General features: G+C 37.3%; 1 protein-coding gene across 6 annotated transcripts; it reads left to right on the forward strand.

Moving 5' to 3' along the window:
- The first annotated feature begins 48,219 nt into the window (after positions 1 to 48,219).
- Positions 48,220 to 183,376, forward strand: pcdh7b (protocadherin 7b). Of its 6 annotated transcripts, XM_051114703.1 has the most exons (4): positions 48,220 to 52,095; positions 115,638 to 115,854; positions 178,296 to 178,314; positions 179,424 to 179,558. In XM_051114703.1, the coding sequence occupies exons 1-3, from the start codon at positions 49,009 to 49,011 to the stop codon at positions 178,310 to 178,312; spliced, it is 3,321 nt and encodes a 1,106-aa protein (XP_050970660.1). In that variant the 5' UTR covers positions 48,220 to 49,008; the 3' UTR covers positions 178,313 to 178,314; positions 179,424 to 179,558. The 6 variants fall into 6 exon arrangements, with proteins under 6 accessions (XP_050970660.1, XP_050970657.1, XP_050970658.1 ...); XM_051114700.1 differs by lacking the exon at positions 178,296 to 178,314 and having other exon boundaries at positions 179,424 to 183,376; XM_051114701.1 differs by lacking the exon at positions 178,296 to 178,314 and having other exon boundaries at positions 115,638 to 115,830; positions 179,424 to 183,376.
- Positions 183,377 to 288,358: the final 104,982 nt, after the last annotated feature.

Genomic DNA, 288,358 nt, shown 5'->3' on the forward strand with positions numbered 1-288,358 from the left:
TGAAAGCCTTTTTCGGCCACTTAAAAAACTCGCAGTTGTGAGTGATACACACTCACAGTTCTGACTTTTTTTCGCTGAATTGCGAGTTTATATCTTATATATTTGAGCAGTGTTGAGGTAACATATTACAAGTTTACTTAACTAACTAGTAAGTAATTAGTAAAGTAATGCATTACTATTTACAAGAAAATATCTGAGTTACTTTTTCAAATAAGTAACGCCAGTTACTTTGTTTTCCCATTTATTGACTGACAGCTCCCCTGTCCCAAAGTTGAGAGAAATCAGGAGTAAGTGCAGAGGCGTTGTGTGCCCCGTGTATGGTTACTGTAGTTCTAGACTAAATGTGAACATGCATTTTCTTATCTCACTTGCACAAAAACAGATTCAGTATTCCTCTAAATAAATAACAATGAAATTCAAACTCAGAATATGAAGCAAATCTGCAATTAAATGGTAAATAATTCAAATAATATAATTTTTTGTATTAATCCAATATAATTGGATTATATACATTATACAAATAATATAATGTATATAATCCAATTTTATTAAACAATGTCTTTGCTGCTGAGCTTTAATTATCAAATTCAATCATACTAATAAGCAATAATTACTTTAGATAAACTAACTTTATGTTTTGTTTTTTTTAATTGCTTAAGAGTTTTGGTGTACAGACGGGAATTTATTTTTCCTTCAGCCTGAGGCTGATTTGATTTCACTTTTTGGTATGAAAGGGCTTTCACATTTACCAAATATAGAACGTTTTATATTAAAAACAAACAAGCAAGCAAGAAATTCTGAGGATAAAAAGTCTAAAGTTTGAGTTTATACAGATAGTTCAGTTCTGACTATATTTCTCACAATTGTGAATTTATATTATGCAACTGTGAAGAATTGTGAGTTTATATCTTCCAATTCTGACTTTTTAACTTGGGATTATGAGTTTATATTTTGCAATTCTGAGAAAAAAAAACTGCCTATTGCAATAGCTACAAAGAGCAGAGGGCTCTGCATGCTTTCGTATCATTCTCTTGGTACTTTGAAGTCAAACGGCAATCGATCTGTGCAACGTTGCTCAAGACAAACACACCTTAATGCAAGAGGAACTGTGGGGTGGGGGCGGGGCAACTGTGTTCAAATTTTTAAAGCGTTATATTTTTTCCAAAACTGATTAATTAGGTCAACGCGTTAAATCGACAGCTCTAAATCATTTATGTATTTTCGCTCATTTCAATGTTGAATGGTTTCTCCTTGAAGGCTACACTAAGAAATTAATAGCCCACTTTTATTCAATGCAGTGACAGTGAACACATGTATAAGGTTACCCTTGTACAAAAAAAAAAAAAAAAAAAAAAAAAATAGAGTAAATGCTGTTATTTTGATATTTTAAACCTTCTATTCATTAAATAATACAGAGAAAAGGATATTATATCTCCATTAAAAAAGCAACAAGGACCAGAAATTTTACAGAACGATCATATGACACTGAAGGCTGTATTGGCTGCTGAAAATTCAGCTTTGCTATCAAAGAAAACAGTTTTAACATTCATAAAACATTTTTATAGAGAAGAAAGAAATTTCAATTGTAATAATTAATTAGAATTCCTACATTTTGAAACAGCCTTTGCCTTGGGAGCGCACCTCAGATGTGTAATGCATCTATAGGTGGCTCAGTAGGTTTAGACCAGAGCACGTGGGGATGGGGTGACCAACAGACTGATTGAGGTGAAGCCTTCTCCACCCAGTGGATCAATGCAGACTAGTGCTACTGTGCACCTTTATTCACCTATTTAGCCCAACATTCAGGCACTCTACTCAATAAGGGGCAGCTTATATCTGCCATGGATCTAAAATGTCAAGGCAGGGGCGAAAGCAGCTCCTGGAAACAAGTGAATGTTTGATGTTTGCAGTGAAAGAAGGTGACTGTAACTTTATCACGCTGTGCTATTGCTGAATGCAAAAATATATTTCCAATTCCATGCTAAAACGAATGTAGATCATTTTAGTTACATATGGAACACTGACTTTTCATAGCAGCATGTGGGTGGCAATGTTATATTATTGAAACCCTAAATCTAGCCCATTTAAACAGATTTTTTTTGTAGAAATCACACCTTTGTGCACAACCTCGGTGTTCATAAATGGCCAAGTTTCCCATTTCCGCCACCCACACTAGAAAGGAAAAATAATGGTCATGCTCGGACTAAAGGCTCCGTCCTCCCTCCATCAAAGCGATAGGGCCATAATCCCGCCTAAAGCGCTAAATCCTCTGTATACTGACATAATGCCCTTTAAGCTCACTAATTCCTATCTCTCGCTTTCCCTCTTTCCCTCTTTTCTCTCTGTCTCTCCCTCTCTCTTCTCTTTTGCTCTCTCTTTAGTCCTACATTAAAACAAAAACAATTGCACCACAGTCATCAATCTAAGCGGTTGCTAGGAAACCTCCAGGGCACCCTGATCAGTTTTCATTAAGGCTTTAGTCACTAATGACTTCACTGTGCAGTTTATTGCGCAATATGAAAACAAAAACAAGCACTTAAAGATCAGAAATTCTGTAAACACTAAGCTGAACCCATATGGGAATTGTACATAAATCAAAACAACCATAATATACATACATGAAAAACAAATCGAAAGGTTAAATACAGTCTGCCGTGATTGAGCACAAAATGAAGTAATTAAATTTTTAATGTATCTATCATACGTTTGTACTATCACTTGTTCATTCATACTATTGCTCATTCTATCTATCTATCTATCTATCTATCTATCTATCTATCTATCTATCTATCTATCTGTCTGTCTGTCTATCTATCTATCTGTCTGTCTGTCTATCTATCTATCTGTCTATCTATCTATCTATCTATCTATCTATCTATCTATCTATCTATCTATCTATCTATCTATCCTTCCTTCTGTCGTTCTATTATTCTGTCTATTGTTCTATGTATCATTCTGTCTATCAGTCATTCTATTATCTGCCGTTCTACTGATCATTCTATCTAGTACATGTGTATAAATATAGATTTATCACTATAAAAATAATTAGTAAGTAAATCTTTTTCTTTACAAGCAAAAGCATTTATTTATTTGTTTGTATGTTTATTTTGGTGTATGAATTATTTGGTTATAGGATAAATAGTCTGTAATGATTTAGCACAATATAAAATAATCAGAAATTAAAAGCTTTTATTTATTACAGTTTTTCTCAGTCGCTTTGGTGCATTTCTCACAACACTATTTACATTTGCACAACAGTTAATGCATTTCTCAAAACAATTAGTACAAACTGCAAAACCTAGTTGATAACCTGCAAAAGCGTGTCACTTGCTCAAAATGGATAGCTCATTCCTCAAAAGCAAGTATTCATGTCAATGAAAGTGTCAGTGTCATCAAGATGAAAAGTCCTGACACCATTGTTTATGAACAAGATAGTCAAATGGCTTTGTCATGTTTTCATTATGACAGTTTACTCTGTAAATTTTTTCCTATGCAAAAAAGTCAGATTTTGGTGAAACTTCCTGAAAATGCTCAAGACAGCACTATATACTATTTGCACAGCCATTTGAAAACTACAGTAAAGCTAGACATTACTGTATTTAGTGAGGTATCTGAGTACAAGACACTGAATATGTATGTTTCGCATTTTTACTGCATATGCTCTTTGCAATTCTAATTTATTCAAAGCATTGTGCAAACGAATAAATACACCCTTATTTACAACAAACATAAACTCCCTTTGGGTAGAGCTGTGCACAATTGTAAACAATATTGCAGTACATATTGGAACTGAACCTACAACATACATAGGTCTGTAAATCATTCATGCACATTTGCAGAAATTGTTCAATTTAGAAGACATTTTCAGGAAAAAAAAGATTTAAAATTTTTTATAAAATTTGCTTGACAGATTTTGACAACTAGTTCAACATTTTTGTATGTAATGACTCAAGCAATGAAATGAGGACTATTAGTTTTATATGGAATGACTATTCAGCATTCACAAGTTTAGTTAATTTTGACTGACATGACATAAGCAAATGATAATGTTATAAAACAGCAGAGAGTTGTATGAAAGCAATTGATGCATGTCCAAAAGCATTTGCAATTTGTTGGAAGGAATGAGAAACTGCTACTATGATGTGCACAAATGACTAAATGTTGTGGAGGTTGAAGTAAATGTTGTGCAAATGTAAATAGTGTTGTGAGAAATGCACCAAAGTGACTGAGAAAAACTGTAACAATAACATTCAGTTCAATAATTTAGTTAATGTGAATTGTATGATGGTTAATGTCAAATGCTAGTCACCATAGTGGTCTCCAATCAGTGGTGGTCTCTGACCAGCCGCACACTGTCACAATTAACCTCTCAAGACTGCAGTGTGAGGTTATGGATGGCCAATGACACCATAAAGCAGAGCATGTGATCTGAGACATTCCTAGTCTTCAAGTGGAGTGAATAGATTATGGAAATGGACATTTACCGCATTTACTTTTTTTTTTTTTTGTTTGTTTGTTTGTTTGTTTGTTTGTTTGTTTGTTATATATGTATATATATATATATATATATATATATTATATTTCAATCTTATGTCTTGCGGCAGAGGAGGCAGTAATGCTGTTGGACTCGTCTGTGAATGTGTGTGTCTCTGTGTGCATTACAGCTTCATCCCTCCCCTGCTGTAGGGCAGATGGTTTCTATGCCAATCCGAGGCTTGAGTTATGACTCCCATATGGTCATAGTGCAGGCTGCCATCACTCCATAGCCACTCTGTGAGTGTGTGTGTGTGTGTACGTGTGTGTTTATGTTGCCACAGACAGTGTTATAAGGCAAAGATACTGTGAGAAAGAGATTTACAGAGAAGGAGAGTCTGCATGTTTGTCAGAAAGTGAGAGGAAACAAAAGATAGAGAGAATGATGACAATGGATGTGTTTGGTTTGTATTTTTGGTTGAGAGAAAACGATAACCTCAGTATAATAGTTTCTAAGTTCTTTAGAAAATAACAACAGCCTAACAACTAAAAAGGTCTGTTATATGTTTGCATTTCATTGGTAGTTGGTTAACTGGCACTGAAAGTATAGCATAATGTTTTTTTTTTTTTTTTTTTTTTTTAAAAATTACTAGAGTATAATGTAATTGTGTGTATAACATACTGTACATGAGCCATAACATTTTGACCTGTCACAGGTTACTTGAATATCTTTGCTGACCTCCTAACAAGACCACATATTAAAGTCTGAGGAGATTAGATGGTAAGAAAACAAACAGTTCTCACAACGCTGTGTTAAATGTTAAAGAAATGGGCAGGAATAAGCTGAGCAACTTTGACAAATGGGTCTGATTATCTCTGAAACAGCAGGGCTTGTTTGTGGTTTGATCCTGGTCAGCAGTGGTAAGAAATGACCACCAGTAGTCTAAGGAGGGACAAACCACAAGCTGGCGATGGAGTGTTGGCCACCCAAGGCTCATCAGTGCACAAGGGCAACAAAGGCTATCCCATCTGGTCTGAAAATATTCCTGTGATGCAGCCATTATGCTAGATGCCTATTTCGTTACCTTTTGAAACTTAGAAGGGGTCAATTTGAGCAGATTATTGTATCATTGCAGTGATCGTCAGAGCGCACTTCCACAGTACATTCAGCATCTGGCTCATATTCGCAATCTCAACCATATTTGCAAAACTACTGTTTTCACTGACTTCAAAACCAATAGTCTGATCGCTGGCAGCTTATTCACCACATCCACCATCAAATGACAGTGACATTTATATTGTATTACATACAGTAATTGCTCTGCAGTAAAGCCATTCAAACCAATTCAATTTTTGCTGATGATATTCTTTTGTTTTATGCCTGCGATAATTATGAGTGAAATATCACATCATTATTGTCTTTTAAACAGTGCCACCACAAGGAATAAAGGTGAATTGCATGTATTAAGTCAACAGATATTTACATTTTTGCGCACAAAAAATATACTTACACACCTCGAGTCTCTAGTGACCACTATACACTTTTTACAAAAAAAAAAAAAATCAATCAGAGAACAGACATTCTTATATATATATATATATATATATATATATATATATATATATATATATTTCTTGTTTTATTGTTTATAATGAATAGATTGAGGAATACTAAGAAAGCTGATGTCAAACGTAAAAAAAAAAAAAAAGGAAGAGGGTACTAAATGACGTCCCGGGTCACTAACGGACCAATGTATTCATTTAAGGGTTAACTGGACTGTTATTGTTTAATCTATCTATCAATTGTCTATATCTCATTTTCTGCAAAATGTATATGTAGCTTAAAAATATCTGGATTTTTTTTTTTTTTTTTGGAAGATTTATGCCTCAAGGAGCTCTCACAAACTGTCTAGTCCCTCAGAGCCGAAGCCTGTCGCCAAATCTAAAGAATTGTCAGTTGTCAGTAAATTCTATTCTCAGAAGTAGTCCTGACTTAAATGTCTTAACTGTCGCTTTTGATCAATTTAATGCGTCCTTGGTGAATAAAAGTATTAATTTCTTTTGAAAACAAATATGAACTCTTATTGACCCCAGACACTAATGCATATACAGCTAGTCAAGGGGTCATGCCAACTAACTGAACTTTGACCCCTTTGCTAACATCTGCATAGAAATGTGTAAAAAAAAAAAAAAGTGTAAAAACTATTTATTTAATTTTTACCTGTGTGCGGGTAATTACATCCTTATGTCTTTCAATCTGCGATACTGTGTGATGCGTCTGTATAAGGGAGAGCATTAATCATGATTGTGTATATATTTTCATCTACAGTACATTTGATATTTGTGTGACTTTCAGGCTAAATGATAAATAGTACAGAGAATTCACTGATGTTGACAATGACGAGCGCTTCAAACGAAGATGGGCTGAGCGTCATGGCCCAATTAAAAGCGTCAATCACATGTGTCCTCTCAAACTAACGCCTGCATGAGTGCACTACACGCATCAGCACCATGTCACTCATCTTAACATAAATTAGCTTTATTTAGAGGTGTTTAATATCATAATATCTCCTCTCAGATGGTCACCTCCCACACACATATGCAATAACACACATAATGGAATTCCAGTTCTGTCCTGAGACAAATTGTTCATAACAAGATTTCTGGATGGTTCTGGATGTTTTTATAACCATGTGTATATTCATGTGTATTCCATGTAGTGCCGCTAACCTCTTTGAAGACTAATTTTACGGTTCGTAGTCCTGTCCAACTGGTTGTTCTTTTGTAATGCCAAGATTTCCCATTTCTCTCTGCCTAGCACCCCATGTTCTCTTGAGTTCTCTCCCTTTCTCGCACACGCACGCTATCTATCTATCAGGGAGGTAAAACTTTTGACACCTGAGAATGTGTTTGCGAGATAAGAGGACTGCGCTTAATCCCACACACACACACATACTCTTCATCCCTTTGCGCCATCCGATAAGGACATGTCTGTAGGAAATAGCAGATGAGAGTCAGGAATGAAAGAATTATGAACAAATAAGAGAGTGATGAGAAGGACGTGAGTAGTTTGGTCCTTTAGACTGTGATGCAAACCTGGGCTTATTTAAAAACTGTCTATGGCGACATTTCTACAAAATGCTATTACACTTTTTTCAAAGTGAAATGTCCAGTAAATGGTGATGAAAGCACATTCAGTTTTATCCATATCAGATGAACATGAATTTGGCAATGTTTTATTACAGTGATTGTTGTACATAACTTGGCAGTCTGGAAAATAGTGCCGCTAAAATGCTGATGCTCTATCACTTCTGAAAATAATGTACCACTCACACTAAATAAAAGCAAATATAATAATAAGATTTTATTGGCTTCTGCAAATGAGTGAGCTATTTTTTGTGACTTTTAAGTCACAAGTGCAGTGCTGTACCAGGTGAGCTACCAAGCAAGTTTACTATATCAGATAAGCCTTATATACGGAGCTGGTTATGTGACGCAAACATCAAAACAGGTTACAAATCAACTACTATTGTAAAAGTGCTTCGAGATAATAGCATAGTATTGTGCAAAGAACAAAAAAATATATATATTAGTAACACTGTTATTTACCAGTTGCCTAGCTACTTATGGATATAACTAGCTTATTGGCTGTTTATTAGTACTTATAAAGCACATATTCTACATCCCTCCATCCTACCCAATACCTAAACTTAGCAACTACCTTACTAACTATTAACAAGCAGCAAATTAGGAGTTTGAGGCAAAAGTCATAGTTAAAGGAGAAGTTCACTTCCAGAACAAAAATGTACAGATCATTTACTTACCACTCATGTTCATGTCTTTCTTTCTTCAGTCGATAAGAAATTATGTTTCTTAAGAAAAACATTTCAGGAATCATCTCCATATAGTTGACAAAAGTGGACTTCAATGGTGCCCCCAACCCAAGTTTGAACTTCCAAAATGCACTTTAGATGCAGCTTTAAACAGTGTTGGGAAGGTTACTTTGGAAATGTAATAGGTTACAGATTACAAGTTACTTGATTTAAAATGTAATAAGTAGTGTAACTTTTCAATTACTTTATTAAAGTAATGTAACTTATTACTTTTAATTACTTTTTGATTACTTTTCTACATTTCTAATTTTTTCAACTGTTAATCATTTTGAAACATTTAAACCAGGCAGAGTTAGCCTTACAGTAGTACAGTATCACTTGAATTAAGATTATAATAAGTAAGGGATAATATACATCTTTATTTTGCGATAACAACTGGCTGAATGTACATTATCCCACTTATTCCACAGCTACTTGATAGATTATTAGATGTTTCGTGTCAAAATTATTAGACACGAAACACTGATCTGAGTTGAAATATTTGAACGCAAAGCTTCCATGAAGAAATCAGTTGCTAGCAAACGACAAGTTCAAACTAGACATTTTAGGGATACAGTGCAGTCATACCAGTTTTCTTACACAACATTTCACCACATAAATAATTAAGTAGTAGTACTAGTTTGTTACTTATCTCATAATCCATTACAATGTACAAAAAAAAAAAAAAAAAAAATGGCAGCAGCTGCATTTGTATAAAACAACAGAGCAAGTTCACGATACCAGGATGACAGAATTAAGAAATTGCACACATAATATTGAATTAAGCTTTAATATTTTATCAGCTAACAAAACACAAAGCTTCCGCCAAGAAAAATTATCAAGACTTTTTTTTAAAAGGGTTTTTTTTTTTTGGGTTTGAAATCAAATGTTTGCATGGTTATGACAGAAAACACTAGCATCTAACAATGCCTTGGAAAAAACAATCTTAAAAAATAAAGTTTATGCATAAACCCAAATAGGAAATAAAACAGTTATCGAATAAGCATGTGTCCTGTTCTGTGTCCTAAACTCCTGAAACATTGGCGTCTCATTTTAGAGCAGTCAATGCAATTTAAAAGAAGTCAACTAAATCTGTAAGGGGGTGGGGGGATAGGGGTGGGGGTTGTGAAAAAATTCAGATGTAATCCCCTTTGTAATCACTGGCATTTTTCAAAAGTAACTGTAATTTAATTACATATTTTTTCTCAGTAACTGTAACTAATTACAATTACATTTATTTTGTAATTAAATTACGTAATTCCGTTACATGTAACTAGTTACTCCCCAACACTGGCTTTAAATGACTCTAAATGATCCCAGTTGAGGAAGAAAGGTCTTATCTAGTGAAACAATCAGTCATTTTCTAAACAAATTGACAATTTATATACTTTTTAACCTTAAACTCTCATTTTGTCTAAGTCTGCATAAACTCCAGGTTTTTTTCCAGATCAATACAATTAGGGTATGTTGAAAAACTCCCATCTCATTTTCTTCCCTAACTTCAAAATTGTCCTACATCAATTTTGCAATACTGCAGAAGTACTGACCCAGTGTTTACACAGGTAACATGCAGAGAAGATCAAACGCTCTTTACAAGGTAAAACAGTGATCTAGGACAGTTTTGAAGTTTTGAGTTTTACGACATACCTGAACTGTATTGACCCAGATTACACAGACTACGCATGTGCATCGCAGAGACGAGACAAGATGAGATTTAAGGTTAAAAAGTATATAAATTGTCAATTTGTTTTAAAAATGACAGATTGTTTTGCTAGACAAGACACTTCTTCCTCGCCTGGGATGGGTTAGAGCCATTTGAAGCTGCATTTAAACTGGATTTTGGACGTTCAAACTTGGGGGCACCGTGGAGATGGTTCTCAAAAAATATGATTTCTTATTGACTGAAGAAAGAAAGACATGAACATCTTGGATGACAAGGGGGTGAGTAAACTATCTGTAAATATATGTTCTGGAAGTGAACTTCTCCTTTAATGGTTTGTTAATAGTTTCAATTGGAAACTGCAGTGAATTGTATGTATAGGTACATATTCAGGTTTTTCCAGTGAGTCTATGTTGTGTTTATATGTTGGTGCCTCGATATGCTTTAATGATCACGTAAGGGACTCCGTCATTCTGAACAGATGTCTGCACACATGATTGTATAAGTAAACATCTGCTCATAATGTCTTTGGTTACCATGGTTTTCTTAAGAAGTGTGAACCTTGTTTAACCATCATCAGTGGCTTCCTACGTAGTTTAGCTTCCTGTGGTAGTAAACAGTACTGTATTGTACTGCTGAAAATACTTCACAACATGGAAGTGCTTCTGAAGTGCACTGATTTACATAATGTATGATAATTTTATAGTAACCCTCGGTGTATCATGCAACTATCTATTATTCATCCAGTTCAATCATCTGTCAAGCTCTCTACCTCTGTATCTATTTATCCACATGTCTGTCTGTCACCCCCACGTTCATCCATCACTTCACTTCAGCCTGCTGAAGAGTGAAAGCAAAGTAAAGCAAATTCTTTGAAGGATGAGTCCATCTTCCAAGCCAAGGCCTCCTGGTGTTGTAATGTAAGCATCTCCTGTGGGGCACCGTTTGTGGATAAATGGGAAAAAGCATGTAATTCTGAAACGGTTGCGGTGTGTGGATGTGTATATGTGAAATTTGAATTTTAAAAAAAGGTCCTTTTTGGTGACATTACAGAGGTGTGTCCAGAATGGTAAAAAGCTATCAGTCGATTAAAATTTTCTGTTTAATTAATTACATGATGTTTTGATTAATTAATCTAATTAATCGCAAAATCAATTTGACTGTGAAAATACTCACAAAAGATTAAAGCTATTTTTGTGGTAAATGAAAAAGAATAAAGTAGACATTACAAATTGTAGCTTTAGAAATAAATATTTGATTTAATTCAACATAGAATTTACATAAACGTTTAGACTGCAACAGCCTAACGTAAACTATGGAGCATAAAAAGAAGATAATTGGAGAAACATCTCCAAATTTTTTGTTTATATGATGAAAGTCACTGGTAACCAAAACAGCTTTGTAACCAACAGTCTTCAAAATACCTTCTTTTATGTTCCACAAAAGAAAAGTTTGAAATGACAAGAGGGTGAGTAAATCATGACAGATTTTTTTTTATTTTATTTTATTTATTATTATTATTATTTTTTTTTTTTTTGAACCTTGCCTTTAATGTTTTTATTTTTACTATTATTTGTATATATGTTGTTTATTTATGAAATTATACACTAAAAAAAAAACTAAATCTGCCAGCAGGTGGTGGTAAATGTTTTTATGAGTCATTTGATTCGTTTAAATGCCTGATTCATTCAGGAATTACATAAATGGCTGTCTTTATGAATGGGCTTTTAAAACATTGGTTCACACGATTCGTTCAAAACATGGATTCGTTCAGAACCTAAACACTGCTGTGTTGCTGGGAGACGCACAACAATTGACCGTTCGCAAAACCCCACCCACCTTAGTTACTGTTGCAATGTCTGACAAACAATGCCCTCTCTCACCACACATAATGTTCTCACACAGTGAAAACTACATCGTGGAGCAAAGAGGAAACAGACAACACAGAGCAGTTTACTTCTGGTATGAAACAAGGTCTCAGCTTTAAAATGTTGTCATTTTTTAAGAAATAAAATAAAAAATAAATAAATAAATAAATGTGGCTCTTTATGTGTCATGACAGATCACTGTATTACCTTATTAGATCAATAACAAGTGAACCGATCGCCCTTTCTTCTTTACCTAAAGCAAGAAAAAAAACATTAATAAACATCAGAACACATTTTAATCCAACTGCGGAAAGACATCAATGCACACCATTTTTCAGTCCACTGAAGTTAATTTTCTCTCCTGTCTGATTTGTTTGTTGGACAGAATGGCGGATTCGGCGTTATGATTGGTCAGATCGCTTGTCAATCAAGCTGTTTGCGAAGGGATAATTTTGCTATGGCTTCAAAGGTAATATGTTCTCTGGAAAATTGAGCAAAGACATAATATTGGATTAAAATATAACACAATATCAACTTCTTATTTACTTGATATAAAATCACATTTAAGGTCGTGATAGATCGGGACAAAATCAGCAAGTGTCATATTGCTCTTGCTGCCCATTTGTGGAGTGGTTGCCCTGTGGGACCAGTGCGTTAACTGCATTAAAACATTTTAATCACATTATTTTTTTCATAACTAATTAATTAACATGTTAAACTGACAGCCCTGGAAATAAATAAATAAATAAAAACTGTCAGAAAATAACAGTGAATCATGTTGACTTTGGAAAGCACTGTGCACAGCCGTCCTAAATGAAGCTTGACTAGAGTGAACTATAGATCGGTCTGCATGTCACATACAGTGTGAACACTATTCACTCCTGTATATGAAGCAGGCTTAATGAAATCAGATGTGGGAGCATTAGACTGTAAATAATGTTTACATTGACTGCAAGCACCATGATAGTGTTTTACAATACAACACGTTAGCAGGGAGAGTACAACAGATACAACAACTGAAATCTCATTATAACAGCATTCTGTGCTGTGAGCATATGTATGCATAGCAAATATGCTAAGAGAAGAAATTGTTGAATAACATTATTTTTGTTTTCTTTGTGTAAAAAAAAAAAAGTATTCTCGTTTTTTCATAAAATTAAAAAGGTATTTTAACAAAGTGCTTCCCAGATAGCAAGAGATCAGGTGAAAACATTGAATAAATGTTAAAAATAGTTGATTTGTCAATGTTAATGACATTGAATTATTATCACTTTTGTACCCGCAATTAATGTTGAAAAAATGTTGCAATTTCAACAAACCACCATTACTTTGATCAGTGATTGCTTTAGTTGTGTGCCTCTTGGTTTGTATTAAGTTTATTTTCTTTCTGTACCTACAAGTGTTTCAATATATACATGTATGATTTAAAAAAAAAGAAAGAGATGTTTTAAAATTAAGTTGGAGTAGATTACTTTTTGTGATGGCTGTCAAGCTGTAATAAAGTTGAGATATAATATTAAAGCTGAGCTTTCATTACTGATATAAATGTTCTGTCTCACAAATGCAAACATATTGCGGCAAAATATTCAGAAATATTTAGACATCAACACTCACTATACAAACCTCGACAATGGTGACAATCATCAAACTAATTCAGATAAACAGATCAAATGCAATGAGTTTTGTGCTCCGTTGATACCCAGCATGCATTTCTGCATAAAAATCATCATTTAATGAATCGACAGCCTATCTGCTAATCTTCAACATGTTTTACACTAAACAATACTTTTGGATTGAACTATTTTTTAGAGTTTTCCACGAAAAGAAACAGTTTTATAAGAGAAGTCACTGACTTTTTGCAACAGGTGGGATTCAGCTTACAGCATTTCTCATTCATTCCTATGGTATCGGTAAACGGCGATTGAGTGTCGCACAACTCTGACTGAAATTCAGTGATATCAATGCTATAATGTGATTGGTTATTAAGGGACACGCAATCCAAGTTAGCTGTTATGCTTTCTCCAATAGTAAGTAATACAGACCCTATCATCTCCCTATAGTAAGAAAATCTCTGCTGCAAGACTTGAATTGGGTGTGTCTGATCAGGGAGACCTACAAAATGTGCAGGGCAGGGGGGGTCTCCAGGACAGGTTTGAAAACCCCTGATTAAAATAACCACACAGTGATTATAGACTCCATCACCTGATCCCAACTGATATTAGTTTTCATTGTCTCAACCAATGTATTTTAGCACATTGTTACAAGTGACAATGAAAACCTGACATTAAAATACAAGAGCCCAACTAAAGCAATCACTGATCACAATAATGGTGGTTTGTTGAAATTTCAACATTTTTTCAAAATTAATTGCGGGTGCAAACATGATCTTGATTCAGTGCAATTACCATTGACAAATCAACAACTTTTAACATTTCTTCAATGGTTGCTTGCCATCAGGGTTACTACCTTTCTGAGCCTTGAACATGGTAGTTGTGTTGCTGTATATGCAGGGTCAGAAAGTACAGAGGGTCGATATCATAAATGTGTAATGTGTAAATATAGAAAAAACAAAAAGAAAAACAAAAAAAGACCTCCCAACCCCCCCCCCCTTTACAAGTAGATTGTAGGTACATAAGGAAATGTATGTGAGTTTAATGCGTGTTTCTTATCAGAGTTAACATTAGTTGCGTTAGAGCCAAAATGCCGTCGTCCACGTGGAACGCAACGTGAAACAAAATGGCAGACCTGTTTAAGGAGAAGGTAACTGTGGATTTCATGTTTTGTTTACAAATACGTAAACTGAATATGTGAGTAAACAAAGGGAAACATTTGTGAATGTAATGTGATTATTTACAGTTATACTGTATTTAGAATACATGATATAATGCACTGTCCACGTACATGTGCCATAGGATTACAGAAATACAAGGACTATTTGTGCCCATGGAAGTTTATTGTTTACAATTTTGTGATTAAAAACTCTGTTCTTTTTCTTGAAAGTGAATGTGCAATTCATGTTACTATTTTGTGATGAAACAAAAGAGAAAGAATACATTGTTCATTAAATAAAGCCAGAGCTTGCAGCATATTCATGTGTTTCTCTTACTTTTCTACAGACATTGCACTGTGTGTGTTCTGTTTACGCTTTCGGGTCTCTTCGGCCTGAGATGGGTAACAAAAGCTCTTGGATTTCATCAAAAAATATCTTAAATTGTGTTCTGAAGATGAACAAAGGTCTTACAGGTTTGGAACAACATGAGGGTGAGTAATTAATGACAGGATTTTCATTTTGGGTGAACTATCCCTTTAAGGATTGTATGACATTGTAGACTGAAGTAATTATTTTGGAGTAGTTTTTCTCAGTTGTAATAATATTTCACAATATTACACTTTGCTGTATTTCTGATCTAATAAAAGCAGCCTTGGTAAAAAAAAAAAAAAAAAAAAAAAAAAAAAAGCCTGAAATCATGCCATATTTTACATTTTATTTTCTATTTTCAGAAAATTCTACAGTCCACCATCATTTAAATTAACAATTTGTTAAAAGATGTGTTATGCTTCATGCCTCCCTTAAATGGCTCTATTCACACCGCTGTTGACAGAACAAATAGAAGAATTAACCAGCAGGGTTTTATGCATATTTAGGTGGTTTGCTTTGGCTGAGTTTCATGAAATGTGCCTAAGCCTCGTGCATGCATTCAATTAAAGCCATTTGCTGAAATCGGCAGTGCTAAAGCTAATGACTTGTTGGCCAGTCTCTGTTAAATGATAAGGAAAATGTGCATATCACTACTTTTTTCCATTGAGGGTTTCAAGTTATTTAAGCTTTTCATTTGACATTTCTTAGCTACATTATCACTTCAATAGTCCATTCTTTAAAGGTTTTCAGTACCATTCTCAGTCAGAGGTCATATTTAAATATGTCTTTTAAGAGACAAAACAGAAGTCTAAAATTGCTGTCTGAGTCTCTGTGTTCAAAGGTGCACTGACCTGGACAATGTCAAGTCGTGAGTGGCAAGACTTTGGACTTTGAAAAAAAAAAAACTTCAAATGAATAGCATGTGATCGAAATTCCATGCATGCACTTTATTACATTTGAAAGGTGACTCGTCCCCTGAATCGTGGCTTGCGGCTTGTTCTGACTGTGTCATTTCAAACTCAAGGCCTCGCTGAATAGCTCCTTGTAATCTGGTCGATTTAATAAAAGCCAGGAAGTGAGTGACGGGATTAAAATATTGTTCAAAAGCCATTCTTTACAGTATATATTGAACTCTAAAAGTCACAACTCTAATTGCCTGCAGGGTTGAAGAAGGTGAAAATATCATGCTGATTGGCTTTCTGCATCACACTGGGACAAAAGTAGAAAAGTTAACTGAGGCAAAACACTGATTGAATTGCCATTTTCCATCTCTACATCAAGATTATCCTTTTGTTTAGCAGCAGCAGGCTATTCCCTGGCTCAGTTTAAGAATACATTACACATGAAAGTGTGTAAGAGGTCTGAGGGAAGGCTGTTTGGGTGGGAGACGAGTGACAAGGCTATTGCCTTTCGTCAACACTTCATCCCTTTCTCATTCACTCCTGCGTCTTCATGTTATTCCCACATCTGCTTCCAAACAACACTCCTCACTTCCTCTTTGACCTCTGGCGATGGTATTTCTGACAACCAAAATCCTCAGTAACAAAACCAGACTTCATGTCCCCTCATTTCGAATCATTTTAATCATTTTTCACTAAGTGCTGTATTGACTCCCTTCACTCTACAGGATAAGTGCTTCACAGCTCCCAGCATGCTTTGCAAGCCCAACTCAGATAATTAGGCCCGGCTGTGCCGATCAATAATGCCAGCTGGAAATAGGGTGGACAACAGATCACACCCCGGGCTGAGAGTGGTAGCACCAGAGGGAAGGATAGACAGAGCAGAGGGGGAAAGAAGAGAGATCAGCAGGTGAGGCGCTTGGGAAGTGCTGAGTGATTTGTTCAGATATACTGAGAGGTACCGAGGACATGAGGAGAGGGCTGGGGGAGACAGAAGGTGTTACACGGAGTGAGGGACGAGAGGCGAGCGGATCCATATGCAAGCCTTTATTGGGATGAGACAAAGACATGGTCGTACAGGCAAGGTCGAGACGGGAGCAAACAGGAATAACAAAGGCGATCGAGAGAATAATCCAGATAACAAGAGCGATAATCCAAGGCAGGCGGCTAGACAGACGTAAACGAAAGAGCAGGCGAGAAGTCAAAAACACGGGAACCAGAAACCAGGGAACGCTAACACAACAACAATACAATCTAACAATCCGTGACTAGCATGGAAAGTCCGGGGCTTTTATAGCGCCGCTGATTGGTCGTGGGTCAAGTGTAATGGCTGATGGGAAATGTAGTCCGGGGTGTGGTGCAACAGTCTGTGTGTGAAAGGGCGAGAGTGACATCTGGTGGTGAGCGGACAGCGGGACACCGACCAGATTCGTGACATAGCCCCCCCCCAAGGAGCGGCTTCCAGACGCTCCAACAGAGTAACAGTCCAGGGAAGCGGTGGGGCGGGAGTGAGACAGGGCGAGGGCTGGAGGGCCAGGTTCCTGCGGAGGACCCGGTGATTGAGGCAGGACTGGCAGAGCAGGAACCCTCCAGGGTGGGGCCGGAGGCGGAGCAGGAGGCACAGGAGACCTCCAGGGCGGAGCCGGAGGCGGAGCAAGCGACGCCAGAGCCCTCCAGGGCGGAGCCGGAGGCAGAGCGTGAGGCGCGGGCGCCCTCCAGGGTGGAGCAGGAGGCGCAGGAGCCCTCCGAGGCGAAACAGGAGGCGGAGCAGGAGGTGGAGCAGCCCTCCAGGGCGAAACAGGAATCTGCGTCACGGTCTGGGACCTGGGGATAGCAGGGACAGAGGAGGCAGACAGAATAGGAGAAGGCGCAGCAGTCCTCCGGGGCGGAACAGGAGGTGGAGCAGGAGGTGCCGCAGCCCTCCGGGGCGGAACAGGAGGCACCGCAGCCCTCCGGGGCGGAACAGGAGGCTGCGTCCTGGTCTGGGACCTGGGGAAAGCAGAGACAGAGGAGCCAGACAGAATAAAGGGAGAAGCAGAGAGTTCAAAGGGAAACGCCCCCTCCATAGGAGGTTCTACAGCTGACGCTGACACCTCTGGAGGCATTGGCGCAGCTTCTCCGACGGGGAAGGCCTCTGGAGCCGACTTGAGACCAGACGGGACCTCTGGAGCAGACTTGAGACCAGACGGGGGCCTCTGGAGCAGACTTGAGACCAGACGGGGGCTCTGGAGCAGACTTGAGACCAGACGGGGGCTCTGGAGCAGACTTGAGACCAGACGGGGGCTCTGGAGCAGACTTGAGACCAGACGTGACCCCAGAAGCACAATGTGCAGCCCACACACACCAGATGGCAATAGCCATTAAGGGTAGAGCAGCAGCGGGAGGTTGTGGTGGGTCCAGGGCGCTGGCTATCCCGATAGGCTGTGGTCTTGGGATGTCAGACGAGATGTGACTTGACTTGGGGTCTGGTGTGACTTGACTTGGGGACTGGGCATGACCTGACTCTGGGCCGTCAGACGGGTCATGGTAAGGCTCTGGGTGGCCAGACGAGACGTGGCTTGAGTCTGGGCCGTCAGGCGGGGCGTGGCTTGAGTCTGGGCCGTCAGGCGGGGCGTGGCTTGACTCTGGGCCGTCAGGCGGGGCGTGGCTTGACTCTGGGCCGTCAGGCGGGGCGTGGCTTGACTCTGGGCCGTCAGGCGGGGCGTGGCTTGACTCTGGAACAGCCGCCTTGACATTGCTCGACTTGGAAGCTTGACTGGACCTGGAAGCTTGACTGGACTTGGAAGCTTGACTGGACTTGGAAGCTTGACTGGACGCTGTAGCTTGACTGGACGCTGTAGCTTGACGGGACTTGGAAGCTTGACTGGACGCTGAAGCTTGACTGGACGCTGAAGCTTGACTGGACGCTGAAGCTTGACTGGACGCTGAAGCTTGACTGGAGACGGAAGCTGCATTATGACAGGACCTGACAACTAGGCTTGACTCACGAGGATCTGCAGAGGCCTGGCTTGCTTCAGGAATAACAGCTGTAACGTGACTTGGCTCAGGGACGACAGCTGTGACGTGACTTGGCTCAGGGACGACAGCTGTAACGTGACTTAACTCATGAGGAACAGCTGTGACTTGGCTTGACTCGTGGAGAACAAGAGCTTTGGTTTGACTTGACTCTGTTGTTTGACCGGACTTGGAAGCTTGACTTGACCCTGGGGTAGCAGCCGCGACGTGAAGGAGCGCCATTTTAGCTGCCCGTACAGCCATCAGGGGTGAATCCAGCACATGTGCCATCATGATAGGCCGCGATCTTGGGATGTCAGGCGGTACGTGACTTGACTCAGGAACCACGGCTGTGACTTTGCTTGACTCGGGAACTGCTTCAGGGAGGGCGGCCATGATGGGTGCAGACTCAGGAGCAGAAGACATGGCGTGAACTGGCTGTGACTTGACGGAGATGTCCTGAGCAGGCTGTGGTTTGGCTGACGTGGCGTTAGCGGGCGCCGGCCTGACTGACGGGGCTTTAGCAGGCGGAGGCTTTGGCGTGGCAACCATCTTGTGCAGTGGCTCTGGCGTGGCAGCCATCTTGACAGTGCTTGGCTCGGGAACGATGACTGTAACTTGACTTGACACAGAAACAGCAGCTGTAATGTTGCTTGACTCAGAAACTTGACTGGACTCAGGAAACAGAGCTGCAACTTGACTCGATTTGGAAACTTGACTTGACTCAGGAAATGTAACTGTACCTTTAAATGGCTTTTGTATGGCAGCTGTGACGTGACGGAGCTCTGTGATCGCCGCCATCTTGTGAGCGGGCTCCGCCGTCGCCGCCATTGTGTGGACGCGCTCCGACGCGGCCGCCATTTTGTGAACGGGCACCGCTGTCGCCGCTACTTTGTGCACAGGCTCTGTTGTCGCTGCTGTGGTATGAACGCGCTCCGGCGCGGCCGTCATCTGGTGAGCGAGCACCGGCACGGCCGCCATTACACGGGCCGGTTGCGCTGCCGGCGTTACCGCGATGTCGCGTTGCTTCCCGCGACACCCACAGTGAGCAAGGAACCGCTGATCTGGAGTGCAATGTTCAGATATTGGCTTATCGTCCACTGGGGCTGATACATTGGCATTAAGGAGCCGAAAGGTTCAGAGAGACCTCCACGGAAAAATCATCAGACACAGATCACTCATCGAAGTCTGCTGTGCTAATGCGTAGAAGTCCATGACAAACTTTTCAACTGGTCGCTCACCTTGCTTGAGGAGCATGATCTGTACTGCGGGGTTCTGAGCTGCTGGATCCTTGTTGACGGATTGTTCTGTTACACGGAGTGAGGGACGAGAGGCGAGCGGATCCATATGCAAGCCTTTATTGGGATGAGACAAAGACATGGTCGTACAGGCAAGGTCGAGACGGGAGCAAACAGGAATAACAAAGGCGATCGAGAGAATAATCCAGATAACAAGAGCGATAATCCAAGGCAGGCGGCTAGACAGACGTAAACGAAAGAGCAGGCGAGAAGTCAAAAACACGGGAACCAGAAACCAGGGAACGCTAACACAACAACAATACAATCTAACAATCCGTGACTAGCATGGAAAGTCCGGGGCTTTTATAGCGCCGCTGATTGGTCGTGGGTCAAGTGTAATGGCTGATGGGAAATGTAGTCCGGGGTGTGGTGCAACAGTCTGTGTGTGAAAGGGCGAGAGTGACATCTGGTGGTGAGCGGACAGCGGGACACCGACCAGATTCGTGACAGAAGGCCTGCGGAGAGACTGTGGAGAGACATACACTGCCTACATCCGTCACACACAAGTTTTTTCCAGCATGATGGGACTTTCCATTGACTTCTGTTGTTGTTATACAGAGCTAATGAGACTTTCTGTTCTCTATATCTAAAACTCTCACAAATAAAAACAATTTATCATTTTTAGATGTTCATTGAAATGTTATTTAGGATGTTTATTAAGCTGTTTTTTCCTTAAGGGAGCCGTTTTGGATTAGTGTTGGTAACTGTTAAATAAAACTAAATCTAATACTACTAAAACAATTTTGTTTATTTGAATTAAAACTAAATGAAAGTAAAATTAAACTGTTTTGAATGGAAAACTATTACAAATGCTGGCAACTAACTGAAAATAAGTTGACATTAAAACAATAACAACAACAAAAAAAATAAAATAAAATAAAATAAAATAAAATAAATATATAAACAATTTACAGTTACTTTGACAGTTACTCACCTCAGACTGATAATGGAATATTTACTGTCTGTAACACTAAAGCATGCATTTTCTGAGAAATGGCTATATGAAATGGTATATTAAACACTATTTAACTGAACTGCACTGCATATATATAATGTATGATTCACACATTCTTAATCAGAGCACTCAAGAGAAGTGTAAAGAGACACAAACACACAGACAGACATTAACAATCTCAATGTTTCTAGGTTGGCAGACTTCTAATGTTCCAGCACGGGGGGCTCTATGTTCCCTATTTACTGAGCGATTAGAGTGAATCCCTGCAAATGAGTGTGAGAATCAAGTGTGTTACTGTTGCAGTGGGCTGAAGTCAAAACCATGAGCTGCATCACATGTACAAAAGATTTAGATACAGAAAGATTCATGCAACTCCATATACTGGTTAGTGTTTTCTCAGTACCGAACATGTAGCCTCATAATAAGTATGACCGATTTAATTAGATATTTTGATAATATGAAGTAGGGTAGGGTTAGGATTAGGTAATATAGTCATTCGACTACTTGTGTGCATGTTTTCCAAGCCTTCTAAAGCTATGTAATGTATGTTGTCTTGAACACCGTTTAAGAAAGTGCAAGATGGAAGTCATTGTCCACTGATTAGCTGCTTTGCTATTCATTCATTCATTCATCCATTCATTCATACATTCATTCATCCATTCATTCATTCATTCATTCATTCCATGTAGTTCTTTGAAATATTTGTGTGATCAATTCTGTCAATGAATATGGTCCCATTTTATATTATAATATAAAGCGGGACCATGAATATGTTATAGCTTACTCCTTAGCACTACACTTTTACAACAAATGGCATTTTAAAAAGCAAACTAAATCACACAGTAAAATGCAAGTGCAACTTTGGCCCTGAAAAACCTGTACACCTTAGTAAGCGTGTCCACTGTGACTGACAGAAATGTGTGAGCCACTTTGACAACACACAGTTCTGGCAGACAGAATCTAGCAAAATAAATAAGCCGATACAGAAAACATGGCTGCCACAGGAAAAATAAGGTATGTCAACATTGCAAACGCAGCAAAATTGAGACAGAGTTGCATTTCCTCACTGAGTGTATACTGTGGAATACAAAGAACTGGGTGAAAGGTTCTTTAACAAAAAACAAAATAAATAAATAAATAAATTAAACCCCAAATGTATTTCTATCTATCTATGATTAATTAAGCACTCAGAACTTCTGAAACAGTACAAAAAACACACTCAAATGGAAGAAATTGGTTGATTATTAAAACACATGTCAAAAGATTGAAAACATAATTGATCAGGGTCAGTTGAAGAGTAATACAACAGTATGTTACATAATGTAAAAATAAATAAATAAATAAATAAATAAATAAACATTCACATCGGAATTTGGAATTTGGGAATTTTTGAGTCATATTGACTTTTATGGAATTGAGATCTGGGGTCCAATGACTGGGGCACCACTTCTCACTGCTGTGTGTGTGCACTCGTGATGGGTGAAATGCAGAGGACCAATTTCGAGTATGGGTCACCATACTTGACAATACATTGTCACTTTTACTTTCATAACTCCCTAGTAATGTTATGTAAATTTTTGAGGTTTTTGTAAGGTTCTGGATAGTAATACTTCCCATGGATTTGGTAAAACTTGAGTCACTGCTAGTGGGTTACCATGATCTTCACTTTAGATTATTGATCCAAATAATCACTAATTCCTTTAGAATGATGTGGTAACACTTAAGTCATTACTATCCAAAACCTTACAGTGATTTCAGTCATTACTACAGAGTTATCATGTTTCATATTTACTTTAGAATACTGATCCAAATAATTAGTCATTTCCTCTGATGGATTTGGTAATACTAGTGGGCTTCCAGGATCTTCACTTTAGAATTAATTATACATTTTGCATATTTCACATTAATTATGAACTGGTAGTTTTTAGGAGTTCTCTGGGAGATATGAAAAAATAGTAGTTACTGATTAGCTAATAGTGAAGTACCACTTTCAACTGAGCGCTATTGCTAACTGATTTGTTAATCAGAGTTTCTTACTAGACGAACTGGTTGCCCTGGAAAGGATTTTGTCTGTAAAGCATGTAATTCTGGAGAAATACAAAAATATAAACAAAACAAACAACAACAACTACAACAAAACATGGATTTCTTCTTCAGACAAACAGCTCAGCCTCTGATCTGGAATTCATCGTTGTAAACATTTCATGTCAAGGATAAAATTATTGACATACAACAACAAATATCACTAAATATATTGTACAAAGTAAACCATTTACAAAATGACAAAACACTAGAGCTTTGCATGTGGAGTGTAATGTTTCTTGTTTTTACCAATTATAAGTTTTCAAGCTTCCTGCAAAGGCTTATTTTCAAAAAAAAAAAAAAAGTTCCCCATTATATGTTCTTCATAATGCAAGACAGCTGTCTCTGAAAATATACAAGCATTATACAGATGGCTTTCTATTTATAAAAACTGACATTTACAATTGGAAATGACTCCTAATTATGAAAACCATTGTGATTTGGAAGTATCATTATCTTCTCACAGCTCCTTGTTTCTACATGGAGGCAAGCTGGTGTCATAATTGATAACAATAATCACAATGGGAGTCTCACATATAGTGCCATTTTAGATCTTTATTTATTTTGTTTTTTTTTTTTTTTTCTTAAATAAACAATATATTAAAAGATATTTTATGTATTTGTTTAGTTAGTTACAGTCTGACATGAATTGTCCTATACACTGTAAAAACAATTTGTTGAGTCAACTTAAAATAATTTGTTACCCAGCTGCCTTAAAATTTTAAGTTCAGTCAACTCAAAAAAAGTTTCTTCAACTTGAAATGTTAAATTATACTAAGTGACAACTTAGATATGTGAGTTGAATCAACTTAAAATTTTAAGGCAGCTGGGTTACTTATCCATCTGTTAATTTTCGCAAACACAAATATCTAAGTTGTTACTTAGTACAACTTAACATTTCAAGTTGACTGAACTTAAAATTTTAAGGCAGCAGGGTAACAAATTATTTTAAGCTGACTCAACAAATTGTGTTTTTTATTTTTTACAGTGTACATGAACAGGTGACACCTGTGTAACACTACTGTATGTTCCACATCTGTTGACCTCTGGTAACAATTCACACGTCACAAAATAGACTGCAAGGCTGAATTTACATTACATGATTCAAATAACCCAGTTCCAATTTTTCCTTCCATGTGGCACAAATCAAATATGACCCCTGATCATGTAAGCAAGAAAAAAAACACATGGGGCCCTATCATACACTTGGCACAATGCGGCGCCAGGCGCAATGCAATTGATTTTTGGTAGTTTAAGCCTGACGCAGTTCTCATTTTCATGTCCTGCGCCATGTTGTTTAAATAGCAAATTCATTTGCGCCCATTTATGCGCCAATTACAATATAAAAGATTATTATTGTAAAAATGCCTACATGTCATTAAGGATAATCTATGGCTTTCTTATGCAAGCTGTTTTTGGTTTCACTTTAGCTGTAGAAAATGATCACGTTCAGCAAGGAGAGGAGGGTTTTGAAAGGGGGTACACAGTAACTCATTTATGTGGGCTCAGCCTGTGAATGCCCCCCTTTTCTCCGGCCCTGCTCTTGCAAATTTCACCGTGTAAATAGCGAATCCGCCATGGCGCGAGCACAACTGGCTCTTAAAGGGAATGGGAGATGAGACTCTGATTGGTTTAATGCACGTTACGCCCAAAACACACCCATGACTCATTAAGAGAATAGGGATAACCCGGTTGTTTTGCCAAGTATATAGGAAAAAATGCAGATATGGGTAGCTTTTAAAAGAAGACGTATGTCACGTGCAGTGCTTGTCAAAGGAGTGCAAACAGCAAGCATGTCCAAATAATAACCAGCAAAACAAGGAATTAAAGGAGGAGAATTTATACAAACACAAGAGGAACTAATTAACTAGACTCAGGTGAACTGAATGAACTAATCAGGGCAACTCATGAAAACTAGGTCAAAGCAAGACTAAGGCAGGAGAACAGAAACAGCAAACACACACACACACACACACACACACACAAAAAATTGCACCAACACACAGTCCAACAGAGGACAGAGGGTGGGGGTTCAGGAGGAGGGCGTAGAGCAGGAGAGAGGCAGGGAGAAGACAAAACCAAAGGAGTCCATGGGGGAGTGGAGGGTGGGAGGAGCCAGGAGCAGAAGGAGCCAGATGGAGGTCCAGAGACCAGCCAGGATGAGGCCCCAGGGCGGAGTTGATGGAGGGAGGAGCCATGGTGGAGAGGTGGCAGGCAACACCCTGGGAATGAGCAATGGAGACCCAGGTGGAGACGAGCAGGCGAAGAGCCAGGGCGACACAGAGGATCCAGAGGGCCAAGGCGGAGCTGACGGCTCAAGCGACCAAGGCAGGGGCAGCGATCTGGAAGACCGTGGTGGAGTCGGAGCGACTGAGGATGAAGATGGAGCCAGAGGGAAGGAGGAGCCTGACATGTGGCTCACGTCGCGGCAGGCTCAGGCTCTCCATCTGCAGTGAGCTCAGGCAATAGCTCCGTGTCACGGGATGACGGCTGGCTGGTCTCTGGTTTGGGAGTGGGGCTGGAGATGTCCTCCTCGGCAGGGCAGACGGAGAAATGCAGTCCATTTCTCTCCAGCACCCACTCCACGAAAGCGGCGAAATCCTCTCTGGGACCGTTCGCTGGGAGGCGTGCCTTACACTGCTCGCTCAGGCAGGTGTAATAGGAAACACTGAGCAAGCTGTCTGGGAAGTTTGTAAGACACACTAGATTGAAAAAAAAAGTCCCTGGTGTAGTCCTCCAGCGAACAGTCCAACTACTCCAGGCAAAGGAGCTGGACGGCTGGTATATCCAATTGGGGGGGAGAAAAACAAAAACAAACAAAAAGGAAAAAAACGCCACATTATATACTCAAAATGAGGGCCGGTTTTTCTGTCACGTGCAGCGCTTGTCAAAGGAGCACATGATAAAGGGGTAATCCAAAAAAACAATCTTTATTAATAAGGAGCCGATCAAACAGCAAGCATGTCCAAATAATAACCGGCAAAACAGAGAACTAAAGGAGGAGAATTTATACAAACACAAGAGAGTAACTAATGACTTAATTAACTAGACTCAGGTGAACTGAATGAACTAATTAGGGCAACTCAGGAAAACTCAAAGCAGGTCAAAGCAGAAACAGGAGGAGAACAGAAACAGCAAAAACACAACCAAAGTCCATGACTGTTACAACGTAAGATGGCAGTCAAAAAAACAAAAAAAACAAAAGTTGATCAACAAATCAGAGTTGGGCATCAAGGCCTGCAGAGCAAATGCAGCCTACAGCATGGACTGAATAAAGGTTTGCTTTGTTTGCCTCATCAACATGTTACACAAAACTTCTTGTGATCACCAGCTGTAAACATCTGCACAACATAATTTATCCTAGAGTATACTTACAAATATTCTGTATGCAAAAAAAGATCATGTTTTAAGATTCGTGAGAAATCCGAAATGTATTTAAATTATTTCAGCCTGACCATCTGTTTCTATTGATGTTTCAAAGAAACTGAAGTTTGTTGATCTAAGATTTTTCCATAATGACAAAAGTTGTCCATCCACTGCAACCTCAACAGATGGTCCAAAAGTCAGATTTGCGGGACCAAATAAAACTTAACAACAGCACAAAATGAGAATCCTTGATGGTAAAGAGTGACATATAATAAAACACCCCCTATGTAGCTTAGCACAAACACCCTGCAGCCCCTTGACAGAAAAGGTGTAGCTATAGCAGAATATGCTTCATTAGTGTTTGGATCACAGCAGTGAAGGAACAAATGAGGTGTCCATTCCTAAATGTCAAGATAACCAATTATGATACATGAAGGCCTAGCAGAATAGAGGTTTTATACACAGGTTATGGAATACATTATGAAACACTTCCTAGTTGTTATTGGATTGGCTAAATAAATTTGTGAAAACTTACTAGACTTTATCAGAACTTAAAGCTCTGTGTGCTTCTACCAGAGGAATATAGAATCTGAGTTAGATTAATATAAACTCAGCATGAACAAACCATTAACAATTTTTTGCACATGCCCATGTGGAACAGTCCTTAAGACACTTATAGTTTATAGACGTAATACACAGTTATAATAACTTAAAAGTGTAAAGAGACCTTTATACTGAGTCTGGAAAACACCGGAAGAAAGTTCCAGGGTTCCTGCTCACCTGCGTGAACATGCCATAGTCCTGCTGCAGAGAGGCAGGAGGTGTGCAGATGTCTGTAATGTAAGATGCCTAAGACAGTGAGTGCTACAGGAAGACAGGAAAGACAGCTGATCGACCCCTTAGTGGCAAACCATATGTATACCCCAAGATGTGCTCTTCAACTTGCAAGTGTCTTGGTAGAACAGTGGGAAAACATCTCACAGCAAGACAGAGCAAATCTGGTCCATGAGGATGAGATGCACTGTAGTAATTGGTGGGCAGACAAGATATTGACTACAATTTCTGATATTCACCCCCTTTTGTTCAGGGAATCATTATTCCATTTCTGTTTGGTTTATGTCTCTGATGTTTAAACGTTTATGCTAAAATAAATATTTACACCTTAAGAAATTTGCTGTAAATAAAGGAAGTTAATGTGAGAAGACATTTCTTTATATTTCTTTATATCTACATATATTTAACAGTGCAAATTATTATTTTTTAATATTTTATGTTATAGTCCAAACTAATTTTAACTTTTTTTTTCATTAGAATAATAACTCATAAACACATTTTACATAAACTGTATGCAATCATTTTTATACAAGTCATTAAATTAATTGTATCATTTTAGTCCTTTGACCAAAAAAAAGTAATAATTTTGATGGAGCAAAGTGGTAAATGTAAATATAGGGAGAATGGAGACAAAAGGAGATTGATCGGGTTAAACTGTATATCTCACAGAGCAAAAGTGTGAATGTTTGAGGAATATTTGTATGCAAACAATTTCCTAATTGCAGGTTAGACGTGCTGTTCAAAGTGTTCATCACCAGCATGGGCTAAGAGCCAAGGCATCTTTGATATTATTTTCCTCTTAACCACTTGATGGCAGAAAAGTGGCATAGCACTTTGCAAAACATCTGCTTTTCAAGATACACATGCAAATTTGTCTGATTGTCTAAATTAAAAGCAGTTCTATCTATCTATCTATCTATCTATCTATCTATCTATATATATATATATATGCAGACAAATTTGCACATACAGTAGTCAACAGTTTAAGTGGATCCAAAAAAGTTCATTAAAGTTGTCCTAAGACAGGAACAGGTATTGTTTTGGTTTAAGGACAACCTTGATGAAAAGTTTTAATCCACTTCAAATGTTGACTGCTATATATGGCTCTTAGCCCATGCTGGTGAGCCTTTTATATATGCATCACAAGAAAATTTCATTTTAAATCTCATCACAAATCGTTAAGTCAATAAACACAATGAGGAGGTATCTCATTGTAATATAAAAATAAATTCCAAATTCATTATTACACTTATAACACTTACAAGTAAGAAGTATTTAAACAGTGCATGAACATGTATATACAGTCATGTGAAAAAGTTAGGAAAACCCTATTGAATTCCATGGTTTTCTGTATCAGGACATTAAAAAAAACTGGTCCTTGGCTGGTCTTACAATTTTGAAAATAAAACCTCAGATGAACAACAACACAAGACAAATTGCACCATGTCATTATTTACTGAACACAAATAAAGCCAAAATGGAAAAACCATGTGTGACAAAGTTAGGACACCCTTACTGTTAACATTGGAATTAAGAGGGTAAATAACAGACAAGCACTGCTAATCAAATACCTTTGATTAACTGATCATCAGCAAGTCTGAGCGCCTCTATAAAAGCATAAGCTTTGGCAGTTTGCTGGTCTGGAGCCTTCAGGTGTGTGTTAACACAATGCCGTGGAGGTAAGACATCAGCAATCATCTTAGAGAAGCAATTGTTGCTGCCATTAATCTGAGAAGAGTAATACGGCCATTTCCAAACAATTTGAAGTTTATTCACAAGTGAAAGACATTTAAAACAGACACCTCTCCTTCCAGGAGTGGACGTCCTAGAAAATTCACCCCAAGATCAGATTGCGTACAGCTCAGAGAAATGTCAGACAACCCAAGAACTACACCTCAGACTCAGAAAGCCTCTTCTATCTAAAAAAAAAAACAACATTGCAGCATAGTTTAGGTCTGCAAAGTTGCACCTGAACAAAACACAAGTCTTCTAGAATAATGTCCTTTGAACAGGGGAGACCGAAGTGAAGATGTTTGGCCACAGTGCACAGCGCCAAGTTTGGTGAAAACTTAAAGAGCATATCAGCACAAACACCTCATACCAAAAGACAAGTATGCTGGAGGAGAGCTGATAATTGTGGGCTTGTTTTGTAGTTGGCCATGAACTCCACTGTATATCAAAGTATTCTAGAGTCAAATGCGAGGGCATCTGTCCAGCATCTAAAGTTAGGCCAAAATTGGGTCATGCAACAGGACAATGATCCCAAGCACACCAGCAAATCTACAACAGAATGGCTGAAAAGAAAAGAATCAAAGTGTTGCAATAGTCCAGTCAAAGTCCAGAGCTCATTCTGACTCAAATGCTGTGGTGTGAGCTGTGCATATAAGCAAATGCCCACAAACCTCAATAAACTGGAGCAACGTTGAAAAGGAGAGCGGTCCAAATTCCTCCAGAACGATGTGAGAGATTGCTAAAGTCACACAGAAAATGAATGCTTCAAATTATTGCTGCTAAAAGTGGATCTACAGGCAATTGACTCATAGGGTGTCCTAACTTTGTCACACATGGCCTTTCCTCTTTGCTGTATTTTTCTTAAATAAATAATGACACTGTGTGATATGTCATGTGATGATGTTTATCTGAGGATTTATTTTCCAAATTTTAAGACCTGCCAAGGACCGGATAATTTGTTATTATGTCCTGATACAGAAAACCATGGAATTCAATAGGGTGTCCTAACTTTTTCACATGACTGTACATAGATTTTAGTATATTTACTACATAAAGTATGCTTTAAAAATATACTTGTGTATTGTATTTCTGTCTGAAATCTTATTTGTGGCAAATATTTGCATTTGCAAATGTGAGCAATGTAAATTACACATGACCTTGTTTTATACAAAAAAAAAAGTAGTTTGTGAGTTTAATTTCTTTTGCCATCCATTGTCTCAGACAAATGCTTTTAAACCTCCAAACTGCCAGTGATTTAAAATATATCTACCAAGAATGTTCTACTTCATTATATTAAATGAAATAGATAATTAATGTTTGAAACATTACATGCATCGCAGTTTAATTTAATGAGATGCTTAGACGGTTATAATACAGAACATCACCAACATTATTTCAAATGCTAGATCCTTGTCAATCGGCAGATGGTTGTATGTATAAGTGACTGACAGGGAGCGAAAAAAGAAGACATGAGAGGGTCAGTGAGAAGTTCTGTAATCTCAGTCCTCTCAGGCAGCATGTGTTTGTGTGTGCGAGTGTGAATTCGAGAAAGAGAGAGACAAAGAGAAGGCTGGCATAAGGAGGTGTGTGCCCTTGCACTCTTGTGTGCTAAAGGGGTTAGAGAGTGTCTTCCCCCATGCCATGTTAGAACGTGTGTGTGGAAGAGAGGGGAAGGGAAAGATTTGAAGTAGTATTTTACACCTTACGACATTTTGACAGGGCGAGTGCTCACTCTGTAGAGTGGGTTGTGAGGAGTGGGGCCTTTTTTTGAAGTTTCACACCTGTGATAGGAGAGAGAGAGAGGGAGAGAGAGAGAGAGAGAGGAGGTGGGGGGAATAGAATCATCTCCAGGCCCTTCTCAACATCTTTGCACATTCTCCTCCCTCTCTCTCCTTCGATTTCTGACAGTTGACTCAGACTGAGAGAGAGAAATCTCCCCCCTGTGGTTCTCCACAAAAATACAAAGATATGTACTGTCACACACCACATACTTTTTTTTTCTCACACTGAGACTTTTTCATGCATAGATACCTTCTTTTCAATGTAATGTGCTTTCTTTTCTCTTTCTTTCTCTCAAACTCCTTTTCTCTCCTTGTTTCACATCTTCATACAAATATTTACCCTCCAACACACACAAACAACAGTTTTTCACTGTCACTAGAAGTTGCAGGTGACAGTCTGATGCCACACTACTGCACGGGGGTGAAGTGAGAAGATGTCCAAACAGAGAGATACAGGGAAAAAGTGATATAGGTATTTATTCAGTTGTTATGTTCCAGCCACACAAAAGTATACTGCGAAATATTACAAGAATATCACAATATATTCGGTCATTTACTCTTGTAACGCCTGACATATGAAATAATATTCAAATTTTGTTTTTGCTTTTTGATACATCAGGATTGTATGGTTCATATCATATATGAGAATATGGAGTTCATATACTAGAGGAGGACAAAACACCTCATGTTTCTTCAGAGGCCCAAACTGAGCAAAAATATGCAGTGTGGTGCAGCTGCTGATATATGGCCAAAAAGTAGGTATAAGCTTGTAATATAAATCAGTACGATCGTAGTATAGAAGACTACACTCTAAAAATGCTGGGTTAAATACAACCCAGTGCTGGGTGAAATATGGACAAACCCAGCAAGTTCTGACCCATCCCCTTAGTTTTATTTAACTCAACTAATGTTTAAAATTACTATATAGCTGGCTTAAAATAAACCCAAAATAGGTTGTAAATTAATTTAGACACATTACTAGAGGCATCACCAATAATCATAGGTGAACAGGTTTTTTTTTTTTAGATTTTGCATCACCCAATAGCTGAATAAATATGCTTTTCACTGACGTATGGTTTGTATGGGACAATATTTGGCCGAAATATAAACATTTAAAAATCTGGAATCTGAGGGTGCAAAAACATCAAGAAATATTTCATATTAAGAAAATTGCCTTTAAAGTTGTCCAAATGAAGTTCTTAGCAATGCATATTGCTAATTAGAAAGTTTTGATATATTTACGGTAGGATATTTACATGGAACATGATCTTTACTTAATTTCCTATGATGTTTGGCATAAAAGAAAAATCGATAATTTTGACCCATACAATGTATTGTTGGTGATTGCTACAAATATACCCATGCTACTTAAGACCAGGTTCACATTTATTAATAAGCATTAAAAAAGAGTGTTTAATTATTTCATTATTAGTAAATATTTATATTTATTTAACTTATTAATGAATGTTCATTTCCAACTGATTTTGGGTTCATTGAAGGCAAGAGTAATAAGTAATAAGTAAGCAATAATATAGTAATAAGTAAGCAATAAGCAAATTTGTCCATATTTCACCCAGCAGTTGTTGTATTTAACCCATCATTTTTTTTAGAGTGTATCTAAATAAAATGCATTTAAATAACAGTCTCCCAATATTTTGTCTTAATAAGATGATATTTAAATGCTTTTATGATCAAAGTGGTTATTAGCTGTGACCAGATATAAGTGTTACGCCATAGTTTAAGAAAAAGTATATATTGAAAATCAGACAAACCGAATTACATCACAACAGTTATTTACCACTAAATTCAGGTACTTATACAGTAAATTCAGAAGCCTTTACAGCAATGGGTGTTGGAAATGTCTACTTTGAATGAATGAGTTTAACTAAATAAATAAATAAATAAATAAATACATAAATAAATAAATGCCAAAGTGAAAAAAAAAAAAAGTTATTTTGAATTATATATATATATATATATATATATATATATATATATATATATATATATGTGTGTGTGTATATATATATATATATATATATATATATATATGTATGTATACACACACACACACACATATATATATATATATAATCTAAATAATTAATAATATAATATTATATAATATAATATATTAAATGATTAGTTCACCCAAAAATGAAAATTTTGTTATTAATTATTTACCCTTGTGTCGTTCTAAATCCGTAAGACCTTTGTTCATCTTCGGAACACAAATTAAGATATTTTTGATGAGATCCAATAGCTTTCTGTCCCCGCATAGACAGGAACGCAGCTGACACATTCAAGGCCCAGAAAGGTAGTAAGGACATCGTTAAAATAGTCCATGTGACATCAGTGGATCACCCTTAATTTTAAGCAAGAATAAAGAATATTTTTTTGTGCAAAAAGAAAACAAAAATAACAACTTTATTCAACAATTTCTCTTTTTTTGTGTGTGTTAGTCTTTGGTGCACATTCATGAGAGTACCATGACGCATACGTGTGGTGCTGCTGACACAGGTGCATGATCAGAAAGCTCTTGGATTTCATCAAAAATATCTTAATTTGTGTTCCGAAGATGAATGAAGGTCTTAAGCCCGAAACACACTGCATGATTTTTGGCTGTCCCAGATGAAAATTTAGCATTGTGAAACGACAGTGGCAATTTCTGTGATCGTGGCCCCAAAACTGTGGTCCTGTGTCATACAGTGAGAGAGGTTCAAAGATGGCCATTGTCATGGTCTTGCGAGCAAAGACAGCCTACGATGATTTTCTGACAGTGTCAGAAATTCAGCCTGATCATCACACGGTGTGTGTGTGCTGCCACGACCCACATTTACTGATCAGCCAATAAAAATGTGATATGAAATTAACGCAACATGACACTAAAACTTAAAACTGCTTTCCTCAAGCTTTTATTCCTTCCTCTTTCACCGCTTCCACTTTTTGTCAGCACACATAAAAACTACAAAGAGTGATTCATTATGCTCTTTTTGTTAACCACTAGCGCATACTGGTGACGTTATATTTTTCTATAGTAAAGTGCGTCGTAGCCTACGGGTCAATAGGCATCATCACACAATTTGCATGCATGTCCCAAGTTTATTAAGCTCATGTTGCACAGTGTGATCAGCAATAATCTTATAGGATTGCTAAAATCGTGCAGTGTGTGGAAGGCTTTACAGGTTTGGAACAACATGAGGGTGAGTAATTAATGACAGAATTTCCATTTTTGGGTGAATTAATATTGACTATTTGTACTGTATTTTTGATCAAATTAAAGCAGCCAACCTTCTAATGTAAAGTGTTTTATCCCATTATACTTGAAATCCATAAAGCATTCCAAATGAATGAATTCCTCCAGATTCTGGGTGTGTAGGGAGCATTGAGCACTGCATAATAGGGATCTTTGAATCGGAACAAGGATCGTGATAATGAAGAAAAGGAAAAAAGAGGGGAGAACGGGAGATCAGTCACAATCTGTCTTGTATCAGAGATCTCCCCAAACATTATGTCTCTCATTCTCTCCTCATTGACAGGGCAGATTAAGGAACGCTAGGGGTAGGGAGCATAATGCATGCTGCCACGCTGCCTGGGCCTTGATAATAACACCAGTGCCAACCTTAACACCTGCATATTACGGGTGGATGGAGGGGGGATAGAACATTGTGTAAGCTTTTCTCAACCACTTCTGTACAGGCTTACAGTGGGAGGGAAAGATTGATAAGTGGGAGGAGAGCAAGAACAGAGAAATGTGTACTGAGTTAGAAGGAAAAGAAGATCTAGAAGTGAACGAGGAGAGAAAGAATTACATAAAAAGAGAAGTAAGGTAAAGAGAGAGGAACATGAAAGAATGGTGGGAGCAAAAGTAGAGGGAGACATATGAGAGGTTCGGCAATTCTTGCCCATCGTGTCTTAGATGTATTATTAATGCGGAGGATGAGTGAGAACTGTGAGTCAGGGACAAAACTGGCTGCGTTCAGTGACGTCAGATTGGATGAGGGTGCTTCGCTGAATGAATATACATGGATGTCCATAAGGACTACTGACAACCAACAATAGATGTGGCTCAAAAGTCTATGATTGGCAGGCCTCTCTTGTATATCTGTGGGCTGTAACAGTATTGACAGAGTGTCTCCTTGACCCGTCTGTCTGTTGGTTTCTGTATTTTCTTGAACGGGAAGTGAGAACTGGCATTCCTTTTGTTCCCCCTGGATGCATGGTGGAGTTCTAACAGGAATGCTGATGTTTCCTGCTTGAAGATGGGACTGTTTTCAAATACCTATAAAGAGAATATCATTTTTTGATGAGTCAGTTAAATGCAGTGACTTTTTTGTGGACTAGAACTTATCTGGTGAAAACATCTTGACTGAACTGTTTGGAGGGTAACAAAATATGCCAATTTCAAATGTTAATAGTTTGAGGGCTATTCCTGGGTATTCAGAAAGTCCTTGGAAGAATTTTGTCACATTTCATTATCAATGTCTTACAATATGCTCCTATTTTTCATTGTCCTTGGTAATGGTTTTCAGAAGACAGCAGAGAGACAAGCACTTTTATCACAATATCCCAGAGCCCTAGTACATTTTTTTTTTCTTCATCAGCCAAACTAAAATCAATCTTTAAATTCAGCAGCTCTTTGAATTCTCAGTGAGAATGGCAGCATTTAAAACCTTAGAAAAATACTTGTAGTTTAGTTCAATAGTATACAAGTTTAAATAATTTCAGTGTCAGAATGCTCTAGATATTTTATTACTTTAAATTCATTTCAGCATATTTTCTCATTCAATTTATATATATATATATTTTTTTTTTTTTTTTTTTTTTTTGGGGGGGGGATATTTTTAAAATATATATGTTCATTGACTCTCTGTCACAAAAAAACACCAAAGGATGCCACTGAAACCATCCAGTTTTGGTTCCAACTCAAACTTTTAATTTGTATGCGATTAATCACGATTAATTGTTTAACAGCCATATTATAAAGATACTGCTGAAAATGTTTAGCATGACACAATCGGTCATGAGGCACACAAGAGCCAGTGGCATTTCACAACCAAAGCTGATGTAATGCTTTTTCTGGTGGCAATTTTTACATTTGTGCACAGACTGCACACAGGATGAGCTTTACGGTGGATAGAGACGGTGATCGCATCTGTTCCTTTCAGAAATCAATTGTCCCGCCTAAGAAGAGTTGGGATATTAATACTTTTTAAATAAATTGTGACTCAAGTTTAGTGGCAGGGGTTGTGTTACCTGCTCATAAATGTGTAAATAGTGTAATGTAAAATAAACAAACAAACAAACAAAAATGTTCTGACTGTTTAGATTGAAAAAAAACAAAAAAAACATGACATATATGCAATAATGGCAAAATTATTACCCAATATGTAATTTAATCTTGATGATAAAATTCCCAATGCCTTTCATGTCAGCAAATTGATGCCAAAGGTTTCTTATTTGAAGCAGTGGAGGACCCTGCACATCGAAAATCGACACTAAAGGGCAGGGTTGCCAGGTTTTCACAACAAAACCCGCCTAGTTGCTACTCAAAACTAGCCCAATCGTGTTTAGAGGTGGTCTCCATTAAAAATCACATTATTTATTTTTTTTTGTCGCGGTTCCCCTGGTAAAGTTGCATGTCAGGGGCTGAATGTGACATTATTGGGGTCGATTCAACCCATGGACATCAAAAACAACCCGCGCCAACAGTGTTAAAGTAGCCCACTGCTAAAGGGGTATCCTGTGCATCCAAAAGTGACCAAGGGTCAATATGTAATGAGCTGAGAGTGAGAATGTGTTGCAAATACATATAGTATATAACAGAATATACTAACAGAAATACTGCATCCCATAATCCAATGTAGTGGAATAGACCATCCATTTCCAGCGTACTTTCAGATCATTTGACAGTAACAAGGGTAAGTTCTTATTTGATATCGTATTTGATTGCCAACGTTTTACAATAAGAAAAGAAAATATTTTGTGTATACAGTATAGTAGTACCTACCCGTCTATAGTAAAATAAAATTACTGCACAAACACAATATCATAAACTGCGCATACACCTACTCTACAAGGATAATATCAAGTAATAATGCAAGATTAGCAGATAAAACCAGCTTCCTGATCCCAAGTGTAAGAGACCTTCTCAGATGACATCAAGATGAAGTTCAGAACAGATGAATATGTTTGGCTCATTATCAAGCATGTCAAGATTACAAGCACAGATTGAGTGGAACTAGAAGAGAGTTACATCAAGAAAGCAGTTGTCAAGAGTGGTGACAAGTACTAAGGAGCATGGCAACATCAGGAGAATCTGACAGATGAGGTCACAAAGACAGACGAAACGCAAAAAGTACAGAGACGGGGACAAGTTTTTATTTTAGGAAATGTCATGTATTATTTTTCTGTTGTGGAGTGGCGTTCTGTGAGGGAAATTTTTTAGGATGGATGATTTTTAAAGCAACATTGATCAAACCAATAAAAAATTGCATCTAATTGCAAATTAATCTGTACCACTACCCCCAAGAATGGGGATGGTAAAAGTGTTTTTGAAAGAAGTATCACCAAGTACTGTATGCTCACCAGCGTTTATTTGATCAAAAACAGTAAAACAGTAACAATATTGTGAAATATTATTACACTTTAACCTTTTAAGACCTAAGGGTAAAATAGGTATTTCTCACATATTTTGTTTATTTTACTGTAAAATTCTAACAGAATGTGCAATTTTCAAGTGCAGGGTGTCATTTATTTATTTTTTTTATTTTTCCCAAAAGTACAGTTATTGACCATTAGTGTTTTGTGGTGAGTTTGTGAACAGCATTTAAATGGACAAAAAAAATAAAAAAAATAAACAGGAATAAATTTTCAGATTTTTATTAAGGAAAAAAAAGGAGATAAATCATGATCAAAATCATCCCAAACACCTTTTGTGCCGTTTACTCCTCCTTTGCCATGTTTTTGTTCATTTCGTTTATTATTTCACGCAATCCAAATCTCCGTGCTCCGTTCAGATTCTTCCTTCTCGCTTTCCCGGAAATCCGCCGTCATTTGCCGACAGAGCGCAATAAATTACCGCATGTATTAAGCTATACATTGCTGGAAAGCGCATATTGCCTACTGTCAGAAGCTTTTTAAATTGTTTTGATAGTGCAAACGGTTGAAGAGTTATGATAACATGAATACAGCTTGGTTTGATGTGTCGGCGCCGACACAGGCCGTTTAAATGGGTTAAAATATCTGATTTCTTTGATTCAAAGAAAGTTCAAAAGAACAGCATTATGATATAGAATAAAATAACACAACCTCTTTAAATCATTTTACAAACATAATAAGGACAAGCTATTATTGTCAAAAGTTTTTCACAAGTAACGGTAGTTACATAATTAGATTACTTTTTTCAACCACCTTTTTTACAATTTACAATGAAGTATCTGAATTTTTTTAATGTAATGCATTACTTTCCATAAAAAAAATTACTAAGTAACACAATTAGTTACTTTTCTGTTGAGTAATGCACTATTGTAATGCATTACTTTTAAAAATAACACTGGTCACATGAAGCTTCAGAAATCTTTCTAATAGTATTTGGTTCTCAAGAAACATTTATTAATATTATTGATTACAGCTGTGCTGATCAATATTTTTGTGGAAACCATGATACATTGTTCGGATAATAACTAGTTATCTAAAGAAGACAAGAAGGCTGCTGTTGTTGTCTAACTATTAAACTAATAACCTTCAGATAACTGAACAAAGCATGTGTCACATCTTTCTATCTTATCGTTCTGCTAAGAGCATCACAAATAAGCTGGTGAACTAGTCTTTGTCGATCCCATGCGGTCCTGCAGATTGCGTGACTTTGACACATTGATGTTCTTTAAGCCGCCCTCTCGTTCACATGCACACTTTCTCTCTGCCTCGTTCTTTCTCACATGCTCTTTCTGTCTATCTTTCACCCCCTCCCTCATATTGGTTCTCACCTACACCCTCCACACCACACGTTGTGATGATGATGATGCATTGCCACTCGTTATGAATAAGCTTCTTGATTTCAGATGCATATCTTTGGCGTATCTAAGACAGAAACATCAACTCGTTCCTAGCTATAATTAATACAGTTTTACTAACGTAACACACACTCTAAATTGGCAGCAATACTTTTAGGATTGAAAGAATAGTGCGCCTTAATTCAAGGGAGATTTTAGAAGGCTATAAAGGGGCATGTGATTTTTCATACATCGCTCTCTGTGACTAAAGCATGACATATCAGCTGACATGACACAAATTACTCCAATGGCTGAATCACTGAAATGAGCAATGTGTTTTACAAATCACTGAACAAAGCTCTCAAATGAGTCAGTGGCAAAGAACAAATCATACACATCATTTGCATACGGCCATGTTAAGATCTACAGCACAAAAAGCTGTTGGCTGGATTAATGAACATTTCCACAAAGCCATCCTCTCAGACGTTTCACTTTGTCTCTTCCATCATTTGTATCATGAAAGAGCAGCATCACTGTATGGCTGGCTTATGAAGGTCTATGTTTCTCCAATGGGACAAACCTGATGGCCAAGCAAACTAGAAGGAACATTTGTAGTTATAAATAGTCGTAGCTGGGGGGCCATTGGAGAGGGAATCCAGAAATCTGGATTGCTTTTTAGTGCCTTCTCCAGTCATGGAAAGGGCACATATTCTGTGCCTTTCTTTCCCCTCTCAGTGTCACAGTAACGAGCAATAAAACTAATTTATTGCACTCTGTTAGTGAGGCTTTATTTCAAGCACACTTAAGCTCCAGAGTTTAAGCCCATCCAGCACATGTGTATATATTTTAAAAGAAGAATTTAATGATTTATTTGAGAGTCTCGAGAGTTTTAGAATTTGCCCTAAAATTCATTTAAAAATCAGTACTTTACTCAAGGTCACATTTTATCTTTTTTTTCTTTCTTTCTTTCTTTTATAATGTAACTAAAAATATTCAATTCATTTTTAATGAATGAAATAATTTCTAAACTAGAATTTTTCTCTGATTTTTATTTTTTTTTTTCTTTTTAGAGGGATGTCAAGAAGTATTAAAAAAAATGTTTATTCTGTTTCTTCATTGGAACTGATTTTGTTCCTTTTTTTTTAATGTCGTGCACTTTAAATAGCACTAAAAGTGGTTTATTGGCTTGTAATCACCAAGAACCACTTTAAGTGCTGTGTATATCTTTAAAGCTGCTACCAGTGTTGGGGAAAGTTACTTTTAAAAGTAATGCATTACAATATTGCGTTACTCTCTAAAAAGTAACTAATTATGCTACTTAGTTACTTTGTATGGAAAGTAATGTGTTACGTTACATTCACATTACTTTTTAAATCTGGGCAGAGCTTGCTTCTTTTATTTTAATATAAATAGTTGACATGGCCCCTGCTGACATTCAGGGATGTAGAAGTCATCTCTAGGTGGATCCGGGGGACTGCAGTGACCATCTGATCTGGATACAGACTGGATCTGGTGACTATGGTGACCTTGAAATAAGAAAGAAACAGACTAATATTAGCTTGGATGCCATTCTTCTTACGATGCAATGAGTACATCAGGTGTTATGGGAAGTGTTCCTGGTAATTAATGAAGTCTAACAATCCTTTAACGGATCTGGATTATAGAAATGAGTTATGTGTAGGCCAAGTTAAAGAGATGGGTTTTTAATCTAGATTTAAACTAACAGAGTGTGTCCGCCTCCCAAACAGTGTTAGGTAGATTGTTCCAGAGTTTGGGTGTTAAATAAGAAAACGATCTGCCGCCCGCAGTTGATTTTGATATTCTAGGTATTATCAAATTGCCAGAGTTTTGAGAACGCAGCGGACGTCAGGGACTATAATGTGATAAAAGCTCGCTCAAATACTGAGGAGCTAAACCAATCAGGGCTTTATAAGTAATTAGCTGAAGATTTTAAAATCTATACAATGTTTAATAGGGAGCCAGTGCAGTGTTGACATAACCGGGCTAATATGGTCATACTTTCTGGTTCTAGTAAGAACTCTAGCTGCTGCATTTTGGACCAGCTGAAGTTTGTTTATTAAGCGAGCAGAACAACCACCATGTTTCAGCATTTGACACTGAGAGCGTAGGTCGTATTTTAGATATATTTTTGAGATGGAAAAATGCGGTTTTGCAAATGCTAGAGATGTGACTTTCGAAGGAAAGATTGCTATCAAATAACGCACCTAGGTTCCTAACTGATGATGAAGAATTGATAGAACAGCCATTAAGTATTAGACAGTGTTTTGGGTTGTTGTACGCAGAGGTTTTAGGGTGCGTCACTGAGTGGGGAGAACCTGTTTTCTGTTCTGATCAGAACGGAAGAGTGGTGTTTTGACCCGCGACTATGCCGTTTCACAGTCTGGAACTGAACAATGTACCAGACTCCCTGGGCTAGACGCATCCAAAGCCGTATCTGGGGCCCTCACATTCTTACTATCCACATTCTTACTTACTAAAGTTTGGATGCGTGTCTCTAGTTCTGAAATCTTCTTTGTCAGCCTAACTATTTCCCTGCATTTATCACATGTAAATCCCTCACTGCCGACAGAGATCGATAAACTATACATGTGACAAGTGGTGTAGACAACAATAGTAGGAGAAGAAGCCATTACTCACCATGATTGTAGAAGAATTCCAACTCACCACTGTTGTTTGATGAACTCTTGAAGAGAAGGGCAGGTGGAGAAAACAACAGAGCGAGAGAAAAAAGGAAAACGGTAGTAGACGCGAATAGAAATGAGAAAGGAAACAGGAATGGCAGGCTAACCAGCTAACGGAATGCTGTCGCACAGCACGGCGTTGCACTCGCGGTTATAGAATAAAAACTAACGATCAGATCAATCAGATTAGTTTGATGGATAATATCAGAAATCTGGTGGGAATGAGATATATTATATCACTTTAAACAACAGAGAGTAATAGTAAGATAGAGATTTCTACAGAAAAAGCTTCGGGGATCTACAAACGCACACCACTGTAAAAGCTGTTTTGAATCACTTTTATGCTTTCAAAAAGGTTAAAAAGTCTTTTGTGGGGGCCTTATAGGAATATATTTCCTTATATTTCCTTATAGTTTCTTCAGGAAATACAATGTATTTTAATGTCAAAACTGTGTTTTGAATCCTTTTCCCAACTAAACTAAGAGACTAAAAGAGAGTTCATTTAAATAAGAGAACATTTAAAGAAAGAGAACATTTATAGAACTATACAGGGGCTTTATGGGTTCTTTGTATGGCAGTGGTGGTATGTAGCACTTTAACCACCCCAAAGAAAAGCTGAAGAACCTCTTTGTGTGTGTATGTGTGTTGTGTCAGGATTCTGCCACTTTGCTCCATCATGTTTGGGGTTGGCGATAGGATCCTGATACCCATGTTGCATTTTGTTCTGGTGCCTGGGTGAACACTCTGCTTTGGGATTGTTCCCTTGGCTGTGTGCTCTCCTTCTGTGTCTGGAGCATGGGCTTTGGTCCCTGACGCATTTGTTTAGTGTTGTGCTGGTTTTGGTGTCAGGACCTGGATGCTCATTCTCCATGTTTGTGCATGTGGCATGGGTTAAGTCCCTTGCCATGTTCTCTTGTCAGTTTGGTGTGTTTTTATTTTTTAATGATGTCTTATGATGGTTCATTTGCCACATGCTCTTGTACAGTCATGTTTAGCGTGAGCACATGGCTTTTATTATGTTTGTTTTTTATGTGTTATGCGGTCTCCAATCTAATGTCTTGACCCAACCCTCTTCTTACCTTGTTATTAGTCCATTTGCCACACCTGCCGTCCTAATTACCTTTCCTTAAGGGGGTATTTACACAAAACCATTTTCAACTAAACTTTTAATGCACTTTGGCCATTCATTTACCTTGAAAGCACCCCTATTATGGCTTATGAAAGGTTCATATTTTGGTTTTGGGAGTCACCAACAACAGGCTGACATGCAGGCAAGGTCAAAAACACTTTCATTGTCTTATAATATGCATTTATTTTTACCATATTTCCTCAACAACTCCCAGATGGTTTGCTCAATGATTCATTTTTCTAAACCCCTCCTTTGCATGACGATAATCTGCGGTGATTGGTCCGTTGACCCAGTCTGTTGTGATTGGTCTACTGCATGCAGCACATGTTGGAAACGGAATGCCCATCACCATTACATTAAACACCCAAACAGCCACGGAATATGTGTTAGCCCAATGCAGAAACATATTGATAAAGCACTGCAATTTGTAAACCAATGTACTTCTCTATTCTTTATCATAACTCCAAGTTATAACAGCAACAAACATTTACTATTCATCAACGTATTTCTAGATTTCTAATTGCGAGCGAACAGATATTGCTGTTAGCCAGTTTTCCAGAGACCTACAAGCTGCGCGTGGTGAACACAACAACTAAATATGTATTTTGCATGCTACAGAGTACATGAGAGCAATAATTTTTAAAAGATTACTCCACAGAATAAAAACTCCCTGATAATTTATTTAAGGTTTTTAAGGAAAACATTCCAGGAATTTTCTCCATATAATGGACTTGTATGATGCCTGTGAGTTTGAACTTTCAAAATGCAGTTTAAATGAAGCTTCAAAGGACTCTAAATGATTCCAGCTGAGAAAGAAGGGTCTTATCTAGCAAGATGATCAGTTATTTTCTAAAAAAAAAAAAAAAATGTATATACTTTTTAACCTCAAATGCTCGTCTTGTTCCACTCTGCAATTCGTATGTGTACTCTGTGTACTCTGGTTCAATACAGTTATGATATATTGAAAAACTCCCATGTCATTTTCTCCTCTAACTTCAAAATTGTCCTACATTGTTGTTTTACCATTTTATTGTAAAAGGTGTTTGACCCTCCTGGTATGTTCACTTTGTAAACACTGGGTCGGTACTTCTGCTACGATGTAGGGTGATTTTGGAGTTGGAGGAGAAAATGACATGGGAGTTTTATGACGTACCCTTCAAATTTTCAAGTTGACATCAACATAAAACAGATGGGATTCGTTTTTAAAATGACTTGTTTAAATGAATCAGCGTCAACTCTTTCTTTTGCAAGACAATAACTTTATACATGGTGCACTTTAAAACTTTTCATCCACTTAGAACTGTGTTACTGTAGTCAAGTCAAGTCACCTTTATTTATATACCGCATTTAACAATACAGAAGTGTGACAAAGTGGCTATACAGTATTAAATAGAAAATAGTGCATCAATAATGGAAAAGGGCAACAGTAAACACTCAATTTTCATTTAAAGGCAGTTTGTCATGAATTCAATGATGTCATCATTCAGCTCAGTTCAGTTCAAATAGTATATGATATCAGCATACTGAATGAAAGGTTATTTTCAAAAATCCATAATAGGGGCACTTTAAAAATGTGCAAGTCTCCATGTTAACTACAAAAAACATATGTGAAAATGGTGACATGTGTATTACATGTTCAGTCAATAGATATGAGCGTAGGATTATCACCAACAACTGCCTGGCATGCATAATAGAGCATATTTAGTTGTGTGTGTGTGTGTGTGTGTGTGTGTGTGTGTTTGTCTGGCCCAGTTTTGCCATACATATCTGTTTGAGTTCAACACCTGACAACTATTGTTGTTTGTGATACAAAGATGTCAGTATAGATCCGTATATACAAGATACAAGGTCTTCTAGCTACTTCATATGGAGGAAGTTTAATTCTAAAAGTCTGAGAGCAAGTCTACTTGTACTTCACAGAGGTGGTCAACAACAATGTCTTTTAACTCAGCAGAAGCACCATACAGGTTCTAGTGGTCTCGTTTTGCTGGCCTGCGGAGATTAAGACAAGTGCTGCTGTTCTACAAAGTCCAAACAATCGGCAGGTGTAAGTTACTGCCCACACACCTCATCTAACTACACTGCAGCAAACAAAAGGGGAAAGACACAGAAGAGTGTGGGTGTGTTTGTTGCTGGGAGGACTGTTATGGCTGTTTGGCAAAGCACATGACAGATCCAAGATAAAAATGAAGCTTTCATGTGGAACGACGCTCACCTAATTATTTTCCAATCTGCCGGTTGATGATCCCATTTAAAATGACCACAAGATATCATATCTGTTGCATCAAAGCCATGATGCCACCTTTTATTTGAAGTGAAACTTTTAACGGTGCAGAGGAAGTGACTGTCTAATTACCACAAAGTTGTTGCAGAGCAGGTATGAAAATGATCTCAACCCTCTTAGAGGTTTTTACCTTTTGTATGGATTGTGAAAACATTAATCAACTGCAATGCATGGTCCAAAACACCTGATTCAACCTGCGTCAGTCTAGATTAGCAGTAGCCTTTACAATCAGCTCATAAAACCTCATCTGAACAGTTTCCATCACATTTGTAAAAGTTGCTGTGACACCTTTCAGTGGCACCTCTGCAATGTAATGTGTGGAAGCTGAGTTATTCTTGTCACAGGTTCTCACTACCGCTCTCACTCTCTGAGATTTGGCACTTTATTATCAATCATACACAGATATGATTCTGTTTTTCTCCACACACCCCCTCTGCCTTCTTGTTATCTTGCACAAAACTAAAAACTGTGAACTCCTAAACCAAAAAAAAAAAAAAGAAAAAAAAAAACTACTCATCATTTAATCATATGATTTGGTGCTGGATCATATTTTTTATTTGTAGTTCAGCCATCTATAAACATAACAGTGTCTCTATGCTTATGCCTTTTAATATTACAAAAAGTGGCATAACAATGCTCATCTTTTTTCGCTTTTGGGTGTACCTAGCCATGTTAAATGACCTGATATTGTATAAATAAACAGTCATAGACAGAAACCCAGCACATTTCTCAGACTTACAGAAGTGCTGATTCAATTCTGTGGTGAATTTTTTTTTTTTTTTTTTTTTTTTTTTTTTTTTTCAGAATGTATTTCTGTAATATTTAATTATGTATGACTATCCAGTAAAATGTCTATCCTTGTCGGACTGTTTTGACTTGGAACCGCTGTTCATGTTTGCTCAAGCAATTTTGCCCATATTTGGCAGACAGTATCATTTTTTTAGAATGATTTTCTTGACACATTTAATAATTTAGCAGTGTTTTCCTTCTGACTAATGGACCTGCATAGACTTTTTTTTCTCACACAAATGGACCTCTTTTCATTGTTTCTTTTTTAAACTAACCTTTTAATTTTCATATATATATATATATATATATATATATTTTTTTTTTTTTTTTATTCCTTAAGCACAGTATTAAATCATCACAATTACCCAGACTTATTTTAGAATGTTAATGCTGTTGTCCACTGTCTCTTACTTTAGGTTAACAATAGGCCTAATTCCATCACTCCTATGTGCTGCAAATTTGAAGCTACTAATTGTCCACTTTGCACGTTTTAGGTGTGTTAAAGTCACTATAGACAATGAATGTCATTTAGGTGAACTGGAACCTACAAACAAAAGAATATTGAAAAATCTAAAATCTATTTCAACCTGAAACATCCACCTGAGAGGAGCCTAGAAATTAATGACTCTATATTAAAAAGCTGACCTCTTAACTTCCATGCACTCCACACTAAAAAGGGTAACACCCTCTAGTGGCTTTTGAAAGCACTCATTTCAAATGTCATTAACGTCCTAATGAGTGACAGTACTTTTAAATGAGAAACGGACTGCAGGGAATAGGAGTGAAAACGGTGCCCGAATTTGACTCACAAATTGAAAGCGAGCAGATAGACTACAGCCTATGCAGATATATAAGGAAACCCCCGCTTTATACATACTACAACTCCACCTCAACATATATGCAGTAATGACTAATTTGCTCAGTATCATTTTTAAGAGGACAACAGAGGGCGCTGTGTAGCGACATTTGGCGCACTGTTCACATTATGGATAGCGGGGCTTCCTTCTGCAAGCGGCAGCTCTCCGGTCCAGTCACTGCGCGCTGGGGATACAGTCAGCTCAGCCCTCTCAGTCACACTTTAGATAGGCAAAAATCGCACACATATCCCCTGAAGCCCGCCTCCTCACAAGGGTAAATGTACAGTTAGAAATACCTGCCTCAAAGAAGTGTTTATGGATGAACTGCATTACTAGATAAATCTGCTACAGCACCAAACGGAAACGCGCAGGGTACTAACTAAAAGAGGTATATAAATCGTAGCTCTGCGCTGTGCATTTGATGGTCTCCATCAGAGTTCTGGTCACGGAGAGTCACCGCACTCGCTCTCTCACTCCTTCACACCGGTGAGTCAACCGAGCGTCGCTGTCCGTGGTGCCTTTTCTGCGCAAAAAGCCCATAACAGATGGAGAAAAATGAGTGTTAAGTAGTAGAAGAACTCACCGCGTACATACTCGTGACGAAGAAGAAATCTCACCACGAACGACCACACACATTTATATTCCAGCAGACCAGGAAGCCACAAGGGGCACCGAAACCGAGATCTGGGATGCACGGAGTGGGATAATGAATAGAGTACTGTTGGGATATGCACGGAGCAAGAAGTGCAAACAACAAAACAGATTTAATTCTACTTTTACAGTCCTACCTAATAATCTTACCTCGATTGTAAAGTAAGGTTGAATGCACTATGACATATGGTGATGTAATTTGCTGACACGTTAAAATAAATAACACAGTCTGTGAAACTGCACTAGTTACACGACATCCCATTGACAATATGACATACTTAAAATTACGCAATTTACATACAAGAATATACATTTCCCCAAAGTTAGACTAAATACAAAATGTGCTAAATAGACACATGCTTATAGAAGTCTTGTTTGAATAAAGATGTAACCATAGCAACAGTTCAGTTACGCTCAGTATCGCGCACTGCGTCGACAAAACATAAATACTGCCATTATCACTTTATTATAGATTTGTACAACGTAAATATCTTTGCAGCATCTTTAAGATAGCTGACGGCTGGCAAAACAGTTTTGAATTGCGCGACGCCGACCTCAGCAAAAAATGTAATTCCCTTTGAAAAGTCAAACCCCTTTTTGGAAAGCATTGGATAATTTCGCACAGTGAACCTCCAACTGTCTCCAAACGCTCATTTGTGGACAGTAAATTATGTATACGCTAATAAAATGCCCTTGCGAACCAACAAGAAGAAACCCTCCTCAAACAGTAAAACTAAGCGATCAAGTTGAGCTTTGTTTGTCGCACAGGGAGCGCAGCGCGAAGGGGGTGGAGAGAGAGAGAGAGAGAGAGAGAGAGGGAGCGAGAGAGAGAGAGAGAGACTCGCGCGCAGAGTGCGGCAGATACACACGCGCTTCTGCTGCAGGTGAGAGGCGCGCGCTGGACAGAGGGACCGTCCTCGCGCTGGAATTTAAATACCACATTCCTAGCATCTCTGCCAGGATTATAACTTCATTGTTGCTCAGCTTTGCAATTTGCCTTAACGCTGAACGGCACAGTGGCACTGCGGAGATTTTTTTTTTCGTTCTCTGGTGCAAGTGAGAGAACTATTAGACGCTGAGTGGACTGGAGAAATCTTGTGCGCGCGGACACGGCACACGGAGAGGACAGATCATTTGCGGCTTACATCCGTGGCACAAGAAGTTCTGATATTTCAGTTTCTTTTCCGTGTGGTCGGATATCATCTGGAGCGGAGAGTTCGCATCTGGGAAGACTGGATTTAAAACCTTATTAATTGATTGCGCAATGGATTGAATATCTGGCTTCGCTGCCTTTAATGAAAAGACTCGGCGATGTCAAGTCATGGCAAAGACGGAGTAGTCTCAGCAAGTAATTTCTGGCATGTTTATTTCAAGCTTAATATTGAATGAATTCGTTAAGACTTTCTGTCAGTGTTAGGCATATTTTTGAGGGACAAATCAATGAAAAGGGAATAGCGTGAGCCTAGTCTGAGAGGGAAGAAAAAACAACAGATATGCGCTATTCTGTCTGAGTTTGGTAACCACAGAGAGGTAACCGGTTGTGAAAACACATGCAGTGAGAAACAGGCGCTTAAACACAAGCGAGAAGAAGGTGAAAAAGCCCTTAAACAAAATCAACGTTCAATTTTGCTGGAAAACCCGCGAGGAGCGATGAGGACTACAGGCATTGTGGACTATTTAAGCTACTGCTTTCTTATTCTGCAGCTGCTGAGTCAGCCCGCAGCCAAGCAAGTGCTCCGGTACCGCCTGGCTGAGGAGGGTCCTGCCGATGTCCGGGTGGGTAATGTAGCCGCGGACCTTGGCATCACGGCTGGCATGGATGTGACTTTTACCTTAGAATCCGGCTCTGAGTACTTCAAAATCGATAACATGACCGGAGACCTGAGCACGAACGAGCGGCGGATAGACCGCGAAAAGCTGCCGCAGTGTCAAATGATTTTTGATGAGAACGAGTGTTTCATAGATTTCGAAGTGTCCGTGATAGGACCCGCACAGAGCTGGGTCGATCTCTTCGAGGGCAAAGTGATCATTTTAGACATAAACGACAACACGCCGTCTTTTCCCTCACCTGTACTCACGCTCTCCGTTGAGGAGAACAGACCCATTGGCACACTTTACCTCCTGCCCACGGCCACCGACAGAGATTTCGGTCGGAATGGAATTGAGCGCTACGAGTTAATTCAGGACAACGGCGAGAGCTCTGTCAGACGGATCGGCACTTCCGGCTCCGGCAGTGTTGACACTCACATGGGCAAGCGGAGGTTCGACGAGGGGGCGAGTCGTAGCAGCGTCTTTGAACTTCAAGTTGCTGACACCACAGACGGGGAGAAGCAGCCGCAGCTGATTATCAAAGGGGCACTGGACAGGGAGCAGCGCGACTCCTATGAGCTGACTCTGCGTGTTAGAGATGGGGGCGACCCCCCACGCTCCTCCCAGGCCATTCTTAGGGTCATGATCACAGATGTAAATGATAACACCCCACGCTTCGAAAAGAGTGTTTATGAGGCAGACCTGCCAGAAAACAGCTCCCCAGGTGCCCCCATACTCCAGCTAAAAGCGGGTGACACCGACGTTGGCGTGAATGGACAGATTGAATATGTTTTTGGAGCAGCCACAGAGTCAGTGCGACGACTGCTGCGGCTCGACGAGAGCACTGGCTGGCTCAGTGTTTTGCACAGAATTGACCGTGAAGACGTGAGCCAGCTTCGCTTCACAGTCATGGCACGTGATCGTGGCCAGCCTCCTAAGACTGACAAGGCAACAGTGATCATCAACATCAAAGATGAAAATGACAATGTCCCCAATATTGACATCCGAAAAATAGGACGCATATTCCTCAAAGACGGTGTGGCTAATGTGGCAGAGGATGTGATTGTCGATACACCCATCGCTCTGGTCCAAGTGTCAGACCGAGATAAAGGGCCGAACGGTATAGTGACGTGCACCGTAGTGGGAGATGTTCCGTTTCAGCTCAAACCCGCTAGTGAGGTTGAGGGTGAAATGAACAAAAAGAAGTACTTTCTCCATACGTCAGCACCACTTGATTATGAGGCAGTGCAGGAGTATAACGTGGTCATTGTTGCTGTTGACTCTGGGAGCCCTAGCCTCTCTAGCAACAATTCACTGATAGTAAAAGTGGGGGACATGAATGACAATCCACCAGTTTTTAGCAAAAGCACAGTGGAAGTTTCATTTCCTGAAAACAATGCTCCCGGCGAGCGTGTCGTCACCGTAGTGGCCTTAGATGCAGACAGCGGCAAAAACGCAGAAATCTCGTACTCCCTGGACTCCTCTGTGAACGGGATATTTTCCATTGATGCAGACACTGGTGACATCCGTGTCAACACTATACTTGACAGGGAGCAGACGGAGCGATATGAGTTCAAAGTTATCGCCAAAGACAAAGGCATGCCTGTTCTGCAGGGCTCAGCCACTGTGGTCGTCCTGGTGGCGGATAAAAATGACAATGAGCCAAAGTTCATGCAGGATGTGTTCACTTTCTATATACAGGAAAACCTGCAACCCAACAGCCCTGTTGGCATGATAACAGTCATGGATGCTGACAAAGGACAAAATGCAGACATGAGTCTATACATTGAGCAACAGGAAGATATCTTTTCCATTGACAACAACACTGGTACCATCTTCTCAAACGTGGCTTTCGACCGTGAGCAAAAAAACAATTATTCATTCCGTGTCAAAGCCGTTGATGGAGGCGATCCGCCCCGGTCAGCTACGGCCACGGTGTCTCTCTCTGTAATGGATGTAAATGATAATCCCCCCACAGTTACTTTTCCAATGAATAGCTCATACACGCTGCTTCCTCCTTCTAGCAACATAAGGACGGTGGTCAGGACTGTCTCAGCTACTGATACCGACACAGGTATTAATGCTAACCTCAGCTACAGAATTGTGGGAGGCAATCCCTTTAAGTTGTTCGAAATTAATGAATGGAACGGAGTGATCTTGTTAGTTGGCAAGCTGGAGCAAAAACACTTTGGCCTTCATCGGCTGGTTGTGCAAGTGAACGACAGCGGGGTTCCGTCGCAAAGCACCACCACACTGGTCCATATCTACGTTAACGAAACGCTGTCCAACTCCACTATCGTAGAGGCGCAAGTTGCCAGAAGTCTTGGTACCCCGCTCAATGCTGACATTGCAGGAGACCCCAACTATGACCTAGGAAAGCAACGGCTGAGCATCGCCATAGGAGTTATATCAGGCATCATGACGGTGATTCTTATCATCCTGGTGGTCGTCATGGCCCGCTATTGCCGTCCAAAGAACAAGAATGGCTATGAGGCTGGAAAGAAAGACCATGAGGACTTCTTCACTCCTCAGCAACACGATAAAGGCAAGAAACCCAAGAAAGACAAGAATAAGAAAAAGTCTAAACAGCCTTTATACAGCAGCATCGTCACCGTCGAGGCATCCAAGCCGAATGGGCAGCGCTACGATGGCGTTAACGAGAAACTGTCGGACAGTCCGGGAATGGGCCGCTATCGGTCCGTCAACGGTGGCCCCGGAAGCCCAGATCTCGCCCGCCATTACAAATCCAGCTCACCCTTGCCCACAGTTCAGCTGCACCCTCAGTCGCCAACGGCAGGAAAAAAGCACCAGGCTGTTCAGGACCTGCCGCCGGCCAACACGTTTGTCGGCACTGGAGATAACATATCCATCGGATCAGACCACTGTTCTGAGTACAGTAGCCAAACCATCAACAAGTACAACAAACAGGTAAGAACAACATCTTTTATCATTTCGAATCTATGATATCAATCACATTTTTTATACTTGAATCTTCAAGCTTTATCTGAGTGTCTATAAACACCAACACTATTCAGCCTACACTGTAATACTATCATGCTGGATATATGTATTTTTAGCCAATGCTTCTGTTTCCCTGTATCGACCTGCTTCGCCTCAGAGTGCCATTTAGATGTAATGCTAAAAGCGACATGAAGGCATTCTTCAGTCAGGGATATCATATCCGCCGGGCCACCTGGGGTGCCGAGGCCACGCTGCGGACACATTGGCACGTCTTTTAGTGTAGTTGTAGGGCAGATGCGGGTGTCAGCCTTGGTGACCTTTGTCTGCGTGTGTGCGCCTGAAGATCGAATGGGATCACATATGGCTCTGGTTCACAGCTATTCCGTCTCAGCAGTAGGTTTGCGGCTGGGGCACGACCCAACCTCTTTTATCAAAACATGGTTACTTCTTTCTCTTTTTGGGAGGAAGGCAGGATAGAGGAGGGGTGAGTGAGATGCAGTGGAGGGAGAAAAGATTGAAAAGGGTGGAATGTTAGTTGTGGTGTCATGTTTTAACGTGCTTATCCGAACGGACTGGGAACATCTGGGTGGGAGGTCACGTTTAACATTCCTGTGCACTTGTGTGTCTGGACCAATGCAGTGACCTAGCAGTGAAATCTGGCCTCATCACTCTCTCTCTCCCTCTCACATTCTCTTATCTTTATTTTTTTACCGCTTCTACTCTCCTTGTTGTTTATGCCATTATTTAAAGCATAAAAAGCCCTTTGTCACAGCAGCCATGAAATGGCTTTGTAAATTCTTAGGCACATGTGTGAAATAATCAATTCATATCATTATTGTTCCCTGTCCTGTGGAGCGCCCCAGTGCTTGGTGAGGTTAATTCAAAATGAAGTCAGCCCTTTCATTGTCCAGATTTGCCAGGAAAAGAACACTTGCCCTGTCGTTTCATGTGTTTTCTAAGGTGGTTAATGCATTATTGATTCCTATCTAACATGGCGTAAGTAGTGTCCTCTCTTGCATTCCAGAACAATGCCCTTTCTAGAGACATGCCACAAAGATAGCCTTTTCTCTCTTACATACCCTCACACATTTTACGGAATTTTCTTCCTTACATATACATATTGGTTTGTGCTTTTTGAAATTTTAATTTTCCCCCCACTGTGTATTTAGAAACACCTACTCTCATCTCTTCATTTTTATGCCTACTGCTTCTTTCCAATATCCCAGTTGTTTCTCTTTTCTCATTTTATCTTTTTCTTCCTCACAAATTCTGGCTCCGTGCACAGCTTCCCTTTTTTTCTGTTGACAACTCTGTCCTGTCTTTCTTTCATCTCTCCTCTTTCTCCTACCCTCTTGAACAGCCCTCTGATGTGTTGTGTTTAGGCGTCTGCACTTCTCTGCGAAAAGAAGTACGGTTGCCCATGTTTCTTTCGGACATCTCATGCATATTTAAACACAGCCTCCATTTGCTGCCCTAGCACATGTATTGTGTGTCCAAGTACTCTGCTTAGATAATTATTTATTTGCTTTTTATTTGAAAGCTGCAGTGCTTTGTATGAGCCGTCCATTTGTTTGTCCATTTAAATGCAGCAGACTTTCACAGGGTGCTGAGCAAAAGAGTTCTACACTATTACCAGTTTGCAATTACAGCGTCCTTGGCAAGAAGCGAGATCAAGTCCAGCGTCATTACGTACGTCCCTGCTGACAATTTAAGAGGGGCTCTTTAGATGTTTTATTGAGCGTTATCAGAAGTAGCCAACATGCCCTCGCAAAATCCCATTAAGATAGCATAATAGTCTATATCAAATACTTTATAAAGAGAAGCCATTAGAATTTCATTTTTGAGCCTAATATGTTTCCAGCTTGGATTTAATGGGAGAACATTTTTTGTTGACATTTATGATGACCTTCTTATTATTTTTTTCTTTTTCTTTTAATTCTTTTATCCGTCTTTACCTTCCTTCCCAGTCTCTTTCTTTCTCTGTCACTCATCATGAAGGGAAAATGTGCCAGGCACACTCATAATGGACTCAAGCCACTAATTCTTGATGAATCACTGATTTGATGAGTGTCATACTGCTGTAAGGTTTAATTACAGCTGTGCGATAGGGCTGCATGATAATTAAAAAAAAAACAAAAAAACACATAATTGTTGATTATTTCCTTCAATATTGTAATTGTGATTATGTCGATTAATAGGATTTGTATTTATTTATTAATATATACTGATTTATTGTTCGTGTTTGTGTGTGTTTGTGTTTGTGTGTGTGTGGGGTGGGGGGGGGTGGGGGGGGGGTGGGGGGGTATTGTTAGTATAGTATTATTTTGCTTAAAAATAGCTATTACTAAACAGATTAAACTATTGCATAGATGCTTCTTGTTCAGGACGACAAGACCTTTGCTAAAATGCAAGCCGAAATATTGCTGGTTATCACTTTGTCAGTCACCTAAAGAACTATAATTTGGTAGAATTACTTCTGCATTTAAATGCATTTACCACTCCTGAGACTTTATAGCAGCATGAAAAATACAGCTTACACAGAAAGTCAGGAAAGAACACTCCCTTTATTATCTCTGAAGCTGTTAATCACTTCAGTTTCACCCTCTTGCAAAAACTCCCATTATAACAAATAAATCTGACTATACTACATAATAAATTTCTTATTTACACTGTGTCTACACCTTGTTTCAGATAATTAGAGGATTCGCAAAAGTGTAGATCTCAATAGACGACTTCGCTCTGAGCAAAACTGCTGTTTCGAGTGGATTTCTTCTACACAGTGACTTACTGAATCACCTTTGATTGGTTATTCTGTTCATGCAGTCAATTACAATGCTTGACGCGGCAAAGACACATTGTAAATAGTAACCTTTGATGCAACGAGGGTAAATATAAATAAATAGGTAAACTGTAAATAAAATATTTCACAATCATGGTAGCTGTATTCGTAATTGTAATTAATTGTAATGATCAATATATATTTAATGTAATCATATTAAATATTCAGTAGGGGTGGCATTTTTTTTTTTTTTCTTTCAGTTTCTAATTGGAAGCCCACTTAATATATTTAAAGGACACTTTAATTCATTCAGGAAAATACATTTTATTGTTACAAAGTAAGATGCATAGTCATTTTAGGTAGCATTAATCTTTCTGGTAGATGGTAAAATTCAATAAATTAGTTATATTGACACTATTGAGTTTCAGAACAGGTCACATGACCTCATCATTCTCTGGAACTAGATGTACTGGTGCACGTGTAGCGTTTAAATTAATGATGGAGAACATACAGTGGTATTAATAATGGTGTCTTGTAACTGACTCGAAATACCTAGTTTTCTGGACAAGATTAATTTTCTCTTCACAGTACAATTCCCTCTGGTGAAGTCATCCATGAAAACTACCTGTGTTTTTCTCCTTGTGAAAAGGCCTGGCTCTTTTTGATCGTGTTTGATTTCAGTTCTTGTGGTCTGACATCTGAGATGCTCTCTCTTTTCCCCTTCCTCTCTCCTTTTTCTGTCTAGTGGAGGAAAGGGTAAAAGAGACAGGAACTAGAAAGAAGGCCCTGTTAACAGGCTAGAGAAAGGTCTCTACTGTTCTCTCTCTCTGCGTGTGTGTGTGTGTGTTTTGTGAGTGTTGAGAGGGATCGAGTGCAGTGGCCTCATAAATGTGTGGTCTGGTTTCATGTTACCTACATCCCCCTAATCTCCTTACACACAGAAACTCATGCACACACACATACTCACCGTCTTCTGTCTTGAAAACAGAAACTACACCGCGTTGTTTGCCCCAGACAGGTAACCAGACAACACTAGTGTTTCCATGTCTCGCTGCACATGAGACATTTAAGCTGTCGTTAATTTACCTTAATGCAGGTGGGAGACAGCAGCTTCCTGCTGGCCAGAAAGGTAATATATCAAGGTGTTTCATAGCGTCTAATGCTTTTCTAAAAAGAACAAATCTGGTTGTTTGCCGTTAGTAAGTGTTGGTTTATGGTTTTGTTGCATTATATATTCAGCTGGTCTGAACACTGCTAATGTCTCTGATGGGAGAGCATTCTTTCTTTCACTGCTTACTGTCTGCTTAATTCTTCTGACTCAGCCCTCTAAAGACGCAGAGGTGAAATTTACTGAAAAGGCCGTATCCAGAATTGTTAATGGTTTAAACCAACGAACGCTGATAGATTCAGTCTTTAATCATTTCCCATGATTCCATAACACTCTAGATCAGAGGCGACTAAATGCAGTCGAACAGCATGAGTGTCATTCACTGATGAAAAGGATTCTGGCCTATTTTGTACGAACAGAGCGAGGGTTATAACAGCCTTTTCATTTTGAGCCAAGATCAACATTTGAATCAAATATCTGCCAGTCACTGGCAATTTTTTTTTTTCTTTTTTGAGAGTGCAAAATGGTTTGGTTTGAACTAATCCATCTCCATATTTAGTCTAAGAGTATTGCTGAGATTTGTAAGGCTTTCTGAGGTCAGTGTGGCTTGTCTGTTGTGGTTTCAGCCTTTCCGATCTTGCAGTTGCTTTACATACATGTCTTTGGCGGGCCGAAGCATCGCTTATTTTGGGCATGTACGAGCGATACAAAAACACGTCCATGCAAATGCGATCACTTGGCTGTTTATGAGTGTTTGTGTGAGCTTTTGCAGCTCACCTTGTATTGCTGCTAGCAAAACATCCACGCAAATCACAGAAGCTTATTTTCATTAAATACAAAGTGCTTTTGTGAGTTAAAAGAAACCAATGGGTTGAGCGTGCATGTATGTGACCTTTAAATAATAAATATTTAATTTTCTAGTGCATTGACTTTAAATATTACGTTGTAATTATTTACAGTTCCTTTCAAAAATGTCTGTCAAGAGACCTCAGACTTGAGAATAAGCCTTCAATCAATGAAGCAATCAAGCTGCATTTACAAGCAGCTGTATATTCTATTCATCACAATACAGAAGCGTAAAATTAACTACACGCCATCATCGTCACGTCACATTAAATAACACGCCATGCAGTGGCACAGAATTGCTGGGTAATGGAGACCAGGACAGAATTGGATCAGCTGCAGGCTTGATTGCTGTGTTATTAAGGAGAGCTTGTCAGCTCAACGCCAGCACTGAATGGCCAACCAAATCTGTCGCAGGTACAGATGCGACTCAAGATAGTGCACATGCATGGTTGTGGCTTCCACTGGGAGACTTTTGAGATTTAATTAGCCATTTACTTCACAACTGGATCATTAAATAAAAGCTGAACATCACAGATCATCTTTGGAAAGTAGAGGCCAACTCTTCATTTGCATGCGCAGGTCAGCGTTTCATTTGTGCCCAGTGTCGACACGGGCGTATGTAAAACAGTAAATGTAAATGACCTGTGAAACTTTAGCCAGAAATATAAAAGCTCTGTTTGATACAGTACAGGGCCAAGTTAACAGAGAAAACAGTTCAAAAATACAGTTTCGTTTTTTTTTACACTCGTCTTCTTCTTCTTGGAACGCAGTTGTAGCGATTTCACTTGACCTTTTACAAGTAGTACTGCGACGTCTCTTTGATTTCTTTTTTCCTCCTTCTGTTACTGTAAGTAATCTATCATTTCAGCTGCCCGTTGACAGCATGATGTAGCTCGAGCGTGCCTGCAGTCTCTCTCATTCTCTTTCATTATTTGCCTCTCTTTCTTTTTCTCGGTCCCTCTGTCGCCTTCCTCCTCTCTTTATTCTCTATTATATTCTCTCTCATAGTCTCTTGTTCCTCAATCTTCATGTGAATAGTCTTGATTGAAGCTACGGAGATGCACTTGTAACATTTATCATGCTAAAATGATGAAAGCGACAGTTGCGGGTGGAATAGAAGCGACGGGGCCGAAGTGAAGGGAAAAAGTGAGATCATCTCTTGATTGGTTGCTGCTGTGCTGATTGTAAGTGCCGGTGTCATCGCCGTGTGTGCTTAACCCCCATCTGTACTTCAATTCTGACGGTGTCCAAACTCACAGGGTGCACTGGATTACGACTCGTGCACGGCGCACACACATACACGTACGTTCCGGCTGTATCATTTACCGCTGTAGTGTAATACTGCTGATTTTTTTGTTTTTTTTGTTCCATTTTCTGCCTGTCATATGCGTGTTTGTGTGTCCGTCAGTGTGAGGGTTTATTAAAGCAATAAGCCATTTGTTTACCACAGTTAAGGAGTGTTTTTAAGCGGAATGCCAAATGGAAAGCCCCTAACCATGGCAGAATCACTGTAATGCACATCCTTGAGTGGCTTATTGCTTTCATAAAGTGAAAACAACAGCAAAATGCATAGAAAATAGTTAACAATTTATTTAGGCAGTCCAAAGTTGCCAAGCACTGTAGCAGCGGTGCAATAATATAAAATTGTAATGGAAAACTGAACTGTCAAATGTATATGTCAGTATTCTGAGCATGGCTCATTCATTGTTTTAGTCACGTTTTACGTCATCATGGTTCTGAAATGTTAGCTCACCTCTCTGGCTATTTTCAGGTCAGAGGAAGTGAACATATGCGTTGGCTTGACTTGGCGTGTGCATCTGTTGTTTTGTGTATATTTGTGTAATTGTTTTCACAGCCGCGGCCCTGTCTGTGTTTAAGTGGTGCTTGTAAAAAAGCACAACCACTTAGCATTGTTCCAGAATAACACAGGGGAATAGTTCACTGTCAACACAAAGAATGCAAACAGGGATCGGATGGTTGAAATGGCTCTTTTGCTTGTTTCAATAGGACCGCGTTCATATTTACGGCCTGATGTGGTCTGTGGTGCATCTTGGCACATTTGCAACCCATTTTACTTGCGTGATTTGATGCATTTCTAGAGGGCGGGACTTCATTTAGCTGTCAGGATTGTGAAAAATGGTCTTCGTGACAGGTGTTGGGGTAGTAAAATCAACTGAAAGTAACTTATAGGTGGAGAAAGTTATCACTTCATGATTTTTTTGACATTCATTCATTCATTCATTCATTCATTTGTTGTCTGTCTTTGGGATAATATATCAGTGTACATTATTTTAAAGAATAAATCGATGCATCAATCAATCAATCAATTAATCAATAAAACAGCTTCTTAACACCCTTCGATCCAAATTTAATTGTTAACATTAAGATCAGAAACATTTAGTGAGAAAGTTAAGAGTGTCAGTTTCAATTGTGTTTAAATAATACAATAAAATAATAAAATAAAATGAGAAGAAAAATTAATATAAATAAATATCAAGCTATTTCTTATTTTAATATTACTGTTTTCACACTTTTGGAAAACCTATGGCCTAAATGTATAGAGTGATTTCTAGACCTGGAAAAGTCATGTAAATTAATACAATCCTAAAACACTATTGAATTTTTTTTTTTTTTTTTTCTAGAGCTGTGATTAATTGATTCAAAATAAAAGTTTATTGTTACATACTATATGTTTGTGTACTGTGTATATTTATTATGTATATATAAATACACACACTACATGTATATATTGTTAGATTCACATGTAAAACATTTATATTTATATATAATATAAATTATATTACTTACATAGTATGTAAACATAAACTTTTGTTTTGAATCGATTAATCACAATTAATCATTTTAAAGTGCAACATTTTTCTAATAAATATTTCTAGTTATTCTGAGTTGCGTAGTTATTATTATTATTATTATTATTTTAATCCTCATTTCTTATCGAGTAATGTAAATTAATGTAAATTCATTGGTTAAACAGAGTGAGATCCTGAAGAACATCCTCTTAAATATATGGAATTTATTTATTTATTTATTTACTTACTTACTTACTTACTTACAGAACTCAACAGTGTCCAATAAATAAATAAATAAATACATACCTGGGGGATTTTGAATATTGTTGGGGACGAAACTGGCTTATGGTTTCTGTATGCTCATCCATGCAGTGGGGATGTTTGTGTTTCTTTGTGTGTGGGAGAAAGAAAAAAAAAACATCAAAGTCTTCAGGGCGTATCAAGCCAAGTGTTTCTGTTTGAGCATGTGCCTGTTAAGCAAGTCTCAAGTCTGTTGAGGAACTCAAATGAAATTGCCATACTAGTCCTTCATGAAAGAATAAGGACACGCAATATACGAGTGTCATTTCTTGGTGACACCACAACATACTCTCTCATCACATACCGCCACTGCTGTCTAATCAAAATGTGCTTCACTTGAATGGATAGATGTTTATTGGCTGCACTAATGCACACTAAGAATGACTGACAACTTCATTCGGCAATAAAACATCTGCATGTGTTGACATCTAAAAACGGGTAATATAATTTTCCAAATCCAGATGGTTTTAAGAGACATACATAACCCATATCTGTCACCACAGGCACAAAAGCAGACGCACATACCTGCATGCACGCACACGATCCGTCTCCAGCCATTTATTTGTCTTTTTAACATTTGCTTTTCTCCAGTGTAAAGCACACAAGCATGAAGGTCTGAAATATTAAGTGAGTTGTGATCTCTTGACTGCATAAGTGGAGATTAAACACTGGGGCCAGTATAAATAATGCACAAAGTCTTACATATTTGTGTAAAAGAGACTGCTCCTCATCACCGGGACCTCATTGGTATGGAGAAGAGATGTGGCTGAAGTCAAATGGATTCAAACAGAATGGAATAAGAAGTGGAAAGAACTGACGGGAGTCTACCAATAGCTCTCCATTTCTTTTGCCACAGTGTCATTCCGCAGGCCGCAAAAAGAGATTACTACTGCGTGTGTGTGTCCAGGCCGTTCCCAAATGAGATTATGTGTGTGTGTGTGTGTGTAAGGCAAGAGAGGGAAGGTTCAGCGGCCATCCATCAAGTTGTGGGAGAGCTGTGTGGCATTGCATCTCAGGAGCAAGAGCAAGGCCAAGGTGCTCTGTGTGTGCGAACGTGTTTGTGCGTTCGTATGCGAGAGAGAGAAAATGCGCTGCAACAGGGGCCTCTACGGTTCAGCCATTCCATCACAAGAACACTGTCACTTAGCTACATGCGAGGAAAGGTGTCTGTGCGTATGTGTGTGCGTGTGCGATTCTCAATATCTCCGAAAATAAGAAAGCTGCAGACACAGAAACCGTACGAAAACAGATATAAGAAAACTGAAATAGTCTTGGTGCCTATGAATAGCAAAGAATAAAATCATTGTCTTGTGTTTTTTAGTAGCGTGCCAAGGTTTTTAAAGGTATTTTTTTTTTTGCATTCTCATCACAAAAAAACATAATCCTGAATGCTTGAAAACTGCAAAAATATTCATTATCACATGCCACCTCACCCGGCTAGCCAGGAAGCGTTATATCGATGAGAGGCCACCAAAGAGAGACCAGGCTATTAGTGCTGGCCAATAAATCTTGTCAGTGCACGGAATGCAGGGCGGCCTTTGAAAAATGAAGGTCACGCTCAGGAGTTTATGAGAGGCTGTTATAAAATCAGCTGAATTATGGAGTCCCCTGAGCCTTTTCAGTCATGTTAATTTCAGGCGCTGTGATCTGGTGTCCTCCCTCACTTGCCATAGTATGGAATAAGACGGGTGATTAGGTGAATTATACTGTGATTTAAGGTGGGTTGTGCCATGAAAGTGTGCTTGTTCACTCTGTGAATAATGATCGGGGTGTCAAAGCATGTGTGTGCGTGTTATACTAGGGTCATATTAGACATTTAGTAGGGGAAAAAACAGAAAACCACTTCTCCATGAACTAGTCCAATGCACTCAGTCTATTCAACTTTTAGCAAACAAATTCACCTGGCTGGAAAAATATCTGAATGAAAATCAAATAAATAATATTTAAAAAGTTTTAAAATGTGGCGCCACCAACTGGCTTCTTGTGACTTTATGATGTAACAATTGCTTACTGTAGATCATGAATATTAATTAGGTTGTGTTGTAACCTTATTGCACTGTCCATTGTTGCAACCTAATTAATATTCATGAAACAGGGTTTCTCCGTAGTAGTACTGGAAAATTCAATTCATGTTCAGATACACCTCGAGCTGAAAAGTTATGCGAATGCGCGCTGCACTAAAACTGATATCCAGCATTATATTGAATATTTTTTTGCATTATATTTTACTCACTAATCCAAATTTTCATCTCCAACATGTATTGATCTGAGCCTTTCTTTCTTTATAATCTTTAAATCCGTATTTTACCATCAAATTATGATTAGAGATAAAATCGTTTTAATAGTTAATTGTCAATAGTACACTGATTGCCATTAATGTAGGTTTAATACAATCTTCCTGGCACAGTTTCCCCCGCAATCATTATATTTGTTCAATTACAGTGTACAAATGAACATGTCATATTTCATCCTTGCACTTGTCAGAATATGCTAACTCAAATGTGAAGTGTGCTTTGGCATGTTAGATGCACGCAGGCTTAGCGCCACATGTTGTCTGAGTTGCTCAACTATTAAACAATGTTCTCTAGGGATAAGCACACTCTTGTTTACTTTAATTGATTCTGTCTTTCTGAGGATTTTGTGGGTCTGTGGGTAAATGTTTGATCAAACATATTTTTTTCTTAGTTTGTGGTAGAGGGCAAAAAAGTTAATGTTAATTGTTTGTAATAATATGCAAAAACTACAGTGAAGTATACCACCATTCTTTGTATTTATTTATTTATTTATTTATTTATTTTCTTTACTTATTTTTTAATGTTTTTTTTTTTTTTTTATTAAAAAATAGATTTTGTTTTTGATGCAAATACTGTAAAAGTATACTATTGTTAAATATTATTACAATTTCAATCAACTGTTTTCTATTATAGATATTTTAAAATGTAATGTCTGATGTCAAAGTTGAATTTTCAGCATTTCTCCAGTCTTCAGTGTCACATGCTAATATGTTGATTTAGTGTTCAAGAAACATTTCTTATCATTGCCATAATTGAAACCATTTGTGAAACCATATTTTTGTAGAAACCATGACATGTTTGTAAGGATTCTTTTATCAGCAGAAAATTAAAATTTTTGCATGCATGCAGCTGAAGTCAAAAGTTTACATACACCTTGCAGAATCTGCAAAGGTTAATTATTCTACCAAAATAAGAGGGATCATACAAAATGCATGTTATTTTTTTTTTATTTAGTACTGGCCTGAATAAGATTTACATAAAATATGTTTACATATAGTCCACAAAAGAAAATCATAGTTGAATTGATCAAAATTACCCCATTCAAAAGTTTACAGTTTGAGTTGATTCTTAATACTGAATGACCCATAGCTGTTTTTTTTTTTTTTTCTTTTTAGTTGTTTAGTTTTTAGGTGTTCACGAGTGCCTTGTTTGTCCTGAACAGTTAAAACTGCACACTGTTCTTGAGAAAAAAACAAATTCTTTGGATTCTCAGCATTGTTAAACCCATTTCAACAATAACTGTTGAAATGTGATTTTGAGATCCATCTTTTCACACTAAGGTTTTTAGTCAAAATAAGAAAAATGTACACATCTTCATTATGTTCAAAAGTTTACGCCCCTGGCTCTTAATGGATTGTGTTCCCTTCTGAAGCATCAGTGATTGTTTGAACCCTCAGTTGTTCTCAGTGTGAAAAGATGGATCTCAAAATCATACAGTCATTGTTGGAAAGGGTTCAAATACACAAAAATGCTGAAAAACCAAAAGAATTTGTGGGACCTGAAGAATTTTTTCTGAAGAACAAGGGACAGTTTAACTGTTCAGGACCAAAAAAAAAAAAAAAAAAAAAAAAAAACGCTTTGGATCATTTAGGTAACAACACAGTGTTAAGAATCAAGGGGTCATGCTTATAAATTTTCTCTTGTGGATCATATGTTTTTTATGTGAAATATCTTATTCAGGTCAGAACTAAATAAAAAACTAACATGCATTTTGTATGATCCCTCTTATTTTGGTAAGATAATTAACATCTTGCAGATTCTGCAAGGCGTATGTAAACTTTTGACTTCAACTGTACTTACCGTACCCCAATATTTTAATAGCAATAGTCAATAGTCAATATAGTAAGTCAGTACCATATTTTGAAAACAGATCAAGTGTATATATTTTAATATCAGGTGACTGAGTTTAATTGATGCAGGCAAAATAAGAACCAGTCCCCCTGGTTCTGGTGGCCCTGCACAGAGACACAGAGAAACATGGAAGAGGCAGGCAAACTCCTCTCTAATAAAGTCGTTTATGGGCAGAAAACAATTCCTCTGCAAGGATTGGGTCTATGGCCATTTAATTTTCACCAGCTAGATTTATAGAGTCTACCTGAGCTCTCTGCAGAGATACTATCCTGAATTAAAACCTGGGAAAGAGGACTGAGATATAAAAAGAGAGAGATTGTTCTATCTTTTCCTCTTCCCAGTCCTCTCATATATTCTCAAAGCAGCTCCTGTAATCACTAGGTTGTGTATGTCCGGTCATTCGACCCCTGCGATCTCGAATTCCCAGACCTGCTCAACAGCAGCAGCCCCGCCAATATAATAACAGGTCCGGAGTGCCAGTGTCTATTTTTTACTGGGGGACGTGGGGAAATAATCAAGGCTTCCTCTGCGACTCGTCTCCAATCCATTTACTCTAGAGGTGGGGGTCACAGCAACACTTGGACACTACAGCCCATTGAAAATTACAGGCCAGGCCTTGAATGGTGAGAATGGCCCAAAGGGGAAAAGACAAGACCTCGGCTTCACGTGTGCCAGAGAATGTCATCCCACCCTCGGCTCATGTTTGCTATCGGCCTATTAGCCAGTTGCTAAATGAAATCCGTCTCTGACAACAACACCGCAATCCGTCAGAGTAACATGTACATTAAAAACATTCATACTGGCACATGAAAAGAAGATTAGTTAAGTCCCAGTAGAAACTGTGGCTTTCTTTTCTTCTCAAGCAATTCATTTTTAATCAGCAATTATTAAATTCATTTCAGATATATTACAGAGCCATAAAAGAAGAAATTAGGACTATTAAAAGAAAGGTACATGATTTCTATTGTATAATTGTGGCTACACTCAGCCTCAGTGGCTCACCATACATCTCCAACTACACGTACTGTAGTCTATAATAGATGACATTGTAATGGGCTATTCCCAAAAATCTCCCGCCAGTTATTAAACCCACAGTCCTTCTGCACTAGCATGAAGAACACTTAAAAAGAATTGGAGCAGTTTTAAGAGAACTCGAGACAGACCCTCATTTTCATGCGTCACATGGTGTGTGTGTGTGTGAGGAGAGATTATGAGCTCATGCTGCTACACAAGAGGAACACCTCCTACCTTTAGCGTGTACCAGAAAGATTTGCAGAGCACTGCCTTATTATTCTCCAAAATCCTTTTGAAAGACTCTTTTGCATTCTCCTTTCCCTTTCCCGTTGAACTGAGGACCATCAGCAACATTGTGATTTTTTTTTTTTTTTTTTTTTGTAAAATGCCACATTATCTACACTTAAATGATTTGGTTTGGTGGGAACAGCTAGCTTTAAACTTACATATGTATGCTAATTTAAAATTTATGGGTTTTAACTGCCGTCTTGTTTCTATAGCAATGAAATAGTCACCCCCAAACGACCACCAACCGTGTTTCATTGAAAGAGACTTAACCTTCTCTATAGACTCACAATGGAGACCTGAGAGGTGTTATTTAAAATTTCTTATTAAATATATAAAGAAACTACTAAGTCTTAATTACATAAGTCATGCAAGTCTTATCATTTTTCATTGTTAATTCACGTTTGTTCTCAATAGATTAACAAATGTAGATATGAATAGGTTGCAACGGGACTAAGGGCGCTCCTGGGTAAAAGGTACCTTTGATATTATTTTCCTCTAAACCACTAGATGGCAGAAAAACGTGGGGTAGCACTTTCCAAAACATCCGCTTTTCAAGGTACACGTGCAAATTTGCCTGATCTTAGACGCGATAACAGATTCACAAAGTCGATGTTGTAGATTTAAGTAGCAAATGAGAATCGCTAAAATTGTTGAACATATCTTAAGTCAAAGGGCTTCTTGATGATTTTCAGTTTTGTTTAAGATAATTAAAGCAGCGGTTTTTAAATAACAAAAGAATATGTAAAAGTATGGTATTTGAGGTAAAAAGCGCCCCTTGTTGTTGGGGCTAAAAGGCACAATAATTAACATGGTAATTAAGAGAAGGCTGACTTTTCCATTTGTTGACATGACATTGTTAGATTCAGATGGTAAACATCATATATTATGTTGGGTGTCCATCTTAGAGATAATCACCATGTTTAGAATGAAACCATCATATTTAAAAACATAATATTAATCATATTATACAATAAAATATCATTTGCTATTACTACTGTAAATCTATATTCAATATATGTTTTATATTAACATGTTAATGACAGTATATTTACTGAAAAAAAAAAAAAATATATATATATAAAAATAAGCAGAAAATAGTACAAACTTTGCTAAAGCGATTGTTTTTAGAGTATTAACTTAGACATTATTAAAAAAAACTATATCTGTGCCTGTGTGCCCACACTGCAGAACCTTTTACCCCGCGTGTGGGATTAAAGGGATTTCTAAACAAAATGAACGTATGATTTATTTCCACACAAAATCTGTTGCTTCACAAATGTTCAGTACAGACGTATATATTTTTCTGCAATCATACACTTTGGGCGCACTTTTTGAAAAAAAGCAAAAAAAAAGAGAAAAGCACTTTTTTTTTCTTAGGGTGTGCCTTTAGCCCCGTTGTACCCTATATGTAGAAATTAATATCAACCTAGAATACTAAATGCTGTAAAAATGCTCTTCGTGTTATCTGATGAATAAACAATGTGAATTAAACCTTATTTCAAAGTGTTAACATGCTGACAGCTGTTGAAAGGTTTGTCCAACAGCTCGTTTTTCTCTCAAATTTGCAGCTAGTCGCTAAGCGATGAGCAAGTCTAATAAGAACATTACATTGTCAAACATTTTCTGTTTTTCAGTGTGAGAAAATCACGTGCATTTTGTTTCCCACCTGCCCTCAGCAGCGGCGGCCAAAGTCATGGGAGGGCCAGTGGCTGATGTTTGTGACAAATCTTTTCAGTGTCTCACACAGTGTGTTGTTCATTTAGGAGGCCCTCCTCAGGAGTGCTTTTCAAGACTACTGATAATTTGTGTCTTTTGCTTTGGAGATCACTCAATTCAGTGGATTCAATTAGCCGTGAGCGAGGGGCACGCTAGCTTTTACAACGCCGGCACATAACTCAGCAAAGCACTTGCAGACCTGGCTAGCTTTGTAGCTCTTGGCATACAACGGCAACTTTGCTAGCCAGCATTGTTTTTCTTTCTTTTACGTTGTTATCTCAGAGAGACAGAACAAGAGAGAAGAGAAAGAGAGTTTCAAGGGCTATACATCTCAAAGGTGTCCTGGATATGCTTCAAACATAGCATTAAACAAGCCCGTGAAACATGAAATACAGGCTGGATCCTTATACCCTGACCACCACAGCTGATTGTGATAAAAATCTGTGGCTTCAAAGGCCCCAGTAGCAAAGCATGCAATGATGATTTTTTTTCAGTATATAACTAATCAATACTGTACCTTAAAATCTGAAGACAGACCGTTTTTATAAAAAATAAATTACATTAAAAAAAAAGAAAGAAATCATAGGGTACAAAATGTCTAAGTTAATACTTGTTCAAAATAATCACTTTATTGTACTATTTTCTGCTTATTTTGATAAATAAAATAATAAATAAATAAGTGTTTGTTCAATAAATATACTGTCATTAAAATATGTTAATATAAAACATATTTTAAAATACAGAAACAAAATAATTTTAAAATGTAAAGATTCTGTAAGCATTAAAGGAGATCTCATTATAATTTAATATACATTTACAGTAGTAACAATTATCATGTTAATTATTGTGCCTTTAAGCCCCAACAGCAAATACCCCAAATACCAACTTTTACATGTTCTTTCGTTATTTAAAAACTGCTGTTTTAATTATCTTAAACAAAACTGAAAATCATTACGAAGACCTTTGTCTCAAGATTTTTTTTTTTTTCCCTTCAAAAATGAAAACAATGAACTTGAACTGGAAATCCAGACAAAATTACTGATTATTAATATTATTTTACATAGTTTTGTTTGTTTGTTTGCAGTGCAAATTGTTTATATCTTGAGTATGTTCCTGAAATGTAAGCTTGACCAACAGGTTTAAAAATTTTGGTCAATCCCCATTCAAGTCCACAAAACTTGCTGTTCCATGTCTACAGATAGAAAATAGCTGCTTGAGGCTGTTTCCAAAATGGCAACCAATTGGACTGAATTGCCTTAAATGGACATCAGTTCTGGTAAACCGTATTTGAAACAGAGAATTGTGATATTGTTTAGTTCTCAGTTTCCTGTTTGGTAAATAAAATTTCATGCAGATGTAAGTTATCCGTGTTTGTTTAGGTGATTTGTAGGAGTTCATTTAAATATTTATCCTAACATCAAGTGTGCATGTGCATGTGTGTGTTTCTAAATGCATAAAACAGACTTTTGTGAAACGGCAAGTATGAAAGCAAGTGAAAAGCTTTGGATATCCATAATTGCACTCTTTTCCCCCCCCCACATAAACATACGCACATACTCACTAACATGCTGTGTGCCTGTAAACACTTAGAAACAGACTAATGGGAGGCCTTTTCTTTTCCGTAAAAATCTGTCGATGCAACTGTTGAACACAAACACCCTCCATATGCTTCCATTGAGTGTGCGTCGTTAAAAATCCTCTTCTCTGCTTGCTCTCTCTTTTTTGTCTTCCCTTAGAGCCAACATTCCCTTGTTTCTCTTCCTCCACTCTGTCAAAAAGTTTGGTGAAAGTGCTACAGTTTGGTTGGTGCATATAGACAGAGCCGAAGGGAGATGAACGGGTGGGAAGAGAATGAATCTGAATGCAAGCACTGTGGGTTTGGATAGTGCAAACCACCCAGATGACAGTAGGGCAGTGCAGTGGTTCTGTACTCAGGGTCTGGATCTCAATTAATTTAATAGGCCTGTCAGTTTAATGTGTTAATTATGTATATGTTTGTATATACATTGCTATCGCTATTTAATATTAATTGCAACCGCATTTTTTTTTTTTATAAAACACAGTGTTCAAATTTAAGTATTTAGAAGTATTTAGCAAGTGTTTGAGTATGTGTGTTTGTGTATTTCTGGGCGAATCTGCACGTGGCATCACACGTTGACGCAGAGCACAATATTCTCTGCAATCTCATGTCAACAGCAATAGCAGCATCCACCAAAATAACACTGACAACGGCATGCGACGACCGTGGATGCGTATGTGCGAGCATGTGCGTGTCTCTGTGTCTGTCTTAGGCAGATGTACTAAAAGAACTGACAGATTTGAAAAATAGGCAAACAGGAGCTGCTGGGAGCTTCCTCAGGGCCTTTGCGTTTTCAGTCCGGGTGTGAATACAAGAGGAAGGAGTGTGAAAAAAAAAAAAAAATAAATAAATACAAATGTGGGAGAAATGTTCAAACTCTTAGATCTCACCCTTCCTCATACTTTATCAACATGTCTCTCTTTTTCTCGTTGACTCAGTTCTTCTTTTACTCTCTCTCTCTCTCTTTCTCTCTCTTTCTTTCTATCTCTCTGGGCTTGTTGCAAGTTTAGTTCAGCTTTAGTCCAATGTTATTTTTACAAGAAAGTCAGTATGGACAGTGTGGGAGTGTATATATAATAAAACTGTAATTTTAACAGTAATTTTCAGGACAATTTTTATGAGGTTTGTCTCAAGGGTTTGTGAGTATGATTTATACAACATTCTAACATTTGTGGTTCAAGAATATATGCAGCCATAATAAAGGGTAATTTTCACAGATTTTTTTATTTTTATTTTTTAAGTTACTTTAGTTTCATATATTCAGCAACACACTGAATTTAATCTACATAATTTAACTGTGTAGCGAATGTATTCATGTGATACTATTTATACTTTAAAACAAGGCTTACATTTCAGGAAATGTTTCTGCTACACATTATGTGACCTTTTAACTTTTTCTATACACTATTATATACTAATTTATATATTCAATAATTCATTCATTTGTTACTGATGCGATTATTTTTGCAAGTACTGTACGTTAGCCAAACTATAGCAAATAATGACATTCCAGATCATCTGTTGCTTAGTGGCAACAGCAGTTCTGTCATGACAACTCTCGAAGGGATTGGCATGGTAATGTACATGACAGTGCAAATGTATTTGGTCTTGGAGGAATAGATCTGCTACGCTGCTGCAGCAGAGCAAGTACAGAGTTTTGCTACCACCAATACATCCACAACATGCTGCTGTGAGCCTGTAAGAAATATTTCTGCTGCACATATAATATATATGAATAACCCCCATAGCAGATCTATACAGGTGGAGCTGGGGAAGGTGGAGGGTGTCTGATGCATGCTGCAAAACTGCTACAGCTAGCACTAGTCATAAATTTGTATGCTGAGCAGTGAGCTCATTGGCTACTGATACAGGAGAGAACCAATCAGCTGTGCCATGTGATGATGATGTAAGGTCAGATATAGTTAGACCTATCGGACTGCGCCATCTAGAGTTTAATGCCAGAAATCTGTATTTGTGCTCAAAGTATTTTAAGCTTTGCAGTTCATGTAGGTAACACAGGTTTGAGTCCAGCCTGCAACATCTCCTAAGTATGTTGCCTCTATGTGTGGCTGTTTTTTTTACCTCAACCCATGTCCTTTACGTCAATCTGTTAATATCTGGTTCAATTAGATGGTTTATGCCATTAAACAGAACTCATCTCGGTTATAGAGTGCACTGAAAACACAGCTAAGCTTTTAGGAAGTACTTTTTGGAAGACATATCACTAATGGCGTCTCTTTAATATCTCTGTTTTCCCCTAGACAGAAATTGAGATTGAGAAACAGAAATTTTAAGAGGAACATCTGAAACAAAGTTGATACTTAAGTGTAATTCTCCCAGACTATAAGAGAAAGCTCTGAGCAATATTGTCCTCGGGGGCTTAGCCAGTTAACAGTGTCTTTGCACTAAACAAATATCAAATCAAGGGTAAGGGGTGAAATCTAAGCAGAGACGGTTTGAGAGGAGCCAGACACATATTTTCAGTCATGGATTTTTAATGTTGACTCGGCTCTTTCTTAATTAAAACTCATGCATCAGAATATACTTCAGAGCCATATTAGCGGGACTGTTCATAATGCATAATCTCCCGTGAAGTGTCTCCGAGATGTTTTGAGAGCAGCAGGGTTTTGAGTAGAGCTCTCTTTGAAAGCAAAGCAGATAACTAGCAGAGGAAGGCCTGCTGGGGTTGCATAAGCGTCCCTTGGACCTTAGGGAGATTAAGATTTTCAGTGTGTGTGTGTTTGTAGGGGGGGTTTGATCGTGGCAAATGTGACTTCTGAAACTTAGAAGGGAATAATGACCCTGGGTGAATGTTGAATGTGTAAAGAGTGCTAAAAATTCATCTTAATTATACTAAGAAACAAAACCCCACATATATATGAAGTGTGTGTACACACACACACAAATACCAGCTGCCAAAAAAAGCCTAATACACTCACATGATCGCACACATACGCACTCATCTCCAAATTAATTAGTGGCAGGTGAAAAATGAGTGAGCCGTTTCTATCCTGAGCCCGATACCTCCCAGTAGACTTGCCATCGGGTCTATATCTGGCTGCTAGGTCGTTGGTTCGGCCCAGCTAGAATGAACAGAGCCCCCAAGAGCCCTGTGAAACTGGCCTCTAGATGGATATATGTACATTTCCATTTAGGTCCGGCCCAATTCCCCTCTCCTCCTCTCTCAATCTCTCACATAAAAAGTCTGACGAGGGCGAGGTAAATGACAGTGACATTTGCTCGGAATCCCTCGTGTTTCCGCTTTGTTGTCTTTCCACCCCACACTCTTTATAGCCCATTTTTCATTTTTTATTTCCAACTCAAGCTGATTTAAGCACTTTTTCCACTTTTCTTTTTTCTTTCATTTTTTTGTATCCCATTCTGTATCTTTCCATATCCCTTCTTTGTTTTCTCTATCTGCCCTTCTTTAATTCCCTGTGAAGTAGAGAGGCTAGGTATGCTGTGTTTCTATTGCTATAAAGATAATATTATCCATATCGGACATTTTCCTCAATCGGTTCTCCCTTGTGCTTTTAACCTCTCACAAATGCATCAGCATATCCCCTCATAAATACAGTAATGTGTGTATATTGTGTACGTGTTAGTGTGTGTGTGTGTGTGATTCAAAATGTCGATTGCTGAAGCAGCGCCGAGGGAAATTTCTTGCTTGCATACATACATATTTATATTCAGAACAGAGAGTGAGGTCTTGTGTTGGCTGTCTGAGAGTATGTGTGATTGTGTAGATATAATTCAATATATGTATGACTAATTAAGGTCAAGATACAGGAAGTCCAATGTAATAAAATTGTCTGCGCACTTAATTTGCGTGTATAGAAGGGTTAGATGTATTACAGTGGGATCTGAGATCGCTAGTGAAAATGCATCTTTTTGTCCTCTGTTTGTTTTAGTGGCAACAGCCATTGAGCTGCATATCCTCCATTATTTAAGGTGATCTTGTGCCTGAATGGACATAAATCAGTTCTTGATTAAGTTATCCTGAATAAAGTCTCATATGCTCACCAAGGTTGCATTTATTTGAAAATACAGTCAGCATTTACAATTTAAAATAACTGTTTTCTGTTTAAATAAATGCTAAAATGTAATTTACATTTTCAGCAGCAATTGCTCCAGTTTTCAGTGGCATGTGATCCTTCAGAAATCATTCTAGTATGTTGATTCAATACTTCAGAAACAAATTTTATTATCAGTGTTGGAAAACGTTTTGCTACATGGTATGGTGATTTTATGAAAACTGCGCTACATTTTTTTTCAGGATTTTTTGATGAATAGAAAGGTCAAAAGAAAAGTATTAGTGTAATTCAAATTAACTTTATATACACAGTTGAGGTCACCAGTATGCAGAATAATAATAATAATAATAATAATAATAAAAAAAAGTTAATTATTTTATAATAACAGGGATCACACAGAATGCATGTGCTCTGATGCTCCAGAATGAAGCACGATGCATTAAGAAAGGGTGAGGGGGTAAAAAACTTTTTGAATTTGAAGATCAGGGTAAATGTAACTGTATTTTGCCTTCTGGGAAACATCTTCTGTAGGCAAAATAAGAACACATCTTTTTTTCTGTTCAAAAGTTTTCACCCCCCGGCTCTTAGTGCATGGTTTTTCCTTATGGAGCATCAGTGACCATTTGAACCTTTTGTAATAGTTGCATATTAGTCTCTAAGTTGTCCTTAGTATGAAAAGAAGGATCTCAAAATCATACAGTTGGAAAGGTTTCAAATACACAAGAATGCTGGAAAACCAAATAAATTGTGGGACCTGTAGGGTTTTTCTGAAGAACAGCAGGCAGTTTAAAAAAAAAAAAAAATAATAATAATAACAAAGGGCATGTAAACTTTTGAACTATTATTTTCTCTTGTGGACTATATGTAAGCATCTTTTAAGTGAAATATCTTATTCAGGTCAGTACTAAATAAACTACAACATGTACTTTGTACAGTCTCTCTTATTTTGGTTAAATAATTGACATTTTTAACGATTCTGAAAGGGGGATGCGAACTTTTGACCTTAACTGTATATATAAATGTTCTAAATCATCTAAATCATTTCAGTGTGGTCTCAAACTTATAGACCCCACCGCAGCGTGTGTTTATATGCGTTTCCTCACAACCCCTCATTCACTCCCCTGTGTTAACTACTCTGCTCTGTGAATGAGGTGTCCCTGGAGTGTCTGTCGGCTTTTACGTGTCCTCATAATGGCCCGTGGCTTATGGATTCCTGTTAATTGCAGGCACGTGCCTGGACCGCCCCTAATCATCAGGACACTCTTAATGACCACTGAGATCAATTTTTAAACAGCGGCAATCATATTTTACACACTTAAAAACAAACTGAAGCGTTGATCTCAAAGAGACGCTAACATAAAACACCTGGCGGTCTCAACCTTCCTTTTCCACCCATCTCCCCTGACAGACGGTTTCACGTTTGCTTTCTTAGGCGAGCGGATGGACGTTTTCAAATCTCAGGGGACATTATATACAGGTATTTGATGATAGAGGCAATCAAAAAATATTACAGCACATGTTCCAAAAGTAACACGTCTTTGGAAGTGTTCTGCTTTATTGTGTAGAGCGAAACAGAAACGCTCGTTCGGCCCATCCCTCGCACAGCGATTGTTATTTTTGGTTTCTGTGTGTTGTGAGATAACGCCAGATGTGTCAGGCCGTTTGATGCAGATGTGTGAACCGACTGTAAGCAATCTCCCTCCGCCACCACCCTCCCACTCTCAAGGCAACTTTGTCCTCGGCATCTCATTTATTTGCTCCTCTTTCTTCCCCCTCTCTATTATATTCTCTTTCCATAAGCTGCTTGTCAGATTCATCAGGAAGAAAGCGAGCATGCATCTGCTCGTTCTTTCTCTTCCAGATATAGAACACTTGTTAAACAAAATCGTGCTAAAATGGGTTCAGTTTGAGCCAGATGTGTGAACTTAGGCTAGATGTGACCCGAGCAAATCGCTGTAAAAGGAGAGCAGGATGAGATGGATGAGGGATGTGGTGCTCTCAGGCAGAAATGGAGAGATTGAAGAAACGATAAAAGACGGCTGGCCTGGGGAGCAGTCGTGTACTTCGGATATCCGCACATCTCTGGGGCTCAGAATATTATGTTTTTTTCCAAGCCTTTTTTTTTTTCACATCAGTATCACATCACACTCACCTTGAAGTACGGCTCAAATTAGGAGACAAAACAGCCTTACTTGTTTGGTTCCCAATGGATAAACACAGTACCATTTAGGGTAAACTTATAATGTTGGCTTTGGGAAATTTAATAGGGTGAAGTATTATTTTTGTTCACCATGTTATGGGTCGTTTAATATGCATTACGTCAACTAGGAAGCTCGCATTTTTTCTTGACACATCATCTTGTGGTATGGAAGAATTTAACGTCGTGTAGACTGTTGAAAGTGATGATGTTATGTTTTTAAAGGCAGACTTAAATAAATTCCATATGAGAGAACAGGGTTGTTTTCCTCTCCCATTCACTCGGTAAACCTCTATGTGACCTATTTGTCTGAACCAGAGATATTTGTAACCATCTAAATTTATGTATCCGTGAGCAGGTTTTTATTTATTTGCATTCTTTGACCCTGCAAGGTCAATAGACCCCAAACAAAACGATTAATCTGTGCGAAATGAAAAATAAGGACGAGGCTGAGAACATTTTTAAAAGATGCTCATACAAATACATAAATCCTCCCGCCTGCAGCAGAAATATCTGCACCTATTCTCATCAAAGCTCGCCTGAAGTCACAGGAACAACAAGGATGGAGTGTACATGCTTACAGAAAAGATCTAAATAAGTCTTTTCATTCCTGTAACTGCTTTCTCAGCATTTACTAATTACAGACTTCAGAGTCTGACAAAATACAATCAAACAGCACTTCTAATGAATGTATTTGTAAATAAAAACAAAGCAAACATTTACATTAATCCCCTTGGGGATTTATAGAAGTCATGGAATTAGAATCAGGGCTTTTCCTTGATTTTGTAGATGAAAGGGAAGCTTTTTTATATATAACTGATATCACAAAAATTCAGAACTTGGGAATGAAAAGAGCGAAGCAAATGAAACAGGAGAGGAAAATATACAGTATTACTAGTTCAGAGTTTGTGTGTGTCAGAGAAGTGCATACAGAAAGTATAAATGAAATTTTGAAGTAGGACAGCCTCGACACAAGGTTATTTCTACATTTCTGTAGCCCTGAAAACAAGTCAACACACTGTGGACAACATCGGTTTCAACAGCCCTTCACTTCTGAACTCAGTAAAGGCTTCACAGTTTCCTTTTTTTAATTAACGTAATATATTATTCTGCTTTCAGTAACTCTCTATAGTAACCGTTTTCCTTTCAGACCAATAACAGTGAAACAGCAGAGCTGTACAACTGCCTCAGTCCTTCATTGTCAGGGTAAAGAAAAAGTCACAACTGCTATCATGACACAAGACTGTTTGCAAGCAACAGAAAATATAACTATTGATGTTAGTGTACACATATGAAAGACATATTCAGGATGGTTTTGTGTTCTGTTTGTATAAAGACACAGTTGGTTCATGCCCAGTCAGTATTTCCACGTTTTGCCATTTCCCACACATCCCACTCTGATCGGTGTTTGTGTAAAATAAAGTTTTACTATTTTCTTTTATAACCTTCAGTAAGTTGCAGTAGAAAATAACACATATAACATAGTGAGTCCATGTTCCTGGCATGCAAAAACTGTTTGGCTGACATCCTTTTCAGTCTCTCTTAGTGTGGGGAAGCCATTTTTTTTTTTTTTTTTTTTTTTTTTTTTCATTTTTCTTAACTCACGTACCAGCCTGTCCATTTTATCACACTTTAGAATAGTGGAAGATATCAATGCTTATCAATGCTTGTTTTTTTTTTTCTTTTCTTTTCTTTTCTTTTCTTTTCTTTTCTTTTCTTTTCTTTTCTTTTCTTTTCTTTTCTTTTCTATTCTTTCTTTTCTTTTCTTTTCTTTTCTTTTTTTAAGTGTTCAACAGCTAGTCACTGAGGCATAACTAAAATGGATAACTTTGTCTAATAACCTAATCTACCCTTAAAAGGTGCATATTAAAAATTTTGAGTTGAAATATGTACCCTTAAGGTACTACTATAAACATTTTAATGTAATTTAATTTAATTTAATTTACCATAAAAAATGTGTGTATAAATATACACATATATACACATCGTATATAACATCACTTCTAATGAATGTATTTGTAAATAAAAACAAAGCAAACATTTACATTAATCCCCTTGGGGATTTATAGAAGCCATGGAATTAGAATCAGGGCTTTTGCTTGATTTTGTAGATGAAAGGGAAGGAAACCAGAAAATCGTGTATATATATATATATATATATATATATATATATATATTTCCTAATTTTGCAGTTCACCAGAATGAATGAAACATTTTTGCATATTTGATTTACAATGAACATTTATACTCCTAAATCTAATAATTTGTTGCCATTGAGAATTGGAATTGAAAGTGGATACTAGGGTTGTGTCCTCAGTTCATTTGAAACCTGAAGAGAGCAAAATATAATAAAACCTAGAGGCTTAGTAGATAAATGAAATGGAGGTATCATGGGACTGTCCTACCTCTCTTAGCCTGCAGCTCGTACACGGAGCCTGGCCTGATCTCTAATCTAGCCTGGGGATTGAATCCGGGCCTCTCTGGATGTTGATAGAGAGAAGAACAGCTGCTCTCAGAGCCTGAGGCTCCTCCGTTCCCCTTTCTTTGATCATTGTTCAGTCTGTATGATGCTACCTGTTGTAGACAGGTAACATGCAGGAACACACAAGCATATGGCGCTGATGAATGAACAACACACACGTATCAGCCACCTACACCCACCGTCCTCTACCCAAGAGAACGTCCTGGAAAAATCAGCCAATACAAACTGGTCTTATCGCATGTCCAGCTTATTAGCAGAGCAAATGAACAACTTATGTTGCTTTCATATGCAAAAAAATTGTGGACAGCTCAGCACTGAGCTCCCTATGTTCTCCCTTTTAACAAGAAACTTTTATGACAATGCATTATTCAGTTAGGCGGGAGGGAGGTTTATGGTGATAGCCTTCTGAGGGAAAAATCTCACCATGTGGTCTGGAGCTGTGGCCCGGCTTTCTGCTGGTTAAACTTCAAAGGAAGAGCAAAACATTCACACCAGGTTCTCTCGCTGAGGGGATTTATGTAAGCTGGAAAGAATAACAGAAAGGGGGATATTCTCTGTCCTGTGGCCTCAGATATGCATCACGGAAAAGTCTTTGTTCACATGGAGCTCTCAGCTCGGCTTGTTTGGCAGGTAACTGTCATTTACCAAGTGCTGGGGTGAAGTTCAGGTTTAGCATTAATAGGTTGGATTAAAGACTGACAGTGACAGAGAGCCCTGGAACAAAGCGTGTTTAAGGTCCGCAAAGCTTCAGTCGTGGCGATGCTCTTGGAAATGTTGCGGAAATGTCACGGACATTCTGTGTTAGCATTTGTAGCAGGCTGCCATATGCCACCTACCTTTGTGAAAAAGAAGTCTGCTTAATCCTATTGAATGTGCACTTGTACTTGTACACACTTAAAGGAGAAGTTAACTTCCAGAACAAAAATTTACAGATAATGTACTCACCCCCTTGTCATCCATGTTGTTTATGTCTTCAGTCGTAAAGAAATTATGTTTTTTGAGAAACTGGATTTTTCTCCACATACTGGACTTCAGTGGTGCCCCCGATTATGAACGTCCAAAATGCAGCTTAAATGCAGCTTCAGAGGGCTCTAAACGATCCCAGCTGAGGAAGAAGGGTCTTATCTAGCGAAAAGATTGGTTATTTTCTTTAAAAAAAAAAAAAGACAATTTATATACTTTTAACCTCAAACGCTCATCTTGTCTCGTCTGCCTAAACTCTGTTTTTTCCGGTTCATGACAGTTAGGGTATGTCGAAAAACTCCTTTCTCATTTTCTCCTCCAACTTTAAAATCATCCCACATCACTGCAGAAGTACTGACCCAGTGTTTACAAAGTTAAAATGCAAAGAAGATCAAACACCCCTTACAGTAATAAAAAAAAAAGGTAAAACAGCGATGCAGGACGATTTTGAAGTTGGAGGAGAAACTGAGATGTGAGTTTTTTGATATACCCTACCTGTCATGAACCAGAAAAAACCTGAAATGTTTTCCTCAAAAAACATAATTTCTTTACGACTGAAGAAAGAAAGACATGAACATCTCGGATGACAAGGGGGTGAGTAGCAGAACCTGATTTTACTAAGTGCGACATGTTCCTGGATCAACATCTTTGTTGACCCTGGAACAACTTTGTGATTAACCAATCAGATTTGAAAAAACAGTTTATAGTTTTTGTGAAATTTAGGCTCACAATCAGTGTTTGGTGCTTGTACATCAGTGTCATTCATCTATCGTTTCATTTTAGGGATTACTCATGGGTAAGGTTAGGTTTAGGTGTAGGGATGTGGTCAAGACTAAATTTTTGGATTAAAATATTGTTCCAGGGTCAACAAATTGTGTGTATATATATATATATATATATATATATATATATATATATACATACTTGTGTCAAAAAAGCAACTAATTTCATTTAATATCAATTTAAATGATAAAACATTTTAATTTAATTGCAAATAACAACAATTAATCCTCAGAAAACAATACATTCAGTAAGTATGTTCTTTTAAAGTATATTATTTTCATTACAAGTTCTCTTTTATTCAAATTATGCAAGTGTACTTCTTTTGTACAACGGTAGAAGGTTTTATAGAATGTTTTGTCTTAAGTTTTACTCATGAGATCACCGATCCTAGTTTAAGATGGTGTTTTAGCTTTATGAATTTGGGCATGTTTTGTAAAAAGATAATGAATTCTTTTGTGCTATATTTCTTTTCACATCTTTTTCAATATTGTTTCCTCATTCTCCTTCTTATATCGCTCCTCTGTTTGTGAGGCAGAGCGCCTAGCGGTTTCATAACGTCTCCAGAACAAATTACAGTTAATTACAGCCATTCCCTCCATCTACCTCAGTTGACATACACGGCTGGACTGCAATATTCCCCGCCAATCACGTGCACACTTACATACACTCACTAGTTGGCAAACAGATGCACGCATTAGCTGAAATTGTTCTCTCCAAAACACACGGATACAAAAAGATCCATAGGAAGAAATTCAGTGCCATCAAGGCTTTGGAAACATGTTCAAAAAATCCATAGAAAATAATAAAAGAATAATGCATGTGCCTGGAACGGTAAAGGCTTATCTGCAGCCCACTCCAACATGCTTTTTGTGTCTTTTGGGAGCAGAATGTTAAAACAAAGAATTCCATCAGCGCCACACTTTAGTTTCACTCCTCGATTTCTTAGGGATGTTAGGAAAGACTAAGCGTGAGGAGGTAACAGCTCTTATTGATACATTTGAAAAAGACAAAACAAGCACACAAATGCATACAGAGCGCTTTTTAAACCCTCACCATGGAGACAGCGATTCATCTGTAAAATGGTGTTTTGGAAATCGCAAAACCTGCAGGTGCACATATCCGTGAAACATGAGTATATACGCTCATGCACACATCAAAAACATGTCAGAATGGAATGACAGTTTTCTTTTAGTTTTAGTATTGATGTGGATTACATTGTGTGTGTGTGTGATTCTTTATGTAGGTTGCCTCTTTATAAAATTACAATAATAAACACATAAGACTCTCATCCCTTTTACCTCCATCCCTTTGAAGTAAAATTGAAACGATGGAAGGGAAAACAAGCACGGTACACTTCTGCATATTAAATACACAATTGCGGGTTTCTCTCACTCTCCTAACATTCCGCTAATGATGAAACGCCGTATTTTATGTCGCATATCAAAGGCGTTCAATATCATATCAAAGTATCTCATATCAAACACCTCCGTTTGAGGTTTTTACATATGATGCGTGAAAATATGACAAATTAACAGATGGTACACTTTCAGAAGTGGAGTATTTGACATACAGGACGTTTAAAAATCATACCTGAGTAAGCATTTATCTTTCACCTCTCTTAGTTTATGGGATGAAATATTTATAGCATGAGGAGATATTTCATTTGGCAGCGGTTCAGAGATATGGTTGGCGGGACAGAAGAAACTTCTTAAACTCGACCATGTTGCTAATGGAAGTTTAATTGTTAATGAGGCGCTGAATCATCCACAAGGAATTCCATTGTTTGGACGCCGTGCGCTGTTTTTAAACAGATCTTGGAAGTGAGAAAGACTTATGCGGTAACCGCTGCCAAAGATTCCAGCTCGAGCTGAAAGCCGACATCCTTTAGGGAGTGTGTGTCTGGGTTACAGATCGCATATTTCGATAACGTCTCGGCGATGTGTAATGACTGCTGAAAACATTGTAGCCAACATCTACAGGTGTTTTAACAAAGAACATGTGGCTTTGACTCGTCTTTAAACAGGATCTTATTCAAGCCATCTATCAACGTCTGGAAACTTGGCGGCCTGAATAGAAAGCATACTTTGAGATTATTGTGTTGGGAAAAGGTCACTGAAAGATAAGACAAATGATTAACTTTTAAAGTATCAATTTCTTGATTAATAACTCCTGCGTATTTATAGCGAGTGCTTGATAAATACGATTTCATAAGAACCAGCTCTCGGATTACTGTGTTCGTTTGTATAATTTAATTCTATGTGACGCTTCAACTTTTTTTCCCTCTTTGCTTCCTCTGTTCCTTGTCTCTCAGAGGCAAGCTGACCCCTCAGTCCCTTTCCACCCCTGTTTGCGGCAAAGGTAAATCGAGGTCTCGCTTCATTCGCACAGATGCACAGCCTACGCTTTGATGTGGAGGCTCGGTCCAGGCTTTGATCCACCTCAGCTTGGCTTAAATTAAACTACCTGAGCGCCTCTGGCAGGACACAGAAGATGCTCGGGGCTAAAGCACAGGCTAGAGGAAAGACCTTGACCTGGAGACACACATCAGCCAGAACAGGCTGAATAACTCAGACTTCGGACAGTTGCGGCCAGTGTGCATTTTACGGCCGTCTAGAATCCTCTTAGCTGGAATGTAGAGATGAGGTGGTTTTCTTTCTAGGATGTAAAAAGAAGTGGAAATCTTGATATTTTCCCATTTGCAGAGCTCCAGATTGCCTCAGTTCTTCTGATCCACATTTCCCTCTTTTATCAGTTCAGCTAAACTGTCAGTTCAGCAAGAGCCGCTTGCAATTACCCGTCGTGACAGAAAGCAACACCTTTCTCGTGCTGCATTCCACTGAATTCGGAATGTCAGAATTTCAAACTTCTTTCTTGGAAAAGTGCAATTATCAACCTCCAGTAACTGATCTGGTTGTCATGCGAGCAAATTCATAGTTGAGAAATGATGATAGACTGTCAATTTTAAGCTAATAAAATGCACAAATGAGTGAAGGCTCCTAATAAGGCTCCTAAGAAGGCTCCTCTTTGCGAGGATAGGTGTGTAAAACATTGCAAATGAGTGGTTGATAATTTTACACCTGCGAAAGAAATGCTAGCACTGTTCAGCATCATTTATCCTCTGCAATTTGGAGACATCTTTGCTGACAATCAAACACCTGCAAGGCAAACGGTGGCATTGCAATTTGCTTCTTAATACATCTTCAGAGCGTTGGCCAATGAAACGTCAAAGTCAGTGGTGTAAAGTAGGAAAATTCCTCATCTGAGACTGAATGGGATACAGCAGATGTAGCAAAACTAGACTTTAAACATGCTAAATTTTCCCTGGAATGGGATGTGGTGAATTTAAAATATTAGTTTTAATATATGTTAAAATGAAATTCATTCATGCAATGGCAAACCTGAATTACTTTATTCGCTTTTTTCAGGATGATTTAATATATAGAAAGTTCAAAACAACTGGATTTATTTGAAATAGAGATCATTTGTAACATTATTTTCTGTCACTCGAACGCTTCCTTGCTGAATAAAAGTATTAATTTCATTAAATTATAGTAATAGTAATAATAAATACAAAAGTTTCAGATCCCAAACAGTTGAATGTTTTATATAATAAATGTATTTTGCTAAATATATGAAGAGTTCAGATGCAAAACCAGCTAAAAGCCATCTCGGTCAAAAATTAGATAATGATACTGAGTGAATGCTCCTGACACAAAGTATACGTCCATGAAATACTTTTAGTTCAAACTCGCTAAATTCCAGCCTCAGCCCAATCAGAAGTACCAGTACTTACATAGAAACCTATACAAAGTAGCCAGAAAGAAATGCTAATTTTAAAGAAATAAGTCAGATGCATCTGAACTCTCCATAGGCCAATTGATCAAAAATCTTTTCTCCATAGAAATTCGCAGAGCATTTGCTCCACGTGGCATTGGTATGAATTGCAGTAAATTAAGCTTAAAGTCTAGTATCTCTATATGCTATCTGTCAGTGTGCCACACCTGTGCTATTTTAGGACCAAATCCAAGTCTAACTTCAACTCAAATGAGCAACATAACCGCAAGCACACCACAATGCTTGACATACCACAGCACATCATCACAATAACTGTATCGTACATGCATGAACACACTCAAGTAGTCTCTCTTTCTTTTATTAGTTCAGCTCTAAATACCATTAACAAACAGTTCAGACACAATGACACTATTTTTTGACAAGGAATTTTTGTTGTTATTGTTATCTTCTTTCAGTCTTTTGCTTGTGTCTCTAATCTTGACTGAGTGTCAGGTAAGACCTTGTGAGGTCATAAGTAGTGTAGAAAACAGAAGGTTTTCAACAGATTCCCCTTAAGACTATCCCTCTTAAGCTCTGGTCGATGATGTTGCAGTGAACTGATAAAAGAGTATGTGAAATATGCTTTGGGGTTTGTTTGTGCATGTGTACATGCGTGTGTGTCCTTGGCTGTGTGTTCCGATGACTAATCTGTATGAACAAGATGAGACAGTGAAGAAGATAAAGATGCCAGACTCATCAAACTCAATATCAAACTTATTTTTGTACTACTTTTATATTTAAATATATAAATAAATATATGAAAAAAAAAAAAAAAAAAAAAAAAAAAAAAAAAAAAACTACATACAGATACGCATATACTTTTTCACAACTTTCTTAGGATTTGACCTCTTTGGCTAAGCTTGTACTGCCTGAACATGTCCTTCGTTCAGGCATATGGATATTTGGACCAAACTGCAACAGACTGGATTTGCAGGATAATCACGTCTAATATATGGTAACATGCACTATGATTAAAAGAGATTACATTCAGCATGGAGAATAAAAAAATAAAAAAATAAATAAATAAAACATATAATTAGACCTAAAGTTAGCAAGTACATTTTCAGTCATTACTCCTGCCAGCTTTAGAAAAAAAAGAAAAAGAAAAAAAAATGCATTGACGTAAAACATTGGCACTGAAGCATACTAGGTTTCAAAATATTTATTTCTGTCACTGTTGGAATGGAAATTAAACACTTGTGTTCGTATGTGTGTGGTCAGATGTAGTTTGGGGTAAAATTAATTTTATTCAGCAGTCATGCATTTAATTGACCAAAAGAGGTCTTAAAAATATTCATAATGTTAAAAAAGATTTCTATTAGTTCGTATTTACTATTTATCAAAAAATCCTGAAAAAAAAAAAAAAAAAAAAGTATTACATTTTTAACAAATATATGAATCAGCTGCTGTAATGGCTGCTGAAAATAAATAAAAATAAATAAAACATAAATTACATTTTAAATTGTGTTAATATTTCACTTTTTGAACAAATAATAAGAGACTTTTGAACAGCACCCAAAAAAAATAAACATGCTAAAACACTCTCCTTGCATGTTATGCTGAGTGTTGTAGTTCAGCTTCTCTCTCCACAGCATTGGGATCTCTCAGAGGCGGGTTCAGGCAAGGGCTCTCATGACTAAACTTTTATTTAAGCACAATCAGGTCATTAGCTGGGTGTGGTGCATTTTGCTTCACTGTTAAAAATGAGCAAAATTGGGGAAAAGGCTCAAATAAATACTACTTACTCTATGTCTTGATGAAATATCACTTAGTAGAAACTGAGTCTGATGACTTAAGGAGGAAGATGGAGAGAGAGAGAGAGAGAGGGAGAGAGAGAGCTCTGCGGCACAAAGCTCCAGTGTCTAGAGACTCCCGGCAAGCGTTTATATGTGTGTTTCCAACTGTGTGTGTGTGTGTGTGTGTGTGTGTGTGCTGCAGCATACTGATGTGCCGAGCGGAGCGCAGGATGAGTGAGGAGGAGAGAAAGAGAAAATGTGATGCCCGGGGCAGTGTCTCTCCATCTATTCTTCTGCGCTCGTAAAGAGAGGACACAGCATGTTGTTTTTTAAATTCTTCATCAAATTATGAGCAAGATTAACCTCTTCCTGTAAACCGAGAGGAGAGGCGGAGTTTCCGGTATGCATGTGTGTGTGTGTGTGTGTGTGTAACATGTGGGCCTGTGTGCCAGCTTTAACTGGGTGTGAAATTATTTGCTGAAAAGACATTTATAAGCATATTTCTGTTTCACAGGAAACTGTATTTCGTCACAGGCTGGCTGAGGGAGTTGTAGTGTAGGACTGAATGCTGAATGAATCAGGTGGAGCAGTACAAGTTGTATCAACTGATGTGTTTTGTTGCTATAGTATACTGCAGTAACACACAGGCACGTTTCCAACTCCAAACTCTCCCTCTCACTCTCACTTCAGCGCTATTCAATTTTGTTCATGGCCTCCCCCACTGTTACGACCCCCAAAAACAAAAATGGAACAAGATTGAAGTAGATTTGCATTGCATTGCGAAGAGTCGGAAAGCCTGATATAGTTTTGCTTCATATTTCAAGTGTTTTATTGTGCTGCAGCTGTCTAGGGGATATAATAGCACGTCATTGATTCTTACTGTCTCTGTCTTTCTGCGTCTTTCTTTATATTAGAGCATCTATAGATAATCTTTACACAATCTGCACTCTTCACTTGCATTCTCCCACAAGGTTTATGACTCAAATGGCAATGCTATTCAACTGTACTCGGTGTTTGAGCTACGAGTGCGTTTTACAAGAGGCTTATCTTTGGGCGTGTATATAGTCTCAGCAGCCATTCTGCTTCTTATACACAATCGCACTTGCCAGTTTCCCAATACGATGTTTGCAAAATACCCAAAATGAATATGATACTGTATGTCATGGTATGGAGATAGAAAAAACAAGCTTATCTTTCTTAATCTGCACGTTGAGCTTCTGTACCAAAGCCCGGCAATTGTTTTCGGATAAATTATGTCTGTTTCATCCGTTTATTTATTATATTTTCCTGTGTATGGTATAATCCATCTGACCCATATTAGATATCCGAATTTGATATGATTCAAATGTGATTTGATTTGTTGCAAAATAATCAAAAGGGAACAGATGAGTTTGACCAGATTGGCTTGATGGAGATGACAAATCATGTTACTTGAAAATTCCTGAGCGGATTTGCAATGGGTTTTAACCTGTATTTATGCTATGATAAAACAGAGGTAAATCAAAGTCTAACAATCAGCTGTGGAAAACGTTTTGAATAGGTCGGAGAATAAAAACAATGAATACACAGTTTATATTGCGTGTCACAAAAAATCACTCTGTTTATGAATAAAAGTGGGTGTAGTGAGTGAACAGCAACCCAGAGTTGTTTGTCAAAATGTGACATTGTCAGGCAAATGAATAAATAAGTAAATAATATAGCATTTAGATTAAGTAAATGTCACAATGTTTTCACTATTATATCATAAGACTTCCATTCATTTATCTTTTGACAGTTTCTGACATTTCTCTCAGCTCGAGTTTGCCTTGGTTTTATATCATCAGCATGATACCTGTGCATCATTTTTTTTTTTTTTTAGTAATTCAGGGTAGCACTTTATTTTACAGCCTTTTTACATTAAACATGAATTTACTATACATAATATTAACAGTAAATTGTGCATAATTACATCCAACTGACCCTAAACCCAACTTACCTGGTTTTTATTTGTGTAATTGCACTGTAACTTGTTATTTGATTCAGTATATTGGTCGTTATCAGTTTGTCATATATTGCAGTCAGGGGGAAGTCTGAATCTGTTCATCTGCAATACGTCTGTAGGATGGTTCCTATCAGATGTCAAATAGACGTCTATTAGATGTGTTTAAGATGTTTATAATTTAGAATGTGTGTAGAACTGACAACTAACAGACGTCTGTCAGATGTTTTCATTCAGCAGATGCTTTCCAGATCAAGTGATCTTTAACAGACATCTTGCAGGCATACGCATGCTATCTGGGAAGTGATTCCAAAGGTGTCCCCAGATAGCACACGCACATCTCTGAGACGTCTATTTGATGTCTGCATTTAAATCTGCAAGACATATTTTTTTGAGTGTTTGCTCATCTGCAATACGTCTATAGGACGTTTCCTATCAGATGTCAAATAGACGTCTATTAGATGTGTTTAAGATGTTTATAATTTAGAATGTGTGTAAAACTGACATCTTACAGATGTCTGTCAGATGTTTGTATATAGCAGATGCTTTCCAGATCAAGTGATTTTTAACAAACATCTTGCAGACATGCACATGCTATTTGGGAAGTGATTCCAAAGGTGTCCCCTGATAACACACGTATGTCTCAGAGACATCTATTTGACATCTGCATTTACATCTGAAAGACATATTTTTCATCTTGCAGATGTGTGTGTGCTATCTGGTTCCCTTATTTTCTTGTTGCTGAATTGGTTGTATTTTAAAGTAGTCTTCTTTTAGCTTTAATTAATTGGTTGGTGGGAAAAAAAAAAAAAAAAAATCTTAATTTGAAGTGTTAAACAACACATGCTTATTTTTTCCTTTCTAAAAATACCAAAAATCTATTGGAAATTTACTCACTATGGTAACGAAAGATGACTGGTGGTAAATAGGATTTGTTGTCAACTGTATCTACACTTTACATTGCATCACTTTTTTTTTTTTTTCTTTTTTTTAGAGAGCACAGGTACAGTAGTACTATTGTACATCCCGTGTGGGTTGCTTTATGCACTGCAACAGGATCAACAGGGCAACAAATCCAAATTCAGTCATAGTTTCCTTTTTTCATAGTGATCAACATTTGATGCATTCCAAACTAGGACATAGTGTTTCTGCGGCCTGTGGGTTTAATAATCCATGCATATCCGGTCTATCTTTCCATCTATTCCATTGCTCTGCTATTTAAATGTGTCACATTTTCAGAATCAACATCACCCATTTTTATTGCCGTTTCACACAGCACACTTATGCAATAGAGGTGCTGAGTGTGCGCCGGTGATTTTATGCGTGTGTGTGTTCATTCCCTCTCACACAGCTCCCTTTCCGCTCGTTATTAATTCATTGTCCGAATCTGGATCCTCATGACAGTAATGGTGCTATTAACCAGGCCTTCTGCTGAGCTAGCACCTCTCCCTCCATCTCTCTTCCTCTCTCTCTGTCTACATCCATTCGTTCATTCCCATACAGGGCCAGGTATTACAGGAAGAAATGGGATTTTGCAATTTGCTAGTTTTAAAAGATGGGTGGGGAGAAAATGAGGAGAATTAGGCGGAAGGACACACTCTCAGCATGGATATATTGTAGGATATGGAAGCACTGGAGTGCAGGTATGGAGTGATTTGTTGCCTGTGGTCTGGGAAGGAGCCGTGTTCCCGGCTGTGAGCTATTAACACTTCCAGAACATTCTCTAGGGGAGATGCATTATGCCCTTAGGGATTAACATATTATACAAACTCTAGCCCATATATCCACATATATAACCAAGCTGACATCAGTGTGTGTGTGTGTGTGCGGGAAAGGGAGATAAATAGAGACAGAGCAAGGCAGATCCATCTATGTCACACGTAGTTGTGTGTGTACATGCATGCAGATACATACTTTGTTTGTCGCTCAGTGTTTTTACCCCCAACAAACTTAGCCTGCATGATTGATCAAAATAAAAAAATGAAATGATTAATCAAAATAAATGTGATTTAAATAAAAACAAGCTGGGTGTTTCAGAATTCACAGAGTGAAGCATGACACTGTGTTTGTTTATACATGAGCAGCTCATGATCCAGTGTTTTCAGTATCTTAGAGTGGCTCGGATCACTTATAATGTACATTTGTAAAATGGAAACTTTAAAGGGATAGTTCACCCAAAAATGAAAAATTCTGTCATTGATTACTCATCCTTATGTTCTTCCAAACCCGTAAGAATTTTGTTCATCTTCGGAACACAAATTAAAAGATTTTTAATAAAGTCCAAAAGCTTTCTGACCCTGCATAGACAGCAATGTAACTGACATGTTCAAGGCCCAGAAAGGTAGTAAGAACATTGTTAAAATAGTCCATGTGACATAGGTGGTTCATCTGTGGTTTTCTTTTTGCGCAAAAAATAACAGCTTTATTTAACCATTTCTTCCCTTCTGTGCCACTCTTAGACACACGCTCACATAAGTGCCACAACGCAGGTGTGTGCATTCCTTTGACTAAAAACAAGGCACAGAGCATCCAATAATCCAATAATAATAATAATAATAAATCGTAATTTGAATAATTTAAATTTTTCTTCGAATTGTGCAGCCCTAGAGCAAAAACCCAACATCTGAAGACTCTTTGTACTTTAAGATCCCACAGACTATGCCAGTCAGGAAAATCTGTCTTGTAATATTTTCACATAACTCACAATCATCTGCTGCTCAGTTTCAGGTACCGGCAGCAGCAGTCATTTTGTGGTTATATAGTTTAGTCTTTTTTTTCAGTTTGAATGCAGTTTGAGAGATTGAGAGAAAGAGCAAAGAGTTCATTTGAGGCGCAGTGAGTTTATGCAGCGTGTTTTGGACTGGGAGAATTATTATCATTTAACTGAAATGAGATGAGTTTGGAATATCAATCATTTCCTTTTTTACTCCGAAGCACCCCCTAAAAATTAATTCACAGGACCACCGTTTTCTTTCCACATCATGCCGGTCAACCATGACCGGCTCATTGAAATAAACTGCCGTTTAGTTTTTTATAAAGGAAAAGCTTTTGTTTTATGTTCTTCTTCCTCCCCATGAAAAAAAAGAAAAGGAAAAAGAAAGCCTTTCTGGTTCCGGACTGGATGAGGGATGAATATTGTATCCATCAATTCTTTCCCTTTTTCCTTTGAACATAATTCTTGTCATCATTCATCAAATGTCTTACAGTTGTCTAATATTATGGTCAGTTTTCTAGTGAAACTACTCCAGAAGAACAGCCGCAGTTCAGTTTGTGTGTGAGAGAGTGTTTTGAGTCTGGAAACCAGAGAAGCAGGTTATTTTCCTTTGGCAGAGGAGATGAATCATATTCCTACTGTCATCACAGCAGTCAAATATCAAAGTCCGCTTAACATCAATCACTTCCTGGAGTGGGCAGGAGAGCTGCCACATCTCAGCCAATCGGAGAGCTGTTTTCATGCAGCTATGGATTAACCTCCGCCTACCATATCTCAGTGGCAGAGGTAAATATATTTGTGTGTAAATCTAAATCTCAATGTGTGTTGTGTGAATGTGTTTCCCTGTGCTCCTTGCATGCACACGTGTTTGTGCGGTCCCTAATAACACCCCCACATGCACCCACCCATCCAGAGAAACGCACGCGCTCACACACACACACACACACACACACATTGATTATTATTCTGTTCAACACCTGCATTGCCCCAGTGCGAATAGAAGGCTGTGGAGGAATGGAGTCTATGAAATGAGACCACATAACCGTGAGTTTGTGTGAAAGAGTGTGTGCATGTGCACTATTTCTTCCACACAATAAAAGGAGCACTTTAATATGATGTCTGATTTGTGCCAATGCATTTGTTTATTAGGCTCATTTGAGAATAGTTGTATCCAGATTTAGAAAGCTAATGATTTTCACTTTCTTTCTTTCTTTTTTTCTTTTTGTTTTACTGTACTAGTTCATCAAAAAAATAAATAAATAAATAAATAAAAAGAAATAAATAAAACAAAATAATAAAAAATAAAAATAATAATCCCTTGAATGAGCAATGGAATTCTGAAATACAGTGCAGAGGAAGACTTTTGCACACTGTATGAATTGATTGAATGATTGATTTTTTATTTTATTTTTTTGGCAACACTTTACAATAAGGTTGCATTAGTTAATGTTAGTTAATGAAAATACAGTCGTTCTTTGTTTGTTCATGTTAGTTCACAGTGCATCAACTGATGATAACAATTACAACTTTTGATTTTAATAATGCATTAGGAAATATTGAAATTAACATGAACTGAGATTAATAAATGCTGTAGAAGTTATGTTCATTCTTAGTTTTTGTTTACTAAAGTTGTTAACTAATGCTAACTAATCAACCTTACTGTAAGGTGTTAGCAATTTTTTTTTATGTAAAATAAAAATCATTGCCTGTACCACAATGAAAATGGTTCACAATTATTAAATTAATTTAAAAATACAATAATTTGTCTTTAATTAATTTATGTATTTACAGTATACACTAAAATTTAGTGGTTTTATGCATTCTGTAGCTCTGTATTCACTGTTTATAATTTGTGTCAGTGTTGTTAGCTAAAACTAAAATTCCTAAAAAAATGTTCTCAATAACTGAAGTAAAATAAAGATTTGTTGACAGCTATTTATATAAATAAGTGCTGAAATAAAACTTTTGCATTTAAAAGAAAACTTTTGCATTTAAAAGAAAACTTTTGCATTTAAAGAGAACTAAAAATGTAAAAATAGAAGCTAACTGAACATTTAAAAAGAACATCTGACACTCATCAATCAATCATAACTGAGAATCGCTGATTGAGCAGCCTCTGAGCAATGCTGTTTACTTCTGAGAAATCCCATGCAACATTGTCATACATGCAACTTCTTCACAGTATTATTATACTGTACATGTTTACCCCCGAATATAAAGAGTGTCTTGTGGTTTACTATGTTATTCCTTTTATTCCTGAATTTTTTCCACCTTTACACTTTCATGTCATCCCTCACTTGTTTTTGCCTCCCTCTTGCCCTCTGTGTTTTTTAGCAGTCGATAATGAGAATTGCTCTGTTGGCTGAATGGATTAGTCCTCTCTCCCTTAGGGCGCAGGGTTGTTTGTTTGAAGGCACTGTGGCGTCGAGTGAAACAGCTATTCTGTGCGCATACACACAACATCCTTTTAGCCTACGTCTCACTTCATAACTCGTAATTCTCCTGAATAGGTTTGGTTTCTTCCTCCAAGATTTGGCCGCTGATTGTAGCATTAGCTCGTTGCAGAAGCTTTGAATAAAATGGTGCATGAAGCTTGTTGTAGTGTTTGGGTCAAAGCAATCAATACCTACACACACATGCGCCGACACAAACACACACACACATCATTTCCCAATCAATAGCATTAAAAGGAGTATCTAGGCTCTCTGCCTCCTCCCAAAGAGGCTCGGCTTTCTCCAGCTCATGCTTTATTAAAGAGCTCTAATTATGCACCCCTTATTCTTTATGTTCTCTCTCTTGTTTGCGAGATTGTTTTTGGTCCACTCTTTTTCCTCTTCCTCTTTTTGCATGCAAAACATCCCTCTGATTTTCTGTTTAGGATCTGGCGGCGACACGTAATGATCAAAGATTGAGCAGGGACATCAGTGAGTGCTACTTAATCAGTAATATCGGACCACACATACATCTATCCAAACCCACAGACGTTCAATGCTGAGATACTGACAGTCATAACAAAGGAGGAAATAAACAAAGTATTAACACAGCACGGCGCAAACAAAAATCACTTTCCTCCACCTTTTCTCCATTATGGTACATTTGAGGAGAGTTACTTTCTCGGAAATCACCGGAAACCCAGTACATTGCATGCAACCTCAGCTTTAATAGTTTTTTGACTATCTTAAGCCTTATTTTGGAATAAATTACTCTCTTAATACAAATGACCCACTTCCCCTTATAATTCTGGATTAAAATAGAGTCCATTTGACTTTGAATTTCATTTCAGCATGTATCCTAACTAACATTTCGCTGCTATTTTCCGCTTGTTGTAGTCAAAGTATAGCCCAGTGACACAAACCATGGGAGCCTGGTCTGGGGTTATTTTATGTTTGCTTTGATTTGTTTGTCATCATGTAAATCTTACGCACCGTGAGCTTTGGGCTAGCGTTCTCCACGATTATATCTAATGTTTTTTTTTCTGCCTGCCATACACTGATAAACAGAGTGTCAAGGAGAGCCAGTACAGAGAAACCCAATCCAAATACTTCTGACTGCACACACATACACGAACCCTGAAAGCGTTTTCATATAGATGCAGTGTTTGACAAGTACAGCTTTTGAACATTTACATAATGTGTGTGCATATGTGCCCCTCTCTACCGACATGTTTGCTTCTGTTACGTCTGTTGTTTATTATGCGGTGATTGTGTGTACATGCTTGAGTTTCACATATGTGATTGGTCATGTCAGTTTGCTTGAGGCAAAGTTATCGTTTGCATTAATCTCAATGGCAGTTGCATGGTTGACGCAAAACAACTGTGATGTCAAAACAGCTAATTACACGAGACTGCCATGTGTTTTTGGTGACAATGTTGATTGGCTGGTGCCATCACTAGGAATGTTCCAAAGCATTTACTAGCAACTATATTGAGTAGGGGTGGGGGAAAAAATCGATTCACATTTGAATCACGATTCAATATCGATGATTCGCATCGAAAATTTCAAAAATAGATTTGTGCCAATGCATTTGAAAAAATAAAAATTTCAAAAACAGATTTTCTGGTTAATATAAGAGGAAGAAAAACAAATACATCCTGCACCATTTTCATTGAGGGCAAGTGATTATTGATCTTTTGTTATGGGAAGTACAAGGTTCTTCAAGCGATGCCATAAAAGAACCATTTTTGGCTTCACAAAGAACCATTCAGTCAAAAGTTCTTTAAAGAACCAATATCTTGTTTACCTTATACCTATAATCTGAAGAACCTTATTTGCCACAAAGAACCTTTGGTGAAACAGAAAGGTTCTTCAGATGTTAAAGGTTCTTATGGAATCATTTAGACAAAAAGGTTCGTTATGGCATCATGAAGCACCTTTATTTTTAAGAGTGTAGGGTTGCGCCTAAATCCATTTGCATCCATTTTGGAAAACTAAAACATTTTACGGAGCCAGTAAACAGACATGGTTAGCCTGTTACAATAGTGTACATACAATTTCTCTTACCACATAAAGTAAGCAGAGGTGACTGACAGGATGATGACGAATGATTTGCAGATCCTGAGCACCACTGACAAACCTCTAATCTTGTAAAATATGTGGTAAGTACTGTCACTCCACAATGTACACAGAGAACGTGCGCTCGCGAATCTTGAAAGTGAAAGTAAAAAATGAGCATATTAATAACAGCTCTTTGACATACAGGATAATTACCCAACAACATAATTGTGAGAGAAAGCATATAAATATATATTTTTCCTCCCTTCTGGTATTTATTCCATTTAGGGGTTCTGTAGTAAATATAATTTCCTTTCCAAACATGGGATTTGGCCACATCCCTAATGGGAAGTGTAAAATATTTTTGATTTATGAGGAAGATAATGGGAAACACTGATTTCTTGAGTCTGGACAACCCTTACTGTAGACTGATGTGTTTTTGTATCAAAACACTTGTGCATTTGATGTCCACTGTGCACAAAAAAATGTGATGGAAAAACTGTAAAATATGATTAAAATTCAAAAAAGCATGAATTGATTTTTAACTGAATTGTCAGGTACCTAATGATTCCCTCCCCTAATATCGAGTTGCATTTTACATGAACTTACCAGTACATTATGAATAATGACATGGATCTAACACTAAACCAAACCTTAATTCTAACCTTAACCCAATAAGAACATGGTGTTAATTAATATTACTCAGTTTTTATTAGTAGTAATAGTCGTAGTAGTAGCAGTGGTAATAAAAATAATACAAATATTAGTTAAAGGGATTGTTCACCCACTGATGTCACATAAACTGTTTTAACAATGTCCTTACTACCTTTCTGGACATTAAACGTGGTACTTGCGTTGCTAACTGTGCAGGGTCAGAAAGCTCTCGGATTTCATCAAAAATATCTTACTTTATGTTCCGAAGATGAATAAAGATCTTATGGGTTTGGAACAACATTAGGGTGAGTAATCAATTGCATGATTTTCATTTTTGGGTGAACTATCCCTTTAAATGATATTGTATTCAAAATGTACAGATGTGTTTGAGCGACCATCAATGGAGAAAGATATTATATAGCTGAGTGTGTAGTTACATCTTCAATCAAAAAGGGCTAATTTGTTCATGCTAACCAGCCAAACCTTGACCTGTTTTTACTGACGGAAATGGAAAATGTGCATTTTCTGTGCACATCTCAAGCTTTATGCTGTTCTTATATCAATGCACGATGTCAACTATACAGAGCTGATGAAATGAGAGAGAACTGATGGAATGCAAAAGAGAATGAGATACTGAAAAAGGACAGATTATACAGCAGCTGCCATTCAGACTATAGATCCAAAGCAACAGCCTCCATATAGCAAAATGAATTTGAAATGAAAGAGAACAGTGGGAAGAGTGAGCCATATTTGTTTGCAGAAGGAGGGGTTTCACAGTCTCTGCAGGGCTTTCAGACGATCCTCAGCTGACCCAGCTTTGGGTGCTGTTTTGTAATGAAGGATAGGAATGGAAGGGATTTAAACTCTGGTTCCAGATCAGTTCAAAATCAGTGAAAAAAAATGTTTGGTTGCAAAGCTATACAATAAAATGTGATGTTTAATGTAGCGAATATGAACATATTACAGTGGGAAAACATTCCGATCACATTTAAGAGCTGATTGCTGGCACAACACAAGATAAGCAAATGCTTCCTTTTCATTTTTTTCTTATGCTAATTTTCATTCTGCTCAAAGGAAGTGATGAGAGGGCAACGAAAGGTCCTCATATCCAATTAAACATAGCTAATCCAACAGATCTAACTGAGCACTGACACACACACACACACATACACTTTGAATACACACATATGCTACTCCAGATACTCAAGATCAGGTGGTTTCTGCGATGCTTGACATCAGACACTGTACACTGCTGTACAGTGGAACTGTGTGTGTGTGTGTGTATGAGAGAGAGAGAGAGAGAGAGCGTGTGTGAGGGGTTAACAGGGGGATTTGTCTTGGAAGAGAGGGAATCTCTCTTGGAGATGAACATTTTCTTCATCTGTCGTTCTTTTAGTTATGAAAAATCATACAGCTGGTCTATTACTTATTCATGGGGATTCTGCTGAGGATTTTCTCTCTCCTCATTTCCTCCATCCCTTTCACCCCCCTTTTTCTTTCCCCAGCTCATGCTTAAGCAGAGTCACCGAACTCAAATTAATAGTAGCTTGTTAATTCCCTTTGAAAAAAAGGAGAGTGTGTATGTGTGTGGTGCAGGACCAAAGAAGAGGCTAAAGGTAAAGGTAAAATGAATGTAAAAAGAGAAGCGGAGAGTTTGCCATTTGGGTTTTTAATTGCCGCAGCCCATAATATAACCTGCAGATATGAGAGTTCCCCAGCCAGTGACATATCCAGTTGTGAGCACGCTCACTGCAGATTAGCCAGTGACTCACTGCCCCTTTATATCTCCCTCAGACCAATGTTATGGGTTATAGTGCTGCTTCATAATGGATTTTGCTTTAGGATCCAGATTTTAAGTGGTAATTTAACACAGTACCAAAAGTTTATTGCACAAACCAAACAGAAGTGTCCTTGAAATCAAACAAAAATGTATTTTCATTTATTGGTGTCAGTCAATATGTAATTGTACATGGACATTCTCCCTAATTTTATTTTATTTTTATCATATTCGATTATTTTTGCCATCATCTATACTCATACTGTATAAAGTTAATGTTTAAAGAAGTTAATAATTTAATAGCACTGTTAAAATGTAATCAGCAGCAAATTGGCAAATCTGAAAATAAGTGTTTATATATGTATGTATTTATTTATTTATTTAGACAAAATAGTACTCTATATATAGAGTTTTAATATTGGCCAGGGCTGCATTACTCAAAAGCACTGTGAGCAAAATTGATTGTAGAGGCCATTAGGTTTACAATGTTTTTGAGAAATTCAGCCTGGATAGATACAGGTAAAAAATACAGCACACTTGTTGAGTGTATAAAAATCTACAATATGGTGTAGTGTAGCATATAGTAAAACGTAAGCATATGCTCACAGTCTTAAAGAGGTACTTTGTTGAAAAAATTTAATTCTGAAGTTCACTTCCAGAACAAACCTTTTACAGATAATTTACTCACCCCTTTGTCATCCAGGATGTTAATGTCTTTCTTTCTTCAGTCAACAAGAAATTATATTTTTTGAGGAAAACATTTCAGGATTTCTCTCCATATAGTGGTCTTCTATGGTTCTCTTGAGCTTCCAAAATGCAGTTTAAATGCAGCTTCAAAGGGCTCTAAATGATCCCAGCCGAAGAAGAAGGGTCTTATCTAGTGAAACTATTGCTCATTGTCTAAACAAATTGACAATTTATATACTTTTTAACCTCAAATGCTTGTCTTGTCTAGCTCTGCGTGAACTGTGTATTCCAGTTTAAGACAGTTAGAGTAGGTCGAAAAACTCCCATCTCATTTTCTCCTTTAAACTTTAAAATCGCTGCAGAAGTAATGACCCAGTGTTTACAAAGTGAATGTGCAGAGAAGATCAAACGCCCTTTCCAAAAAAAGGTAAAACAGCAATGTAGGATGATTTTGAAGTTGGAGAAGAAACCTACCCTAACTGTCATACCAGAATACAAAGAGTTCACGCAAAGCTAGACTAAACGAGCATTTGAGGTTAAAAAGTATATAAGTTGTATTTTTTTTTTTTTTTTTACAACTAACCATTCATTTCACTAGGTAAGACCCTTCTTCCTTGGTTGGTATCGCCCTTCGAATCTGCATTTAAACTGCATTTTGGAGTTCAAACTCACTGGCACCACTAAAGTCCACTATAAGGAGAGAAATCCTGAAATGTTTTCCTCAAAAAACATCATTTCTTTACAACTGAAGAAAGAAAGACATGAACGTCTTGGATGACAAGGGGGGTGAGTAAATTAACTGTACATTTTTCTTCTGAAAGTGAACTTCTCATTTAATTACTCACCCTCATGTCATTCCAAACCTGTAAGACCTTCGTTCATCTTCAGAACACCAGTTAAGACATTTTTGATGAAATCCAAGAGCTTTCTGACACTGCATAGACAGCAGTGGAACTCACGTGTTCAAGGGCCAGAAAGGTAGTAAGGACAAACTTTTTTGCGCTCAAAAAGTATTCTTGTAGCTTAATAAAATTATGGTTGAACAATTGATGTCACATGGGCTATTTTAACGATGTCCTTACTAACTTTCTGGGCCTTGAACGTGTCAGTTGCTTTGCTGTCTACACAGGGTCAGAAAGCTCTCGGATTTCATTAAAAATATCTTAATTTGTGTTCCGAAGATAAACAAAGGTCTTACAGGTTTGGAACAACATGAGGATGAGTAATCCCTTTAATACTTAACTATGCTGCTTGAATTTCTACCGAATAGCAAACGCACATACGTAAGTATGGAGGTAAAAAAAAATAATTTTGATTGAATACTATCTTGTAGATCAGGGGTGCCCAACCCTGTTCCTGGAGATCGACCTTCCTGCAGAGTTTAGTTCCAACTCTAATCAAACCTGTCTGTAATTATCAAGTGCTTCTTCAGATCCTAATTAGCTGGTTCAGGTGTGTTTGGTCAGGGTTGGAGCTGAACTCTGCAGGAAGGTTGATCTCCAAGACCAGGGTTGAGCACCCCTGTTGTAGACAGATTGCATTAGTTTCATTAGTCTTACTTGATTTTCTTCATTCAGCGTCTGTACAGGTATGTGCCCTTTTAGGAGCACACCAGTTGTGTGAACCACTGGCTTATATTGTGACAGATATAAGCTGATTGTGGAACCACCGGGTGGTGTCTGGTTTGCATATCCTGTGGAGTTTAAACCAGCGAAGAAAACCTGCAACCTGGCAGTGTTTTTTGTCTGGACACAGTCAGTTGAGATTATTCAAATGCTCTGGGCTACTTTATAAACAGCACCTTTATGTATATTTATACGCACCTCTGTGATTTGAATTTGTTGGGGTTTTTATTGAAAACCTGTTTGTACACACATCATTCCTTTTATTGCTACACGTAACCACAATGAGCCTGAAGCGGCCTGCATAACTTTCTTATAACTGCGACGCATAAACTGTGCTCTCTTCTCTATCATGGGGACAAAAAGCAGATGGCATGAGGTATCCAGCCCGGTCCAGTTAAATATGCGCAGACTGTCTTACTGTTCAGTTTAATCAGTGATGGAGAACAGGTACTGTAAACGTGTCAGCAATTATTTACACACAAGCCAACATGCTGATATCTGATCTGGTAATATTTTAAAAAGTTCACAGGCTCATTTGATAAACAATAACACCAATGTTTCAATGGGGATGTTATGTTTAGATAAACCAGACCTGTGATCTTGAATGATATTTGAAACTGAATTCCAAATGCACTGGCACCGGTTTTGTTATTGTATGTAAGATGTTATGGAATCTTGGATATTGTGCAGACAAAATACTGATAAAACCTGTTTAGGCCTACTGGTAGTGGCCTAACATGTGTGTGAATGTGTATGTTAAGCCAGATAAATCATTATCCGGTGTATAATAGTTACTCTGTGTTATGATTGGCCTTTTCACCCCTCATATTTAAGCATTTGAGGACTGCTGTCTACTTCTGGCATATCTTTCAAACCTAATTTCTATCCAATGTCAACTCCTGCCAAGCCAGATTCCTTGTACGAGCAATAACATCTGATTCAGATTCTAGTCGGTAGACTCACATGGATCATGTTGCAAATTTAAATATAAAAAATATGCTATTTGCCAGTTTTAATACTGGAAGAGCACCATTTAAATTTCATTAGTATGGTTTCTATGTATATGATTTGAGAGTGCATTTTCTTTGATATTCAGGCGAGTCGTGACGGGTAGCATTAACATTGCTGTGTTAACCCCCATTCTATGCCTCATTATAGTAATTTAAAAAGGGCAGCATGTGCTGTCTTTGCTCTTGATGTGTGTTGTCAAAGAAATAGAGGATAAGCATGTGCGTGTGAGTAAATGTCGGCGCGTTTGATTTGGTAAAGAAACCTGCTTGTCAAGTTCAAAGCGTGTTGTAACACAAGCTGAACGCAAGCCACGTTTTTTAAAACCACAATTGGTCAATTAAATGTGTTTACTCACATATTTTTCACATGTCCAGGCATTGATTTGGATAGTACAATTTGCTTCCCTGAAGAAACGCGTTAAACCATAATTTATTAATTAACATTTGCCATTTTACAAATTTCTTAATTGAAATATTACACTTTTGCCAGTTTTACACCTGTAGAGTACATAAAAAAAACACGATACGCACACGAGAGCAGTTTACCTCATAGTGTGGTACCTTCTTTAATTAAGAAATATAAATTCTGATAAACTAGTTGGCCCGTTCTCGTCCATTAGCCTATTAACCTGTCAACTTGTTGGATCTCTCAGTGGTCTATAGAGCAGCTGGCTATGGTCTAAGCCCGAAATTAGATTCAGCCACTGAATGAACACTACCCTGCATTTATGTGTTTGTAGAGTGGAATGTTCAAGGGCAGTTTTCAAACTGAGAAAAAACAGTGTGAAAAATATAAAAGAAAATAAATAAATAATATAAAATCCAATTATCAATCTCCAAAAACAGCCAGATAAAATTATACAAACGCTGAAACTTTTGGAGTTCCGATATCACTAGAATATTGCACTCCTCTCGGCCAATCAGATTCAAGAACCAGAAAGAACTGTTGTTTAAGGTAACACGGTAACACTTTATTTTATAATTTCTTAACCAGTTGCTTATTAGCATGCACATTACTAGAATATTAGCCATTTATTAGTACTAATTAAGCACATATTATTTCCTTATTATACATGACGTTATTCTACATCCCTAATCCTACCAAATACCTAAACTTAACAACTACCTTACTAACTATTAATGAGCAGCAAATTAGCACTTTATTGAGGGAAAAGTCGTAGTTAATAGTGAATAAGTGTTCCATCGTCTAAAGTGTTATCGGTACAATACATTTATTACACTATTAATCTTTGTTAATGTTAGTTAATAAAAATACAGTTGTTCGTTGTTCAAGTTCACAGTGCATTAACTGATGTTGACAAACACAATTTGTGATTTTAATAATGCATTAGTAAATGCTGAAATTAACATTAACCGTGATTAATAAATGTTGAAGTACTAATGAAGAACTAATGTAGTTAACTAATGTTAACTAATGGACTTTATTTTAAGGTGTTACCGTATAAATTTGAATTGAATAACTAACTAAATAATTCATCTTAACAGTACAGTACTATAGGGGCCAATTCTTACTATTAACTAGTTGCTTATTAGCATGCCTGTTAATAACATATTGGCTAGTACATTTAAAGCATTTATTCTGCATGACCATTTTCTACATCCCTAATCTTTACCCAATACCTAAACTTAACAACTACCTTACTATTAATAAGTAGCAAATTAGGAGTTTATTGAGGCAAAAGTTGTAGTTAATGGTTTATTAATAGCAAGAATCGAACCTTAAAATAAAGTGTGACCAAACAAGGTAACAAACACTTTTTACTAGTAGCAGTTAATACAACAGAGTTTTACAATTAAATGCTATTTTAGTGCTTCTGCTTTGAAATCATGTTTATCTCAGTGTGTTACTAGCAAAATTTGATTGAAAATTGTACAAGTAAATCCTACACCAAAAAAAGCTTTTAAATTATTATTTCAATTGACCTGATTTTAAAATGAAAAAAAAAAAGAAAGAAAGAAAAAAAGATAATTAATAATCACATTCTAGAAAAGAAAACATTATTATTGGAATTATGTTGAAATAATAATTCAAAGTGTAAAGATTTATAATGTAAAGATATTTTAATGTAAAAACCAAGAATGAATAGCGTACATTTCTAAGAACCTGACGCATGTGTTTTAACCTTAAACTTATAAAATGGCATGTTTGTACCCTTCTTTAATACTGTGAATACATCGAGAAATTCTCTCTTTCTGTCATTTGTCTTGCTCCCGTCTTTCCAGGATCGCGTGTGTGTCTTATTTGTTTAGCTGGCCCCAGGGATGTTTTCACGCTGCTAATAATACGTTTGACTCTCCATAGCCCTCAGGCAAGGAGCTATTGAGTCAACCCAACAGAGTGACAACATGGAAGCCACACATTTACCACTCAAACAAATCCAGTCGCCCTGTATGATTTCCAGTTACCTGTTTGTGTCTTGTTTACCAAGAGAGGAGAGGCTGATCCCACATCGGTACAAAATGACAGCTTCCTCTAAGAGCAACAACACAAAAAGCCACACAAAAGTTCACTCCCGATATTTCAATTAGCGAAAGTGCAAACGAGAGCTCGCTAAGGTACATTCTAATCTTAGTGACTTAGATCTCAAATGGAGAGAGACTGAGAAGAGGGAGAGAGCCGGAGATGCGAAGTGTACTCGAAGAAGTCCCACGGGCACTCGGGGGGTTTTCATTTTTACATGGGGATTAGGATCGGTATCTTCGTCATTGCCATGGCGATGGCAGGGACTGATAGCACCTCCCTTTGAAGCAGGCTGATGTGCGGAGCTGCTATCCTTCTATCTTTGGAGAAACTAAATCTCGCCCAGCTCGTAGATGCCTGTTTGAAAGGAACAAGACAGGCGAGCGGTGGAGATGAGATTTTTGGTGTCTTTGTGGCCAGTGAAATTGTTGAAAGAAGCTCCAGCCGTCTGAAGCCTCACTTACACCCGCCATCTCTGCGATACCAGAGATTCTTTATTACTTGCCAGCCATACAGTCAATGCAGAAAGAGGGAGGACGGGGAAAAAATGTCATGAAAATAAATGGAATCAATAATAAATACTGTATTTACTAAAAACTAATTTTCAACAATATTTTTGGTTAGATACAGTCAACAAATTCTTCATTAAAAACTAAATTTTAGAAAAAAATGGCCATAATATATTATTAATATGCATATATAGCATAACAAAAAAAAAAAAAAAAAAAAATGCAATATAAGAAGAAAAAATATAAATAGGAATTTGTTTTAATGTTTCTGTAGGACATACATGAAAAAAAAATACATTTGTTAACCATATTTAATGTATTAACTAATATTAACAGTGAACAATACATTGTTATGAAATGTATTATTCTGTGCTAACGTTAATTATTAAAAATGCAGCTGTTCATTGTTAGTCCTTGTTAGCTCAGCTCCATTAAGTTGCATTAATAGATACATCTTTTGATTTTAATAATGTATTAGTAAATGCTGAAATCAAGTTTTTGTCATTTTTAGTTTATGTTGACGCATGTAGTTAACTAATGTTAACAAATGGAACCTTATGGTAACGTGTTACCTTTTTTAGAATAATCTGTTATTCTACTTCACATATAACAAAGCAAAATTGAGAAATGAATAAAGAAAGAAAGAGAGAAAGAAAGAAAGAAAGAAAGAAAGAAAGAAAGAAAGAAAGAAAGAAAGAAAGAGGGTCCAAAAACTTCTGTTTTTAAACAAAACAAAAAAACAACAACAAAAAAAAAAAACAAACAAAAACCCCAATACAAATCAGTTTAACATTTCCAAAGTACAACATAAAATAAAACAAAATTACTAAATTAATTCAACATCAGCCCAAAAAAAAGAAAGAAAGAAAGAGGGTCATGAAACCTCTTTATTGCTTTAAAAAAACACACACACACACACACAATACAATCAGTTCAACATTTCCAAAATGCAACAAAAAGAAAACAAAATCACTACTTTCTTAACAAAAAACTCACGATCAGCCCAAAAGAGGAAAGAAAGAAAGAAAGAAAGAAAGAAAGAAAGAAAGAAAGGAGGGTCTAAAAACCTCTTTATTGCTTTAAAACAAAATCAGAAACAATACAATCAGTTTAACATTCCCAGAATACAACAAAAAGAAAACAAAATCACTAAATTAACTCAAAATCAGTCCAAAAGCAGAAAGAAAGAAAGAAATAAAGAAAGAAAGACAAATAAATGTTTCCAAATAAGTTATCTAAAACGCTCCCTGTCTTGCATTGGTTGGCACTCACTGGTCCTGCCTCCAATCTCATGCCATTGGTTGAGCTAGTAGTTGACAGAGATTATAATGTTTACACTGTTTTGGAAATCAACCTTCAAATGGCTTAATTATACTTGTGTCTCCACACATTCAACTTTAATAAAAGAACATCTTAAGATAGAATAAAAAACACTTCACCTTCAGTTAATCTGCATTGCATGTATGAAGTCTGTTGACTGTAGAAAGAGACAATCTCTCATTACAGCTCATAGAGAAAATTGACCTTGTCCGTAAAAAGGAGGTACTTCACCACTAGCTCTCAAATGATATTATTTTTTTGTTATGTTTTTCAATTTGCCTCAGGGCCAAAGTAAAACTCATAGGATTTGTCTGGACAAGAGCCAAACCCAGATACATTTTTGTGTTTGTTCCAATTCACTCGTGTGCAAAACAACTGAGCAACTGTCGATAGCATCCTTTCATCTTGTTTTTTTATTTTATTTCATTTATTATCATTATTTATTCAGTTTTTCTTCTATTTCTTTTTCTTTTAACATTTACTGAAATAATCGTATTTAATTTCTGGAGCGCTGGGATTTCTTTCCCACTGCATCTGTTTTATTTAAAAACGCAATTTTTATTGTATTTTATTTTATTTTTTTGAAATGTGACAATTGAAATTAACAGCAAGGACAGAATATAGCACTTCCGAGGTGTTTGTTATAAATATATGCATGCTTTTGCAAAAAAAGTAATTGTGTGGGAACAGCCGTGTGTGTAGGCCATTTTTATTTGAGCGTGAGTGTGAATGTGTGTGTATTATATTGTAGCATCAGTAGTTTGATCAGCTCTTCACCACCCCTGTATGTAATGGCCATCACAGTGTGAACACCAGGCTAATCTCACATGGCCCTGGGCGCTTTCTTTTCCTCTCTCGCTCTCTGCTTCTGTTTGTTCAGACATTAGAGGATAATTACTTCTCTGGAATAATTGTTTTCTTAATCGCAGCTATCATAATTGTCTTCTGGACCTGGGCTGAGACTCACAAATGGCCCGTTCTATCTAAACAGGGGAGTGAGTCTATTGATGAAGGACGTGGCAATGACAACGTGCGAGCGTATGTATGTGTGTATGTTTGAGGGTGACACGGCAGGGATGTTTTGAGTAATGTGTCCACAGCCCCCGGAAATGGAGTTTTGCTTTTCTGTCACATTGACATTGATTTATTCATGATAAACGCCTTCTTTTGCTCCAGTCCACCGAAAGGTCCTCTGTTACACAGGAAATGAAGTGAATGAAAAAAGGTAAAGGAAAGAAAATAAAACAGTTTAGAAAAACGTAAAACATATGTGTGCATGCGGTAATGTGTGTAACTGGGGGACAGTGAAATTAGATATATTTGAGAAAACATCCTTTAAGGGGTTTGTGTTTGGTAAAAGTTGGATTTTAAGAGTAGAATTAAATCGTATTAGCATGCCAAGCTTCCTCTCGCTCACTCTTTTTTCTCACCATATCAGTCTGTCTTTACACATTATTGTGTATTCTTTTAGGAAGCCAGGACACTAAATGTGTTTGTTTGTTTAGCACCATGAGAACAAAAGAACAATACAAGGACACACAACAGAAGAAAAAAATATGTGCAGCAGAGATTTGAAAGCCAAATTAGTTTATTTGGATAGTCATCTTGTTAATGACATACATTTACTGCTCGTTTAAACCATCTAGAGAATGAAAAAAAAAAAAAAAAAAAAAAGAGTATGAAACATTGCATGTTTATCTTAATCTGCTAAATTGTTCATAGATGATGATGTAATGTACTATCACGACTATTATAAATTATTGTAACTAAACTGGCAGTCATGAGTGCTATTCAGACAAGATTAGTTTTATAAAAAACATTTGGGATACGGTTATTAATGGAGGAAAACCCATTAAAATAAACGTATACTACTGTTCAACAGTATGAGGCTGTTCAGGGTTATTTGTTTATTTATTTATTTGTTTATTTATAATAGTAATACTGTGACATACTATTACAATACGAAATGTATGTTATACTATAACTGTACAGTTAATAACTGTAATACCTGTCTATTTAATTTATTTTGTAAAATATAATTTATTCCTATATGGCAACACTGAATTTTCTGCATCCATTACTCCGATCTTCAGTGTCACATGATCCTTCAAAAATAATTTTAATATGCTAATTTGGAGCTTTTTGTCAGTGTTGAAATTGTTATTAATAAATATTGTTATTGTTATTGTTAATAAATTATTTTATTTTTTTATTTTTTTTGTGAAAACTGAGATGCATTTAATGATACACTGAAATGTGATGAATCTAAAGTTCAAAAGATCAGAATTATTTGAAATAGAAATCTTTTTGTAACATTGTAAGGTGACAATTTAGGTGACAGTCTTATTAGTTCTTACCTGATCTAATCCAGTGGTTGTTCTGGGCAGTCCATGATTGACTCACCTTATTAAATGTGACCCTGGGTCATATGTAGCACGGGTATATTTGTAGCAATAGCCAACAATGCATTGTATCGGTCAAAATGATCCCAGTCATTGGGATATTAAGTAAAAATCATGTTCAATGAAGATGTTTTGTAAATTTCCTACTGTAAATATATCAAAACTTAATTTTTGATTAGTATTTTGCATTGCTAAGAACTTCATTTGGACAACTTTAAAGGTGATTTTCTCAATATTTAGATTTTTTTGCACCCTCAGATTTTAGGTTTTCAATTAGTTAAATATTGTAGGCCAAATATTGTCCTATTCTAACAAACCATACATCAATACAGCTTATTAATTCAGTTAAAAAAAAGACCCTTTTGACTGGTTTTGTGGTCCATGGTCACAAATGAATTCTTATTTTATGAACATTCTATGAACACCAGCCAGTGCAACAAGAAACATTCATTTAGTCATGGTTTATTCAAATAAATGATCAGAACAGATTTCTCAAAGGTATCTTGACTTTGCCGAAAAACTCTAGATAATTTGTTTCATAATTCCATGATCAAGGTCATGTGAGAACACCACATACCTGTTTTTAGACAGGATTAGAATGACAAAGAACGTTTGTGAAACAAATTTCCCTAAGCCCTGAATAGGGCTATAAATGTTGCTCTCTTTAATTAAATCCTTGTTTCTTGTCTATAACACCAGCTATGCTGTAGTCGTCCATGGTGTCGTCTCAGTTACTTCCTCTTCCTGCTCACATTTCCACTCGGCAGGTTAAATATTTTCTCTGAAACGGCACATTTTTCACAATCCCTAAAATGCTAAAAGATGTATCACTGTAATGTATTATTTTCCATCTTGACAGCTTCACTGTTTGCAGATGTATTTAATAGACTAGTGCTTATGATGTAGATAATGCGGCCTGCCAGGGAACAGCACTCTGTGCTTTGTTAGAGCAGTCATGTGTCAATCATAATCCAGCTGAGGTGTGAACACATACACTGTTTTGTCATTTCTCTCCTCAGACTGTGTGGAATTTTTTATTACGCTGCCAGATATTTGCTCAGGAGAGACGACGCTCCCTCTACGCCGGGAAACCACATGGTCCGAGTTACGATATCCCGTCCGCCCTCAGGTTGTTTACAGCCTGCGCTTTCGCTGACTCTTAGGCCTCTGTCACCCCTGACTACCATAGCTGTGGCGATTACGCCTGTCACTTAGTGACATTAGTGGGTCAGTTGTCAGATTGACTGCTCGCAGTCTCAGTGAGTCCCGCACGCTGCTTGTAGCGCAGTGTCATTGGCCGATGATTGACGGATGTGGGGACACACAAGAAGGGTGAAGATAGTGTCCTTTGAGCTGAAGGAGATCGTCTGAAATTGTTTGTAACATGATCACGCAAGTCAAAGCCAGACTGTCCGTGGGTTAGATGAGCGTGCGCTTGTTTGTTTGTGTGTGCGTTTCGAAGTTGAAATGGAGTTCAACTTTCCTACATTATCCTGTTAGGAAAGGCACCTGAAAGCATTTTTGTAAGTTTGATGGATACCTGAGACCGTAATCCATTTCAGCTTGCGATGATAATGGATTTGCCCCGATGAGGTTAGATATTCGGCACCAGAACAGGAAACTGCATATCCCTTTCACTCCTGACAGAGAGAAATATTGGGGACAAGATTAAAAAAACATGATAGGGAGAACAACACATTTCGAATTTAGATCCAAAACAAAAAGCACACAATGCATCCAAAATCCATTATTTGCGTAGCGTCATGAATCGAGACAAAATGTGCCGGCGTGTGGTGTTTATTTATCATTAAACACTCTAAAAATAAACATGAAAGAAGTATGTTTGGGATCTGGAGTGTGAAGCAACACCCTGGAGGTATTGTTCCTTCTCATGGAGTGAAGGTCAGAGGTTGGCTAAGCTTTTGAAGCCGTCACGTCATCCCTTCGGAATATGTTCTGGCTTAATCCACAGCTTAAAGAGCAATTAAAAGTTTAGCTAGGATTTTAAGAAAAGAGCAGAAAGAAATGTTTTGAGGTTCCCATCTGTCTGTGCTCCTTTCCCTTCATCTTTTCAGTTCTCGTCAGGAATGTTAATGCGAGTTCTGAAATGTTAATAGGAACGATAAGGCGTGTGTAAAGGTGGAGTAAGGAAAGGTTATTTTAACTGGCAGGTCCATCGACCAAAAATATTTCCTACGCATTTCCAAGCATTCATGCAGAATGCAACCCATCCTTCCTTCAAATGAGGACAATATGAGAATAATCTGACTTTTGGGAACAACATAACAGAGTTTTATAGAGTTTTAGGATACCACAATCATAAAACCAGGAATAAGATGTACCTGAGGAGGCTTAAAGAAACCGAGGCAGCACCGCTCCTCGATTTTCAACTAGAACAAGAGCAAAATTAAATTTTAAAAAGGCGCACTGAAACAGTGCTTTCTTTGCGGATATATAAAAGAAAATTCAAGAATCAAGTGAAGTTGTGATGAACGGCAGGCTCTCTGCTCCACATATAAATGCTGCCTGCTTGATTAAGAATGTATGAACGCTGATAAACAAGGGCGGCTAATTTCACTACAGTGACTAACATCCTCAGTGTTTTGTTTGGCAAAGCCACGAACATCTGGAACACTTGGCATGTGGAAAGGCGAAGTTGGCCTGAGAGGAAATGGACTGGAACGACAAGAAGCGATGCATCACTATGCCATTGCCGAGAGTGAGGTGGAGTGGATGACAAGAAAAAATGGATAGACGAATGAATGAATGATCAGGCCAGGTGAGATATCTATGCCTCAGTGCCTTCGAAAAGGATTACATTCAAAGGCAGCCAGCTGACGTTCACCAAGATGTACTGTGAAGGTTTTATCTCAAAAACTTCAGACGAAAAGGATAAGAAAAGAAAAATAAAATGTGTTTTTTTTTTTTTTTTTTTTCAGTGTCTGAGTGCTTTATATTTCTTTGTAAAATAATACTCTTGAAGTGCTGATCAGTTAAGCTTGAGGCTTGTCCAAGAAGAGGGCAGTTGATGGGCTAAAAGTGATTAAAGAGCCCCTCGTATAAAGCTGTAGACTTGTGGACTGCAATCAAAGGTGGGCCTCAAAAGTGGCCAAACTGTTTAATGTTTGCTGTGGCTCGGTTTGAATGTGTTCACGGGTCCCTTAGAGTCAGACCGGTCGACTGAAACACAACAGTCTTGGGTAAGATATCAAAAGTGCACTCTGCTGAGGGAAGTGGTCCAGTGGTAAAATCTGCCCTGGAAGTTTTCAGCGCCTGCAGTGAGGTGTGTTGATATATGCCTTGCCAGAGAGACCTCAGACCTGGCTTAACTCCAGTAGGTCTCAGGAGGTCCAGAGCCCATCTGGAGGTCCTCATAGGCAGGAAGGCTGAAGAGAAATGAAGCTTGACCAGCGCCAGTCATCCCTTAAGACAAAGCAGACACCTGAGCCTCCCCAAGCTCCAGGATAAACAAAACTCCCTGACCTCCTCACCAGGGGCTCTGTTAGTCTTTTAAACACACAGACACATTCCTTTCTTAACGTGTTGTGCTTCCTTTTAGACTTGAGAGGCTTAGTGCTTAGCAAGAATGCCTTTTCATCTTATCAAGATTTGGAAAAAATCGGAAAAATGTTTGTACACAGATGCCATTTTATATAATTTGTCAACCTAAAATTGTTAGCTTAAGGGTAGCCTTTGGATTTGACCAATTAAAATAAATATTGTTAGTGTAACCTATAATGTAGTTTGTTTACAATTATATTAATTCATAACCAGTTAATCTAGATGCTATTTTTTTTTAACCTAACATGTTTTTCATGTGGTAACATGTCTTTTAAAACTTATTTAACACCACTGAATCATCTTATATTACATTACACTAATAAATCTAAATGAATAACTAAAAAAGATCATTGAGGTGATAATCGCAGGTTACTGCATTTTACAGTGTAATCATTTATATAAATTTATTATCATGGGAAAAAAAAAAAAAAAAAAAAAAAAAAAACGCTTTTGAACTGTTGACTGTTTGCACATTTGACTGTTGCAAATACATAACTGACTTTACTGGGAAAGTTTCCATTTGGGTGTGGGAAATTAGGTGCATGGAAAATATGTTTCAACAGGTATATTTATCAGGATCAAGAGATCTGTAGCTTAGTCATGAACATTTTTTACACCCCAAGATTAATGTTCTATTTTGTTTTTTCGTATATATACATAATCCCTAACTTAATGTAGAATTGGAATAAAAACTGGATCAGCTTTTGTTCAGACTTCTTAACATCACATTCTTCCTGTGTTATTTCCAGATCAGAACATTTAAATGATTATCTCTCACTTGTGGTAGGCTTGTTTTTGGTTATGCATTCAACCTAACTATGAGAATTTGAGTCTAAACAACCTGAAGCTCATTCTAGAGCTGATTTACAGGTTATGTTGACCTACAGTAGCGTTACCCTTGGGCTGTTTTGTACAGTGGCGGCTTGATCAGATAGCAGGCTGTGGTTCACCCTCGGGGTGCTTATGAAAATTTGAACAGAGGTTAATTACAAGTTCCAACACAAGGCCATCACGTCTAGACACCAATGACTGATTAATGTTCTTCTTTATGATATTAACTACATCAAGCACATCCACCACACTAACCACACACGTTGCTTGTTTTTTTTTTTTTTTTTTTTAAATCTCATCCAGTGTTATTTCGCCTCTTCCTTCATTTCATCTTCTCCTTTCCTCTCTTGTCTGCTTGATTGCAGAAAGACACAGGAGGCTTTAGAGTCTGTGTTTTTGGCTAAACCACTGTTCTTCATGGTTCATGGATATAGGTCACTTCCACTACCCACATACACCCAAGATACGCAAACACGCACATACTTTCTTCAAAAAAAGGAGAAAGAGACAGAAAATGAGCTTGTTTACAGAATAGAGTTACTTTTGAAATGAATGCAAATCCACTGGGTATTCTGCTGGATTTTTTAAAACAGTATTTCCACCTACGCTGATGAACCCCCCTAAAATTACAGGTATTCTAGTTGCATTGCATTTGAATAGCACTTCAGTTTCCATCACTGCACGTTTAATATTTAGCATGTATTGCCTCATATCTTTCTCTTCATTTATCATATTAATTATACACAAGCAATAGACTGCACTGCTAATAAGAAATATATAGAGAGAGTAAATTCAGGTAAATAGGGACACATTTTGCAGTTAAGCAACTAGCGATCATACATGGACAGAACCTGACCTCCCTTTTTTTTTTTTTTTTTTTTTGCAAAGAAGGTGACAAAGGGTACGTGTACAGCAGAAATGAAAGCCATGTGCATCTCATCAGGGGGTCTTACAGCCTTTCAACCTGCATAGGATGACTAGGACTGGCACAAAAGGATGAACATACATTTGTATGTGCACTATTTAATTAAATCCGTCCTTCATAAAGCTGCTTCCACGGTAGGGAAGCCCAGCCAATCAATGCTCCATCAATAAACCAATCTATCTATCTTTGCACGGCCAACCACTTTCCCATCTCGCCATTCTTCATGCATGACATTCATTGACTCTTATATTTGAAAATTGCATTTGCACCAAGCATAATGCCACACTCTACCAATTTATCTAAAGTTCAGTTCATTTGTGGGTAATTTAAGCCTCAACTCTTCAGCGTGGGACTTTGATTGCTGTCACACTTAGCTGCAGAGGCAGCCATTTCATTTTGGAGGTAGAGAGAGAGAGAATGGAGCTTTGATACATAAACATCATTTTGATCCGTTATTTCAGTGCAATAGCGAGACCCCCTGTGGGCTTCTATTTAATTATGCAACAAATGTTTGACTATCCAAAGTGAAATTTTTAGCCCATGAATATTTATTTCAATTCATTTGTTGAATGTTGATTGTAATTACATGGAAACATGATTTATTGCCAAGATTTCTACATTAGCCAGTGAAATGAGGGAAATAAATAAATTAATTAATGCAGCATAAGAATGAATGCCAAATGCGTGCAAGTGGCTTCTTTAATGTTATTTGAATATTTTAAGTATTGGTTACTGTATGATGACACAGCGAGTTTTTTGGTCAGCAGTGGATGGCAGACTCTCTCATCTCTCACATTAGAGAGATTTTGTTCAAGGTCATGTTAAAGAATGACGAACGACACATGGATATGTGCATATGCATGTTCATTATAAATGCAGAGACGCTGAACGTCCATTTGTGTGTGTGCTGGTGTGGGTGTGTGTGCACTCTTTACATTGAAAGGCAGGCCCTACTAACCTGACAGAATACAAATGCCAAGATTATGGCGACGTGTCAAATTAAAGGGACAATTTGGAGTAATGATGAGTGTTAGGCCACTCAGTCTGAAAGGCAGCGAGTTGGAAAGAAAAAGAGGAGTGAATGATGGTGCTCCATCTTGTTTAATATTCCTGAAAATGTGCAGTGACAGGAAGTGGGGCAGCGGGGAGAAGGCCAGAGGCAAACACTTAGAGACGCTGCTGCTTTGTTAGTGTCTATTTAATACATCAGTCGAACTTTGCACTGCGGTTAGAGAAAAAAGCTATAGCTTTTTTGGTTGGTGTTTATATTTGTTTAGAGTCGAGGACTGTAACCTTTTTCAGACCAGTTCCTTTTGTGGAGGGCTGTTACATATTGTATAAAACTAAATGTTATAATTTAAGCATGATCTATCTATAATTTAAATTTGATACAGTACAGTGGTATGCAAAAGTTTGAAAACCCCTAGCAGAATCTGTGAATAATTTTAAATAAATAAGGGAGATCATACCAAATGTATGTTATTTTTTGTTTAGTACTGTCCTGAGTAAGATATTTTACATAAAATATGTTTACATATAGTCCACAAGACCAAAAAATAGCTGAAAGTATTAAAATAACCCCCTTCAAAAGTTTGGGAAACCTTGGTTCTTAATACTTTGTGTGGTTACCAGGATGCTCTATGAGGTTTTTTTTTGTTTTGTTTTGTTTTTTTTTTTGTGATGGTTGTTAATGAATTCTTCAGTTTTCCAGCGTCTTTTGCATATTTCACCGGAGGGTGAAAACTTTTGAACAGGATGAAGATGTCCAAATATATATATTTCCATTTAGTACTGCCCTCCGGAAGCAACAGAAGATACTTGCATGTTTCCCGCAAAACAAATTAAGTACAATTTACCTTAAGCTTCGAATTCAAAACGTTTTCACCCCCCGGCTCTTAATTCATCGTGTTTCCTTCTGGAGCATCAGTGAATGTTTGAACCTTTTTTAATAGTTGTGTTTGAGTCCCTAAAATGTCCTCTCTGTGAAAAGATGGATCTCAAAATCATACAGTCACTGCTGTAAAGGGTTCAAATAAGCAAAATATGCTGGAAAACTGAAGAATCTGCAGGACCTGGAGGATTTTTCTGAAGAACAGTGCTCAGTTTAACTGTTCAGAAAAAAAAAACAAAAAAAAAAAAAACACACAAGACTCATAAACAACCATCACACACACAAAAAAAAACAAAAAAACAGTCATAGATCATCCAGGTAACCACACACAGTTTACTTACTCAAGACAGTACTAAATAAAAAAATAAAAAAATAATAACATGCATTTTGCATAATCTCTCTTATTTTGTTAAAATTATTAACATTTTCAAAGATCCTGCAAGGGGTTCCCAAGCTTTTGCATACCACATATGTATATGTTTTGTTCTTTTTTGAAGTTTAGCTTCTTTTGCCTTGGTTGAAGTTAACATAATATTGCGGTTTTGTTTAACAAATATTTCATTAAATTTAAATTTAATTAATTTATTTATAATTAAGAAAAAATGTTCTGCATCTGTCATGACCGTCATAAACAATAACAGGTTTTCATTCTGTTGAGATGTGTTGAATTGTGTTTCAACAGGCAGCACACACAGACTAAACAGCATCAATGATCAGTGTAGGATAATTTGAGTAAGTAATAGGCTGGAGAGTGAGACACAGAAAGAATGATGGGAGGGTGGAGGGATCACTTCTCCTCCATTGTCTTCTCCTCTTTTTTCCCTCTGCTTTCACTTACCCAGACAGGAAGAGTCAATGGTTTAATTACAAGGCTCCAATGCTAGTTAAATTATCAAAATTTAATTTCCACCTTTCAGCTCTCTCCCTCTCTCTCTTTCTCTCATGCTCTCATTTTCTCTCGCTCTTCCAGCCACTCATTTAGCTCAGAGCCCATATGTATCCCTTATCTCAGTGTATTTCAGTGGGATATGAAGGACAAAAAGTCGTCTTCTTGTTTAACCCAGCCTTCCTCTACTGGAGCAGTTAAATCAGGACAACAAATTCATTTTCTTATTAAAAAAGTCCTAAAGGGTGTCAGTATACCACTGTAGCGAGACGTTTCGCTTTGATAACAAGAAAATACGAGAAAGTACAAAAATAGTTCATCGCTTGATTGAAATGAAGCATATCAAGTAGACTTCATGTCCTTCCTAGTTTAATTTGTCTCCCTGCTCTCTTTTTTGCTGGATCTCAGCACAATCCGAAAGAATTTGTCTCCCTTCCCGGCCCTCTGTCAGTCATCTCCTCCGATTGTGCTGTCTTTTGTGCCATTCCTCAATTGAGACAAGCCGAGAGGAAGAGGAAATGAAAATCAAAGGTTGCGAGCGCAGAGCACAAATTCGCACGAGCCTCCGTGTACCAGTTTATTACTCCTGTGTGCATCCTTTCACCTATTTGTTCTTTAGTTACTTTGAAAAATGTGTGTGCGGATCCATGCGCTTGTTTATTAGCCTGTAGCCATGTGTTCCATTCTATCTCCCATCGGGACCATACTTGCTCCTCTTGTCCTGTTTTTGCTATAAAGTAAACCACACAAGGAGACTTTGACGTCCTTCAGACCTCCGCCGCTATATTTAAACCACAATGCCAAGCGTGGCATCTGTACTTACTCCTGTGGGCATTAAACGTACTATCCTACCATTTTTTGTTCGTGTGAGAATCCATTAAACAAGTGCTGTGCAGCTCATTAGTATTGTTTTGTTTATTTTTTAGCTTTTCTTTGCCCAGCTTTCAAGCTACATGCTTTACTACTTAGAGAGAGAGCCATTAATCCAGTTGCTGTTTGTGTCATTTTGTAGCATGTAGCGCAGTGCGCTAACCTGACTAGAGCTACGGCAAGGTACTTTAACTGAGAATTATCCCACCAAAAAATCTACCCATCAACCCCTCTTCTTCGACCTCTTCAGTCCAGTGACCCCCAGCAATCTCTTCTCTTGTAGCCGTTCCGCCGAGTGACCTTCTCGGTGGTGAGCCAGCCACAGGACCCGCACCAGGGCTCGCTGCAGAGCTGCTACGACAGTGGCCTGGAGGAGTCGGAGACGCCCAGCAGCAAGAGCTCGTCCGGCCCCAGACTAGGTGCCCTCCCTCTACCCGAAGACGCCTATGAGAGGACTACGCCCGATGGCAGTGTCGGTGAGGCAGAGCATATGGAAAATGGTAGGGGCAAACACAAAAAAAGATAAGTCAGAGTTAAGCTAAACAGCTAAATAAAAAGAGACATACTCATCAGTCAACAAAATAGGGAAATTCTCACAAAAGGCCACACACTCACACACAGCTACGCTGACACTACAGTTTCACAGATGCTGGGTTATACGTAGATATGAATAGAAAGGTCTGAATAGGCAGGAAATGCCAGGTTAGTCTTACACGCTAAGTATGATACTGTGATTGTAGTGTTTAGTATGACTGGCTTAACAAGTATTCGCATGCTTTTTTTTTAATTTATACACACAGTTCGTTTTTTTTCATATTGCTGTTTACTCAATAAGAGCTAAAGGTCGGTTAACATAGCATAGCCTACTAGTTAACCTAAAAACTCTGCAGGCAGCGTACTACATTTTATTTACAGAATCAGATGAGGTCAAGGCTGCTTCATTGAAGACATAACTCATCTTCTAAACATCAGTTCACAAGAGCTTTGCTTGTGTACCAGATAAATAGATTCAAATATCATTTTCTTCACTTTTACTCTGCCGTGGTGAGTTGCAAAAACGTATTTTCAAGTTTTCGCTTGAGTGATTTTGGTTTTTCAGTAATCACTGTCAGTCTGATAAGCTGCTGTGCCTATCGCACTCTTTAAATTGTAGGGGTTTAACAGGTGAAAGGGCTTGAACAGAAAGAGCATGTATCTAGTTTCACTGTGGCTGAGTTACCTATCCCCCGTAGAAGCTCTCTGTGGTCAACAGTTACCTCCATTGTTAATGACCAACCAACCAGTGTTGGGTCTCTATCAATGGAGCCACTGTTGGGACGGTATTCGGTAGCAGTTGTCGAACATTAAGGGCTGTCTTGTCCACATTTGATACTTTATCAGCAACAGGTGCGTGTTGTGTGAGCTCGGTGTGTCATTTCTTGTGGAATGCTTGCTCATCAGAGTACATGTTAGAAGAGCAGGAGCGAGTGTTTCTCTAAGAGTCAAGTTATCAGGTCCAAAGCACTAAATTTTGTTATGTGTATTGTGTTACCTCATTCAGATCAGACATATGAGACTAAAACCTCATGGTTTGTAAAAGGTCAAAGGTCAAAAGCCTAACAAATGGTTGTTAGTTTTTTAAACCGCTAAAAAATTTGATTTTTAACTTTATCACAGAAAGAACATTGGCCTAAATGTAGATTAAATAGGCTTGGTGGAAGGGAAGTTGTTTTAGCCCACTTGCTGCGTAAGACCTGAAGCCTTTTGCATTTAGACAATTCTGCACCAAATAACCCTCAATTAAAGTCTGGCTCTAATTCAGACTAAGCTAAAAATAATTGGTCACTAGGAGATCGATGCAAGGCTGATTAGATCAAAACTGTGAATTCGGCCATCAGTCAGACCCTCTGTTCGAGAGCAGGGGGGAAAGTTAAGGAAAACTTATGCTGATGGCCATTGAAGTTTTTTTTAGTGTTTCTTTCTCATTTTTTGACATACATTTTATATGATCAAAAGACGTTGTGATTCCATTGTCAATATTTCCAAGGTTAGAAAAGCTAACGTTGTATCTGTTTGTGCTATCATCGCATTTATTCAGTCTCAAACGCTACAGTTCTAGGACGTTATGGACATTTGGATGGATGAACGCAAAAGGACGCAGGCACACACATTCTCTCTGATGTTTTATTAGTAATCATTTAATGATCCGTTCCTCTTCTCATCTAGCTCTCTTTCTGTCGGTCTACTCTCCCGTTTTCATTCTCTCTTGCCACCTCACGTCTCTGCCTTTTCCCTCTCTTCCTGTTCCATTCTATCTTTCTTGTAAGATCTTTCAAGGGCAGATACAAACAAACAGATGAATCACTTTCTGATAAATAAAGGAGATGCCTCACCCTGCTGCTCCCAATCTTTAGGAGAATCAGTGTGTGTGTATGTGTGTTTGTGTGAGGGGGGTTTAGAGAGGGAGAGATATGCGGAAGATAGAAAAGTCAGGAGACTGTGTTCGGCTTAGAACTGTGCAGAAGCGAACATTAGTACAATAGCTTATGCATTCAATGCAGTTAGAAGTTGACGCTGAAAATTTTCAAAGCCGATGTGCTCTGCTGGGCTCATGCATTATCAAACATCACACACAGAGACTCATACACACTCAAATACACAGCCGGTCACACTTGCGACCCAGCAAAGTCGCTGTCAATGTGTCTTTCATGACAGAGATGTCCTGAGTGTGTGTGTGTGTGTGTTTGGCTCTATAATTGGCTTAGGCATGCTGTGGGTTAGTTCCGCTTTGACAGAGTCTTTTGGGTCGGTGTTAGGTTCGTTTAATGCTTTTAATGCTCTCTCAGGGGACTTAGACAACATCCATACTCACTTTTAAGTATGTGATCATACCTCTTGAGTGTAATTTGGAGATGTTTACCTTTCAGTGGCTTAGCACTAAAATAGAGTCTTTTGATTTTAGAAATTACTCAGTAAGGTGTTTTGAATATCTAACAGAATCTAATTGTTTTTACATTACATTTTACATTTTTATATATTAAAAAAAAATTGCATTAATACTTTGTTTACATTTATTATTCTATATTCTTATTTTTCATACATAACCTTAATATGTAACTGCATACAGGCAATTTTAAATGATCAGATTCATATTTAGGAAGAAAGCTGTCTTGTGACAGAACCATCCAGGGATTTATTTTTGCATTTTTATTAGGGAGATAAAAACCTAAATACACACACACAAAAACATAATATAATTAAACTAAATAATTAAATAACTTTCTTTAAAGCTCATATTCATTTGTGGTAACACTTTTGTTTTAAGGACCAATTCTCACCATAAACTAGTTGCTAATTAGAATGCCTATTACTAGCATATTAGCTGTTTATGAGTACATATAAAGCAAGCAAGATCATATTTTAGATCCCTTAATTCTACCCCATACCTAAACTTAACAACTAATTTACTTACTATTAATAAGCAGCAAATAAGGGGTGTTTTCAGGAAAAACTCTTAGTTAATAGTGAATGTATGTTCCCTGTCCAAAAGTGTTACCTCATTTTTAAATAAATTCGAAAATTGTAAATTATCAAATTATGTTTTTAAACCAAAACAAGTGTTATTTGTCAACTAAAAAATTCAGTATTTGCTCAGTATATGCGGTTTTTCGAAGAAGGCCGCTTTGTTTTGTTTGTTTGAAAGAGAAAAAAAAAGTCTGTCTTTTTTTAACTAGCTTAGTTGAAACTGCAAGCTGCGCTTAATCGTGTTTTGTAAGAAAATGAAACAAGGTCGTCTTGCTCTGTCTGTAGCGCAACAAGACGGCAAAGAATGTTGCAGGTTTTTTCCATGTTGAATGGGTAACATTCTCAGTGTCCTTCTCATAGAAAGCACTTAATTAAGTCGGTTAAATGGCAGTCATTGCCCCTCACAGTGCTGCTTCCCTAATGCTGTATTACAGCTCTGATAACCTGGAGTCAATTAAAATATGGACGGGAGATCATACAGACACACACACACACACACACCCCTGTAGTTAACAGATGGGCAAAATGCCATCACTTGAAAGAAGGAATCAGTGAAGGTCTGTAATTGTGGTCATTATGCTTGTGAAGGATGTGTGTGATTGGGATCCTGTTGAGGTTTTTGTTGTGAGTGTGTTTGTTTGTTTTGGGATTAAGGTCATGGCAGGAACTGGGCGTCCCCCCTAATGAAGAAGCCCTGCTGTGAAGATGGGTTTTCCAAAACACACACGCTCTCGCTCTCTCTCTCTGTCGTTTTTTTTTCAGCTTCTCTTTCTCTTGCACAAACAAATGTCAAGGCAGCACACGCTGCACAAACATATAACATATCGACAGTAAATAACGATTAGATATTTCCTCCTTTAATGTGCACATGAATGTACCTGTGAAGGGGAGTGAGATCGAGCGAGCGAGAGAGCGAGCCGGAGAGAGACTGATTGACTCTCTGGAAAAATCCCGCTCTTCGACTTGCTCGTTGTCAATCGATGATCATCCAGTCAATACATTTGCTCTACTCCTCATTCTTATCTCTTCCTTCTCTCTCTTCACTCCCCTGCGCCGAACCGTGGGACTAGCATCCTCTTTCCCTAAGGGTTGTTCTGCTTTCCGACATCATCTCTTAGATGTTATTATCCTGTAACTTTGTAGTTTCATTACGGCAGACAGACAAACAGATAGAAAGACAATGCTTTATATTCCTTGGAGACAGTGCAGCATTTGCCAATGATAAGGATAGGCTTTCTCTAGAGGAACGCCGTGCAAAAACTATGACCACCGTTTGAACCCTGGAGACGTCTGTCTCTAGAGTCTGCTTGTTAGGGTTTAAGTGTTTCTGTAATCTTATCATGACTGCGGACAGATACTGGGTGTATAATATGTCTCAAAGCAGGAATAGTGATGTAGCTGAATATAACCTCATATAATCAACAGCTGGTCTCGGATCAGTAGAGCCCAATGTTAGTGCAATTGGAGATGATGGGAATTGAAGTGATCACTTCAGATCTGTGTTTACGAATCAATTCAAATGACAGGTTTTTATCGGCAAGTGTGTTTCAGGATTCACTTTCAATATTCCACAGTGAAAGATGTAGAGCAGCTTGTATTGGATTCATTTGATATTTGCTTTATTTTGCTTGATATTTGATTTTAGCACTGCACGCTTTTAAAAAATAAAGATACACTAAACAAAAAAGTGAAGAAATGTAACAATTTGCACTCAGAAATTACTAGTAAATTTCACATGCAGTCACAAAGAAACAGCAAATAACACATTGAATGAAACTGAAATAGTATTTTCTTGTAAAGAGTGCTTCAGTAATCTGTTTTATTTAACTTATCTGTTTTAAAAACTTATTTTTTGTATGGTTCCATGAAGAACCTTTAACATCCATAGAACCTTTCTATTGTGTGAAACGTTCAATAGAAAGGTTCTAAACAGTTCTTCTATGGCAGTGGTTTTTAAGGAAATTGTATATATGTATGTAACAAAGTTCAAGATTCTGGGAGGAAGGAAGCTTCCTTGTCTATATATAGTCCATTCCGAATTTGAATAAAAGTTGTTTCTGATGCTGCTAAGAGGACCAATGTGGCGTACATGCTGCAAGTTTCAGGAGTGACATCAGCATATAAATGGGGATTCTCTGACATCATTGACTGGGAAAAAATAGGGTCGCTCTCAAAAAAAGTTTGAAAACCACTGTTCCGTGGCATCACTGCAAAACCCCCCTTTTGGAGTCTTTATTTTTAAAAGTGTACTGTTTACTTAGACTAGCATTTTGATTTGATAGAGATCAAAAGAGTAAATTATATAAAAAAGATAGAACATTGGTAATTTTGTCATCAGCCAGAAACACAGCAACACAACTAACAACTTTATAGATACCAAACAAACTCACTTGTAGTACTAAAAATATCATATTTGTTAACAGTAGAATTTGCTTGTACCTCTCAAGTTAGTCTTAGCAACTTGGCCATTAGCAAACAAACAGATAAATAAATAAATGAACACTGCGCATACACTCACTTCATTAGAGAAGCCGGATACAGAGGGCCAGATGGCAATGCCAGTCGCTTTTAATTAAAGCTATTCATATTTCAAGAGCTCGGTAGAGCCTCAATCCAATAAACCTCGTTTTGTATTTCACCAGAACTCAAGCGGGGCCGATAATTGTACAGAGAGAGAGATCACTAAAGCAATGACAAGCATAGCAGCCCACCTTTACTGGCATTTGCATTCATTAGAAAGTTTGTGTGTAGCCTTTGCTATTTTGTTGTTTGGACTTTGTGGCTTCAATCAGTTTGGGACAATGGGAAGAGAAGGTTACTGCGGTTGGTGTGTTGTACGAGCATCACGTCGGCAGAACTGAGACTCAAGGTCATTTGTTATTGTCACACAACGCTAAAGAGTTAATAGAGCTCTTCTTTATCAGAAAATTGGAATCAGGTTCAGGATTATGGGCAGGTTGCTACACTTGTAAGGTTGAGTGTGTGCATGTGACGTGTTTTGTGGTTGACCCTATTCGCTAAAATATACACTTGCGTTTTTATGTGTCTTCTGTCTTACAGAAAAACAATTACAGATCATTAAACAGGATTGTTAACAACCAAAGCACAAATGCTTTATTATTCAAACATTCCTGTCTCGAATTCTTTTCACAAACAGGAAAAGAGCAATTGGCTAAGCGTTTGTACTATAGATAGTCGCCTCTGTGTTCGAGCGGATAAAAACAGGTCTTTCCGGTTAGTTAGTGGTTTGAATTGTGTAACCATGTCATATTTTACTTCACTCAGCGATTCATCTCCCAGTTGCTTTTAGATGAGGCTGTCAGGACGTTTAGCGCTAGGAGGTGAAAACGTGCGGATTTTCTTAATCAGCGCAAAACAAAAACAAGCTCGCCCCGCTAGCGTGTGTGAACTTCAGGCTTTGGGAGTTCAGTGAAGTGGCAAGTATTGTTCAGGCAGAGTGCCATACTAGACCTGTATAAAACAGGCAAGCAGTATTTCACTTGCATTTCCTGCCAAGTGTTTGTGCGTCACCTGGCTTTTGTGAACAGGTGGAGCCTTCCTGAACATAAAAACACTAAACATTTTAGAAGCTCTGCAATTATGCAGGCATTCCTGGTGTCTACAACTGAACTGCCCTCTAAGGTAAAAAAAAAATCAATCTGGCTCACTTTGGCCTCTGATTTGTGGCTGCTTTGTTCCAACTGCCAAATCATCCACAATGTTGCACCTCAGGAATGTGTCTCTCATTATCTCAAATAATCCTAATTTATAAGTTCAAAGGGTGAGAGGGAGTTTAACAACAGAGTTAAGAGGGTGTTTAACCAAGTTATGATGGAACAAATGCTCAAGCACGCAATGTTTTTGTCAACAGTGAGTCAGCAGTGTTCTGGTTTAACACTGCTAATTTAGGTTGACTATAGGGGTTGAATATTACTATTACTTTGATTTTGCTCTTTCACTAAACTGTTTTTCAGTGAAAGAAGACTTACTGGTTATCATGTTACATGTTTTTTTTCTGGCATATTTGACTGACTGAGCTAACCTTTGGCATTTGCAGCAGTTAAGTTTCTTACCTTTTGATGTCCTGTTGTCGCAGCCATTCATTCCAGGAATTCCCAAAGTTCTCTGACTGGAAATAACCCAGGGGAATAACGAGTCGTTTGCTGAGCTTGTTGAAAGGCTCCCAAGCTCCAAGATTTGACAAGCCTTGGAATACATATTCAGTTTTCCTAGGCTTGTTAAAAGGAATCGCACAATAGCCTCGCAACATAGAAGATTTAGCATTTTATCTGTACTGCAGCCAAAATACAGAGAATTCTATAACCTCGTTATAAAATTATGCAACTCTTTCATGTCAGAAAATACCCTCTTTTTTAACCTATATAGAGCTGCTTGGAGAAAAGTTTGAATTAGAATGTGCAGGGAAAACATAAGGGTAACTTTGAAAAACATTTCACTCAGTCTCTCTGGTCAAATGCATTTTATTTACTGCTATTTTTAAGCTCTTGGAACATTAGGATAATTGTCGAAGGCTGTTTCTTTGAGTGCTCTTATTAAAATCCAAGACAGGCATTAGCGGAGATGGCCGCAAGACCTTTCAAATAAATGAGACGCTCACCATCACTTTGTGGCAAGACTTTGAAGTACCTGCAATCACATCAGGTATCGGATCAGCTTAATTACCGAGCTGGAAATTAAGCATGATAAAGCGAGAATGGAGGGAGAGAGAGAGATTGGAGGAGGGCGAAAAGTCATCGAATCTGTATCTTAACACTCTGAATATCATTAACAATCTCATTGCCTGCCAACTGTATCACATGACCGCCGTCTGCACCAATCAGACAACGCCACTCGTCTATGTTTAGCTAAATATGATGGATCGCTTTGCGGCGTAGAAGAGATTAACAGCGACCGTGAAGGTACTTTCGCTATCTGCTTCTGTAGCCGCCTAATATTTCTTTCTCTCGCTGCAAAATGTGATCCATTCTGAAAGGTTTTCCAGCGGTCCCTTTGGCATTGGCCTAGTATAAATCTGCCCCTGTTTTGAGATGTATGAGTAGCCTACCACACTGCAGCGAGAGCTCAAGGCATGAGAGGAGGAAGATGCATCCCTGCAGCTCCAGCGGCAAAGCCACTGAGGCCTTTGGCATTCTTTTCTTCTCATCTTCCCTCCATTCACTCGTCCTCCTCCGCTCCTTTGTCTTTTTAAACAAGAAACAGGCTGGCGTTCCGCTCGCAGAGAGAATGAATGTAGGTGAGGCAGAACGAGTGTGACATGACGAGACGTTTCTGCACGTGTCAATTGGTGGCATTTGGGAGGTTCACCTCAAAGCTCTCGCTGCGCCTCTGTCCCGCACCTCTCAGCACGAACCGTGACCTTTCACAAACAGAAAAGCGTCCGCCTCTCAAACTATCGCATTTAACAGAATTAATCCTTTCTTTCTAAAAATAAACATCGGAAGATCGTGCAACAAACAGACAAAAAAGAACGAATTCTGTCATAACTGTTCAAGTCATGCATTATGGCAGCATTTTCTTTTCATCAGCATCTGAATGTTTTCCAAGCAAGTGCCTTGATGTCTAGAAATTGCATGTCAATTGAAAAACAGTGCAAGGTCAGGGAAAGAAAGGAATCGTGGCGGCAGCTAGACAAATAAAATAAACACCTGACAGTTCAGGGAATTATTTTTGGCATTGCTTTTCATTGGGTGCCTGTTGTGAGGTGAATATGCATTGGCACATAATTATTGAAATGTCATGTAAAATATGCCTGGGGCCTGACGAATCTCATTCAAGTCTCTCCAACAACTGTATGTTCCCCACTGCGTTTTGAAGGTTTAGTCTTTTTCGGGCTGCAAATAGTGGCAAAGTAGACGCACGGCCACTAGGAATGCCCAACGGACAAACCTTACGGAGAGCCAGGTGAAGGCAGTGTTATGTCAAAACAGTAGATACAACTATTCTACTCATGCGTGTTTAACCTCCCACATACCGCAACGCACAAAGGGGCCGATTCAGCAAACAAAAGAACAAAAATGTTCGGAGGTACAAAGAGCGCAGACTTTGAAAGAGGGATGAGTGAGCCCTAAAGGGAGCAAAGATTGTTTTTCATTATGTAAAAAGAAGCCGGCATAAAATACTCCAAGACGCAGACAATTACCTCAAGATCACATGACTCTGACAGAAGAAATGGATTTATAACCCTTGCCGGAAAAAAGGATTAGCGACTTGAACAAAAAACAAGAGAGACACACCTGGTTTGAGGGGCCTAGAATGCAAAACAAAAGGTGTGTGTGTGCCGTTCAGGGCTTTTGTGTGATTACTCTAAGGAAATAATGACTAGCCATGGGCGATACGAGGCAGGGCCGAGGAGGGAGTTTACCAGCGCCCGTGGCTTTCTGAGTTTAGCCATGGACTTCCTTATATTCTCCCCATCAGTCTAGCCCTCTGTTCTCAAAGGACTTCTATCAGATTGTTTTCCTTCTCTTCCTTTGCTGCTTCTTGTATCCCGTTGTTTTTCTGTCCCATGTTACTGTCAGTCTTTCGGTAGCTCTTGCTGTTATACTTAAAAATTAAACATCAGTGAGTGATCTCCTAGCTCTTTTTCTTTTTTCTTTTTCTTTCTTTCTTTCTTTCTTTCTTTCTTTCTTTCTTTCTTTTGTTTCTTTCTTATTGAGTTCATGTTGCATTGAAAAATGCTGTTGCTGCTATTGAAGTGGAATATGGATAAGGTTAGGAATAGGTTTAGTAGTGTGGTTAGGTTGAAGGATGGGTTAAAGGAGAAGTCCACTTCCAAAACAAAAATTCACAAATTATGTAAAATTTACAAATAATGTATTCACCCCCTTGTCATGCAAGATGTTTGTGTCTTTTTTTCTTTAGTCGTAAAGAAATTATGTTTTTTTTTTTTCAAGAAAACATTTCAGGATTTTGCTCCATGGGCTGCTATGGTGCCCCGAGTTTGAACTTCCAAAATGCAGTTTAAATGCGACGATCCCAAATGTGTTTGTAAATTATACCAGCCAAGGAAGAAGGATCTTATCTAGTGAAACAATCAGTTATTTTCATAAAAAAAAAATAAATAAATAAAAAAAAAAAAAACATAACTAAATAAATATATACATATATATACAATTTAACATGACAACATGAGATGGAAGTTTTTCGACATACCCTAACTGTCATGAACCGGAAAAAATATATATATTTTTTTATGAAAATAGTCGATCGTTTCGCTGGATAAGACCCTTCTTCCTCATCTGGGATCATTTACAACAGCATCGTTTGAAGCTGCATTTAAACTGCATTTTGGAAGTTCAAGCTCGGAGCACCATATAAGTCCACTATGAGAAAAAAAAATCCTGAAATGTTTTCCTTAAAAAAAACATAATTTCTTTATGACTAAAGAAAGAAAGACATGAACATTTTGGATGATAAGGAGGTGAGTACATTATCTGTAAATTGTTGTTCTGGAAGAGGACTTCTCCTTTAAGATGTAATTACAGATGTACTTACACAAATTAATTACATAATAAGACTTTTTTTTTAAATACAAATACAAATTAAAAAAACATGTATGTACACAATCAGTACATTGTATCAAATGATTAATTAAAATGTTAGTACATTTAATTATTTTCTTTCTTTCTTTCTTTCTTTCTTTCTTTCTTTCTTTCTTTCTTTCTTTCTTTCTTTCTATGTGTTTTATCTCCATGCATGCCCTTCTTAGACGCAACATTTGCTGTAGTGAAGGGGGCTGATGGTGGTTGGATTGACATAATGATAAAAACCACCCACACTGATTTAGTGCCACAGTGCTTGGATGATCTGACAAAACCGGAGAGAGGTTTTAATCCGTAAGATGGGCTCCTCAAATCCACTCACAATACCCACAAACAATACACCCACCCCTGAGGATGCACACACACAAACACAAGCAGAAACCAAGCGACAAATTGGAATTGAATTCTGCATAAGGCCAAGGCTCAGCAAGTAGGCCATGGCAAGAAATATTTGTGTCCGATTTATCCGCGGAAAAACTAGAATGAAATGACTCCCCCTCCCCACAAACCCCCCTCCATTCGCTGCTTACAGCCTAGGCCTAATCTTCAGGGTTTTTTGATGGTCAGAGAGAAAAGAAGGATGATAAACAGAAATAAGCGCTAAAGTCGGGCTCCCTCTATTGTTTCGTTTAAGCTTTGTTTTTTTGTTTTTTTTCCTCTCCCTCTTTTCTAGCGTGTTTGTTGTCACGGAGGTGGCTTAATATGCAGCGGTCACTATTATGAAGGAAGCTCTGTTCTTTAGAGGCCTTGCATACGAGTGAGGATGTTTTGCTAACAGGTGCAATGCTAGCAGCCTCATTTGTCTTGAACACACAGAGGTGATTTATTCGATAGCGCAGGTTCCCTTCGGAGGAAACCGCTAGCTCTGCTGTTACTGAACAATATGGCTGACAGTGCTGCCTGTATATATAATATTAGGCTAGTCTGCTTCGCAAGGCATCCTTTTAGTGTTGAGGGTAATGTGTTACTCCAGTCGTGTTATTTTTCTCTGTAACAAATGTTAGAGACTATTTTCAAAAATTGTAATTTAAAAAAGTAAACATGTAACAAAGGAGAACATGGAATAAGATGCTAATTTGGGTTTCTCATATTAACACATATATTGTTCTTTTTTTTTTTTTAAATGTTAAATTATTATTATTAGTAGTAGTAGTAGTAGTAGTAGTATTTTACATGGCAGCAAAAACAAAAAAAAACTATTTGCACATGATGGCAACACTTTACAATAATATTCATTAGTTAACATTAGTTAACTACTAAACTACTAAAAATGTATGAACAACACATGAGCAATACTTCTACAGCATTTATTTATCTTAATTTTAACATATATTTATGCATTATTAAAATCAAAAGTGCTTGTTAACATTAGTTAATGCACTGCGAATTAACATGAACTAACACTGAACAACTGTATTTTCATTGACTAACGTTAACAAAGATTAATGAATATTGTAATAAATGTATTGTTTGTTGTTTGTTCATATTAGTTAATACATTACCTAACATTAGCTATTGGCTATTATTAACAACTAGTGTGTTAATACACATGTTAGATAAAACCATATACTTTTTTAACAATTTGCCATGAATTATTAAATGAAATGAATATTCCCCAATGTGAGAAAGGTGTGTCAAATAAAATTTTGCTAACACTTTAGTACAGGGAACAATTCTCACTATTAACTAGTTATTAGCATACCTATTATTAACATATTGGCTGTTTATTAGTACTTATAAAACACCTATTCTATATCCCTAATCATACCCAATAGCTAAACTTAACAACTGCCTTACTAACTATTAATAAGCAACAAATTAAAGAGTTTATTGAGGCAAAAGCTGTAGTTAATGATTTGTTAATAGCGAGCGTGACCAAAATTGTACTTCAAATTGCAGGAAATGCTATTACATTATAGACATTATAACAAAAACAATTACAAAAAGTTGAAAGTAGTTTTACTCTATCCATATACTCTGAATATTAAACCTTGTCCTAGCTAGTTTATGAAGACCTCTGGAGTATTTTTATTTATTCATTTTAAATTAAGAAGTCATATTTTTCATACACACTAATTTAATTTAATAACAGACATCCTAAAATATCCAGTACTGCTATTTTTACCTCATGTTTTCATTGACCACACAACTTTGGTTAAGTGTGATGAATTAAAATCTGTAAATTTACCATCCATCAGAAAGAATATTATTAAACACTTAATGACTGACACTTTGATTTGGCATGTGTGTTTGCTCAGACTGTGCTGAAATTGACAAAGCTGAACAGAATAGAGAAATGAGAGACACAAATCAAATTTAAGGATGGCGAAACTGCTCGCCATTTATCTGAGATCAATAAAGGGGTGTTTTTAAAGGTTTCAGTCATGTCACAAGAAAAGTACATTACATGACTAAACCCAGCCTTGAGTTGACGAGTATTTGACTGTCTTAATGGTTTTCAAATGTTCACGGCCATCACCATTACTTGGCAAATTGCCTTTTTTTCAACAAAGACTAGACTTGGGTAAATATTTTCCTCTAATTATGAGCAGACGTCAGACTAGCGGGAGCAGGCTAAAAGCCTTCCACTGGAGACATTAATCAATGCTAGAACAACACGGACACCGCTTTCACTCGTCTGTGTGAATGACAAGCTTCACACTGCAGGTGAACTTCTGCTGAGTTCAGACAAAGTCATGCTAGTGCAGCCTGGTGAACTATATGGATCTAATTCAGAGAGTGAATGAAATAATTGATGGTGCAGAGAGTTTTGCTCTGGGGGTGAGGCCGAGGAGAAATGGGCCACTTTGAAGAAAGAAAGGGTGAAATGAGTGATGGGAGAATCTATAAGCCCTGTGTTGTGCAAGGTAAGACATGCCAGCGAAGCATTCGTCAGTTTAATTCCTACAAACACTGAGTCGCCCCACCTCACCTTCCAAATAACCTCTAAATCTGCCTTTCTTTCTAATAAATAAGAATGAAAAATGGTACAGTTTTAATACCCGCCCATTTTTTATATTAATCAAATTGGTCAAGAGATTATCAGCCAAGACCAGATGGTTTTAGGCTTGGAAATTACAATTTCCTGATGGTCTATATTTGTGCTTTTTCTTCTTGTTTAGTCTCCCAGCCCTTTCCCTCACTCTTTCTTGTTAATTTCATTTTGTTTTATGTGTATGCGTTAAGCTTGGATTACTTTTGCCCATCCAACACTAGCTGTTAAATCTTCCCTGTCTGTATGTAATTTTTGGCCCCGTATATAATCTGCACATATAAATTAATCCCACCCCTCCGCCTGGCAAAGAAAGTGCCGATGGAGGCATTGTAGCATTGGGAATATAATGAAGTACAAAAATAAATTGTTTTAAAGCTGACTGGCTCTGGGTGTGTTTGAGAGACTGTAATAACAGACGTTCTTTATATGGGATTTACAGTGATGCATGTGACAGTGTACAAAAGTCTCTTTCCGAGTTTGCAGCGGGGCACCGGAGGAAAGACATTTTATCTGTACAAGGTGATTAGGAGAGAAAGAGGTTTACTGTTTATGAGCTCGCAAATCTCTTCTCGACTCAGGTTAGTCTTTGGTCTCTGTCTGTTTGCGGGGTGGAATTACGAAGGAACGTCTTCCCTAAACCCACAGCCACGGGCCCCGAGCACCTCCGCATTTATTACTGGCTATGATGGTGAACTGTCAGGAGCAAAAGAGACTCTGCAAGATGGCTGCCAGTGGAGAGAACTCTGTATTTTAGAGCTCCTGCCAAATGCAAATCTACCTCCAGCCTCCATCCAAAAGTCTGAGTCTGCATTTAAAAAATTGGAATTCAATTTTCGGTTCAAACCTAGAAGTAAACAGAATGATTTTGGAAGATTTGAAATAAGACAAACTCCGCTTTAAAATACGGCCTTGGAGTCAAAAAAGGTTAAGCATAAACAAGCATAAACCATTAGGCGTTAAATTATAACATTAGATAATTTAATTTAACTTTTCACTCAAGTTGTTGTGCTGATAATATTAGCTGCGATACAACATAATGATCATTCAGTTAGTACAGTACATGACGGAGCCATTACTGGTGGCCTTAGACTTTTGGACTCTGCCGTATCCACAAAAAGTCCCATTAATCATCACGCAAATTGACGTGACTCAAAACAAAAGCCCCTGACACGTTTCCACAGTTTTTGTCTCATCTCGGTTCTTAGATGGGTAATTATTGCACCCTTTCTCCTCTCTCCCCTGGTAGCTCAGGTGGTGCCGTCCCTTTTGTAATCATCTGTTTATGCCGCATTCTTTAATATCGTTCCTCCAGTAATCAGTCTGCCCACCAGTCCTGTAGAACCGCTATTCCTCCTGCCTGCCATTATTTAATTGCAAATCGTCAGGAGTCGGTAGTTTGGGGATATGGATGTGTCAAAAGCTTCGGAAACGGGAGTTTTTTCGACATCCAATTAACGAATGCTCATTTATCACGGCGAGGCATCACAAGGGCCCGCCGCCACGCATGTTAATAATAGTATCATAAGCAAGTTCAAAACTCCCATGCTGTCTGTGCTGGGGCCCCAGCAGGTCACTTTGCAACGTTCATTAGAGAGGGAAAGGGTGGACGCTAAAAGAGAGAGAGAGATGAAAATAGATGCTGCGTCTGATTTAGAAACGAGAGAGGATGTGGTTCTTTGTGTCCTGTGTGGTTGTATGTGGTTACTCGTCGTTATCAGCGAAGGACACTGGAATATGTGTGTGTGAGAGAGAGAGACACTGTCTCTGGTTTCAGAGTCATTTTTATGAATGACGGCTTGCTCTCTCTCTTTCTCGTCTTTACACAGTCTAGATGAAGGGATGGTTCACACACACACACACACACACACACACACACAAAGAAATGGAAATTCTGTCATCATTTTACTGACCTTCGGTTTACTCCAAAACTTATGATATAAATAATAAAAATGCTCTGTACAGCTTGTGAGCTATATTTGAAGTCTTCTGAAGCCATACGAAAGTTTTATATGGCAAATAGATTTAAATGTAAGTCTTTATTCACTGAAATACTTGACATGAAAGTTTATGGCATAATCATAACTAGTCTAAATGATCCACTCATGGTGGAATGGTGATTCATAACCATTATTTGGATTATCCATAGTAACCATTATAGGAGCTATCCCATTAAAAAAAATGTGTAAATGCACAAATATATATATATATATATATATATATATATATATATATATATATATATATATATATTGTTTACTTAGAATGAATTATCTTATGATTTCCCCGGCTGCTTTAATTTGATAATATATAAATTATAATTATATAAATATTATTGTAAAAATATAGTAACAATATTGTAAAATATTACAAAATATTTAAATCTTTTTTTTTTTACATATTCATTTTATAACTAATGTATATCTTTTAAAATGTAACTTTTTTTTTTTTTTTAATTATTGTTCTTTAGTATTTCAGTGCATTAATTTGAATGCATTTTAAAATGTAATTTGTTAATGTGATGTCAAAGAAGAATTTTCAGCAACCTTAATTTCATATAATGTTTCATATCTGCAATAATATGCAGATTTGGTGCTTAAGAAAAATGTATTATAACATTCCATGTTGAAAACATTTGTGATACTTAATATCAATACTTGTGATACTTAATTTGTGAAAACTGATTTTTTTTTAAATTAAATTAAAATATACATTAGAATTGTGTGTATCACCTTTAAAGTGTTTACAGTCACTTTTGAACTGGTTAATATATAAAATAAAATCTATTAACCCCGTTTAATCCTTTTTTTTTTTCCCAGACATGAAAATATCCAAATTATGTGTGATTAGTAACCCTTTGAAATAATCAATAGTTCTTTTTTTTATTATTTATTTTTACATTTTTTGAAAAAGTGTGTGAAAAATTATGTTTTATGGTCTATCACAATTGTGACCAGTGGGATAATATTAAATTAACATATTTCTGCAATCAATAAAATTGTTATATATCTTAGCCCAGCTATTTTAAGCAGTTTGATCACATTCTATGGTTACAATTATGCATTAAAAAAAAGTAACTTTTTTGTAACATTATTTTTTACATATTTGCAAAAAGTGCACTAAAACGTCATTCAGTAAGATTTTTAGAGCTTTATCAATGACAACTTTTTTTACAGTCACTATTGTGACCGATGGTATTAAATAGGTTTAGTATATACCACTTTACACTTGTATTGCCAGATAAATACAGCCTAAGACCAAACACCTTTTCACTGGTCTTGTTGTCAGTCTGACTGCATTTAACAGATGTGAGCACCCTTTAGCAGTTCAGTTCCTTGTCTGATCATGTCCTCTTGACCATTGCCTTTTGCCTGCAACAAGGCTCTTAACCCCTGTCCGCTCCAGAACATCAACCCCTGTTCATCCCCCTTTTGTCTGTGTCAGATTACATTAGGAATACACAAAGTGAAGGATTCCTGGACAAACTGAATGCAATTAGCAAAACAAAGGACTTAAATTCCACAATCCGCAGTCTTAACTGTGTGGATGTAGGCGCATGTCTGCCTAAACACAGCAGCCATGTTTTGTTGAGCACAGTAAACACAATGATAAGGGTGGCTTGGGAGCGTATCTGGGGAAATATACGGTACCGTTTGTTGCTGTTGCCGTCCTTGGCTTCAGGTTGGAAAATATTTCACCCATCTTTGTTTTTTTCTAGTCTTTCTCATTCTCTCTCCCTCCATCTATCCTTCTCTTTCTGTCTGTCCTCAAGGTTCCAGACAGTCAGAAATAACCCAATTTTCAGCTCCATAACAAGAAATGGTAAAAAAAAAAAAAACACACAAAGAAATGTAGACAGGCTAGTTAACTAATCTTGGAAAGACAATAGCCTAGATTCCTTTGACGCACACTTTAGTGACTGAATTTCTACTGAAGCACATTTAACTGACACATTGTTTATATTATTCCTGATATGAATTCACAATTGCATATTTTCATATTAGTTTTAAACATATCATTCCAAACCATTCCAGTCTTGGCTTTTTCTGCATTTCGACAGGCACACACATTCAATCCCTCCAGGGGCGAAGGTGTGTTATTGGATCAGAGGCCGTTCCTGTAAATGGAGATCTGTGTGTTTACATCAGTAAGTGGATTACGGCCGACCAGTTTTCCTCACATCAGTCCCTTAACCTATGCAGCATGAGGAGTTTTCACACACATGATCACTCACACAAAGAGAAGAGTGAAGGGAAAAAGCATATAAATATACACAGTGAGGAGAGATGATGGGCTCAGTAATCGTGTTAGTGTTGATCTGAACGCTTGATTCCCCTCAAATCACTTGACATCACAGAACTCACAGGCTCGTGGATACACAAATTGATTTATTTTATATATTATTGGCCATCTGATGTTGATTTTAAGCACCTTTTTTACTTTTATGAAGGAATATTTGATTTTAACCATATAATGCAAGCTGCCTTGATGTCTTGCTGTCTGCTAAGGTATCCACCTTCTAAGGCAGCATCCTAACCGAATCAAAACCTCATGAGAGAGTGATCTGGAATCTAAATTAATCTAAATTAACAACAAAATATACACAAATATTAAATCATGAATATGCATAGCACAAACCGATTTAGAGAACATACTATTTTTTAATGCATTTTAGACCATTTTTTTTATTAATAATTTTCTGAATTAATTATATCCACCATCTCAGAATTATTTTTGAAGCCATTTTTCTGAGATTAAATTTGATCAAAGCTACTTAAAGAGAAACCATAAATTAAGGGATAATTCACTCAAAATTGAAAATTCCCCTATGATTTACACACCCTTAAGCCATTCTAGGTGTATATAACTTTCTTCTTTCTGACAAATACAGTCAGAGTTATATTAAAAATAAAATGTCCTGGCACTTCCAAGATTAATAATGTCAGTAAATGGCTGTTGAGATTTTGAAGCAAAATAAAGTACATCCATCCATCATAAAAAGTACTCCACACATCTCCAGGAGGTTAAGGGTAATAAAGGCCTTCTGAATCAATGTGTTTGTGTAAGAAAAATATCAATTTCTAGCTTTCTCCTAAATATCCATCTCTAGCTTTCGCTAACTGCCGAATGCGCGTTCATTAGAGAGTGGCGTTCCTGCAGATGATGTAGGATAGGCGTAGCGTAAGCTCCGGTGAGAAGTGATGAATACGGAAGCACAGAGGACAGAGCAAAACAAAACACTGGTCACAAATTAGAAGTACAAAACAAGGATTTGTAAAGAAAAAATGTTCTGATAAAAGCCATAACTTGCGAATGCAGTTATGACAGTTACCGTAAGGTAGAGATTAGCGGTTATAAAGTTTTAAACATGGATATTTTTCTTACACAAACGCTTCGCTTTTCTTCAGAAGGCCTTTATTAACCCCCAAAGCTGTGTGAAGTACTTTTATGATGGATGGATGCACTTTATTTCGCTTCAAAATCTCAACCACCACTGTCATTATAAAGCTTGGAAGAGGCAGGACATTTTTTAATGGAACTCTGATTGTATTCATCTGAAAGAATGAAGTCACCCTCAAGCCAGGATGGTAGTAAATCATAGGGTAATTTTTATTTTTGGGTGAATTATCTATTGAGAAGCTTTAAAACTAGATTAGCACATAATTATGTATCAGATTTTACAAAAAGAAAAAAAAAAGATTTTTGCTAAATTACAATGGGATTTCTTGCCATTTTAGCATTGATCCTCTATTAATTGCTAACGCTGATAAATATGCACTGTAGATTGTAAATCTAGTAAATTACCGTACATATCGCAGTCCCACCCCGGATAGTTATGTTCTGTTTTGACTTCTACTTTAATCATATTAAATGTAGCCTATGGATCAACATGTCAATCGCTGAACTGGTTTGAGTGCAGCAGCCAGTATTCCTGCTGTCTATAGGATTATTGGTGTGCATTGAGACTCTTGTTATCCTAATGTAATATATTCCACATCACATTAGAATGAATGATCTTGTGCTAATGAAATGCAGTAATTAATTGATCACATTAGAAAAGAGCTGAGAGGGGTAAGATAGAACGAAAAACAGAAATAGAGGCTTTAATATGAGGGTTTAAAATGGCTTCCGCAGGAACTGAGACGGAATACGAGGTCTGTGCTTTTTTATTGGGGTGATTACACAAGCTGACAGTCCATTCTGTTGGGTAGCCATCGGTGTTGTAGTCGGAGAGCGGAGAAATAATCCTTCTCGACAGCCAGTCCTGCCGTGATATGAGAATACTTCTGGAGGATTCTCTGGTAATTACAGCCACTGTGTGAGGCAGACGCTCTGTGTGAGTCGGGATTTATGACACGTCTCTAAACATCACTAAGCACAAGGAGATGATGTTTACGTCTATCCGTGCATTTGCATAAGTTTGCGTGCGGATTTGGCTCGCAAGAAGTAATCATTTATGTAAAGAGTTATTGTTTATTTTGCATGCACGTTAGTATTTATTTCAGTCTATTGTAATATTCATCCAAATTCACTATGCTAAATTATTTATAATAATGACTAATATTTGCAAATGAATCATAAACAACACATTTAAATACAATAAAGTTATATATTAAAAAAAAAAAATGTGTACAATAATCCATATAACACTAAACACATAATTAATACATTTGTTTATTATGCAAAAAATAAGCATATCTAATCATACCCCCCGACCTATATGCTACTATGACCAGAGCTTCTACACAAATATCGATATATGCACTACTTTAATTGTGATTAATTTGATTGATTAAAAATCATATCTTGTAATTAATTCGATTAAACTTTTAATCAATCGACAACCCTGCTAAAATCTTTTTGAAACCCTTGTATGAGCATTTACTGTACGTGCTTAGATAATCCTCTGTTAATGCACTGGCGCATCGTGTTACAAGGCTTTTAATTTTGAAGGGTATCTGTGTCCTTTAAAGTAGAGATAATGACTAATAGCTATATGCTAGGCCCGTTTGATCGACAGCCCATGGTAATTGAGCTCGATAGTGCGCCCCCTACTGACCCCCGGTGAGTGACACGTCCTGAACCCGGGGTTGAGTTCCCAAAGTCAAGGGCCTGCATTACCATACCGCGCTGTCAGAGAGGAAGATGGAGGGAGAGAGAAAGAGAAGAGCGATGAAGGGCTCTCTTCTCAAAGGTGTTTAATTATCTTCACTCAGGACCGTGCCCCACCTGTTCCCTCACACCAGCTGACACAACAAACAACTGCCAAACAGACGACAGACAGATTAACCAGAGCACACCTGTAGAAAAGCGAGGGAAGTTCCTCCTCCGTCGTCTTTCCCTTCACACAAACCAGCAATATGGCTCTTTTATTGCAGGACAAGGGAAAAGTATGTTAACGATCTCCAGCAAGCTGCAATTATTAGCGATGTGACAATGAGTCAATGCCATTACGACCTCTCGGCTCCCTGGCTGGGGTTTTGCGTCAAATAACCCTTTAGTCACGCGTGGCTGCAGCAGATAGCACAAAAAGTCATCACGCGGCGCCGGCCATGACGCCTAATCAAAACGCTCTTTGTGTCGGCTTTAATCTGGCTCTCTCTAGACCGTCCGAGCTGTTCGCTCTTCCTCGGCTTCCTCCCTCTCCTCGCCCGTCTCCCAAATGAATCAACACTGTTTGGGAGGGAAAAAAACGAAATAGAGCTGCCGACGAGAATTATACAACACCAGGGTTGCGATGACAGCTGGAAGGCCGACCTTGTTCCCTCAAGCTCAATGTCAGAGTGAGAGGCCACTGCCTCAATCACTACAGCACACTGTTGACAGGTTGGAGAAATATTGATTTTTAACATATGAATGTCTGTTAAGCCGCTGTTACTGGATAAGAATTTTATATAGGAGCTTAAAGCACAATGTCAAGTTACTCTTTAATATTTCATATCAGAAGGCTGAGCAGACAGAAAAATGAAGTATGAAATACTACCGCTTACTGTATTAGCCGCGTTAATTTCAACTCGTGCTTAGTCGTAGTCATGTCATATAGAGTGATTCCAACGTTACTTTACTTTTACTATTTAGTAAAATAGGACATGGTTTTAGTCAGCTTTTAGTTGTGTGTTACATATTCATTTAAACAAGTGCAAGTGCTTGTTTAGTCGCTGAAATAACATTATTATGCTATTGTGAATACACAGTCCTTTTAATTATTGCTTGTGTTTCTTTCAATAGCCTTGTAATATTTTATTCAACAGTATGGTTTAATCAGATCTGTTTAACTGTTATCATGACAATGTGTCTATTCTTTGGTATCTCTGAAGAAATCTAAAAGCTCTTTCTTAATGACTATAGGTAATGATTCATAGGTGTTTTTATTTTCTGGATTAACACTTCTTACACAACAAATTGCGACTGACTTGCATAAGTGAAACGCAAAGGTTATTCGCTGAATGCAGTACTATTTTCCCAATATAGACCTTAGAAAAAAATAGCTATTCCTTTGGTGTTTTTAAGGCAGACTAGATTAGCAGGGTCAGGCTTGTCCGTCTGGAGCGAGGTTCAGCTGTCTGATGGCTTACTTTAGCAGATGGATCCACAGGAAGTTCTGCTGAGCTGGGCACTAATGTTCAGCTAAAGCTTCTGGGCAGCTTTCAGCACTTACTCAATGTCTGAAGCACTCTGCTAAAGCAGCTCAAGAATGGACGTCTTTCTCTATCTACCTGTCTCATCCCTTAATCTATCTTTCTTTCTTTCTTTCTTTCTGGAGTACTCTCTATCCTTTGCTCACGCAGGCACACACAGTCATACACACACTCTGTGTCCCTGTGGCGAGAGCTGAAAGATGCTGACAGTGTGGCCTTTTGTGTGATGACACTGGCTCTGTAGCTCCCAACACACTACTGTAAACAGAGCTGACGAGAACGGCAGAAAGAGAAAGAGAAAGATTTTCATTTCTTGTCCACGTTTATCTGCACGTATGGAGGGACTCATGGTATTTGTTCCATAGTATATGCCACGCACAGTTGGGCTTCTATTCTGTTGTAGCTTATTTATCACGGTTGGATTGAGCCCTGCCCTCTTTTGGAATCTGTATGCCTGCGTACGCAGGTGTGGTGATGGAGATTGTGTAAGACAGAAGTAGGGGGGATATGTTTGCCTTAGGGTGGGCCACTGGCTCTTGTAGACCATTTTGCTGGGACTGGGCCTGCCTGCTTTACTGGTATGGTAAAGAGCTGTCTCTACAAATCACAGCAGACAGCATGAGGGGAACGAGGGAGAAAAAGACAGAGAATGAAAAGAGCAAGCTACACTCTGGATAGATAGACTGACCAACAGATGGACAGACAGACAGATAGATAGATAGATAGATAGATAGATAGATAGATAGATAGATAGATAGATAGATAGATAGATAGATAGATAGATAGATATATGGATGGACAGACGGATGGACAAATAAATATATAGACAGGTAAATGGACAGACGGATGGACAGATAGATAAACCAACAGACGGATGGACAGGCAAACAGATAGATAGAGAGATAGATAGATAGATAGATAGATAGATAGATAGATAGATAGATAGATAGATAGATAGATAGATGGACAGACAGAGAGGATGGATGGATGGATACAGATAGATGTATACATAGATAAATGGACAGACAGATGGACAGATAGATGAACTGACGGACGGATGGACAGACGGACAGGCAAACAGATATTTACATAGATAACCGGACGGATGGATGGATGGATGGATGGATGGATGGATGGATGGATACAGATAGATGTATACATAGATAAACGGACGGATGGATTGACGAATAGATGGATGGACGGGCAAATAGATATATAGACAGATAAATGGACAGACAGATGGACAGATAGATGAACTGACGGAAGGATGGACAGACGGACAGGCAAACAGATATTTACATAGATAACCGGACGGATGGATGGATGGATGGATGGATAGATGGAAGAATGGACAAAAAGATATATGGACAGATAAATGGACAGACGGTAGATAGATAGATAGATAGATAGATAGATAGATAGATAGATAGATAGATAATGAAACAGGCAGGTAGATTTTTCTGTCCTCCCGAGGAATTCCTAATTTTATGAAGAATGAGTCTGTTTAATCCCTTTCTCCGTTGGTATTCCGGCCCTGTCTCTGTCTCCAGCAAGTCAATAGATTTCAATGTCAATTTAGGCTCTGTGCTGCAGCTCATTTTAAACCAATCAGCCTTCCCATTTATGAGCAGAGTACAGCAAGCCGATATTAATATCTCAAGTCAGATCAGCTTCAAACTGTTCAAGCCAGGTAATGGGAGCTAGTATTAGCACTCACAGCAAGATAGTTTAAGTTAATCTGAATGTCTTTCGTTTTTTACATTTCGCTCTTCCTATCTGCAAAGGATGGTTTCCTTGTTTTAACAGAGTCTGTGGACGTGCAATCCAATGTTAGCAACACATTACATCTGCTCTTCCCGAAGGTGAAAAAAGAAAAGGCGGGCTGTACTTTCTGCACTAAACAAGTTTCCAGCTCTGTGCTGCCCCCTGTTGTTTGCTTTTGGAACTGCATTTAATTTCTATTTATTAGAGCTCTTTAACATGAATAGCTATGTTTACTTCCATTACATTCTCAATTCCAAACACCTTCCCACATTGAATCACTTTTTCCTCTCTCTTTTTTTTTTCCTGTCTCCCACTCACAAATGCTTAAACACACACACACATGCATACACGCACACACAGCACTTTCTAACTTGAAATCTACTTGCCAACACAGGACGCAGTAGTAAGCATTAGTTATCCAGGTAGGTGGGCTCTGCCCGGTCCCCAGATAGGGACCACATGCTGGGCCAATGCCCTGCTGTCAGCAGACCCCCTGGGGCTCCCACAGGCTGTCCACGGCAGGCGAAATGGTTGTGGCCTGTTTAAATCAATGAAGCCTTTTCCAATGAAAAGGTTAGGGGAGAGTGTTAGCGTGCAGGGAAAGCAACACGTGGTGCTTGTCAGGTGTGCCTGTGCGAGTGGCCCCAGACGCCCTGTGCTATAATGGACATGCTTGGTGTCACATCTTTTAAAGGTGAAGGCACATTATGCGATTTTCTGAAATACTGGATTCTGATTGGTCAGCCACGGCATTTTTATGTATACTGACCAGTAAACTGACTCTTGTTTCATACACAGACTTCCCAGTGCAATGTACAGTCAGTTGGTTGTTACTCCAAAATAAACTCCTTCAGGATGATTTCAGACTAGCTATAACCAGCTGACTAGCCATTCTTGTTCTACTTTTAGCACAAAACAAGATGCTTGAGTCCTAATAAATGTACAGAATCTTATGATGTCCTTGTGCCTGTACACACAGTGTGTTTGCATCTCTGGGGGGCTACTGGAGGGTACTAAGGATGCATAAACCTCATGGCCCATTTCTCATCATGGAGAGAAAGTCCACTTACTTTATTTAGCCGATCTCCATGGAGACCAGCCGGACAGAGGCAAAGTCAGACCGGACAGAGAGAGTTCTTCTATCTTTCACTCCTACCTAGCACTCCCTGTCAATTCAGTTCATTTGCTGTTGCGTGATTTATAAAATTTAGTCTAGTGTATTGACAATTTTTAATCTAACATTGCATACAGTCCACTTTTGTAGTAGTGCACAAGGGTTTCAGTGTTTAAGGAATCAATTCGGTTAAGCTAATCAAGTTATCTTGACCAGACTTAATCAGTTTGACTGATACAATTGAATTATTTCAGCTCATTTTCATTTAGCTCATACACAAGAAAGGGACATTTTGGAAAAAAATACAATGATTTGCTTCTAAAAATGGGACTGGTACCTTACATAGCCCAAACTGTATTGAATTCTGTTTTGATCTTAGTCTGGCTGATTGAAAGCAATCTTCGCTATATTCATCAGTAGTATCTTTGTTCATCCTGTAATTAATTTAGCTTTTCACATAATCATATTTTGCCCACCGTCATTCCGAGTTTCATTCAATTGGCCTATAAAACTATAGAAAAAGACAAGAATCTTATCTTTGAACACTTTTAATTATTTCATCTCAGATGGTGTTCATTGTCTCCCTGTTATTAAAAGGGAGTCCACTGAAATCAGAGAATAAAAGACCCCATAAATCACAGAGATGATTAAAGAAACGACAAAATTTAATTTAATAGTTTCTGATGAGCCGACAAGTCTGCCCATACCTGCTTCCACTTCTGCATCCACCTTGGTTGCCTTGGCAACACCTTATATCCTCTGTTACCATGCTGACACTGCTCGATGCAGATGTACCGTTGCCACTGTCTGCTGGAATCTTACACGTAAACAACTAAACTTGCCTTTTTAATTGTTTGAGACACAGGTACATGTTTTATGACTAAATAAATATAGAAATAAATAATAATAAAATAACTGCACTGACAAATTTACCTGCTTTAAAAATGTAGTTTGTTTAAAAAAAAAAAAAAAAAAAGCACAGGTATTTTTGTAGCAATAACCAGAAATGCATTGTATGGGTCAAAATTATTTTTCTCTTACGCCAAAAATCATTAGGATATTAAGTAAAGATCACGGTCCATGAATATATGTTGTATTTTTTCTTTTTTTTGTGTGTGATTTTCTCACTCTCTCTCCTCTCTCTCTCTCTCTCCCTATATATATATATATATATATATATATATATATATGTATATATGTATATTTTTTTTTTTTTTTTTTTGGGTTTATTTTTTTGCACCCTCAGATTCCAGATTTTCCAATTGACATATCTCGGCCAAATGTTGTCCTATCTTAACAAACCATACATCAATAAAAATAAATAAAAAAAAAAACAAAGAAATAAATTAACTTCAGTGTTTCACTGAAGAAAGTCAGGCACAACAGTTATATAATTAAATTATTTATTTATTTATTTTAGTGTAAACTGCACAGTTTTTTTTTTTTTTTTTTTTTTTTTTTTTTCAAAATTATAATTAGGACATTTCACAACAGGTATATAATTACAGAATTTATTTATTTATTTATACAAAATGCTGTATTTCTACTTGAAAATTTCACTTTTAATTCAGCATGTTACTTGGCGTTTCCTTGCAATTCATCTAAGTTTAAAGACCTGGTTATATGTCCTAATATTGTATTGGAGACCCCTACAACAGGTTTAAATGCATCAGAGAACATTATAATTTTCTTAGAATATACATTTAATATTAGAGTAATTTCTTGATGATTTTCAAACGATTTGTTCAAAAACAGTTCTGATTGGTCAGCTGGCCAAGTTGTGATTGTTGTGATTGGTCTTTCCGAATACAATGCGTGTCGGAAACGAAACACCAATTACCATAATTGATGTTTTGCTCTGGAGGGTTACTTGTAAACAAGATGCTATAAGGTTTAAAAAAATGTGAGGCGGGGATTATGCCAATTTGTTGCTGAGTGACGTATATCAGTAACAGGCAGAAAATTCGAAAATATGACGACTCGTTGAGGCAGCTCTGAGTCGACTCTTTCTTTTGAGAGGCAATATCTTTATTTATCATGCACTTTATGGATTAACAACTTCGCAGACTGTTTACACTGAAGGATAGCTCACCGTTTAAAGTAAGGTGAGGATTAGCTGTAATATTCGTCATAATGATGGGTTGAGTTATAGTTTCTGTGTTCATTATTCTTGCCCTTTGATATGGATTTTAGAATTATGAGAACATTAAATCGACCCCGTCTGTCTTCCAAATCTCCTCTCATCCATAAGAATAGAAGTCCTCCACCAATTTCTCTTGTCTACGGTTCTGTTTCTCTCGTCTGTTTCTTTGTAATTGGCCCTACCTTTCAAAAACACAGAGAGTGTTAATTAGACACTCTGTAGGGATCATACCACTGAGACGTGTCCTTAAGCCCCCTTTAAGGGATTAACGTGTGCGGCGGTGGCTGTTTGCGCGGAGTTCTGTTTGTATATATGCGGCTGATTTCAATGCGATGTATGTGCAGGCAGCTCTTTCATGTTTATTGCACTTAACCAAGACATTATGTCAGTAAACCCTCCATTTCACACAGTTCACCTCAGATTTCAACAAGATCTTCACAAGGATTAAAAATCTACCAAATTAAATGATGTTTACTTCTGCATACTAGTTTCACGTACATGTCGATCCCTTGGGTGGCAGGACACCCTAACAGTTCTTTCCAAACAATCTCTACAGAAGCTTCTTGTGGGATGGAGAGATGGAGGCAGGAGGATGAGGGGAGGGATGGATGCAGGGAGAGAGGGATTTGGCTGTGGAAAGAGTGATCTCATTAGCCTTTAGTGTATTGTGTTGCAGTCAGGTAAATACATGCAGTGCTAGGACACCTAACACCTCTAGTGATGGTGACTAATGAGGTGCTGTGTTTGTGTGTGTTTTGAACTATGCCTTCAAGAATATGTCAGTGGTGTTGTGCACATGTATGACATGTAGGACACCAGTCAATTCAGGCCTAAAGGGTCGCTCATTTCACCTCTGTCTTTCTCGGAAATATACACACAGGACTGACTTGTCAGGTGATTTTACAAAGCCTGATAGGTTAAGTCTATATACAAATATTTAACAAAACATGTCTAAAGCCCAAAATATACTTTGTTTTTGTACGCCTGCATTAGTGCATGCGTACAGTTGAACACGACGCCTTTCAAAGTAAACTTTATTTGATGTTGTGTGCAAACGCGGACGTTCTAGAAAGCTTTATCCAAGACCAGTGTCTACACCAGGGATAGGCAACATCAGTCCTGGAGTAACGATGTCTTGCAGAGTTTAGTTCCAACCCTGAAAAAACCTCACTTGCCTGTAGCCCTAGTAATCCTTAAGACCTTTAAGTGTGTTTGATTAGAGTTGGAACTAAACTCTGCAGGTCACTGGCACTCCAGGACCGACGTTGCCTATCTTGGTCTACTCTATTTTTCCTGTTGTTACTGAGTAAACCAAAGATGAGCTATCTCATTAGCGTCTGTTTTTGTTGCAGTCTCTGCTATTTTGTTGCTGTTGTTTTGTCTTTATAGTTTTGTTTTCTACTGTGGAACCTTGTGGAACAACTGATTACTGCAGAATAACCTCAGTGTGCATGTGCAAAAAGTGAAGTATACTTTGGGCCTAAATGTCAAAAGTTTATGGTCAAGTTTTGTTTTTACTTGTTTGTTTAAAAAAATGAATATTTTTACTCAGTGAAGATGCTTTCAATCAAAATTGAAGACATTTATGATTTAAAGTTACAAAAGAATGCATTAAAGAATCCTGAAGTAAATATATATCACCTACCTGATCTCATGACAAAAACGTAGGAACTTTTTCACAAGGTGAGAAATACATACTAATAAGTGCATATCACTGCAGTTTCCAACAGAAATGAACAGTAGAGGCGGTAAAACAGTGAACATTTGTAATTGTTTTCATACACAGTTATGATTACAGCACCATATGTTTCACTTTCTAGACATAGCAAGCTTGCTCGGTAGCTCAGCCGGTACGGAATTGGACTTAGGATGCGGAATCCTTGGGTATGAGCCCGTGAAAAACATGACTCACGATGACAGAGCTGAAAGATGAGAGATTGAAAAACAAGCTAAAACAACATGCTTGGGATTGTTTTTACGTCACATTTGCTTTTGTTCATACTATCGGGTAGGTTTAGGTGTAGTGCAGATGGTACGTTATTTTAAAACATCACAGAGCATTAGACTTACAGCACCACTCAACGGACATTTCAAGTGAGAACTGCGGTGACACGTACAAAACCAATGTCACATAAAACATTTTGTATGTTCATCTGTTCCGGGAAAAAAAAAACACATTCTTTTAGGGCCAATCAGTGGACATTTCACATCAAATATGTCAAGAAACATACTTGGCGGTACGTATTTTGTGTCTTGTGAAAACGTTCCCACAGGTATGGTTTCGTCATGACATCAGGTTGTATATTGCAGTTTCCACAAAAAAAAATATTAAGTGCTTTCAGCATCAATAATAATAAGAAATGTTTCTCAAGAACCAAATGTAATAATGTTGAATAATGTCTGTCAGGTTTGTCATCACAAGAATAAAATACATTTTAAAATGTATTCAATTAGAATATTTCAAATAATATTGCACAAAATAACAGCTTTTATTACAGTTTTGATCAAATAAATTCAGCTTTGGTAAGTATATGAGGCTTTCAGAAACATTAAAAACTTTAATAAGCAATTAGATTAGATAAGCAATACGATTTAAATGGTAGAGTATTAAATAAAACTAATTAAAAACAGTGAACTAGTAACATATATTTGAATATATTCTATATATGAAAAAACTTTTCTCCAATTTCCATGTCATCTAATCATTTTAAATGCTAATTACTGAATAATTACCTAATAACTCAATGGTTTGTGCAGATATAAAATACAAGAAATTATGCAAGGCATTTTGAATCATCCATCAATGTTTATCCATCAGTGTCAGTAAATGATAGAAGTGTTTCAGTTAAAACACTTTCCAGGTATGAAAGGCATGTCAATAAAATCTGCAAAAGGGCCAAAAAAGGACTTTAAATGATAAGCTTGAGTGGAGCTGACTTCACACCTTTACAGAATATGACCTTAGAGCCACTTTATTTGGAAGTATTTGCAAAATGAATGTTTACAAAACTAAAGTTAGCTCTGAGAAAAGGTTGTGCGTCCTTTGTTGCCACACGCTATTTGCTTTGCTTTTATTAGTTTGTTGAAATGTATCTTACAGCGCGAAAATAAGAAATGCAACAAGTCTGACCGAGTCAGTTCAATGTTAAATGCACACAAAAATTATTGCTGTGAAAAGAAATCATTGTGCAGGCCGCCCCAATCTCAACTCTGATTATGTGTAACAGCTTGTGTCCGTAACAGTCTTCAAAGGAGCCAATGAAATATAAACCTGGTGAGAGTTTTTTTTTAAGAGATTGAAAACGCCATAAGGTGAAGGGATTGTGAGCGAGGCGATGAATGGTATTGACTGATGTCTGTAAATCAAGTCTTTGATGGCCGCTATCAGAGCTCAGGGCACAGGTGTTCTTTGAGTGGACTAGCTGTGCGGATAGACTTCTTTAGAAAGTCTGACCGCCACTACAGCTGGACAATACGGTTAAGACACACAGTCCATATCGATTTTTTCCCCCTTTTAGACAGTATAGCTACAGTTGCCATTAGCGACGACGTCCACACTCATCTGTTTCCTGGGTTAAAGGGCAGCCAGGACAACAGGCTATACATATCGGTACCATTAGCCATGTCACTCACCGGCTTTGTGACCTGAGTAATGATGGCAGCCATATACATTGGCCTATTCTTGAACAAATGTTGATGGAAATCCTACAGTTGATCGTATCTCTGTAAACTATTTGGGAATGGGCAGTGCAAACAAAAGACTTTGAGTTTTGAGAGTCATGTATCTAATCTGCTTTTCCACCGGCCACCGCATTTGTCTAGAACGTGGATGGACTTGAACAAAGACAGAATGGGACGCAGATGAATGGCAAAGGGCCTTTTATTTCAAAGCTTTTCTGTTTTAACTTGACAAGGCTACTTTGGTCTAAATACCATTCCCGTTAGGAAAAGGAACGCTGCTTTTTTCTCTCTTTTTTTTTTTTTTTTGGCTCTGCCTCCAACCATCCCTGGGATCATCGATCAATACCTCCGGATTACAGGGAGGATTAGGGACTACAATGGTCTCCGATTTTGGTAATCTGCCTTTTTTCTTCCACTTTTTTTTTAGGATAACGGATAAATACGTGGCAATTTGAGAACAAAGTATCGGCATGCAGCTTTCTGTACAGAGCACACAACAATAGAACACAATCCGCTTTGGAATTAATATTTAATGGTTTTGACTGCTTGTCTACAGCGAGAGTATCGTGCTGTTTTGTCTTTTTTTAGCTCCACTTCCGCTCGACTTTAGAGACAAAAAGAGAACGGATGAGGTGAAATTCGAGGCGTGTGAGGAAAAGGTGCAGAATCTGTGAAAGAGAGAGGAAATGGGAACCCTATATTCTGCTGTTTTATTTCAACATTTCATTTCCTGCTGTTCTGACATCGCAAGAGACAAAGAAAGCAAAGATGTTTAGATTGAGCTTCTGTCTGTCGACTCATGTGTCACAAGGGTTTAATGCTTGACCTCCAGAGGCGGTTAGAGACACCTGGAGGACCCCTCGCATGCAGTCATTGACGTCTACCACCTCTCCCCTGATCTTTAATTAAGGGAGGATGCCTTAGTTATAATGTTGGCGTGTGCCTGTGTGACTGTGTGTTTCCAGGCCATTAGGGGAATGTTTAGGCAGAAGGCAGGATGCATTCTCTGTTGATCATTTCCCTGAGGGCTGCAACAGAATCTGGGAAAACATTACACTGAAGACTACCTGAGGCACTCTGGGATTAAACACACTTATTAGGCGTTCGTTTCGATGATGATGATAATTAGGTTCATCATGGTCTTCATCACCATCATCATTATTCTTACTTTAAATCAATATTTTCTGCAATTCCACTGGCAATCAACTAAACAGCCAATCATTAAACATTGGAGATGCACAATCTATTGGTATGTTATTGGTTATAGGATTGGGTAAAATAAATATTGGATTTTTATTTTCTCCCATTTTTTAAAATTTAGATTAAATAGTGTCACATTCTAAATTAATAGGCATAAATATTATATACGATTCTCTTATAGTGTTAAACATGATTTATTTATTTATTTATTTTTTTATTAATTTAGACAAACTTTAATATCAAATATTTTGCGTTTTTCTGTCATAACACTATTAAAATTATAATATTCTAATTAAAATAATTAAAATATATTGGCTTATTAAAATAATTATTGGCTTATTGGTTTTGGGCAGCATTTTAATAAGTTTTAATATTTTTTAATAAGGACTGCATCCCTATTAAAATGCTGGGCATTAAAATCGGTGATAAATTCGCAGTGCTTGATATCTGTGTTCATGAGGGACTTTTATTATTTCTAGTACATCGCAGAGTTGTAGGGCACGATTTTTCAACCTTTTGACTGACAGCTCTGGTGCGCAGACGGATAGGTGTGTTCCCTTGTTAATGGTGTCCGTTTTGTTCCAGAGCGCAGTGTGTGAGGAGCATGCTCCATCTGAGACGACCAGCAGAAGAGAGAGAGAGAGAGAGAGAAATTATAAAAAGAAAGAAAAAAGGGTGGAACAGGACTGATACACGTACGAGCTCACAGAGCCATGAGAGGGGGAGTGGAAAGAAGGTTAGAAAGAGAAAGAGAGTGAGTGAAAAAGAGAGAGGGGTACCATGGGAATAGAAAACTGAATCAGAAAGGTAACCATGTGCAGCGGTTCCGTGCGCCGGCAGCTGAATCTGCCTCAACACAAAGTGCTGAGGATCAACAGAGCAGAGCAGGGACAGAGAGAAAAAGGGGACATGAGAATGAAAGCAAAATGAGTCGTGGAGAAAGTCAATGAATGAAGAGAGATTTGCTGTAACAAAAAGGAGAGTAAGAGAGTGTTAAACTCACAAAATGTGACCAGTTAAACTCCACTAAGCAGGTAGAAACAGTCACACCTTTATACACGCTCACACACATACTGCAGCAAACGAAATGGCTCAGACTCGCAGTGGCACTACGTCACTGCACACAACTGCAGTGCAGACTATGTAGGAGGTCAGCGCTCGATCCGTACCAAACATAAAGACGGTTTTCCTTTATTTCAACCCATGATCGACCAAGACAGATAGGAAGAAGTTCCCACAGCGTGCATCTTTGCGAAACGTTAATTAGAGGACATTCTCAGACCAGATGGTAGAGAGAGATGTTCTTTCAGTTCTCTATCTATTGTATCACTCAAATTAGACACTTTGCCAGGTAGCCTTTTTTCCTGACCCACTAAGGACTTTTAATGTTAGACACTGCGTCTATCACTCTCAGTTACAAAGACGAGAGCCTCTTCCATTTTTTCGTTTCATGGCTTCCTTTCTTTTTCTCCAATGAGCGTATGTGTGTATGACTCAAAGATGGTGCGTGTGAATCACGGCTATGAAACAGGCTGCTACTAAGGACCCTTTGTGCATTAATTAGGCTCAGCGTGTGCTCGCGCGTGTGCGCTATGAGAAAAGCAGCTTTGTTTTGGCATCAGGAGTCACGAACGTTTGAGTCATGGTCACGGAGGTTGTATAGATTGTGACGATCAGAGCTAGATAAAAAAGTTCTGTAGTCTCTCGGGTTTAATTGGCAAGATTAATTAGGTCTGTATGAAAGTAATTATTCATCGGGTATTGACATTTGTTTGTTCTTTAGTACAGTAATTGGGCAAGTCAGAGACAAATTGCCCTTTCGAGACCTCCAAAGTCTGACCAAAGTACAACTTTTGGATTTACCTCAGTGAATGATAATTTGATTGCAACTTAGTGATGCCAAGTTTGCTTCTGAGGAACATCTGCCCTTCTTTTGCAATATTCCTTTACATATATTCTCAGCATGCACATAAGCAAGCATACAATTGCGCTTAGAAGATAAAAACGTTTCTCATTAGTTCACAAACCCCTAAGCCTTTAAAAAAAAAAAAAATACAAATACAATAAATAAATAATATGAAATCATAAAAAGCATCATTTTTAGTTCTGCCCCGAAGAAGCTGTAGAGCTCAAATTAAATACATACAGAGACAAAACAATAACTGAATTGTGTTCGAAAGTTTACACACCCCGGGTTCATAATAATATGTTGCCTCCTCAAGCACCAGTGTCTATTTGCAGCCTTTTGTGGTGTTTTGTATGTTTTATGAGTCCCTCAGGTGTTCCAAGTTGCAGATCTGTACCTCACCAAAATTGAGACACTGCAGAAAAACTCAAATGTGAAAAGCATGCTGGGAAACCAAAGAACATAGAGTTCCTGAAGTGTTTTTGGTAAAAAGAAAAAAGAAAAAGAAAAAAAAAACTGTGGGCTGCCTCACTGCGGATGACAAACTTAACTGTCACAGAAGGCAGGTATTGATGCTCAACAAATGATATTAAGAATCTGTAAACTTTTGAGCATGATCATATGCAAATTCAGTTATTTTGATTTGAGGAATATATGTAATATATCAGAAAGCTACCAGCTAAATCCAGTTTTTATTAAACAGCATTGTTGAAAAAAAAAAAAAAAAACTTGGTTCTTCAACTCGGATTTTGCCTGGTGAAAAAAACAGCATATGCTAGTTAGGTATGTTTTGAAGCGTGGCTGCTGGTTTGAGCAGGTTTAAGATGGTTCTTAGCTGGTCATGAGCTGGTTTAAGATGGTTTTTAGCTGGTCATGAGCTGGTTTAAGCTGGTTCTAAGCAACTAGCTTCTGCTCAGGACCATCTTAGGACCAGCACATGACCAGCTTAAACCAGCTCAAACCAGCAGCCATGCTTCAAAACATACCTAACAAGCATATGCTGGATTTTTCAACAGGGTTGGACTGCAGTTTTCAATAAACTCAGGTTTGTACTCAAACTTGACTTGGACATTTTGGACTTTTTCCAAGTACAGTCAAATTTGCAGTGACAGCATTAAAATAAAGGAATAGTTCACCCGAAAATTAAATTTAAAAAAATGTTGTTCCAAGACCTTTGGTCATCTTTTTATCTAAACCATCTAAATTTTTTTTTTGACGAAATCTGAAAGCATGCAACTATCACATTCAAGGCCCAGAAAGGTAGTAAAGACATTGTTAAAATAGTCCATGTGACATCAGAGGTTCAACTGTAATGTTATGAAGCTATAAGAATATGTTTTGTGTGCAAAGAAAACAAAAATAATTTAATATTTTAGTTTGTGCTTTGAAGATGAATGATGGTCTCATGGGTTTGGAACAACATGAGGGTGAATAGTTAATTTTAGTAAATTTTCATTTTTGGGTGAACTACCTCTTTAAGATAAACATGTCCCACTCAAACTCAGTAGGGGTCACAATGTTGTCTCTTTAACGGTACTGCACCCATGACAAGCTTTTGTAGCCCTAATATAATAAAATAATGCAGATTTGGCAAATAATACGCAAACTTCACTGTACATGCATTAAACGAAGAGCAGAAGTATTTCACGTTCAAAATGTCTTTCCACTCTTCCCGGCCACCCGCAAACTCTGAGCATTCTCTTCTCACCCAGAGCTAACACTAGCAACAAAAGAGGTTCATTTCCCTCTGGGTCTGTACACGATTTAGTGCACTACGTGTCAGATGGGATCCTTCCATGTCACTTCTCTCCTAATGCTAATTCACCCGATTGCTCTCGAAATTACTTAGTCAAACTTATTGCTCGAGACAGACCTGTTAATTCCAATTCATTTCATTCTATGGGGAGAGAGGTGAAAGTGCAACGCGCGAGAGAGAGCGAGAAAAGAGACAGCATCGGAGATGGACTCACCCCAGTCAAACTCTGGGCTCTTAGGGCTCTTTGTCAGCACGCACAGTCAGTTAGAGCTGATGCAGTATTCATGGGCCAGAAAGGAAAGATTGGTGGTGGTGGGGGTGGTTAGACCCTGAATTACACTGAATAAAAAGAAAAATGAGTGCATTAGTATTCAGAATGTGGCCTGAGCTAAACCCCCCTTCATTCCTTTGCTTGCTTGCAGCAGGGGAGCTACAAGCTAACTGTTGCGTGATAAGGTATTATCTAAAGGGGAGGGTGATGCACTAGGCGTCTGCCACAAAATGGAGTCAATCAACTGAACAGGGATAGTAATGCTGGCTTTCTGCGCCGCGAGAGAGGGAGTAACAGAATAGTGAGATGAAAGAAAGAAGCAGAAGGGAGAGCGCGGGAGGTTTGGCTTGGGCCGCAAGACCACTCAACAAAAGAAGAGAGGAAAGGAGGGAACAGGAGGGGACTTCGGGGGCCTGGGCGGACGTACTGTAATTGTAGGCGCAGAGGTGCTCGCAAGATATTTGCTCATTCGTTACCAGCCCGACACATATTTGCTGACGCTCAACCCATTACCTCGGGCCGGCCGGAGCAGGAGACAGCATTCTAATTCAGGGGGCATAACAGGTCCTTATAAATAAATAAACAGACGAAACTGGCTCCATTATTGCGCTTGATGGGTTTTACATCTCAAATGCGCTTTTGTTCGTCCACTAGTTTTGTGCTTAGGCCAGTAAAAAAAAAAAAAAATACACATGATTGGGTTCAGAAGAGTTATGTTTCGTAATTTTTTACTTAATTAAATAATTTAATATATGAGGAGAAAGTCAGCCATCTTGGTGAATGCCCGCTGTGGGGTCCTTCTGTCAGTGTGAAATATTGCTGATTTGAGCACACATGCGGTGGGAATGAGGGAGAAATGAATCAATCTTAGTGGGGGTCCTAGAGTCATCTGACTCTTTTCTTTGAGGGGAAGGCTGACACACAGTACTGGAATTGAAAGGGCTTTAAATTTATACAGGAGCTAGATTTATACACAGGATTTGTATTTATTTCTTTCCCCAGCAAAGAATGTCTTAAGATTTTTTAAACAGCATAAACTAATTTGAGAAGCAAAATTGCATCAGCTATTAAGACTTGCTTTCTTGTTTTAAGCAGAAATATAAACTTTAGAGAGGTTTATGCTTTAACAAGCTAAAAACTATTTGCTGAATTAAATTAAAATTAAACTTAGTAGTCTTTGAAAAGTAAAAGTAAAAATATCTTACAAAAAAAGTTTCTAAAATAAGTAGATATTGTTTTAAGGATATTTAGATGCTACACAGAGAAAGCAGCACACAAATACACTGCAAAAAGTTATTACACATTATTTTTTCAAGTAAAAATACTAAGGCCTGGTTTCACAGACAGGGCTTAGATTAAGCCAGAATTAGGCCATAGTTCAATTAGGACATTCAAATAGTTTTTATAAATGTGCCTTAAAAAAAACATTACTGGTGTGGATATTCATACAAAATAGTGGCACTGATGTCAAGTTTTGTTTTTTTTTTAGTTGAAAGAACTCAAACATTTATTTTAGTCTGAGGATAGGTTAAGCCTTTTCTGTGAGACCAGAGGTAAGTATTCTTAAATTAAGAAACATTTACTTGAAGCAAAATGATAAGATAAAAAAAAAACATTGTTTTTCCTTAGGTCATTTTTGATATTATTTATAAAAAGTAAATGCATCTTTATTTAATGTTTAGATATTTACACTGAACAAAAGACTAAAATACTGAAAATAAAAAAAATAATAAAAATGACAACTTTTTAGGAAATGAGCCCTACATTTTTTTTTTCCTTCTTTTTATTTTATTTTATTTTATTTCCAGAAAAAACAACAACAACAAAAAAAAAAAAAAAAAAAAAAAAAAAAAAAAAACAGGGTGAAATATGAACAAACTCTGCGATTGGGATGTTTCGACCCAGTGGTTGGGTTAAATGTTTAACCCAACCTTCTGAGTTTAACTCTTTATTACTATATAACTATAATATATCTAATTACTATATGACTGGCTTCAAATTATGTAAATGGAAAAATCAGACACATAAATACTAGAGGCATCAGCAATAATCAAAAGGTGAACATATATTATTAATAATTATTATTATTTATTAATCATATTAATACATATTAATTTCCAACTTGTTTTGGGTTTGTTTTAAGCAACAGTTTGGTTAAATAAAACTACAGTGAAGGATTGGTTAAACATTTAACCCAACCACCGAGTTTGTCTACATTTCACCTAGCGCTGGATTGCTTTTAACCCAGCATTTTGTGTACTTTTGAAAACTTTTGAACTTACAAGACAATTTGGTGTGGTTTATATCTGGTCATGACATCACAAATGTAATAGGAAATCAAGTTTTGTGCATGAAATCATACACAGAACAAACCTGCCTCACATTCACACGGTCTCTGATTCTGACACAATCAAGTTCCTTATTTTCATTGATTATGCCACACGTTACACCTGTGATCAGTCCGCAAATGGCCATGATTGGCTCACACCTGCTCCATCTTCTTTGAACCCCGGCTTGCGCTTTTTAGCCAATAATTGGCGGGCGATCGATAACACACTGTGATGAACGCTAAGGTGATGTGATCACACGCTCTCCATGCGTTATAAAGATCAATAAAAACAATAACCATCCCCCATTCATGCTTAGTCCCCCATCTGCGCCCTCACGGAGCTTTTCCATCAAAGCACTATTACCCAAAGAGCAACGGTTGGATGGTGGGAGAGAAAGGGGAAGAAAAAAAAAAAGGAGCGAGAAAGTGAGAGAAGGGGTGAGGGAGAGAGAAATGCAATTTCACCCCCGACTACGGCAAGCCATAGACGGAAACAGTTTACAGATGAAAGTAATTTCATTTCATTTGCTCTCCATAAAAAGAGGGGCAATGCTGATATATTCTCGGAGACAGATGCACAGCGGCGCAGCTGAGACAGAAATAGCTTCTCCTGTTGGCGGATGAGAGTCGGTGGCCTTCCTCAGTCTGACAATAAAGGCGAATGCTCTGTGTTGCGGTGCGATCCAGAAAGGATGGTATTTAGGAGAGAGAGCAAATTTATAAAGTATTCACCTGCAGTAGCAGACAAATATTGACTTTTTTGGGGGGAAGTGTTTGTGGCGTCTTTGAGGGATCCGCCGGCTCGCCGGAGAACTGCCCTTAGTCAACAGAGAGCAGCTGTATTGAAGAATGCCGGACTGCAGGATTACACCCGTGTCACCTTTACGCTGGCCGAGACATGGCTGCGTGTGATGAGGTGACATTCACAAACGACCCTTACGGTCGGCTCTTTGAATATTTAGTGCTACCCTGAGCAGCAGTAACATTAAAGCTGATTCCTATATAGATTGAAGCCAAATCGCTCAGATGTTGGCTTTAAAGTCATGAATTGCATTCGTGAGACATTTTGCTTCAGTTACTTGATGTCTTTTTGAGTGAAACAAGATATTTTGACTAGAAAATTTTTGGTAGAAAATATTTTTTTTAAAGATCATGTGTAACTGTAGACTGGAATAATATATGTGTATTTAATATAACACTGTTTTACTGTATAGTTAATCAAATAAAACGTAACTGTATTTCCTTGAAATAACCCCAGGAATGTGCATTAAGAAAGCAAATAGAGTCCATTTTGATTTCAGGTTGTCTTTAATAAGTTGCAGCAAACATTGTTCACCGTACAGGCACGCTACAATGCAAGGAAATTACCCTTCAACCCCATCTCTCTCTCTCTCGCTGGTGACAAAACTCGCTCGCTCACACTACGAACAGTCAGGCCATTTCCTGGGAAAAGAAGCTGCTGGGATATTTGTAGCCATCATTGATCGAAGCTGGATGTAATACCCATGATGCATTGCTGTTTAAATTAGGAGGGAGTGTGGGAGTGTTAGAGAAAGTAAGAGACAGAGTAGAAACCATGAGGAGTTTTCAAGGACGACGCGGCATGTTTTCCATACAATCAGCAAGACAAGAATGAGAGAAAGCTTTTTTCCTCTTTCTGATAAAGAAACAAGAAATTGAATTAGCAATTCAGATTCACATATTCAGCCTGGTATGTAATTTGCATTACTTTTTTAAAATCCTATACTGATTCCTAGAAAACAAAAGGCACTATGTAATGCACTGAGCCATATATAAATTTTAATTTACTGTGAACAAAACAGTAGTAATTATCATTCTGTTTTTTATGTATAACCTCCTCACAGAAACCTCAGATTAACCAACAAACAACCAACAATAGCAGATACTATAGTGTGATGTATTATTACTTTTTTTTTTTTCAATCTTTATATTTTTATCCCAGCTGAATATTCAGATACAATTACGAGTAAGCCATATGTTTCAATCTTCATATTTTTATCCCAGCTGAATATTCAGATACAATTGCACTTCCCCCGAATCAGAGACTGTATAAATACCCCGGTCTTCCTGTCAGCCATATGTTTCTCAAAAAGTGTAAACACTGCTTTGTAACCAAGGTTATTATTGTTGACTAAAACTGAAACGGCAAATGTTGACCATTAAACATTAAACATAAATGGAAAATATGTGTTAATTGAAATAAAGATGAAATACAATAATGTTAGATGAAAACTATATACAAATTAGAAATGTTGCATTGACAACTATCTAAAAAAGTTTCGGTTTAAGCACTAAAATAACTGTAAATAAACTAAAACTGAAACTGAAATAAATTAAAGAACTACAGTTGAGGTCAAAAGTTTACATTCCCCTTTTAGAATCTGCAAAATGTTAATTGTTTTACCAAAATAAGAGAGATCATACAAAATGCATGTTATTGTTTATTTAGTACTTCTTAATACTGTGTTCTTACCTGAATAATCCACAGTGCTGTTTTTTTTTTTTTTTTTTTTTTTTTTGGTTTGTTTAGTGATAGTTGTTCATGAGTCCCTTGTCTGTCCTAAACAGTTGAACTGCCTGCTATTCTTCAGAAAAATCCTTCAGGTCCCACAAATTCTTTGGTTGTCCAGCATTTTTGTGTATTTGAGCCCTTTGCAACAATGACTGTATGATTTTGAGATCCATCTTTTCACACTAAGGACAACTGAGGGACTCATATTGGGGGACTCGCAGTAGTAAATTGAAAAAAAAAAAAAAAAAAAAACAACAACAAAAAACAGATATTTAGGCACAATAAGAAAAATGTACACATTTTCATTCTGTTCAAAAGTTTTCACCCCCAAGCTAAATACTAAATACACAATAACATGCATTTTGTATGATCCCTCTTATTTTAGTAAAATAATTAACATTTTGCGGATTCTGAAAGGGGGATGTAATTTTTTTTACCTCAACTGTATATATAAATTAATGAATTATGAATGAAATCATTCATCATTCATAGATAAGTTACAGTAGAATTGAACAAAACAAAAAAAAACAAAACAAAACAAACTTTAATAGTGTAAAACTAACACTCAACTGTTTAAGGCACATGGCATCTTGACCAGTCCATCTTAGCAACATTGGCTTAATAGAGAGTTTGGGATGGAAATCTCTGTTTTATTTTTTATTTTTATTTTTATTTTTTTTCAGACCAATTGCACATAAGTTTTGGAAACTCGTATGTCATTAGTGATATTGCTATTTTGAGTGCAGCTAACTATTATGTTGATCAGATTTAGGCACTAATCTCTTTCTAAGGCTTTGATACAATGAATGCATATTAAACCAGATTGGGAGCCAATTTACCATTATACAAATCCGTTATATCCGCGCATGATGAGAGTGGTAGGCCTGAGGCTGGACAGGGTTTAATGGTCATGTTTTTTTTTGTTGTTGTTGTTTTTTTTCTGTATGCTTATGCTTCTGGGGGCACATACCTCCCATTTTCCAAAAAACACTCATTTGTTGGCCTTTACTTTGAATGTTGATTTGAACAGCGACAAAAGGCAGACTTCATCTACATAGTGAAAGGTTGGAAAGGGTTCCTCTCTCAGAGCACTGTGTGTATGTGTGTGGGAGAGTGCCTCATGATGGACGGCTTTAGTTCAGTCCTTGAGGGTGAAGCGACAAGGATTTATCTGTGTTGTGTCTGATAGGCGGCATGTGAAGCGGGCACTAATGTGGCATATTTATGGGGCAACTCTGTTCCATTATCATCTGTAGGGGAGGCCACGGGGCAGAATTTGCTCTTCTCTCAGTAAACACCAACTCTGAGCAAAGAGAGAGAGAGAGGGCTTGCCCTACAACTGCTACAAATTCTAACATCAAGTCATGTTTTTTAAACCATTCTTAGTCAGATAGGATGTTTGCAGTTCCATTTTCAGACTTATGTTTTTCTTTAGTTTTATTTACGCAGTTATATCCCACTTTTCCACTTAAATGCTTGCTGCGTAGATGGTTTCAACATCAGTTGGTCCAGGCATATTGTAACTTTACCGTGAGACAGGCCGTCTTGACTTGCCGCAAAACTACACCCGCCAATGAGAACCCTTTGCCAAACGTTCCGTTAACCAGTGAGCAACATTGACAGAACATTCACAGAGTACTCCCTCTTGAATAAGTACCTACACGCACCTGTCACATCTGTGGCGCAAAGACGTCAATAAATCTCGCCACTAATGCATGCAGGAAATCTCGAGCTTGTCCAATATTAATGATAGCTTGCTTGGCTTTGCTGTACTGTACACCTCTTCCAGACACTCTAAGTGGAAAAAGCTTTCTCAGCTAATGGTACAGTAATACAGAATAAAGTCCTTTCAGTCTCCCACTTCTACCATACTTTGCTGAGGAAATTCTTTAAAATGCCCTATAACCAGCGGTGACCCAAAAAAATTATAGCAAATAATAGTAGCCCTCCCGAATGCAGTTGATGCAAAACGCTCTACAGCACCTAACTTGGCAATGGGAATTGAGAAGCCAGAAACAAGCTAGCAATTCGTATTTCATACGGAATTCGTACTAGAGGTCCATATTGTAATAAATCATATGAGTCCAAGTCTTCAACTTAAACTTAAACTTCCAAGTCATAAATGATCTTATAATTTCATTATTTCATATAAATGGTTGTAATTATTATAATTCTCAGAACACAGCACAGCCCCTTGTTTTCTGGGTCACGTTCGCTGTGATTCTTTTCTCCATGTTCCGTATCTTACTTTCATCAAGTCAGCATTTCCAGTTGTGAGAAGGTTTTCCTTTTCTTCACAAGCAGAGAAATTGTTATAATGATCACAAACTTGCACTCCAGCTCTATTAATATTTTATTTGCCTCGAAAGATCACACAGAGGAAAATAAAGCATCCTTACTTACAGTTTATGTGTTTGTGAAGCTGCGTTAGCAGCTCTGATGCACTTTCACATGAATCGTGAGCAATCTTGCGCAACCGTACATCTTGTTTTGTAAAAAGCTGCTCTTTTCATTTTGGCGATTTCTTGTTTTGCGCAGGGTCAAATCCTGCCACATCACATGGATTCTCACCAGCCCGTGTCATTTGACTCTGAAAAGACAGCCAAGTGATTCATCATCGGCGAGCGATGGAGTCACTTTTCATCATTCCTTTAATAATACTAATGCACTCGCACCCCCTCCAACAGAGTGTATGACAATACAAGCCCTTTATGCCATACAATAGATTAGCCAAGCCCTTGAGGGAGGAGAACAAATTAAGCAAGCGCCTTATCCTCCATTTCTTATGTAGCAAATATATATAATGAGCACGCTTAAGTGATGGAGAAAATTAAATGCTAATGTAGGGGAGAAGTTGAAAGAAATGATATGTTTTAGGCTTCCAGCTGTAGCTTTTTCACATTGTGCTTATTTGCATTCTCGAGAACCTCTTCTGATTGTTAGTCCGTTCTCGTTGCTGAAGTAATGCGGGAGGGAAAGTTCGAATGCTTCCTCTAGTTAATGGCTTTTAGTGTGTCTGTATTAGGTGGGAGATGATCCACCTATCGCAGGAGCTCCTTTGCGGTCCATTATGCCTTCATCTACAGCATAATGTTGATATCCAAATCCGCTAACCCTTTAAACGTGAAGGAAATGCGCAATTCTCCTCGTGAGCAAATGGAAAAAAGGCATGAAATGGAAGCCGGCGTTGTTACAGTGGAGACGCAACAGAAGGCAGAGAAGAAAGTGAGAAAAGAGTTTGTCATTCTGTGTGCGGCTCCTCGCCCACAGTGGCGTGGGGTCATGTTTAGACGCTAGCTTGGACATGGCTTTCAGTCAAGTGTGAGAGAGTTTAGCGAGAATGTTTTAGGGGTTGACCGAGATAGGCCTGTCCTAAATATACACTCTCCATGGCCCAGGGTGAATTATACACTGGCAGCTTGGGCTGTGTTGTAAATGTCAGTGAATGCGACAGACCAGGAGACAGCTAGAGCAGTCATGTATGAACACCATACACTCCACACAGCCCTACTGCGCCAACATTATGGTCGCATACGTACCGCTGCAAGGCTACTGGATTTTTCTTCCTAAAATGTAGTACATTAATGACCATAATTTCTGTACAAAATACCATAGTTACAAAAATGTGATGTTAAGGTGGCGTAAGGTCCCACTTTATATTAGGTGGCCTTAACTTCTATGTACTTACATCAAAATGTGTGTTCATATTGTATTGCAAAACACTTTTGCTGCTATTGAGGTGGGATACAGGTGGTTTGGTGGTATGGGTACTGTAGGTTATATATATAATAAAAATATAAAATAAAATAATAATTAAAAAAAAAGATTACTATAGTTGAACCATAGTAACCTATTGTTGCCATGGTAAATTTCTGTACTGTTTAACCTGTCTGAATGCTCACACTATTTCTACTGTACATTTCTTGTGCATCAAGCAGTACATTTTGATGCGACTTGTATGTAGCACTTGCGATATTTCCTCGGGTGTTTTAGCAGGAGCCGTGTGCCATGGCATGATTCTCTCTGTGTGCATACTTTTCCCCCCTGGTGGACCGTGTTGATCGTGCAATATTACAGCCAGGAGTAAGTCTTATTAAATTGCCTCACACATTACCAGCCTCTCTATGCAGCTCACTAGCTGCACATGGAATATGGAGGAAAATGTACTGCTTATTAGATTTTCAGGTGGTGCGTCAGCAATGTTAAAATCTATTGCTTTTTATAATGACAGCCTCACGCTACTATTAGAGCCATTTCGTGGGTACTATTTCATTTTTATTTTGTACCCCGTCCAACTTTAAAGTCCAATACCGCTATTGATAAAGAGCCAAATCATTCAGCTCATAATAAAAATAAAAGCAGCATTTCATTCTGATTAATGCGCTGCGCGTTCCTCGTGATATATGAGGGTGTAGTTTGAGGATGCTTTTAGGCAGAATACTTCATTTGAAAATTTTCATATAAAATCCTCTTCAATAACCAGTAATGCTGCTGTACAACAATTAATGCACATTATCTTACGCAATAAGCTGTGAATGCAGATGTTTATTGAGTTTAGTGCAATGCCTGGCATGTTTAACGCTCTCCTGCTAAAGTAAAGTCACTTTTCACAAGCTTAGCCTTTTGAACGCTGTGCCCTGCTGAATTCATCAAACGCTTTCTGCTGTTGTTTATTATGCCGGCATGACAAGTGATGCAGTGTGCCGGCCGGGAAACGGGACAGATTTCCATATGACCTTGCGTAATACAATTGCACGCGGGAGAACTTGTGGATAGTTTTATTGCTGAGAGATGATCGACTTTGTTGACTTTTTCTCCGAGATTTAAAAGACTATGACGGCTAAAAGTCAGATAGCTTAAATCAGCTAGCGTGCGTGCACGCATACGAACGAGAAGAAACAGATTGCGTTTCTGGAATAGGCTCCAGCTGTTAAGGTCTCCCTGGCGGCTTCTCATTGTGGAGGCACGGTGAACCTAAGTAAGAGATGAGCCGCCTTAAACCTTTATGCATTCTCTCCGAGCTCGCTGTTGCCTACTGTACGCCGTCTGTCAGCGCCGCGCTGTGATGTGCGCCTTTATCAGAGACAGCGCACAGGAAGATGAGCTTTTTCTCATCAGTTTTATCATCGTTAGGGTGTGTGAAGCCAGTGCTGTCGAGACAACCTGATGGCATGAAAGTTTGATGCAGAAAATATCCTGTAGGTGTTGAATTTTTAATGACATGACAGCAGACGGAATTATCAGCGCCCCCTCCGCTAACCCTCTTGCAACGCTCACAGCCAGTAAACCCCTCCAGCTCCTCATCTACACGGAAAAGATGTTTTCTCCTCGCTGCTAATGTTCTCTTTTTGTCTCTCTCAGCATCTGCACTTTCCTTAATGCTACGCTATAAAGAAACAATTTTAAGGAAACATCTGACGTGTTTGTCCACTGGAGCATGAGGGCTCAAGCAAAAGGCTCGCTTGGCTTCCTGGAAAAAACAGGTTCAGCCTTCTTGGCATTCACAAACAATCCGAGTATTGGCTCTCAGTCCACCCGTAGCTGATTGATATTTAGAGATGTTTGTGGGACCAAAACTGTTTGAACTGCAGCGTTCATAACAGACTCATCAGCCCTTTGGATCAATAAGGATAAATATTTCCCACAGCCCTACTGCTTGAGAATCAGTGTTGCACTGCTAGGTGGGAATGGGCAAAAATCAATCCGCCTATAAGAGAAAGAGAGAGAGAGTAAGGTAGGAGAGAAGGGCAGAAACCTTCAAGCGTGTTACATATCCATTCCTAGGGGTGGATGGTCAAAATCTGGCCAAAAATGACCTTATGTCATGGTAGGAGTCATATTAGTCATCTTCTGTTACGGTAACATTATATATAGATATTTGTGCTGGAAATTCAGTCTGAAATATTACAACCATCCATTCATGTAGTAATATTATTATATTACTACTGACTTAACTATACTGATTTAAATTCTTTAAAATTTAAAAGGACTGTAAAATTTTAAAGACCTTTTTCCCTTTTTAATGGATTATAAATGAATGATAACATAATACATTATAAATATGATACATTTGAAGTAGCTGATGTACACTACAGTCTGGACACCTGTAAAGATTTGTCCACAAATAAGTTGAATTTTAAATTGATTCAACAGTAAACACTGTTTATACACCTTTGGGAAACCTGGCATGCTTCCATTATAATGAAGCACTGTAAAATATGGTAACCTGCACGATATTTCCTTAATTTTCCAGTAATAATATATATAAACATTCTTCAATTGGGATAAATTTATTTGAGAAGCAAAATTACTTCGTATAGTCTCGTTTTCTGAAAAATGTATCAAAATGAAATGAGTTTAAACTTAAAACAAGAAGAAAAAAAATCTGCTAGTGGGGAAAGAAAAATAAACATAATTCAAAAGGAAAACAAATCTACTTTTCTGACTTCACTGGTTCTCATTTTAGAATAAAGTCACTTAATTTAAATTTTTAGAAAACAAAATACCAGTTTACTGCGTCAAGCAGTATGGACAGTGTTACGTAATCAAGTTACGAAAATATCGGCAGTTACTCCCCGCCCCCAGCCCCCCCCATTTATTGATTAAAAAAAAAAATTAGTTTTCCTCAAAACTGTAATGCATTACTTTTAAAAGTAACTTTCCCCAACACTGATAATGGACTGGATTTATACAGCTAATAGCTAACTAGAAACATCTGACACCAGAAGCATTTGGCATCCATGTTAAATATGCCTGTGTTGGCTCTTATAGTGCATTGAAAATAACACAGTACGGCTGAATCTCTTCCGGTTGACATATTTCTATCACCTTATTTTCCCTTCAAAACAAGCATGCGTACATATTGCTGGACTGCCAGTTCATCCCAATTCAGACGTGTTTAAATAATCACAGCTTTAAATGGGAAGAGACTATTTGGTTTAGAAGACTTGAACCCGCATGCCAATAAAACCATCTTTATTGCTGCTGTGTTCTCTATCTCTCCATTTATTTTTGGTTGTGCGAGTGTGTGTGAGAGAGAAAGATTTAATTGAATCACTTTGCCAAGAGGAATCAGAGTCAAATGTGAGAAAACGATGTGGCAAGGTGCTTTGATCGCTCCAGACACGGAGGGATAAACCCCCTGTGCAAGTGCATTTAATAAAGTATGCTCATTTTTCTGATGAGCTTGGGTGTGAAAAGGCTAAAAAACTGTTTAATAATACACGCTGAGATTTTAAGCCGTTAGCTTAGCTAGTGTTAACAAGCTGGCCCACCCTTGAGCAGAGGGTTTCCAAATATATAATGGCAGGAATGAAAGATTAAATATATGGTGTAATGTGAACATACAGTGTTTTATCAAACCATTACACCCTGTCCACACCCGTAGATAATGTACAAACAGACACTGAGTTAACAGCATTAGCTCTTATTGTAAGCATATCTGCCATTACACACAACTTAAAGCCTCTACAGGCTCCACGCTAACATACTGTACACGCTCACACCAGGTGGCCGTACTGTGTGTGTGTGTTTAGTGTCATTCTCTCCTCCAGCAGTCCTCAGGTACAGTAAAGAGGCTATTGATATCTTAGTTCCAGCTCTGGAGAGTATAGCAGTGACAATGCACTGACACTGGCCTTGATTTAGCTCAAGCCACCTGTGGTACAGGCAAGAGACATACCATTGGGGCACATCTTCACGCTTACAGTCATTTCTGATAACACAGCACACCTGTAAGCACTCTATGCACCATCGCAAAGGAATATCAGCCAGGTGTGTGGGTCAGAAACACTGAGAAACTAAAATTTAATTTTAGAATTTAAGAATTTAATGAGGCTGCAGAAGATTTTCACTGTTAATTCAAGTTGTAGTTTCATTATGATATAATATGTTATAATATAATATAATATAATATAATATAATATAATATAATATAATATAATGTAATAATATAATATAATATAATAACTGTATTATATTGTTAGACAGCTCTGTGGAAAACTTGATTCTGATTGGTCAGTCACGAGCTGAACACTTGACATGACTTGTTTGACCTGAACAGTTAAACTGCCCGCTGTTCTTCAGAAAAATCCTTCAGGTCCCATAAATTCTTTGGTTTTCCAGCATTTTTGTGTATTTGAACCTTTTACAGCAATGACTTTATGATTTTGAGATCCGTCTTTTCACACTGAGGACAACTAAGGGATTCATATGCAACTATTACAGAAGGTTCAAAAGCTCACTGATGCTCCAGAAGGAAAAAAAAAAAAAAAAAAAAAAACATGCGGAGGGGGGTGAAAACTTTTGAACAGAATGGAGATGTGTACATTTTTCTTATTTTGCCTATATATATATATATATATATATATATATATATATTCATTTAGTACTGCCCTTCAAGAAGCTACAGAAGATAATTGTTTCCCAGAAGACGAAACAAGTTAAATTTACCCTGATCTTCAAATTCAACAAGTTTTCACCCCCTGGCTCTTAATGCGTTTTTTTTTTTTTCTTCTGGAGCATCAGTGAGCATTTGAACCTTCTGTAATAGTTGCATATGAGTCTCTCAGTTGTTCTCAGTGTGAAAAGATGGATCTCAGAATCATACAGTCACTGTTAGTAACGGTTCAAATACACAAAAATGCTGAAAAACCAAAGAATTTGTGGGTCCTGAAGGATTTTTTTCTGAAGAACAGCAGGCAGTTTAACTGTTCAGGACAAACAAGGGACTCATGAACAACTATCACTAAACAAAAAAAGACAGCTGTGGATTATCCAGGTAGCAACAGTATTAAGAATCAAGGGGATGTAAACATTTGAACTGTATTATTTTTATAAATTCAAGTATAATTTTCTCTTGTGGACTATATGTAAACATCTTTTATATGAAATATCTTATTCAGGTCAGCACTAAATAAAGAATAACATGCATTTTGTATGAACCCTCTTATTCTGGTAAAATAAATAAATGTTTAATGATTCTGTAAGGGGAATGTAAATTTGACCTCAACTGTATAATATAATATAATATAATATAATATAATATAATATAATATAATATAATATAATTTGTTTCTATAATTACATTGAGGATTAGTGGTTTTAGCCAACAAGTTTCTGATTTAAATGAAAATATGACTCATATTCACATTTAAAAGGTTTTTAAGATGACAAAATGACTGCTTAGAGGATGAAGGTGCTTAAAAGCACATGTTTTTTTGCATGCTGAATGTCACTGTTTAACATCATGGGACCACGTAAATGAATTTAAGCCTTTAGTCTGAGCGAAACCACTACTGCATTAAGCTATTTTGCTATTACTTTGAAGCTAAGTTAGTATACGGCTTTAATGTGGCACCTTTCTGGCTCCATCGAATTAAAGTGTGTCTTTGCACAAAGGGCTCTTCAAACAAGAGTGATGCTGAGAAATTTAAAGTTTTTTGGGTGCTAAATTGAGAGCATAAAATGGGCCGCGGTAATGCTTTAGCAATTATCTGTTCCCACGCTTCCCAGTATCCAGGCAAAAAGAATATGTTGTTCTTCGTATTGTCAGGGCCCATATGCGCATGTCCCCATTTTGTCTTTTTCGGATAATCACATTGTTAAAATCCTCGAAAATATGCCACGGAAGGTGCTCGCAGCCTGTGTGCCTTTGCCCAGTTCACTCATCCTTAATGAAAGCCTCACAAAACCAAAGCCCGACTATGGCTGAGAACTTTCTCCGAAAGTTCACTCGACTTTTGATGAGGTGCTAGACTGAGAAGCAAGAGGACGTCTCATCAAGTTCTCCCGGCTTAACCCCGCGGAAATATGAACCCCGCTCATTTTGCAAGTTTTCGCTCAATTTCAGCAGGCCTGAAGGGCCAAAACCCTCCAGTGTTTGAGATCTGGAGCAGCTAGCTAGACCCTCTCTACCTCCGGTTTACTTAATTAGCCTCTTACACCCCTTGGCATGCTGGGAATTAAACATGGTGACTCAATCTGGTACCTTTTCATAAGAAATATATGCAGGGTCCACGGCTCAGGCAAAGTGGTGTAGTGCGAGGCCAGTTAGGTCGACTAACAGAGGGGTAACGAGTCCATATCCGCAGGGACGGTGAGTTGTGCGCCGTTGATGAGATGAGATCGTACAACGTGTAACATGCGTGAGTGCAAGTATCCTGACAATATGACACCATTTCTCATCTGCTGGAAAACTGTGACTGTGTATAAATCGATTAGGAATAAGCCGGTGTAGCATTAAGTAAAGACATTTTGTTTTAAAGCAGCGCTCTTGAGTTATTTAATTCAAAAATGCAAGCGTATTCTGCATCCGTGTCAAATCACTGTGGAAACGATTGTTTGCCATCCACAGTTTGGAAAATCAGTCAACCTTTATTGTGTGCTTCAAACAATCCGGTTTCCTTCTTCCAGCCTCTCTGTCTTTCATTTCTCATTCTCTCTCTCCCTGTCCGCCGTCTATGTGTGTATGTGTACTGTATATATATATATATATATATATATATATGAGAGAGAGGGAGAGAGTTCTTCCATCCTCTGTTCCGTTCCCTCAGTGGTAAGTGGAGCAAAGCACAAACCAGTAGGTTTGTGGGATTTAATTGAAATTGTATTTTGACAAATACGCATTTAATGGTGTAAAATAGGCTATTGTGTGTGTGCGTCTGGGAACGTGCGATAAGGCACCCAGTTCTGAGCCAATGAGACGAAGTCTAAAGACCAACAGTGAGGGAAAAAATTACACACACACACACACTCACACACAGCCACAAACACACACGCATGTGAGATTTTAATCCCCGTCTGTCTCTTACTTTCTATATATCTGTCTCTCTTTTGGCACAGAGTCAATCCTAGCTCAAGCCCTACCATTTTCTAATATATATGTTACAGTTTTTCAATTTTTTACTGTCTGTCCACCTCCTGAATGCTTCCCACCCTATCACTCATACTCTTTGTCATGGAAATTGTGTAATATATGTGTCAGCGCTTGCAATGCGCTTGACCAGTGAAAAGTTTTCAAATAATGTGGGGGGAAAAAGGCATTTACTTTAGTTTCAGCTTTAGTTGCAGCCACACTGTTATTTTCAGATGCACAATGCGTAATTGTAGTTTTTTGGTCTGTGAAAATGTCTTCTGGTTTCCCAATTTAGAGAGCTAGACATGTCAGTGCTGTGATTGCGTATGCATATGAGCACACTCGCTCTTTTTTTATGACAGATAGATGAGAAGTCAGGAAAATGAGGGTCAGCGCCACATTTCCGAGACTCGTGATGCCTTCTGATGAGAGGGAGAGAGGGAACGGGAGATGCCGAGAGAGGGAGCCGCATTAGGTAATTGGCAGTGAGATAGTCGGCAGAATGAAATTATGCTAGTTAATCTCTGCTCAATTAATCATAGCTGGAGAGCTCTAACGGTAGACTAATTATTTCCCCAAGTGCTTTTAAGCACCATAAGGGGACACCTATACCTGACTAGTGAGAACACTAGTGAGAATTTGCAAGTTTGCTGAAATTTAGTGCATTGTCATAATTTTTTATGTTTTATGTGTGTGGGGTTGTGCATTATTATTATTATTATTATTATTATTATTATTATTATTATTATTATTATTGTTATTATTATTATTCAGTACTATTTATTTGTTTATTTATTTGTACATACTACCATTTAAACCACTTAAAAAGAAAGTCTGCCATTTATAATGTTTTTTGTTTGTTTGTTTGTTTGTTTGTTTTATCATACATAGCAGTAGGTGTAATTATGAAAGTCTGTAAAATAAAATAAAATAAAATAAAGGGAAAAACAAACAAACAAACAAAAAAACATATTTGAAATAAAGTCACATTGTCAGATATAAAATAACAATTTCTGAGATATAAAGTATCAATTATGGGAAATACAGTCACAATTAGGAGAAATTCTTATATTGATCTAATTGATCTTATTTTATCTTATTAATTAATATTGTATTAATTGATTCTATGCTATCCTATTCTTAATAATAATAATAATAATAATAATATTTTAAATAAATGCAGTTACAGAAACTAATGAGATGCAATACTGTAAGAGTACAGAGCTTTGATTATTATTAAATTGAATAACAAATATTTGAGATTTTGGTATTTTGGCTTGGCAAATGTGAACACAATGTGAGATGAAGCTGTGGTCTCTTCTAAAACTAGAGGAAACATTTACTTTTGCAAGACATGTACGATTCCTAGGCTTATAAGAGAAAAGTCTGAGAGGCAGGGGACTAAAACTGCTCCATTTTCTTTGTATTTAATCTCATTTCTGTCTCGGGAAAAACATTTGGAGATATTAAAGGGATCTCATTTGTGAGTTTTCTTTTATATGTGAATATAATATAATAATTCGGAGGTGACCTGGAGGGCTGAGTCTGATGTAGAGATAGAGAAAGAGACAGGAGTGCAAGAGAGGAAAATAAATACACACATCACTCCGCCGCACCTCATTGCACCATGTCTGACATGGTTCTTCTCCTGCTGTTGTGTTACTGTACACTCTGTTGTCCTGGCTCACTGATGCAGCACCGCTGAAAGCATATGCAGCGCAACGCTGAGGTTATTGAAGCAAACCAGGTCAACAGCGGCCTCACTCCTCCTGAAGCTCTACCGGCTCATTCTCGCCCATCACGTTAGCTCAGCTAAAACACTCGTGAGCTGACTGCTGCGTTACCTCGCCTAATGCTATTAGAGGGCGTTGTGCTGTCAGTTTACTGGGAATTTCCAAGGGAAAGCGCTAAAAAGTTACTTTTGCTAACTAAATTATTCCATTTGCCCATCAGCAACTATGCAGCTACTTTAGGTCGTATGACCCCAAAAAGTCTGGATTTCATAGTTGATCACATTAAATATGAAGATGTTCCTCTTATTTCTGACAGCCAGAAAGTTTTTAAATACTTTCAATGTATAAATAGCCTTGTTTTTCCAGAAATAGAAAACAATAGAAATATGTAAACATCTTTAAAGATATTTTAACCATCTTAGTATGAAGAACAATTTAATAATTTAAAGAATCTTTTTTCCAATGAAAAGGTTCCATGGATGATAAAGGTTCTCCACTGAACCATCAATGCCAACAAAGAACCTTTATTTTTAAGAGTAATTGTCCATATGGTTTTTGGGGGTCACTGTGTGTGTATAAAATTGAAGTCTGATGAATGATGTGATGGCTTGAGTCTTAGGTGTCCACATTGTGCAAAAAAAAATAGAGAAAGCGACAGAGAGAACATTAGATCAGCAGCCTAATGAGTCTACAAGGACAGTCCAGTGTTATTGAATCAAATGGATAGCACTAACTGGAAAGAAAAGAACAGCCACCCTCGTTTTTCTTTTCCCTCAATATTCCAGCCTTTTCAGTGGCGTCTGGTGAAAAGAACAACTATCTCTTGTTCAGACGCCTCCCAATGAAAATATGAAACTCGTGAAGCGTCTGTGGACAAAGACAACATAATGTGTTAAAGAGGGCTTTTTATCTCACTAAGAGAAAGAGTGTGATTCTGATTAGAGGCTGGTTTTAGATGCATTAAAAACAGACAGGGACATTCACATTGCTGTTGTTGCTAAGAAATGGAGGGATTGTGTCTCAATATATGTAATTCCCTACTACACGGTATCCAAAAAGCAATGTGTCAGCGGAATGTCATGATACAGTAGGCGAACAATACCAATATGATGTACTGCATCTGCTGAGATTGTGATGTGTGAAGCAAGTGGACACCTTGCTATCCCATAAGGCTACGGGGGCTGAGGAGCTGTCAGATTTGAAAAGTTGACAAAAAAGTGGGGAAATGTGAACTGCAGTGCTATTGATTAGAAGAAGGTTGTTCCTTGTGGATGAATTGTATTGGGTTGACAACACCCTGGTAAATTATTTTCACAGTTAGTAGACTACCATTTGGGCAGTGATGGGAATAATGGTGTTATACATAAACAGCATTATTTATTTATTTTTTTTTTTTTATAGTAACTTATAATCAAATGAATTACTGTTTCCCCTGTTACAATGCTGTTACCATTACTGACAATAAAATGTGGCGTTACTACACTGTAAAAAACAATTTGTTGAGTCAACTTAAAATAATTTGTTACCTGGCTGCCTTAAAAATGTAAGTTCAGTCAACTCCAAAAAACATTTATTTAACTTGAAATGTTAAGTTGTGTCTATGTTAAGTTGTGTCTAATGTTAAGTATCTAAGTGACAACTTAGATACTTGAATTGATTCAACTTAAAATTTTAAGGCAGTTGGGTTACTTACCTTACTTTTAAGTTTAACAGACACAAATATCTAAGTTGACTAAGCTTATTTGAGTTGCTTATATTGAGACTGAACTTAAAATTTTAAGGCAGCAGGGTAACAAATTATTTTAAGCTGACTCAACAAATTGTGTTTTTTGTTTTTTTACAATGTAAAATTTGTTATAAATGTATTTTTCAGTTCATCTTCATGTATGCGTAGCGTACCTGTACTTGGCGAACTGTAAACTCTAGTGTGAAGGCACACGACTAGCTGTCGCTTTGTCTTACACACACGCAAAGAAAGATACAGAGCAAGAGAGTCTTATATACCATGCAGAACTGACGTGCTACATGTAAGCGATATTCTTTGTTGTATTTTCCTGTCAAAATAACAGACAGCTTTGGGGAACTGCCGGTTTCTCCAGTAGTAGGTGGAACTAATATGCAAACGGACATCTCATTGGCTGGCGCTGACGTATTGTTGTCCCTGTTTTGATTTCAGCAAATCAGCAAACGCAGACAACGTGATTAATATTCATGAACCCAGCAGCTCATTTATCCTTAGTGCGTTTTATATTGTTATTAGTAGTAGAATTCTTATCAGTATTATTTTTTGTTTTTTTATATACTGTAAAAACAGTTTGAGTCAACTTAAAATAATTTGTTACCCTGCTTCCTTAAAATTTTGAGCTCAGTCAACTCAAAAAAGTTTAGTCAACTTGAAATGTTAAGTTGTACTAAGTGACACCTTAGATATTTGAGTTCATTCAAACTTAAAATTGTAAGGCAGCTGGGCAACAAGTCAACTCAAATATCTACATAAGTATAACTTAACATTTCAAGTTGACTAAACTTAAAATTTTAAGGCTGCATGGTAAGAAAATATTTTAAGTTGACTCAACAAATAGTTTATTTATTTATTTATTTTTTTTTATTTTTTTTTTTATAGTGTAGAAACACAAGCCTCTAAATCGATCTGACATATTTCTTTAAAATTATCATTTCTTTCCGGCTAATTTGTATAGGTTTGTATGCAAGTACTGGTACTTCTGATTGGGCTGAGGCTGGAATTTAATGCTAATTAATGCTAAATTATCAAAAATGCACTAGCTAATGGTGATTCTAGTGCCAAGGTGTCCATAGAGGGTTGATAATATTTACAATAATTTATTTAATTTAAAGGTGTCTCTTTCATTGTCCCACAGCAACATTAAAATGGTGTAGATTAGTGTAAAATGTTTTATAGTAATAATTAATTTTATTTAGTGTTCGTTTCATTCATTTAACATAAAAAGTAGCACAGTAGTTACTTTTCCTGGTAATTAGTTATTTTTATAATGATGTAACTCAGTTATTATTTGTGAGAAGTAACTAGTTACTATAACTAATTACTTTCTTAAAGTAACATGCCCATCACTGCATTTGGGGTTGGTAGATTTTAAATGAGGGTGAGTAAATGATGACAAAACAACTTCTGGGTGAGCTATCTGTTTGGCAGTGATTTTGTCATTTCATGCTGTATTTCACTCCCAGCGTGAACAGCAACATTACTTGACATTGACACTTCTTGTTATGCTTTGTTGAGGCACATGCCATTGTGTGTGTGAACACATGTGGCAGATGCTATTCTGTGAATTCTGTACATCTATTGGATAATCTTGTGGATTCTGCTGAGATTTTAGAGTGTCCGCTATGCTCATCTCTCTCTCACAGACACACACAGACTGGACAGAAGGGTCAGCAATTCTGGCTGGCAGTTATGTTTTGGCAGGGCCTCCCATCCGGAAAACAGAGAGCAAAAGAGCAGCCTGTAGTTCAGCAGGCCTCTGAGGGACGAGGCTTAACTTGCAGAAGATGAAAACACATGCGCACGCCGAGCGCCAAAAATATAGAAGGACGACTAATGCCTTCACGCGCAAGCACGATCACGCGTGCTAGAAAAGCTAGGCATTAAGCCTTAAACAGCGGGACAAAATACACACACACCCAAACACATAGATTACAAAATCCTCATATCCTTGTCAATTAGCTGAGCCTCTGGCCCACTTACAGCTTTCCAGAACCCTGCCACCAGCCTCACAACAGCAGAGCTCCAACTGCGCCAGGGAATCCACTTTTGTCCACACGTAATTAACTCACAGAATAGCTCTGAGAGCCATATCTTCCGTTCCCCCCCTCCCGCCGTTCCCCTGATCTCTCGTTTTCAAACCCTCCGTCGGAGAAGAGTGGATGTTTCTTTTGAGTTATTCAAAAGGACTGGCTGTGGAAAATGGCAGGCATTATACTCCGAGCCCCCGTCGGCAGAAAAGCCCACTATACGGAGTGACAGTTAGCGTGCCACGGAGCCGCATGCTTTTCCGGCTTCTCGGCAGCCCGGCGACATTCGCTCTGCCCTGGGCTAGAGGCCCGAGTATGGCCCCCTTTGTTTGCCATCTCCAAAGCCTCGCTTTTCAAGCTCAAAACTGAGTTTTAAAAGTGGATTGGGGTCAACTTTGAAGGCATGGGGGTTTTAGGGAGAATATGAAAGGAGGAAATACTTGTTTGGGTTTGCAGGCCCATGGACGTTTTGTTTCACTATTGTGAGTGATTTTGATTCATGATTCCAGTCCAACAGCGACACAGGCAGGTAAAGTTACAGCGGGATTCTGTGTCTCTCTCGCCTCCTCTGAGCCCACTGAGTTTTAACAGACCCCTTAAAGCATGCATTGAGTTTAATGGGGGGGGTATTGAGAATGAATGAGGGAAAGTCACACGAGACTGGATTAGTGCTGTCAAGCAATTAATCACGATTAATCGCATTAAAAATAAAAGTTTTTGTTTACACAATATATGTTTGTTTACTGTGTATATTTATTATGTATATATATAAACACACACATGCATGGATATATTTAAGAAAAATATGTTATGTTTATATTTTAAATATATTTATATATAAATTAATTATATGAAAAGAAATATATACACGTAAATATTTTCAAAATATATATTGTATGTGTGTGTATTTATACATACATAATACATACACACAGTTTATACACACATATATTATGTAAACAAAAACTTTTATTTTGGATGTGATTAATCACGATGAATTATTTGACAGAACTAGACTATATATGTTTGGCTGTGATTAGTTCATGTGATAAATCCCATCCTCACACCCATGACTACTTTGTTACGTCAAAATAAGACTTGAAATGGCATGAAAACGGTCTGTGGGAGTTTTCAGTGAGTTATCAGCTAAGTGAAATTTACATTTCAGTCTGTGACCAACAAAAAAGTTTTTTAATAGTTTAAAATGTATTTATTTATTAATTTTAAATTAAATAATTTAATTGTTTTCATAGTTAATGTAATTAAAAACATCTGTGTTTACTTCACATATCGCCTTGATCTTGGAATCAGTTGGGTAAAAATAACTGCAAATTAAATGTTTAAGAAAATTGATACAAGGTTGACAATTATTCATTTGATGATGCCCCTTGGTTTGATCTTTTTATCGAATTCAAAAACATTCAGACATTTCTGTTGCATCCATTCAAATATTTTAAAAAAAGAGAGGAGAGGGAGAGAAAGATGAATAAAAATGGATCAGCAGATTTCAGTCTGACTTATTCACTCCTGTAAGATGTTAATTTAAATGAAACAAGGTGGAGGCAGAGCCATTCCAGCAATGATTGAATTCATCTCAATGCATGTTTGACCTGTGTCTGCCCCCATCTAAATGCTCTGAATTATTGCTGCTTCAGAGTGCGTCTTTGAGTGACATCTTAAATGGTCTCCATCTTACCTCTATAATGAGCTGGAAGAGAGACAGAGATTGTGCAAATTACAATTACATGCTGTTATATTACATTAACTGCAGCCTAAAATCGGACAATGTTCTGTTCCATTTGCAATGAGATTATTGGACAAAACTGTTCTTAGAAGAGAACCTAAAATAGGAGCACAAACTAGAAAAAGACGGAATCCAGTTAAGACTAGGCCGAGTTGAGAGCGAAAAAAAGAGATGGCTTAAGAAGGGAAGAAAAAGAACATTAAACAGGAAACTATACTTAATATGCCAGCACTTGTAAGTTTCACTTGAATGCTTAAGCACACAAGCAGGATGGATAACAGACAAAATGATCTAATGTACAAAAAAATGCTCCATCTCTGACATTTCCAAAGCATCTTCCATGCTCAGGCTAAACCATAACCAGTTTTTCACTGTAGGCTTTCAATGACCATTTTATGAAATTTACGTGTGTAATGTAATGTAGAGTTACAGAGTTTAGTGCTGGAATACTAAAACAGCAGCGTAGCCTCCAGTAACAGGCTGCATGGCAGCGGTGTGCGAGGAGCGCTAATGAAGTACCGCTCTCACGCATGCTGCTTCTTTTGTTGTTTTTCACTGGAGGAAACAGTAGCTGAAGACAGCACAGTAAGCGATAGATGAAAAGCCAATGTACGGCCTTGAGGGGCGTGTGTGGTGTGAGAGCCAGGCACTGGAGTTGTGAAGCTGTGGAGATATGGTAGTGGTCTGAAAGACTGATTGGCATGAAATGTTCATCAGCTGAACACTAACAGTCGAAATTGGCTGGACTTGCAACTCTATGTGGACAGCATATAGACTGATGGAAAATGCTAGATGTTGAATCTGCTTAGTTTGATGGACGGTTACACTCAAGAAGAAAATGAACATTCTGTTATCAAACTTTTTTTTTTCTATTTTGACCAATCTTTTCTATTTAATAAAAGTGGAGCACTGGATAGCTTTTTATTCACTGAAATGCTGGTCTAGTTCTCCTAGGCATGTCAGAAAGAGAAAAAGCAATATCTGTTTGTAATTTTGTATCAGCTCTTTTTAATGAATCAACTGATCCAATTCACAGAACTTTGAATAATTTTTGTCAAAATGTTTATGATATTTCAGTGGTATTTTCTGTATTTGCTCAAAAGATTGAAAAGATTCAAAAACACCCAAAAATGAACACTCTGTCATTATTTACTTGTGTGGTTCTAAACCTGTATGACTTTTCCTCTTGTGGAACACAAAATGTGACCCTTTGAAGACTATTATGACCATTCCTTTCCATAGTGATGGGAATAACGGTGTTACTAACAGCGTTTTTTTTTTTTTTTTTTCAGTAACAAGTAATCAAACGAATTACTGTTTTCCCCGTTACAACACCGTTACTGTTACTGACAATAAAATGTGGCGTTACTATAATTTATTATAATATTATTATAATTTTATTTTTCAGTTCATCTGAATGGATGCGCAGCGTACCTGTATTTGACGAAGCATAAACTCTGGTGTGAAGGCGCACGACCAACTAGCCGTAGTTTGTCTCACATACATGCAAATAAAGATAAAGTTACAGAGCGAGAGAGTCTTATATACCATGCAGAATTGACGCGCTACATGTAAACAATATTCTTGCTGTATTTTCCAGTTCCTTTGGAATTCTTCAGCTTTTAAGAACTGCCGTTTCTCTGGTAATAGGTGGAGCTAAAATGCAAATAGCAATCTCATTGGCTGGCGCTCAGAGATGACCCTGTTTTGATTTCAGCAAATCAGTTCAAGTGAACGCAGACAGCGTGATTTATATTCATGAACCCAGCAGGTCATTAATCCTTAGTGCGTTTTATATTGTTATTAGTAGTAGAATTCGTAGTAGGTTTGTTATCTTATCAGTATTATTTTTACGTTTTCCCCCTTTTTTTTATAGAAACACTAAATTACAAACAATATCTTAAGCACCACCACCAGTCCTACGTTTAGTTAACATGACAAATATGAATTCATACATGGTTATTCTAATTTCTACATTTTGTAATTACTCACGTTTAGTGCTAAATGATCATAATGTCATATCATAATGCTTGACTGACTGATGTTAAGTGTACTTTCATTCAGATATTAAAAAAAAAAAACTGTGCCATTAAGCTTTAAATTTCATTCAACATATTTAATATTGGGGGCATCCAAGTTATTTGACATATTTGTGTTTTGGGTTTTTTTTTTTAAGTAAAACAATCATTACTTTCCCTCATAATTAGTTACTTTTATAATGAAGTAGCAAAGTTACTAACTCGTGAAAAGTAACTAGTAACTATAATTACTTTTTTAAAGCGACATGCCCAACACTGGTGAGTAACAGACCAAATTTAAGTCTTCTTTTACAAGACTACTGTTACGATCCTTTTTTTTTCCATAGTAAAAGAGCGACCAGCACATTATTCAGAATTTCTGTTCTTGTGTCTCATGAATGCTAAAATTTTGCAATTACATTAGATTTTCTTCCGCCCCCCCCTCGCTATTCCTTACAGAGACTTAACACAGTGTTTTAAAGGGATGAGCGTCTGATCATACACTGACGTTCTCTTGACAGTCGTGTATGTGACTAACCTGTTACATTTCTTAATGCCTCTTTGAACACATTACTTGTCATATAAGATTTATCCAGCCATTTTGTAATCCCTGTCTGAAGCATTAACATTGCGCCGGCATATCGACGTCCTGCAGATCGGAGCCTACACTCTCATCTTTGTTATTAGTGCTATTGAGGTACCGTCGCTTGACTGAGCGTTCATTGGTGCATGACAGAGCTTTGTGGGACGAACGTACATCCACACCTCTCCCTAGATACTGGGCAGCAATCCAGCCTTACGGTCTCATAAAAGCGCACAGGAAGCGGTGCTGAACTCTTTCTGTGGTCAGGTGCCACGATCGGACCCAACTAACCCTTACTTGCCCACAATGCAACCACACCACAGAAACCAGCACTAAAGTTAACAGGAGTGCTTCAGGCATTATGGTTTGGCCTTGAGGTCAGGAGGACATGTTTGGGGGTTCGCTTGAGGTCAGTGAGAGGTTGTAATTGGACAAGGATGCTAAATTGGTTTGGTTTGTGGCAACAGTTTTCTCAGAGTAGTCTGTTGTGATCAGGGACTGAAGAACGCCATTCATAGCACTCTGTCTTTTCGCAGCATTGATTTCCTGGATGGCTTAACAATAAAAAAAAAAAAAAGTTGTGGAACGACATGTTTGTAGCTCTTGTGTAGTTGTGTTTGTTTCTTTTCTTTCTCTCAATCTGTCAATGAATATCTTTGTATAATGCACCATGGAAGACATTTTTTTTTGCAAACATACCATGTAATCAATTGATTCTCAGATAACTGCAACACATTATGCTTCTTTTTTTTGTCTGATACCTATTTCTAAATTGATTAATCTTACATAACATTACACTGTGAAGAAACCAAACAGTGATTCTACCCTATTCTTTCTTTGCAGGAGAAAAAGAACATTAAAAGTAAGCCATGGTTAACCCAAATATTTTGCTCTTCAACAAAAGGCAGCATGCTTTCTTTTTTAGATTTGCACTCACCCTCTCTTGCTTGTGCCATACCTCACATTTGGTCATTAACCGACCATCTCTAACACTGCAGCTTTGTGCTTTGGCATCAAAGGTTAGGGATTTCAGCCTTTAGTGTTTGTGTGCACTTCAGCTTAGTGAACTTCATATTCAACCGCGTTTGTGCATAGACTTTTTGCGCATCTGATGGTTATCTGTTTGCTTGTCAAGTGTTTAAAAGTGTAAACAGAAAATATTTGTTCAGAATACATTCTGAATAGAAGAGATATGAGACGTTAAGGATACTCGTGGCTTTGTGGCTTTGAATCTAAAACGATCTCTTCTCCCAGCCTGGGAAAATAAGCAATCATTCAGATGCGTGACAGTTAGAGCCTTTAGAAAGCGCTACTATAATCCTTTTAACTTACATATATGTGTTAAAGATGTAACCCAATAGCATGCCACTTCACAGCAAATCCTCCAATATGTCGTCCATAGGTGTTTCCTCAGGCCAAGGAGGGGATTAAACAAGAAAAAGACGCATTGTCTTCTTTTCCGTACAACTTTGCTAAAATTTGATAGCTTTTGTAGAGTCAGCTTGTTAGTAGAAACATAAAAACACGACACATACACAACGCTCGCATAAAAACACATAAACTACACACACACTCATTAGAGATGGCTTCAGGCCATTAGTTTAGAAGTCAGAAGTCATGGAACAATAGAATTGCCCCACGTTTTCAAAGCATGGTCTTCTTTTTAGAGCTCACATTATTTCTTCTTTTAATTTATGTTTTAGCTTTAAGTGTTGTTGTTTGTGTACGTACGTTTCCATTTTTTGTGTAATGTGGTATGTGTTGACCATGAAGTTATAATGATTTAAATGCACAAAGCTGATCAAAAACATTTGTCAAACACAATTCTAAAGCCAATTTCATGAGACACATACCACAGTAAATTTTTTTTGTGTCAATATTTCAGTGTTTTCTACAATTTTTCCAGTTGTTTAAAGCCAAGCAGCGTCATTAACGTTCAACCGTTTGTGTTTCCTTCTCTGTTTCCCCCAGACTCTCGGCCCCTGCCTGACGTAGCTATGACGGGTAAATGCACGCGGGAGTGTGACGAATATGGCCACTCGGATGCCTGCTGGATGCCTGTGCGCACCTCGCCTGAACGTAGGCCCAAGGCCACCCCACCTAAACTCTCCACCTTCATGACCTCCCCCGGGGGCAGCGTTGCCGAACAGCCCGGCAGCCAGGAGACGCTAGCTGTTGCCAACGGGGACCCCTCGCACCTGCTGGGCGACCGTAACCGCAATCTCCTTAACAAGAAGATGGCCTCCTCCTCCTCATCCTACGACGCGTTTAGTTCAGCTGGATTTTCCGCCAGCGAGGAAACATCTCGCCCCACCGAGGAGATTCCGCTAGCGCCCACGGGTGAATACAAGCCGACGCAATGCGGAACTCTCACCAGGCGGGAAGTTTACCTGTAAACGACCCACAGCGACTGCGAGGGACGATGACAGTGACTCAGCATGGTCAGAGATGCTGTTCGCAAACCAAACCCTAAAACAAAAGCAACATGGATTTTCCTCAAACTGCTCGCGCAACTAGTGTGGCGCTACTTTTGAACCTAACTAGCCGTCTGAGTAAAAACCGTGGAATTACATGTTGTAAATGTGCGTGTGAAGGATGAGACGGAGGAGGGGGAAGTGGCCAAGGTGGAGAGAAGGGAATGTAGGTGGATCACTGCTACTTTGCTGCTAGCGTATCGGGCCCCGTAGACTTCCCCAAAGTGCTGCCTGGTTTCTGTAGACCTCTTTCTAAACATGCATGCATAATCTAGCCCCTTAAGAGTGTGTGCCCCTTGAGACAGACCTGGACTATACCTTTTGTCTTTGTTTTTATAACTGATCGTGAACCGACAAGACTGGTTGTGTCTTTTAATCCGTTTTTTTTTTGTTTTGTTTTTTGTTTTTTGTTTTTTTTGGGGGGGGAGGGGGGTTGGGGGCAGTGTTTTTATGTGGATGTATTATGTCCATATGCAATCAGTCGAAGTACTGAACTGTCCAGACAAACAATCACATCGACGAAGAAGAAGAAAAAAATACAGGCTAATGATGGACGAAAATCATCGTACGATCATCGGTGATGGCATAACCACATGATGTCGGAGCACTTCGTACGTCGTCATTGACTTTAGCCTTTACAAGGGTTTGTAGATACTCAAATGGCGCAAGTGAACGGCGTGCGCGCTGTGAACTTACAGCGCAAGAAGCAAGTTTACCTGTGTGCCTATCAACTTTATGTACACGTGAAGGAACACAAGCATACACTAATGCACGTTTTTTGTCGTGTGGGTGAAGTATTGTACATATATATACATATATATATATATATAATCTGTAAACATACTCTGGACACACGCATTGAAATCACAAGCGACCCGTTTTCATCCCGCTCCCATGCACCTTTGGAGTAGAGGGAGGTTCTTTATGTCTCAAAGCTTGTCAGTTATTTGCCTGAATGCCCATGGGTTTGTGTAATTGTGGTTCATCCTTCTAGATGTGTGAAACTATGCTAAAATGTTGTGGTCTCAAGATGGCCTGCCGCACACACTTGCAAACACATACACACATTTGATTTGCACATTGTACATACACATTATAATTATCCCATAAAGCCACAGGAACACTATTTGGATATGCTGCTGGGGTGAATTAGTTTAATAATATTGCCCTGCCGAAGAGCTTGGGCTGGCCCTGTGTAACATTCCTAGTATGAATGTTAAATAGAGCAATAAACTCATTCAACAGATTCACTCTCAATCTCACACACTTCAGAAGAGTAATCAAGGATGAGAACTCGTGTCCCTCGTGTAGCAGTCAGAGTGAACCGACTACTTGTACAATCACATTCAGAGTTCGGCTACTACAGGCACGATAGGAGCGATCACAATGCGGCACACGATGCCGCTGTAAAACCAAAGTATCGGGAACAACATGACGTGATGTCTCAAAGAACTGGGACAGGAAAGCTCCTTTTTAGGTCACATGTTGCTTTAATTACCTTCACATATGTTTCAGTGCAACGTGGGGAAACCACGTGCGCACGTATACATGCATCGTGGGCCTATCCCGAAACCATTTGCAAGAGGAGGAGTATACTTCGGAGGCATCGTGCTTTTAAAAAAGGTGGTAAATTATTCAGATGCAATTGATTTTTTGGTTTCGTTTTGTTTTTTTGTATGTTAATGATTCCTTGAGTTTGAACGGACTGCCTTTTTTTGCAGCTTCCAGATCTGTAGTCTGTACGTACTACTCGTGTTTAAAAGAAGTGCTCTGATGCTTACAAACTGTATACATAGATATGTACTTTTTTATTGCACGTTTAAAGGGAATCTACACTTACTACGAAGAAGAAAAAAAAAAAAGTGTACAAATATCATACCCTGTGAACATGGAAGTCCACTGCTTGCGTTTGTTACGAACAGACACTAGACATTGTAGTATGACTATGTATATTGATTTGACGAGGATGAAAAAGAATCATACGCATTCGTGATTCACTGATTTGTTTAGCACCATATCATCCGTTGCTTATTTATCTGATTTATTTATAACTTTATTTCACAGCAGATGTGCTTTTATCCATTGGTTCTGTAATGTTTATATTCTTTTCACAGAAAAGTACCTTCATTATGTAGAAAATGAGTTGTGAAACTTGATTCCAAAACAATTCAAAGGAGTCTCGAGTACCTCACAACTTTTGTTTTTCAAACATACGCTCGTAATGATGCCCTCTTCAGATCTCATCAGTCATATCTTTCCCTTTCCTTCCCAGTGCCACTTTGTATATGTAGTGCTTCTGTAAAAAAGAAAAGAAAACAGAAAAAAAAAAATCAAAACAAAACTATAGAGTGAATGCAAAATATGCAACTGTGCCTTTTTATACCTTTATTGGTATGACTCGTTGGTTTTAACCAGTATGAAACCAATTGTACTGAGATGCTTTCTAAAAGTGGAGGAAGAGTACTTTATGCTGAACCTACAGTCCTGGCAATTTTACTATGATAGACTTTCAAATAACAAAAGCTTTTATCTTGTGGCTTCTTTAAGTAAGCTCAGTCGAACTTTGTCAAGTATATTGATGAGTACCAACTGTACATGTCATAGGTGATACCCTGGTATATCCATCCATTTCAAAGTTAGCATGGTCACATGTCCAAACTGTGATTTTTACAGCAAGGAGAACTTTAGTCGCGAACGCGACAGTTCGGAAAGAATCGGTTTGCGATTTGGGGCACAGCAAAAAAAAAAAAAAAAAAAAAAAAAAAAAAAAAAGAGAAGACGCTGTGTCCTTTAGGGGTGAAGCAAACACGCTTTGAGACTCTCTGCAGTTTTCATGATACGAGAAGGCAGACGAAACACAAAGCTCCAAAGGTTTGTGAATGGGACACACACCTCAGAGGACTATAGAGTAGATATATATCAGCCGATTAGATACAGTAGGAGTATACGGCAGTTGCTATATCTAAAAAAAAAGAAAAAAGAAAGAAACCGAGGAGATCGACACCTACATCTACTGTACATGCCTGGAAAACGTCTGCACCTTAATCTTAAAAGACATCTGACTTTGTTGTTGACGTGCTGAAATCGCTTTTGTTTAATCGTCGTTTGCACTCTGAGGTGTGTGTTCCTTAAGCTTTCAACTTAGAAGATATAAGACTTAAGTTGTAGCACTTAGGTCATAGGACACATCACAGGTAATGAAAAAAGAAATTGTAATTTTAATCATACTCTATTTGTCCTTTGACTTGGATGTTGATGTAGAATTGAGGATTGATTTTAATCATTGTTTTATTAGGAGTCACTATGCACGCAGCTTAGCTGAACATGGCAAATGTACTGAGCGCAAGCCCACCTCTATTTATGATCTATTTTACATAATTTTTGCTTTTGTACAGGTATTTCTGTAAATAAATTGCTTGTCATTTTTGTCTCTGCAGAAATTAAAATATACCATGATACAACGGTGGCTGGATATGTTTTTTTTTTTTTTTTTTTTTTTTTTTTGTCGTTTGGGATATTACACAAAGGATGTTACATAATCATTTAATGTGTCAAATTATACAGTGAATACTTAATGTGTGAATGAATAAATAAATACACTTGTTTGTATAGTTTTGTTGCTGGTTAAGAAACACCAGCCAGTAATACATTTTACATGAATAGAGCGCACTTGCAGTATATAGCCAGCACAGGCCGGCAAGCAAGATACCTATGAGAGCAATTCATGTTTCACATTGAAGCCTTTGACTTTGCTAAGTTGACAGCATCCTCTCAGTTTGAGAGACATGATTAGAGAGCAGATAACATTTTCCATTTTCCCAATGCTGTTAAAACTTTCACTGAGTGTCAATCATCAATCAGAGATAATCATAGCACAGTTTAGTTTTAATGAATTCCTAAACAGAATCAGACTCAGTACATTAAAACAGTGTCTAGACTCTGATATAGAACAACGCTCAAAGCCACAGTTCACACTGATAATCAGTGTTCCTGACTCATCCAAAAGATCCAGTAAAATATGGATAACATTACAAGTCAGTACTACACTATTTTCACCCAAAAATGTATGTAATCATACTTCAAAGTAGTTAATATTTTAAAACAAACAAACAAAAAAAGTCTATGTGCTTGTTTTCAATGTCCTACTCAAATTGTAATTAATTTTAAACAATGTGCCCAGACATTTTAAGACAACTGCTTTGTTTAGATTATTTTGTACTTGTCTGCCCTACAGTGATAATTATCCGGCATAATACAGTTCCACTTGGACACATTTAAACAACTGAAAAAATATCAGAGCTAAAAAGAAAACAAATAGTTGGTGTGCATCTCACTGGTGCATTTGTGACCAGGACAGCAAGTCTTTGTGGTGTATTAAGAGCCCATTGGGTCATTTTATTGGGTTGTTTTTATTTTTTTTTTACTCCAGTGCTGGTTTATTTTTTTTAACCTAAATGCTAGGTTCAACTTGTTGGGTTATTTTTTTTGGGGGGGTTATTTTTTATATTTTTTACCCAGGTGCTGGGTATTTTTTCTGTAACTAAGCTGCTGAGTCATTTTAAACACTGGGTTATTTTTTTCTACCCAACCACTGAGTTAAGCCTGTTTCTGACGAAACAACTCAGCTACTGAATTACAGTCAGGACGCAGGCTTTTTGAGTCCTCTAGGAGAGAGCGGTTCTCACTGCCGCCGATTTGGTGCACATCTTCAGTGAAATAAAGGTTTGTATACATTTTATTTAATTTATAAAGTCTTTACTGGGCTGTGAATTTTATTATTTTATGCAACGCAACATAAGGACAAGATTTCAGTCAGCTGCATCAGTAGTGGACACTTTGCATGATGGAAACGCCTTTTGCCTTGCATAAAATAAATGGATTTTTATTCATTATAGTATTGAGTTTAATTTAATTTGATGTTAAAATATGTTTGTTTATGTCAGTACCATTCATTTATGGACAGGTTTTGGAATCAGTCACATCTTTCAGCTATGAGTGAAACACGGGGCCGCAGTCTGAAGTTCGTACTTCCCCCAGCGAACAGCATGGATTTCAGCAACACACCGGCACAAAAATGAGTAAAAACTGATTATGGTTGAATACACTAAAATTAAAACGCTACTTTTAAAACGCTTGTTAAATGAGTTTAAATGTATGTAATATTGTAAACTACACTGTATTCAGTCAAATAAATTAAATTTGTTTTGTATTTCCAGTTCTTGCTTAATAATAAATGTTCATCATTTAGTTGACTGAAACAAAATAGCCCAGCATGTTTGATAAAAAACATTTAATCCAACGAGCTGTGTCAAAATAACCCAGCGTGTATTCTGTCCAATATTTACCCAGTGCTGGGTTGTCAAATAACCCAAGCTGGGTTGTTTTTAACAAGTGTAGGTAATGTCACCATTCCACCACAAAGGACGAACCACATCCAAAAGGGGTAACTGTCGATGCAAGAGGTAACTGTCCAAAAGGAATTTCTGGGCACTATCCCAGATTGTATCCAAACAACATAAAACCACAGCTTACTGTAGAATTAAATGCGCACCTTGACTATTCTTCAAGAGCAAGAACCACACCACAGCCAAACTGATCTGGTTGATTTGGGGATTTGGAATTGATAGCCTGGTGGGGGTATCATCTCATTTGTATATTCAGGCATGAAAGTAAGAGAAATAGAGGATATGGATAGCTGTATGGATAAGAAAGGGAGGGTAAGGGTGGGCTTAAGAGAAACAGTATGGTATTGGGCAGCCCCATATTTATGAAGGTTTCAGAAAGATAGGTGATTGGTTGAGGCGTGGCCTTGCTCCCGAACCTCATTAACAAGTCAACTCCCTTTCGGGAACTCCACAGCGTCAATATTCATGGTCAAGCTGCTATAGCCAAGCATTTGGTCACTCGTTCCAATGCCAGTTTTAATGGTGCCAGCAGTGCAAATCATGGGCTGTGGATAATGTGAAACATGTATTGTTTTACATGGGAGTTACAATCTGGAGAAGCCCCAAACTGTTGCATGCATGAAGTGAAGCATGGGGGTGGATCAGTGATGGGTTGGGCTGTAATATCATGACATTACCTACTGTGCTTAATGGGGTCACATGCCAAGGACTACCAAACCATTCTGGAGGACCATGTGCACCTAATATTTCAAACATTGTTACCCTGAAGGTGGTGCCATGTATCAAGATGATAATGCACCAATACATACATTAAGACTGGTCACAGAGTGGTTTGATGAACATGAAAGTGAAGCAGAACATCTCCATGGCCCGCACAATCACCAGATTTGAATATTACTAAGCCATTTTGGGGTATTTTGAAGGAGCAAGTCAGGAAACATATTCCTCCACCAACATCACTTAGTGGCTTGGCCACTGTTCTTGCAAGAGCAATGACTCAAACCTCTGGCCACTGTGCAGGGTTTGTATCTGTCATTATCAAGATGAATCCATGCTGTACTGGCTGCAAAGAGAGGCCCTACACCATACTAATAAATTGTTATGGTCTAAAACCAGGTGTTTCAGTTATGAATGCCATGGATGTTCAATGGACTTCAAAACATTACTCATTCAGTCCCTACAAAATAGGGAGAATGGGGTGTTTTATTCAGAAAAGGTATTATTCAACAACAAAAACATGTAATTTCCAAATAAGTAGAACTGCAGTTATGTACACCGTGAACAGCTGTAAATAACAGGAATTATTTTTGTCTCTATGATTAGTTACACAAGGGCATGGGTAACACAACCCTTGAGATTTGTTTAAAAAATGCATTATTTACCCTGTGCCCTAGAGAGTTTGCTGACTTCTGCTTTTGCAGAAGGGTGCCTAAACTCCCCAGAGTTCATTGCTGTTCCCTGCTCAGCCTCATGAAGTCCCTCAGCCAGTGTGATGGATGGAGCACTCACAGAGGACTGACCCTGGATCAGTGGCTCTCAGCTGCTGCAGAAATCCAACATGACCCTCAAGGTATGAGAGCACGGCCATTGCACCCCCCCAAAACTCTCTAACTTCTTTTGGACTCAATAATATAAACTTGTCCCTAACCTTTTTGACCATGTTTGACCATGATTTATACAATACTCCAAATACAGACTTTCTGGGTGCAAAAACAATGAAAAATAGTTGCACAAATGTGAAGGCTTGCACCAACAGGCCTACATAAACTTCTGCAGAGCATTACGTAATGATGTTCATAAAACACGGGGGCAGGGAAGGACACTTTATTCTGAATGAGAGCAAACAATGTAAGTATGTTCATCCCCCATCTCAATAGCACATAATGTATCTTCATCTAGATCAGATGTTAGGGTGTGGTAAAGGGGAGAAATGGAAAGAAATGGAGATCCAGATAGAGCGAGAGAGAGTCGATACCCAGCAAGGGTAATTAATAATGTCATTGATCAGCGCTCACTGCTGTTCTGCTCAAGATGGTGTTTTGAAATGAATTTTCCTGTCATATTTAACCCTGCCTTTGTCAGCCGCTGATTGAGAATTATATGAACCACTGAGGCAATGCCAAAACATATGGGCACAGCCCATACCCTGTCAATGCAGAGTTATGTTTACCTGATTTATGATTTTCTAATATTCTCCTCTATATAATGGGAAATTCAATCAAAGGCTGTTAGAACTTTGTACAATTGATTTTTGGTATTTGTGTGGCCCATTTTTCCCCCTTCAATATGAAGTGAAAGAATTAAATCAGAATTTCAAGTGCTGTGCAAGTGAAGAACTAAATGATGAGTTTAAAAAAAGGCCTGCAATAACCCGGAATTTAACTGAAACCATAATGATTTGTGGGAATAAAAGCACTCCTGTGCTAATTTTGCTGCAGCATATGATGTTGTATTTGAATTGGGGTGAACATCCAAAAACAGACATACCTGATGTGTACAAATACAAAACACGCACAAAGAATGTGCACCATATTTTTTAAGCAATAGCAGATTCATGGTTGCATTGAGACCAACATTATCAGATCATATTAACAATTTGACATAACTGACACTGTAAAATGAGAACAAAACTTAAACCGAATTGGGCTACTATTGTCTTCTGTACAGCTGCTTTATAGTTAAATAGAATTAATTTAAAATTGATGAATTTTGCAACATTGACATTGTTACTGAACTGAATTGAATCAACAATGACTTGTTGAAACTGCCACAGTAAAGCCTGTATGATAGTTCCTCGCTATAGGTGTAAAGATGTAAAAAGGTCATTTTATATAAATGTCTCTCATGCCTAAAATGCTTATTGTTTATTCATTTGCATTATATGTTGATTTGGAACATGCTTATATGCATTTTGTGTGAGGGGGAATTATGGGAAGGTTTGTTGGCTGCTAAGGACTCTTATTGTGATGGCCTGTCTATATAAGGGGAAGGGCGGCCGTTTTGAAATGGAATGTATGTTTGATGAGGTTCATGCTTTTGTTACCTTGACTCCAGAACTATATTCCAAAATTATGAGCTGTTAAGTGCACACTCTTGTCTGGGATATACATATTCAAACCATACTCTGAGGAACTGTTTTTTTTTAATGGGGCCTTGAACCAGTGGATTATACATTTCTCTTTTTGGGGAAATTAGATTTTTCCATTTGGATTTTCAGCTTGCTGTCTATCCCAAAGCAGAAAAGGACTGAGTCAACAGACTGATGAGTATAATCTTTATCATTACTTTTTTGTTTCTATGGACTAAGGTGCTGGTGTGTTGTGTCCAACAAGCCTATTTATGTACTTTCTTGCTTTGGACTATTTTGTATCAGTTGTTTTTTTTTTTTTTTTTTTTTTTTTTTTTTTTTTTGTTATGTTCAGTAGTACTGTCTAACAAACAAGTAAAACTGAACATGTGATAGTAATTCAATCCTTTTGTAAAGAGTTGCGGTTGTTATAAACTGATGTGAGCTGCAGATTTTGGATTTGCCTCATATTTGAAGTTTGCATTGATCCTGTTACTTTGCTGTTTAATAGCATGGTGCAATTTTAAACAATCTGCCTTGACTTGAACAGCATAACTGCAAATGTAAGTTCAATAAACAACAAATATTCTATTAAGAAACTTAATACTGACTAATTTACAAATTAGATTTTTTTTTTCACTTTGCCACTGAAAATGGTTACAAACACTGAAATTCAAAATTAAAACATGATTTTGCTGCATGACTCCCAGAAACACACAGTAGTGTCATTACTGAATGAATCCCTATTAATCAGTTGAGTGAATATTTCAATGACTCACTTATTAACACAGTCACGTCGCATGCTAACCTAGTGAACGTAATCTAGAAGTGCTAGTGCTAACCTAACCTAGAAATGACTCCCAAAAGATCATTTAAAGTCATTGCTGTGTAAAGCATCGAACAGACATTACAAAAAGTAGCTTCAACAAGACATATTTTTTGATGATGATTTTGATAATTTTGAAAATTTATTAAATATTTATTACAATAAATTATGACAAAATGTTCATTTTTGCGTACTTTGGTGAACTATACCTTTTATTTATTTATTTATTTTATTTATTATTATTATCACTGAATGAAGTAAATGGTTCTCTTTATGAGTGGTCCATTGGGCTTGCTCGACTTGAAGCGGATCATCACCATCAGACCAATCAGACCAAAATACTGATGTTATATAATGATCGGTCTGTGCAGCACGACTTCAAATCCAACGAGCCAAAATGGTTTACCCAATTCGTTCAAAACGTGGATTAAGAAATTGCACGTGTGTGTTGCTTGGAGACAAACAGTTCTGCTTTGTCTTTATATTTTTGTTGGCAAAATTGAGCAAAACAGACAACATTGTGTCTAAAATAACACACTATTAACTTCTTATTTATTTAATTGTTGTATAAGATCAGTGTCACATTTGCACTCGTGTGATATAGGGTATGTGTTGAACGTTACCTGAACAAATCCAGAAAAGAGGTACCATCACTTGCACTTGTCAGAGAACGTGTTAATAGCAATATTAAATAATAGCGATATCGATAGACTTTTAAGGCAATTAGTTAAACTAGCTATATATATATATATATATATATACATATGTTAGTGAAAAAAAAAAAAAAAAAAAAAAAAAAAAAAAAACATTGGTTATGATCACCTTTAGTGTCTACTTTGAAGGCATCTTGAATAAAACAGCTTCATATTTATCGAGGCATATGCAAAACACGTGAACCGAAAGCAACAAGACCTGTTTAGCAGAATACGGATGTCTGTTGCGCATAACCCCTGTTGCACTTATTGCTCGTGTGATATTTCTTAAAGGGTTACTCCACCCCCAAAATGAAAATTTTGTCAATAATCACTTACCCCCCCTGTCGTTCCAAATGCGTAAAAGCTTAGTTCTTCTTTGGAGCACAATTTAAGATATTTTGGATGAAAACCAGGAGGTTTGTGACTGTCCCATTGACTGCCAGGTAAGTACCACTGTCAAGACCCAGAAAAGTATGAAAGACATTGTCAAAACAGTCCATCTGCCATCAGTGGTTCAATCTGAATTTTATGAAGCGATGAGAATACTTTATACGGAAAAAAACAAAAAAAAATTGTCTCCTCCGCGTCAGCACTTATCCGCTTAATACGCTGTTTTCGGTCAAATCAAAACGTAAATATATGTAGAAAACCTATCCGTGTGTTGCGGCTGACACAGAATGGCGTACACAGCTTGTGGCAGATGAACTATTTTGACGATGTCTTTCATACTCTTCTGGGTCTTGACAGTGAATAATGACAAAATTTTCATTTTGGGGTGGAGTAACCCTTTAAATACATGATACAAATACATTTTTTTCCCTATATCTTGAATTTTAGGGACATTCTAACTGCGTTCTCTAGGCTCCCTCACGCAGTATGTTGTTGTCCTGCCTCATATTTGTTATCAATCAACTGTATGAAATATCAGATGACCCATGTAAGTCAGGGGCTGGGCAAGTGCAGTAAATGTGTTAAAATTATTAACACATTTTTTTTTTTTTTTTTCACCCTAGTTAATTTATCTAATTAACACATTAAACTACCAGCCCTGGTTTTATTACCACTAGTGTTTCAGTTGGAGCATTCAGTTGGAGTATGTTTTTTGCAGTTTTGGAAAGAAAAAAAAAAAAAAAAAAAAAAAGCAGGTATAGAGACACATTTTTTCCCAATCATCCTGTGAATGAATAGATAGATAGACAGACAGACAGACAGACAGACAGACAATAATACACAGACAAGCGGACTGATACAAGCAGTGAAAAGTCTCAAAGAACCCCAGGCCCAAATGAATGATGCTATGGATGGTAATCCAAACGGATTTGTCACGAGCTAAATTTGATCACTTCCAGACAGTTTGAGTTCCCGAAACTGATGGCGGACTAATATTGGCCAATTCAACCTTTCTCTTCTAGCAGTGGCCATATTTCTTCCTTTTTTTCTGTGTCACGTGGTTAAGAACTGCCAGTGTGATCCATCGAGGTGAAGCTCTGGGCCTCAGCAGTCATGTCCATAATCTGTCCCTTCCCTCACCATCCCATTAATCACTTTATATTTTGACAGACTGAACTGAAACCGTGTGCTTTAACCATGTTAGAGTGTGGGTATTTGTAAATGTGATGGAACAGTGACAGGTAACAGGCACATCTATTGTCTGCTCTGGATCAAGTAGGTCAGCACTTATTCCAGACTATGGTAAAAGTGCTCCATTCCTACTCTGATAGATTAGCAGTCATGACACGAGAGACAGCGAGTTTAAGAGTCTCTCTATTGACATGCTGCCCACATACAGATCCTCTGCTGCAGAAGCTATGTTAACAAACAGGAACAGTCTGTTTATTAGTGCATTGCCTTTTTGTCTGCATATTGTATTCTTTGCCACTGTATGAGCCATAAACAAGGACTGCACTCAAAAATGGATTTTTGCCTCTACTTTTAATTTAGTTAATTAAAATAAACTAACACAACACAATTCTTGATTATTTGTTTAACCTTATGTCAATGTGTGCAATCATTATAAATTTGTAAAATTAAAGTTTACTCATTCCATTGGTGTTAGATGAATAATTTTCAATGGCTGTAACTGGATGTGCAGAAATCCAAACCTAGACAGATTAGAATTTATGGATTTGAGCCTTATTGCGTCCTTGTAGTTTATTTAATCCTTTAACTAAAATAGTCACTTCTTTATTTCTTTCTTTGTTTGTTGGTTGGTTAGTTGGTTAGATATTTAGATGAAAAAAAATTATTAACCAACAATGGTACTTTCATAAAATTTTAATTTAATAAAAATTGTAATGGCAACATGTAGTAATAAAATTCAAAATTAGTGCTGTCAAACGATTAACCACGATTAATCACACACACACACACACACCCTATATATATATATATATATATATATATATATATATATATATATATATGCATGTATATATTTAAGAAAATATGTTATCTTCAAATATTAAATATATTCATATATGGTATAAATTATATGAATATAAATATGTACATGTTAATACATGGAAATATTTTCGAAATATATATGGTATGTGTGTGTATTCATATATACGTAACATAATTTAACACTGTTAACCCTTAAATGCATACCTCAGGTCTTTAGCGACCCGGGATGCCATTTACTACCCCATCCCTCCTTCATTTTTTAAAGATAAAAAAAATGAAATTATAAAATAATGTCAAAAAGTGTATAGGGTCCCTAGCGACCTGAGGTATGTAGTAGTGTATGTGTACTTTTCCTGCACAATAATAATTAAATATCTGATGATTTTGTATGATTTATAAGCTTGTTTCCTCATGGACCAAAAATCCCTGTAAAAAAACAAAAAAACAAAAACAAAAAAAAAAAACAGTGTATGCTGGTTAGGTATGTTTTGCAACATGACAGCTTCAGTTCTTAGTTCTGTTCTTAGTTGGTCATTAGCTGGTTTAAGCTGGTCCTTAGTTTAAGCTGGTTGTGAGCTGATTATAAATTGGTAATGAGCCGGTTTAAGCTGGTCATGACATGAGCTGGTCCAAAGATGGTCCTAAACAAGTAGCTCCAGCTCAGAACCAGCTTAAACCAGCTAATGGCTAACTAAGGACCAGCTTAAACCAACTCAAACCAGCTGTCATCCTTCAGAAATACTAACCTAACCAGTATATGCTGATTTTTTTCAACAGGGATGTCCCCACAAGGATTTTGGATATTGCCTGAACCATGTGTGGTTCAGATTTACCCTACGTTATAGGGACAAAATGTACCCTACATTATGGGGACACAAAATACCTGAACCACACACACACACACTGGCAAATATAAGAGTATTTTATTTTGCTGTGACAGTATCAAAGCATCCAACTCATCATTTGTTGCAACACATTGGAAATGTAGAACATCCTAACAAGGCCTTGTGTCACCACTTTGCTGGTGGTCATTTACTCACAGTTTGGGCAACAGGGGATCAAATGAGATTGGCCACATTAAGTGGTTAGTCAAGGTTTGGAGAATGATTTGAATGCCACAGTCTACATAAGTGATACACACAGCCTGACCTTGCTGGCAATCTGAAGATGGAATTCAAAATCTCTCTCTCTCTCTCTCTCTCTCTTTCGCTTTGTGTGCATCTGTGTGGGAAAAATATGATGAATTCAGTCCACAGTTTGATCCCAAGCTGCATCTGAGCTTAAGAGACTTGAGAGCATGCCTGAATCTCAAGATGGGAACGTGTTTGGACTCCACCATACAGTCCGGACACACACTCTTCTTCCCTCAGACACACACAGGCGTATGACTCCATCACCATCACCAATTCTTTCTCTCGACACAGCACAATGCATTTATTTCCCTTAACCAGCAAGATTCCTGTGCACACACACTCACACTGACATGGTGGAAGAAGCTGTTTTTCTTCATTCAGTAGGTGCTCTGAGCCCCGGCGTCCACAGCCGGCGCAAGAAGCAACAATAAATACTGACTCCAGTTAAATAAGCATGTGAAATAACAGTGCTCAGACAAGCCCTCTGAATGTTTCAAAAATGTCCCCTCTCACAACTGGAGGCATCTCTGTAAAGCGTGCAAATGTATGGCCGTGTAAAGCGGTTATGAATAATGCAGCGCGTGTGTGGTGATGGGCTGCAGAGATGAATGGTCTTGGGGGAACAGGACTTAGACTGACTGCCTCTTACCACTTTATCCCCTTAATTACACCATGGGATCCGATATAGGGATCAATTAATTCAAGTGGCTCTGGATTTGGCTGATTGGGGATTTCAGAGAGCCATAAAGCTGATAATATGAGCGCTCTCGATTCCCAGAAGGGATGTGGAAAGTGAACAGATGCGAGCAGCAGACACAAACACACATATGCACATAGAGACACACACTGAGAAACAAACAACATACTGAGCGGTGAACTGTGTGGGCTGTGCATCCACATGATAACTCTTGATCTTAAGTAGACTCTCAAAATTGCTATCAGCAATATTATGTCAAACATTAAAAAGGCACATTACTGTATATCTATGCAGTCATCACAAACAGGAAAGACCAAAGAGCATTTAGAAAGAGAGCAAACTGAAGGCTTTCTGTAATGGTCTATACATTTAGAGCCAAGTTTACTAACAGCTAGTAACAGTGCTCTTTTAGGGTTAAAAACCTACATCAGGATTTACTAAAGACATACACTAAAAAATTGTGATGACAAAATGTGGAGAGTTATTTTTTGCGGCTAACCTTCTTGCATTCGCATTTATAGGAGCTTCCCTTAAGACACAAAATTGATAGGAGGAGATTATTTAAATTATCACGCAAAGTGGACATCAGATGCAAAATCCTCTTTTACATGGTGTTCACATATAATTGTGTGTGGACACAACCACCCTACAATGATAAAAAAAAATCAATTTAGTCCTTTTTTTAATCTCCAACAAACTTAAACAGTCTCAGTTATCAAGCCGTTTTGATTTTTCTGAGCTGTTTTGATTTCAGCCCTCAGCCAGTTGTACATTTGAGTCTTCATTTACTCCCAACATGAGAGCCACTGAGGACGCAGTGGATTAGTTGTTTTTGATGGTAGTGTGCCACTAAATACACAAAAAATGGAAAAGAAGGTGGGTGAGCAGTAGCTCATTATCATTTAAAGCAGTACTTTTCAAACCGGTCCTGCAAGCACCCCCAACACTGCACTGGACCTTCATATAGTGGACTTCAATTGTGCCCCCAAATTTGAACTTCCAAAATGCAGTTTAAATGCAGCTTCAAATGGCTCTAAATGATCCCAGCCGAGGAAGAAGGGTCTTATATAGTAGCAAACAAACAAACTGACAATTTAAACAAACTGACAATTTATATTTATTTATTTATTTATAGAAACATAATTTCTTATCCACTGAAGAAAGAAAGACATGAACATCTTGGATGACAAGGGGGTAAGTCAATTATCCGTAAATTTTTGTTCTGGAAGTGAACTACTCCTTTAAAGTTATGCTAGTCAATTTACTGGTATTTGCACCAACAGCAAAAAAAATAAAAACTTGACCCATTTTGCACCTGTGTTGTTAGTAAATTACCCACACCAGATTATCATTGGCTTGCCTGTTTAAAACCCTTGTTTGAGGGTCTGTCCACACGAAGCAAAAGTTTTCCCAATCCATTTTTTTCCCCTCGTTCTAAAAAAAAAAAACTCCCTGTAAACACTGCGTCATCTTAAGAAATATCTGCGTACACACAAAACCACTAAAACAGATTCAAAACTATGTAGTTTACATGCCATACCAGTATGTGGTGCTGTAATTCTTCCACAGAGGTATACTAAAAACGTAGAGGAAGATTTATGCGCGTAAACCTTACACGCTATATACAAACCCAACATGGCAACAAGGCGAAGATAGAACAATACATTTATTACACTATTTATTAATCTGTGTTAATGTTAGTTAATAAAAATACAGTTGTACATTGTTTGTTCATGTTGTTGTTGCTGTTACGTGATGGTGTCTGACTAGGGTCAAGATGTGGGGTGATGACATCATAATTTCACAAAATATACAAAATGGCTGTACACACGAAAACGCAAGGGTGTCGTTTTCAGATTTATCCACTCTGGGACCCAGTTTTCAGGCTCCCAAAATGTTGGATCCGTCTGGACGAAATGCTTATACAATACACAATTTTCATGTACCCTCTTAAAAATAAAGGTTCTTCATGATTCCATAGACAGACCTTTTTTTGTGTAAATAGTTCCATAAAGAACATAAGTTCTTTGTGGTGAAAGGTTCTTGAGATTATAAAATTCTTTGTGGGACCAAAAATGATTCTTCTATGGCAGTAGTTCTTAAAATGGCCATAGGCTCGCTCTAGTGGTATGCAGAGGAATTACTAAATTAAATATAAATTAATGTTAAAACATTAATTCATTGGTGTGTGTATATATATATATATATATATATATATATATATAAATAAAAATAAAGTTAAATAAAGTTTGAGAACCACTGTTTTATGGGATCGCTGTGAAGAATCTTTTAAAGCACCTTTATTTTTAAGAGTGTATATGTGTCTCTGTGTTGACGGGCTCTGAGAATCTATGCTAATTTGCACTGTATTTGCATTAGTCATTATGAAAATTATGTGTCTGCATTTGTGCTTTAATTTGCGCATTGTCAGTACATCATCTGCAGAATTTTCCATTCCCAGCGTCGCTTTAGGGATTGAGGTCTTGTGCTAATTAAGAACAAAAATGAAAATTTTGTTGGTAAAACATCCATTCATTACAATAAGAATCCACACGATCAAGAGCTTTGCATGTGAGTAAATAATTTCCTTACACAGATTTCGCAGTGAGTTCGGTTTGATGAAGTTATTTCGCTGCGCTGACCACAAGAAAGCTGTGTGGTTTGAAAGTGCCTTTTGTGTGAGCTGTGCATCATACATTATACACTATTGACAATAGACAGTGGTCCAATGGCAACTATACCAATAGTGTAGTGATGCATGAAGCACCGCTTACTCAGAGGTCACTTTCAAACTAACCAGCATTATTATTATTACTTGGGTTTATGCATAAACATATCCAGTCAAACCCATAGTTTTTAATGTAAACGCTAATAGAGGTTATTATAGTTCAAGCAGATAGAGAGGTTAAAAAGTAATAAATAATATATACAAATAATATTAATAATACTAACATGAATTATAGTAATATATTAATATGCTAATGCTAATAAAAATAAACTCATTAGAATCATTAGATGGTTATTCAAGCATTAAGAATTAACATTAAGCACCTTTATAGCATTTTCAAACCATTATTCTTTATGGAACCCTATAATAGGGTTCTATTTAGCACCGAAAAGGGTTACAATATTGTTACAAGCAGAAGAGCCTTTTTGTGATACTGTTTAGGACCATTTTTTTGTAAGACTGCATGTGTGCTTGTTTATCATGAAGCCCTTTTGTCTTTAGTATAAGTGTGGTTTTCACATATGTTCACAGCGCATATGTCTTGCACAGTATGTACGTGCGTGTGCGTATCACATGGGTGGTTTACCATGGCAACCTTATGAAATCTCCCTGTGTAGTGTTTAGGTTGTGAGCAGAGGGAGTGTGTGTGTCTGGAGAGCAGACGGCAAACTTCCCTTGGGACCTTGAGGGTAAATAAGAGACAAAAACACAACTGCGAGTAAAGGGCGGATCAGAGCGAGGACAGAAACGTGACTTAGACTACCCAGTTATACAGAATTCAGTTCAGCTCCCTCCTGCATGAATGATTTTACATTACAAGGGTGCAGTTATGTTTACTTTTTAATGTGTGATTTGGAATTTCACATTATGTGAAATATTTCACCTTCTGGATTCAAATTTCTTAAACTTTGAACACACAAAATTGCCATGATTACCAATAAAAAAATAATAATAATAATAATAATAAGAAACAATATGGATTACATGTTCAATATCTCTGTTACTAGTGGAGAAGAGGAGAGAAGTATCCTCAGCTTAAAGGAGTAGTTCACTTCCAGAACAAAAAATTACAGATAATGTACTCACCCCCTTGTCATCCAAGATCTTCATGTCTTTCTTTATTTAGTCGTAAAGAAATTATGTTTTTTGAGGAAAACATTTCAGGATTTCTCTCCATATAGTGGACTTCACAGGTTCCCCCGCAAGTTTAAACTTCTAAAATGTAGTTTAAATGCAGCATTTGAGGGTAAAAGGTACATCAATTGTCTTTTTATTTATTTTTTTTTTTGTTTGTTTGTTTTTTTTAATAACTGATCATTTCGCTTGATAAGACCCTTCTTCCTTGACTGATATCATTTAGAGCCCTTTAAATCTGCATTTAAACTTCATTTTGGAGGTTCAAGGCACCATAGAAGTCCACTATATGGAGAAAAATTCTGAAATGTTTTCCTCAAAAAAACAAACAAACAAACAAACAAACAAACAAAAGAAACATATCTTCTTTACGACTGAGGGGAAAAAAAAATCTTGGATGACAAGGGAGTGAGTAAATTATCTGTAAATTGTTTTGTTCTGGAAGTGAACTTCTCCTTTAACAGTGCTGCTCACACTTAAATGCGACCAAAAAATCTAAAAAGAGAAAAGAACAATTACAATTTGTATTTAAATTTAATAATTAAGGAATCTTTAATTTAATAATTACCTGTTAAGAATGTGTTGACTGTCTGAGTAGTTGAATGGTCAAGCTCCAGAAAATCAGTAACAAAGTGCTTTGACAATTACAGATTTGAAAAACAAAAAGGCCGGAATAAAAAACCCTAAACTCTAACACAAAGAAGTATTTCGGCACAAACAAGTTATTCAGGATGCTATGGTTCTAAATAGAACCGTTACTGCATGTAAAGAACCTTTACAGAACCATATTTTGTGTATATGAATACACAACCATTTGCTTTTGCATGGCTTACAAGACAGAGAGAAATTTAGCAAGTCTTAAAAGTTTCAAATTATGTTAAATTTTCCTGCAGATACTGCTTTTTATGTATGCTCTTCTATGTTGTACTGACCCTGCTTGATCCTGTTTACTATTGATCATTTTAAAATGTAGCCTTAACCCCCTGAATGCATCATGTATTGCTACATCACCATTACTATTCCCTCAGCATCAGTCTGAACTTAAAGTTTTTGCCCCTATAAATGGATTTTTAGAAATGTCTTCTCTACAGTTTCAAAAAAAAAAAAAAAAAAAAAAAAAACTCATCAGTAGCTCAAACTGTGCTTAGATTTGCCAAGACATCAAGGTCTGATCAAACGTCGAAGATTTTACTACGAAATGAAACATTTCTCATTAAATTATTTCAAACCCAAATCATCTGAGTCCTTTTATCCACACTAATTTAATAGATGTATTAAAAATTGTCTCATTTCTGTCCATTTCTATTACTCCCATGAAGGAATTAACATCTGACATAACATAACATAACGAGACAACTGATGAGCAACAGCCTTTTAGAATACCAACCTACATGCACCCACTTTAATAATTTATTTATTATTAAAATATAATTATATACACTACTGTTCAAAAGTTTGGGTCAATATGCATGCTTGTATGTATGTATGTATGTATAGTTGTTATTTTGTTTAAAGAAATTAATACTTTTACTCAATAACAATGCAATATCAAGAGACAGTATAGACATTACAAGTAACAGTTTTTAATATTAATAAATGTGTCACTGAAGACTGTAGTAATGGCTGCTGAAAATTCTGCTTGGCAATCTTGGGAATAAATTACATTTTTTTTAAATATATTAAAATAGACAACAGTTAATTAAAATTGCAATAGTATTTCACAATATTACTATTTTACTGTAATTTTGATCAAATCAATGCAGCCTTGGTGAGCATAAGAGACATCTTTTTATATGCTGATATACTGTATAGATTACTAACAGATTTCTGTCTCACAAAGTAAAGGTTGTGTATACAAACATATAAACTTTTAATCTGCTTGTGATACTGCTGTTGAGCCAAACAATATGGAGGCTTGTGAGGTTCAGTTTGGTTATAGGATTATCTACTATCCAGACACAATTACCTAACAGCATTAAATTTGACAAACACACACACTCACACAAATGTCTAAATAAGCAAGGGTGTTGACAGCTCCCCCCTGCTTTGCCTTGCGTTAGCATTACAGTGGAACCCAAATAAGGAAACAAACACACACATACACATGCACACACAGGGGAATAACAAATATGCAATAAAATAAACAAGAGAAATGTGAGGTGTTACAAGGTCTTGCAGTGCCTCAAATAGTACAACCTACTTCTGGATAGAGACAGAAAAACAAAATGGACGTCTGCAGTGGCAGGAAACAGAGTTGCATCACAACTTGGCACCACAAGTAGAGGTCCTTATTAATTTTAATAGTAACATGATATTCTCCAACATTCAGATATATCTAAATTTGCAATTATTTCATAATACTGCACATAAGCTCTGTATAAAGCCGGCCTTTCTGTTTCCAACAGGAGGGAAAACAGGATTGGGATTCATAGAGAGTTCAAGAGTTCACGCTACTCTATTATTAGGTCATTGCATGATTCCATCTTCTCAACTCAATCAAAACATTAATGATGATTTACATAATCAGATTCATCTGTTAGCTCAAGCCCTTAAGCTATACGTTACAGTCATGACTCTTTTTATGCAAGACACATTTGAATGTTTATCTTTGGAGCTGTTTAATTAAAGTAACTTAGAATATTTGCAGTCCCCCTGGAACACGCAGGGTTAAAGGAATAGTTCATTTAGAAATAAAAGTTGTATTTGTCTGTTTTCCATGTTGCATGGCATAGCTTGATTTCTAATGCTGTACAATTTTTCTTTAGTTATGTCCTTTTCATCTGAAACTGGATCTGTCAAACAAACTATCCTTGAAAAATGTGATAAAGTGTGAATGTAGTGATAAAGTGTGAATTTCACACTTACTTCCAAGTCTTCACTGGTTGATTATTAGATATGAAAGGTTACATTAATAATGATTTAATGAGTTTCACTGATAAACAGGCCTGTAATTAAACTGAGCCATACAATTTGTGTTTTATGCCTAAATTGTCTTTTATGGCTTATGAAAGCTAAGAAAGTTAAGCATATAGTATTCTTTTATTGGTCAATATCATTATTGTTAACTACCAATTTCCAGTTTCTTATGTTTATGAAATCTAAAGTTCTCTGATGAATTAAATTAGAAAATTCATTATTAATTTATTAGTTATTAAAGCTGCATTAAGTAGTTTTTTGGCTGTTAGTTCTAAAAGAGCAAGTATTATACTGTGCATGGAAAAAAAAAAATAATAATGAGTAAATGTTTTAAGAATTAACTAACATTTGTCAAAAAAAACAAAACAAAACAACAACAAAAAACTGTCTATTCATCAAAAAATCCTTAAAAAAAGATACAAAACTTATGTCACTGATGATAATGATAAGAATATAGTAGGATCTCAAATTTTTGAAAAGTATCTTTTATATAAATACAGTATCACAGACTGGCCTGTATAACATACATGTCCATATGCAATATATTCCAAATGTTGGTGTGTACAGTAAATTTGACATCAGAGGCAGGAAGACAAGGAGCAAGAGAGAGAGAAATAGATATAGAGACAACAAGGGAAGTGTATATTGCTTTCCGTCAGCACTTCTATCTAACTTAAAGGTTTATTTGTCATCTGCATTGGCGTTTTGATGAGTCTGAAAGGTCAGCAGTCTATCATCTCCTGTTATATGCCCTCCTCCATATCGACACCACTGACCGTCCAGAGCCTCTGGGCTCCTACAGAATCTTCTTTATAAATTTGTAACATGAGGTCAGTCCTGTTCAATATTTCACTTCCTGTGTATTGAGTTGTGACACACTAGACATTATGAACAAAGTCATGTCATGAAGACATGAAATATAATGCGTGAAGTGTATATTTATTGGTAAGTCTTCTACTGTATGTTGACCCCCATTCATGCCAGACATCCATTCAGTGATAAGAAGCTCCATTGTCAGGAGTTTCTAGTCCATGCTTTATGACAAAACATATCCCTGTTTAAAAAAGAAAAGCCCTATAAAAATCCCTATTTAATAAATAAATAAATAAATAAATAAATAAATAAATACATTTTGACCCAGCATGACAGTATAAATATATATATATATATATATATATATATAGATTCAGATTTTTTTTTTTTTTATACTGCATATACATCTTTTTAGTAATGATAAGCTCTAAAGTAGTTTGGGTACATGGAGCGGGGCCTTCAAATATGGTTGTGGACAATAGAGGGGCCTTAAAATCAAAACTTAAGATCTCCTGGTATAAATCAAATTATTTGTTATTGTTATTTATCTAATTAGTTATTGATTGCATTTGAAGCAGGAAGTTTTACATCCTGTCAGAATAATGATGATTATAAATAAATTAGACAGTGTTTGCACCAGCAGTTTAGTGATTTCCCCACAGCAGTGGCCTTGATCAGTCTTGAAACAAAATCCTGATTCCTCTGAGTCTAAGACCAAGGCAAGACCAAGTACAAATGTGGTCGAGGGCATGACATGACCAAGACCTTCATAAAATGGTCTTAAGACCAGTCTCAAGACCGAGACTGGACTTGAGTACTACAACACTGCTTAAGTCATTAACTTAACCTAAATTAAGTAATTCTTAAAATGACAGTAGATCTATATGAGACATTTGAATTTAAGAAAATGGGAAAAAAAACCCTGCAAAAAATACACTTCAACTAAAAGGAATAGATAACCTATAAATGAAAATTTCTAGATTAACTTCTCAGGTATTCCTAAATTGTTTCTTCATCAGAAGATATATTTGGAAAAAAATAGCATTGCATCACCTGCTTACCAGTGAATGGGTGCCGTGGGAACGTTAGCTCAAAGAGCTAATGAAAACTTTACAACTCCAGTGAAGTGAAAAGCTGTATGTTTTTAACTTCAAACCGTGGTTTCGAGCTAAACAAAACAAACATATTGTTTTCTCCAATGAAAAAGTCTCATCTGAATCAGGAGAGAAATATCCACAGATCAAGCATAGTTTACAAACAAAAAAAAGTCCAGGTCTGCTCCCACAATAGTTGATTGACATGAGCATCTTACCTCAGATCAGCTGTAACAGTCCGACCTCCATTGCTTCGCTGCCAGAGCAGGGGTGTAAGTTAGACAAGAATGTCTCTGATTGCGCAATTGAGGTGTTGTGTTGCTGGATGTAATAATGAACATAGTGGTCGTCATTTACTCCCGACATCTGAGCCGCTGAAGATGCAGTGGATTACATTTTTTTTTGTGAAGGGAATGCGCCTACCGATCTACATAAATGTGTCTATGTTTGCACAAATCATTTGTGATCCACCTACAGCAGAAGTGAGAATAATTTTATTTTATTTTTTCATATGAATCTCTGCAATCACCTATCCTAATAACGTTCTAGTTAGCAAGTTCCGCCACTAAACACGCTATATGCGGCTAAAGTAAACAATCTCTCAGAGCAGCAGCGAGAAGAGAGGGGAGGGGCGAGCTGAGCTCATCTGCATTTAAAGGAACAATACCTCAGAATGGGATGATTTTTGCAGAGCTCATTTTGGCAAGGTAAAAAGGGTATTGTTTTACACAACCATTGAGAATTTTTAACCAAAGTATATTATAGACTTTTCATTAAGACCCTAAAGAATCATATCAGCTTGTGGAAAATGGGCATCCAATGACCCCTTTAACCGCTTTTCACTAAACTGAACGGTATTATTGTGATGATTTTATTAGCTGTTTGGACCCATTCACTACTGGTGAGCAAGTCATATTATGCACAGTTTCTCCAAATCTGATGAAGAAACAAATTAATCTACATCTCTGATGGCTTGGACAATTAATCCTGTGATGCTTACATTTTATGCAGTATACTTTGTGATTTTAATATTAGTACCCTTGGTTTATAGTTTTTGCTGACAACTGTTGAAATTCAGCAAGGAGGAAAAAATACATCAATGATTTGCTGCTGCCTGTCATGAAGACCAGCCAAACTGTGTATTTCACGTCTATGTTCAGCATTGCATTCACATGCCATCTTCCACCTCTTTTACAACCTCCTCCTCCTTGTATGACACCCAAGGGTGCTCTCGCCCACACTGTAATGCTGTCACCGTCATCATTTTGGGGTGCAAAGAGCAGACCACTGCCTGATAGATGCAGATTCCACTTTTTATTGTTCACTCCACAACAGGGCAAAATGATCAATGTGCTTTTACTAAAAACTTAGACAACAGAGTTTAGCACATGCAGAATGAAGTTGCATCATTTGTATATTATTAGGGAAAACAAATGGATATATATATTTACCACATTTCTAAACTGTAATATTATTCTATTCTATTCTATTCTATTCTATTCTATTCTATTCTATTCTACTTTCAATACAATTTTCCCCAAGGGTCTAACCTATCACTAGACGATTGAGTATAAAATGTTCTCAATGCACTGCCATATGCGTGCACACACACACACACACACACACACACACACACACACACATATCACCTTCACACATTCACCTATCCACCTGTATTTCTGTGATTAGTCTGAATACAAAATTATCATAATAATGATAATGAGAGCGTTTGCCGGTATTCCCAATCCTGTCTCTTCTTAGTTCCGCCCTATTCTGTCTCTTTTCTCCTTTGACATTTATGTTTTCAATCAGTCATTCACTACAGAGGATTTTCCCCTCATTTGGTCTCTGTGTCTTTTGCTCTCGCTCACTTTAAATACGATCTTGTCAAGCGTGATCTCTCAAAAGCCTTAAACACTTTATCAAAAGTACTCCATGCTGCACCAGTACTTCAATACCCCATGGGAACAGCCCCACTATTGTCTTTTAACCTGTCGGCAAGCACTCTCCATGTGTCAAGAATATGTCTCCTAATACGCTGCACACTACACGTTTATCTTTTGTTTAGAATGGTATGTACTGTACTGTTTAAAAAAAAAAAAAAAAAAAGGGTTTTGGTAACATATATGGCGTCAAAAGTTTACATACACCTTGCAGAATCTGCAATTATTTTACCAAAATAAGATACAAAATGCATGCTATTTTTTTTTTATTTTTGTACCGACCTGGATAAGATATTTCACATAAAAATGTTTACATGTAGTCCACAAGAAAAAATAATAGTTGAATTTATAAAAATGGCCCTGTTCAAAAGTTTACATCCACCTGATTATTAATACTGTTGTTACCTGAATGATCCACAGCTGTTTTTTTTTTTGTTTGTTTTTTTTGATAGTTGATAGTTGATAGTTGTTCATGAGTCCATTGTTTGTCCTGAACAGTTAAACTGCCCACTGTTCTTCAAAAAAAAAAAAAAAAAAACCTTCCAACAATGGTTCACTGTATCACTGTATGATTTTGAGATCCATCTTTTCACAACTGAGAGACTCATTTTGAACTATTGCAGAAGATTGAAATGCTCACTGATGCTCCAGAAGGAAACGCAATACATTAAGAGTAATCGAAGATCAGGGTAAATTTTACTTATTTTGTCTTCTGAGAAACATGTAATTATCTTCTGTAGCTTCTGAAAGGCAGTACTAAATTAAAAAAAAAGTATACATCCTCATTTTGTTAAAAAGTTTACACCCCCTGGCTCTTAATGCATCGTTTTTCCTTCTTGAGCATCAGTGAGTGTTTGAACCTTCTGTAATATTTGCATATGAGTCCTTCAGTTGTCCTCAGTGTGAAAAGATGGATCTCATAATCATACAGTCACTGTTGGAAAGGGTTCAAATACATAAAAATGCTGGAATACCAAATAATTTGTGGGACCTGAAGGATTTTTTCTAAAGAACAGCAGGCAGTTTAACTGTTTAGGACGAACAAGGGACCCGTGAACAACTATCACTAAACAAAACAAAAAAAAAAAAAACAAAACAAAAAATAAATAAATAAATACAGCTGTGAATCATTCAGGTAACAACACAGTATTAAGAATCTAGTGTATGTAAACTTTTGAACAGGATTTTTATTTTTTTTTATTTAACTATAATTATGTAAACATTTTATGTGAAATATCTTATTTAGGTCAGTACTAAAAAAAATAACAACACGCATTTTGTATGATCCCTCTTATTTTGATAAAATAATCAACATTTTGCAGATACCGTAAGGTGTACAGTATGTAAACTTTTGACCTTAACTGTGCACAACAGTTCTTTCTGGTCCTCGAATCTGACTGAGAGGAGTGTGATATTTAGTGATATCGGAACTCCAACCATTTCACTGTTTGTTTCACAGCGGGTGTCATGGTGGACACCCAAATCCACCACAATTTTATAAATAATACTTTTTTGTGTCACAGAACATAGTTTTAAAACAGATTTGGAATGACATTGTGTTGAGTAAACAGAAGTGTCCTTTTTGGGTGAATAATCTCCTTTAAGGGATGTCATTATATACTATTTGGTTAAGGAGTAACAGTAAATCCTTATGCTCATCTATCACTGTGTCTGTCAGAGGGAGGCTTGAGGCTTTACCCCGGGAGTGCGATAATCATTTTAGAGTGTAGACACCTCCTGTGGTTTGGACAGCTAAAGCAGGGGTTAATGGCTTGTGCATGACAATATTCTTTGTACAACACATAGGCTTCCATGTATATTTCTCCTCCATGTGATTTTTTTTTTTTTTTTTTTTTTTTATTGCAACATGTAATTTGAAAGGGCTATGGTGGAATTTTGAATTACATATCTGTACATATTCCCTTATTTTCATCTTTAAAAGCTCTGCACAAGAAGATCAGAGTTAAAGGTTGAATGGTCGAGAGGTAGAACAGAGAGAAAAAGATCGAGAGAATACATATGCTCACACATAGCCGAGACTGCCAGCCCATCCACCCACAAGACTCTGTGCACACAACAAGAATGGCCAATCGGTTGCCATTAAGATTCAGCTCATCGAGGCCAAAGTGCTGTTTCAATGGGCTGAAAGCAAATAAGCCCGGTGAGTGATGAATGGTTTGTACACATGTCCATGTCCTCTTCATACAACCTGAGCATTAATTACATCAATTTGTTTTGCGCACTCATCAATACGAGTCTGCTTTTAGGAGGTGAGGCGGAGGGAGCGCTTTTCTTGACTTTTTAATGGGGATGTCAGATTGCAGCATTGTCCCATTTTAATGACATGAACTGTGGGAGATGTCAGTGACTGATAAAGAGAACACATTTCAAGTCAGCTATAACTGATAATACAGCACAACTGCAGCGCTACTCAATTCAATCCTCTTCAGATATTACAGATTCTGTGACTGGCCTACTATAATGCAAAACAGCACATTTATTGAAGATCCTATTCTGAATGCTAAAGCAAGAGATTTCACACATACAGATTTCATCGAAGATTCACCATCTATGTTCCGAATGGCATACTAACAATATACGTGCATGCCTTTTTTTTTTTTTCTCTGTATGCATGGAATTCATGACCTACTAAATCTGATAAATTTTCTGAAAAAATGTGGGATATGTGTGGAATACATATCCTACAAGGTAATATTGCAACAGCGATGGAATTCAAAATAATATTATCTGTAACATCTATTTATTTTTAATACCAGAAGTTTTTTGGTACAAAAAATTGAACTTAAAATGCAAAATAACTATTTATTTTCAGCAAGATAACTGGTTGCCACTCATTGAACTCAATGAAAACAAATGTTGTATACATTAGCTATTAGCTAGCATGTGCAGTTTGAAGGGCATCATAAATGGCATAGAGAATAAAGCCCTATTAACATGGGGACACTTTTAGCATTTACAGGTTTAGTTTGTAAAAGCATTGCTGTCCGAATCCAGAATGTTGGTGTTTTTCTCCCACCACCCATGTAAAAATCCCTGGCCGAATTGCCTACTGGTTTTTGACATGGTAATTTAATTGCTGTCTGAATCCACATCTCTGAGTTTACAAAAATAAATCAATTCACCTGTTTACATCCTTTTTGACCACTGCTAAACGCTGTATGGTAACTGTGGCACTTCGGTGTAATTTGCGTGCATATTTTTAACTGAAATGCAGCGTATTTGCAAGAGCAATATTTCATAATTGCTCCATAACAGCGAGCTGGAGCTGTTAAGAACAAAAAAAAGAAAGAGAAGAAAAGCATGTAAACATTTGAAATGTGTCATTACTATGGCAGCAACAGGTATGCAATACAATGTAAAAAGATGTATTATATACAATTATATACATAACTATGTTGTGTATAATTATACAGCTCATCTATTTTCTTATTTTTAAACAGAAGATTTAAAAAAATGGGATCATGAAATATGCTTGGAATAAAATCAATACAATTTACATAAATATTTTTTTTAATCAATTTTGCACAATAACAAGAATACATTTAGAAATAAAATGCATTTTTACTTACAGCAGATATAATCATGCGTAAGGCCATGTGAGCAGCGCATTCCCGGGTTCACAGGATAACAGAAATTCCAAATTCATGAGTTTTATCACCAAGGTGCCATGTAAATTTTTTTTTTTTTACAGATGTCCACGTGAGAAACAATTACCATCACAACAGGGCTTTAGTGTTAATTAATACATCTCTTCTAATTAGTGATATTTAATTAGGAGGTGTGTTTTGTATGTGGTTGGTTGTTCACAGATATAAAGTGCAAGAGTGACACAACAGCTTCTGTGATTACGGTTAAATAAAATAAAAGACATCTAATAAAACATACATATATATATATATATATATATATATATATATATATATATATATATATATATATATAAAATAATAATAATATATATATTTATATAATATTATTATTATTATTATTATTATTATTATTATTATTATTATTATTATTATCACTTTTATTTAGCAAGGATAATTTAAATAAATCAAAATTGATAACATTGGCAATCATAATGTTACAAAAGATTTCTATTTCAGATAAATGCTGTTCTTCTGAACTTTCTATTTATCAAAGAAATCTGAAAAAAATCACTCAGCTGTTTTCTGTTTTTCAAAATTAGTTTTTCATTAAATTAGTATCATTAATTATCTATAACATCTTGCCTATCATCTCTGAAAACATCTTGGCAAAATTAACTTGTTTAGTGCAGAAAAATAGTGATTTATTGCAGTAACCATAAATGACTGTGTCGTGTTTTTTTTTTTTTTTTTTTTATAATAGGAACATGCTGCGGAGGTGCTTTCTCTTCCTATCTTCAAAATAAAAAAACACATATTAAAAACATATTTAATAACAAAATATTTAATAAAGGTGTATCAATGCACATTCCCCGCCAGTCCTGTGTAAACTACGGCACACAGTTTTTTTTTTTTTTTTTTTTTTTTTTTGTTTGTTTGTTTTTTTTAAATATCGTCAGATGTCGGTGGCAAGAGAACAACGCAGTCTGAAGTAGCTGCACACTTAAACGATCTTTCTCATCTCAGTCTGCTCAATCTTGGTAATGTCTGTGCCAATGTCAATGTCAGTCAATGATATTATCACGGACTATTTCACATCCAGAGATGAAGAATCGGATAATGAAGTTACTAAAGAGAAGGAGTCAGTTATATGCACAGTACGCAAACAGTTGTGCTGTGCTCGCTTTTCTAAATGTGAACTACAAGGTACAATATTTGTGGTATCTAAACATACAAGGGGTGATCAAAAGTTCAGAGACTATGCCCATCATAAACAATGGAAAAACTGTCCTCTTCAGGGTATCGTTAGTCCGTTTGTGTAATGATGCAGTATAGCACTCCTGACAGACAGCTCTCGTTAAACCTGTAAAGTGAAAGTGAAACTTGTCTTACTTTAAACTTGTTTTACTCAATTTCATTCCTGAAAATCATCCCTGTCAACCATAAATGAAAACAGTTTTGGAAAGGGCTTGAACCCAGCTTTCATATGGTATCAAAACCTAAAAAAGGTAAAATTTCACCATGTGTTGGGTTTACCTAGATAGCATCACAATTACATTTTAAAAGGGTCATCGGATGCTAAGTTCACTTTTTACATGTTGAACATTAATGTGTGTTGGCAGTGTATGTACAAATCTACCCTATAATGATAAAAATCCATGCAGTGGTTTTTAATTAATCTGTAAAAATAATGTCCCCTTTTTCAAATCGAGCCATTCTCAGATGCCTGTCAGTGTGGTGTCACACCAACAGAGGCCGCTCCCACGATAGTTGATTGACATGAGCGTCTTACCTCAGATCAGCTGTAACAGTCCGCCCTCTTTGTTTCGATGCCGGAGCAGGGATGTAAGTTAGACAAGAATATCTACGATTGAGCGATTGAGTTGTTGTGTTGCTGGATGTAATAATGAACGTAGTGGTCGTCATTTACTCCCAACATCTGAGCCGCTGAAGATGCAGTAGATTACATTTGTTTGTGAAGGGAATGCACCTCCCGATGTACATATATATCCGTCTATGTTCGCACGAATCATTCATGATCCAGCTTCACTTACATCAGAAGTGAGCATAAGGGTTTTTTTATGAATCTTTGCGATCGCATTTCCTAAAAATGTGCTAGTTAGCAAGTTTAGTGGCTAAATGCGGCTAAAGTAAACAGGCTCGTCTCTTTACAGAGAGAAGAGAGGGGCGGGGTGAGCAGAGCTCATCTGCATTTAAAGCAGCCTCGACCAGAATGAGATGATTATTGCAGAGCTCATTTTGGCAAGGTAAAAAGGGTGTTGTTTTACACAACCATCGAGAATTATTTAACCAAAGTGTATTATAGACTTTTCATTAAGACCCAAAAGAATCATATCAACTTGTGGAAAATGGGCATCCGATGACCCCTTTAAAATATATTCAAATAATTAACATTATTTTTAATAGTAAAAAATGTTTACAAATTGTACTGTTTTGCTGTACATTGGATCAAATAAATGCGGGCTTGATAAGCAGAAGAGACTTTTTAAAAAAAACATTAAACATCTTACTGTTCAAAAACAGTAATTTTGTTAAGTGAAGTGCACAGATATACCATTCTCAGGGAGTAGGGAGCCTGTCAGTAGAAACCATACATTAGCTTTGCTATTTTTCTTAATAGCACTTGCTTAGAAGATGCCATTTATGATCAGTTGATTGGATCAAAACAGCCAGGCAGTAGAACTGAGCACCAACATGCTGACAGAACCTGCAATTCAAATCATGTACTTTCTGCACCATCAAAGAAACTTCCACTGAGGTGAATGGGAATGCTAATGGATAGCTTTGTCCAGGTACTACAGATCTTCTTGAGTTAGAGTGCCTCTTGAATAGCATCCATTGTGGCTAATGAGGCCAATGTAGGAACGGCCCGGTCGACGTTTACATGCTGTGCCCTGGTAGATGGTGGCACAGCGTGATTTGGGAATATATAAATAATTTGAACTAATGTCAAGCCTACTAATCTCACCTTTTCTTGGCTCTGTCTCTGTATTCTCTGGTGTGTTGCAGTGAGCAAGATCACAGCAGAATACCTCTGAGAAAGAAGTCTTACACCCTTGACTTTGGCTACAACTCCATCCATCTGCCATCTGTTCTGTCCTTCACCTCTCCACACTGATTCATGCAAAATGCTGCTCCTCCCCTTCCCTGTTTCCCGCCACAGGCAAAATTAGTGTGGCGGTCACTGAATTTAATCACAAAGTGTCCCATGAACTACCGTGTTGTCATTGTCTAATGTAAATAGCCAGCTTGTCAGGTTGGCATGAAGTTACTTCAAAGGCCCTGCTGAGTTTTAGAACATATGCACACTTGAAACTTTACTCAGACACCTCATATGCAGCATCTATTTGGTAAAGGAAATATTTGTTTATTGTTATTTGAGTTTAGTTTGTTTTTACTGGATTCACTTTTCATCATAAGATTGAGATTTGATATACACAGTATATATCTGTGAGTGTGTGTCTGTTTTAACTCCTCAGGTCATTTTTTTTTTTCTATTCATGTTAAATTGTATATTTAGACTTGCTTTCATGCTCTGAGGTGGTGTAAAATATTTCAGTCTAAGTCATCTCAAGACTGTGGTCCATAGCCTCACTTTATTAAAGTTGTGTGTGAAATTGTGTGATTTAAAATGAGATCCAAAAGTGAGTGTGAGTGGGTGAATGTGTGAAAAAGCGATTTATCTGCCATTTCAGTGATCATCTCACATAGACTGAGATGCTCAATGTCAAGAAGGGCCTGTGTCCCTCTGTTCTCACTCTCAAATCACTTAATTCAGACTATACGCTCCCCATCCCCATTCTGCTGCAAGAGACAAAGCTAATATGAACTCTGGACATCAATTTATGAAGTCATTATTTACATTACTTTATCTGTCACTTAGCTTAACGTTTGTCACAAAAATGAGGGCAAATGAAGAAATGAGTTCACCTTCCACAGTAAAACACAAATAAATTACAGAAATGGTAAGTAAATAAAAATAAGTTGCAACAGCGTGCATAACTAAAGCTGCATGATGAAAAGTACTTCCTAGTAGCAACCAATTCATTAGTTTAATCTTCATAGCTACAACTCTCATGATATCATTGTTATGCATATAGGTTCATCGGGTTCCTTTCTGCACCCATTGCTATCTAAGCAAACAAGGCTTTATAGAATATATAGCCTTGGCCACATTTACACTGAAGGTCTTGGTTAGATGTACTGTCCCAGAAATGCATCCCCTAAAATTAGGTGATTCACCACCATTGCTTTTTTTAATGACATACAACTCACGTTGACGGGGATATCTAAGCTGTCCACTTACATGGTAGACGCTAATGCACATATCTGATTCATATCAGATTTTTTTCTCATATGAATGAGGCCTGAACCCGATCTGAGAATATATGGGAATCCGTATGTGTTTTTTTGTTTGTTTGTTTTTTTCCTGTTTACACATTTGTGTGTCATATCCAATTTGTGCCACATGTAAGGAAAAAATTGAAATTGGGTCACTTGAACCATGTAATGTAAATGCAGCCCTAGTGACACTTGAGCAATATCAGACAAGAAGGAGCGCTGTTCATCCGAATATCAGCATGACTATTTCAGACACAAGGTAAAAGCACAATATCACAATTGTGAGTCGTCATATCACTTTTGTACAACAGTTAAGGAAGTTGAGTAACTTATATTTTAGACACAGTGTTGCCAGATATCAATTTTTGCTTTGTCAGTGCAATTAGTTCCAAACAAATTCCAAGCAATAACAACAGAAGCACAGGCGATGTTTTGTTGCTGATTGAATCAGTACATGTATGTCAACAGTTAAGCAAATGATTCAGTAACTCACTCACAGTTGCTTGTGCTTGTGAGAGAGTTCACCCAAAAATAAAAATGCTGTCATTGTTTACTTACCCTCATGTTGTTGTAGCTATATGACTTTTTTCTTCTGCAGAACACAGTTTAATGTGATTGGTTCATGCGATAAATCCCGCCTCTTGTCTTGTGTTCAGAGTTCGCGAATCAGTCTGAATGAACAAAATAATGGTGTTAATGGGAAGACTGATTAAAAAAGTAAGTAAACAACTCACAGACTTATATATCACCACTTTGTCAAAATCAAACTTCAAATGGCCTGAAAACATGATCTGTGGGTGTTTTTTTTAGTGAGCAATCAGCTTGTTGAAATTAAAGGTCCATATTTCCATCATGACTGGTGATCCATAAATAAATTTATTATAAAAAAAAAAAAAAACAGCTGAAAATCAGATTTTTATTCTTATCAGATTTTTATTCTTATTCATGAAAATAAATACATAAATACTATTTATTTATTTAATGTAAATTTATGTTCCAGTCACATTTTTTAGTTAACTATGCTTACACAATGGTAATAAATAAATAAATAATGTGATGTGAAATGGTACACACACACACACACCAATAAACAAATTGCAACAAACTTAGGCCACATTTACACAGCAGCAGAATACGGTTGTCAGTCCTGTATTTGAGTCCTTAATAGGGTTATTTGCAGGTGTGACAACAGCATTCTATAACTGCATTCACACCCGTACATTTTAAGGACTCACAATCGTACACACGCGCTGTGAACGGAACAGGACTGGACAACTAGTTGTCCTTGTCATACAGTGCAAGAGAGCTACTCTGCCGCACAAACGTGCGTCTACCGTGTGTTGCATGCTTTCATGTGTGGTTCCAGTAACTTACAGTGATGGAGGAATGAGCTGTGTGTCATCTGAAAGTTTTATATCCAGTCTACACCAAAGCCACTCCTGTCAGTTTTGTGTTCTGTGTGTTGTGGTTCATCCAAATATAAAAGCTGCTGTCGGTTAATGGAGGTTTGCTGACTGAACTTGCGGCTCAATTGGACTCTTGTTGTGTCAGAAAGTGATACAACTTTAAGTTTTATAGACGTTGCCATCTTTGATATTACTTTGGTCACTAGTGCTGTTAAGAAATATGGGCTTGACTCCCGTTGCACGTTAATACAGACAGTATATGAGACACTTATGTAAGCTTCTGTGTGAACAGGACATTTTAAGACTCAAACCTGTAAGCAAATGTGGTTGTCAATCCCAAAAAACTGACAGTGTGAACAGCCTTATAAACAATAAAAAGTAAAGGATAAATCTGCAGAGACATTTCTTAAAATATCTTCTATGTTCCACAGCACAAACAAAGTCATACAGATTTAGAACGAATATAAATGAATAAATAACGTGTTACCTGAGCTGAGGACACAAAATCTTTATATCTATGCTGCCAGCTGTGTTTTTAATTCTTCTATAAAATGATAGAGAGAGAAGTGACGAGGGGTGGGTGAGAAACATATAATTTCTCTCTCAGCGATGTGTTTGAATGGGAAATGCAAGCGTACTAATTCATGCATGAAGGTACTGTTGATGCTGCAAAAACAGGGAGAAAAGAGAGAGGGAGAGAGAAAAGAGAAGAGGGAGAGGGGGAAAAAGAGAGAACCCTAAGCTTTTCTTGCAGACGTTTGAATGCACCATGGTATTATTCATTAAGACAACTGAAACACAGGCGGAGTCTGCAAGTGTATCTCTACTCAGAGCTTGCCATATGTCTAGTGTCAATATGACTTCACGGTCGCCCGAGTGGAAAATAGCTAGAAGGCCGCCGAATGCACTTTGAGAAGACTGGAGTGTTTAGATAAATAATCTTCTACAGGAATGTGGAACAAAAAGAAGAAGGAGAGAGAAAGTAAAAGAAGCAAGTGTATGATGTGAATAGGCATAGTTTCTTTTAATTAAAGAAGAGCAATATGTTTGCTTGGTCAACGTGAAAGGCCCGGTGTACACATAATTATCACATACTGTAGATGAGCTAAATACAACAGCTATATTAACAGCAGAAAATAAAAATATGACTTTGCTGAAAGGACATATGTAAGGATACACCAAATAGTTTTGTGAAATGAATAGTTGGCTCCGGGACTCTAATCTGATTGGTCTGGCATTAATCCAACATTGCTAATATAGAAAACAACGGCACTGGGGCTTTTCACTTTTTATATCACTCCACTTGTCTATTCCAACCACAGATCCAGACTTGTTTATAGAGCTGTTTTACAGAACTGTTTTTTGAAAGTAATTTTGCAATTGCAGTTATGGTGTACAAAATATGCTAATATTCAACACAATGTGATTTTTACTTAAATTATGAAAAACTAATTTGCTGATAGTTTGCAGGTAAAGTGAAGCTTTTGAATTATTATAATGAAGTAAGCATTATAATAAGATGCATTTCAAATTGCAAGTCTCATTAACATGCTGAATACTAGGTTATCAGATGAAGATCATTACAAATTGAGCTAATTTTTGAGTGTAAATGTAATTAGCATTTCACACCACTGTTGGCTGTTAATTGTTGATTTCATGTCAGAGTGTGTTGACAGTTCATATTGATTCAACATAGATTCAGACAGTTTTGTACCAAGTAAAGATCATTATATTGTTTGTCAGGGTCTTAGATAATGAAATCGAAGCTCTGACTACCTTCTGTTTACCATACGGTGAGGTCATAATCTGAGATTGTCTATATCGATGTAAGCTTGAGGTGGGGTTTGCATTTCCTCTGAGCTTCCTCGCTATCACACAATTGGCCCTTTAATGAATCCTCAGGGATGCTGTTGTTGACTGGGCTTGCGTTGCTGCATAGACTCCTGGTGTGCGAGTGTGTTTGTGTGCGAGAGCGAGCGACTGTTTCATTAACACGGTGACTTTAATAGTTCCCGGAGGAAGCCAACTGAGGTATGTTTACCAAATGTGTCTTTGCACCTTGTAAAACTCATGCATTTGGAGGGAAATTGAATGGTGTTACTGGATTGACATTTCCAAAGACATTTTGGTGTGTTAATGTCACCATATTTTCATAGGTAATGTCTTGGATGACACTGTTATGGTGCAAAAATGGGGTAGTGAAACTTGAGACAATTGCTTGGTGTTTATGTTTTAGTCAACAGAGATTGTTGCCTATTTCCACCTGGTGTTTTTGTAAGACATGTAAAACAGATGAATTAATCCTTGACAGATGCTTTTACAGGTTAATTAGATTTTGGTAGGTTTTTGTTGCTGTGTAGATTTGAGACTTACCTGCAATCACATTCTGGAAAACAGCAGTGCAATAATTTCAGCAAACTGTCAGGATTGGGCTTGATCTCATGTTATAAAATAGTACATACATATATATCTACATACAGTTGAGGTCAGAAGTTTATATACAAAATGTTAATTAGCTTACCAAAATAAGAGGGATCATACAAAATGCATGTTATTTTATTTATTTAGTTACAAATCTCGAAGTCCCATCCAAAGTTTTATAAAAAAAAAAAATCTCTTTTCAAGAACTACAACGAACGGCTCCTTTGGACTACAGCGATTGTTTTCCGCATGCTATGATGTCACAACGCAGCACATTAGAATATGATTAAAATAAATCCCGGCCACGGAAATTGTTAGGGGGTTGATAGGGACGAGGTGGAGGATTAGCCTAACTTTAGCGATGCAGTGCGGCGGGTATAAACACAAGCATTGACTAGAGTGGCCGCATCAGAGCAGTAAAGCGCCACAGACGTGTTCAGTATAGGAGGTCGAAACACACGCAGAGGCCACAGTCTAATCCGGTTACTGTGTCGGAGCCATAATGCACCGCAGACGTGTGCAGTGTGTGCTAAGACATTTATTCATCATACAGTTTAAGTTAGATAGCTTCACTTATAACGCAAGTGTTTTTTTTTAAATGCATAAACTTGCACTAGAATAGGCTAGGCTAATCAGTGATGATGTTCTTTGAGAATGTTAATGTTAGGCTGCTTTTAGCCTTATGCTGGAGCTGTTTTTGGGCAATGAAACGAAGTATGTAAAATAATTAAATAAATTAGCACGATAATATCATGTATCAGTGATCTTGCAGGCTGACGATAGGACCCAACACTACTGTAGCATATTATTTACTCACCCTCTATGCATCCTAGGTGTATATGACTTCCTTCTTTCAGACGAATGCAATCGGAGTTATATTAAAAAATTATCCTGGCACTCCAAAGCTTTAGAACGGCATAGATGGGTGTTCCTCTTCATCAGTCCAAAACAAGTCAATAAAGTGCATCCATCCATAATAAACAGTGCCTCACACAGCTCTGGGAGGGTCAATAAAGGCCTCCTGTAGCGAATCAATGCATTTTTGTAAGACAGATATCCATATTTAAAACTTAAGAGTCATTTTAATCTAGCTTGCGCTAACTACTTTGGTAAGGGGCGTAGCAGGATGGAAACGTCTAAGCAGTGGGACAGCTAACCAATCATAACACATTTCATTTTTCGGAAGGCGGGTCTTCATTAAACCCGGAACTAATCAAGCCATTTGTGCCAGGCTGGCGATAAAGGTATTGTAATAATGAAAACCAATAATAATCCACCAAGCATGAGAGTATGTTCCAGTACACCCCCAAAACAAAATCAAGACTTTGTAAAAGAGCATAATAGGACCCCTTTAACTGACTTGAATAAGATATTTCACATAAAAGATGTTTACATATAGTCTACAACAGAAAATAATAGTTGAATTTATAAAAATGGCCCGGTTCAAAAGTTTACAGTACATATGGTTGTTTCTTAATACTGTGTTATTACCTGAATGATCTACAGCTGTGTTTTTTTTTTTTTTTTTTTGGATTAGTGATAGTTGTTGATGAGTCTATTGTTTGTCCTGAACAGTTAAACTCCCCTCTGTTCATCAGAAAAATTCTTCAGCTCCCACACATTCTTTGTTTTTTTAGCGTTTATGTGCATTTAAACCCTTTCCAACAATGACTGTATGATATTACAGAAGGTTCAAATGCTTACTGGTGGTTCAGAAGGTAACACAATGCATTAAGTGCCGAGGGGTGAAAAATTTTGAATTTGAAGATCAGGGTAAATTTTACTTAATTTTGTCTTCTGGGAAACATGTATCTTCTGTAGGGCAGTACTAAAAAAAAAAAAAAAAAAAAAAAAAAAGATATTTATGACACAGGTAACAACACATTATTAAGAAACAAGCTTATAAACTTTTGAATTGGGTCATTTTTATAACTTTAACTATTATTTTCTCTTGTAAACATCTATGTAAACGTCCTTGTGAAATATCTTTTTCAGGTCAGTACTAAATAAAAAATAACATGCATTTTGTGTGATCCCTCTTATTTTGGTAAAATAATTTACATTTTGCAGATTCTGCAAGGTGTATGTAAACTTGTGACCTGGCTGACTTTTGTCTTGCAGTGAGGCCCAAGTTCCAAGAAACTGCTGACTGAATTAACCCAATCATCCTACTGGAAACTCCATTCGAAGTTCCAGTCACTGTCTCTTGCCTCTGTCAGATAGTCAAGCTAACCCAGAGGCACGGACACCGTCCCTTCCTATGGGCTCCATTGATTTCACATCAGCTGTTGTGAGATAGAGCGCTGCTCAATTAGGCATGTTGTGGATCGCTGGGTGAGTGATATCCCTGCATTGCTGTTGAGTAACACATTCAACAACGCCCTCCCCTTCAGAACTACTGACCCAATGTTTTAGTTAAATTATGACTACTGTAATTATCACATTCTTGTCCAGTGTTGTCTAAAATTGTACCTGTCCAATGACAATAAATAGCTTGGCTTGACTTAAATGCAAGTTGACCTGTGTACTTACATTACCCCAAACGGATGGGAAACTGACACTTGCTGATATCCATATTCTTCTGTGAACACTTTGTTGATATTAATATCTGAACTCCAAAGTCATTAAATATTTCCTCACAATTTAAACTTCAGAATACTAATTACAGCTCAGTTCAGTCATTTGTTTAATTTACAAAGCATAAGTCTAACTAAAGACAATAGGGATATCCAACGAACTAGCCAGGTCAGAACAAATCAAGAAAGAAATGTCCATATGATAATGAACCCACAGAAAGAGTCACGGCTTTCGAGATGTTGTTGTGCTGTAGTAAACAAACCCACACCCTCAGGGCAAACACTGGGATAACATCTGGGTAAAATAGTCAAGTATGACCACCCTCAGCTCTCCTTAGCAGCTAATTAGAGAATGAGGACATAGAAGAGAAGAGAGAAGGAAGCACAGATCTCCCGAATGTGTGCTCCACATTGTTTTGGCCTGTAATATAAGTGACCCACTTACCTCAGCTAGACTCCTTCCCAAATAAACTTGAAAGAACTGGCCGAGGGTGAATGTACAAAAGGCTTCTAATGGCATTGCATATTTTAAACCGTGCTGTTAAGAGGAACAAAATGCATCCATTAATTGGAGAGGTCATATAAAGGTTACATCAAAGGGTGATCTGTTCAAAGGAACCCTATTGTTCAGTGCTGACAGAATCTTACAGAGACAAACATCATATGAACGCACAGTGAATGTACTTAAAGGAATTATTCATCAAAAATCCTGTCATCAGGTAACCTCATGTTGTTTTAAAACTATATAACCCCATTTCTCAAGAGTTGGCATTCAACCAAGTAGACAGATAGATAGATAGATAGATAGATAGATAGATAGATAGATAGATAGATAGATAGATAGATAGATAGATAGATAGATAGATAGATAGATAGATAGACAGATCCCCTGTTATTAAAAATAATGTGCTATAATTGTCTTCAATCATGCACAACACATACACATCTGTTTATCATCTTGAAAAAAATGTTTCACTGATTTATGATCCTTTAGGTAAAGCTGCTACCTCCCATTAATTAATTAGTTAATTAACATAGCACTGTTCTACTGTTTTAGCCCACAGGAAGGTAAACAGGGATTCTGTTTCTGCTGGAGAAGGTGAAAGAGCTGCTACTGAGAGATCGATATGAAGAAAGCCAGAAGAGCAACAAACTCAAGGACTGCAACACTTTAATTACAGAATGTCTGCCTTTTCCGGTGTATTCTTCTAGGTATGTGTGAAGGCCAGTAATGGAAGACTTGAAATCACTTCTAATATATGCCATATTGTAGCTCCCAGGATTACAGTTTTATTATGACAGTTAACTTTTGGTTTGAATTATTCTTAAAATATATGTTTTGATTCCTTTGTATTCATCTTGGCTGTTTATTGTTATTATGATGAGTCATATGATGAGTCATAATAACTCATTTACAAATGCATTATAAATCAGGAACGGAAACCAAAAGAGTGAGCCATTTTTAACTCACATGTCGTAAGTGCTTAATAAATATATTTGTTCATACTTCAAAACCACACTCAAAACCAGATTCCTGATTTATTTCAAGATGCAGCAAAAAATATTTATTGTTTTCTGTTTAATGACTCATGTAAATGTTCTTATTATGTTGCTTACCAGCAACTACTCCGTATCTTAACCACCCATGATGCATATATCCACAGAAACGATTAAAAAATTGATATAATTTGTTTATCAAGATGAAATTATCACTTTTTATTTTGGGGGAAAAAATCCAATATTAGTTGCCTGTGAACCCTAATGTAGGGTGAACCATTGTTTTATGGATTATAGATGTTAGTAACCTGTGAAAGTGAACCTTAATGTAAAGTGAACACCTTTGAACCGTTTATTAATAAATGATAGATGTTAAAAACCTGTGAAAGTGAACCTTAATGCAAAGTGAACACCTGTGAACCATTTATTAACAAGTTATAAACAAACATTAAACACTACTACATTAATAGGCAATCAGTAATTATTTTTGCAACTACAAAGAGTACACCTGAAGGAGTATAATAAATATAAGTATAATAAATGTGTTATATGCAAATAAATATAGTACTTATATAATAAATATAAGTATAATAAATGTGCTATATACAAATTATTATTATTATTAGTAGTAGTAGTAGTAGTAGTAGTAGTATGAGTAGTAGTAGTAGTATTAGTGTCTGAAAACCAATAAATTAAAATTAAAATAAATGACTAGTGTGTTCACTTTACATTAAGGTGCATTTCAGAGGTTATTAATGTTTATAACTTATTAATAAATGCTTAACAGGTGTTCACTTTACATTAAGGTTCCCTTTCACAGGGTATTAATGTTTATAACCCATTAATAAATATTTCAAAGGTGTTCACTTTACATTAATATTCACTTTTACAGGTTACTAATGTTTATAACTCATTAATAAATTGTTCAAAGTTGTTTACTTCATATTAATGTTCACTTTCACAGGTTAACATCTATTATTTCTGAATAAATGGTTCATTGTAAGGACTCAAACAGTGGCATGTAGATGAGGAGAGTGAGTGATGTATATAAATGAAAAACTTTATGATATTTATATTGTCATAAACACTTGGGTTATTGAACATTCCTTGTTAATTTAATGTTGTCACCTGACTCACATTTACCATGGTAAGGGCTCAAACAGTGGCATAGATGAAGAGAGTCAAGCATAGAAAGAAACACAGAAGATCAGTATCAGAAATGCATTGATTTAATGATTAATCTAAATTAAAAACATTCTGATTTTATATTGCAATAAATATTTGGGTAATTGAACTCCTTGTTAATTTGATGTTGTCACTTGACCGATATTGACCACAGTAAGGGCTCAAACAGTGGCATGTAGATGGAGAAAGTCAAGCATGGAAATAAACAGAAGATCAGTATCAAAAATACATTGATTTTATGATGTATATAAATTAAAAACATTCTGATTTTATTTTGTAATAAATATTTGGGTCACTAAACACACCTTATTATTTTATTGTTGTCACCTGAAACACATTTACCATGGTAAGGGCTCAAACAGTGCCATGAAGAGTCAAGCACAGCAATAAACATAGAAGACCAGTATCAGAAGCAAACTGATTTCATGATGTATATATAAATTAAAAACATTCTGATTTTTCTATTGTAATAATAATCATTCAGGTTATTGAACATACCTTGTTGATTTAATGTTTTCACATGGTCCACATTTACTGTGGTAAGGGCTCAAACAGTGGCATGCAGATGAAGATAAGCATAGAAAGAAACACAGAAGACCAGTATCAGAAGTAAATTGATTTGCATGCAAATGAAAAACATTCTGATTTAAAATTGTAATAAACATTTGGGTTATTGAACATAACTTGATAATTTAATTTAACACTGAATCATGAGTTATAAATGAGAAAACCATAAATGCAATAGTCTATTTTTGCTCCATCGTGAAATAAATGAGGAATCTGGTTTTGAGTGAAAGAAGTATATACAAATATATTTATTAAGCATTTATAACATGTGAGTTTATTGCAATAAAAGGTATTGCAATAAAATCACCCTTTATGTTCATGCATTTAAAACTGTTCATCAGTGATTTATAATGCATTTATAAATTAGTTATTAGACATTTATAAACACCTTTATAAACCCTTTACAAACATTAATGTAAAATTTGAATGTTGTATCTCCACAAAACGTCTTCTAATAAGCCAAGCACAGCTGTCTGTTACTGTTTACAGAAAAATGTCACAATGCAGCAATAATCAGATAATTTTTTCGCCTATATTAAGAAGATTACCCAGCAGTATTCGAGCCATTAGAGTCTATGTGGTGTGACGAGCTCTAAGAGGCTAATTTGGCTAATTGGGATGTCAGCGACACAGGCACTCCATCTGATGGCATGTCCTGCTGGTTAGTGGACACCGCAGGGAAAGGCTCACGGCATGGGGTGATCACAGAACACCTGACTGTCTCAGAGAAACTCTCAGCTAAATGAACTGCCATTGGGCTGATTCCAATTATTCAGGATGTGGGTGGGGTGGATTGCATAGGAGAGGTAAAATGAGCAAATGGCCAGTAAATTAAGAACAATAAGGGATTGATCATCAAGGGGTGGCTTCACAGAGCCCAATTAAATTTGGTTTCTGACTAATGTGCATGCTGTGTGCTGATTTTTTAAAATTGTGAGAGAAAAAAAGAAACTGGGCAACTGCGTTTGAGAAACTGCTATGGATACTGAGGGGCCGATGGAACTTGTTATGTAACACAAGGATAGATATCAAAGTAGTTTTGCATTTTACTCTAAAATACGTGATTCAGCTTAGTCAGTTGTGACATTCTGTGTTCAAATATTTTATTACAAAGATTTCTAAATTATATGTTGGTTGTCCCTGATAGACAATTTTAACAAACAATTTTCTATAATTTACATTTCTTGTAGTACTCGGTAGCCTATTTCTTCTCATATAATCAAGTAATTTAAACTCAAATCAATGATTCATATTCATTTACGTATTTATTTTGTAAGTGGTGATGTTTTAAGTAGGTTAATGTACAATCAGACATTCATTATCACTAAATAAACCTTATCAGGATAATGCAAGAACTCATCATTCTGTCTGGGTTTACAGTAATTTGCAAAAAGGACCAGCTGAGTGTTCATTATCCTGTACATAACATCTACATACAGCAAATGTATGTTTTTCACAAAAATATCGTCATATACAGCCTCATATATCAGTCCTCAAAACCATGGTTTTCCAACCATGTTCCCGGCAGACGCCCCAACAGTGCACATTTTCCATGTCTCCTTAATCAAACACACCTGATTTAGGCCATCAGCTCATTAGAGACTCCAAGACCTAAAATGAGTATGTGAAACAAAGGAGACATGCAGTATGTGCACTAAATTTGTCCGTTTTGTTTTCAGTCAAACACTAAAGCCTGGGACACACTGCACGATTTGTGTCTGTCCTAGACGAAAGATTGTCATAGTGAACCAGTTGTGGCGATTTCTATGATCATGGCTCCTAATCGGTGATCCTGGGTGTCAGCGTACAGTCTGCATACATGTTGATACCCAAGTTTATTAGATCCATGTTGCACAGTGTGATTTGTAATGATCTTATAAGTTTAAATCACACAGTCTGTAGAAGGCTTAAAGGGGTCATTGGATGCCCATTTTCCACAAGTTGATAAGATTCTTTAGGGTCTTAATGAGAAGGCTATAACATAAGATTTCTCAGTGGTTATGTAAAAAAGAACACACAAAAAACACCCTTTTTACCTTGTCAAAATCAGCCCTTTTTAGAGTGAGCTGTTCTGTGGCATTTGCCTTTACATGCTAATGAGCTCTGCTCACCCCACCCCTCTCTACTCTTGGGTGATGAGCCATTCAGTTTACTTTAGCCGCAAAACTTGATGCATAAAAAACCCTTATACTCACATCTGTCTTGTCAATCAACTAGCGACAAGAAGCTGAGAATGGCTCGATTTGAAAAAGGGGATATTACTTATAAAGATTTAAAAAAAAAAAAAGTTGATGTTTATCATTATAGGGTGGTTGTGTACACACTAGGGCTGTATATTGCCAAGAATCTGGCGATACAATACGTATCACTATACAGGGGTTGCGATACGGTATGTTGCGGTACACTGCAATACTGTAAACAAGGCAATTGGGATATTGCTTATTTTAGGAATAGGAGCACTAGCAATAAGAGGCACTGGCATGTTTTAAGATCAATCAGTGCAAGTTTTTTTTTTTTTTTTTTTTTTTTTTTTTCAGTTGAAACTGCTCAGACTCACATTTTAGTCTGGGACTAGGCTTAAGCCTGGTCTGTGAAACTGGGGGACAATGTCATAACATTTTGATCTGAACTTAAGAATTACATCTGCTTAATATCAATGAGAAATAAAGTGCTTGCAGGAATTCTAAAGAAAACTAAATAAATGTAAAACAATAAAATAAATACATGTATTGAATATTCTTAGAACCTTTTTGTTCTGAGAATTTCAAAAGTTTTGTTTTTCACAAGATTTTGGTTTGTATTTATGTTTAGCGTGGAATCGCCAACTGCACAAAACACCCCCACCACGAGAGAAAGCAGCAAAAGCGAGAGAAAGCTACCACACATTCACACGGGACATGGCAAGCAGCAGAACCGCTGTGTGGCTGCCACCCCTCCGCACAGCAGAAGCACCCTGCGGCCTGTGCAGCCAAGGCGGCGCCTACGCTGCGGTCCTGGGGCAGACGTTACCACAAAAGCCGAAATGATGCCATGCTTCAACTTTGTACACCAAGGCGGGAGCAGGAACTATTCTCTCATCCTCCATTGCTAGCAATGAACTATAATTTTCTTACACCCATAGTACACACACTGCCAACACACATTTATGTTCAAACAGCATGTAAAAATGAGTTTTGCGTCCAATGACCCCTTTAACTCAGTTGTGCCAAATCTGCCATACCCAATAATTAGCTGGTAGACTAGTAAAACTGCCTCTCTAGTGGATGGTTAAAGATTTGCTAGCAAAATCTCACATTCACACCTGTTTCACTCAAGTGTATGCTTCTAAATTAACAGGTGCTCATGCCCGCCTAGGGCTGACCCCTCCACAGGTTGAAAACCCTGCTCTAGAGTAGGGGTCCCAGTCTCATATCCCTACAGAGTTTAACTTCTTTCTTAATTAAATGCACCTGATCCAGCTAATCAGCTCCTTCAGGATTATTTGAACACTACAGATATGTGTGTTCGAGCAGGGTTGGGACTAAGCTCTGCAGGACTGTGGCTCTCCAGGAGCTGAGTTTCGCACATCTGCTCTAGATCTTAACTATAAAAATATTCACACTGGACTTAGCACACAGTTTGGTGTCAGACTCATTCAGAAGATATAACGAAATTTAATTTTCCATTTCACCAACGGAGGAGACGGTAAGATAAAGTTGTACCTTCTGAAAGCAATGTAATTTGTGCCATCTTTTTTGAATGAATATATATATATATATATATATATATATATATATACAGACTCTCAATGAGGAATTGGTTCAACACTGCAGCTGGAATTGCATGCCAGTTCGGTGCTGAACGGGGTAAGGATCTGTCTCGCGATGTTTAAGGAAAGTCGAACCGAAACTGCACTCTGCAGTGATCAAGCCTCTCATCAACAGAAAGAATCAAAAGGCTAAGCTCAGCTTTGCTGAGAATCAGGTTGTGTGGAGAGATGAGAACTGTTCAACAATTCATTTTTAGTGATGAGAGCAAATTTAATTTATTTGGGTCTGATGGGAAACATTTTGTTTGATATCAAATAAGGAAAGCTCTGGAAAGTTACAGCTAAGAAACCCACTACAGTTACCAAACTGTGGAAGAGAGTGAAAGAAGAGTGGACTAAGATGACACAAGAGCAGTGTGAGAAACTAGTGATATCCTGTGTCCACAGATGTGCTGAAGCCATTTAAAGCAAGGGCCTCTACACTATCATTTGACAGCTGTAACCCTCCAACATTTGTGCTACAGTGGTTACTGTTCTCTAATTTTCAACACTGCGTTTTCCACAAAGTAAATGTTTTTGTTGAAATGCCTCGGATATTTTGACAAACATAACTGTTATCGTATAATATTCCTTCAGATTTCCTTCATATTTTAAACAATAAAGATTAACAATATTTCAGAAAAAAAAAGAAAGAAAAAAAAAAGTATATAAAGTATTTATAGATTGTTCTCTAATTTTGATCTCCACTGTATTTATATATAGCCTAAATATATATAGAGGTTCGTATACTATATATTAGGTGTCTTAACTACTATGTACTTGCAAAAATAAAATGTTAGGTAAAATGTAGAAGGTCAGTGTTGTATCACAAAACAGCTTTTCTACTATTTAGGTGTGAAACAGTTAAGGTTAGAGACAAGTTTTATGGTACGATCAGGTTTAAGGGTGGGTTAAAGTGTGAAGAGTGTACTTTCAGATGTATTTACAGAAAATAATTACAGTTAATGTGGGTGTTTTTAAATATAGGTACAATGTCTATACATGTACCTACACAATAAGTGCATTGTATCAAATGATTAATTTTACTGTTAGTACATAGTTGCTAACATTTAATACAAAGTGTGTCCGGATATTGATTTTATTTTTAGAGCCATCTGCTGTGGTGTCACACATTTAATGGTTACAATGTTCTGTTCTTAATAAATCTGTATGCAGAAATAGATTTCAAAAGCCCACAGGCATGGTCCCGCACTAAAACAAGCATTTTGGCCTTTAAACACCAAAAAATTTAATCTCAATATCAATAAGACAGGAATACATGTATTACATTCATTTCAGGTGCATTTTTCTCCACATAACTTGTTCTAAAAAAAAATAATAATAATAAATAAAATACAAAAAACACACAGAAAAGGAAAAGTAAGAAGGGGGAGAGAAAAAAAGAGGAGAGAACGTAATTACAAAAGTCAGCCAAGCCTAGCGAAACAGGGCTTTAAGCCAGTCCTACCATTGCTCCTGAGCGATTCCATTTGTCACTTTCATTATTCATACTCAGCTGTAAACAGGGCTGAATGAGTTTTTGCCATTCTGAAACGGCAGGTAATTTGGCCCGAGCCAGAAGAGCCGCACTAAATGAGGAGGCAAATGAGAGGTGGATATGTGTTCACATGGTTAATTGAGAGAGAGGGAGAGAGCACAAAGATTCCTGGGTAATATGAGTAAATTAGCGTTCCATAGTGGACCACTGTACAGCTGGGTACAGCTAAAATGCAATCGCATGATTGTGAATATGGAATGTGAATCTTAAATGTAATTAACTCCAACATCAAAAAAGACCATTTTTAATTAGTCTTCTTAAACGTAAAATGTAAATGCATTTGTGTCGCTATCGTTGTTCTTGGGACACCTGGCACATTGACTTTGAATCGTAATTACATAAATCAATCGCATCAGATTCATGCAAGCAAATGTGTCATAAAGAGCCCGTAATTTGAAACGTAATGATCACAAATGTGTTCATTTAGAGACAGTGCACCAGGGAGTACCGAAATAATACAATGGGTGATTGGTCAGGTCGCACATCCGCACACAGGGGGGGGAGAACGAGATGAAGGTTAAAGCTATAAAGGAGAAGCAGATCTCACTGAAGCTTTGGGGCTCTGAAAGTGCCTGAATCTCCTCTGTGATATCACTCTCCACACAGCAATCTGTCAGTGCAGACCAAACTCTTAATGAAAAGGAAAATGAAGAGAGGAGAGAAAGAGATCAAAACAATAGAACCTGGCTTTACACCTCCCCTCAGGTTTCATTACTCGCTCATAATACTCGCCTATAGGAAGCAATTAACTTGCGCGGGATTCTGTTTTGTCCCGTGCATAAATATGCATTCTCAAAGTCTTTGCGGCGCAGAGTCTGGTGTTTCAAAAGGCGGCGGTTTAAAAATGACAATTAGGTCTTCGCTGTAAAGTTGTATGTGTCTTGATTACGGGTCTAGCGCTGCCGCTGGGTGACACATTCAGGGGGCCATCATCTGGCCGTCAGTCAGAGTCGAAAGTGTCATTATTTAGCGGTGCTGCTGTCACTGGGCGGCTTCTGTCACCCACGTCCAGATTGAGCCTAATTGCTTCCTGTCTGCTGGGCCTGCCGCAAAGGGCTTTTCCAAAAAAAAAAAAAAAAAAAAAAAGTTGAAATGTGACAAGATTTGTTGTTGTGGACGTTAACCAGCACCTTAGAAATGACTGTAATCTAAGTTGCCACAGCGATGACCTGATTAAGCCCTGAACAATACCACAGCCTTGACTTTCTCTCCCTGTGCAGCACTTCCTTTGGCCGGAGGACGGCTGATGATATATAATATCTCTTGGCAGCAGAGTTAATTATAACATAGCTTCATGCATTGCTCCAGAGGCTTGCTGTCGGAGAGGCCTTTCTACCGCAGGACCACTATAATCCTAGCTGTCAGATTTCGACCGTCATTTTAGTGTGCTGGCTTATTGTTAGGGTGGTACATGCCTTCTATCTTCTGCTCGCTCTATTATTCACAGCACTTTATATGTGTGATGAAGATTATGACGAGAGAATGTGCAATGTTGCTCACTTTAATTAGTTACTGGTAAGTGACAATAACACTAACATGTTTGGTGTCTGTATTCTACATCTCTGCCCTTCTGCACAGCGTCAACAGCTGTAATTCAAATAACAAATGCATTCAGCAGTGCAAACTATATTACATATAAGCATTTCACAGGTCTTTAATGCTACAAAAACAGATTTGAATAATCTGCTTTTATAGAGCGCTGCAGGGATGACAATTTTTTGCCGGCCAGCAGGGAAGTTAGCATTACTCTGGTTCCATAGGAATAGCTTGACATTTGAGCTTGGGGGTGAAAAAAAAAAAAAAAGACAGTTGATTTCATCAGTCCCAATTTTAAAGGAGAAGTCCACTTCCAGAACAAATATTTACAGATAATGTACTCACCCCCTTGTCATCCAAGATGTTCATGTCTTTTCTTCTTCAGCCGTAAATAAATTATGTTTTTTTGAGTTAAACATTTCAGGATTTTTCTCCATATAATGGACTGATAAGTTGCCACGATTTTGAACTTCCAAAGTTCAGTTTAAATGCGGCTTCAAACGATCTCAAATGCGGTTGTAAATGATCCCAGCCAAGGAAGAAGGGTCTTATCTAGCGAAACGATCGATTATTTTCATTTAAAAAAATACAATTTAAATACTTTTTAGTCTCAAACGCTTATCTTGCCTTTCTCTCCCTGAACTCTGTGTATTCTGCCTCAAGACAGTTAGGGTATGTCGAATCGTATTTTCTCCCTCAACTTCAAAAATCATTTCAAAATCATCCTACATCGCTGCAGAAGTACCGACCCAGTCTTTGCAAAGTGAACATGCAAAGAAGATCAAACATCCTCAACAAAAAAGGTAAAACAGCAATATAAGATGATTTTGAAGTTGAGGGAGAACATGAGATGGGAGTTTGTCGACATACCCTAACTGTACTGATCCGGAAAAAAAAAAGAGTTTAGGCAGAGTGAGACAAGATGAGTGTTTGATATTAAAAAAATAACTGATCGTTTTGCTAGATAAGACCCTTCTTCCTCTGCTGGGATCATTTACAACCGCATTTGGGATCGTTTGAAGCCACATTTAAATTGTATTTTGGAAGTTCAGAATCGGAGCACCACACCAGTCCATTACATGGAGAAAAACCCTAAAATGTTTACCTCAAAAAACATAATTTCTTCATGGCTGAAGAAAGAAAGACATGAACATCTTGGATGACAAGGGGGTGAGTACATTATCTGTCAATTTTTGTTCTGGAAGTGGACTTCTCCTTTAAACATATTTCACCATTTCTCTAGTAAACCTGTTTATTCCCATTCTTTGTATGCTGTGTATACTTTCACATTCAGTGTCCATTCAAGTGATTTTACTATGACTACACAAATGAGCGGAAAACATACCTAACCAGCATATGCTGTTTCTTTTTTTCTCCAACAGGGAATCTCAAAGTAGGCTTTTATTAGGCAAATCAAGGAATTACTCACCCACTGCTCTAAAACATCTGCTGGGCATGATTCAAGTTAAACGCACAATGGCAGGCACAAAAACACTTTATATTTAGCAAACCTTACTAATAACAGACAGATTTCTCTCAACAAAAAGCCAGTGGGATTCGGCCATGGGCTTTTGGATTATTACAGAAAATAAGATTAAAAGTTTACGTATGTATATATATATATACATATATACATACATGGAATGCGGATGAGGTGACTGAACATGCCAGTAAGTGGAGAACTGTTTTGGTAAAAGAAATAAATAAAAATGATTGTGCCAGAAGAATAAAATTTGACCTTTATTATGTCTGGTCTCTTAGTACAATCTCTGTGAGCTTGTATTATGTTTTTCACAAAAAATCTGGATAAATGTAGATCAGGAGAGAAAAGGCACACAAAATGTGCAGATAAACGTTGTTTTTGTTTTGTTTTTTTTGTTCGGGAACTATATCCCTTTAAGAGGACCTGTTTCTGTAACTTGAGATTGTGACTGGTTATTATGAACCACCACACTTCATAAAACACAAAAGTGCATGTAAATTACCATTATTCATAAACTTCTAATCTAGTGTGATATTGATATACCGGCAGCCTTTAAAAATAAAACTGGTCATTAAATCAGTATGAAAAACCTGCTGCTGAAAGCTTTAACAGTCTCTCATGTCAATCAAGTTCACAGGCACTAGAGGAAAAGAATGAAATAAAATCTGTTCTTCATATGTCTTTCATTTATCTGACAAACTCCATCACTCCGGTGAAGTCAAACTGTCTAGACTGATGGCAGCCTCACTCCTCTGAATTTAATTTAATTTAGACATCTGTTCATTCAAAATCATTTTCGTCTGTCTGTATATGCGTGAGTGAGAGAGTGTGTGTGATGCTCCTGTTTTTTTTTTTTGTTTGTTTTGTTTTTTTAGACTCAAGTATAATTGTCAGTGTGAATAAAGGTGGAAATGACATAGAAATGGTTCAAATGACACTACAATGGTGCAATAAAGTGGTGTCAGAAAAGGTTGGAATAACGAAAGTGATGAAACAAAATGCTGAAACGTGATTTGATGATTTACCCTTGAATGACTTAGCTCAGACTTTGTTAAAGCTTCTTTACAGACTTTCCAGACAACCTCAGTGTGGTCAAGTGTTGTTTGAACTGCACAACTCCACGGCAGTTTGGGATGGCATTCCGAACCACAGTATGTTAGTGGAGTGTAAAGTGGGATGTGGAATTGTATGAGTACGCCTGGAGTGAGGAGGCAATTCCTTTGCAAATCAGTTTTCTTTGCTTGCGGGTTGTGCTGAGTAAGGTTTTGGATTTAATTCATATTTCTTTATTGGGAAAGAATAATTTATCTAATTAAAATGCACAGAATTTAATTATGTAATTACATTATTATTTGGGGTCAGTAAAACTGACTGACTGACTGACTGACTGATTGAATCTTGTATTATGTATTACTGTATTTTATTTTTCAATGTTTTTTTTTTTTTTTTCAAGTTCCAAATATCTAAAATTGTCACTGCCGAAGCAGTCACAAATGAGATATTGGGTGAAGTTTCTGTAGTGACATCTTTGTTTTTTGGGCTTTTAACCCATAAAAGTGTTACTACCGTAGCAGTCATGACCGAAACATGCCATCATTGTTTCGGTAGTGACAAAAGGGAACACATAATCATTTTTTGGGGGGGAAATAGCCAAAGTTTTAGTACAGTTATGCACATTTTTAGCATTTGGTATGTTTTAGTAGTGTTTTGTGGGTTAATATTCTGTAATGTGATGTGGTCACTACCAAAACATTACTTTGACTACCAAAAATGTGCTGTCCAAAATAAAAACTACTGAATTATCAATTAAGATCTTATGATAGTGTTTGGTTCAGTGTATTTTCAAAATAATGAATCCTTAAGTTTGAAATCAGTATGATCAATTTTTTGCCTTTTACAAAGAAAAAATGGATTTAGAATACAACAAATGACATAATTCACACTTGAACTATTGTTAAAATTGTTATATATGCACAGTCATGGCCAAAAATATCGGCACCTTTGCAATTCTGTCAGAAAATGCAACCCTTCTCTCAGAAAATTGTTGCAGTTGCAAATGTTTTGGTACTCACAACACAAAAAACAGAGAAGAAAAGTCAAATGATATTGATGACATTGCACACAGTGGACACAGGAACATTAAGATCTCTGGAGATGGACTTGTAGCCTTGAGATTGTCCATGTTTTTCCACATTTTTTTTTTCTCTCAAATCCACAGACAACTCTTTACACTTCTTTCTTTTTTCCATGCTCAGTGTGACACACAACACAAAGGCTGAGTCAGCTTTTCTTCATTTTAAGTGGTTGAAAGTGTGATTACTATATTTCCCACACCTGTTACTTGCCAGGTGTGTCTAAATACAATTTACAGGAGCATCACATGCTTGAAAAGCAGTGAAATTTTATCAAGTTTGACTTTTCTTCTCTGTTTTTTTTTTTTTTTTTTTTTTTTTTTTTTTTTTGTGTTGTTGCAGTGCAAACAAAAACAATAAGCACGTAAATACCAAAACATTTGCAATTGGAACAATTTTGCAGTTGGAGTGTTGCATTTTCTAGGAGAATTGCAAGGGTGCTGATATTTTTGGCCATGACTGTATAATATGATACATAGTCTTAATAGGTCAATATAACCCTTCTTCTTTTTTTTTTTTTTTAATTATTTATTATTGTGTTTCAGTAGTGACAATTTTGGGGAGAGAACAAATATTGCAAAATCTTTTGGAAAATACAATATGAGAATTAACTGCACAATTACTAGAAATGTATCTTGGATATTATGCAATTTGCATACATGCAACATTTGTGGAAAAAGACACCAACCCCCCCCAGGACATTTCCAATTATGACTTTGAATCAATTCCGTAGAATGCCCCTTATGTAATGTCCCTAATAAATATAGGTGTTTTTTAAATATAAGTGTTTTACTGTATTTTTAATCAAATAAATTTAAGGGACTTCTTTCAAAAACATTACTGACCACAAATAATTATATTTATGTATATTATTCAGATGGTATTGATGGTGCATTAAACATAATTCAGATGGTAGTGGACGAGTCAGTAGTGGACGAAGTACACAAATCAAGTACTTGAGTAAAAGTACAGATACATATAATAAACTATTACTCCAGTAAAAGTAAAAGTGCTCCTTTTTTCAATTTTACTCGAGTGAAAGTACAAAAGTACCAGATTTTTAATGTACTTACGTAAAAAAGTACTGGTATATTTATTTTGCAATTTTATATAGGCTACTTAATTACATTTTATATTAGCACATTTTTTTTTTTTTTTTGTAATCCTACAGCTCAAATTACCTAGGAATTTCCCAAAATAAACACTATATGGAGTAAAAATAGATTTTTGTTGTTGATAAGGACTATGTTGATGAGACGGATCTAGTGATATTCACTATGAAGCTTACACTAGTGTGTAACTGAGGGAAAACGGATCTGACCATCTAATTTTCACCAGTAAGAAAAAGTGTTTCAAAGCTTGTTGTTGTGCATAATGCCACGGTTATACATGGGAATAAAGCCTGAAGTTAGCAGGAACATTTTAAGGAAAATATAATTATATTTCATGTTTTGTTTTTTTTCCTCTCAAACCTTGTCTGTGGTGTAAAAACACCCCTGGCCTCCCCTGAATTTTGCTATTTTTCCGGTATTGCTTGGCAACTATGTGAATCGTGATGCATTGGCTTCTTTTGAAACTGTTTTTTACAGTGGGTAAAGAAATATACAAACTAACTGACCAAAATCATGTATTAACTACTTGTTTAACTATAGATAAAAGCAACTAAATCACAATCACACTGATATTAAACAGCACGCTTTTCATTCAGTTTCCCTGAATGATCTATTTTAATTTTATCTGTGCTTAGGGGTAATCATTTTGACTGCAATTTGTACGTACATGTGCATGTGTGTGTGTGCAGATGATACAGCATTTCCTTCCTTTCAAATAACCTTCATAAGCTTCACAGGAGTCTTGGCCAAGCCGTCTCTGATTCTTGATTAAACGGAATTCCTCTTTCTTCTTCTGCAACAGTGGGGCAGCCGTCCCGTGTGGAGTTTTCAGAAAGTCTTGGCGATGGAATCACTCAGATGGTACGTCTGGGCATTTAGCACTACACATGGAGAGAGCCGGTGGGAGCACATAGAAGGAGGGAGAGGTGGAGAAAAGGATGAAGAGAAACGAGGTGTGTGGTTGGAGGGAAGGATGGTGGAGTGGGGAGGGGCGACACTAAACAAAGGCCAGAATGTGTGCATTTCCTTTTGTGACTCATATACCCTCATATTCATGTTTTAATGCATGTTTAGCTTATATTTCAGCAAGCTGAGTTTGCTATTCATGGGCTTCTGTGTTCAGTGTGTATTTACTGTGTCAGTTTGTTGAGGCAGAACAATGTTTGTGACGCTTATGTGCATGTGTGTGTGTGTGTGTGTAAAGGAGCAGATTGTCTGGCCGCTAAAGAGGCATGTGGGCCCACAGAGTCTGCCCCAGGTCAACCATAGCCAGAAGCAGATGAGCAGGTAGTCAGTTGTAGCTGCCAGTAACCAGTAACCGCCATTCACCAATGTGGCCCGCCAAGCAGAGAGATGTGACAGCACAGGCTGCTTGCTGAGTGCCAAGCTGTCCGGTAGATCCGCACATGGGCCTGACCAGTTTCAGCGGGACAGCACCACCCCGACAGCGCAAAACCGGATAGATGGAGAACGTCCTTCAACGGGACGCTTGGGTGTCCTGCACAGGCTTTCATACATCTGTTATGAATGCAAATCTGCAATGTCCCTTAAATTATGCCAAACTATTGTTCGCTTGTTCACCGCTTCCCTTCTTTTGTCATTGCACCATATGCTGTCTTTCTTTAATCATTTCCTCATTCATTTACTTCTGGACTTTTCCAGGTTTGATCTGAGAAAAGGAATTCATGTTTATTAGCCAAATAAGTTGTATTTTCCAACAGTTTGACTGTGGTTTGCATGCACAGTAAGGCTTAAATACAATATGTTATTTTTTTTTATATATATATATATATATATATTAAAAATCATTATTTTAGTATAATAGAGAGGACCTCTTGACCTCAATGATGTCTATGAAGGTCAGTTTAAAAAAAGATTGTAAAATGCTGTGTCCAAAATGTTCCAAAATTCATAGTTTGGAATCAGTAAGAAATGTGATGTTTTTAAAAGACGTTATGCTCATCAAGGCTGTATTTATTTGATCAACAATATAGAAAAAAAAAAAAAAAAAAAAAAAAAAAAAAAAAAACCTAATATTGTAAAATATTATTAAGATGTAATTTTTTTTTTTTTTTCTCATTTGAATATACATTAAAACCTAATTTATGCCTGTGAACAAAGCTGAATTTTCAGCATCATTTCTCCACTATTTAGTGTCACATGATCCTTCAGAAATCATTCTGTTATGCTGATTTACTACCAGTGCTGGTAACAGTTATGCTGCTTAATATATTTTTTTGGAACCTGTGATACTTGTTTTCAGGATTCTTTGATGAATAAAAAGTTAAACAGAACAGCATTTATTTAAAATAGATGATAGTTAATAGTGATAGTTGTTCATGAGTCCCTTTTTTGTCCTGAACATTTTAACTGCCTGCCTTCAGGTCCCACAAATTCTTTGGTTTTTCAGCATTTTTGTGTATTTGAACCGTTTCCAACAGTGAGTGTATTATTTTGAGATCCATCTTTTCATATTTAGGACAACTGAGGGACTCATATGCAACTAATATGGAAGGGTCAAATGCTCACTGATGCTTCAGAGGGAAACACAATGCATTAAGAGTTGAAGGGTGAAAACTTTTGAACAGAATGAAGATGTGTACATTTTTCTTATTTTTCCTAAATATAACATATATATATATATATATATATATATATATATGAAGAGTTCAGATGCAAAACCAGCTAAAAGCCATCTCAATCAAAAATGAGATAATGATACTGAGTGAATGCTCTTGACATATATTGTACATCCATCAAATACATTTTCTCCAAACTCGCTAAAATACCAGCCTCAGCCCAATCAGAAGTACCAGTACTTACATAAAAACCTATACATCTGAGCCTGATAAAAAAGCATTTAAAAACAAACAAACAAAAAAAAAAAAACGTTAGATGGATTTAGCTGGTTTTGCATCTGAACTCTTCATATATTCATTTAGTACTGCCCTCCAGAAGCCACAGAAGATACATCTTTCCCAGAAGACAAAATAGGTTTAATTTACCCTGATCTTCAAATTCAAAAAAGTTGTCACCCCTCGGCACTTGATTCATTGTGTTTCCTTCTGAAACATCAGTGAGCGTTTGAACCTTCTGTAATAGTTACATATGAAAAAAAAAAAAAAAAAAATCATTCAGGTAACAACACAGCACTAAGAATCAAGCGTATGCAAACTTTTGAACGGGGTCATTTTTATAAATTCAGCTACTATTTTCTCTTGTGGACTATATGTAAAAGACTTTTATGTGAAATATCTTATTCAGGTCAGTACTAAATAAAAAATAACATGCATTTTGTATGATCTCTCTTATTTTGGATTTATATTGCAGATTCTGCAATATAACACTGTATAATATCTGTTTCCTTGATAAATTCCTTAGTATTTCTACATAAATGTACACAAAGTGTAAGGAATATTATTTCACATGATTAGAACTTGTAAATAAACAAATAATTAAAAACAGGTGGACACTCTTAATTGCCTTATTTGTCATTGTAAATACACATAAAGTTACAATGTCATTATATAAGTGCACATAAAGTTACCCAATTTTGCTTGATATACAAACCAACATAAATTATAGAGTATACATTCAGTATCGATATGGGGTGTGGAATGGTGCAGTCTCTAAAAGAAAGGTACACAAGCTGTCACTGGGGCGGTACCCTTTCAAAAGGTACATCTTTGTGGGTCCTAAAAGGTACAAAAGTGTGTCTTTTGAAAAGGTACCACCCCAGTGACAGCTTTTGTACCTTAAATAGTGAATGCATTGCAACACACAACAGAGACAAGTCCACGTCCTTTCTTTTTTTTTTTTTTTCATCCAATATGAATGCAAATATTGCTGTTTCCTTTAAGAGTCTATCTTCATTCACTACAATTTGAAGTGATGAAGAATAAAAATAAAACAGTAAATAATTAAATAAATACAATGAGTTGATGAAGTTTTGAATGGAGACTAGAAAACGCCTCCGGACTTCCACCAGTACAGCACCAGCTGAGCGGAGGCTCTGCGTGGCTGCATTTCTCTGGCTCGTGCTCAGTCTCTGACAGATGTCTGAGCTTGGGAAGAATGACAGGACTTGAGATGGGAGATGTCTGGATGCCACTGTGAAACTGCACATATGGCCGCCGTGCGGAGAAACACGGGCAGGGGGCTGCGGAAAGAGAGAGAGAAAGAAAAAGAGAGAGAGAATGGGAAAAGAGGTGGTGTTATCCTCTCGCTTCAATGATTCCACCATCTGATTGTGATGTAGACCACATTTGACAGAAATGGAAAGCACTGACATTATGGAATTGTTTCTACTACAGACTCAGAATGAACAACTAACTTCTATAAAATACATACACCTCGCAATGTACCAATTGTACTTCAAGTGGAATTTTGCTGAAATCATGCAGAGAGAGACATTTTATTCTCGCATCTAAATCGCAATACGTCCTGTCACATTTGTTGTGCCACCATAATGTGAAAAGCTTAAGAACTTTGTGTTCCTCCTGTTTTTTTTTTTTTTTTTTGTTTTTGTTTTGTTTTGTTTTTTTCTTCTGAAGAATATGTTTTGAATACACTCTCAACATGCTCATTAATGCATTTCTATCTTATATCACAGCACAGTTTTTGAGTAACTACAATCAGGGCTGAATAAATGCAGTGGGAAAAGTGCAGTGACACATTCAATGCATCTCCTGTGCATTAGTTTAGAGACTGCCATTAATGTTCATTTAGCTAATTGATTAATGTCACATCAACCAATAGTCTGCTAAAGTGCTGTTAAACCAGCACACACTGACGTTAGTCACAGCAAATATTTATTACATCCAAACACATAAACAAACAATAAATAACCTGGAGTAAATATCAAGAAAGTAATCAATGTGCCATTTTAAGTATTGTAATTTATGGTATGCTATTTATTTAAGTCAAACATTTTATTCAATTCTAAATGCATAAACTAAGTTATTTTGTTATAGTATTTAACTTACTGGTAACACTTTACAGTAAGTTGTCATTTGTTAACATTAGTTAATGTATTAACTAACATGAACAAACAATGAACAATGTTTATTGCACTATTTATTGAGCTTTGTTAAATTTAGTTAATAAAAATACATTGTTCATTGTTTGTTCATGTTAGTTCACAGTGCATTAACTAATCTTAACAAACAGAACTTGTGATTTTAATAATGCATTAGTAAATGCTAAAATTAACATTAGTTTGTGATAAATAATGTAGTTAACTAATGTTAACTAATGGGCCTTATTGTAAAGTGTTATCAACTTACCATTAGTAACCAGCTTTAAGGGATAGTTCACCTAAAAATTTAAATTTAAACTATCATCATTTGCGAACATAACTAAAAAAAAAACTAATTAAACCTAACAAAAAATAAAATGAATAAAAATAAATAAAAATAAAAAATATGTATTTTGTTATAAAATAAAATAAAATAAAATAATTACAGTAGCCTTGACAAAATGTTTAAGAAAATAAATAAAAAAATAAAAAAATAAACTATCCTTGAAATAAAAACTCAAAATATTAATAAATACCTAGTTTCATAATAAATAATACTATTAATCATAATATTTCATACTTATTAATAATACTTAATATTAATAAATGCATACAGTAGTTTAATAATAAATAATAATATTAATAATAATACTTAATACTTATTATTAATTATAAGTAGTTTAAAAAAATAATACAATAACTGTGTGGAAATAAATAAATAAATAAATAAATAAATAAATAAATAAATCGTTTTTGACAATACAAAAAAGTATTAGTGGTGTAAAACAGCATTCGACCCTTATATATATGAACTATTCCCTTTAAGTGCTCCTTCTTGGAAGTCACTCGATAGGACGTCAAAAACATTTGTAAATGCAAAATATAAACTATTTATAGTTACTATTTACCTCACTGATAAAATGTGAACTTGTATAATTAGAAAGATTGATTTAGGTGCAATTACATTGTTATGGACTATGAGCTAGTAATTAGAGAAATGTGCTTAAGTGCTGAGATGTAGGTGGTGTTGTACAGTTTCTGCCTCTGAGGGACTGTGTCTGATTCTTTTGACCTTTCAGAGGACAGAGAGAGAGAGGAAACCTTCACCCTTTTAGCCCTGTTACCTTGGCTACCAGCCAAATAGCCAATCACCACTATGGGTTTTGTTTCTCCACCCCTCCTTCCAGTACCATTTTAGCCATCCTAGCACTTCCTGGGGGTGTCTGACATGCTGGAATGCTGGATTGACAAGCGGAGATGTTCTGGTAGACAGCCAACATTTTACACATATGGAGGAACACGCTGGAAAAAAAGAGGACGTGAATTCTCTGATCATGTCTGGCTGTGATTACATAAACACACACATACATAGTGCACTCATATGTGTAGCATTAAAACACAGTGTAAGATTTATACCAACGATTAAGCCTGAACTGCCTCAGGATTACTGTTTTAACAGCATCTTTTTCACTCTCTCCATAGTGGGGATGTCTGATAAGAGTCTGCAAAACAATGAAATGAATCTGTTTCATGTGGAACAATTTTATAAGTGTTCAAAAGAGTTTGTATCTCATTTCATATCATTTCTATGCATACATGCCTCAGCTCTGTATCATGAGTACAGATCTAGAATATGGTTTGTTGCATCTGTCACCAGCAAGTCTCTACAACATGAATTACTTGGTTTAACCCACAAAGACTTTACATATCCTCCTGAGTTAGCATGAAACAAAAAAACATTTAAAAAACAAAACGACACACAATGCATAAAAGACAATGCATAATTTCAGGCTACTTTAGGTCTGTTGGGATGCATATGACATTAGAGTGCATGAGGCAAAACAAATGATTTTTTCTCACATCGCTGGTTCTGTTCAGCAGTACTGCATGTGACAGATGCAGCGACTAGTAGCCTAAATAGCCTAAAATGTAAATTATACAGTGGAGATCAAAAATAGAGAATAATCTATAAACACATGATTTATTTATTTTGAAATATTGTTAGTCTTCATCACTTAAAATTTAAAGGAATATTAGCTGTTCTAACATGTTTTACATCAGATAATTTCAGCAAAAAAAAAAAAAAAAAAACTTTCTGTGGAAAACATAGTTAGAGAACAGCAACCACTGTAGCACAAAAGAAGATTACAACTAAAATTTTAAAGGGTTACAGCTGTCAGCTGTCATAGGAATTGCAGAGGCCAATGCTTTCAGTGATTTCAGCACATCTGTGGCCGCAGGATGTCACTAGTTTTCAGACTGCTCTTGTGTGATCTTTAGCCACTCTTTTTTCATAGTTCGGTAACTGTAGTTGGGATCAGGATTCAGGCCTGGCTATTTCATTATTTCAGTGTTTCTAGCTTCAAGGATCTGTGTGTGATGGGGGCATTGTCTTGCATGAAAATTGCAAGCTGATTGGGAGATGCTTGCAAGGAAGGAACTGCATGTTGCTGAAGGAGGTTCTGATAAACATTTGCATTCACATTGCCATATAAACTGTATAAGAGGGCCAACTCCTGCTGCAGAAGACATCCCTCAAACCAGACACTTCCTCCTCCACCTTTCACTGACTTCTTTACGCACTTGAGGCTTAGTCTTTTTCTAGTTTAACACCGAACAAAATGTTTCCCCTCAGACCCCAATAAATCAAACTTGCTCTCATCATTGAAGAGGACTTTGGATCAGTTCTCCTCTCTCCACACAACATGCTCCTCAGCAGGGCTGAGCCTTTTGATTCTTTCTAATTTCTATGAGAGGTTTGGTCACTGCAGAGTGTGCTTTCAGTTTGACTTCTTTTAAATGTCCCGAGACAGATCCCTGTCCTGTTCAGTGCTGAACTGGCAAGCAATTCCAGCTGCAGTGTTGAACCAATTCCCCACTGAGAGTCATTATACTGTCTTCTAGTGCATTTGTCTTTTGTGGATGACCAGCCTTTTTGGGAGACTTGAATGTCTCCAAAAAAAAAGTCAGATTTAAAACGGACAATTTCTTAGAATGGTTTCAGTCACCTTAGAGTGGCCGGCCCGCCATCTTACAATCCCAGTGAAAATTGGAGGAATGCTGCCAGTTAAATAGGATTTGTCATATAATTAAGAAATTAGCACCAGGTGCCAGATTAACACCAATAGAGGTATCTGTAAATGTTATATATATATATATATATATATATGTATTTTTTTTTTTAATACAATTAATTTATGAAATATGCTTAAACACCCATACGAAAAAAAAGTTTGTTCAAGTGTGCTATTAGTACACTTAAACAAAAAAATAGCTAAATATACTTTCAGTTTACTTTTCATGCACACTGTAAAAAATAAAAAAAAAAACACAATTTGTTGAGTCAGCTTAAAATAATTTTTACCCTGTTGCCTTAAAATTTAAAGTTCAGTCAACTAAAATAAGTTTATTCAACTTGAAATGTTAAGTTGTACTAAGTAACAACTTAGATATTTGTGTTTGCTAAAATTAACAGATGGGTAAGTAACCTAGCTGGCTTAAAATTTTAAGTTGATTCAACTCCGTTATCTAAGTTGTCACTTAGTATAATTTAACATTTCAAGTTGAATAAACTTTTTTTGAGTTGACTGAACTTAAAATTTTAAGGCAGCCAGGTTACAAATTATTTTAAGTTGACTCAACAAATTGTTTTTTTACAGTGAATTCCTCAGAAATGCACTTTATGTACTTCTCAGAAATATACTTCAAATGATATTTAAGTATACTTGACTTATACTTAGACTATAAGTCTAAATATATTTAAGCTGTACTTGTGACTCCAAGAATCCATGTTTTCATTGTTATACGGTAGGGGGGAGCTATTACACATCTACTGTACAGAACTTACAAAACACAGTTGAAGCAGAAACCGAAACAACAGATGCTTCCACATGCAATCTAACACAATCATCAGACATAAAACAGCGTCAAAACTGTGTAACGTTGAATAAAATGTCGACCCATGAAGAGGTAATAATGACTGTCAAGCTTTGGAGTGTTGATCGACTCTAAAAATCTACATTTTGTTTATCATTCTGAATCCAAAGCATAGTCTTTTTTTCAGCTGTTTGTTCAAAAGTTGTTTTATTTATTTCTTTACTTTTTTTTTCTTATTTATGAAACTTACCCATATTCAAGTGTTTATGAAAAAGAACACAGGAAGCTAGTATAAAATGTTTTTGTTTACAAGCAGATACCCTGTTTTTTCTTTTGATGTTTTGTATATTCAGATATTCATATAACAAAACATATACAAATTAATACATTAATAGGGACATAGTAGCATACTTAAAATATGATGTAAAGTTCACTTAAAGAAAATGTACAAGTCTACTTGCAGTAAACCAGTAGTTTACTGATACTATACTTCAAAGTGTACTAAAAATGTTACAAATATTTAATTAGTAAACTATTAGTATACCTATAAGTTCACTTTTAGTATAGTTGCAGTACAAACTAAAAACATAGATGTAAACTAGTCGTGTATTCAAAGTTTACTACTGTTTTACAGTATTCTTAAAAGTATATTTTTATATAATAGAAAGTTGGCCAATTTAGTCCCAAAGAGTATTAAAATAGTACTCTTACAAGTATGCTAGTACACTGTTATGTGTATACTTAGTACATAAAGTATACTTAAAATATACTTGAACTTTACTTAAGTATACTTAATAAAATAAACTTGAAGTATACTTCTTTTTGGTAAGGGACTGTCTATCTACTCCTGTTAGAATAACTTCAAATAGGTCAAAGCAGTGACCTTGAAATGTAGGAAGTTGTAGGTTGTTCTCTAATTTTGATCTCCACTGTATATTAAACACCAATCAATACAATTTCAGCATTGCATTTGTATTTTTCTAAGTATAACAAAATACATATCTTTTATATATAGTTAATTAGTTAATATAAAGCATATTTTAACAGCATTTATTAACCTTTGTTAATGTTAGTTTTATATAATAAGTAAGGTAGTTTTCACCTGAATTGCACAATTGCAAACACCTGCATATGGGTAACCAAGAGTAACCATCATGTTCAGTATATGGGCTGGATATAAGGAGAAGAAACATGTAAATAATCTACTAACGAAAGAAGCATTTACTTAATTAAAGTGAATGAAGAAGAATGTCAGCTCTCATCAAATGTCAAGTAAAGTGTTTTCAAATCTTTTCCACAACATAAGTGCAATATTATCAAGCACTAAACAACACAGATATACTGCCTGCCCCCTCATTTTCTCAAATGGGCCACAAGTGGTGTTCAGACTAGCAAAGTACATATGAATGAAAGAGAAAAAACGGAATGGAGAATCAAGAAGAAACAAGGCATAGAGTAGGATGGGATAAAGAGATATTTCAGGGTATGTGAGAGTGATGATGAAGAGCGAACGTGTGGGAGTGAGAAAGAAAGAAGGGGAGTGTAAAACCTGCGAGAGAGAGAAAAAAATGTGTGTGAGAGAAAGGGAGAGGTTGCCAGGTTGGAGAGGGGAGAGGAAAATAAGAGTTCAACTAACAAGAAAAAGGAGAGAGTAAAGCAAGAGGAAAGTAATTAGTGGCACTCTAATCATGGAGGACAGACACTGAACCATGTCCCATCAACAGGTAACAAATGAGCATGGCATTCATAAGATGGATAGAGAGGAAGTCCCCTCCAGGCAAGAGAAGATTAATCATGGGAAAACGAGACGGAAGAGAAATTATGTTTTGTTGCTAGAAAAGTTAGAGTCAAATAGCACTTGTAGAATTTGCCATCATGATCAAGGTATCAGTGTGAAGGATATTTGTTGTGTCTAGTTTGCTATAGCTGGGTGCGTAAAAACTTCCACATCATAGCCAACGCTGTGACTAGTCACAGACGCTATTTGTTTAAAAGTGGGAACTGTCCCGACTAGCGAGAAAGCGGCAATGAGTAATAGCCAGTGAAGTTGTGAGAATCTGTTCTGTGTAAAAACTACCACAAGCTCTTTCTTCTTATTTGTTGATGTCAAGAATCAGCTCTCGAGCAAATTTAGTTCAGGGAAGCAAATAACCTCATAATTGACACTCCTACTCTGCGATTAGTTGTATAAAGTGTGCACCAGCACAACAAAAAACAAGAAACTGTGAGTCTGAAAATGTGTGACAATCTTCTGTCTTGTAGTGTGCGGCTGTGCGCTTGGCATAACATGAATGCAAATCCTCAGTGTAGTCAATTCTAATGGGAATGCTGTTTTTTCTTTCTGTCTTAGGCGTAAAGCAGGTGTGCTATTGTTTGGATCATAAACCACCTTCCTCGCTAGCGAAATCCAGTCATGCCCCATCCTAAACCCATCCTAGACAAGAAAATGAAATGAAAAGGAAAATGCAAGTGAGTCCCATTTGAGTGACAAATGTTCAGGCACCATCACAGAGCCCCCGACTGCTCTATTCATTTCCTTTTGGATCCTTGAGTCACAAATATTCGCTTCTTAGTCTCTGTTCTCCCTGTATGGGAATGGTAGTCATGCCTGTGCGCATTCGATAAGTTCATTTTCTACCACCAACTTTTCCGTCTGCCACAGCTGATTTCACAAATGATGGGCCAGCGGTAGCAAGACAGCAGGGGTAAATGGGAAAAGATGAGGCTTTCATGGAGTGCCTGGCACCCCCGCCCTCGCTCTTGCCTCATAAATAACAGTGTCTGATTAAAATACGGCGAAAGGGAGCAGAGTCATTTAAAGTTCAGAGATTCTTACCTCTAGCCACTGCGTGTGCCAGTTTGAACAGGTAGGCGTTGAACATCACTTGGGACTAAACCCATAAATATACACCGTCCTGCTGGCTCACACACGTAGATAGAGTGTATACAAACAAACAAACCCAGTGGGCTACAGAACAGATTCATTTTATTTCCCCGCTCTTAATATGAACTTAGTATTCTAATGAAATATCTTATATTCACACGCACACAAATAAACAAGCTCTTACATTCTGAGCATCACTTGAAATGATTTGTTTATTCATCTCCAACTGTGTCTTTATCCTCAAACAATGGCCATGCTTCTGAGAAATTTGTTAGATCATGTATGAATGCTTCGGAAGACATAGCAATGCTAGACCAAAAAAAAAAAAAAAGATAAAGTAATAGATAATAATAAATGCTTTACATAACTGAGGTAATTTCTGTGTCTCTGTGTCCATCTTACATGTCTTCCATTGGTTGGTCAAAGAAATAGTCCTGCCCTAAACACATTAATGGTTGAGCCAGTGTTGTGGTGTTGGGCTGGTAGAGATATTTAAACAGTCTTCATCCTGCCAACTGATCACTTACACTTTAGTCGTTTAATAATAAATGAACAAACGAGGTATTTAAAAATTGTATGTATGTATGTATTTAATGCCATGTCAGCAGCAATGGCTATCTGTGTTGCCAGATCCAGTTATTATAAGTGTCTATGGACTTGTTTTTCCACTTAATTTGACAGTTTAGGAAGTTAATAAAGTAGGTTGCAGTTTATGATATTTATAATGATATACTTTATTTTATTTCCAAAACTAATTTTGGTCTATTTTATTTATTTTTCCATTTTTACTGTTTTCGTATCAACATCTGGCAACACCGATGATATTCATGGCAAAAACAATTACATCATTCAAACAATTCAGTCAGTACCCTTTCAATGCTTACAATAATTTAACAATTTTATCTCAAAAAGTAATTAAATAAATAAACAAATAAATAAACAAACAAACAGTATTAAACAAACAAATTTATTCATTTATTTAATGCCATGTCAGCAGCAATGTCTATCTGTGTTGCCAGATCTAGCTAATATAAGCATATGTGGACTTGTTTTTGTTTGTTTGTTTGTGTGTTTCACTTAATTTGACATTTCAGGAAGTTAATATAGTTAGTTAGCTATTTACTTTATTTTATTTCCAAAACAAAATTTTAACTAGGTTTAGTTTATTTTTCAGTTTTTTTTTTTTTTTTTTTTTTTTTTTTTTTTTTTTGTTTTGTTTTGTTTTCATACCGACATCTGGAAACAGCAATTATATTCGTGGCAAAAACAATTACATTATTTAAACAATTCAATCAATACCCTTTCAAGATAATATTTACAATAATTTAACAATTTTATTTAAAAAAGTAAATGAATTAATTAATTAATTAATTAATTTATTTATTAATGCATAAATAAATAAATAAATAAACATTTATTTATTTATTTATTTAATACCATGTCAGCCTCAATGGCTATATGTGTTGCCAGATCCAGCTATCATAAGTGTCTATGGACTTGATTTTTACACTTAGTTTGGCACTTTAGGAAGTTAATAAAGTAGTTGGTTACACTTTAGGGTTAATGATATTTATAACAATATACGTTATTTCAAAAACAAAATACTAATTAAAATTAAAACTAATTTTGGTTTATTTATTTATTTATTATTTTTGTAGCAGCATCTGGCAATACTGATGATATTCATGGCAAAAACAATTACATAATTTAAATAATTCACTCAATAACCTTTCAAGATAATGTTTACAATAATTTAACAATTTTATCCCAAAAAGTAAGCAAGGAAGTAAGTCAATCAATCAATCAATCAATCAATCAATCAATCAGTCAATCAATCAATCAATCAATGTTTTATTTTTAAGCATTAAGTTAGTAATATTCTTAAAAACTGGGTTAAATGTATCTTAAGGGTTAAATGTAGATTTAGTTCATTACATATGAATGCACATATTTATGTTTTATTAATAATTGTTATGCTTTCTAAATTGTCTTTTAATGTCTAAATGCAGTTTAAAATAACCAAAAAAAATTTTTATAAATATGTACAGATGTGTTGGTTTTCCATATAGAAATGTTATAGTTATAGAGCTGATTTTTGAAAGAGCAAGAGACAGTAAAAACATACACCTCACATCTCACATCCACTCCATCTCGCTTCAGCTTGCACCAAACATAAATAACTCCAATATTATTAAACCGATAACCCTCAGCTGACTGATTCATCAGTTCAGCTTCCATTAAAAGGATTTGAAATCCCACTCTTTAATTTCCTCTCATCATGCAAACAAAATAGCAGTTTGAGGCTCATTACACTCTATCGTGATTCAATGATCCAAAATCAGCACGCACACACACATACGCACACAAACGTGAATCTGAATTAGAGCCAAGAGCAATTTTGACATACGAATGGACAACTCCGTCAAATCCACACATACTAGCTCCACAGATTCAGCTGTGTGTAGTCCTCCGAGAATGCTCCGATCAATTAGCAGTGAAAATAAATGCATCCAGTGTCTGGCTTGGCTGTAGGGAGAATCACAGTTGGAGAAAAGGACATTATCCTCAAGTAAATCCAATACATTTCATCACGTCTTCATTTAATGGGCTGGAATCGTTCGGATAGAGGCTAATGGAATGGAAAGGAAGAGAATAAGGGGAGAGGGAATGAGGTGGGGGTGTAGAGGATGGTACTTTCCGGTAATGTTGGCACTCCTGGCTCCAAAGGTACAGCCTGCGCTCTATAAGGGGAAATATGAGAAGGTGTTATTGCTATGCTAGTGCTGACAAATGCTGTAAGTCAACTAAATGGTCAATTAAAGCAATGCTGTATATGCACACTCAGTTGATTTAAGCTGATTAAGGAACCACGTGTACTTTTTATTAGCAGGCCGACTCCATATGTCTTCTCTGCATTCTGCATTACCTACAATGTCTGCGTAAACAAGCCACAGTAGTTCCATAAATCGGATAACTTTTACTATATCCATGATAACCGTAAAGAAAAGAAAGAGATATCACAACAAAAATAAGAGGCTCTTGTTGGACTGCGTTTCAAAGCCCTGCTAATTTATAGAAGCTGGCTGTGTTTGGCTCGCTAGCACTCCTCTGGACGGTCAGTAAATCTATGCTGTGCTCATTCCGAAATAAATAAAGAAGAAGGGAAAAATGCTCTCATGCACATCGTTTAATTAAGGGCTTCTGGGAATTATAATCAACGCTATGAGATACAGCCTGGTGATGAAGCATAAATCCATAGAGCCAGCGGCCGACGGGCCCCAATCTAATGTGTTGGCAATATTGCTCATCCAGCAAACAACTGCACTGTGTGGTTTTTGTTTGTGTTCCCGTGTGTGTGTACGTCTGGACTAAAGAGTAGATCTGTGTGTTTTGATAGCTGATTATAATTCTAAAAGCATGCAGTGCAACACATGCCAACACATACGTAGACCCACAGTGATATTGATTATCTTGTGCATTTGTATGTATTCACAGTGCTGCAGTGACGGAGTGATTTTTGGGAAAAAAAACGAATAGGGTTCTTCCGTTGACTTTTGAATTATTGCAGAAAATAAGCTCTGCAACCAGCAAAAGTTGTTTTTTACTCATCATGATAATCTTCAAAAATGAACAAAACTTTTATGAATTTTAAAGCCTAAATAGACTGTTAGGCTAAACATAGGCTAGAAAAGAACTACTGTAAACATCATGGTTGCATGATGTCAATGTTAGCACCCTTAAAGGGTTAGCTCACCCAGAAATGAAAATTCTGTCATTAATTACTCACCCACTTGTCGTTCCAAACTCGTAAGGCCTTCGTTCATCTGTGGAACACAAATTAAGATATTTTTCATAAAAATCAAAAAGCTTTTTGACTAGTGTTAATTTTATCAGCTATTTTCAATTTTAGTCTTAGTCTTGGTCCCATGTTAAATGTCCTTTCTAGTTTGTATCATATTTAGTCAACCTCATCCAGTTTAGTTTTAGTCAAGTTTTAGTCGACTAAAAGTCTCAACATTTTAGTCTATTTTTAGTCAAAGAAAATCTAAAGTATTTTAGTCTAGTTTTAGTCTAAGAAAACTTGACAATTTAGCAATAAGATTATGTTTAATTAACCGTTAATTAATTCATTTATTTTGGCAGCCATTTTTGGTTTAGTCTTAGTCTGCGTCCCAATGTTACGGAAGCCCATTTCCACCACTGAATAAATAATAATAATAATAATAATAATAAAATAATAAAAATGCAACTTGTTATCTCACAATTCTGACTAAAATCAGAAGTGTGAGATATAAACTCGCAATTCTGTGAACATATTTTTCTTTTGTCTTTTTTTTCTCTTCAGAACTGGACTTTATAACTTGCAACTGCGAGAAAACAAGTCAGAATTGAGAGATACAATGTTGCAATTGTGAGGAAAAAAAAAAAAAAAAAAAAAAAACAACAACTCAGAACTGCAAATTTATTTCTCCCAATTCTGACATTTAGATCGTTAAACTTCAGCTTGTTTGTCAATGTTTTCAAATCATTGTCAAGCAAAACACCGGGCCGAAAGAGTATACTTGTAACAGTGAAGCTCTGATTCGGGGATTTGAACTCGTGTTATCTGGCAACCACACACGAAAGCTTGCGTAGTAGAGACGTGTGAAGTAGTCTGCAATAATATTTGATCTCCTTTTCTTTGACGAAAATAGAGAGATTTTTGGTAAACTTTTTATTTTTTGAATACATTTTAGTCTTGCCTTTTTTGTCAAACGAAACTGCATGTTGACATAGACTTAGTTTTCGTTTATTGACCTCATTGTCATCTCGTTATCGTCTTGTCTTCGTCATGGGAAAAAAGCTTGTCAACGAACATTTTCCATCATAGTTTTCGTTGACGAAATTAATTCTGACTCTACATAATGCAACTAAAACGTTCCCAGGCCCAGAAAGCTCTTGGAATTGATCCAAAATACCTTAATTTGTGTTTGAGATTAACAAAGGTCTTTTGGAACAACATGAGGGTGAGTAACTAATCACAGAATTTTCATTTTTGGGTGAACTATTCCTTGATGACAACTCTATCAATCTTTATTAAAAAATAAATAAATACATAAAAATAAATGTTATGAAATTTTGAGTTAGAATACTTTACAAGAGCACAGTTATTATCGCAATGAGGCTGTTAAAACAGACAAGTGAGTAGATGTGTTTACCTTTTTAAAGTTTAATGTCTCGGCAACATCTGTGCTAGTCTCATTTAGCCACTTGTTAGTGACCAAGACAAGTAAATGCTTTACAAAAAAAAACACATCTGATGTATTTTATGTTGTAGAATAAGTATTTCAAGCTTGTGTTAACCACAGACCTTATTTCAGGCATTTAACCAAAAAACCCAATGACTTTGGGCGATGAAACCGAAGTGCTAAAATGCTAGCTTGTTTCCAGATTTTGGCCTCCAAAAATATGCTATATCCCTGCAGCAGTCTATTTGCTTGGGTCTTCATGCTAGTCAAGCCGCCATTATTATTAGGGTCTCCATTGCTATTGATATCTTATGACCGCATCCAGTGTCAAGTGACATCAACCGCACTAGTGCCTTATGAAAGCATACACTGCCTCAGCCTAAAGTGCAACGGTTTGACACAATCTGTTGTGACACAAATGTCACGTCATGTAACATAAGGGTAATGTTACACCACACTTTGCAGGGAATGATTTCTGCCAACAATTCTGCTATTAAGCCATGTAAAGGTTTTATGGCTGTTACTGTATATTCTGTCGTTTAGGACAAACTCATTTTATTCATATGTAGATGGTTGAGTGTGTGTGTTTCCTAACAGCAAAGTTAAGCAGCTCTGTCAAAGCACTAGAGTGAGTCATTCTGGATTTGCTGATGTTGCTGCTAGCGTCTATAAAAACAAGCTTTGCTCAACACAGACTTGAGTAAGCACTACATTACTTTGCCAGTAAAGCCTTCAGAATGTGGAACAAGAGCCCAATTAGCAAATTGTAGTCGGTAAGCGTTTGCATACAGCCTTACATGTTCTCTAATAAACTGACTAGTAATATTTGTAGTGGAAGCAAGCTAAAACATCAGCAAGAAGCCGGAATGGACTATTTAAACTGGAGACCGAAGCCATTAGGCTGCATTATTTACCTCTGTCTGGCTGTATGGCTGCCAGATCATCACTATCGAGGAGAATACCTTGATTATCTATTAATTACTTTGTGTATTATGCATTATGTTAGGCTAATAGACCAGCATAACTTGACAAATATGATCCATTATGTTTCCATATTCATTAGAAAAGCAAATATTAACAGTCTCTTTTTATGTAACAAATTAAAAGTAGCATTCAGCATTATTGGATACTAATGCACACAGTAAGCCTCTTAAAAAAACTAATAATAAAATAAAATAAAAGATTATGTAGTTGCAAATAAGCAAACTATAACATTATAAATGTAATTAATGTAAAATCTTAATTTATTAAATTAGTATTCTTAGTATTTTTGATGTATTCTTTTCTGCTTTGTATTTTAATATGCAAAGTATATGAAAAAATCATAAAATACAATAAAATAAACAATGTTTTGACATATGCATGTAGGAAGGTTAATACAGTATCTCACAAAAGTGAGTACACCCCTCACATTTCAGCAACATTTTTAGTATATCTTCTTAAGGAACAATACTATAGAAATGAAACTTGGATATATGTTAGAGTAGTCAATGTGCAGCTTGTATAGCAGTGTATATTTACTGCCCCCTGAAAATAACTCAACATACAGCCATTATTGTCAAAATAGCTGGCAACAAAAGTGAGTACACCCTAAGTGATAATAGCACTATGTCATTTAATCATGCAAAGCCACATGTCCATCATGCTCATGTTTTTGACTGCTTGACAAGACCATACAAAGTTGTGTATCTTGTATTAGAGCAGTTCAAATTTGGTGCTTTGAGTACAATTCTCTCATAGTGACCACCGGATGTTCAACAAGGCACCTAATGGCAAAGAACTCTCTGAAGATTTGAGATTTAGAATTGCTGCTCTCCACAAAGATGGCTTAGGCTATAAGAGGTTCAGTAACAACCTGTAACTGAGTTACAGTACTGTGGCCAGGGTCATACAGAGGTTTTCCAAGACAGGTTCCATTCAGAATAGGCCTCGCAAGAGTTGATCAACAGAGTTGAGTACTCGTTCTGTGCGTCAGGTGCAGAACCTGGCTTCAAAAAACAGATGCATGAGTGCTGCCAGCATTGCTTTAGAGGCTGCAGAACTAGAAGGTCCGCTTGTCAGTGCTCAAACCATATGCTGCACACTGCAACAAATCGGTTTGCATTGGCGTCATCCGAGAAGGAAGCCTCTTCTGAAGCTGGCTTACAAGAAAGCCCGCAAACAGTTTGCTGAAGACAGCCTGTCCAAGAGCATGAATTACTTGAAACATGTCCTATGGTCTGATGAGACTAAGATAAATTTGTTTGGCTCAGATGGTGTCCAGCATGTGTGGTGATGCCCTGGTGTCTCTCCTACAGTCAAGCATGGTGGTGGTAGCATCATGGTCGTGGGCTGCATGAGTGCTGCTGGTACTGGGGAGCTGTGGTTCATTGAGGGAAACATGGATTCCATTATGTACTGTACATTTCTGAAGCAGAATATGATGCCTTCCCTTGAGCAACTATGCCGAACGGCAGTTTAACAACATGATAATCACCCCAAACACACTACCAAGATGACAATTGCTTTGCTGAGGAAGGTGCAGGTAAAGGTGATCTGACCTGAACCGTATTGAGCACCTATGGGGCATCCTCAGGCGGAAGGTGGAGAAGCACCATGTGTCTAACATCCAGCAGCTCCATGATGTCATAATAGAGGATTTGAAGAGAATCCCAGCAACAACCTGTGCAGCTCTGGGGAATTCCATGTGCAGAATGATTAAGGCAGTGCTAGATAACAATGGTTTAACACAAAATATTGACACTTTGGACACAGTTTTGACAAGTTCACTTAGGGTGTACTCACTTTTGTTACCAGCTGTTTTGACAATAATGACTGTATGTTGAGTTATTTTTAGGGGGCAGTAAATATACACTGCTATACAAGCTGCACATTGACTACTCTAAAATATATCCACGTTTCATTTCTATAGTATTGTCCCTTGAGAAGATATACTAAAATGATTGCTGAAATATGAGGGGTGTACTCACTTTTGTGAGATACTGTATCTCTCAACATTTTCATCAGCTTTTTTTTTTTTTTTAAAGAAAGTTTAGATTTAGACAAAAAAGTAAGATCTTATGGCCACAACAACAACTCTCAAAAACCATGCATCATCATCATTCATATATATATATATATATATATATATATATATATATTTAAATCTCAAATGGATAATAAATACATGCTTTGGTGGGATTCTAGCCCATTTCAATGTATACAGTTATCCGTCAGAATACCCATGACTTTCCCATGGGAATATCCTGAAACTGCGTCAAAGATTTAGTAAAATCTTTAAGTTTATCTAGTGTAAATAAAGAGGAGCCAAGTTTGGATTTGAATTAATTAATGTAATTTTCAGTCTCAAAAGTTGTCGCTACTGTTTATCTTCTTTTTCCATGGTTTTCCTTTTTTTTTTTTGGCTGCATTTTCTAAAACCGTGATTTTAGCAAGGACAATTTGTTCATCACTTTTGGCAGGCTTTCAAAATGGTAATTCCTCTGAACTGCATTTTGCAACAGAAATGACATCTACACCGCAGTGTCGTGGTCAACAAAATCTACGTTGCAGTAGTTTGCCTAGGCTGAGAAACTGCATAGAAGCATTGCTGATTCACACCAATTATGCTTCAAAGCCATGCTGATTTCCTGCCTCCTCTTTGTTGGATGCTGCCTGTGTTTCTCAGGCTAGTAGAGCAGACTGGATCTTTCCCGTCGAGTCTCTGTTGGAGACCAAATCCAGGAATATAGCAGAGTGCCTTAAACTTACAGCCAAGCATTTCAAAATACAGAAATCAAAAACCCAACTGCCCCTCATGCTGGTTCTAAAGAGAGCTTGGCCAGAATAGTGTGATTTAGACTGGCAGAGTCCAACAAGCCCTTTACATTTTACAGGGCAGTTCAGAATGGATGCCTTTACAAATGGCCATGCTTGTCGCCTACTTTAAATCTATTATCAGCCAAAGTGTTACAAAGAAGCAGGGAATTCAAATGCATATTCAGTATGTACTGAAAATGTGCTTTCTGCAAGAATGGATGCAGGGATTATGATGATGAATTACAGATTTTCCAAAGATTCATCTAAAGACAATGTATTATAAATCGAGAGCATTACAGGGCTGAAGTTGCTCTCCAAAACATCCAGACATAGTTTCACATTATCAGCATATTTAGGAACAGGATGTTGTCAGCAGGACTGCTGAAAAAAGGGTAACAACTGGACCTTTTGTCCCAGGCTCAGGTTGAAAATGAAATATGTTAAACAAAAGCTGAACCATACTTGCATTGGTAGAATAGACAAGAACGGTCTCTGTGGCTCCCTCTTCTCCCCGCCAGCGGGAGCCCTCTCCGGAGTTCTAGTCACTACATTTCCCACAATCCCGTGCCTGGGGCTCCACTTCCGGTTCCGGGTCCCTCCGGTTCACTCTTGTTTGTCGGCCATTTTAGAGCGTCGCGCCCGCCAGTTCTCTGCGAAGTTTTGTTAGTTATGCTATCAATCCCGAGCGTTTACCTATCGGACTGCTTACCCGTTGCCAACCGGACTGTTTATCGTGTATGTGAATCTCTGCTGCCTGCCCTTCATCGACCCTCGCTATCTCCTCGGACTATTCCCTTTGATCGCCGCCTGCCCCGACCTTTTGCATGGACTCTGACTACCCCGTTTGCTCTGCCTTCACTACACCAGTCTGCTGTTGTTGACCATTGCCTGCCGATATCGTTTGTGTTTAAAATAAAGTTGTTGCAGATGGATCCAACGTCTCCGGATTCCTCCATAACTGCGTCACAGAAAACTTCGCCACCAACGGATCCAGCGACAACGAGCCAGATCGCGTCAGAAGTATCCGCTCAAGCCTCTGTTCTGACGCGTCACCAGCAACAATTGGATCACCTCTCCGCACTCACCGAGCAGCTTGTTCAGGCCATACGGGGTTGCAGGTCGCGACCCCTCCCGCTCCACCTCCGGCCGCCATTCCACCCGCGGCGGCCGCGCCCATCACCGCGAGCCCCGGCTAGCGTTCCCGGAGAAATTCGACGGTGCGCCATCCAAATGCAAGGGGTTTCTTCTCCAATGCACCCTGTTTGTCAGCCAGCAGCCGCATCTATATCCTACTGATGAGGGTAAGATTGCTTTCGTTTGTTCCCTTCTCACTGGTAGAGCTTTAGAGTGGGCCACCGCGGTCTGGGATGTGGGACGGCCCGCTTTTCCCTCGTTTGCTACATTTCTACAGAGCTTTAAGGAGGTATTTCAGCCCAAGCCAGAGAGCAGCGAGGCGGGGGAGCAAATTGTGGCTTTGAAGCAGGGACGACGTACAGCTGCCGATTACGCGCTAGATTTCCGTACGCTGGCGGCCCAGAGTGGTTGGAATGATGGCCCCCTCAAACTACATTACCGTAAGGGACTCAACCAGGACCTCCAGGTGGAGCTAGCATGCCGTGACGAGGGGCTAACGCTCAGCCAGTATATCGACCTCTCGATCCGGATCGACAACGTGATGCGCGCCCGCAAACCTGGCCGAACCTTTACCTCCCAACCCCCGACCCAACCACCCATCGCGACCGTTCCGGAACCCATGCAGCTGGGAGCAACTAAACTGACCGTGGAGGAGAGGGAGCGACGAATCAGGAATCATCTCTGTCTGTACTGTGGACAGCCGGGTCATCTCCGAGCCACCTGCCCCACCCGACCACCTCGTCCACCAACCTCGGTGAGTTCTGGTAATCTTCATCTTAGTCAATGTGAAGTACCTGTAATTCTCAAGACCAGGGACATTTCTGTGAAGACTACAGCACTAATAGACTCCGGTGCCGCCGGAAACTTCATAGACAGGGACTTTGTCAACACTAACCGTCTGCCTATTCTCTCTTGTGCTCCACCTGTGGCAGTGGCCGCCCTTGACGGGAGACCGTTAGGGACCGGCAGAGTTGAACACACCACCGATGACCTCATCCTCTGCTTAGAGCCGCATCACCAAGAAACCATCCGGTTTTTCATTATTTCTTCCCCCCGCACACCAATCATCCTCGGATTTCCATGGCTTAACCACCACGAGCCCATCATCTCATGGTCAGCAGGCACCATCGCTCATTGGTCCCCTCACTGCAAGCAACATTGTCTTCAGCCTATCCACCAAGCTAACTCCACGCCAACCTCCACCGAACTCAAAGATCCCATACCAGCCGAGTACCAGGATCTCCTTGAGGCCTTCAGCACCACCAAGGCGACCCAGCTACCTCCTCACCGCCCGGGGGACTGCGCCATAGATCTCCTTCCCGGGGCCGTCCCTCCCAAGGGACGCATCTTCCCTCTTTCGCAGCCAGAATCGGAGGCCATGAATCGGTACATCAAGGAGGAGCTTGCCAAGGGTTTCATCCGTCCCTCAACCTCTCCTGCTTCAGCTGGGTTCTTCTTCGTGAAGAAGAAGGATGGTGGACTGCGCCCGTGCATCGACTATCGCGCTCTCAACGACATCACCATAAAGTACCGCTATCCACTCCCGCTGGTACCCCCAGCCTTGGAACAGCTACGCTCGGCCAAGATCTACACCAAATTGGACCTACGATCTGCATACAACCTCATCAGAATCCGTGAGGGGGACGAGTGGAAGACAGCCTTCTCCACAACCACTGGGCACTATGAGTACCAGGTAATGCCCTTCGGCCTGGCCAATAGTCCTTCTTATTTCCAGGCCTTCGTCAACGACGTGTTTCGGGACATGCTGAACCGATGGGTCATCATTTACATTGACGACATCTTGATTTATTCGAACTCCTACTCTGATCACGTTCAACATGTCCGGGCCGTTCTTCAGCGCCTCATAGAACACCAACTGTATGCTAAGGAGGAGAAGTGCGAGTTCCATCAGCAGAGCATATCCTTCCTCGGCTACGTCATTAGCCCAGAGGGGGTCGCCATGGATGAGACCAAGGTGAATGCGGTTCGCAACTGGCCACGCCCCAGAACCATCAAGGAACTGCAGCGCTTCCTAGGCTTCTCAAACTTCTACCGCCGGTTCATCCGTAACTTTAGCACCGTGGCAGCTCCACTCTCGTCTATGCTGAAACAGGGTAAGACTCGTCTCACCTGGACCCCTTCTGCCATCCAGGCCTACGACGAGCTTCGCCAGAGGTTCACCACCGCACCCATTCTACACCACCCAGATCCCAACCTGCCCTTCCTCGTCGAGGTAGACGCTTCCAGTACCGGCGTGGGGGCTGTGCTCTCTCAACGACAGGGTCAACCCCCCAAGACCTTTCCCTGCGCTTACTTCTCTCACAAGCTCAGCCCCGCAGAACGAAACTACGACGTCGGCAACAGGGAGTTGTTGGCCATCAAACTCGCCCTGGAAGAGTGGCGGCACTGGCTGGAGGGTGCACGACATCCATTTACCATCCTAACCGATCACAGAAACCTTGAATATATTCGCTCCGCCAAGGTTCTCAATCACCGTCAGGCCAGATGGGCGCTGTTCTTCACCCGCTTCCACTTCGAAATAACGTATCGACCCGGTTCGCAGAACACCAAGGCGGACGCCCTCTCGCGCATCCACGAACCCGACCACACCACCACGCCACCAGAGACCATTCTGCCCACGTCTGTCATTCTGGCCCCTGTAACCTGGGATATAATGACTGAGATCACTGAGGGACAGGCTCAGGACCCTCCTCCAGTCGACTGCCCCGCTGATTTGACCTACGTCCCGGTTCATCTGCGTCCTCGAGTCCTATCAGAGGTTCATTGTACTCCCAGCTCCGGCCACCCTGGGATAGAAGCCACCATCGAGCTGCTACGCAACCGTTTCTGGTGGCGATCCCTTCGTGCTGACACCATCACTTTTGTTAAAAGCTGTTCTGTATGCAACACCTCCAAGACCCCTCATCAACTTCCTGCCGGCCTTCTGCAGCCTCTCCCGGTCCCTAACCGCCCTTGGTCCCACATTGCCGTAGACTTCATCACTGATCTTCCCTCCTCCCACGGTCAGACCACCATCCTCTCAGTCATTGATCGTTTCTCCAAGGGTTGTCGGCTCATCCCCTTTCCCAAGCTCCCCACCGCTATGGAGACCGCAGAAGCCTTGTGCAACTCCGTCTTTCGTTTTTATGGTCTCCCAGAGGACATTGTATCCGATCGAGGCCCCCAGTTCACCTCGAGGTTATGGTCCAGCTTCTTCCACCTATTGGGGGTCAATGTAAGCCTTACCTCGGGCTACCACCCTCAGGCCAATGGACAAGTCGAGAGGCTGAACCAGGAGTTGACCAGGTTCCTACGCTCATACTGTCAAGACCACCAGGAGGACTGGAGCCGTTTCCTCCTATGGGCAGAATACGCCCAGAACTCCATACGCAAACCCTCCACTAACCTCACTCCGTTTCAGTGTATTCTAGGATACCAGCCCCCCCTGTTCCCTTGGTCCGGGGAGCCTTCTGATCTACCTGCAGTCAACTCCTGGTTCCAACGGAGCGAGGAGACCTGGAACCGGGCCCATGTTCATCTACAACGGGCCGTCCGTCGAGCTCGGACACAGGCCGATCGGAGACGCCGCCCGGGCCTTCCTACGAACCAGGACAATGGGTCTGGCTCTCCACCCGGGATCTACGCCTACGTCTACCCAGCAAAAAACTAAGCCCCAGGTACGTGGGTCCTTTCCGAATCAGTCGTCAGATAACCCCAGTATCATTTAGACTAGAACTCCCACCAGAATACCGTATCTCACCCACCTTTCATATGTCTCTGTTAAAGCCCGCTGGCCGCCCGGAGGGAGTGGAGAACCTAGAGGGGACCGCTCCGCAGGGACCTACCCCCCTGATCATCGATGGCGAGGAGGTCTATCGAGTGAACACCATTCTGGACTCCCGGCGCGGAGGGGTCGTCTTCAGTACCTGGTCGACTGGGAGGACTTTGGCCCCGAGGAGAGGTCCTGGGTACCTGCCGAAGATATCCTCGACCCTTCTCTCACCACGGACTTCCACGCATCACACCCAGATCGACCGGGACCCCGCGGAAGGGGTAGACCCCGGCGCCGGTTACCTCCTCGTGCCAGGAGGCACTCGCAGGGGGCTCTGTTACAAGAACGGTCTCTGTGGCTCCCTCTTCTCCCCGCCAGCGGGAGCCCTCTCCGGAGTTCTAGTCACTACATTTCCCACAATCCCGTGCCTGGGGCTCCACTTCCGGTTCCGGGTCCCTCCGGTTCACTCTTGTTTGTCGGCCATTTTAGAGCGTCGCGCCCGCCAGTTCTCTGCGAAGTTTTGTTAGTTATGCTATCAATCCCGAGCGTTTACCTATCGGACTGCTTACCCGTTGCCAACCGGACTGTTTATCGTGTATGTGAATCTCTGCTGCCTGCCCTTCATCGACCCTCGCTATCTCCTCGGACTATTCCCTTTGATCGCCGCCTGCCCCGACCTTTTGCATGGACTCTGACTACCCCGTTTGCTCTGCCTTCACTACACCAGTCTGCTGTTGTTGACCATTGCCTGCCGATATCGTTTGTGTTTAAAATAAAGTTGTTGCAGATGGATCCAACGTCTCCGGATTCCTCCATAACTAAATTATGATTTTTTTTTTTTGTTTTGTTTTGTTTTGTTTTTGAGGAAAACATTACAGGATTTTTCTCCATATAGTGACTTCAATTGTGCTCAATGGATTAAAAATCCAGTTTCAGTGCAGTTTCAAAGGGCTCTAAACGACCCCAGCCAAGGAATAAGGATCTGATCTAGTGAAACAATCTGTCATTTTCTTTAAAAAATAATAATATGTATACACAAATGCTCATCTTGACTAGCTCTGCACAGAGTGCACTCCGGTTCAAGACAGTTATGTCGGAAAACTCCCATCACATTTTCTCCTCCACCTTCAAAATAATCCTACATCGCTGTTTTACCTTTTTTGTAAAGGGTGTTTGACCCTCCTTGCACGTTCACTTTGTAAACACTGGGTCGGTACTTGTAGCGATGTAGGACCTTTTTGAAGTTAGAGGAGAAAATGAAATTTTTAGACATACCCTAAAAGCCCTTACAGATTTACCCTTACAGTGCAGAGCACAGCGTTTTCTCGACATGATGCTAAAGGAATCCACTACAGTGTTTGAGGGATTCAAGGGGTCCAAGTTTTCCTGTGTCTGTGTGCGCAAACAAGTGGGCGGGCAATATGCTAGTGTTTCATGTTGATGCTTGGGATTCTTTTAAAAAAGACTAGTTGAAATGATTCAGAGGTGACTCGGTTAGTTTATACACAGATTTTAAACTTTGCAGGATGTTTTCATTCACTTAGAGCTGTGTTACACATTGCATGAAAGGTAATTTTCAAAAATCCACAATAGGGGCACTCTAATCGATTTAATTCACATCATGTCTACAGTGTACTGTTTTGTTCTCATTCTCCATAATTTTTATTTATATGATAAACTGCACTCATCAACTTCGACTTGCCTGAGTAAAATCCGTTACAGCTTTTGAGTTTCTACCTAATCTTTTCCTCCATTTTGTTGCTTAAAATTTCTGATTAGCGGTGCGTTTGTTAGCTAGCATTGTATGGTCACAATTCCGTTGAACTCTGTTTGTAACAATAGAACTTGCGACCGTAGTTGCTTTTGGAAAACGCAGCTCGGCTCAGTTGTTAATCTCATGGACAACAACGCTTTTCCACATCACACCTCCAAGTATGGATGCTGTTATGTACAACTCCTTCTCCACATGCACTTTTATGTTCTCTGAAAGGCTTTAACTCTTCTATCTATACCTTTGCCTCCCCTCTCATCTGAGTCCAATTTAAAGATGTGAGAGCCCAGCGGTTTTTATATGCACAGGAGGGGGGAAATTATTTGTCAAAGTGAATGTCATCTAATTTAGCCTCACCTAAGATGGTGCGCTGATAGGATCTGGCCGACTGGATTGAGCTCGGGTTTGCCGTCCAAATATATTGTTCGGCGGGTAGCCTTTTTAAGATCTCAATCTAGCAAGAGCCTTGCCCCTCCTCCGAACCCCCACCCCTACATTTTATTACATGCAGGCCGTTTGACTAATGCACTTCAGCCCTGGCTAGCAGCCACATGCCAATTTATAACACGATGGCTCAGCCTCTTCCATGCATACCAAGCGATGTCGATTAGTTGTATTGGCATATGAGCATGGTCCCCCATTTCTCCTTCTGTTTCTCACCAATAAGAGAAGCAAATGCAGCATAAAGCACCATGCTGAAGGTGGAGGGTATGACTCATGCATATGTAAGCATCAAATAAAAAGAATATTATATACGAAGGAACGCGGGCAAAAAAGCATGTAACAAAACTGCACAAAGAAGGGTGATGGTGAAGACTGGGTCACCTGGTGATAAAACAGAATCCATCAATACAATGACTTGAGAGTGTGAAGAGCTTCGAGTGAGTGCCACCCACAGATTACATGCACACATGTGCAACATCGTGAGAAGATCATGACATTAACGATTTTCAGAAGAGACGTAATTATCCTGTTTTTGCATAACGAGTTCAACTTTTCACTTTTGTTTATAAAAAGACAATCGAGAGAGAAAGAGCAGCAAAGACAGAAGGAAAGAAAAGCTAGCGTGAAAAACATTTTCTCCAGTTGTGGAAATGTCACCAGTAAGCGTTACTGCATTTTTATGGTAATGTGATTTAATGAAAGCCCATCACCTATTTTTACATTGTCTATTTCTGCCGGCGTGAAAATGTCAGCATTTTTTCCCAGCCACGACGCGCCATGGCTTGGCTCCCGATCAGCTCCTGCACTAGAACAGATGCATTTAAATATCAGTCTATTAGTTAAATGGATCGTCCTCACATGCAGCTGTCAGTTGTGTGAGGCATCTGGGCCAAGCTCTTAACAGTGTGCCAAAACTTTCCTCTCTCTCCCTCTTTCTCTATCTTTCTCTCACAATGTGGAAAAAAACATTGTGTTCTTCAATGCTAGAATGATATCATAAAACAATACATGGCAAAAACTGCTCCACTGAATGTGTAACTCATCTAACAAAGACTTGTTGTTGATGTGTGTCATGGAGTGTGGCTGACTTGTGAAATGAGAAAGCGGGGTGTTTTTCAGTCGAATATAAATTGATGTTTCACTTCCATTTGAGGTTAGCAAAGTTTTCGCATTAAAGGCTTATAAAAATAAGATTAATATACTAAATGAATATATTTAAAAAAAAAAAAAAAAAATGGAATATAAAATGCCTTTCTTTTTTTAATGTTTGTTGTAATATATTTTAAAATGTCAATGTTTTTTGTTATGACAGTGCAAGGGAACAGGTCAATTTAGCTCAAATGGAATTAATTATGAATTCCTAGGGAATTTGGACAGAATCACTGTTCTACGGCTGATCACTGAGTTGGCCCACGATTCATTAAATGAGCCATCTAACATCAGCTCTGCAATGGATATTAATATCCAAAATATAGTGAAAACACTATTTAATAGCATGGTAACAAGGTCGGCAGTATAAAACATTAACTTGTAAGCACAAAACACAACATACTTCTCTTTTCAATATAAATAAGACATTATTGGGTAAATCTAAGACATAAACTAACCTAACACAGACACATGCTCACACATTCACACAAGTTGCAGAAAGAGAGAAAGTGAGGAAGGAATGAGTTTAGGAGAGTGAAAATAATAAAATAATAATTTTATAGCAATATATGCAGTTGCTTAGACCTGAACAACCATCAATCTTCTAATTAACCCTCACACTGAGTTTCTCAATGAGGCTATTAAACTTTATATTAAATACACCAGTTCAGTTGTACTTGCGTTGCCTTTGTGTTAGGGAATTAACCTATCGGTAAGCCCCTCCCCTCAAACACAGATGAGCCAATGGCAGTATCAGTTGCACAGGGAGCGGAACTCGGACATCTTAATGTTACACGCATTGGTTTGATTGTGTTTATGCTACAAAAATGGAAAAACAACGTGCCTGTGGTACTTGTATTACTGATTTATAATTTATTTGTATAATTTACTTGTATAATTTATTTTATTACATTTCCTAAACCAAAACAAAACAGAGCTAAATGTCCCTATAAGCATTCAACCCCAATCCCAATGAAGACAAAAAGGTTTGGTTGTCATACACTGTTACTATTTTCATCTGCTCAAGCAGAACGTTAATGTCATCTTGTGCTTCAGCAAGGTTTCTCTGGCTAAACCTAGCTAACGGTAAAGTTAGTGAGTCCATGCTAATGTACAAACCTAAATAGCGAACTGTTCTCACATCATGTACAGTGTAGATCAAAAACACATAAGCGAAGGTCTACATTTTAGTGTCTCTCCATATTAAAATGGTTAAATGTACATTAATTTAATCATACCCTGTGATACATGAACAATGTTGATCCTACATGTTGCCATCCGCGATTGTGACGGCCGACCATGATATGAGTCTTCTCCCGCTTATTTATTTTCAAATATTTTAGCTAACCTTCCTTGGAATATTTAATTCCCACTTGAGTGGCCCTTCCGTGTCCAAAATTGTGCAAAAACATCATGGGACAAGGTTTTCACACTGACAGTAGTGATTGTAAGACAGTGAGGAACTCTGTTTGTTTGTCTGAGAGAGCAATAGTAACTAAGGTGGTGGGGCTTACCGATAGGTCAATTCCTTTGTGTAGCGTCATTGCAGAAAGGGGTTTCCCAAGGTTGCTGATTGGCTGGAAGTGCAAAAGTGTCAATGGAAAAGGAAAGAAACTAAAGTAACTAGATGGCTAGAAGACTAGATGGCTTTTCTTTTAATGGTTGTTAGCAGCGGGCGTGCAGGTCAAAACACGTTAGAAGAGCACTTGAAGAATGCAAAAAGTGATGGTAAATGGTGTCTTTACCAAACAGACATTGTCTTAGCTCTCTGCGTTGCCATGTTTCTCCTCCCAATACATAAATCAACATGTTATCTTATTAGTCACATGGTCCGAAATTTTACGCTCTTGCAGAGTGTAATTTGGACAATGGTTTCTATAACAAGAGTATAATACATCTTACAAAGAATTGATTGATAGATATGTTTCAAGAATGCATACCAAACATGCCTGTAAACCTATAAACTATTCAATAGTTATTCAAAATGACATACACAATGAGTAATTAGAACACAGTAGTCCATGTATATAAATGTGTTGGTTACATACATGATATAGAGTTACACTGCAAAAAAAAATGCTTTTCTTACTTAGATTTTTTTTGTCTTGTTTCCAGCCAAAATATAAAAAAATTCTTAAATCAAGAAGGATTTTCTTGACAAGTAAAAATTACTGTCTTGTTTTCATTTAAAAAAAAGTAAAACTTAAGTCAAGTTTTTGCTTGAAACAAGCAAAATAATCTACCAATGGGGTAAGCAAAATAATCTAGTTTTCTGCTTAAAATAAAATTAATTTGCCTACCGCATTGGCAGATTATTTTGCTTGTTCTAAGCAAAAACTCACTTAATTTTGACTTAATTTTCTGAAAACAAGATTATTTTTACTTGTCTAGAAAATCCTTCTTGATTTAAGAATTTTTAGATATTTTGGCTGAAAACAAGACAAAAAATGTCTGTGTATGCAGTGTATGCAATTGACTGATATTCGTTTATAAGTCCATCTGAGATCATTTTGGTGCGTCTACATATGTAAAAGACAGTCTCTGTACCATTTCTGTGAATGTGAGGACGTGTGCTGTGAGGAACAACAGGTCGAAAGGTCTAGAATGACTCTGGTCTTTGTCCTGGGTGGGGATAAACCACACAAGGAAGTCTCTACTAATGATTTTCCTTGTGGTTTTACTCATGGTTGTCATGATGCGTTGTCTCTTTGATCATTAATCTTGGGTTTCTTGCCCCACAATTGACTTTTCCTGAGTTGGGATTATCAATAAGTATTATTTTGTGTTAATGCTGCAAGCTGTTAAAAGCTGTGAAAGAGTTGGTTGGTTAGGCTTGCTTCAGGCTGGCTGGTGCTAGGATCTGATTTACGGTCATACCCAGGGGCATGTTAACGTTATGGGAGAAATCGCGGGGCCCTACGCAATCGCATGCTTTGCATGGTGGGTAAACACCCTACTGCTTGGGCCTCTTTATGGAATACGGCTCCTTGTGTTTCAACAATGTTCTGATCAAATCTTAAGCTGTCCAATTTGCTCTGATATGTTACAACAGTAAAATTAAGTTTTAAGCAGCCACTACTCCAGTCTTCAGTGTCACATGATCCTTCAGAAATCATTCTAATATGCTGATCCTTTAGACCATGAAATTCTTCCAGGAGTATTTGATCAAGAGAAGTTCAAATGCATTTATTTGAAATATAAATGTCTTTACCGTAAACTGATCCCACTATGTGTGACATCCAATTTTTGTTGACTGCAGGAAATTTAAATAAATCTCAGTTGATTTTGTTATATTAAATCCCTATATGCTGGTGTTTCTTTTCAGAAAAAAAAAAGTGGATTGTGTATTCAATTAGTCTTTTCTAATTAATTTGTCAGGCTATTTTAGTATTAAGTGGAGGAAAATGATTGCTCCAAAATAGATCATTAATACGGCTGTAACCAATTTCCTACTTCCACATTCAACTGAAGTGTTTTATTTGTAGTGAACGAAAAGACTGATTATGCATAAATGTACTGAAGTAGATAATCCTGTCTCCCCTTTTTCTCTTGGAGAGCTAACGCAACAGCTCTTGATGCACAAAAAGCCCACTGACGGCCGCACATCCTTCTCCAGCCAGCTCAGCTCAGAAATGGTAGCGGCCGCAATCGTGGTGAACGCGACCCCTGTGGTCAACAAGCTTAATCCTTAGAAGAAGAATAGCATAATTAACACTGCTGTTTTCTGCATAGTAGACAAGAGTGCCATGGTGGCCTCCTACTCTCGAAACATAAAGAGACAGAAGAGCTAGCTGGATGCAGACAAGTAGAAAAGGTCAAAAGTATAAATATAGCCAGTAGTACACTAAAGGTGGAGGATAGGTTTGGTGGGGGGTAGTTGTCAGTCACTGAGGCCGATATGAAGCTTTATTAAGTGTGAAGGATTTAAAAATCAGATTTTGTTGAAGTGTTACTAAAAGATATCTGCCAATGCTGTCACCTCTCCTTCCCCAATGCCTTGTCACTCAAAGCTGTAGACTTGATGTAATTGGTCATGTCTTGTCAGTATGACAGATATGCCTGAATAGATGCCAGACAACAAATAAAAGAGTGCAGTTATGTCCTACTCAGAGTGATAAGGTGATATCACCACCTCTGGATAGATTATTGTGGAGTTTTTGCACTTGTTAAAGTCAAGTAAACACAAACCCAAATCTAAGTATACACTAGATTTTTATTAAATAACAATTTTTTTTTTTTTTTTTTTTTTTTTTTTTTTTCCAAATTTAGGAAAAATGGTACTTGCGTGATATTGTGTTCGACGTCGTAAGAGTGTAAATAAAAAGAGACAACAACTGATTGTCTTTAAAAACCCTCTTTTGTCCGGAACTACTATCTTCCACCACAGATTCAAATTTCAAATTAATTACGCATTCTATTTGAACTGAACATTGAATTCAATGATAAACTGCCTTTAACTGAAAATTGAGTGTTTACTGTTGCCCTTTTGCACTATTTCCTATTTAATACTGTACAGCTGCTTTGTCACAATTCTGTATTGTTAAAAGGGGTATATAAATAAAGGTGACTTGACTTGACTTGACTAATTAAAAAATGTCACTTTAGAACTAGTAACAAAGGAATGTTGCTTCATTGAAAGCTTACTGTAAGGCTCATGGTATTATGTAGAGAAGAGTATTATGAGAGAGAAATAGACTGAGCGAGTGTGGTTACCTGCATCTGATACAGCTTTCATTTTTCAAATCAATCTTATATTCACAATAAAACAGTCTGAATGTCTGCTGCGGAAAGCGACGTCTTTGTCATACTATCCTTTCATCTGTTAGGTGTGATTTCCGATGACAGTGCTACTCAGTGCATTTGTTGGCTGCATCTTACAAGGTGTTGTTGAAAGTAAAAATAAATTGCTTGTGTGCAGCCCTGTTTCAGTCTCTTTCAATATAAAAGTCTTCACTGCTGAGTCATAAATACAGTCTCTTCTTGTCTCTTTTTGGCAGAATAATGTAACTAAAATTAGGGATGCACTGAATGTTTGCCAACCAAATAAGCGAAAACACCAAACAAATTATACCGAACAATGACTTGACACAATCTAATAGAGGCGTGCAATAATACACCGAACATGTCCGCAATGTGGAAACATTTAAAACTGTATTAGAAAGAAAATCATTACAAGCACCGACAGCGAGAGACTGTTTAGTACCGCATTGCATTTCTTCAATTAAAAGAGGAAGAATAAAATAAAAGTGAACATTCATTAATTAGTTAGTATTGAATTTTATTGTTGTTCTATAAAATAATATAAAAAAGTAAGACAAAAATAATAACAATAATTACAACAGCTCTATTAATACATTTATTATAACATTCACACAGTGTTCAAAATGGGATATGTAATATTTTCTAATGTTTTATGGCTGCATTTTTGTACACTAAAAAACACATGCCTGATTCAAGAAGGGGCTCGACGGAGTATATATATATATATATATATATATATATATATATATATATATATATATGTACTATTAGAGGTTGCGTTAACCCAAAATTCTTTGTCTATATACATATATATATATATATAAAGTTGCTAGGCAATTTAGTCAAAAATACAAAGGCAGCACTCTGATATACAACATCAAAGTCTTTGCCCTCAGCAAAAACATTTTGCTCTGGAACAAATAAAACATTAATGAGACCAAAGACTGCCCGTTAGATTTACCCAGAATTAATTACATCTCATGTCTAACCACTATAGAGATATCAGAGTCAGCAGTAAATTCTAGAAGATCTAGCGGAGGTAAGGCTAAATGGCTGCTGACGCCCTGGTGCTCACATCTCCAAAAACGTCAAAGCAAATTTTCAAATAGACATTGTCTTTATTGACAAACTGCATATTTGAAGTCTAAAAACTGCAAGCGGAGTAATACACATGGTGAAACGACTAGAGTTCTGTTATCACTAGAATATCACACGCCTAGAAAAGACTCTCAGCCAATCAGATTCAAGAATCAAAAAGAATTGGTCATAAAGTATATGAACACCAAAGCTACATTAAACATCAAGGTTGCTGAAAATTATGCTGCAAAATGCTGAAAAAAAAAGAAAACAAGCAAACAAACTTGAAAGCTCTGCTTACTTACACAGATATCTTTCTGTCCACAGATCACACTTCTCTCTCTCTCTCTCTCTTGCTCTGCTCATATTAGCGATTTCATTTCCATGACAATGTCATGGCCAGTTAATAAGGAAGGGGTGGTTGCATCATAAAAGTCTAATCATATATCAGCTTGTTACCCATGAATATAAATAATCAAATTAGATGAAGGTTTAACAGTCCGTGAGCTCCTTGAGTTCAGAGCCACAACCTGTCAAAGATGTTTTACGCCTCTATGATGATATCACATCCATGAACACATCTGTTACCAAAGCATGGAGAACAAAACACATTTCTGAATAATGAGGTTTTAATAAAGATCTCTTGCATGCAACTCAGACAAAAATGTGAGCAAATCATGTTGAACTACAATCCAGCACCATAGACTAACCATGTATTCAAGCATGGATAAAAGTAATATTACTCAGAACTGTACCTATTTTACATGCATTTATGGTTTGTCAATGATACAGTTTTGAATAGGTGATGCCACGCTTACAGAGACTAAATTGTGTCCACTGGCTTAGATATTTCATTTCTGCACTGAACGTGCATGGCTGAAATTGGTCTACTGCTAATGGGGTTCTGCTGGAATAGATGGTTGACCAGGAAATATGTGCATGTGCGTGCAGGCCTGAATGAGAAAGAGAGAGAGAATGTGATGGTGTGTTAAAGTGAAGAGAGGTGGGAGAATGTGAAAGTAGTGCAACCAAATGACCATGAAAACAAATTGTACACAAAGGAAGAAAATCATTTTTATGTAGGTGTTTTGTGCTCCAGTAACTGTATTATATTTTAGCAACAGCAAACATTAATCAACATGAACTGTGCTTCAGCCTAAAGCATACGTAACATGTTTGCTTAGGATTGTGCCTAATATTTATCATTTTAAAACACCCTGATTAGTCTACAGGTCAAAACTGTAACGAAAACCAAAAATTGTACCCTTCACGTCAACGGTACCCTAAAGAGTGCATATTATTACCATAAAGCAATAATAGGAACCCTTAAGATATTAAAATGCATTCTTTGGGGGTAAGGTACCAAAGTGTATCTTATCTATATTTATAACCCACCGGATTTAAATAAACATTCAGAATTATTCACTAATTTGTGCATTAACTCTTTCTGTAGGTAACAAAAGGTGGCTGCCAGCTAGTGTTTTTTTTTTTTTTTTAAGTATAACAAAGCATAGTATAACAAAGCATAGTATCCTTTACTTAACAGATTTGAGATTTGAGTCATTCACTACTAGTCTGTGTTCCTCTTTGTCTTTTCCACCATGCAAAACACTGAAATCCAATGGTTTGCTTGTCTTGTGTAGAGCACAAACAGTACCCAGTAATTTGGGTTTTTACCTGACTTTTGCCTATATACACAGTCTCATTGCTTTTTTTGGAACTGGCTGTTCCTCCTGTATCCCTACACTTATTCTGTCTGTCTTTCTTGTTTTGATTGGTTGAAATACCTGAATGTGCTTCTCCCAAACATTGTTAAATAAACTTAATTTACAGTTTAGTCAAAAATGTCCTCCTCAATTTAAACAAAGCGCTTACAATTTTTAACCTTCAAAAACAGCCATTTGGATATTGTGGGGTCTGTGAGATCACATGGGCAAAAATATTTGCATTTGACTGCCTCCAGAGGTCATGGCGAATGACCCATTCGTGAGTTCATTCTTGCCTATTTCTTGGAGAAATCTTATTAAAGACAATATATTTAGTAAATATCCAAAAGGTTTTGAATAAAATGTAGCGTTTCATTCATTGGTAACTAGGGATGGGTACCGAGAACCGGTATTTTTTTGGACCGGTACATAATTGGGTCAATACTGCCGATAAGCTTCAGGACAAACGATACTGTTATCGATACTTGTTTTGTTTTATCTCAGTATACTTAAATGTTAATGCCAAATTAGAAACTCTGCATGTTATTTTCCTTCACTGAATGATGCAGCTGACGTTTGCTTGATGTGAGTGTGATATCCATGTGCATATGTGGTGTGTGTTTGTGCAGACGATCAGTTATGCCGGCAAGGGTGAAACGTTCGAAAGTGTGGGCTCACGTTACAAAACTAAGCAACACCAGTGTCAGATGCAATATGCAGTGGTGTAATAGTGAACAAAGGAGGCAACGCTAGTAATATAATGAAACATATACTAACAAAACACAACATCTATCTCAAGCAATGTGCTGTATTTGCTGTCTCCCGACTCTAGCACCAACTTCAACTCACCACATACATTCACATCAAATGTTAATTCAGCAGTAGATTTACACTCACTAGACACTGTACTTATTCGCAATCACAAAAGTACATTATTTGCGTGTACTTTAAAGCCTTGCCAGTTAAACATCATTTGCGTGCTGGTCTGATGCGCTTTATCAGAGCGTGTACACCTGAAGCGTGCATACACTAAAAGGCCGGACAAACAGCACCTGATTACTTAGTCATATTAGTTATCATTTGATTGTACTAATACTGTCAGAAACACATGGTTTACATATAAACACAGTTACGTCTAAAGTGAAAGTAAACAGTTGAGAGAAAAACGGATGAATGCAGCTCTTAAAGGGACAGTACTAAACATGCTGCCAATTGTCATTAAAGGGATAGTTCACCCAAAAAAGTAAATTCTGTCATTATTTACTCACTGTCATGTTGTACCAAACCTGTATTAATTTCTTTCTTGTGCTGAACACAAGAAAAAGAAAAAGAAGATATTATGAAAATTGTGGGAAACCAAACAGTTGCTGGTCCCCGCTGATTTTGATAGTAGAAAATGAAAATGAAAGCCACTGGGGACCAGCAACTGTTTGGTTATCCACATTCTTTAAAATAATTTTTATGTTGAACAGAAGAAAGAAACTTATTCAGGTTTAAAACAACTTGAGAATGAGTAAATGATGACACATTTTTTTTTTTTTTTTGGGTGAACTATTCCTTTAACATAAAGTCATAATATAATATTCTGTAAGTAATTATGTGAAGATTAGATTTCATTGATCAAATCTCTGTATTTAAATAATACTTTGTGTGAAAAGGAATAAAAGTTGTCTGATTTTCACTGTCCCTACTGTTCATTTCGTACATATAAGTACGTGTTTTTCAGTTTTGCAGAAATGTATGTAGAGGCACATATTTCCAATGAGCATATGTTGCAGCATACATGACTGTAATGACAGGAAAAAGCAATGTAAATGTTGTGGGAAAAATGTATCAAGAGTTTCCCAGTTGTAAATGTGACTTGAGAGGCCGTACATGTTCAATTTCCAACTAGGAAAATTGCATTTATGGTAATTATTATAGCACGTGAAGTCAGCGTTTCATAAGGGGTCTGTAACCCTGCTCTTGGAGAGTTACTTTCTTGCGGACTTCAGTTCCAACCCTGCTCTAACACACTTGCCTGTAATTTTCAGGTAACCCTAAGCACCTTGATTAGCTGGTTTAGATGTGTTTGATTAGGGTTGTAGCTGAACTCTGCAGGACTGTAGCACTCCAGAAGGATGGTTGGAGACCCCTGCTTTGGATATACAAAGACGGATTACTTATGAATGGGAGAAAGTACAATGTGAAACATGCTTAACGTGCAATAGCTTATCACACAGCAGAAATAAATGACAAGTTAGTGCATGTCACTAATACAGTAAGTCTGCATGTCTTTGTCTGTCATAGTTTTGTCTATATACAGGCTCCAACATATTGTGCTTCCGAGAATCACCTCATGAGCTTCTCACCGCTTCATTTGAAAAACAGTCCAATACAAATCTAAACTTAAAAGATCTTCCTGAGAAGCCGCCAAAATAAAAATTGGATTAACTTGAAGAAATTATGACAGAAATGTATTACTATTGTATACTAACATGTACAAATTGATGTTAATGATATTGTTTTTTTTTTTTTTTTTTTTTTTTTTTTTTTAAGGGATATCATAAAACCATGCTTTTTTCATCCATGTTTTAATTTATACAGTTCTGTTATGCTGAATCTTTTTGACAAATAAATAAAATGCCATATTTTGTTGTAAACTAAATTATGTATTTGTATATGATTACATTTTTAAATATTAATTTAATTGTTTAAGTTTTATCAATTAATTTCATTAGACACCATTTTTGACAAGGTTGTAATAAGTCATAAAACTCATGATCCAGATGTATGGATGGATTAAATGCCCCTTAAAAATTGATAATTTCAGACAGATGGTCAGAATTAACATTCTATTCTGGTCTATTATGTGGGGTCAAAGAACTTCAGTGGCCCTCTTCATGGCCCAGCCCCTTCTTGTTACATAAGGCTACACATTTTGCTGCTGCTAATAACTCTTGACAGAAAAGGCACAAATCACAGCAATTGTCTTTTAAAACAATATCAAACTAAAGCACACTAAAGTCAAATTATCAGAACAAATGGTGTCCCGACTTTACCTCTGAGACATGGCTTGTAAAATCAGGACTGCCCTACTTTTATTGGGACGTCTATATAGAGGTGTTCTGTCATGTTCTTGAGTGTTTGTCTCAATGTGTGTAGGTACAAAATAGGGAAGAATGAGAGGTGTGTGGATTGTGTGTGTGTTTATAGAGAGTATACCTCATGGGGCTGAACAGGGGCAGCTGACAGGTCTCTTGAGGGAGATTTCACTTTCCCTTTCATTGCTCTTCCCTGTTACAAAAGAGCTGCACACAAATGCCACTCCACCCACTTGCCCCCATCAGGGACGAACAAGCAGGCAGTGAGTGTTTTATAAATGCGTATGTTAACATACAAACCCTAAACTAAGCACATTACTCATGTGCAAAATAAATGTACGTTTTCTGCTTAGTGGCATCCAGTATTCATAGAAATCCCACACAGTAAGCATATCAGCTCCTCCTTTCCTGTTCCCGTGTCTATGCAAGTGTAAGTATATGCGTGGGTTTTGTATACTTGTTTCCCTGGCTCTGATTTAGTTTGGTTTTATTTTCTGGTAAAAGTCCTGTCGCCGCCAACTCAAAAGTCTCACTGCCAGGTCGGACCCTCTTACACTTGCCTGCACACACAGACACACGCACACACACACATAAACAGTGAGCTACTAATCACATGGTAATGGACTTTCTAGCTAGCGCGTCACCTGTCTCAAACTATTAGGCAGCATTTTGTGTCAGGGCTGTAGTTTTCTGAAAAGAGAGAGCTTTCTCTACACAACATACACATGCTCTCTGTCCAGTCCACATTCTCTCTGGTTGGACTGCACAATATATATATATATATAGGAATTTTGTCAGATTACTTGAAAATTTCTATTTGGAAAGAATTAATCATTATATGATAAATTGGGTTGATTTCGTTGGGAAATGGATCTACATCTAAAATGAAATAAAAACAGCTGAAAAAATGGGTTTACTCAGAAGATATTTATTTATTGATTGATTGAATGATTTATTGAGTGAGTGTGAACCTTATGTGAGTGTGAACTTTGTGCTGCTTGCAGATTTCATTTAAAATAAAAACAACATATCAAAACAGGAACAAGTGTCCAAGGGATATGGGAATTGTCAAATGCTCACATGCAGGGAAGACATTCCAGGGAAGTCCACTTCCAGAACAACAATTTACAAATAATGTACTCACCCCCTTGTCATCCAAGATGTTCATGTCTTTCTTTCTTCAGTCGCATTTTTTTAAGGAAAACATTTCAGGATTTTTCTCCATATAATGGACTGATATGGTGCCCCATGTTTGAACTTTCAAAATGCAGTTTAAATGCGGCTTCAAACGATCCCAAATGCGGTTGTAAACGATCCCAGCCGAGGAAGAAGGGTCTTATCTAGCGAAACGTTAGATAAGACCCTTAAAGAAAAACATAATTTCTTTACGACTGAGGACAGAAAGACATGAACTTGGGATGGCAAGGGGGTGAGTACATTATCTGTAAATTGTTGTTCTGGAAGTGGACTTCTCCTTTAACACACATTAACTTTATTTATCAAGTTGTAAAACGTGGTACTACACTATATGTGCCATTCTGAATGCATATTTTAAATCTAGACTTTACTCCACAGTTGGCCATAAGCAAAGACAACATTGTTCCCATTATTACAGCTCATTATTATTGTACAGGCACTGCAGACAGACTGTACTGTAGTTTATTTGTGTATACGTTTCAGTCATAATTGGCTGAAATTGGAATGTATAAGGAAAAAATCTGCCACGCAGATGCACCTATTTGAAATTGTAGTAAAAATAAAGAATTAAAAGGACACAAATCCCCAGAGTCCACATTAGAACAACCTTTCCGATCATTTGTTCCATTTAAGCAGATGAAAAAAGAAGGACAGAAAAAGATATGTTCTTTCCCTAAGTCACACTAAGGGGAGCAGCACAGCAGATACAATTATTCAGCTCATTCTAATAACTCAGACCCCTTCCATTCCATCACCCGGCCTTAATGCTCTCTCCATTTTCACTCCAGAATGACTACTAAGAGGCAAAATGGTCTGCCTCCGCGTTTTCTCCTTTCATTTTTTCTTCTTTCCTATAGGTCTGTCCTCTCTCCTGAAGTAATCATGTTCCACACCATTCTCAGAGATAGATGCATTCTACAGGAAATGGAAACGGACATTGGGGAAGCAGGCTGCTATGGAAGCACAGATCAATATTTCTATTAATCTGCATCCTGATTAATGTAAGCCATACGTAGTCTACAAATAGAATTCTTTGGCTTATTTCAAAGGAGGAAAGTGGTTCTACACATTGGAAATTGGTTTTCTTAGCATTAAATTAAACTCTTGTGTATCAAAACCATAACTGAATTGAGTTAGCCCCAATAAAATAAGGATTGTGCCAGCTCAATTCAATTTCTTGCATTAGCCACTAGCTAGAAATAGCTTACGGCAGTATGTTAAATGCAGTTTTTAATACACACGAAACTATTTACTACACTTGCTTTTGCAAAAGGTTGATTGAGTAAACTAATGTAATTCATATACCCCTCTTCAAGCTCCACTCATGACCACAATGTTAACTAATCTGAACTGTAACATAACAGGACATTAGCTGTGCTTAAATAGACACCTTTTCTTTCAGTCAGACTGAAATCATTCTGACTAATGAATCCAACATACATTTGAGGTCAAAAGTTTACTTACACCTTGCTGAATCTGCAAAATGTTAATCATTTTACCAAAATAAGAGTACAAAATAATTTATTTAGTACTGACCTGAATAAGATAGTTCACATAAAAGACAATTACATATAGTCTAAATAATAGTTGAATTTATACAAATTACCCTGTTCAAAAGTTTACATACACTTGATTCTTAGTACTGTTCAAATGCTCACTGATGCTCCAGAAGAAAAATTGATGCATTAAATTTTTAAACAGAATGAAGATGTGTACATTTAGTACTGCCCTTCAGAAGCTACTGAAGATACTTACATGCTTCCCAGAAGACAAAATAAGTTAAATTTACCCTGATCTTCAAATTTAAAAAGTTTTCCCCGCCGGCTCTTAATGCATCGTGTTTCCTTCTGAAACATCAGTGAGCGATTGAACCCTACTGTAAAAGTTGTATATGAGTCCCTTAGTTGTCCTCAGTGTGAAAAGATTGATCTCAGAATCATACAGTCATTGTTGGAAATGAGGGTTCAAATACACAAAAATGTTGAAAAACCAAAAAGGACTTGAAGGATTTTTCTGAAGAACAGCAGGAGGGTTTTTTTTTTTTTTTTTAATTCGTCAGTTTTTCCTTCTGGACCATCAGTGATCACTAGAACAGTATTAAGAATCAAGTGTATGTAAACTTTTGAACAGGGTCATTTTTATAATTTCAACTATTAATTTCTCTTGTGGACTACATGTAAATGTCTTTTATGTGAAATCTTATTCAGGTCAGCACTAAAAAAAGAAAAACATGCATTTTGTATGATCCCTCTTATTTTGCTAAAATAATTAACATTTTGCAGATTGTGCAAGGTGTATGTAAACATTTGACCTCAACTGTAGTGTTTGCATGAATGCTAAATAAAGTGATTGGGATGATATGTCACTTTTGACATGTGCACACTGCACGAAAATGCAGTCACTGTGGAAATATTTACATAATGCTGCCTAAATGTATAAGCAAAGAAAAAAGGCAGGGTTTCAGATATTGTAGTAGCATTGCTGCCACCATGCTGTGAATACGCTGTGTGTTTTTATGCAAAAAAACCCCACACACTTTATTTGGTCTTCCAAAGGTGGATGTGGTTAGGAATCCAGTGGTTGAGATTTATTTACAACAATGTTCCAGAACAGTACAGCCAACATGTTCAAGTTTGTGCAGCTTATTTTACAGAGGACAGTTTCCTGAACCTATGAGAGTACAAGGTGGATGTGCACAAAAGCTGTTACAAAAAAAAAAATGGGCAATTCCAACTTTGTTAGGACAAACTGTCTTTATATTTGCATTGGAATCTGAAGCTGATGATTATGGTAAGGAGGGTTACATTTCCAACACATGCTGAAGATGACTGGCCAATCAGAGCACACTGCACTTTTGGAAGGAGGGATTGTAGAAATTATGTAAAAAATGCACGTTATGTAAAAAATAATGTGTTTACTGAACATTAAATCATGCTGACATATTCTGTTACTCCCAAAATAATGATATTTAGAAATAGCATCTTATGGCCCCTTACATATTTATCTATTTTGGGTCCTAATTAAGAAACGACTAGTGCATGAAGCATTGTGCTGCGCTGCTTATATGTACGAAGCAGTAAAATCGCCCATTCCCGTGGCCAAAACAAGCCGCCTGTGGATGACAGTATGAAGTGAGGACTGATGGGATGCTCCACTTCACAGATGATGAGTGATGAAGTATCTTTTGAATGGCATGACAGTCATTTATGACAGTAAATTCTACGAAAACACCAGGTTGTTCCACATGTCATATCACTTACAATATTGAGCTGCTCCCTAAAAAAGTAACTAATTACAGTACTTAGTTACTTTTTATGGAAAGTAATGTGTTACTTTACTTTTGTGTTACTTTTTAAATCTGGACAGGGTGTACTTTTTGTTTTTAATATAAAAAAGTTATATTTTTGGCAGATGTAAAAGCCTTTTCACACCAAAAGCCTCAGGCTTTGAGAAAAAAATAAATTCACATCTGTACAGCAGACCGCAGAGGAAGAACATATCAACTCTTTAGCAATAAAAAAAAAAAAAGGGAAAACAAATGTTTGATTATCTTGAGTCATTTTTGCATCTTACTCCCGATTTCTCTCAACATGGGGACAGGAGAGCTTTTAATCAATTATTTGAAAAAAGTAACTCAGATATTTTCTTGTCATTTAAAAAGTAATGTGTTACTTTACTGGTTACTTGGAAAAAGTAATAATATTACGTAACTCACGTTACTTGTAATGTGTTACTCTCAACACTGATGATCAAGTGTTTACATCCTCTCAAACAGATTTAAAAAAGTTTACACTTATTCTGATCAAAATTTAGTTCACATCGAGCTCAGTCGGATCGATTAAGGTGTTTACATGAAGGTTTCTCAGTCCGATTCTGCCATCGATCCAAATACTTATCTATAACAGATTATTTGGTTGCAGATGTACCCACTGAACACTAACATTTATTAAAAGCACATAAAACATCCAGTCTGAAGCAAAGAATGCTGGGAACTGGAAATCCACTGCCCAGATTTAGCAATGCTACAATAATGCCAATGGAAATTATTCATGTCCTTCCAACTTAAATGGATTAAGTACTTCTATTTTACAAATTTACACATTTAAATGAACTGCAAGCAATGAAATCAAGTTGTGACAAAATGTTGAGGAAATGTGTGGCATTAGCTAATTTTAATTAAGCAAATTGAGCAAGCAGCTCAATCTGAGTGCAGGCAGCTGCCAAGCAAAATGGAAGTGTGTTGTGTATTTCTCAGTTATGCATTGAACACAAAAACGTATTGTTTTGCCATTTGTTGTAATTCTCAAAAATGCAATGTTACTTTAGTACTTTGCTTTTGATTATTGACGGAATGTGATTAAGTGCTTAAATGCGGCATACCATTTTTACTTTTTTCTTTCTTTCATTGTATTTAACTTTCCAAACTTATATCCTAAGCTGGAGAACATGATTATGATAAGGTGATTACAGATTGATGAGGAATTGGTTGAAAAAAAAAAAAAAAAGACAAAAAAAGCTTTTCTATAAAAGTATGAAATGTTTTTTTTTTTTTTTTCTTGTCTCTGAACCACTGTCTATCTCTGTATGGTTGGATCGTTTCACCTACAGTGGATGTATCTTTTCATTTCCCTGAATGACAAAGCTGTTTTTTCCCAGGCACAGGCCTTGTTAGTGGGATACAAGGGAGCAGATGGGGACCGGGCTTTTTACAGGACCAGACTAAATTGACTGTGATTCCAGGCATTTTGCTTCTCCAACGAAATGAATCTCAACTGTTTGTTTGGTGGTTCTTTCTCACTTTGTACCCAGGACTTTCCTGGGAGAGAGAGAGTCCATATCGGAGACATGTTGATGTGAATTTGTTCTCTAGATTCAAGGTCAATTGAGGTGTTGTCCAAGCTGTATGAACCTCAGGGCACTGAAAGTATTTTCAATTGCCTTTTTATTTAACTTTACGCTGTGAGTTTAAAGTGAAATACATCAAGCAAAGCAGACGGTAAGGTGACAGTTGCGAACTATTTTTAAAATCACTTAACAGAAAATCTGCCTTTTTTTAGACACTGTAAAGCATACATGCAAATATAGAAGAACATTTTGACCTCATCAGGTATAAAAGGATTGAATGAGAGAAAGAGAATGGTTTACAGATTAGCAGGCATCGGGCTGGATTTGGGTCCACAACCTTCAAATTAATCCACTCAAGAAACAAGCACACCAGGTGGTTGAGTAAGAATCCAGTTATACTGACAAAAATCCAACTAATGATTGCACTAATCCTGCATGAGTAATACAAAATAAACGAGCAGAAGGAAGACAGGAAAATGGAAAATGAAAATAATCAATTTCTACTTCATTTGGCTACTCAGCTAAATCCAACTCCACTGTGTTGCGTTTCCAGAGCACAACATCTTAGAACCCACTCAAAGTTCTTTGTGTGAAGCTCCATTTGTTTAATGGAACCAACTCTGATTAACATTCTAGTGATGATCCCAGATGTTCCATGTGCGGCCAATAGAAATCTCTTGATAATTTCTAATAGATAGATATCTGTGCTTTGGCTGCTGAATATTTTAGCAACAGGTGTTTACAGGAGGCTGTAGAAACGGTGCCCTACTGTAAGGTTAACGGTACAGGAGTTTATTCCTGGAGTGGTCAATTTGTGCTCAGCCCTCTCCAGACGTGCATGAATCCCCAAGCACACTTTTATAGCCTTTGGCAATACTGCATCACTGGAATATTAATCCATATGGGTTAGTCTGCTAACAGAAGTCAGACTCACTTTTCCCAACCTACCTATACAAAAGCATTCAGTGTTGTGAGACCACAGTAGTTAAATGTCTTATCTATTGATTTTTTTTTTTTTTTTTTCAGTTGAACATGCAAGGCAGTAATTTCCCAATTTTGCTCTCTGGCTTGGCAATAAGCATAGACAGCACTGAGACAGTGACAGCAGGGAAGTCAACTCAGCCAGCAATGACAGCCAAAAGATTTCTGACAAAACACTGCTAGACTTCAATGGAAAGGAAGCCTCCAAAATAGCCCTGTTTCATTACTGGAAACTTTCAGCAAAATCTCAACATCAGAAAGTGAGAGGTGTGGTGGGTAAAAAAGTAGAGACATCGAAATTGCACTGGTTTGAAAAAGTGAGAAATGAGAAAAAATGAGAAAAAGGAAATGACTGTACCCAACCCCTTTCAATTTAGCTATTTCAGTAATCTGAATGCGACTTTGTTGTGCTTCCAATGTTGTGGCAACAGTTCAATAAGGGCCCTCAAAGGCATATTTACATTATATATGAAGGTCTATGAAGAAACGGTTTCCTAAGTCTGGTGTGGATGATCTTGACCCAAAGCCTTATTTAAAACATTTGGGATCAGCTGGTATAAAAGTAGTCTTCAGTGTTTCCAGATGTACTGTATTGAATAGAGGCTTATTTTCTTTGTTAAACCAAGTACACAAGTACATGAAACACATACACTTCTATATAAATGTAAAGTAGCATTTCACTCAAAGAAAACAGAAAAAAAGACTAAATAAAGGCTGTGATCCCTCATTAGGACTGAAAACAAGATTTCTTCCTCCCAATGTCATGTAAGTGAAGTAGGCAAACACTTGACATCTGTGAATGTACCTGCAGAAAGACATCAGTTTCAAGATGACACTGGACCTTGGGGACTATGATAAGAAATACTGAGGCATTTTACATAAAAAATAATTTTGTACTCTGGTTATATACTTGGAAGCAAGCTTTATAAAAGGAGACAAAAAGGGAGAGATAGAAAGAGACAGAAGCTTATTAGAGACATAAATAGCTAATTGGGCAAATGCAGTGCGCAAGAAGTTACTCACTCAGATTAAGATGAAAGGAAAAACAAGCAGGATTGTCCAACAATGAATGCCAAAAAAGAAAGTCTATCAGTGATCTCGCCAGCAGCTTGACAGCATCAATACAGAATACTAAAATCTCTTGACATCTGGACCATGGCTGATGTTCTGGAAAAATCCCAAGGGTCTTTTTTTTTGCTTGTTTAGCTCGTAGCAGTAATTCTGTTCATGTTGAAACCTTTGAAGCATTTTTGTCATCTAGGATTTGAAACATGGTTAGGTACTGGTTTGGCATATATGATATATAAGGACAGCTTAGATGTCTAGATTCGGATGCGCTGATATAATAACTCAGTGAGTCAGTGAGTTGAAACTGAGACACTGCCGTTCAAAAGTAAGGATCAGTTAGATTTATAATGTTTTTCTCATCAAGGCTGCATTTATTTGATTAAAAATAAAGAAGAAAACAACAACAGCAATAACAACAACAAAAAACAGTAATATTGTGAAATATTATTGCAATTTAAAACTGGTTTTATATTTGAATACACTTTAAAATCAAATTTATTCCTGTGATGCAAAGCTGAATTTTCAGCATCATTACTCCAGTCTTCAGTGTCACATGATCTGTCAGAAATCATTCAAATATGCTGAATTATTATTAATGTTGGAAACAGTTGTGCTGTTTTTTTTTTTTTTTTGTTTGTTTGTTTTGTTTTTTTTACCTGTTATACTTTTTTTCAGGATTATATGATTAATAAAATGTGTTTATTTAAAATAGAAAACTTTTATAACAATATACACTCCCTTTCAAAGTAAACATTTTCTTTTTCTTTCTTTTTCTCTTTCTTTCTTTCTTTCTTTCTTTCTTTCTTTCTTTCTTTCTTTCTTTCTTTTTATTCAGCAAGCATGTGTTAAATTGATAAAAAGTAATAGCAAATACTTATATTGTTAGAAAAGATTTCTATTTTGAATAAATGCTGTTCTTTTTAACTTTTTATTCATCAAAGTATCCTGAAAAAGTATCAGAGGTTCTAAAAAATATTAAGCTGCACAGCTGTTTCCAACATCGATAATAAATTAGCATATTAAAATAATTTTTGAAGGATCATATCACACTGAAGACTGGAGTAATATCTGATGAAATTTCAGATTTGCATCACAGAAATAAATTATATTTTAAATTAAATTAAATATGCACTGTTGGCGCTGATAGCCTTGCGGTTAGTGCGCCGCAACTGCGCTCACGGCAATCTGAGTTTGAATCCTGTCTCGAGGTTCTTTGCCGATCCTGCTCCCCTTTCTCTACCTAATACTTTCCTAACCTTACCTGATATGAAGATGACACAAAAGCATATTAAAACAAAAGCCAAAACAGATAAGTTGTGTGAAACAATGCGAAATCAATGTTACTCACCTATTAAAAAGAAACAATGCAAACCTTGGCGTCCAATTCGAGCCCTTCCCACTCATTGAGTTCTCTCCACTGCTGGAAAGCTGCTCTGATATTTATACAGGTCCTACCTCTTGCCTGATCATAAGCCTTCTTTTTTAAAATCTTTTGTTCCTCCGATATGCTTTTTTTATCTTCCAGTTCTCTCTATCTATAGCCAATCTGCTAATATCCGTCCTGTGGATCCGTCCTCAAATTGAGTGCTCTCTTCTCTCTATCATTACTAGACATGTCCCTTACTGCTAATTGGCTACAAGTGTGTTTTAGGACCTGGTTCGACACTGCGGTCAAACGCGTTTTTCAAAAATTGCTTAGTGCACCTTTAAAATCGAAAACTATTTTTCAAAATGGCAATAATACTCTATAATATTACTTTTTCTGTATTGAAAATAAAATAAAATTAACTTTGATGAGCACAATACTGAATGAATCAGACGATTTGTTCACAAATTGCAATTCAACTCACTGAATTATTCAGTTGTCCAGTGGTTCTTCAGTTAATAGCTCACTGGAGGAAGATTTGGAATGACAAGAAAATGATGCATTTTTTATTTTGAGCTGAATGGTACTTCTACAATAAAATGCAAAGGGACCAACAGGTTAAATAATTGTTAGAGCAATAATGTGTATTAATAGGACAATGACAATCAAGCAAACTACGGAATGATAAAAGGCCTCATGAACCCGGCTTATAAACCGCAATAAAAAACCTCCCGTGTTATGTCACTGCGTGATTCTAACCACAAACTAGTTTGTTTTGTCACTGTTTGCTTTGGGGAGAATGACAATTACTCCCATGAATATGAAATATGCATATATTTACATCACATAGGGGACATGCAAAATCAAATTCAGCATGATGAAATTTACATGTCAAAGCTCAAGGTTAGAACTGATTAAAAATGTGGGCCATTCCCTGTGGGATACACTGCAATCATTTGTTTGTGAGGGTAAATCATAAACTTCAAACATGAAATGCAGTTAATGAAGAAAACTAGAAAGTAGTGCAAAAAAATCATGAAGATTAGAGCATATTTTAGTGTTTTAATCACTTTATTCTTTTATTAACAAATAGTGTATATGCATTCGCCTTCTCTAGGGAAATCGGTTTCACTCTTCTTCCCTGGGAGCCATGATTTTTTAGCCTTCTTATCTTTTTATATATTTATGTTGCCATTCCTTGAGGGATAAGCTTATATTTAATGTACCACAACAAGCCGCACTTGATATGGCCTTTTTCACTCTTAAATAAAATCAGTTGTTTCAACTTCATAAAGCACCTGCAGTCTCTAGAGGTACCTTTCAAAACACAATCATAGGCGTTTGAATCTGCAATATGCAAAGGGCCTCTAAATCATGATCAGCCCAGCCAAGAAAATGTCTACCTAGAGGAAATGTGGGCACTGCAGAGCACACTCACGCCGCATTTCTCATAAAGAACAGATGTGCTTTTCTGGCTCTGCTCCTCCTAAGTGCATCTGCTATCACTGTAGTCTACACTTACTTAACAAGGACTTTGGCACGCTGTGACCATCGGGAAAGCACAGCGCTGCATTCTTAGAGACTAACCCAGCAGTGGTATAGTGCTTAGCATAACATTGAGTATAGGGTGAATTCGAATTTGCTTTGTGATATTTCTCCTCCTCTCACTAATCATTTCTCTCTCTGTGCAAAGGGCCAAAAATAAAGGTGTTAAAAAAAAGTTCTTGGACCTTTTTTTTTTTTTTCGATAAGACCATTAGAAAATAATAATTGTAAGAGATTATTTTTTTCATTTTTATTTGTTTTCTGAAAAAAAAAAAGGCTAACTTCAATTAAACTCATTTTTAAAGGCTGCAGGTGTGCTGTGAACGTTTTCCATATTCAGCTGTTTTGATGAGGACTGGCAAACAATTTTCCTGGTTCAAAGCATACTCGCCCGCTTCCGAGAATGTTTCTCGCCAGCCTCTCACATTGGAAGCGGCTGTGTAGGAGGAAAACCTCAATGGCTGTGAGCACGTCGAAAACGGTGCATGTTATTTCCCTCCTAAACTGCGGCAGATGAAATGCAGTGAGTGGCTGACAGAAAGGCCTAATTTAGCGAGGAACACGAAAACCTTGGCTGTATGCTCTCAGCCACTCCAACCCCCTCTACATAATCGATCAAGCACGTATGGTGCCTTCTCAAAAATGAAAGAGAAATAAAAAGTAAGAGAGTGAAAGAGGGAAAGTTACAGGCTGGAAATTAACAAGTGCAGATGAGCTTTAGGAGTGTACAATAGAACAGAAAAAAAAGGGAGAGGGAGCAAAATCACGAAGGAATCAATCAATCCTCTGAAGTATTGAAACTGTCTTTTAACTTTCATGCAAGTGTAATATATAAAAAAAGGCATTACGACTGAACATCAAAGACTTCCTTATATCAACCCTCGTGTTCTGTTCTGACTGACTTTGCTGGTTTTCTGATAATTTTATACAGTGAGTAATTAACCTCTTATTTTCTTTTTGCATTATTTTAATAAGTCTGTCTATCATCTATCTATCTATCTATCTATCTTTCTATCTATCTATCTATCTATCTATCTATCTATCTATCTATCTGTCATCTATCTGTCATCTATCTGTCTATCTGTCTGTCTGTCTGTCTGTCACTATATGATTGGATATGAATGGTTATGATCAGCTGTGATTGGTTCAAGCAATAAATCCCACCTTTTGTGTTGGGGGGGCGTTCTGTGTTCGCAAATAAGTATTAGGCATGGGCGATACCACTTATTTTGTTTTCGATAAGATACTGATACTTTTAAGGCCAGTATCACCGATATCGATATTGATACTGATACAATACTTCTAAACTTAACTTTTAAATTATTGCATTTATTAAACTACTAAGAGTAAAATATATAATGATACACCCTTAACTTTATATTTGAAATTCATTTTAACATTTAATATGCCTTAATTGCAACTTAAATTGTATTTATTTATTTATTTTTATACGGATAAATACGTTTACTGTAGTGGTAACTATAAAAACCTATAGTTGAAAATACTTTGTTTCACAAGGGGCTGACAGTGACAGGCTGTTGTACACATAAAATGCAATCTTTTTATTTTGACAGCATATGATTTACATTAACATTACTAAAAAAAAAAAAACATGGTCAATGAACTTTAAACATTCATTTAAATAAATATAAATTCACAAATTATGTAGGCTAATTTAAATTTGTTTATTGTGGTATGACTCAAACATATGTTTTTTTTTTTTTTGTTTCTGTCCTCTGATGAGGCATTGTTCTGGGCTGCCATTCCCATGATACTTTTGGGAAAAGCAGCCCTGTTTGAAAGCACTGTGAGTGAACACTCTCTGTGATTGATTCTGTCTCGCAACATTTGCGTGCGTTCAGATGAGCAGGAAAATAGTTCTATCCTGCACAGTTATTCACTAACATAGGTTATACGTCTAATTCAATGCATTTTGTACACATTATTTTTTGTTAAATAAAAAAAATATATATTTTTTTTATTTGAGTATCAATACTTTTGATACTCGCATCAGTATCGATATATTGATACTTCAGGATCGATACGCCCGTCCCTAATAAGTAGGAATAAACTGTTGTGGACAGTAACAAAGTAGCTGTACTTTGTTACTGTACTTAACTACATTTTTCAAGTATCTGTACTTTACTGGAAAGTTTTATTTTCAGGACCTTTTACTTTTATTTCACTACATTCCAAAGCATAAGATCATGTTTTTTACATCACATAATTTCATAAAACATATCGTTACTATATATATCACATGCTCTGAGAAGCAGAAGCTGTGTCTGATTCATGAACAAAGTGATACTTTTTAATGAACCTATTAAATCGGTTCGCAAATCGCAACAAACGATTCATTTATGAATCAGAATGATCTGATTGCAGCTGTTCTTGAGTCGACAACTCATTGATTTAAATGATCCCTTTAGAGCGAGTCTCCAGTCAACTGAATTCACAGGTCAGAACTGGGAGTTCTTGTGAAAATATAATTATAGCTTCCTTAAAATGTTCTTGCTAACTTCAGGCCTTATTCCCATGTCATATACAGTATGTTATGCAAAACAACAAGCTTTAAAACACTTTTTTCGTACTGGTGAAAATTAGATGGTCAAATCTGTTTTCGCTCAGGTACATCGCAGTGTATAAGCTTCACAGTGAATATTACTGCATCACTCTCATCAACATAGTCCATATCAACAACAAAAATGCATTTTGGGTTATTTTGGGAAAATCCCAGGTGATTTGAGCAGTAGGATTATTAAAAAAAAAAAAAAAAAATGTAATAATATAACATTTAATTAAGTCGCCTATATAAAATTGTAAAATAAATTCATCAGTACTTGTTTTAAGTATATTAAAAAATGAGGACTTTTGTACTTTCACTCGAGTAAAATTGAAAAAAAAGTAGTACTTTTATTATACATATCTGTACTCAAGTACTTGATTTGTGTACTTTGTACACCACTGGGAATAAACAATATAATAGCATTAATGGGAAATTTAATTTTAATTTCACTCATTAAAAAAAAAAAAAAAAACAAGTAAAAACTAATCTATCTATCTATTTGAACCTGATATTAAAATGGGTTTGGGTCTCAATGCAAACCCATCCATGTAGGCTACTGGAGCCTGTTCCAGCTTCGTGAGCCCTAGACAGGGAAACACCCTGGATGAATGGGTCACTACAAACATGAGAGTTATTTCATATTCACATTTTTTAATTAACGTATATTAAAGTTTTAAATGTTTAAATATCGATCGATATCTGCAAACGCATGCACACACGCACATATAAATACAAACAAGAATGGTATCTCACCAAAAAAACGCTCCTTGCCAGAGAAATGGTGTCTCTATCCATCTCGGTGTCCAAGGCTGTCACCCAAAACTGTTGACCCTGAGCCCGGCAATGGCCTAAACAGCTGTTCTGCTCCACACATCCATCACAGGAACACACGCTTATGCTCACACACACACATGCGAGAACTGAGCTGGATTTGGGCCAAAGTCGAAGGTCAGCCTATGACAAAGCATGCCTGATGATGCCAGAGCAAGGATGTCATTCATCTACATATCAAATGAAAAGCTATGAAAGGAGTTGGAGCTGCTACAGGGTGTCATAAATCTTGTCACATCCATGTATGCA

This window comes from Labeo rohita, chromosome 7 (assembly GCF_022985175.1).
Source record: "Labeo rohita strain BAU-BD-2019 chromosome 7, IGBB_LRoh.1.0, whole genome shotgun sequence".
Taxonomy (NCBI): domain Eukaryota; kingdom Metazoa; phylum Chordata; class Actinopteri; order Cypriniformes; family Cyprinidae; genus Labeo; species Labeo rohita.

Coding starts and splice junctions, on each gene's coding strand:
- pcdh7b (XM_051114700.1), top strand. CDS start 49,009: ATGAGGACTACAGGCATTGTGGACTATTTAAGCTACTGCTTTCTTATT. Junction 52,096..115,637: donor TCAACAAGTACAACAAACAG/GTAAGAACAACA, acceptor CTTCTCTTGTAG/CCGTTCCGCCGAGTGACCTT. Junction 115,855..179,423: donor GGCAGAGCATATGGAAAATG/GTAGGGGCAAAC, acceptor TGTTTCCCCCAG/ACTCTCGGCCCCTGCCTGAC.